This window comes from Ursus arctos, chromosome X (genome assembly GCF_023065955.2).
Source record: "Ursus arctos isolate Adak ecotype North America chromosome X, UrsArc2.0, whole genome shotgun sequence".
Classification (NCBI taxonomy): domain Eukaryota; kingdom Metazoa; phylum Chordata; class Mammalia; order Carnivora; family Ursidae; genus Ursus; species Ursus arctos.
In genome coordinates, this window is record NC_079873.1 from 12,999,380 (window position 1) to 13,287,737 (window position 288,358).

At 40.7% G+C, this 288,358-nt stretch overlaps 1 protein-coding gene across 7 annotated transcripts; it reads left to right on the forward strand.

Annotated features, from left to right (window-relative positions):
* The first annotated feature begins 17,944 nt into the window (after window positions 1-17,944).
* Window positions 17,945-233,744, forward strand: REPS2 (RALBP1 associated Eps domain containing 2). Of its 7 annotated transcripts, none has more exons than XM_057310284.1 (20): window positions 17,945-18,237; window positions 76,321-76,444; window positions 86,693-86,841; window positions 89,041-89,167; window positions 95,652-95,749; window positions 117,663-117,801; window positions 124,849-124,912; window positions 127,535-127,677; window positions 132,768-132,862; window positions 140,930-140,999; window positions 142,465-142,560; window positions 146,946-146,991; window positions 150,365-150,501; window positions 172,909-172,970; window positions 174,809-174,901; window positions 185,429-185,485; window positions 199,347-199,430; window positions 200,531-200,676; window positions 210,266-210,371; window positions 228,209-233,744. In XM_057310284.1, the coding sequence occupies exons 1-20, from the start codon at window positions 18,004-18,006 to the stop codon at window positions 228,275-228,277; spliced, it is 2,139 nt and encodes a 712-aa protein (XP_057166267.1). In that variant the 5' UTR covers window positions 17,945-18,003; the 3' UTR covers window positions 228,278-233,744. The 7 variants fall into 7 exon arrangements, with proteins under 7 accessions (XP_057166267.1, XP_057166275.1, XP_057166272.1 ...); XM_057310292.1 differs by having other exon boundaries at window positions 140,933-140,999; XM_057310289.1 differs by having other exon boundaries at window positions 89,044-89,167.
* The last annotated feature ends 54,614 nt before the right edge of the window (window positions 233,745-288,358 follow it).

Below are 288,358 nucleotides of genomic sequence, written 5' to 3' on the forward strand. Positions count from 1 at the left end.
TAAGACGCTAATGATAATGGAAGTTTCTGTGGATATCATAATTAATCTTAAATTCAAATTTATTAAATGTATGTGGATGCAATTGTTTTATTTTTTCCCTGAGACTCCTGAATTGTGTGTGAACCCCTTTTACGGATTCCAGGCATCACCAATGACCTGAGTACCACACTCAGCCAATACTTCTCAGAGAATATGGCCAAGGAGGTGGTTGGAACAGGAAAGCCTCGACAGTAGGAGGGAGAACCATTGGCATCAACAGCACCATTTACCAGAATATCAGCAGTGCACAGGTTGGAACTTTCAAGATCTACTCTCTTAGTCACTTCCAAGCATACAATATAGTATTATTAACAATAGTCACCATACTGTACATTAGATCCCTAGAACTTATTCATCTTATAACTGAAAGTTTGTATGCTTTGACCAGTATCTCCCCATGTCTCCCTCTCTTCAGCCCCTGGCAATCACCATTCTAATCTGTTTCTATGAGTTTTAATGTTTTTAGATCCCACACACAGGTGAGATCACACAGTATTTGTCTTTCTCTGTCTGACTTATTTTATGGATGACCTACCTATACTGTAGCATATGTCAGGATTTCTTTCCTTTTCATGGCTGAATAATATTCCATTGTATATATATATATATTACATTTTGCTTACCCATTCTTTTTTTTTTTTATTTTTTTTTAATAATGATTTTTTATTATATTATGTTAGTCACCATACAGTACATCCCCGGTTTTCGATGTAATTACCCATTCTTCTGTTGATGAAAATTTGGGTAAGATATTAGTTTTAAAATTTTAGTTATCATTTTACGTACTTATACTCTGCCTCATTTTTATATAAATTAATTTGAGAGAGACTTTTCATTTAGTTAAAAAAAGAGAAAGAAATACTGTATGATCTCACTTACATGTGGGTAACATAAAAAAAAAGGGGGCACCTGGGTGGCTCAGTCGGTTAAGCAGCAGACTCTTGATTTTGGCTCAGATCATGATCTCAGGGTCCTGGGATCAAGCCCCACGTCAGGCTTTGCGCTCATTGGAGAGTCTGCTTGAGGATTCTTTCTCTCCCTCTCCCTCTGCCCTTCCCCCCTCTGTGCTCTCTCTCTCTTTCTCTCAAATAAATAAATAAATCTTTAAAAAATAAAGAAAGAAGAAAATAGATGCAGAGAACAGATCGGTGGTTGTTGCTGGAGGTGTGGGGTGGAGGGATAGGTGAAATGGGGGGAGGGGGTCAAAAGGTACAAATTTCCAGTTATAAAATAAGTAAGTCATGGGGATGTCATGTACAGCATGGTGACTATAGTTACTAATACTGTCGTGCATATTTGAAAGTTGCTAAGAGAATAGATGTTAGAAGTTCTCATCACAAGAAAAATTTTTTTGTAACTGTATGGTGAAGGATGTTAACTAGACTTATTGTGGTGATCATTTTGCAGTGTATACAAATATTGAGATATGTTGTATACCTGAAACGAATATATTATATGTCAATTATACCTCAATTTAAAAAAAGAAATTGGAAAAAAAAAAAGAAAAAAACCAAACAGCAAAACCCACTTAGAGTTAGCGTAGCTTACTACGTATGTTTTGGATGTGTAGTTTCGAAAGGTTAAAAAAAAGTTTTAAATTAACTTGACTACTTAAGATCTGAACCTAACCATTTTCTGGGTTCAGGAAGCTCTTCTCTGATGAATTATAGGTATAAATATTCAGATATGTGTATCTATAATACGGAATCTTTATATTATATGTCTCCTGTGCTTTAACTAAGCCAGACATATGAAATTCAAGGATGACACAACAAAGAAATGGAGACAGTCATTTAATAAGATGATGCATAGATTTAAAAGAATTAATTAATTAATTAATTTTAGGAATCTCTACACCCGATGTGGGGCTTGAACTCACGACCCTGAGATCAAGAGTTGTGTGCTCCTCCCACTCAGCCAGCCAGGCACCTCATAAAGATTTACTTTTTAAGCCTGTGCTGAATTTGTTTAAATTTCATTTATCCTTATGAAAATCTGGTTTTTACAGTTTCAGAAACACTCAAAACATACCCACTGTATCATGTGGGACATGCTTGAGTTATTAAACTGTTGGCCCCCCGCTCCAGGGTGGGAAAGAGAAACTCCTTTCCAGAAGCTTGGAAAAAGGCTGGAGAGCTGCCCCCTCTAACTGGACACCCAGATGGAGCTGCCTCGTGTGGTGCTATTCTCCAGAGCCACAGACTTCTGTTGGGGACTCGGATCTCCTTAAGAGAGAAGCAGTGAGAGGCAAGATTTGGAAAGGGCACCATTTGAGAAGGCTCAGCTCCGCCACTCTCTCTGCCAAGTCTTTCCATTTGCTTTTAACTGACAAGTCCAAGGTGATCATGGAATTTGCATGATGTAATTTAGTGCAAAAAAGCAGTAGCCCCCAGAGTGAAGTGTTGCCTGTTTGAGTCAGTGTGGATTGGTATGGGTGGGGGTTAAATTCCAAGCATGATTTAGGCAAAGGGGAGGAACGAGATTGTCACCTCAGCCACTACACATTGTTCTTCCTTTGCTCCTACAGAGTATGAGGAGCAAATAATCGGGAGGTGGTAGTGCCATGCTATTATTTATAAACAGTTTTTTATTGAGCCATATTTCACATACCGTAACATTCACCCTTTTAAAGTGTATAATTCAGCAGGTTTTAGCATATTCACAAGGTTGTGCAGACATCACTACTAATTCCAGAACATTTTCATCACCCCAAAAAGAAACCCATACCCGCTCACAGTCACTCCCTATTTCCCTGGAACTTGCCCCACCCAGCCCTAGGCAACCACTGTGTCTCTCTCTATTTGCCCATTCTAGACATTTCATATAAATAGAATTATATAATACGTGGCCTTTGTGTCTGGCTTCTTTCACTTAGCATAATGTTTTCCAGGTTCATCCATGTTGTAGCATGTGTCAGTACTTCATTCTTTTTTATTATGGAAGAATATCTCATTATGTGCCTATACCACATTTTATTTATCTGTGCATCAGGGGGTTGTTTCCACTTTATGGATATTATGAATCATGCTGCTAGAAACCTTCATGTACAAGTGTTACGGGGACATATGTTTTCATTTCGCTTGGGTATATACCTAGGAGTGGGATTGCTAGGTCCTATGATAATTCTTTTTATTTTTTAAAGATTTTATTTATTTATTAGAAAGAGAGAGAGACAGAGACAGCACACGAGTGGGGAAGGGGCAGAGGGAGAGGGAGAAGCAGACTCCCCGCTGAGCAGGGAGCCCAAGGACACAGGGCTTGATCCCAGGACCCTGAGATCATGACCTGAGCCAAAGTCAGACGCTTAACCAACTGAGCCACCCAGACGCCCCAGGCCCTATGATAATTCTGTGGTTAATTTTTTGAGGAGCTCAGACTTACTTCCAAAGTGGCTGCTCCATCGTACATTCTCATGAGCAGTGAGTATTCTAGGGTTCCGGTTACTGCATCGTCTCTAACACTTGTTACTGTCTGTCTTTTTGACGATAGCCATCCTAGTGGGTCATACTATGTATTAGATGCCCTCTCATACGCTTGGCTCAACATATATTTTAAGCCAGTTGTTAAGAACCGTCCTTGAGGATGTAACAGGCTTGTGAAAGTTCTCTAATAGTGCTTTCCTAGAAGATCAGAAGTCTGTTGAGGCTTTGCTAGGTGGAATCTGGCTCCTGAAAGAACAGTTGTGTATTTTTTAAAAATACCCATTGGATTAAATGTAACAGCTGGGGGCGCCTGGGTGGCTCAATCGTTAAGCGTCTGCCTTCGGCTCAAGGCGTGGTCCTGGAGTTCTGGGATCCAGCCCCGCATCGAGCTCCTCTGCTTGGAGCCTGCTTCTTCCTCTCCCACTCCCCCTGTTTGTGTTCCCTCTCTCGCTGGCTGTCTCTCTGTCAAATAAATAAATAAAATCTTAAAAAAAAAATAAAAAAATAGATGTAACAGCTGGCTTAGGTCAAAATTGAGAATAAATTTCATGAACTCAAAAATGTTTCCAATTTTTCTGTTGCACAAGGCCATGGATTAAAGCCTCGTTGTGCATTAAGGCCTTTTCCTATCAATTCAAGTACAGTACTCTGGTTCCAACATGGAAATAATTACAGAGGTGATAAGCTCTTTTTTTAAATCCACTGTTGTTGTTTTCATAGTTACTGAGTTGGCATGTGTAGTAATATGGAAACCCTTTGCAAATATGTATTGCCCCAAGAGGTTCCAAAGCTAAAAAAAAAAAAAATCCAGCTTATTAGTGGGTGCTCCTGTTAATAGCTCCCACTTGAGTTAAGGGTGGGATCTTGTAGAGATAATATACCACATGTGAAATAAACATCCTCTTCAAAATGAACATATCCTTCTATGTTCCAGTGCAGAAGGAAGGCAGGCACGGTGGGCCAGACATGTTGAACTTCCTCATGCAGTCACATTCTAAAACAACAAGAAAATCTGAGGAGTTGCCAGAAATTTCACTATTTTCAAAGAGAAAAGCATGACTTAATATTGTTATTTTTTTTTTTTTAAGATTTTATTTATTTATTCGACAGAGATAGAGACAGCCAGCGAGAGAGGGAACACAAGCAGGGGGAGTGGGAGAGGAAGAAGCAGGCTCATAGCAGAGGAGCCTGATGTGGGGCTCGATCCCAGAACGCTGGGATCACGCCCTGAGCCGAAGGCAGACGCTTAACCGCTGTGCCACCCAGGCGCCCCTAATATTGTTATTTTGTTTAACATTTCTGTTTAATGTTAACATTCAAAACCACTTAGATACAAAAAACACACCAAATACTTAGATACAGGAGTCCAGGTGAGAGCTTACATAATGGGATGAAGGATGGGACTGCTGAAAGGTGCTAAAAGGGTTGACATACTTTTATTTTATTTTATTTTTTTGAATGTTTCATTTTTATATCTTTCAATTTTTTTATTTAAAATTTTTTTTAGTAATCTCTACACCTAACGTGGGGGCTCAAACTCATGACCCCGAGACCAACAGTCAGATGTTCTACTGACAGAACCAGCCAGGTGCCCCAGGTTGACATACTTTTAAAATATTTTATTTTGGAAAATTTCAAACATAAAATATTAGAGAGATTGATATCATCCCTCCTCCCCCCTACCCATGGCTCAGCTTAAACACCTGTCAACATATTCCAATTCTTGTTTTAAACTAACTCCTCCCTACTTTTTTCTTTTGTGCCTGAGGATTTTAGTGCAAATTCAAGATATTACGTTGTTTCACCAGAGATAATACAGAATGCATCCATAAATGATAGTGTTGTTTTTTTCCCTCATAACCACTATGCCATTATGTTATCACACTTACAAAATAAACAATATCTTTTTTTAAAAAAGATTTTATTTATTTGACAGAGAGAGACACAGCAAGAGAGGGAACACAAGCTGGGGAGTGGGAGAGGGAGAAGCAGGCTTCCTGCGGGGCAGGGAGCCCAAGGCGGGGCTCGACCCCAGGACGCTGGGATCATGACCCGAGCCCAAGGCAGACGCTTAATGACTGAGCCATGCAGGCGTCCCAAACAATATCTTTTAACATCATCAAATACTCAGTTTATATTCAGATTTCCTTTATGGTTGAAAGACTTTGTTTTTAAATTTTTTATTATGGGAAATTTTAGACATAAAGAGGCATAAAGATAATAATAATATGACCCCCATGTACCTATCACCCACTTTCAACAATCACCAACTCTAAATCATTGTTTCTTCCATAATCCCACATACTTTACCCCCTCATAGTTTTATTTTTCATCCATAAATAGTTCAGTGTGTATCTTTAAAAGGTAAGGACTCTTTTTCTTTAAGCATAACACAAGACAATTACCACATCTGAAAATATTAAACAATAATTACTATCACAAAATATCCAGCCTATGGTCAAATTTCCATATGTGTCATAAGTGCTACACATTTGTTTTAGCTTGTTTGAATCAGGATCCATATATGTGTCTTAAATCTCTTTTCACGTAGAGATTCCTCCTCTATCTCCTCCCGACCCTTGCAATTTGTTTGCTGAAGACACTGAACTGCCTTGTAGAGAATCCCACTGTCTGGCTTTGGCAGCTTGCTTCTCGGTGGTGGTGTCTAACGTGTTCCTCTGTCTTCTGAGTTTCCTCCCCATTAGTAGCTCTGTCTAGAGCAGCACTGTCCAATATGGTAGCTACTGGCCATGTGCGGTTATCGAGCACTTGAGATGTGACTAGTGACAAGGACTTTCTGCTTCACCAAACTTGAGTCAGACTCCTCTGAGTCCTCTTTCTGACTGGGTTCCAGCTTTGGGCTTTGTCCTTGGCCTGCTTAGTCCTGTTTTAGCAAGAATCTTATTGGGTGAGTTTCATGAAAATCTCCCACTCTTGTTTTTTTTTTTTTTAAGGTTTTATTTATTTATTTGAGAGAGACAGCGAGAGAGAGCACGGGTAGGGGGAGGGGTAGAGGGAGGGGTAGAGGGGGAAGGAGAAGCAGACTCTCCGCTGAGCAGGAAGCCTGATGTGGGGCTCGATCCCAGGACCTGAGCCGAAGGCAGACGCTTAACCCACTGAGCCACCCAGGTGCTAAAATTTTATTATTTATTTATTTAAAAAAAAAACCTCCCGCTCTGATATCTGATCAAGTTCCTCATCCCCTACCCTCAAAATCTTATCACCATGGCCCACCTTCAACAAGAATCCTGTTGAGTCCATCTTACAAGAATCCCCCTAGCCTTAATATTTCCTCTTTGTAATTTTCCATCCACTGATCCCTACTCTGCTCCTTGGCTGTAAATCTCTCTTTGTCTTTCTTGCATTTGGAGTTGAGCCCAATTTCTCCCCCTACTGCAAAACCCCATTATAGTAGCCCCTCTTGACGAAGATTTGCCTTACCATCTTTAACAAGTGTCTGAGTTAATATTTTCTTTAACACTAGTCCAAATGGGATGTGCAGTAAGTATAAATTTATACCAGATTTCAAAGATTTAGTGCAAAAAAGAAATGTGAACTATCTCTTTAATAATTTTTATATTGATTTCATGTTGACATAATATTTTGACCATATTGGGTTAAATAAATATGGTTAGCAAACTTAATTTCACTTATCCCTTTTTAGTTGCTTTTATTATTATTTTCCTAATATGGAAAAAGATGTTTAATGCACCATTATTTAAATCATAAACAATTTGGGGAGAAGACTTTTAAATTGAGTAATAATAGAAAATAATCAAATTTAATGATGTGTCTACATAATGGGTTTTTTTTAAATTCTTCATTCCTTTTACTCCCCAGGATTAATTGCTCGCCAGAGTTACTATTGACATACACAGAGTTTTCTTCTTTCAGAAATGGGAATCAAATAATATATATTGTTCTGCCGTCTGCCTCATTCACAGGACATATCTTGGACATATTTCCATTGCATGACTTATTTTGATTGTCAATGTTTACATTAAGCTGTATTTTTCTTTAACTATATTCTTTTCTTAAATTTAAAATCAGTTAGCCACTTTTTAGTTGCTTTTAATGTGGCAACTGGAAGATTTGAGATACATAGTGGCTTGCATTTTATTTCTATTGGAGGGTGCTGAATTAGAGAGACTTGATGAAATTCAGTTTTGCTTTTTTGGCAAGTTGTATGTCATAGGTTATGTTGCGTATGTCTGGCTAGAAGCACATAACATCACACTCTTCTTGTGATGTTAGCAGTTGATGATCAGTGTTTGAATTTAATAATTAGGGGTTGCAAAAAACTGATATTTTAATTTTGTCATTTCTTCTGTAATTCTACCTCATCCACTGGTTCCTAGTGGTACACTTGGTAGGGAAGGCAAGATCAATATTTGATTCTCTCCCTTTATGTATTAATTCTCAAAATTATCAGTTGGCTCACAAGCCATTGATAGACTAAAAATATTTAGCAGTGCTTATTTTAATTTCCTTCTTAGAGCGATTTACAAAGCTTACATAGGAATGAAGATGCAGGTCTGTAAGGAAATTGAATACTATCTGATCCCAAACTGAGATAATAAGTGGAAGTCTTCAAGAATGTCAAGGTCATGAAAGACAAAGACTGAGGAATTGTTCCAGAAGAAAGGAGACCAAAGAGACATGACAGTTAAATGCAACTTGTGATCCTGGACCGGATCCTGGATGAGAAAAAAAATTTTTTTCCCCTTTTATGCTAAAGGACATTAATGGGACACTTGGTGACAATTGAATAAAGTTTGTGGATTAGATGATAGCTACTTTTCTGATTTTGATAATTGTACAGTGGTTATAAAGAGAATATCCTTGTTTTTTAGGAAGTGTACACTGAATTATTCAAGGGTAAAGGGAAATCATATCTGCAAAGAATTCTCAAATTTTAAGAAAATATACATATGGAGAGAGAAATGATAAAGCAAATGTGGAAACATCTGGGGGATTAGAGTGAGATATATACAGGAATTCTTTTTACTATTTTTACAATTTTCTGTGAATCTGAAATTACTGCAAAAAAGTTAATAAACTAAAATAATGCCTATGAATTTAAAAAATTACTGTCTGTTCTCATTGTAAGATTATAAATAGGTTGGTATCAATTTGAACTTAAAACCATATTAAAACACACTTTGAAAATTTGAGAGGAAGTGTGTGAAGAACAAGAGAGTAGTTAAAAACCAGTTCTGAGAAGAGTTGTGTAGTGGTTTAAAATGTGTCCACAAGTTCTTTGACATTCCTTTCAAGAGCTGGAGGTCAATTTCCCTCTTTTTTTTTTTTTTTTTTTTTTTTTAAGATTTTACTTATTTATTTGACAGAGACAGCCAGTGAGAGAGGGAACACAAGCAGGGGGAGTGGGAGAGGAAGAAGCAGGCTCATAGCGGAGGAGCCTGATGTGGGGCTCGATCCCATAACGCCGGGATCACGCCCTGAGCCGAAGGCAGACGCTCAACCGCTGTGCCACCCAGGCGCCCCGAATTTCCCTCTTTTTGAGTGAGTTGGATTTAGTGACTTGCTTCTAATAAATAGAACGGAAGAAGTGGTGCATCGCTTCTAAGATCAGGTCATAAAAGACACTGTGCTTGCAGAAATACTCTGTCTTAGATCCCTAGCTCTGGAAGAAGCCAGCCGCCATGTCCTGAACTACTCAGGCAGCCTTGTGGAGATGCCCACATACGTGGAACTGAGGCCTCCTGTCAACAAACGTGTGAACCTGCCATCTTGGAAATGCATCCTCCAGCTCCAGTTCAGCCTTCAGATAACTGCAGCCCTGGCCAACAGCTTGGCTGCAATGTCCTGAGAGACTGTGAGCCAGAACCACTCAGCTAGGTCACTCCTGCATTCCTGATTTGCAGAAACCGTGAGATAATAAATGCTGTTGGTCAAGCTACTGTTATGCAGCAATAGATGACTAATACAATTCCATATCTTTTTAAAAGAGATTTATTTATTTATTTGACAGAGAGAGGGCAGGGGAGGGGCAGAGGGAGAGAGAGAATCCCAAGCAGACTCCCCGATGAGCATGGAGTCGGACACGGGGCTTGATCTCACGACCCTGAGATCATGACCTGAGCTGAAATCGAGAGTCAGATGCTCAACCGACTGAGCCACCCAGGCGCCCTTACAATTCCATCTCTTAAGCACCTTGAAATCAGACTGCCCAGACAGCTGCTTACATATAAAACTGATCTTTTCCACCACAGTCTGATATAATCTGTAAATCAGAGTAGATGTAGAGAGGAACATTTCCAAGACATTACCAAATCTACATTGTTCTTTTGGAAACTATTACTGAGATTATGGTACTTACTCAGAAGTCATGAGGAAATAGCTAAACTAAAATGTAAGTTTTTAGTGACTGACTGAAACTCCTAGAGAAGAGAATTAAAGACATGAGTTAAAATGTAAATAAGACATGAAGTTGAAAATAAAATCATGTTATGAAAGTAGGTTTAAACTAGGAGGAGATTTGCCATTAGGAGTGGCAAAGGAAACATAAGCTTCTCACGAGAGGAAATCTTAGAAGGATACTTTTCCATTGTATTTCTAGTACTTTCTGGGTGGTTCTGATTTCTCCCTTGATTTAAATCAATTATTGGGGTGCCTAGGTGGTTCAGTCAGTTAAGCGTCCAACTCTTGGTTTTGGCTCAGGTCATGATCTCAGTGTCCAGGGATGGAGCTCAGCGCTCAGTGTGGAGTCTGCTTGAGATTCTCTCTGTTTCTCCCTCTTCCTCTGCCCCCTTCCACTCATGCTGTTTCTCCTCTAAAATAAATAAAAAATAAATCAATTATTTATTGAGCACCAGATGGTTAAGAAGTGCTCCTTGTCCTTGAAATGCTACTTGGAAACATCTTTGACAGTGAAAAAGGTTGTTTCAGGCTCATTGTCTTTATTTAGTTCCTTTGTTTGTTTCTATGGTTCTGTATTTGAGAAACAGTTTTCTTATTTAAAATTTATCTCCAGAGAGAAGGGAAGTTAATGTTTCACAGAACAGATATCGCTGTGGACCTAAATCAGTTAATGGGAATTGTGATTTATGTATCTGCTGTCTCCTACGGGTTGCAACACCTCCAACAAAACGTGATAAACACGTTTCTGGCCTTGCAAGGCCGAGACTCAGGTACTAGAAAATCCAGTAGTCACATCAATTTAGTCAAAGTAGAAAGGGCAGGAAAGAAAAATGAAGAATGAGGCCATAATCCGTATTCACCATAAAAGGATTCTGTTTGCAGTGCAGGAAAAGTGGTCTTTGTTTATGGAGTATAAGACTATACATACTCTACTGAGAGCACTTAAATATTTACAGATTGACTTGTGCTGCTCATGCTTTTTCCATGAGATGTGAGTCATATCATTCTCTGATGTAAAATCCTGGCTCAGGTTGGAATCTCCGGGTGCAGAAACTGAGATTGGGATTCTTGTGTAAGTGCCTCGTTGAGGGAATGCTCTCAGGGAAAGGGGAATGAAGGAAGCAGGGTGGAACAGGAGAAGGAGGTAAGCAAGGAAGCAGTCTCAGCTGAGGACTTGCTTCAGTCTGATCCCACAGGCACTATGAAGCATGATTTGTACCACGGAGGTGGTACAGGCGAAGGGCTGGCCTTTTATACTTTATTTCAGTCAGCCATTGGCTATGGGTTTGTCCGTGGGGGGTGGGGTGTAGAGGTGTAACCTCCCTGAGGCCGCTCCAGGTTGGCTGAGGGGAAGTCTCCAAAGAAGGGAGCAGCTGTGAACCATTAGCAGACAATACTTCCTGGTGGGTGCATTGCCCAGTGACAGGAATCTTGGCAGTGAACCAACAGTGTCTACAATAGGTTTGAAATTTTTATGTGGTAGTTATGTCAAAATTTGGGTAGATGTTCCCCAAACCCATTTCTTCTTCCTGGCTCTATATGTCGACTACATTTCCCAGACTCCCTTGCAGTTTGCTGCAGCCACATGACTCAGTTCTAACCAATGGAAAGCAGGGAGAAGTGATATATGCCGCCTCTGGCCCTGGGCCATAAAACCCCTGTGTAAGCAATCTTAAATGCTCTCTCTTTCCAGCTCTGTTGAGCTCTCTCTTTCTTTTTATAACTGCCAGATGCAGAGCATGTAGTGGAAGACTGTGAGGTCCCACGGGATGGAGGACCTACTAGCTAGTGTCCTTGAGTGAACACAAAGAGAACCACTCTTCTGCACAGACCCTTGTTGGACTGTGACCGGAGCAAGAAATAAATTGTTGTTATGTTAACCCACTGAGATTTTTCAAGTTGTTTGTTTCAGTAGTTAGCCTACCATGATTCATTTAGTGAACCCTCTATCTTTCAGAAATCTGAACAGCTTCTGAAAATTTTATTTTCCGAATTCTATCCATCTCATCATTAATAATCCTTGCTCAAATCTGTGGTGACCAAAGGGCTGAAGAACTCAAGTAAGAATTTTTGCTTATTCCTTCAAAACATAGAAGAAAGCTCTGACAGTATGCTTGAGTATTATGGGTGAATTTTTAAAGCACCATGAAAATATATGGCTAGGATAATTATTATTCAAAATCCTGTTCAGGGAGACCAAGCAGGAAGCTGCTTTCTCAAGGTTAGACAGCTTGCTATTGTTAACAAGTGGTGACAGCTGTTGGCTACGGTTTGTCTGACATAACTATTGGGCTTGCCCAGTGCATAGAAAGCTTTTTAATGTTTCTGTTCAGCCATTCCCAGGGCTACCATGGATAGAGGCGAGCTATCTGATACCTTACTTAAGAGGCCAGCAGGGCTACTGAGAACAAACTCTCTGTTCCTTGGGAATAGCCACCTTCTCAATTTGTCAAGCTTTTGCTTCAGAGGATGGAGTTGCTACAGGAAGGAAGAGGGCACATTCTCCCTCTCTCTCTCTCTCTCTCTCTCTCACATGCACACACACACACACCAGGGTGAATATAGTATATAATTTCATCGATGTTCAAAACTGGTTTATGGGAGACAATAACTTGTAAGATTTCATTGTGGTTAGTGGTTTGCAGAGCTTACAGGGGGCCAAGTACTCCAACTGCTCTCTCACTATGAGTGTAGAATGAATTGGGTGGGTCCATGTGGACCACATCAGCTTTCCTGTTGCTGGAATTGAATTGGAAATTCAGATTGGTTTGTGGCCACAATCAGGCTTTTTCTTACTTTCTCTACCTCTTTCCTTCTCCACCTCAGAGAAAGCCTACAAAGCAGACCTTTACCTGGCAAGCTGCAAGGACACTGCTGTCTTACGCCCATCAAATCCCACAAGTGGGTATGGAGAGTGACCTCAAATTCGGCATGCTTTCTATGTGAAATTGGGTAGAGTGGAGTCCTCTCTGAGGGCAACAGAATTCAAGGGTGTTGGTGGCGGGGAGAGAGGTTAAAAGAGAGAGAGGAGTCAAGAAAGAGAGAAAGAGAAACAGAGAGAGCGAGACAGAAAGAGACAGACATTGTTAAAAATCAGGAATGATCAGTTTCTTCTCCCTTCCATCACTTCTTCCATAGAGAAGAGAAAATGAGAGGAGCTGGGAGAAGCGCCAATGTTACTTCATCATACTCCCTCCTGGGGAGTAGAGAGGAAATTTCTCAAGAAAAAATGCGGCCAGGGGAATAGGATTCCCTCTCACACTGTCAAAGATCTTTCTTCACTTCCAGAAAAAAATCAGTCAAACAAGTGATTATTTAGTGTTTACATTGGTCAGTCCCTCATTAAGTAATTTTTAAAGTTCACAATCTTTGAAATACAATCTCGAGAATCTCAATATCACTCACGAAAATTCTGAAGCTCAGAGAAGCTGAATAGAATTCTGTGTACCTCCCCTGCCTAGGTAACCTATAAATTGGCTGTAGGTATAAGAAAATATTAGGTCTCAAAAAAGAAAAGAAAAGGAAAGAAAAGAAAAGATTAGGTTTCCATACTATAAAACAGGAATCAGTAAATTTTTCCTGTAAATGTCCAGAGACCTTAAACAATGACTCAACTTTGCCATTCTAACGTGAAAACCACCACAGACAACACATAAATGAAGGGGCCTGGCTGTGTTCCAGTAAAACTCTACTTATGAATACTGAAATGTGAACTTCATATAATTTTTACATGTCCTGAAATATTATTCAGTGTACAGAAAGCACTATTTTTCAACCATTAAAAAATGTACCACCGAGAGGGCGCTTGAGTGGCTCAGTCAATTAAGCCTCCGACTCTTTTTTTTTAAAGATTTGTTTATTTATTTTAGGGGAGGAGGGGCAGAGAGAATCTCAAGTAGACTCCCTGCCGAGTGCAGAGCCTGAGCTAGGGCTTGATCCCAGGACCCTGAGATCATGACCTGAGCTGAAATCAAGAGTGAGCCGCTGAACTGAATGAGCCACCCAGGCGCCCCAAGTGTCTGACTCTTGATCTCAGGTCAGGTCTTGATCTCAGGGTCAGTGAGTTCAAGCCCTGAGTTGGGCTCCACGCTCAGCGAGAAACCTACTTAAAAAAAAAAAAAGAAAAAAGTACAACCTGGGTCACCTGGCTGGTCCTATCAGTAGAACGCACGACTCTTAATCGCGGGGTCGTGAATTCAAGCCCCACGTGTGGTGTGGAGTTTACTTAAAAAAAAAGTACAACCCTTTCTTAGCTCATGAGTCATACAAAACCAGATGACTGAGGCGCCTGGGTGGCTCAGTTGGTTAAGCATCTTGATTTCAAGCTGACTCTTGATTTCAGCTCAGGGCTCAGGGCTGTGGGATCAAACCCCGCATCGGGTTCCATGCTGAGCATGGAGCCTGTTTGGGACTCTCTTTCTCTCTCCCCCTGCCCCTCTCCCCACTCTCTCTTTCTCTCCAAAAATAAGATTAAAAAAAAAAAACCAGACAACTGGTCCTAGTTTTCCAACCCCTGCTTTAGGAAACTCTTCCCTACAGGTAAACAGGACCTTGTTCTGAGTTTGTTCAGTTGTCATCTTTATGCAGGGCACTGATGCTGGATTTAAAAGGAAGAAGCAGGGGCGCCTGGGTGGCTCAGTCGTTAAGAGTCTGCCTTTGGCTCAGGGCGTGATCCCAGAGTCCTGGGATCGAGCCCCACATCAGGCTCCCCCCCCACCCCCCTCTCGGAGCCTGCTTCTTCCTCTCCCACTTCTCCTGCTTGAGTTCCCTCTCTCGCTGGCTGTCTTTTTTTTTTTTTTTAAGATTTTATTTATTTATTTGACAGAGATAGAGACAGCCAGCGAGAGAGGGAACACAAGCAGGGGGAGTGGGAGAGGAAGAAGCAGGCTCATAGTGGAAGAGCCTGATGTGGGGCTCGATCCCAGAACACCAGGATCACGCCCTGAGCCGAAGGCAGACGCTTAACCGCTGTGCCACCCAGGCGCCCCAAGTCTTTCTCTCTGTCAAATAAATAAATAAAATCTTAAAAAAAAAATAAAAAGAAAAAGCAAAACTTAAAGACTCTGTCTTGGCTATTCCTGAATATACAATTGACCCTTGAACAACACAGGTTTGAACTGTGCCGGTCCACTTTCATATGAATTCTTTTCCATAAATATAGTGCAGTATTGTAAATTGCATTTTCTCTTATGATTTTCTTAGTAACACTTTTTTCTATCTTAGTTTATTGTAAGAACATAGTATATAATACATATACAAAACATATGCTAATCAACTGTGTTTGCTATCGATAAGGCTTCTGGTCAACAGTAGGCTATTAGTTAAGTTTCTGGAGAGTCAAAAATTATACGTATATTTTCAAGTGCATGGGTGTCGGTGCCCCTAACCCCTGCCTTGTTTAAAGGTCAACTGTGTTATCATTCTGGCCTCTCTAGCCATGATGGAGCCCAAACGAGTGTGTAAGTTTAGAACTGCAAAAAGTAAAAAGAAATTCTCTTCTAAAACATTCTTGTTTACTGTCAGCCTTAAGGGATATGAGTGTTTCTAGTTATTATATTCTTATCTGTGTTTACTCTGAAGTTTGATAACTATTCTTTTATTCAAAAAACTGTTGTAGAAATAAAGAACAGTACTTGGCATTCCTTAGATATTAAAACATTTTAAAAATGCCATATTTTCCTGGGTGTCCTGGGTGTAATCGTTACTGTTGGTGGGTCCCTTCTGCTTCTTGTCCTCCATTGAGCAGCTTTCCTCTGGCATCCCAGAGCCCCAGAAAGGCTGACCCCTTCCCTCCCACTCCAGCCCGCTGTCCCACACTCACCACTTCCTTGGCACCAAGTCTCTGGGGGTTCCTCCTGTGAGCCCCCCTCTCTGTCCTGTCCTTTTTCCTCCCTCAGTCTCTCCCATTTGTAACATCCATCTGGGTACCTTCTTCATTAAACCTTCCTGGCTGGGCTCCGGCTTGTGGATTTTCTGTCTTCTCTAAACTCCTACAGCACTTAGCCCAGGGTATGCGATTTAGCACTTAATTATATATTGTCTTTTATTGTTTGTTTTTATTTGTTGTGTTAGTTTTGTCTTTTCCAGCGAAGCTGCAGATTCCTTGAAAAGAACACATCTTGTATCTGTTTTAATTCCTCACAGTACTCCAGTAGGGACACAGTTAATACTTCCTGTTCTACCAATAAGTGCTGCTTGATGGATAGGCACAGATGTTAGACTTTCTACGCCTTTCTGCAGTATCTGTGGTGCTGATGAATATCTGTCAAATTTATTAAACTGAGTTGAGTAATGAACAGCAGCTCCGAATCTAGTATTCAGTTGAGTAAGTCACACCATCTCTGTATCCATTTTCTCATCTGCAAAATGAAGGTGAAAATGTTTTCCCAACCTACCTCAGAGAGTTGCTGTGAGACTTAAACGAGATAATGTAACTTTGAACTGTATGAATGTCAGGGATTATTACACCTCACATTTCTTTTCCCAGGTGTTACAGGGAAAAGTAGGGTTTGGCTTTTATCACAAAGGGTGGGTCCCTTTCTAACCTCCATTAGAATGGTGGGTCATTCTCAGGGAATCCCGAGTATGACTAAAAAGGTAGGAAGAGAGTAAACATGATATCTTGGCTTCCAGTTTTCCTGAGAAATTATTACGGTTGTGGAAAATACAGTGGGTGGTTAGATTTTGAAATGGAAATTCCCCAGCTAAGATAGTGTTTGCTGCTTCTTACTTCACTACCCTTTCCGTACTCTTGTCTGCAAGCTTATTGCTGTCTTAATTCTCTCCTGGCAGGTCTAAAGCAAAATGTGGAAAATCTTAGGAAATCTTAGTGAAGAGATGAGAACTGCCTGCTTTTGGAGTGGATCCTCTTCTCTATTTCATGTCCTTAGATTCCAAAAGGAAAATCTTACTCCGGCCATCAACTGACATAATTTTTCTTCTTCTTTCTTTTTAAAACCTTTTATTTATTTATTGTAAATAAACTCTATGCCCAACGTGGGGCTTGAACTCACGACCCCAAGATCAAGAGTCCTATGTTCTACCTACTCAACTAGCCGGGCGCCTTCATAATTTTTCTTCTTATGTATTCCTTCCCCCTCTATGGCCTGTTGATTTTTTCCCAGTCTTCCTGTCCTTCCTCCTTATTTTAGTTGACCAAAATACCAAAGTATATTTGTTATCATCAGTGCTATTTCTTGAGATAGTTTCTATTTTTAATTAAAATAAAATTATTTGGGGTGAAAGATTTATGTATCTCTTTAAAATAAAATGTATTTTTATTAGTGCTTGCTTAATCCTGGACTTATTTTTTCTTTGTTAGTGTTTCATATATATATATATTACATATTCTTCTTCCCAGGGCTCCTTTTACTCTTACTACTCTAGTATTTAACACTAACTGATGCTATTCCTTTTAAAGGTTCAACTGCAGGTTTGAGTCAGACCTGAGAAGGTGGCCTAACCTCATTACCCCTGTGAACGCTATGGGCAGTCACTGGGACCTAGTTCGTATGGAGATCACTGTCCTCCAGCTTTTTCAGGACAGAAGCGCTACTGCGACGAAAAAAACGGAAGCTTAATTTCTCGTGCCTCCTCCCTTTTCTGTGAAGGGCGCCGCACCTGCTCCAACGTTCTAGGGAGGAATCACCACAGCTTTCTCCGACCCCTGAAAAGCGCCATACTCCAGGTGGGTCTAGTTGTCTCCCTTCCCAACCAGGGAGGAGAGCCAAAGTCACTCTTCCCGGGCTGGGTGGGCGCGCCAACCGCAGGCCCCCGCCCTCGGGGTCTGGGGATTGAGGGCGGGGCAGGTGACCCGCCGCCGGGTGGGCGGCCCGCGGAGTTAGTTACCTGGCGAGGCGCGGGGCGGGGCGAGGTGGGGCGGGGTATATGGTGGGGGCGGGGCCGGGGTGCGATCCCAGGCTGCCATTGGTCCACTCCGCGCCTGTCTCCATGTGCCGCGCGGCGGAGGCACAACATTCAAGTCCGGGGGCGGGGCCGGCGCGCGCCTGGAGGAAGCGGCAGCGCGGCAGCTGCGGGGCGTGGGGGCGTTGGGGGCGGTGGCGGCGGCGGCCGAGGCCGAGACCGAGGCGGCGGAGGCTGAGGCGAAGGCGGCGGCTCCTCACCCGGTGACGGTGCTCCGCCGGACCCCCTTCTGGGCCCCATGGAGGCGGCGGCGGGCGGGGGCTGCGGCTCCGGGCAGCCGCTGCTGCTGAGCGAGGGCGAGCAGCAGTGCTACTCCGAGCTCTTCGCGCGTTGCGCCGGCGCCGCAGGCGGGGGCCCTGGGTCCGGGCCCCCTGAGGCCGCTAGGGCAGTCCCCGGCGCGGTCTCCGCAGCAGCGGGCCCCGTGGCCGACCTGTTCCGGGCGTCGCAGCTGCCCGCCGAGACGTTGCACCAGGTAGGTCTCCGCGCCCCCCTGCCACAGCAGGTCTCTGGGGACCATTTCTGTGGGGATAAGGGGGCGGGGTGGGGCGATAGGGCTGCCCAAGGACCTGGAGGCCTCGGCCAGGTCGAAGTCGGGGATGGCGGCGACGCCCTTGGCCCCCGGGGAGCACCGGCCTCCTCAGCAGCTCAGGAGTGCTGGGTACGCTCCGCGTCTTCCTCCCCTGAGACAGACTGATACTCGTTCCCCTCCCCCGGCCATTGCTGGGGCTCTGCAGTCGCCCAGACCCAAAGTTTGCCTTGTTCTGGAAGTGGTGTTTGTTTTGGCTGGTGTCTGGTTTAACCTCTGCTCGCCGCTCCTGCCTTTACCTCTCCTGGGTGGGTGGAAAGGGGTAGGCGCTCAGGGTGACTTTCTGGGATTCGAACTTGAAGTGTGCTTGTGTGTGTGTGTGTGTGTGTGTGTGTGTGTGTGTGTGTATGTATGTATTTGAATGTATATAGAGCCAGGGGCCCAGAGCTGAACGTTGTCCGCCCTATATATATGTAATATATATCTATACTATATGTAATTGCTCTTTAACATATTTCTAGATATTGGTATTAAATTTGAAAGCCTTAATAAGTTGCAGAGCAGGGACAAAGGGCTGCAAGAGGATGTCTGTCAAGGCAAAGCCAAGCTTACTGTTTGGGGCTAGAGATAGACCCCAGACATCCACCATAGGAGACAGCTGTAGTTTCCCATCTTATTACTTGGACTTGAAATAGAACTGAAAAGTAATGTGTGTCATAGCTACCTCCTTTTAGCTGCTCCATACCTGGAAAAGGAGGAGGGAGTGATCCACAGCACATGCTGTTTTTGTTTTGTGCTTTCCTTGGAGCTTGGAGAAAGACTACTTGATAAGCATCGTCTTTTGATGTCACCAGGCTTTCATGTTGATAAGATTCTTAATATCAGGCCCAAAACATGAAGCTTTTTTAAATTAATTTTTTAAGTTTTAATTTTAATTCCAGTTAACATACAGTGTTATATTAGTTTCGGGTGTACAATATAGTAATTTAGTACTTCCATACATCATCCTGTGCTCATCAGGACAAGTGCACTCTTTAATCCCTGTCACCTATTTCCCCCATCCCCCCACCCCCTCCCCTCTGGTAACCGTCAGTTTGTTCTCTGTAATTAGGAGTCTGTTTCTTGATTTCTCTCTCTCTCTTTTCCCTTTGCTTGTTTTATTTCTTAAATTCCACATATGAGTGAAATCATATGGTACTTGTCTTTCTCTGACTGACTTATTTTGCTAAGCATTATACTCTAGCCCCATCCATATCATTGCAAATGGCAAGATTTCGTTCTTTTTGATGGTTGAGTAATATTTCTTTATATATATTATTTATAATAAATATATATATTACTTATAGTAAATATATATGCTATTTATGGTAAATATATATTTACTTGGGCTGCTTCCATATCTTGGCTGTTGTAAAGAATGCTGCTATAAACTATAAACATAGGGGTGCATGGAAATGAAGCTTTTCTTAAAAACAATAGTATGAAAGTTAACATCAATTGAATATTTAGAGTAGGAAGTGGTATTTTAAAATCTAGTTCTAGAGGATTAGTGAGGGTTTTGTGGCTCACTTGCAATGTCACTGTATCTGTAGGTTATTTTTTTTTCTTACCACTAAAGACTGCGCTTTATACTGCTGGAGCATGCATATGCCTATATGTTTGTGAGCATAACTTTAGCCACTCTGTAATCTTTCACCTTTTAAAGAGGATTTCTGAAAATGTAATTAATATTCATAGAACTTAGCATGGTTGTTTAGCCCTTAAGAAGTCCTTTGTATGTAGAAAGTTCTGCAATTGCTGTTCTGTGGTTGAGCTGAACTAGGTAGACAAAAAGTCCGTGTCTTATTTTTTTTTAAGATTTTATTTATTTATTTGACAGACAGCCAGCGAGAGAGGGAACACAAGCAGGGGGAGTGGGAGAGGAAGAAGCAGGCTCCTAGTGGAGAAGCCTGATGTGGGGCTCGATCCCATAACGCCGGGATCACGCCCTGAGCTCACGCCCTGAGCCGAAGGCAAACGCTTAACGACTGTGCCACCCAGGCGCCCTGAAAAAAGTTTTTTTTTTTTTTTTCGAATTGGGGAGGGGACTTTCCTGGTGTTAGAATCCATGCTCCCTTGAAGTATATATGATTTAGAAAGAACCCAAGGCACAGTGCATTTGCATGAGTGAGTGTATATTCTTGACGTCCAGTTGAAACCTGCTTGTAGAAGACTGCTTCAGATGTTGGCAAAGGGAGACATGCCTAGAAGATTGCTTGTAGTAAATCTCTCAGAGCTGTAAGTTTTCTTATTCAGCCCAGCAAAATAAAATACATCCTTCCCCATTCATCTAATATAATTGTAATAATCCAGTATTCTTCATACGGGTAAAAACATCAGAGGGGTGCCTGGGTGGCTCAGTCATTAAGCGTCTGCCTTCAGCTCAAGTTGTGGTCCCGGGGTCCTGGGATCGAGCCCTGTGTGGGGCTCCCTGCTCAGTGGGGATCCTGCTTCTCCCTCTCCCTCTGCCTGCTGCTCCCTCTGCTTGTGCTTATTCTCTGTCAAATAAATAAATGAAATCTTAAAAAAAAATGAACATCAGAGGCATCCTGGACAGGAAAGTGTAATCAGAAGAGATTCAAACAAAGCTAGCAGTCAGCAGCCACCTAATTTTACCAGCCATTTTAGTGGTGTGTGGTGTGGTGTGTCGTGTCGTATCTTGGTATGTGTGTGCATGCTCCATTTACCTCAATTTGCATTTCCCCATGAGTGTATTAGCCATTCTTTATTTTATTTTTTAAAAATTTTATTTATTTATTTGAGAGAGAGAGGGAAAGCATGAGCAGGGGGAGAGGCAGAGGGAGAAGCAGACTGCCCACTGAGCAGGGAGCCCGATGCGGGGCTAGATCCCAGGACTCTGGGATCATGACCTGATTTAAAGGCAGATGCTTAACTGACTGAGCCACCGAGGTGCCCCTAGCCATTCTTTAAAACAAATGTAGACATTTTTAGCCTTTCCCTGTTAAACAGGAACCTGTAAGTTCAGAATTAAGTGGCCCAACAGGTATAACTGCCCAAATCATGGAGTCACTAACCATCCCTGGTAATTTCTATGGTAACAGCCAGATTTTTTTTTTCATAAGTATATAATTAAGATTACTATAACATTTCAGGCAAGGCGAAAATCTTACCTGGAGTAAATGTTTTACAAAAATACTTAATTTTGTCTCCTTCTTGCAGTAAAAAAAACCCACTACTATACCTGTTACTTTGTCATGAAAATGAGTTACATTAAGGATTTTTTTCCATTGAAATGTATATATATATGTTTTAATAGATTTAATTTTTTCAGAGCAGTTTTATGTTCACAGCAAAATTATGGGGAAGGTGCAGAAAATTCCCATACATCCCCTACCAGTGCACATGCACAGCCTCCCCCATTATCAACATCCCTCACCAGACTGGTACATTTGTTATAGTTGACATTGACATTGACATATTATTATTGCCCAAAGTCCATAGGCTGCATTAGGGTTCACTCTTGGTGTTGTACATTCTACATTTAAAAAAAATATATTTATTAAGACTTAATTTTTTATTTATTTAATTTTATTTGAGAGAGAATGAGAGAGAGAAAGAGAGAGAGAGAGCATGGGGGGGGGGTCAGAGGGAGAAGCGGGACTCAGTCCTGGGACTCCAGGATCATGACCTGAGCTGAAGGCAGTTTCTTAACCAACTGAGCCACCCAGGTGCCTAAAACTTAATTTTTTTAGAGCAGTTTTAGGTTAATAGCAAAATTGAGGGAGAGGTGCATAGGGTTCCCATATACCCCCTCGTCACACACATACACAGCCCTCCCCATTAGGAATACTCCCTTCCAGAGGTACATTTGTTACAATTGGTGAACCTACATAGACATATCATAATTACCCTGAGCCCATAGTTTATATTATGGTTCACTCTTGGTGTTGAACATTGTATGGGTTTGGACAAATGTATAATGATATGTATTTATCATTAAAATGTCATACAGAATAGTTCCATTGACCTAAAAATCCTCTGTGCGCTGCATAGTCATCCCTTCCACGTAGCTCTAACCCCAGGCAACCACTGATCTTTTTACTGTCTCTATAGTTTTGCCTTTTTAAGAATGTCTTATAGTTAGAAAAACACAGTATGTAATCTTTTTAGATTGGCCTCTTTCATTAATAATATGCATTTAAGATTTCTCCATGTCTTTTCATAGCTTGATGGTTCATTTCTTTTTAGTGCTGAATAATACTTCATTGTCTGGATGTACCAGAGTTTATTTATCCATTCATGAACTGGAGGATATCTTGGTTGCTTTCAAGTGTTGGCAGTTATAGATCAAGTTGCTATAAACATCTGTGTGCAGATTTTTGTGTGGACTCAAGTTTTCAACTCCTTTGTGTAAATACCAGGGAGTGTGATTGCTGGATTTTATAGTAAGAGTGTCTTTAGTTTTGCAGGAAACTGCCAAACTGCCTTCCAGAATGGCTGTATCATTTTGCAGCCCCCTCAGTAATGCATGAGAGTTCATGTTTCTCCATATTCTCACCAGCATTTAATGATATCAGTGTTTTTGATTTTGACCATAGGAACATAGTGGTATCTCGTTGTTTTAATTTGCAGTTCCCTAATGACATGATGTTGAGCATCATGTCATAAGCTTATTTGCCATCTTGAATTATATTTTAATGCATCACAATAGCCTATTTTGAAAAGGTCTTTTGGTCCTATCTTTACAGTATTTATGTTCATTTGCTGATTTATTTTAAAAGCCAGACCAGTACTAGGTGACAATGGTAGAACACAACCCTTTAAAATAGAAAAAAGAAAATATGAATGTCTGAGAAACATAGTTTTTGTTTTAAGACAAAGAACTACAAATGTTAGAATGATTGGTTTCTCAGGTCGTCAAGTATTTTGTTGGTGTTCAAAGGCCAGCATTTTACTAGAAGGCATAGGGTGGTGTGGTGGGAATCAGGTTTGGGTTTGGCATGCATTTGAGTTCCTGTTGCTCAAAATGGACAGTTCTAGGTGCTGAGGTTACAACAATGAATCAAACACAAATCTCTGTCTTCATAGAGTTTACATTCCAATGCATATGTTTTTTATTCTTCAGTTTATTTAAGAAACAATTTGAAATACAACCTCCAGAGGGGCACCTGGCTGGCTCAGTTGGTAGAGCACATGACTCTCTTTTTTTTTTTTTAAAGATTTTATTTATTTATTCGACAGAAATAGAGACAGCCAGCGAGAGAGGGAACACAAGTAGGGGGAGTGGGAGAGGAAGAAGCAGGCTCACAGCAGAGGAGCCTGATGTGGGGCTCGATCCCATAACGCCGGGATCACGCCCTGAGCCGAAGGCAGACGCTTAACCGCTGTGCCACCCGGGCGCCTGTCTCTCTCTCTTTTTTTTATTATTTGACAGAGAGAGAGAGAGAGAGCCCAAGCAGGAGGAGGGACAGATGGAGAAGGGAAGCAGGCTCCCCCCTGAGCAGGAAGCCCCATGGGGGTCTTGATCCCAGGACCCCAGGATCATGACCTGAGCCCAAGGCAGATGCTTAACCACCTGAGCCACCTAGGTGCCCCAGAGCACATGACTCTTGATAAAGGGGTTGTGAGTTCAAGCCCCATGATGGGTGTAGAGCTTACCTTAAAAAAAAAAAAGAGGAATATAACCTCTAGAAATAAAATATCTACCTTAAACTAGCAAGTTTTGTATTCGATGTAATGAATTAAAGTATATAGACTGATTTATAATATTTATCTTTTAGGATGGTGTTTTAGTCTCTGGGAATGCTGTGCATATTTGAAATAGTCATAATTTGTTTTAGTTTTTATGATAGTCAACTCTTTTTTATTTTTAAATAGTCTATTTTTTAATGTTTTTTTATTATATTATGTTAGTCACCATACAGTACATCCCCGATTCCGATGTAAAGTTCGATGATTCATTAGTTGCATATAACATGCAGTGCACCATGCAATACGTGCCCTCCTTACTACCCATCACCGGTCTATCCCTTTCCCCTGCCCCCCTCCCCTCTGAGGCCCTCAGTTTGTTTCTCATAGTCCATAGTCTCTCATGCTTCATTCCCCCTTCTGATTAGCCCTCTTTCTTTATCCCTTTCTTCCCCTACCGATCTTCCTAGTTCTTATGTTCCATAGATGAGAGAAATCATATGATAATTGTCTTTCTCTGCTTGACTTATTTCACTTAGCATTATCTCCTCCAGTGCCGTCCATGTTGCAGCAAATGTTGAGAACTCGTTCTTTCTGATAGCTGAGTAATATTCCATTGTATATATGGACCACAACTTCTTAATCCAGTCATCTGTTGAAGGGCATCTCGGTTCCTTCCACGATTTAGCTATTGTGGACAATGCTGCTATGAACATTGGGGTGCATAAGGCCCTTCTCTTCACTACGTCTGTATCTTTGGGGTAAATACCCAGTATTGCAATGGCTGGGTCATAGGGTAGCTCAATTTTTAACTTTTTAAGGGACCTCCACACTGTTTTCCAGAGTGGCTGTACCAACTTGCATTCCCACCAACAATGTAGGAGGGATCCCCTTTCTCCACATCCTCTCCAGCAATTGTTGTCTCTTGCCTTGTCAATTTTTGCCGTTCTAACTGGCGTAAGATGGTATCTTAGTGTGGTTTTGATTTGAATTTCCCTGATGGCTAATGATTTTGAACATTTTTTCATGTGTCTGTTAGCCATTTGTATGTCATCATTGGAAAAGTGTCTGTTCATATCTTCCGCCCATTTTTTGATTTGTTTGTTTCTCGTGTATTGAGTTTGAGAAGTTCTTTGTAGATCTTGGATACCAGTCTTTTATCTGTAGTGTCATTTGCAAATATATTCTCCCATTCCATGGGCTGCCTCTTAGTTTTTTTGACTGTTTCCTTGGCTGTGCAGAAGCTTTTTATCTTGATGAAGTCCCACAAGTTCATTTTATCTTTTGTTTCTCTTGCCTTTGGAGATGTGTCATGAAAAAGGTTACTTTGGCCGATGTTGTAGAAGTTGCTGCCTATGTTCTCCTCTAGGATTTTGATGGATTCCTGTCTCACATCGAGGTCTTCCATCCATTTGGAGTTTATCTTTGTGTATGGTGTGAGAGAGTGGTCAAGTTTCATTCTTTTGCATGTAGCTGTCCAATTTTCCCAGCACCATTTATTGAAGAGACTGTCTTTTTTCCACCGGATGTTTTTTCCTGCTTTATCAAATATTAGTTGCCCCAAGAGCCGAGGGTCCATTTCTGGGTTCTCCATTCTGTTCCATTGGTCTATGTGTCTGTTTTTGTGCCAGTACCATGCTGTCTTTGTGATCACAGCTTTGTAGTACAGCTCGAAATCCGGCATTGTGATGCCCCCAGCTTTGTTTTTCCTTTTCAACAGTTCCTTGGAGATTTGGGGCCTTTTCTGGTTCCATACAAATTTAAGGACTATTTGTTCCTAAATAGTCTATTTTTTAATTGGGATATAATTAACATGTAACATTATATTAGTTTCAGGTATACAACATAATGATTTGGTATTTGTATATTTTGTGAAATGATCACCTCAGTAAGTCTACATCCGTCACCACAGATAGCTAAACATTTTTTTGTGTGATCAGAACTTTTATGATATACTCTCTTAGCAACTTTCAAATATATAATATAGTATTAACTATAGTCACCATGCCGTACATTAAATCCCCATGACTTTTTTATTTTACATCTGGAAGTTTGTAACTTTTGATCATTTTCACCCATCCTTCCCCCACATATCTGTCCTCTGTATTTATGAGTTCAAGTTTTTTGTTTTTAGATTCCACATGTAAATGAGATCATATGGTGTTTGTCTTTCTCTAACCTGATGGTTAACTCTTAGACATTAAAGGGAATAGCTATAAAACACTGCTGATTCTGTAATAGCAGGGAAAATCATTGAATTGGAAAAAAGCCAATAAATGTCTGATCGTTTAAGCGGCTTTGATTGAGGTAAAGAAGTAAATCAGAGCTGCTAGAAGCAGGGGATATTTTAAAAATTCCTGTGCGCTGAATCAGATTTTTGTTTTTTTAAAAGATTTATTTATTTTAGAGAGAGAGAGCATGCAGGGTGGAAGGAGGGCAGAGAGAATCTCAAGCAGACTCCCCGCTGAGTGCAGAGGGTGTGGGGGCTCCATCCCACGACCCTGAGATCACCACCATAGCCAAAATCAGGAGTCCGACGTGGGTGGCTGGGTGGTGCAGTTGGTTGGGTGTCCAACTCTTGGTTTTGACTCAGGGCATGATGTTGGGGGTCACAAGATCAGTGCCGAGTGGGGCTCTGAATTCAGCGAGGAGTCTGCTGAAGTTCTCTCTCCCTCTCTCTCCACCCCTCCCTGTGCTTGCTTTCTGTCTTTCTCTAAAGTAAATAAGTAAATCTCAAAAAATAAAAAAAGAGTCGGTTGCTCAGGGCGTCTGGGTGGTGCAGTTAAGTGTCCGACTCTTAGTTTTTGGCTCAGGTCCTGATCTCAGGGTTGTGAGATTGAGCCCTGTGTCGGGCTCCCAGCTCAGCATGGAATGTGTTTGAGATTCTCTCTCCCTCTCCTTCTGCCCTTCCCGCTTGTGTGCATGCTCTCTTTCTCTCAAATAAATAAAATCTTTATTTTTTAAAAAGATTTTATTTATTTCTTAGAAAGTGAGAGAGATCACAGAGGGAGAGGGAGAAGCAGACTCACTGCTGAATAAGAGGAGAGCCTAATGCCAGACTTGATCCCAGTTCCCTGAGATCATGACCGGAGCCAAAAGCAGCCGCTTAACTACTGAGCCACCCAGGCGCCCCAGTAAATAAATCTTAAAAAAAAAAAAGTCTGAAGCTCAACTGACTGAGCCACCCAGGTGCCCCATGCATGGACTCACCTTTGGGAAGAAGTCCTATTGAAAGGTTTTCTTGTAATTCATTGAAGCAACTGTTTAATCATTAAAGAAAACTATAGGTGAAAGACAAAATTTTGTGAACTTTATCCATTGTTAGATTATTAGCCGGAACTGTTTTTTAAAAAATGCAAATAAGGCAGTTTTCTGTTTTTACATCTTTATATCATATCCCTTTGTAACATAGACTTTAAGGACATAGAGGCCAGAATACTAAAACAGTAAGAATGTATGCTATTTGAGATAGTGTTCTATTTTTTGTAAAAAAGAAAGAATGCCAGGGGCACCTGGGTGGCTCAGTCGTTAAGTGTCTGCCTTCGGCCCAGGGCATGATCCCAGAGTTCTGGGATCGAGCCCCACATCCGGCTCCCTGCTCTACTGGGAGCCTGCTTCTTCCTGTCCCACTCCCCCTGCTTGTGTTCCCTCTCTCCCTGGCTATCTCTCTCTCTCTGTCAAATAAATAAAATCTTAAAAAAAAAAGAAAGAAAGAATGCCAGCAGATATAGGAAGTTCCAGAGCCAAACTATTGTGTGGTTAAAAGAGGGACATTTGTGTAATAGTTGCTTGTTGACTCTTATAAGAAAAATACTTCAGGTGTGCAAAACTTAGAGGACTACCCAACAAATAAGTAAAACAGTTCATTCAGTGTGAAAGTTTCCTGTGGCCTCCTTCTCCGGTCCCATTCTCTTCCCTTCCAACCCCAGAGGTTACTGCTGTCCTGAATTTGGTGTGCATGAATTGAAAAAATGGGACAACTGGGTGGCTCAGTCGGTTAAGCGTCTACCACGGGCTCCAGTCATGATCCAAGGTCCTGGGATCAAGCCCCACATCGGGCTCCTTGCTCAGCAGGGAGTCTGCTTTTCCTTCTGCCTGATGCTTCCCTGCTGTGCTCTCTCTCTCTCACTCTCTGACAAATAAATAAATAACATCTTTACAAAATAAAACAAAAAAATGTTAATACTTTTATTATTCGTGTGGATATTGTGTGTGTATCTGTACAGTGTGTGTGTGTGTGTGTGTGTATAGGTCACTAAAACAATATATTGTTTTGTGTGGGTTTTCAACTTTTTTTTTTTGAAGATTTTATTTATTTAGTTGACACACAGAGAGAGAAAGAGAGAGAGTGTACAAGTAGGTGGAGTGGCAGAAGGAGAAATAGGCTCCCTGCTGAGCAGAGAGCCCAACAGGGGTGTCCATCCCAGGACCCCGGGATCATGACGCAAGCTGAAGGCAGACAGGCGCTTAACTGACTGAGCCACCCAGGCACCCCTGTATGACTTTTCAACTTAAAATTAGGAGTATTGTAGTCTGTAACCTGCGACTTGTTTTTCCTCTCATTATTATGTTTTTGAGATTTGTCTTTGTTGACACATGTAGCTCTAGTTCATTTATGTTTCATTTTTAAAAATCTTCATTACCTGGGGCGCCTGGGTGGCTCAGTCGTTAAGCATCTGCCTTTGGCTCAGGGCGTGATCCCGGGGTCCTGGGATCGAGCCCTATATCGGGCTCTTCTGCAGGGAGCCTGCTTCTTCCTCTCCCACTCCCCCTGCTTGTGTTCCCTCTCTCGCTGGCTGTCTCTCTCTCCGACAAATAAATAAATAAAATCTTTAAAAAAAAATCTTCATTACCTATTTTACAGTGACTCATCATTATGGTGTTGTAGAGGCCTTTATGCCTGAGGGAAGTAGGTGGCATTTTTATTTGTATAGAATGTCACATGACTGGGGGACTGTGCTAAATGTGTATATTAAAAGCTCCTTTATGGGTAGCAGAATGCACACTGATATTCTTCAAGTGTTAGAAGACCTTAGAGTTAATTGATTGGGCTTTCATAGGCTTGCTTTTTTTCTCATCTTTTTTTTTTTAATTTCTGGTGCATCCTGTGAATGAATATCACCATCTTGACATTTATTTTTGTTACATTTTTTAAAATTTAAATTCAGTTAGCCAACACATAGTACATCATCAGTTTCAGATGTAGTGTTCAACAGTTCATCAGTTGCGCATAACACCCAGTGCTCATCACATCCTGTGCCCTCCTTAATGCCCATCACCCAGTTACCCCTTCCCCCAACCCTCTCATCTTTTTTTAAATGGAAAATCTCAAACAAGTAGATCGAATAATACATTAAACTCCTCTGTGCTTGCCATCCATGCTCAACAACCATCAGTGTACGTGTGGTCAGTTCTGTTCTATGTTCTCACTTTTCTACCCTACCCGCTCTGTTATCCTAAAGCAAGTCTCAGACATCACATGATTCATAGGGTTTATCTTTAAAGAAGGAACATGGGAATGGTCAGAGGAGATGGGAACATGGAAGGGTTTAATATAAGCAGAAAAGGTATCTGGCCTTTGGTCAAATGGCAAGACTGAACGATGGTTCCACATGATCCAGCTATTTGCAGTCTTTAAGATAACGGTATTTGAGACTGATTTAGAATGATTGGGTAAACCAATAGGGAGACTGAAAAGGTAACAAAAGTGAAGACTAGAAATTCAAAATGGGGGTGCATGGCTGGTTCAGTCGGTGGAGCGTCTGACTCTTGATCTTGAGGTCGTGAGTTCAAGCCCTGAGTTGGGTTAGAGATCACTTAAAAAAATGCAAGATGGATTTGAATATTGGCCTAGTTTCACATGCATAACTGGGAACTGTCCTACTTTAAGGCTATGGAAAATTGGTTGTGAGGAAATCTTGAGTTGTTTCACTAATTATCAGTAACTTTTTAAAGAGGGTTTGGTTCCTTTCCAGGTTTTTTTTTCATATTTTCTCTTTGTTTCGTAAAGGCAAGTATCTAAGATTTTGTATTTGCATCATTCTCTTCTTTAGTACATGTCTTTTGGTGGGCAACTAAGTCCGTTTGGGCTGCTATAACAAATACCACAGACCGGGTGGCTTATAAACCATGGAAATTTACTGCCTGTAATTCTGGGGGTGGTAGTCCAAAATCATGGTACCAGCATGTTTGCCTTCTGGTGAAGGCACCTTCTTGCTGTGTCCTTAAATGGTGGAAAAGGCTAGGGATCTCTCTGGAGCCTCTTTATAAGGCATTAAATCCCATTCATGAGGGCTCTACCCTCTTCCAAAGGCCCTGCCTCTTAATACCATCACATTGGGCATTAGAATTTCAACATACGTATTTTGTGGGGGACACACATTCAGATCATAGCAGTAACTAACCAGCCTGGGTTGCTCAGGCCTGTGGCGTTTCCTGGGGCATGAGACTCAGTTTTCAAAGCAGGACAGTTGCAGGCAAACTGGGATGGTTGGTCACCCCCCTCTTTGGTTACTACATTAATTATCTATTGCTCTATAATGACTTTGCATAAATTTAAATTGCAGCTTAAAACAACACATTTATTATCTTATTGTTTCTTTGGGTCAGGAGTCCTGACATGGCTTAGCTGGGTCCTCAGGTTGTGGTTTCACAAGGCTGAAATGCTGGGTGGCATTCCTTTGTGGAGCTTGGGGACCTCTTCCAAACTCATGTCATAGTTAGTAGAATTCAGTTGCTCATGAGTTTAGGACTGAAGCTCTCAGCTACTAGAGACCACCTGCAGTTCCCTGCCACATGGCTCTTTCCATAAGCAGTTCATAATATGGCTGTTGGCTGCTGCTTCTTTTTTTTAAGATTTTTTTTATTTGACAGCGAGAGAGAGAGAGAGAGAGAGAGAGAGAGAGAATACAGGTAGGCGGAGCAGCAGGCAGAGGGAAGAGGGGAAGCAGGCTCCCCATGGAGCAGGGAGCCCCATGCGGGGTTCGATCCCAGCACCCTGGGATCATGACCTGAGCCAAAGGCAGTTGCTTAACCAACTGAGCCACCCAGGTGCCCCTGGCTGTTGGCTTCTTTAAGGAGATTCTCTCTCTCCAGTTGGCTTAGAGGAGTGACACCCCATTGCCTTTGCCATATCCATAGAAGCAAGTCACAGGTTTTGTCTGCACTGAAGGGGAGAGGATTATTCAAAAGCAAAGACACCAGGAAGTGAGAATTATTCGTGGTATGTGTTACCTTAGGAACTTTGTACCACTCTTGCCTTCCAGAGTTTTCTGAAGCAGAAAATTACTCTGTTTAGCTTTTTTGGGCCAGATAATATAGATGTTTTTGCTCAACAACGCATTTAAAATTTCTTTATCTTTTTAAAATACATTTTCATGCATAATTCATTTTCTTATGCCAAGTAGAACTGGTAACTATATTATCTTCTTATGTATTATTTTCAATTTTAGTCTTTTGGCAGTTTGTTTTTCCCCTTAACTAGTAGGAGGCAGGAAAAGAAGTGGAAAAGCAGATATGAATGCCCTGCATGTCCCTGTCTGCCCGGAATACTCTAAAGCAGGCCTGGGTGCATTTCAGGGGTCTGTGAATTTAGATGTGGAGAAAGATACATTTTTATTTGCACAGCCACAAACTGAAATCAAACATTTCCTTCTATTGTGCATATAGGCAACAAACCACAGTAGTAGTAGTACCTGTGATTTCATCACCTATAGAAATAGGATTTTTTAAAATCGTATTATAATTATCGCAGGTAGTAATGCATATTCAAACACATGCATTACTACCACAAACTTGCTTTTTAATATTTTTATAGCTATATTTCAGTATGTTTCTTTTATAATCCTGTCTATTTTAAGTGTGTCATGTTATGCATTTAAAACAGTATTCTGAGAAGAGGTCCATGCAGACTACCAAAGGGTGGGGGGCATAGCGCAAAAATGATTAAGAAGTCCTGCTCTGAAGAGTTGTGAGGTGTCTGGACTAGGAATTTCAGTTCTTCATAGTTGATTGTTTCCAAAGTCAGAATGGCAGCAGCACTGCTGGCAAGTCTGGGTCAGGAATGAGATTCCATAAGGCTGCGGTGGTCCCTAACCCTCCTGTCAGCCCTGCGAGGGGGAAGGCAGGCCAGAGAGAATGAATGCTCAGCTGCTTCCACCAGGACTTCACCCTGCAGTCCCTCCAGTCCCTCCAGTCCCTGCTCAACACCTTTCTTTCTTTTTTTTAATTTTTAAATATTTTATTTATTTATTTGACAGAGAGAGAGAGACAGCCAGCGAGAGAGGGAACACAAGCAGGGGGAGTGGGAGAGGAAGAAGCAGGCTCATAGCGGAGGAGCCTGATGTGGGGCTTGATCCCAGAACGCCGGGATCACGCCCTGAGCCGAAGGCAGACACTTAACCGCTATGCCACCCAGGCGCCCCTGCTCCTGACCTTTCTATCTGTCCCTCTCTACTCTTCTTCATTCCAGAGAACCCCTGTGGAGCGCATGCCAGCTGGCTTTTGGGCCTGTTTTATTTACCACTATTCTCTCTACTTCAGAGACTGGCTAGACGATGAACCTGAAAGGAAAAGTGATTTTTAACAGACTGGAGAAACTCGGCTCTCCTCATAATTTAATTCAAGGCCAGGAGAGGCTATTTAATATTAGGTTAGTAGTAAACGTTTGGTTTGTCTTAATTCATTTGTAACACTTTGCCATTGGTTTACAGAAAAATAGCTTTGTTCGGCCTCCTGGGGGTAATTAAATGTTTCACCTGTGTTAATTTCCTGACTAATTGATGTAAATCCCATAAATACCAGCAATTAAGAATTGTTTTTGCTTTTTTTTTAAAGCAGGCTTTCTTAAATGTGTAATGTTTGCCCTGATGCCGTCAAAAGAACATATTTAATGCAAATAATCTCTTTGTTTATCCCTTAGTTCAGGGTCAGTCTTGTGAAAAACAGATGATTTTACATGAACCAGGTTTTTGACCCTGGAGATGTTTGGTGTGCTTGCTTTTTGAGTTTTTTTTTTCTCCTTTAGGATTCCTTTAAAATTGTTTTAAAATGTTTTAATTTCTCTTCTTTGCATACACTCTGGTAACTTTGAATCATGTTATTGGGAGATGGCACTGGAAGCAAGTGCGTGAAATTTACCATGCGGATGTCTTAGATTCTTTTTTTCTTCCTTATTTTAGAGAGAGAGAGAGAGAGGGAGAGTACAAGCTGGAAGGAGGGGCAAAGGGAGAGTGAGAGAGAGAATCTTTTCTTTTAAAAATACATAGCCATTTTTGTTCTTTTTTAAGAAGATTTATTTGTTTGACAGAGAGAGCGCACGAGAGCACAAGCAGGAGAGGCAGAGGGAGAGGCAGACTCACCTGCTGAGCAGGGAGCCTGATGTGGGGCTTGACCCCAGGACCCTGGGATCGTGACCCAATCTGAAGGCAGATGCTTAACGACTGAGCCACCCAGGCGCCCTGGGAGAGAGAGAATCTTAAGCAGGCTCCAAACGCAGCTTGGAGCCTCACTCAAGGCTGGATCTCAGAGCCCTGAGAGCACAACCTGAGCCAAAATCAAGAGTCAGACACGCAACCAACTGAGCCCCCCCCCCCCGGGCACCCTTAGATTCTTTTAATTTATTCTTTGTTCTATATCAATTTTCTCTACCTCGGCACTATTAACACTTTGGGCCAGATCATTCTTTGCTGTGGGGGCTGTCCTATGCATTAGAGAATGTCTAGTAGCATCCCTGGTCTCTATCCAGTACATGCCAGTATCTGCCCTTCCCCTAGTTGTTATAACCAAAAATGTTTCCAGATAATTGTCCCTTGGGGAAAAATCTCAGGTTGTAGATATGTGATAACAATCATGCTAACTACTACCATTTATTTACTGATTACCATGTAATTGGCCTTGTCCTATAACTTGTAGAATGCTTATCTCATTTAATTTTCACAACTAACCACAAAGTAGGTATTATTGCCCCCAGTTTGAAGAAGACAAAATGGAGGTACAGAGATTTCAGTAACTTGCCCACGGTCACATAGATAAGTGACTTCTGGTAATATTTTTCATAAATATTTGGGTTGAAATTCAGTCTTTGTTGAAGAGACAAACTAAAAAAGAAAGGGGGGGTTTCCTAATGATGTCTCAATGGTGAGGCTATGGCTTTCATAGCAATTCTGTGTAAATGTTGGAATTCTTGCTTTGAAGGGGTGAGTCTATCTATGGGTCTGAGTAAGAGATTTGAACCTACTTCTAAGGAGCTTCAGTGTGGTAAAGCAGAACATGAGACAGTCTAGGGTCAAGGCTGATTAAACTTCAAAGCCAAGGAAGCCATCAGAAATTGGGGTAAGGCTTAGGCACCCCTTCATAATTTATTTTATTCTACCTAATATATCTAAAATATTATTACTTCAGGGCCTCCTGGCTGGCTCTGTTGATGGAGCATGTGACTCTTGATCTAGGGGTTGTGAGTTAGAGCCCCATGTTCAGTGTAGCGATTACTTAAGAATAAAATGCTTAAGAAAATTTAAGCTGAAGGGGCGCCTGGGTAGCGCAGTCGTTAAAGCGTCTGCCTTCGGCTCAGGGCGTGATCCCGGCGTTCCGGGATCGAGTCCCACGTCGGGCTCCTCCGCTGGGAGCCTGCTTCTTCCTCTCTCACTCGCCTGCTGTGTTCCCTCTCTCGCTGGCTGTCTCTCTGTCACATAAATAAATAAAATCTTTAAAAAAAAAAAAAAAAAAAAGAAAATTTAAGCTGGGGATTGAAAAATGTCAAGAAGAGGTTTACATGATGAGAAGAAAAATTAATACATTGGCTTGGTGGGGAAATCAAGGTTTAGTAGAATTTTTGCTCAGTTTAAATTTTAGAAAGCATTTTCAAGATTTTATTTTGATACTAAATATTTATGTTAATGTGGGCTCAGTGGTTCTAGAAATAAACTTGTCTTTTTAAATATTTCTATGTCAATTCTCCCAAATATAATTTGATGATTCAAGTAGAAAAAAAGAAAGAAATGAATGAAATCTTGCCATTTTTAGCAATATGGGTGGATCTAAACGGTATAATGCTAAGTGAAATAAGTCAGTCAGAGAAAGACACGATATGATTTCACTCTTGTGGATTTTAAGAAACAAACAAAGGAAAAAAGATAAACAAAAAACCAGACTCTGGAGAACAAACTGATGGTTACCAGAGGGGGAATGGATGAAATAGGTGATGGGGATTAAGAGTACACTAACCATGATGAGCACTGGGTAACGTAGAGAATTGTCGGATCACTATATTGTACACCTGAGACTAATATACTCTATGTTAATTGTACTGGAATGTGAAGGCTGGTGCTTATGTGGTGGTTTAGAGGTAAAAGGTACATGTTGAGCATGGCAGAACAGCAGAATATGTATATACGGAGAGAGCCTGGGTCCCATACCTTTATAAAGCTGCCTTATTAGTCCAAGACAGTCCAGTTTTGTACTACTTTCACATGAAAGAGAAAATAAATTTCCATCTTATTTTTTATTTTTATTATCCTTTAAAAGATTTTATTTATTTACTTGAGAGAGAGAGAGCACAAGGGGGGGAGAGGGACAGAGGGAGAAGCAGACTCCCCGCTGAGCGGGGAGCCTGACGTGGGGCTCGATCCCAGGACCCTGGGATCATGACTTGAGCCAAAGGCAGACACTTAACTGACAGAGCCACCCAGGCACCCTTCCATCTTATTTTTTTTTAAAAATCAATATATATCAAATTTTTTCTTCCTTTTTTTTTTAAAGATTTTATTTATTTATTTGACAGAGACAGGGACAGCCAGCGAGAGAGGGAACACAAGCAGGGGGAGTGGAAGAGGAAGAAGCAGGCTCCCAGCAGAAGAGCCTGACGTGGGGCTCGATCCCAGAACTCCGGGATCACGCCCTGAGCCAAAGGCAGACGCTTAATGACTGAGCCACCCAGGCGCCCCCCAATTTTTTCTTTCATACAAAATTTACATAAGTATTTACACCTTTTTAGCTAACTTTAAAATGTTTGTTAATCTGTCATATCAGCTGATTTAAAATTCCACATTTGACACATTCTCTTACTGTTTGAAGTTTTAAGTATTTGTTTCATAGAATTTATTTTATTTTTTTATAAAGGGATAAGACTTTAGCTCAGGTGTGATTATGTTTAAAAATACATATTAAATTGATTGTAAACCATTAGAAAAAAGAAATTGGGGTAAGGCTATGTGTTGTTCGGGGCCCCGAAGGAAATGGCACACTCAGAGGGTTTTATTGAAAGCAGCGTGGAGGCACGGAGAGATTAGCAGCAGCACGAAGCCATTGCTGTCCCTAGATCTGAAGGGGCCCAGGAAAGGAATGTTGTTGCTGGAGCTGTGAAAGGTGTGATTCCCCCAAAGGAACAGTGGTCTAGAAGAATGCAGTCATTGCCAAAACTGTGGCCAGGGAGGGGCTGGTGAGCTGAGGGACAAATAACCAACTCTGTCTCCTGCTGTCTGATGTGCTACAGTGCCCAACTGGAAGCCAGAGGCAGGAAAGCCTGGGTGTTGAAGCTTAGGGAGACCAGCTTCCTGGGCAGAGTAGATGAAGAAGGGTTGTGGTTCTGGGGGAACAAATGGAGGAAAAGCCAGCACAGGCTACAAGGTGAACTGGGAACCACTGCCCTGGATCCTAGGGAGAATGGGACATGGCTTGTGTAGGGGGCAAGGGAAGTCCATTTGTGCCAAGTTGGGCTTGGGTGGAAATGAGGGACAAGAGAGGGCTGGACTGAGCTGCTGCTTCCCATTTTAGGGAAGTTTTGAAGACTCTGGGGTTGTCTGTTTGCATTTAGATATGGGATGTCTGCATGTGTGTGCTTTTTGATCAGAATGGGACATTTCCATGGGTTGCTGGGTTTGTTCTTATTTAGGGCACTGGGAAAAATACAGCAATAGGGTAGCCCTCTTGGAGATTCTGCCAAGAGTAGCTGCACATGGTGGGAAAGGTTGCCCTAGGGACCAGAGATGAACTGAGGGGAGTAGAAAGTATATTATAACATTTGAAGGTATGACCTAGCATTTGTTTGGCATTTTTCTTTCCTTGAAGGATAAGATTCCTGTAGGGATTCTTCCTTACCCCAAAATAGCTGTATATGTATATGCGTCCACTCAGAATTTCTTCGTACATTGCTTAGACTTACTAAGGCCCTATTGAGCAAACCGAGGACTTAAAAAAGAATCTTCCTCATATATTGCAAAGTAAAGGCAAGTGCAAAGAAAGAGCTTTGTTCTCTTTTGCATTCTTCATGGGCTAGCATATCTTCTGGAAAACTTGTTGCCATGGCAATGGGATATTATCTATCTCTGTAGTGTACTACATAACAATAGCCCTTTCTGTTTGAGGGTGATGTTGGTGACAGGTGGTTTGGGTGAATGTATAGCCGGGTGCCTTGTCAGCATTCCATTGTTCAAGGTTGTGAAATCAAAATGAGTATTGATTTGCTTTTTTCTCTCAAAATGCAGTTTTATCTGGAAAAGGCAGGTAGTGGTGCTCTGTTTAATTGTGAATTTTAAGCCTCCCTTTCTAGATCAGGTGAATATGGTGATTGAAGGCACCTCTCATAGTGATAAGTAAGTGGCTTCTCTACTCTTTCTGTTGGTGCTACAGGGTGTGCAACACAAGATTGGGCTGAGACCAAGTAGTATAATTCTCCTGTTCTTGAACAAATAGTTCTGCTTAAGCGCCTTGTACTTATAAACTGAGAAGTAGCAGCAAGTGGTTAGGTATTGGAATAGGTGAGCTCTGAGCTGTTTATCAAATACTGACTTTTTGTAGGTTCTTAAATGGAACAGATCCTTGGTAAAGGTCAGTTCACCGTGCTGGTTTTAGCATTGGCCTCACATGTGTAGCCAAGGTTGGAATCTTGACCCTAATCTTAATATTTTCCTTTGAGAAATCCTTTGGGTAATTTTTTAGAGCCATAAGTCTCAAATATTTTGTCATTCGCTCACCTTTCTTCTAGAAACTTATATGTAAATAACAGCTTCCTGGTGCTGAAATAAAAGTTACTCTAGTCTTAAGAATTTTAGACTTTCTTGAGAAAATACCGTGGCAGGAAATTTTAGAGCTAAAAGTAATCACTCTTTTTTTTTTTAAAGACAGTGTGCATGAAAGTGGGGGGAGGAGGAGAGGGAGAGAGAGAATCTCAAGCAGGCTCCATGCCCAGCACGTAGCCTGACGTGGGGCTTGATCCCAGGACCCCGAGATCATGACCCAAGCCAAAATTGAGAGTTGGATGTTTAACCACCTGAGCCACCCAGGTGCCCCAAAAGTAATCACTCTTCATTCTGATTTGTGTTGTACTACTTTTGAAATGGAATCATTCATTGCCTTTATCTTTTCTCTGCCAGTCAGTATGAATATCTTTTTGCTAATAATATTGAAAATAGTTTTTGAGTGCTTGCTGGACATCCATTACTATTGTTTGAAATTTTTTTGTGTAATTAATTCAATTCCCATAAATATTTTTTTTTAAAGATTTTATTTGAGAGAGAGAATGAGTCAGGGGAGGGACAGAGGGAGAGGGACAAGCAGACTCCTTGCTGAGTGTGGAGCTCCATGTGGGACTCCATCCCAGGACCCTGAGATCATGACCTTGAGCCAAAGTCATGCGCTTAACCAACTGAGCCACCCAGGCACCCCATAATTCTCATAAATATTCTTAATGGTTTTCGTCACTGTTTTTCAGATGAGGCATGCTTATTAGTATGCCTTTTCGTTTCTGGTAAGTATTGCTGTGCGGCGTAAGACTTGGTTGTTCCTTTTTGTTTATCAGGATGTTGTAGTGTTTCTTTTTTTTTTTTAAGATTTTATTTATTTATTTGACAGAGAGAGAGGCAGTGAGAGAGGGAACACAAGCAGGGGGAGTGGGAGAGGGAGAAGCAGGCTTCCCGTTGAGCAGGGAGCCTGATGCAGAGCTCGATCCCGGAGCGCTGGGATCATGACCTGAGCTGAAGGTGGACGCTTAATGACTGAGCCACCTGGGCGCCTCTGTTGTAGTGTTTCTAATACCGAAAAGCATTCTTCTATCAGGGATGGCAAAATATAGTCCATGGCCAAATCTGTTCTGTCATCTTTTTTTTTTTTTTTTGGTATGGCCCGTGAATGGTTTTTACATTTTTTAAATGGTTGGGATGAAAATAAAAAGAATATTTCATGATATGTGAAAATTATATGCAACTCAGATTTCAGCTTCCATAAACAAAGTTTTATTGGCACATAGCCACACTTCTGTTTCTGTATAGTGTATGGCTGCTTTTGCCCTAGAGTGGCCGAGGTGAATAGCTGTAACAGAGACCTTTTATAGCCCACAGAACCTCAGAACCTAAAGTGTTTACAAAGTTTGCCAACCCCTACTTTATATTAGTCTACATCTAGACTTGGAGATTGTACTGAATAATAAAAGCAGGTTAGGTTTATGTACAGGTTCATATGTATTTGGATTCTCTTTGGGTATTATATTTTCCTCTCTTCCACTAAATGTTACTGCTTTCACAAGCCTAGTGTCACGTACTATGGCATATTTCAAATACACTTGATTTCAGCTCTTTCTATATCCATATTGGTTTTTTATCATAACAAATACTCCTAACCCTTCCTAAATTAGGGTAATGAATTTTATCACTTTATTAGTTAATGTGTTTTCTTTGCTAGATCAGTAATTATAATCCCCCCAGTTCTATTTATTTCCAACTATATTATTGCTTTCTGCTTTTGGGCTTTTCAGCCACTGTATAAACATTGATACTTTAATAATCCTAACTAAGCCACCTGAACTGATTGTGCTATTTTAATTTGATAAATCCTATATTAGATAAAGATTATATTTTCTACATTCATCCTGTTGGGTTTAATATACTTAAGATGATCAGCTTTGGACCATTCATGCAGTTATTTTTTTTTATTTGTTTTTTGTCTCTTATTTCCTCACTTTTTAAATTAGCGGCTTTGTTGAGATATAATTCACATACTATACAACTTGCCCATTTAAAGTATACAATTCAGTTTTTAGTATATTCACTATATATTTCCAGAATATTTTCATCACCACAAAAAGAAACCCTAGGCAGGATACCCAATAATAGTAATCCCCAGTCCTACAGTCCCTAGGCAACAACTCTGCTTTCTATCTGTATGGATTTGCCTATTCTGAGCATTTCTTATAGATGGAATTGTACGATATGTGGTCATTTGTGACTAGCTTTTTTTAACATAACGTTTTCAGTGTTCATCTGTGTCGTAACATGCATCAGTACTTTTTATGGCCCAATAATATTTGATTATATATATATACCATATTCTATTTATCCATTCATCAGTTGGTAGACATGGGTTGTTTCTACATTTTGGCTGTTATGAATAATGCTGTTATGAACGTTTGTTTATAAGTTTTTATGTGGACGTATATTTTCATTTCTCTTGGTTAATAACCTAGGAGTGGAATTGCTAGGTTACATATGGTAACTCTGTGTTCAATTTTTAAAAAAGATTTATTTTTGGTAGAGAGTGGGGGGCCCAATCCCAGGACCCCAAGATCATGCCCTGGGCCGAAATCAAGAGCTCCATCAACTGAGCCACCCAGGTGCCCCTCTATGTTCAATTTTTTGAGGAACTGCCAGACTCTTCGAAAGCTGCTGCATCATTTTACATTTCCCACCAGCAATATATAAGGATTGTAATTTCTCCACATCCTCACCAACATTGATTATTGTCCATCTTTTCTATTATAGCCATCCTAGTGGGTAAGAAATGGTATCTTTTGGTGGTTTCAGTTTGTATTCTCTTAGTGACTAATGATGTCGATGATATCATGTGCTTATTTGCCATTTATATGTCTTCTTAGGGAAATGTCTATTTAGATCCTTTGCCCATTTTTAAAAAAGGTTTTATTTATTTATTCGAAAGAGACAGAGATAGCGAGGAGAGAGGGCACGGGCGAGGAGGAGAGGGAGAAGCAGGCTCCCCCATGTGGGGCTTGATTCCAGGACCCTGGGATCATGATCTGAGCCGAAGGCAGACGCTTAACCGACTGAACCACCCTGGCGCCCCTCTTTTGTCCATTTTTAAATTGGGTTGTTTGTCTTTATAAAGTCTTGAGTTGTAGAAGTTCTTTCTGTATTCTAAACATAAGTCCCCTATCAGATAAATGACTTACAAAATCTTTCTCATTCTGTATGTTGTCTTTTCACTTTCTTGATGGTGTCCTTTGAAGCATACAATATTTTTTCAAGATTTTATTTATTAGAGAGAGAGAGAGCGTGCGCGCACGCGCGTGCCTGAGTGTGGGGGAAGGGCAGAGGAAGAGGGGGAAGCTGACTCTGTGCTGAGCAGACAACCTGGGGCTTAATCCCAGGACTCTGGGATAGTGACCTGAGTCGGAGGCAGACACTTAACTGACTGAGCCACCCAGGCACCTCTGAAGCATACAATTTTTTTTATTTTGATGAGGTAATCTATTTACTCTTTGCTTTTGTCATTTGTGTTTTTGGTGTCATATTTAAGAAACCATTTCCTAATCCAAGATCATGAAGATCTACTCCTGTGTTTTCTTCTAAAAGTTATATAGTTTTAGCTCTTACATTTAGGTCTTTAATCTGTTTTGAGTTAATTTTTGTATGTGGTGTGAGGTAGGGGTTCAGCTCCATTCTTGTGTATATGGATATCCAGTTGTCTTCATATCATCTGTTGCAAAGTTGTCCTAGCATCATTTTTTCCCCATTGAATGGTTTTGGAACACTTGTCCCAAATCAGTTGACCATAAATATAAGGGTTTATGTTTGGACTATTCATTCTATTCCATTGCTCTGTATTTCTATCATTATGCCAGTACAACATTGTCTTGATTTGTTTTATTTATTTTTGAGGCACATATTCCCCCCTCCCTCACTTAAAATTAGGACATCTCACAATTAATGGTATCTTCCATTGCATCAAAACAGGCCTACTGGGTGTCAGTGGCTTGGAAAAGGATACTGAAATCTGGAGTGGAGCACTGTTAACTCTTAGGATCCAAATAAATAGGAGATGGGGGTAATGACCAAGGTGGTAAATTGGATGCTCCATCAGTGTTTAGCAGCAAACTCAAAGCAGTAGTCAAAACTAGTCTAGCTAGGCCAGTGATGGTTATTAAGGAGGGCACATATTGCATGGTGCACTGGGTGTTATATGCAAATAATGAATCATGGAACATTACATCAAAAACTAAGGATGTACTGTATGGTGACTAACATAACATAATAAAAAATTATTATTAAAAAAAAAAAACAGAAAACCCCCCCAAATAGTCTAGCTTTACAAAATTTCAAAGCTGAGTACTAGTAGTTCCAGTTTCTTTTTATGGATTTTTTAAAAGAAATGCTGCATCACCAAATGGTGTTGGTAGCACAGAGCACAGCACTATGGAAAAACATGGACATTGACCACTTTTAGTCAAAAAGATTGACAAAAGTTCAATTCTGAATGTGAAGTTTTAGGAAAACCTTTAACAACTAATTTTGCTTATTTTCCTTTCTATGTATATATGAGTGATAAATGAAAAATATAAAAGAGCTCCTTTAATAAGTCTAAAATAAACATTAAGTGGTAATACTATTGTGTCATATATTTTTTGGCTGTGTTTTCTTAGTGCTACCTAAATGATGGTGTCTTAGGTTTGAAAAGCTGTTATCTTCCTGCCTCTAGCTCTGTTTACATCTCAGAGGGAGTTGGGTCCTTTCCCAGTCTGTTGTATGAATTGACCTCCTTGATTTCCACTTCCTGCCCTTCACTATATGTCCATCTGTTTTCTAGGCATCATAATTTTGTTTTTTTCCTTTCTCTTGTTCTTGTAGTTTTAAGACTTAAAAAAAACAACAACCCCATGTTATCATTCTAGTGCAGTTTTGAATAGGAGTGGAGGTTAACATGTATGTTCAGTCCAGTAGAATATTCATTCATTCAATCACTCAGGAGATGAGCTTACAGAAAATGACTTTTAGAAAAGTTGCAAAAATAGTACAGAGTCCCCTTATATTCCTCACTTTGCTGCCTTAATGTTAACATCTTACATAATCAGTACAGTCATCAAGAACAGGAAATTAACATCGCTACAATATTATTAACTAAACTACAGACCTTATTCTCATTTCATCACTTTTCCACTGGTGGTCTGTTTCTGTTCTAGGATGCCATTCAGGATCCCATATTGCATTTAGTTATTTCTCCTTAGTCTTGTCTAGTCTGTAATAGTTTTTTAATCTTGTCTTTCATGATGCTTTTGAAGAATATTGTAGATCAGTTATTTTGTAGAATGGTCCTTAACTTGGGTTTGTTTCATGTTTTCTTATGATTTGAATAAAGTGGTGCATTTTTGAGCAACATTACTAGGAAAACAGTGATGTATCCTTTCCATTGCACACTATCATGGAGTTCATAATGTTGATAGTCTTATTACAGGTGTTATTTACCTTGATCCCTTAAGTTGGTAGCTGCAGGGGATCCCCCATAGTTAAAGTATCTTGGGGGGAGGTGGTTTGAGACTACGTGAATATCCTATTTCTCCTCAAACTTTTGCCTCTTAATTTTTAACATTCGTTGGTGGATCCATATCCATTTCATTTCATATCATTTCCTAGAGTATTTGTGAAAAATATTTGATTAAGTAAAATAGAGCTCTGTCCTCCAAGAAGCCAAGATCAATTACATTAAAGTCCTATAATAATGGTTAGTGTAACACTAGCAACTGTGTACCCCAACTTACAGAGGCTTAACACAACAGAAGCTTTCCTTCCCATCGTGGGTATTTTTGGTTGTGTAGGTTGTTTTCTGTCATATAATAATTCAGGGACCCAGGTTAAACTTTTTATTTCGAAGTAATTTCAAACTGACAGAAAAGTTGTGAGAATAGTACCGAGAAATCCTATGTACCTTTACCTAGATTTACTTGACATTTGCCACATTTTACCTTATTTTCTTTCTCTTTCTCCATGTATGTATTTTATATCTATTCATCCATCCATCCATTTATCATCTACCTGTACTAAACCATTTGAGATAAAGTTGCATACAGCATGCTCTTATATGGCTTAATAGTTTAAACTTAAATGTTTTCCCATTTGTTTAATTCTAGTATACATGTAAAGTAGTTGTAGAATTGCTACCTCATACCCCTGTGAAAAACACTTTCAGTAACTAGATTACAGCATTTATAAACAGTTCTCTTTTCTTTAGATTTACAGTATCTAGTCATGATACTGTTTTCAACTGAAGTATTAAATTAGAAAACTTTATACAAGCACAGAGTTATTCAAATTCAGGAAATTTTTAAGATTTTATTTATTCATTAGAGAGAAAGAAGGAGAGAGAGAGAACGCGCACACATGCAAGTGGAGGGAGGGGCAGAGGGACAGGGAGAAGCAGGTTCCCTGCTGAGCAAGGAGCCCAATGAGGGGCTCAGGACCCTGAGATCATGACCTGAGTTGAAGGCAGACGCTTAACTGACTGAGCCACAGAGGCGCCCCTCAAATTCAGGAAGTTTAATATCAGTACAGTACTTTAGTCTGCAGTCTATATTCCAATTTCCCCAGTTGTCCCCAAAAAATTCTTCGTAGGAGTCTTTCTGTTTTTTTCCTGATGCAGGATCCCACCCAGGAACACATATTGAATTTATCTGTCATGGCTCTTTAGTCTCCTTTGATCTGGGATTGTTCCTGCAGGCCTTTGTCTTTTGTAATGTTGACATTTTGAACAATGACATTTCATGACATTATTTTGTAGAATGTACCAAATTTGGGTTTGGTTGGTAGCCACCAACCAACTCATGTTTATTTTAAGATTATGCATTTTTGTCTGGATACACCATAGGCAATGGGTCCTTCTCAGGTAATGAATGTATTAGGAGGCACATGGTGTCTCCTTGTCCCTCATTGGTGATTTAAATTTTTATCATTTGGTTAAAGTATTGCCTATGGCTGAAGTGTTTTTAGATATGAAATATTAGAGTGATCAATACCAGGAATCATCTTATAGCAGTGTTTAGGTTGAAAAATTATGATTGAAAAGACTTTCAAAAGCATTCAGCTTGACATAGATCTAACACGAAACCAACTTTTCAACTTTTTTTTTCTTGAGTCATCTTCTACCGTTGAAATGTTAATGCAGGATTTACCCATTCATGACTGTTTTTATTTCCTCATGCAGGCAATTTTTTCCTTAAAAATTTTTTTTTGTTGTAGTAAAATACATAAAATTTACTGTTGTAACCATTTTTAAGTGTACAATTCATTGGTATTAAGTACTTTTGCAGTGTTGTACAACCATCATTACTCTCCCTTTCCAGAACTTTTTCATCATCCCAAACAGAAACTCTGCACCTACTAAACAATAATTATCCATTTTCTCTCTCCCCTACCTCCTGGTAACCTTATTTTACATGTTATCACAATATTTTAGTATAAACAGCAGGTTTCTGTTGTATCTGGGATAAGGTCGCTCAACTTTTGCTCCCATATCAAGACTATGATAAAAATATTATTTGCTCTTTCTGCGTTTTGGCATGAATTAATATATAGTATAACTCCAAATTCTGATAGGGGGAGCAGTTTTATTCTGAAAGTTGACAGAAACAATTATTGGTTTGTAATTTTTACCTCTGGGGTTGGGGTATTTTGGATGGGATAAGGGCAAGGAGAGGTGAAATTACTCCTGCAGGGAAGCTGACCAGAGTTTAAATTGCCTTCTATGTTTTCCATCTTGGCCATCTACTAGTTGGGCATAGGCATTCAGATCATCCATGCTTTTGTACATGGTTTGGTAGGTATAAATACATAGAGATTGGGATAAATTCTAGCAGTGTTAGAGGCCCAGGGTTCATAAAGGCACTTTTTCTCACTGCAGTCTTTGTGTGTCCCTGTTCCCTGGTCTGTAAAGTGAACATAACAAAACCAACTTCTCTGCAAAGGCTGCTTTGGGACAGAACTATAAAACACTTTGCAGAGTAAAGGGGGCTCCTTATTCTTAGTAACATTCTTCAGTGTTCTTCAGGGCTTTACTCACAATCATTCTTCTGTGTTGGGAATATTTATTAGAACTAATTTTAATAGCACTGTAGAATATAGATTGCATGGCCACATGTCCTAGTTTGTTGGAACTGAAAAAAAGAGCTATAGATTTAAAAATTCTCATATAATATTGCTCAGATGACCCACCTACTCCTTTGCTGTATGGTGTTGGGTGTCTGTTTCATTTCCTTGACAAATTTGACAAGGCCTTGAGACTGTTGGCAGATTTCTTGGTTCATGTGGACTGTAGATGTAAGAGAGACTCCAGGACTAACCTGTGTCTTGCTCTTGAGAGATTAGTGTATTGATAGATAGCATAACCCATTATTAGTTAGGTACCTGCAAACAGTTTAGAGGATTTCTCTGTCGTTCACACAGTTGGGGAGGATTCCTCAAGGCAAGAGGTCATTTTTCTGAAGACTTAGTAGTCTTTAGGGTCCTGCCTCAGCTTCTTACTCACGGGAGATCTTAAATTGAATGAGGTAGCCCCTCACCACTAGAGTCTCTATGGCCTTCATGATTCCTATTGGGATGAGTCAGGCAGAAGTCAGGCAGTCCCTTTCTTGCTGTAGATAACTTCTGCCTGAAGATTAAGGATGAGTGCCTTTGAGGTCTGAGCCAGCTGGAAGGACCCTTGTTCATTTTCTACTCCTGTCTGAAGAATGATCGGGTCACCTCATTGTTATTTCTCTGGTGGTATCAAAGCTCATTCCAAGAGGTGATGACTATCTATTTTGGTTCTATATTGTTGCCTGAAAACCCACTCCAGAACATGGTGGCTTACAGTAACCATTCTCACAGTTTTGTTGGTCAGGGATTTCAGAAGGTCTCATCTGGGCTCTAGATGGCATTGATTGGGTGGCTGGTAGGTTCCACTTCCAAGATTACCTCTTCACTCTTAGGAAAGTCTCCTCAGGAGTGCCTGGGTGGCTCAGTCGTTAAGTGTCTGCCTTCGGCTCAGGGCGTGATCCCAGAGTCCGTCCTGGGATCGAGCCCCACATCAGGCTCCTCCACTGGGAGCCTGCTTCTTCCTCTCCCACTCCCCCTGCCTGTGTTCCCTCTTTTGCTGGCTGTCTCTCTCTCTGTCAAATAAATAAATAAAATCTTTAAAAATAATAAAAAAAGGAAAGTCTCCTCAGTGTCTGTGGCCTGTCTCTCTCCATGTGGTATCTCATTCTCTAGGCACTCTCCACATGGCTCAGCCTTCTCACATCATGGTGGTCCTTGGGTAGTTGTACTTCTCACAGGGTGGTGATGGAATGAAAGGCTGTCTTTTAAATTCAGTTAGATATTGGCAAACATATTTGATATTGGGATTGTGATATTTATTTTGTCATATTTATAACCTAATCAAGGTAGAAACTTGAAGGAAAGAAGGAACATTTTATTTCCTCTGCTCTTTGTGTGGATGTTGGGTTGTCCAAATAGCAGGAGGTTCAACTTTTGGCTTGTTTTGGATTACTGAGCACATCCTTTAGAAGTGATTTCCTAATGCTCTCCTGGCCATCTGGTGTGAGCACAGAAGATCTTTTACGCCATAGAAGTAAGCTGATAATAATACCACGTTGAAACATCTTGATAATAAATATATTTGTACAGCTTTTCTAATCCCAGGTTATTGAAACTCTGTCAGCCTTGGCTGGTATCCATGCTCTCTCTGTGCCCTTGTGTTTTCTTTTTTTTCTTGGGCCACTCATGCTGAGTGAGCACTACGGCATTAGGAGGAGGAGCAGTGTCCCTGGGATGTAGAATTGGTGAAGGTAAGGCTTGGGTTCAATTGCAGTAATCCTAAGTTTTTGGCGCAAGAGGGGCGTGACAACCTTACCTCTCTTTTACACATAAGGAAGAAGAGGTATAAAAAGGTAAAATAGCTTTTCTTAATGGCAGCATCTGATTCTCTATCCTCTTCACCCTAGTACTGATTGATAACACAAAACAGATGTGCCTTGGGCAAGAGAATAGTAGAGCTGGATCTTTTTATGATCCTGTACTTATTATTTGTAGCACTGCATCTTTTTTTTAAAAAAAGATTTTATTTATTTATTTGACAGAAGAGAGAGAGAGAGTGCACGCATGCATACACAAGCAGGGGGAACAGCAGGCAGAGGGGGAAGCAGAAGCAGGGAGCCTGATGTGGGGCTTTATGCAGGACTCTGGGATCATGACCTGAGCTCAAGGTAGCCGCTTAACTGACTGAGCCACCCAGGTGCCCCTGTAGCCCTTGATCTTTAAAGTAGGAAAAGCGATGTTGATTCTAACTAGAAATTGTGGGCCATTTAATAACATGTGAGGCAGAATTATGAGGAAAGGTAAGAAACCAAGTGGCTCCTAGCTTCTACCACCTTCTCTTCTATTGCCTAAGTTAATAAAAGGTCAGTTTTTTAAAAAAGTAATCTACAACCAACGTGGGGCTTAAATTTACCACCCTGAGATCAAGCATTGGATGCTATACTGACTGTGCCAGCCTGGCGCCCCTAAATGGTCAATTTTTAATGCAGTAAAAAAGGAAATTTCATTCATTCATTCATTCATTCATTTATTCATTTATTGTTGAGAGAGGGAGAGAGGGGGTGAGGGGCAAAGGTGAGGAGAATGTTAAGCAGGCTCCATGCTTAGTGCAGAGCCCAATGCGGATCTCTATCTCCCAACCCTGAGATCATGACATGAGCTGAAATCAAGAGTTGGATAATTAACCGACTGAGCCACACAGGCACCCCTAAAAAAGGAAATTTCTGATAAGTTTTGCCTAACTTGAGTGCTGTTTATATTACAGATAAAATGCTAAATTTACTAATACAAACACATCCTACTCAGAGTTTTGAGTGCCCATAAGCAAGTCCCTAGAATTATTTTGAATGCTCAGATTACAGGTTCCCCCCCATACCATACATGTATTACCTAGCACTGCAAGACTCTTTGTAGGGTGTCAAAATGTGGGAGGATTTAAACAAATTTTCTTAAATGCTTCATGGGATAAGATGATCCAATGGGAACTGAATGTTTTCAATTAGGACGTTTCCATGGATACCATTAAGAGTGCCAAAATTCATCGCCACAGGAGATTTTACTTGCTTCAATATTGATTAAGAAATCTGAGAACAATCTCAAGAAGTGTAGGAGGTAGGCGGAGGATAAATTCTGAGGGTAGTATAAAATTTGCTTTCTCTCCCATGGTGAAGGGCTAGTCCAAATAAAATTCTAGGCAGTCGGCCAAGTCTAACAACAGGATTTCTGTCAAGAGAATGTCCCGAATAAAAGTGAACACGGGTTACTTCTTTTATTCTAGGCTTAGATGTTATTTATTCACATTCACTTTTTTATGTGCTGGGTACAAGGCATTGGTAGTGTAAAACAATCACAAAAATCACAACCCTTTGTATCTATGTTGTTTATAAAGAAACATTCTTTTTTTTTTTTTTTTTTAAAGATTTTATTTATTTATTCGATAGAGATAGACAGCCAGCGAGAGAGGGAATACAGGCAGGGGGAGTGGGAGAGGAAGAAGCAGGCTCATAGCGGAGGAGCCTGATGTGGGGCTCGATCCCAGAACGCCGGGATCACGCCCTGAGCCAAAGGCAGACGCTTAACCGCTGTGCCACCCAGGCGCCCCTATAAAGAAACATTCTAAATGGTGTCTGCATGGATCTTAAAATTTGCATCCCTCTGGGAAGGAGTCACATATTAGGTTATTACTCATTTTTAAACACGGATTCTTTTCCTGGGTTTTTAGATCTCCAAGGGATTTGTGGATAGAATTCAAGGGGACCTTGACCTTGAATGGAGAAAAAAAGTATATCTTTATTTTGACTAATAATGGATATCTAGCATTTTCATCAATTAATGAATGTGGGCAACACATCACAGTGCTAATAGCCTCACCTGTGACTTGGGTCGTCAGTCAGCTTCGTGTAATGTATTACGGCTGTTGCAATTATCTTGCAATATCACTTATGATAATCACTACTTCAAAATTTTGGCAGTTATTAGAGTTTCCCCTTGTTCTTGATACTTAATACCGTAATAAAATAGCATATATATTGCTAAATTACAAATTAGTAGAATATTTTAATAACTCTTTCAATAACTGGCTTCCCTTATAGTCTTATGCTTATTTTTTGCATTTAAAAATATCATTCCTAAAAGGGATCCATAAGGCTTTACCAGACTGGCAGAGTCCGTGGCATAAAAAATGTAGAACCTTTTTCCTAACAGAGCGCGGAGTATGAGTTATCATATCTTAATATTCTGACCACAATTTAAGAAAGCAGTTTCCTAGTTAAGTGCCTTTCATCGAAAATCTTTAAAAAAAGTTAAAGGTCGAAAGGGAATTATTTTCTGTTGGCTCTTGTGTGGGCCCTGCAAAGTAGTTTGCAGGCAACTTCGACTTTCATTTGAGAATTTGCCTTCAGAGGGTAAGATATTACCATGACAAAAGTTTAAGAAGAAAAGGTTTTCTGGTCTATGGTGGGCTGCATTCAGTAGATCACTGTTAAGTCCCTGGGACTTGACCCAGATACATTTGCCAGCAGAGCCCTGTCCTTTACTCAATTCTATACTCTCTCTTTAGCATTGGTTTCAACCTAAAGAAAGGCGGGCAATGCCTGTGTGATAACAGTTTGTGTTGTATTAGCTTTCTATTTGCTGCATAACAAATTACCTAAAAATTTAGCACTTTAAAACAACAAACATTTATTATCTCATATAGTTTTTTTAAAAGATTTTATTTATTTATCTGGCAGAGAGAGAGAGCACAAGCACGGGGAGAGGCAGGCAGAGGGAGAGGGAGAAGCAGGCTCCCCACCGAGCAGGGAGCCCGATGCGGCTCGATCCCAGGACGCTGGAACCATGACCTGAGCCGAAGGCAGTCGCTTAACCAACTGAGCCACCCAGGCACCCCTCTCATATAGTTCTGAGGCTCAGGAATCCAGAAGTTAAGCTGGTGGTTCTGGTTTATGGTCACTCCTGGGGTTGCAGTCAAGTTGTCATCCAGGCCTCAGCCATCCGAAGGCCCAATTGGAATATGGAGGATCTGCTTCTGTGATGGCTCACTTACATGGCTGTTAGCAGGAGGCCTCAGTTTCTCACCACATGTGCCTCTCCTTAGGGCTGCTCAAATGTCTTCATGACATAGCAGATGGCCTCCCCCAGAGTGAGGGATCTGAGAAGACAGCAAGATAGAAGTCACAGTATATGTATGTATCTGTATCTATATCAATATTTTTTAAGGTAAGCTCTATGACCAACCTGGGGCTTGAACACACAACCCTGAGATCGGCAGTTGCATGCTCTGCTGACTGAGCCAGCCGAGCGTCCCCCCACTCCTTTTAAGAAGCCATAGTATCTTTTATGTCCTCACTTCAGAGGTAACATATTATCACTTCTGCCCAGTTAGTCACACAGACAGCCCTGAAACAATGTGGGAGAGGGCTATACAAGGGCATCATGAATCCTAGGACATGTACATCATTGGGGGGCCATCTGGGACACTGGATACTACATGTGTAGGATCCTTATTTCCCATAGTTGCAAAATTGTAAGTTGTATTTCCTTTTCATATTTTAAAATTCCAAATCAGAATTTCTAACTTTAAAATACCCAAATCATTCACAGCATAAATGGAAATATAAATTTACTTTTATAAATATTTAATGATTGGGCAAAATCAAATACTATAAAAACTGTGTTGCAAACACTTCATTTGGGGAATTTAAAAAAGTTTTTATTTAAATTCCAGTTACCATACAGTGTAATATTAGTTTCAGGTGTACAATATAGTGATTCAACAATTCCATACAACACCCGGTGCTCATCATGACAAGCACACTCCTTTGGGGGATTTGTTTTTTAATGGGCTGAACTAGCAGCGGCCTCTTGAGTCCTGAGAAGTTCAGATTGCTGGTGTTTTCTTTTTTTCCTGGAAAATCTCCGCGTACCAAACACTGAATTCTTCAATTCAAAGCCTTTCCAACTTCTTTATGTTTTTATTGCTGATTTGGTGTGCTTGAATGACAGCCAAAATAGAAGATAAATGGTAGATGGAAGGACTGGGTGGTTTCCATGGAGACTTCTTGCAGGAGCCTTTCCTTTCTTTATTCATCTATTTCTGGGAAGCACCCCTTCCCAGTTAATGTTTGGTGCCTATCAATCTAGTAGCTGTTGGAAAGGGGATTTGTTGAAACAAATTCAGAACTGAGTTTTTCTGTGCATCTCTGAGGATGAATTAAGTTTTCCTGAAACTTGAAGATGTTAATGGGTCCTCTTCCTGAAGCAGTTTAACTGTACTTTTGTTTATTTCAACTTGGTTTGAGCTTTGGGGAATAGAAGACAGGCCTTGACTGGAAACAGAGGTATATGGATTTACTGTGTCTAATCGTGCAACCATGAAATCAAAAACGTTTCCATCTCAGGAATCAGCCCATCACTTTTAACCACTGTTGATTGCATTGGCTTAGAGCTTTTTGCTTCCTCTAAGTATTTTCCTTTTCCCTTCAAAATTGTGTTCAGTTGGATGTGACCAGTTCTACATGGAGGCTGGCTCACTTTCTATCTTGACTCCTACTGTCCCAATGTCATGCTTCATTTACACAGTGATAGCTTTCCTTGACTTTATCTATTGACTTGACATCCTATGCATCATATTTTCTTTCTTAGACATAGGAAGGTTGAAAAAAATTAAGGATTTGAAGAAAATTTGCAAAAGTGAAGAGCACTGTGAAAGGCAGCTTTAATTTTAATTTTCACTGTAGCCAGAATAGGTGGCCACCTGATGGGCAGAACTGCCTTCTCATTGCACACTGCCAGCATAGGTGCCCAGGTCAGTCAAGGTCACGCTGGTCACCAGTGCTACTTTTGGTTCTAAGCATAGTTCTGTACAGGGGATTTTACCGTTATTAACAGAGGTTATAATAAAAATGAGGAATAGTGTCAAATAGTCTGCATGTGTGTGGCATGTTGGTGGAGTAGTTAATATTTGTTTTTTTTTAAGAAAGATTTTGTTTATTAGAGATAGAGCGTGCAGTAGAGACAGCACAAGTGGGGTGGAGAGGCAGAGGGAGAGGGAGAAGCAGATTCTGTGCTGAGCAGGGAGCCCGCCACGGGGCTTAATCCCAGGATCATGACCTGAGGTGAAGGCAAATGCCCAACCGACTGAGCCACCCAGGCAACCCAGTTGTCTAATATTTGAAAGGTGGGAAGCTGGAGGTTTTTTAAATTTTAAGATATCTATTATCAATTTTAAGAATTTTTTGATCATTATAAATGCAGGACTGATGTTATTTTCTGATCCTGAAGTTTTGTGGGCAGTCATTTTGAAAAGGGGCCAAGATGAGAATAAAAACTAATTACAAAAATACATTTGAAAAATTATGTTACGATTCAACAGAAGATTTTGTACAACTTATATATTGTGTATTTTTACCTTTGGGACACACGTTCTTAAGAGCTGACTTCTACTTTGGACTTTGTGATGTGTGTCATCTATGTCAGCTCACAAGCATGTTTTCATCTGTGCATCATGTTATATTGGGACTTGGATGGAATGTAAATCTTTTATTGGCCTAAATCTGAGTCTAATCCTCTGTATGGCTTTGGTAGAAAATCGATTTCCTTTGCTGTGTCAAGATTTTTCAGGTCAGTGCTCTTTGGAAGTTTCCCAATTCTCTTAGATTAAAATAGATTTTGTTTCTCTGCTGCATACTGGTGTTCTTTAGTAGGACACTGGGATCTAGAAAGTGAGAAAACAGAGCATGATAAAATATCCATGGGTTCTGTTTCCGCTAACTTGTTGACACACTGTACCTTTGAGGAGCCAAGGAGTTTGTGTGCTTTCAAAAACATCATTTGGGGAGCATCTAAAAGGTGGCATTTGTAGGTGAGCCTGTGTGCTTGACTTTAATGAGTTCTACTTGGTGACCTGCTCACTAGAAGTGAGTGGAAAAGAGAGGGGCTACTCATACCCCACTCAGTCCATTTCATGAATATGGGCTGTTGGAGCTGGAAGTAGGGTGACCAACTTGGACTTGCTCAGTTTTAGCACTGGAAGACCCACATCCTGGGATCCCCCTCAGCCCTAGGCAAACCAGGGTGGTTGGTCATCCTGGCAGTGAAAAGCATGGAGATGGATGGTTTGGCACTGGTGAGTACTCTTATAGATGTTTCAAGGAGGGATTTATTAGAGATCTGTAGCATCTTGCCACCCAGTGATGCTAGTGGGTGAATGATCTTACTTTGATTTGATTGAAAAGCAATGAAATGAGGGGAGATGTAGGTTTTTCCACTTTCTGAACCTAAGAGGAGGTGTTTAGGGAATGCTTTGGTAAAAAATTATTACCATTAAGTTTTATTTTCATCTTTCTCCTGGACAATGGAAGGACCTTTAACTCCACCTATCCTTTTTGTCAACTTATGTGTGTGTGTGTGTGTGTGTGTGTGTGTGTGTGTGTGTAGTGTGTGTACAACTTACGTTCTTTGTGTGTGTATGTATATATATATGTAGTGTGTGTATATACATATATATGTGTATTTTATACATGTGTATATATTTATATATTAAAAACACAAAGTAGATCACAAACTTAAATATAAAACATAAAACTATAAACTAAAACTATAAACTCTTTAGGACCTAGGGCTAGGCAAAGACTTTTTAGACTTGGCACCAAAGATATGATCCATAAAAGGAAAAAAATGATAAATTAGATTCCATCAAAATTAACAATTTTTACTCTGAGAAAGACTTTAAGAGACAAGCTACAGAGTGGAGAAAATATTTGCATAGCACATATCTGACAAAAGACTCTAATATATAAAGAAAACTCAACAGTAAGAAAACAAATAATCCAGTTAGAAAATGGGCAAAAGACATGAAGAGATATTTAAGTGTAAAGAATATATAGACAGATGACAAATAAGCACATGAAAAAATGTTCAGCATCATTAGCCATTAGGGAAATGTAAATTAGAGCCACAGTGAGAGATCACTACATACCTAGCAGAATGGCTAAAATAAAAAATAGTGGCGTCACCAAATGCTGATGAGGCTGCTGAGAAACGAGATCATTCATAGCTTGCTGATGAGAAGATACAGTGACGTAGCCCCTCTGGAAAATAGTAATATACCAAATGACCCAGCAATTGCATTCCTGGGCATTTATCCCAGAGAAGTGAAGATTTATGTTTATCCAAAAACCTGTGCACAAATATTTTAGCAGCTTGATTCTTAATAGCCCATAACTGGAAATGACACAGATGTCCTTCAGTGGGTAAATGGTTAAACATACTGGTACATCCGTACCATGAAATACTACTCAGCTATAAAAGAGAATGAACTATGCGTATAACAACCTGGATCTCTAGAGAATTCTACTGGGTGAAAAAAAGCCAATCCCAAATGGTCACATACTAAGTAGTTCTATTTATATAATGTCTTTTAAAGGAGAAAGTTATAGAAATGGAGAACAGATTAGTGGTTCTCAGGGCCTGAGGGGCACAGGCAGGAGTAAAGTGATTGGCTATGAAAGGACAGCATGAGAGATCCTTGTGGTGAAGGAAATTTTCTGTTCTCTATCTTGACTGTATCAATGTCAGTATGCTGGTTGTGTTCTTATACTGTAGGTTTACAAGATGTTATTATTCAGGGGAAAGAGGATACACAGGATCTTTCCCCTGTCATTTCTTACAACTGCATGTGAATATACAATTATCTCAAAATAGTTTTAATTTTTAAAAAAGCATTTAAGAAAGGAAAAATACAACAGGATCTACAAAGATCAGAGAAGAATCAAAAATAATAAATAATGTAGCACTTTTGTATTTGGTGGTGTTCCAAGGTTCTGGCCCAGTTTTGTTCTGAAATGGATCCATGTGAGTGTCTGTATGTAGGTGTATGATTGACTTTTTTCCTCAAGTGCTTCCAATTTAGGAAGCTATTTTCTGTATGCCCTTTGTGTGCCTTTTGTCTCTGGTTTTCTGCTTAGACACATACTAGTTTCTTCCTTTCATTTTCAAGGTCATTTCCAAGCACCGTTAACTTTTATGATCTCATTTTTGCAGTGTTCTTACCTAAGGGCCAGAGTATCTGGACACTAGACTTGTTTTTCCTGAGTGATTTTTTTCTCTTTGCCTGTGTGATAGAGATTTCCATTTGCTCACTGATGTTCATTCCCTTCTCTTTTGCAGTAGAAACTCCAGTTTTGAGTTGGGCACATGACCGTTCAGAATAAAGGTTGCATTTGCTCAGATTTCAGTTGCTAAGTGCAGCAGTGTGAACAAGTATGAACCTTTTATTTTGATTAAGCCATAAATTAAATGGAGCTATCAATTTGCTTTAACAAACACTTAGTGAATAGGTAAAATCAAATACTTTATATAAAAGCTGTATGTTATGGGTTGAATTGTGTCCCTGCAAAAAGATATGTTGAGGTCCTAACCTTCAGTACCTTGAAATGTGGCCTTATTTGGAAATAGGTCTTTGTAGATATAATCAAGTTAAGATGAGGTCATACTGGAGTAGGGTGGGCTCCTAATCCACATAATGAGAATGCCATGTGATGAAGATTGTGATGTATTTACAAACCAAGGAACCTTTGGGGCTACCAGGTGTTAGAAGAGAGGCACGGAACAGATTTTCCCTGAGAGCTCTCAGAAGGAACCAACCCTGAGTGCCTGGGTGGCTTAGTCGGTTAAGCGTCTTCCTTTGGCTCTGGTCATGATCCCAGGGTGCTGGGATGGAGCCCTGTGTTGGACTCCCTGCTCAGCTGGGAGCCTGCTTTTCTCTCTGCACCCCCCATGCTTGTGCTCTCTCTCTTATGCGCACGCTCTCTGTCTGAGATAAATAAAATCTTTAAAAAAAAGGAACCAACCCTGTCGATACCTTGATTTTGGACTTCCAGCCTTCAAAAATGTGAAACAATGAATTTCTGTTGTTTTAAGCTGTCCTGCTTGCGGTACTTTGTCACAGCCGCCCTAGGGAGACCAGTACACTGTTTTTCAAAACTTCCTAGAGTATTTTTTAAAATGGGTTGGGCATGCAGAGGCTTCTTAATCTGAGTCCTGAGACATTTGGACTGAGTATGCTTTCTTTTTCCTGGAAAATCTCACTGTACCAAACATAGACAATCTTCTTTGCTCCAAAGCCCTTCCAACTTCCTTACATTTTTATTGCTAATTTGATGTGCTTGAATGCCAGCCAAAGAATAAGGTAAATGGTAGATGCAAGGACTGGGTGGTTTCCATGGAGACTTCTCACAGGAGGCTTTCCTGTCTCAGTTCAACAGTTGTCAGGGAAACATCGAGTTTCAATTTGTGAGGTCTGCCAATTTAAGTGGTTGTTGCCAACTTAAGAGGATATGGTTAAACCTCTTCAAGATCCTAATAAACAAATTCAGTGAAGAGGTTTTTTAGATTCTCTTGAAGATATAGTTAAGTTTTTCTGTAACTTAGGGTTATTAATTAGTCCTTTGCTTGAAGTGAGCAAACTACCCATTTGTTTGTATGCAGAAAATGCTGATTGTGAGCTGTGGGGGAAGAAAGCTGAGGTTCTAGAAAGAAAGCCCCATAGCCAGAGAGCTGGTGTCCAATGCCACATGACTTCAGTTCATGATCTTTAGCATGCCCTGCAGTGTGAGAGATCCAAGAGGCATGCCCTGTATGTTAACTGTTTACAGGCTGTGGAGTTGGCAGTCTCAGTACTGTGTTTATTGCTTCTAGTTAGCTGTTGTTGGTTCAGTGGCTGACATTGGTGGTGGGTTAATGGAAATGGTGGTGAGAGCACAGATTCTGGATATAAGCAGTTGTACTAAATGGGAATCCCTAGGGTTATCGCTGTTGTGACAGCTTCCCCATTGTGCTGTTTATCAAACAGCTATGATAGATTGCAAAATTCCCACAATACTGTGCATCTTTTGTTTTTTTTTTAAAGATTTTATTTATTTTAGAGGGGGGTTGTGAGCTGGGGAAGGAACGGGGGGGAGGGGAAAAGAGGGGGAAAGAATCTCAAGCAGACTCCATGCTGAGCATGGTGCCCAAAGTGGGGCTCAGTCTCACGACCCTGAGATCATGACTGAAGCCAAAATCAAGAGTCAGATGCCTAACCGACTGAGCCACCCAGGCACTCCAGCAACGTCATCATCATCTTCTTCTTTCTTCTTCTTTTTTCTTTCTTCTTCTTTCTTCTTTTTTTAATCCAAGTCTGTGTCTTCATCCTTAGAGTGTTGTCTGGTCTTGTGACTTGCTTTAATCTAGAATATAGAAGTGACCTTGTGCAAGTTTTGAGCCTTGGTCTGAAGAAGCATTTCACCTTCAGTTCTTGCTGCTTTGGGAGCTCCGCCACCAAGTGGAAAAGCCCAGGCTCACCTGCTGGAGGATGAGAGGCTACGTGGAGGAGAATGGAGGCCCCCAGTCAAGCCCATAGTCGACTATGGAAGCATAAGTGAGCCCCACCTGACATCAGCAGAGTCTGGTCCACATCAATAAAATTGCCTAGCTGAGTTCAGCTGAAATTGCTGACCCCAAAATTATGCACTAAATAAATGTTTTAAGGACTAAAGTTTTGGGGTGGTTGGTTATGCAGCAATAGATAATTGATAGAGCTGAGTTTGGATCCTCTGGGCCAATTAAGGCTCACTTTTGACCTGTTCTCTATCAGACCCAGGAGTGGTAACATAATCATGTTAGTAAAAGAAATTACCTGTGGGTAATTTAAGCAGAGAAGGAGTTTATTGGGTAGTTCGGTCTTTTCCTAAGAAAGCTGGGAGAAGGCTTGAAAAGTGCACAAGGGACAGCATTGCTAGAACTACAGCCATATCATGCCATGGATTTGGTCTGGTGAAGATGCTAGAACTGTAGCTACTGAATATTGGATGCCTCCAGGTATACCTCTCTTTGCCTGCGCTGGACCTCAGGTGTGGGGCTTGGCCCCCGTTGCCCCTGGGAACTGACGTTGCTGCCGTTTTCAGAAAACAGTGATCTATTCCTGCTGTTTTGCATAGTCGTTACTGATTCAAGTGCCCTGTGGTGTGTCTGACCAAGCTGAGGGCCTATGCCCATACCCTGATTGAGCTGAAATCAGGAAACTGGGTATCTGACATTTTTAACTTACTTAGCTGAAGGCAGGTAGAAAATTTCATAACATTGGCAAGCAAGATGTTGTGATGCTGGGCAGCCAAAAGAAAAATCACAAAATGTTCATTAGTTTCTGTTGTGTACTCTGGTTAACTCAGTTTTAGCACAGTTATGATGAAACCGGCTTTGAGGCTCATTCCTTGGTTCTATGGAGAGAAAATTGTCTGAGCCTCTACCCTTTACACCTGCTCCCTTTATCACAGACGTGTGCCCAGGGCCATTTGGAAGGCCAAAAAATAAGTGGGCCCTAATTTGCATGTATCTGGTTGCCAAGGTACAAACAGTATATGTCTTTCAGTTGGTAGGCCCAAAGAAACTTCATTCATTGCCACAGTGCACCACCTAAGAGAATGAATGAGTGAATGAATGGTATCTTAGTGAACATAAGGGGTTGCCTATTTGTGCAGTGAATTTGGTTCACGTGACATCAAAATATGAATTACTGGGCAGCAAGATCTTTATATTCAGTTCATTTCTCATTTCTGGAATTTCTCTAATAACCATTCTGAATCCTGAAGTGCCTATCTGCAAAACCATTTATGTAGGATTTGTTTAAATAATAGAAATAATACATAGGAAAGCATAATGCTTGGAGAGTGTGTAGTAGGTGCTTGAGAAATGTTGATCCTTTTTCTCAAACTTCTTAGATACATATATCCCAATCAGATCATGTCTTAGCTCAGGCTGCTATAACAAAATACCATAAACCGAGTGGCTTATAAACAACTGAAATTTATTTCTGACAGTTCTAAAGGCTGGAAGTCCAAGGTCAGGGTTTCAGCATGGTCAGGTACTGGTGAGGGCCCTCTTCAGGGTTGCAGACAGCCAGCTTCTTGCTGTGTCCTGACATGGCAGAAAGAGTGAAGCACACTGTCTTGTGACTCTATAAGGGTACAAATCCCATTCATGGAGTCTCTACCCTCATGATGGCATCTGATCCTAATCTGCTCCTAAAGCCCCCATCTCTTAATACCATCACATTAAGGGGTAGGGTTTTAACATGAATTTGGGGGGAGCACAAACATTTAGTCCATAACAGATTATAAACTTTTGGAGGGTATGGACTATTCTTCCTCTGTCAAATTTGTCTAAGTTGTCAAATCTCTAGGCATGGCTTGTGAGAGTGGATTGTACTTGGGGTAGATTGTCTTGGGAGAAATCAGGAGCTAGACCTCAGTTCATCCACTGTGGTGGGGTGCCAATTTAGGGGGGATGAGTGGATTGTCTCAGATCAGGCGATGCAAAGTCTATCACCGCTGATGGAATAATGTCTACAGGTGATTCAAGGTACAACATAGGAGATCCACCTGGATGCTAGGGATGTCCCTCCTGGCAAGCACAACTCAGTGACAGGAAACCTAAGAGCAGGGAAAGTTTGGGGGTTTGGGTATCAGGGAAGTGTCAGTGGGCACCTGGGGGTGAGGTGGGGACAAGGACGGACAGTTGAGAGCAAGGCCAGGCCTTTAAATGATGGGTGTCTGTTAAGCTAGAGTGGGGAAGAGGGTGGATGTTTATTGCTGGGGCAGAGAAAGGGGATTTGGTTCTGGAAAGAGGTTAGTCCCCTTAATATAATGTGGCCATCAGGTTACAATAGGACCAGTAGCAGAGTGGACTTGGAGCTGGGTTCTGGCTAGTTGGGCCGAAGAATCCATTTGCATTTGCTGTGATGACGCTGGGGAACTTAGTGTGCTGGTTGTCACGAGGCCCTGCTGTGGGGAGAACAGTCATGAACAGGGAGGGGGCCCCCTCTCCTCTTTCAGTGCCCTGCAATGTAGCCTGCTTTGAGGGGGCCAGCTTTCTCACAAGGAGGCTGCCAGAACATCAGGGAGGGGAGAGGAGCGTTTGTTGTTTTAATGGTTGAAAGAATCTTCACTAGGAATTCGACAAACCCAATTAATGAAGTCAGATTACCTGCCCCATCAAAAAGTACTGTTTCTGGTATGAGTTTAACTCTGTGCTGGAGTGTTCTGATGTGTCTCGGTTTAAGTTGGAGAGTGAGAACTGTAATGTGATCTGAGACTTCCATTCTATCATCCCCTCCTAAAGCATTTCAAGGATTTGTATATAATACATGGGTGCTCCACTGACGTGAGGTGCCTCTATTTCCCTCACTAAGGCACTGGTTTGAAACGGGAATGTGTGTGTATGAGTGAGTGCATGTGTGCCTGTGCATGCATGACTGCGTATAAAATAAAAGATACAGGGGCGCCTGGGTGGCTCAGTCGTTAAGCGTCTGCCTCCGGCTCAGGGTGTGATCCCGGCGTTCTGGGATCGAGCCCCGCATCAGGCTCCTCCGCTGGGAGCCTGCTTCTTCCTCTCCTATTCCCTCTGCTTGTGTTCCCTCTCTCTCTGGCTGTCTCTCTGTGTCAAATAAATAAAATCTTAAAAAAAAGATACATAGATGGGACTGAAATGAACAAACTTACAAAAATACCAAATAAACCCAACCTGTAATTTTATTTTTGAAAAGCACTAAAAATGTCAATAAACAAATTGTCTGAAAAGTGAATCCTTTGGCTGCTAAGTCTGAGTTGCCAGAACCAGTAAAAGCTTTGTATAATCTTGGCAGTGCATGTGTGTTCACCTGAGATTTTGCTGCCTCCAGCTGTACAAAATTCTGTGATGTGCAGAGCCTAGAAACCAGGGCCAGCATCCTAAAATGAATTTTCTTTTGTAATCTGAGCCACCGTTGCATTTTAATTCAGTTCTAGTGTCAAGACTCTGTGTGTGTGTCTGTGTGTGTGTGTTCCTTCATTTCATCGACTCCTGGCATTTAAATCAATGCATGGCACACGGTTAGCCCTCAGTAAATGTTCTTACTGTTGAGTCTATTGTTCTTTTCCCCTATACTGTTCCACATCCCAGTGACTCTCTTCGTGGGGTGCGCAGGATGCTTCCTTTGTACCTGGGTGGTTCACTCTCATTGCACTCTTCCCCTCAGCTCACTTCGAAGTATTAGATCCCAGTTTGTCCTCAGGCAGGTGACAACCCTGAGGAACTCCTGACCCTGAGATGTGTGCCTGCACGTGTGCAGCCAGTTGGACAGCTTGAAAAGCTGTGGCATTGGCTTTCCAAAGAAGGCCTAGTTTATATGAGTCATAATAAATCATTGCCATTAAATGTCATCACTACCTATAATCATTCCTCATTCCAAATGACAGTATAGGTGCATGATAAAATCTGTAGAATCACTCTGTCCAACTGATATATGCCAATCCATTGTACAAAAACCAAAGCAGCTAGCCTGAGTGTAGAATTTCTTTGAATTCTCGTCTCTAGGAACCATATTAGTTTCATGTTTGACCCCTTAACATATTTCTTCGTTTCAATTCACAAGTGGTCTCCTTCCTGCAAAAACAAACAAACGAAAAACCTGAGTAAATTCAAAGTTCTGGGGGGATATGTTGTATTTCTCTTTGGCTTTGTTTGCTTGGAATCAAGTGATTACAAAATGACTTACCTGAACTCACCTGAGGTGCTTGCTATCCTGGAATCAGGTGGTGTCTCTGATCCTTTAAATCCGAAAACATTTTTTTGAATAGGTTGATGTATTCACATAAGGCACAATTCATTGGTACAAAGCAACATTCATAGGGGTTCTCTCAGTGCAGTGAAGAGTTAAAACTAATTAGGGCATATTTAAGGTATTCCATAAGCCTTAGTGGGAAATCAATGGGATGGGTGCTGTGGGGAATGCAAGGATGATTTTAAAAATTCTGGACTTGCCCTCAAGAGACTTGTGGCCTTGTAGGGGGATGTAGCAGGTATACTGAGAATCATAATACAAAGTAGAAGTGGTAAGTGCCAGAGGGAGAGGTTCAAACTATAGTTTTAGTTTTAACTCATAGAATTCGTTTTTATAGAATTTTTGAATCTAGAAAAAGCCTTGTGTCCAATCTAGTCAGAGTGCTTCATTCCATTACATGAGACTTGAGACCAAGGGAGGTCAGGTGCCTTTCCCTTGGTCACCCATTTAGACAGAGCTACCTTTTACACAGATAGCTCGTTTTTATAAAGCAAGCTGCCGCCTTGGTCTGTGTCAGCAACTTAGAGGAAAGAACACTGTGTTTTTGTGTTAGATCTGGGCTCGGTGAGTGAGGATCATTGCAGCTTTGTTCAGCTGGGCACTTTGTTTTGAAATTGTACTTAGAGCAAGTGGAAGGGGAATGGTTTTGGGGTGTGTCTAATATTTTCTGCTGACATGGGGTTAGGCTTTGTCTCTTCTCACAAATTTTTTTTGAATTCATTTTAAGTAGATAATACAGGTACAAGATTCAAAATTCAAAAGGTATAATATGAAATACAGCAAACTCTTCTCTACCCCTGTGCCTTGGCCAGCCCCTTCCCTTCCTTTCCCTTCCCTGCCCTGCAGCTGGCAGCCAAGTTTGTTAGCTTCAACTTCCAGGGATAGCGTATGAATATATAAGTAAATGTGTCTACAGTGCAACCCCCTTAAAAAAATAACCTCCTATACCCACTATTGTGCACCTTGTTTTTTCTGTTTCAACAGTTTAATCTGATGGTCTTTCCATGTCATTATACAAGGAGCTTCGTCATTCTTCTTTAGTTTGTGGTTTTTGTTTTTTTGTGGCAGACAGCTGAATCCACTCTAGATAGTTAAGCCAAAGAGGAATTAGGACTTTAGGTAACTGGTAGAATTGTTTGGAGGCTGGAGGAACTGGCCAGCATCTAACTTTCCAAGCCCCACATAGCACTAGTATTGAGTGGAAGCCACCTGTGCTCCTGCCCCCTCCGAGCAGCAGAGAGCAGGGATTTGCCTTGACTGCAAGTGCTTCCATTGTCATCCTGAGTCAGGAAGGCAGCTTTGCAGCTACTGCAGCTTCCCACCTGCAAAAGTAGATGCTCTGAGCAGCTTCTCTTCCCGTATATTTCTCACTTCCAAAGCGAAGTCATGTGTGCATATGTCTGATCAGTGGAGCCGTGGTCACATGTTTGCAGTTTAGCTGCAAAGAAGCCTAGGAATTTGATTCTCAGCCTTCAAGTTGGGAGGCGAGACTTGTAAGATAAGAAATTTCTCCAAATAGACAAAAGGTTTCCAAAGACGATGGGTAATCACAGATATTACACGTCTACCAGAGCTGTCTAGAATTCTGTTGTGTGGATGAATCACAGTTGATTAAACTGATATTTTAGATGAGGACCTCTAGGTGTTTTCCAATCTGTATCTTAGACAGTAAGTATTGAGTGACCTTGTAAATATGTCATTTTACTTGTGTGAAATGAAATATAAATTCATAGAGGTAGAATTCCTAGATCAAAAAGTTGATTATAATTCTAAGGGATATTGTCAAATGGTCTCTGGATGTTATACCAATCTGTTTCCACTAGCAGTGTACAAGTTCCTGATTTTTTGCCGAGAGTCTTCCCTGTTCATATTTCATCTGAGCCAGAGTGGCGGACTAGGTCTTCCCCACTTCTGGGGTGAATTTTGGGCCTTGGGCCAAGAATGCTGGCAAACCAGGTTTGGGCTGTAACCTCTGCCAGGACAGCCTGTTTTTAGCATCTGGGCTGGATTCGGCCTGTAATTTTATTATAGATTCTCTGGCCTTAAATTAAATGGCATCTTGGGGGATCTGAAAGATAATGTAGCTTCCAAAATTGATTTGCAACTTGGGAGGAGCCTACACGTTGAGAGGACTCGCATCATTATGTTTCACAAATGCGTAAGGACATTTTCAAAGAATGGTTATGAAGATTTATAATATCTTTTCCCCTTTAAAATAAAAAGCAAATAAGTGAAATAAGCCAGACAGAGAGAGATAAATACCACATGGTATCATTTCAATGTGGAATCTTGGGAGGAAAAAAAAAGTCAAACTCATAGAAACAATAGAATGGTGGTTGTCAGGGCTGGTGTGGTTAAGGGGTAGAGGAAAGGGGGAGACGATGGTAAAAGGGTACAAATTTTAAGTTATAAGATGTATAAGGTCTGAGGATCTAATATTAAACATGGTGACTGTAGTTCATAACACTGTATGGTATAATTGAAATTAGCTAAGAGAGTAGAACTTAAGTGTTCTCTCTCACATACAAAAGTAAATAGATGAGGTGACAAATGTGTTAATTAGTTCTGGGGGAGGAATCCTTTCACAATGTGTATGTATATAGAATAATCACAATGTACACTTTGTATGACAAATTCATTTGTCAGTTACACCTCAAAGCTGGAAAAAAGGGCGGAATCTTATTTTTAGGGTGTTAATTATTACATAAATTTTGCTTCTAACTGAAATCTGGCATCTCGTTGCTCCAATTGGTTGCTGTGAAAATATGTAGGAAGCCCTTGTTCAAAAGCTTCTGAAAATTTTAAACAAATGTATATAAATGGGTAGAAAATGGGGGGTAAATACGTGTGTGTTCTATTTTTTTTTTAAAGATTTTATTTATTTGAGAGGGGATGAGAGAGAGAGAGTGTGCTTGAGCGAGCACATGAGCAGGGGGAAGAGCAGAGGGAGAAGCATGACCAGGGAGCCCAGCTATGCAGGGGCTCGATCCCAGGACCCAGAGATCATGACTTGAGCCGAAGACAGATGCTTAACTGACTGAGCCACCCAGGTCCTGTGTTCTTTTCTAATGGAAGTGTTCACTCTTTAAGCTGGCATTTACTTAGGATAGCTCATTATTTCAAGAAAATATCCGTTCTGCGTGAATGTTGAGGGTATCTGCAAGGATATAAAGTATAGCTCAGAGAGGTAGTGTGTTGTTGTGCAGGGGCTGGTAACCCTTTCTGTAAAGGGCCTGGCAGTAAATATTTTAGGCTTTGTAGGCCCGGAGGCAAAATTGAGGACATTATATAGGTACTTATATAACAAGAAACAAGACAAACTTCCACAAACTTTTTATTGACAAAATTCAAAATACAATAATCCAGTACTTTTTTTTGTTTGTTTGTTTTTGTTATACAGGTCTGCTAGTAAAAAACATGGGATTCTTGTTTTGGGATAATATTTTACCTAATAGGATTCAAAGTTAGCATTCCCCGATCATCAAATTGATTGCAAATGTTCATCTGTAAAAACCATTCTCAGCTCATGGGCCATACAAAACCAGGCAATGATCCAGATTTGGCCTGTGAACATTAGTTTTCCAACCCCTGTTGTAAAGGGAAGACCATGAGCTTTGGACGCTTGCATGTGTAGGTTTGAGTATTGGCTCTGACTTGTGACCTTGAACATCTCACTTCACTGAGTTGTGGTGCTTATTTGTGCATAAACTGGAGGTGATGACACATACCACATGGAATAAATATCCTCCCCATCTTTGTTGTAATTTTGATTTAGGATTCTATTTCTGTAGGTTTTGATGTAATTTTGCTAGACTTACTTAGAATGAGTATTTAACAGATCGAAAAGCCAGTTTGTCAGGGGATGGAATGGTCTCAAAGTACTATGTGAAAACATGTTTTTGCAGTGGAGAGATCTGGCTATCACCACCTTAACCAAATGGCCAAGCTTTGTAACCAATGGTGGTATGTTCTGACATTATATGCCCCTCACTGATATGTACCTCTTACTGTATCACAGTATCACCTATGTGGTGTTCCTGCTAGAAATGTTTGACGTGAATGTTATCATAAGGAAACAGACCAATCTAAAATGTGGAACATTATGCAGGAACATTGTGAACTCTTGAAAGGATTCAGTGTCATGAATAACCAAGGGAGATGGTGCTAGATTAGGGGAAGATTAAGGAGAGATAAGATAAAAATGTAATGCATAAACATTAATTAAATCTTAGATATGAAAGAGAGTTCTGTAGGCCATTTATAGGACAATTGAGGGAACGTGAGTATGGACCATATGTTGTATGATATTGTTGATTTCTTGAGGTGTGGTGATGATGGTGGGATGGTGTGGGAGAATATCTCTGTTTTGGGGAGGTGAATAATAAATTATTTAGGGGCGAGGGAGGGAGGGAGTGAGAGAGTGAGAGAGAGAAAAAAGTTATTTTGTTCAGTGCTGCTCACTTCGTAGCATGGCCCGAACGCAAATGCTTTTAATGGGGAGGTGCCTAATACATTTTAAAGTGTTAAGTTCTTCCAGGTGTTAGTGGGCTTTTCTGTCTGAAGTTATGCCTAAGCACTGAACGTCTGTCTTCTCTTTAACAGTGTGCTAGTTTGGCTTAGGCATATACTGTGGTACTTGATGTTGAGTATTTGGATATGGGGGTTCATATTTTCTTGGGCAGCTCACCCAGGTCCCTCTGGACTGAAAATCCCTCTTGATTTTTAGAATGTGTGAATGAACAGGAAAGGAAAACTCAGGATAGTTGACCAGACTCTTTAGCTGGTACAACTTGTAAGCATGTCCTTCAAATATTCCTCTATATTTCTGTTGTTGAGGGTGCCTGCTTGGGGGCTGACGTCCCCTGGGGGTGTGCTGAGTAGAAGGAGGCTTGGAGGAGGAAGCCCGCAGTGTGCATCTCTGGAGCACCTAGCTGCTGGAGCATCACTGAGGTGTTGTAGGCTCTGAGGCAGAGGGCCAAAACAAAGCATGATGAGGCCTTTCCTCATGCTTTGATCGTAACCAGTCCTTCCTAGCTGAGCGGGGATGGAACAGACAAGTCAATATTCTCTTATATTCCTGCAGGAACTCTTATGGCTATATGGTGTGAGATGACTAAAGCCAATTTAGCAGCCAGTTGTAAAAGTAATTACAAGATGAGAGAAAGAAGAGCGATTCTGTTACTACAGGCTGTGAAAATGAATTAATTAAGCAAATATTAATTGAGCAACTGAAAAATAGCAAGCATTGTAAAGTATGAGTCTTGGGGTACACATGATAAAGATATACTCTTGCCTTGGGCTGGGCATTTGGGGGTAGGGGACTCCAGCTCCTTCCCCTGTGGAGACAGTGACCAAAATACAGACTTGGCTGTATTATAAGGCTAGTGATGTGATAGAAAGCTAGTGAGGAGGGTTATTGGAATGCAGAGAACATGCCATATGGAGTTAAGGTTGCAAACATAAGGTTGGTCTTGAGGTGATCTGGAGAATGAGTCTTGTGGGTAATGAAGTGGGGAGACCTGCAGCTTCCAGGCAGGGGACACACCTCGGTGCCCATAGGCTTGAATGGCTCTTATGTGTTGAGAGACTGGTTGGCATCTGGAGTGGCTGAAGCCTTAGATGCAGGGCAGGGAGGAGTCAGACGTAGGGTTGTTAGAAAGGTAGTTTAGGCCAGATGGGAGGGCCCCCAAAGCCATGCTCAGGAGTCTGGGTTTTACAGGAAAGGGAGCGAGGAGCCCTCTAAGTACCATTGAGTTGGGGGGTGATCTCGTTTCAATAAGGTCTCATGGAGGGAGTGTGGACATTGGTGTGGTGAAATTGCATGAGTCTAGGGGCAGGACTTGAAGTAGTCAATGTGTGAGCAAAGAAACTGAACTTGGCAGCTGCCGCAGAGAAAGAATAGAAAATAAAGGTCCACTGGTGCTCTTGCAGAATTCTTTCAACCCCTCCCAACAAGACTTTTTTTTTTTTTTTTTTACAATTTTAAATCTTTCTAAGGAAGTCTTTTAAAAATACTTGAAAGAGAGAATCTTATTCCAACCTTTGAATGGTTCTGAAAATTTATTAAATTTCAGCTAGGAAAGAAAGTATTATTTCAGGCAAACTGGAACATGTGTGGACTGATTACTCAGCACAGTTACTTAATCTTTCAGAATTAGGTAGGAGGGAAGCTATTTTAGTGGCCTTCAATTTTCTTCCAGAACTTTGTCCAGGTTCCTCCCAAATGGTCGGTGAATTTTTCTGATTCGTATCCAGCACCCCCACAGTTTAGTGCACATCTGTAAGCTGTAAGGAAGTTGATTCCATCCATTCCTTTTTTTTTTTTTTTCCCCGTTGCTGGCCTTACACCTGAGAAAACAAATACGAGTCCATAGGTTCTTGTTCTGTGTCAGAAATTTGCACAACGTGTAATCTGAGATGGATCCAGCTGAGAGTGTTACAGGTTTGGAGTTTAGACAAAAAAAAAAAAAAAAAAAAAAGGAGTGGAATCTTTGTATTTTTTCTTTATTTCTAGCAATGCTTGGCAACTTGGACTGTTTGAAGTCGCGATTATATAAAATATCTCCTGCTAATTAAGTACCTGGGGATAAAGCACCACCTTATTTTCTTTAGTTTGTCTTAAAATATTTCTACCCACAATTTAGAGCTTTTCCATGGAGAATTTAATTTAGACTTAGAACATCTTGAACCTTGAGAAACAAAACTTAGAAAATTAACCTCTGGGACGCCTGGGTGGCTCAGTCAGTTAAGCGGCTGCCTTCAGCTCAGGTCATGATCAGGGTGAGACCCCTGCCGGGCTCCTTCCTCAGCGGGGAGCCAGCTTCTCCCTCTCCCTTTGCCTGCTGCTCCCTCTGCTTGTGCTCTTTCTCTCTCTGTCAAATAAATAAATAAAATCTTAAAAAAAGAAAAAGAAAATGAACCTCTTTTATGAATTAAGATATTTCAGGCTTACAAGGGTCCATATATAAGTTCCAAAGGCTTGTAATTACTTTGTCTTCCTTATGGCTTGAATATTTCAGGAAGTTCTTGGCATGTCTCTTGGAGGGTTAGTGTACAAAGAGCAAGAAAAGTGAGCTATGGGCTTACCTCACTTATGTGTGTATATTCCACGTTTGCTATAAAGCAGTGATCCTAGTGGTGTATAGGACCAAAGGACACTTTCCAAGGTAAATAAAGCAGTTTACTAATGCCAGATTTGAGTGTTGGTCTCAAAGTACCATATGGAGGTTTTAGCAGCAATTTCACTTACCTTTAGTTAAGAGCTTTTCAGTTCTATGTATTACTTACGGCAAAGGAATAACAGAAGGTCAACTTGATATTAAATTAACACTGAAATAGTAGTTAAATTGTTTGCATGTCAAGGATTATAATTTTTTAGGGATTATTCAGCAACAACTATATTGATGCTGGATCCACATTGATGATCTCGGTGTTTTTTCCCACGTATGGGCAAGCCTGTACTTGAAGATGTGTAACTTATATATTCACAGTAAGGGATGTATTATACAATTCAGTTACTTTTTATTTGTGAGGATTGGTTCATTTACTTGATCGAGGATTTTTTGACTGCAGCCTGGATATCCTTGTGTTGGTGGTGAATGGAAGTTACCCCTTGCATCTTAATAGGAGGCAGAGATAAACAGATAATTATAATATCTGATAAGTGAAGAAATAGACATTAAAAAGCTTAAATGTGGAGAATGTCAAACATACACGTAAGTACAGGCAGTAGGCGAATGAACCCCCATGAACGCCATCACCCAGCTTCAACAGTTCTCAACTAGGGGACATACTCTTTGCACCCATACGCTCTGCTCTACTTACTCCCCTCCCCCCTTTTATTTGGAAGCAAATCCAAGACAGTATATCATCACGTGGTGGGTATTTATAGATATTTGAAGAGTCAGAGAATACACAGGGAAAATAAACTGTACCTGGGGACTTGGGAAGGAAGGAGGTACAGAGAAGTAGCTTTCAAGAACCAGAGGGAGTAAGTTTCAGATAAAAGGGATGGAACCCACCAATTATCGAATATCCCTAAGCATTGTATTACGTTCATTTAGTACACTAGTTTATTTTTTTCTTCACAATAGTCCTCTGAGGGAGGCACTATCTCTATTTTACAAATGAGGAAATTAAGTTTCAGGCAGATTTAAATAAATTTGCCCAAAGTTATAAAACTAATTAGTTTTCCGTGTTGCAAACCATTCTTGACTTTAAGGGCTATTTAGTTCACCATCTTCTGCACCATGTGTGTAGATACAGAGAAGTGAAAGTACAAGATGTGTCTGTGAAAGTGGGAGAAGTGGAATGCAGCTACAGAATGTGTGTGTGTGTGTGTGTGTGTGTGTGTGTGTGTGTGTGTTCGTCTGTCCATCCGTGTGTCCTTGGGTTAGTCCGTGTTCGGAGATGAAAATAGAGAAGCTGCTCCAGGCCAGGTTGTGAAGGGACTTTAATGCCATACTAAGGACAGAGAATATTGTCCTGAGGATGGTGGAGTTCCAGGCTGAGATGTCTTAAAGCATGAGAACAGTATTGTCAGCTTTCAAAACGAAGAATATGCAGACACTGTGGAAGACGAACTGGAGTTGGAAGATGAGCTGAAGTGAGTATGGGTCAGAAAAATTATTTATTCAACCAGTATTTATTGAGGATAGACAATATGGCAGAGAGTGAACTGACGAACAGCAAACACATCTCCCTATTTCATGGAGATTAGTAGAGAATTAGTCACGTGCAAATGGCCTGTTGTAACTTGATTTATAATAGGAAATATATATTTGGTCTTCAACTCAGTTCCTAAAGCACAGAGCTCCTAAAACCCTTGGAATTTCCTGTGATCAGAGCAGTAAATGTGTCTTTTGTTATGTTAATAAGGTGATTTAGGGTAAGCCCTCAGGTAACCGGGTTGGGGGCTGGTTGCCAAGGGAACCAACCTTGTAATTTGAAGTTTTGGAACTTTGGATACCCACCTCCCGCACAAACCTCCAGGTGGGGAGGGGGCTGGAGGTTGAATCAGTCACCAATGATCAGGATTTAATCAATCATGCTTATGTAATGAAGCATCCATAGAAACCCAAAAAGGGTTCAGAGAGCTTCCGAGTTGGTGAGCACCAGCTATTTGGGGAGAGTGGAGTGGTGCTCCAAGAGGCTATAGAAACTGCACACTCCCGCATACCTTGCCCTATTCATTTCTTTCATTTGGCTGTTTCTGGGTTATATCCTTTTTATAATAAACTGTTAATCTACTGAGTAAAATGTTTCTTTGAGTTCTGTGAGCTGTTGTAGCAGATTAACCAAACCTGAGGAGGGAGTCATGGGAACATCTGATTTATAGCCGCTTGGTAACAACCTGGGCTTGTGACTAATGTCTGAAGTTGGGGGGAGGGGAGTAAGGGGGCAGTCTTGGAGGACTAAGCCCTTCCTTAATCTGTGGAATCTGATGCTGTCTCTAGGTAATCCTGTCAGAGTTGAGTTGAACTGTTGTACACCCAGGTGTTATCTGGACAGTTACTTGGTGCTGTGTGGGATACCACCGCCTTCACATTTTGGAATTGGTCTCAGGACCATAATACCTATGATCCTATGAAAAGGTGATAAACTTCCTAGTTCTCAGAAAAATGCAAAGTAAAACTATAATGAGATACTACCACACTCCCATTAGAATGGTGAAAATGAAAAAGCCTAAAAATACCAAGTGTTGGCAAGGACATAGAGTAAACTGAATTCCCAAACACCATTGGTGGCAGCGTGGCCATATCTACTAACACTAAACATATACATATCTGGTAAGCCAGCAGTTAGCACTCTTAGATAGAAACCTAAAGAGAAATGTATTTCAGGCTAATGTATTCTACTCTACATGTCTTGACAAACATGAGCAAGAATATTAGAGCAGCACGATATAGAACAGACCCAAAGTGGAAACCATCCAAATGTCCAGTGTCAGAAGGATAGATAATTTGGGATATATCCATAGAAATATTTGAATAACAACTGAAATGACTGACCTGTAATTTCACTCCACAACTTGGAAGCATGTCACAAACAACATTGAACAAAGAAGGCAGACACGTGGGTACATACTCTTTGACTATTTATATAAAGTTCAGAAAAAGGCAAAACTAACCTGTGGTATTAGAAGTTAGGAAAATGGCATATGGGTAGCGATTGAAAGGAGCTGCACAGGGGGGCTTCTAGAAGGCTTATAATGTTTTGTTTCTTGATCCTGACTGCTTCTTATGTAGTTGTGTTCCATTTATGAAAACTTATATCCCCATACACTAAGGATTTGTATGCTTTTCTGTATCTATATTATGCTTTTCCATATGAATATTGTATTTCTTCGAGAAACAAATTCTTTTTTTTTTTTTTTTTTAAAGATTTTATTTATTTGACAGAGAGACAGCCAGCGAGAGAGGGAACACAAGCAGGGGGAGTGGGAGAGGAAGAAGCAGGCTCATAGCAGAAGAGCCTGATGTGGGGCTCGATCCCAGATCGCCGGGATCACGCCCTGAGCCGAAGGCAGACGCTTAACCGCTGTGCCACCCAGGCGCCCCTGAGAAACAAATTCTGATAATTAGTATTGATGTCTACTTGTTCACTTGAGGAAAACTCACTAGTATCTGAAAGTCACACTCAGGGGTTCTCATCTCTCTCGGTATTAGTGCCTACTTGTTTTGTTGCGAGAACACCACCAACTAATGGAATAAAGTTAGAAAAAAGTTAAAAAAATCTGTCCCTGTATGGTTAAGTATGTGAATTCTGTTTAGAAAATCTGTCATGATAGCCAGATGAGATACTAGGAAGGGTTAAGGCCGTGACAGTGGAGAAGATAGCCTTGATTTGGGACGTGGGTTGGTGGCAAGATCAACTGGGTATGGTTACCATTGAAGATAAGTTTCTGATTTAATATATGGAATAGTTGACACCAGTAAGATTAATTAGCCGGTACCAGGATATGTGGGGAGGGGCTTATTTGTGTTATGTCTGAGATGGCATTGGGTGTCCACAGGAGGATTTTGGAAAAGTGCATGAAGTGTCTGAGATGTTACGTTTGGAGAGAGTGATTTGGTGGTCATTTGGATGGTAATTGAGGCCTGGAGAAAGAATGAGATCACTGAAAGAGCAGTGATTCTCAGCCTTTGCTGCATGTTAGAATTACCTTGAGAGCTTTGCAAAAATACCCATGCCTGGGCTGCACAATTTACCAGCTGAAACAGAATCTTTGGGGGGTAGGGCTTAGGTAGCTGTATTTTTCAGAAACTCCTCCGGTTATTCTAATATGCAGCTAGACTGGACCAAATAAGGCAAGTGGATCAGTAAATCAGACAGCAGTGCATTTATTGAATGGACACTATTGTCAGCACTGCTAATTAGCTCTCATGAGATAATTACCATCATCTCTCTTTACACTTATGGGGAGACTGAGGCACAAGAGTTAAGTAGTTTGCCTTAGGTTATGCAAATAGCTAATTAGTGCCCAGGCCAGGATTCACAACCAAGTCATTGACTCCAGGGGCTGTTCTCTTTACCATAACATCCTATTGCTTCTCCAGTCAAGAATGAATCTGGGGAGGATTGAGACTTTTGGAACAGCAGCCTGAGGAGCTCAGCAGACCCTCTCCAATGAAACAACCTTTTAAATGGTAACAAAAAAATATATAAAAAATAATTAAAGTCATTGGAAATTGACCTGAGGACATACAGCAAATGGAGAAACATTCAAGAAAATCTCCTAAATCTTGGTAAGAGCAGTGAATCTGCAGTATTTGAACCAGGACTGCTCCCCACCTGTCCTGCACCAGTTGCATTTGAGGAAAGCTCCATTCCTGGTGGATCCAGCCACGAAGACAGGACTTGCTCTCCCCCGACCCCAGCAACAAGTCGAGGGCTAGGCGAGTTAGACCACCTGCTATGAGAAATACTAGAAGTATCAGAAGGAAGGAAGGGAGGGAGGGGGAGAGAGAGGGAGGGAGAAAGACAAACACTAATCTATACATTCAAGAAGCCCAGCCCTGTTCTGCCCCCTCCTGTGGCAGCCAGGCTGTTTGTCTCACTGTGACTGCAGGCTATGGATGCCTGCAACCACAGTGATGCCTGCAGTTGGGGTGGGAGCTTGGGTGTAAGGCCAGTTAAATAGCACAAAGCTCAGTGTTCTTCCAGAGATCCAGCAGCTTTTCTTGAATAAACGCTCCCTGGATTGCTGCATGCCTTGGGTTAGTTTCCAGAGTTCTGTCCATTTGCTTAGTTGGTTTTCTCACTGCTTTGATGGAGGAGAGAATTTTTGGAGGCCCTTATTCCCCCCATTTTTTGCTGACATCCTAGTTGAATTTTTATAGGAATTTTCTTAAGATTAATTAGTGACTGTTTATAGTTTGGAAATCTAAAAGCCCATCCATACGGACCAACTAAAAAAAGAAACCACGGTGTATCTTTATAGCAGAGTATTGTGTGGTTGTTAAAAGAAAGATGTAATTTTAACTGTGCTGATAGAGAAGATTTTTCTTCAAGGGATAATGCTAAATGAAAGTAAGTTGCAAAATAGTATGTAGTATTCTGTTTGTATAAAATATTGAATAAAGAGGAAAAACACAGGTGTGTGCTATATATATGCATAGAACATTTCTAAAAAAATATGTTTTCCTCTGGGCCATAGGAAGTGGAGGGTGCTTTTTAGATCTTCCCCCCACTTACTGTTATTTGAACTTTTGAGTATTACTTTGAAATAACTTTAAAAAGTCATTGAATATTTGTTAGTTTTAAACTACCGATTGGATATGTGTTTGTTTAAGGTCTGCAAATTAAAGATTGCAAGATCTTTTTTTTTTTTTTAAAGATTTTATTTATTTATTTGACAGAGAGAGAGGCATCGAGAGAGGGAACACAAGCAGGGGGAGTGGGAGAGGGAGAAGCAGGCTTCCTGCTGAGCAGGGAGCCTGATGATGCGATGATGCCGGGGCTGGATGCGGGGCTGGATGCGGGGCTGGATGCGGGGCTGGATGCGGGGCTGGATGCGGGGCTGGATCCCAGAACGCTGGGATCATGACCTGAGCGGAAGGCAGACGCTTAACGACTGAGCCACCCAGGCACCCCAAAGATTGCAAGATCTTAAAGACATTTGTGTTCATAGTCCCCCCACCCCTTTTGCTTCTCTGAAGTGAGCACTTGTCATGTAGTTTCAATGCTTAGGAAATCTGTTGCCTGAAAACCTTAAAAATAATTAATTCACTTTTAGTTTTGATCAGCTGGGATAATCCACAAGTAGTGGTAATGACTAACCTGTTCTGTTATCACCCCAGTGATCTTCTAGACTTTGTACATTAGTATCCACCCCCTGAACAAGTCACTGTCTTTCATAAGAACAGTAACAGCCATCCTTTGTCACCTTTATTTTTATCTTTGAAAGAGGAGGAATAATCAGTCCTGAAACATCATGAGTAGGTAGAATTTAATTATCTGAATTGGAAATCTTCCTATAAACTGGAGGAAAAAACCCCCAACCAGTGTGTACACATAGGTTCTCCAGGGAGTTTTTGGTTAGCTACACTGTGAAATCCTTGATATTTCATAATATATCTTGTCTCATTTTCCTGTTATGAAATGGGGTTTTCAGCCTGGTTTTTTCTTGTCTGTTTTCAGATCACAGAACTGTGTGGTGCAAAGCGGGTTGGTTATTTTGGTCCAACACAGTTTTACATTGCCTTAAAACTGATTGCTGCAGCACAGTCTGGCCTCCCTGTACGGATAGAAAGTATTAAATGTGGTAAGTATCTCCCATTTGTACATTTGATTGTCCATGACGGGTGTCTCGTTTATGAGAACCATTTTTAGTGGGCTTAAGGCCTGTTCTATAAGCATCTGTGGAATTTCTCCTTGCTTCTTCCAGCTGTTGTAAAATAAAGTAAGAAAATTTAGCAGGTATCTTATTTTTCTTTTTGAAAGGGGAAAAAAAATTGAGATTGTGACCTGAGATTCATGCCTTTTAATGGAGTTGAAGTTAAAATAGATTTTGTTCTTTAGCAGAAGGAGATCAGGACAGAAATTCTAGAGCCTGTGGCAAAATGATAGCATTTAGTTTTATTTTCCTTTTGAGGAATATTTAATGCCAATTGAAGTTCTGTTAGGGACAAGGGGACAAGTACGTGGGATAGTTTGAGTGGAACCGCCCCTATTTCCTCTCCTGTCCCTGCGAGTCATATCATATATGATCATCCTTTACTCCCCCAATTCCTGAAGCACTCTTATAATGATTAGTAAGTACTATGGAGCTGCCAAAATTTTGGCAGAATGAACTTAGCTTCTCAAAGTTTTGATTTAATGTTTTCTTATCTTTCCATCCTTGCTCCCAACCCAGTGAGTGTTTGAGCACTTCCCACAACTTAAACAAAAAGCAAAGCCCCAAACTCTTAGCATCATTTATACTGCCTCAGTATTGGGTGTACAAATCTCTATGAAGAAGGTGATTATTCCAGGGCTGTGCTGAGGTCCTCTGTTCATTTACTCTGATCTAAGTTACTTTCCTAAGTTCACACAGCCATGCAGGAACTTTTTCCTTTTCCTCATTTTGAGATAAAAACCACTCAACTGTCCACCACGCCTGTACTGTGAAGTCCTTGGTAAACCTCAGAGTGGGTTCAGGAACGTTGTAGGACAACTCTTAAATAGCTGAGAAGATTCTGATAGCTTGACTATGGGAAATGAAGTCCTTTTGCGCTAACCATCAGGGAGCCACAATCATTCTACTAATCTTTATTAAAAAGGCTTAGTGTCTGCCAGATACCATCTCATTTAGTCCTCCCAACATCCTACTAAATTAGGTGTTTGTGTTAGTTTGCATTGCTTACGATAAACCGTGAAACAAATTCCACTGAAATCCCAGTGCCTTAACAAAATGCAGGTTCGCTTCCTGCTTTGCAGTAGGCCACGGTGACCCTCTAAGGGCAGCTGCCCTCCATGTGGTAGCTTCATGATCCTGGCTACTTTATCTTGTGGCACCCCCCCTCCTCCAGCAAGCACCTGTTCCTATAATTGCTGCAACAGAGAAATAGTTCTCACCCTAGCCGTTAAATACTTGGTCCTGGGTATGACTCACATTACTGCTGCTCACAGTGCATTGGCCAGAACTTGTCACATGGATCCACTGAACTGCAGAGCAGACTGGGGGCTGTGTAATTCTCTCCTATGCCTGCAAGGAGAGAACTGGCTCTGGATAAACACTGGAAGTCTCTCCTGTGGTACTGTTGTTATTCTTATCTTACAGATGTGGAAATTGAAGTTTAGGGGGCGTTGAGTAATTTGCCCAAAGACATAAGGTTAGTAGAGTTTGGAGCCAGAAGCTTAGCCTTCGCTTCCCTCGCTCTTCATGCATAGTAGCCTCTTCTTGATTATTCTGTTTAGTAAGGTGCTTATTATAATCTGGAATCACGGAATATTTTCTGAATGGGAAAAAAATCTGACCCAGATCATCCTTTGATATTACATAACTTGGTTCCTTAAAATAGTTTTTTTGATAGAGCATTATTTCAGTGGCAAGTTTGGAGTTTATCACTACAAGGCAGCGTGGTCACTGCTATAAGTCATTTGCTGTGATTAGTTTAAAGTCACATCACATTGTATTTGGACTTGGGGTAGACACGGAAAGTTTCCAGTTTCCATTTCACTGTAAATGATCATTAAGCTTTATTGTTGTATCTTCCAGCTTTATCTTCTGGAAAAGTTAAAGCTGCTTTGTTGTATACAAGAATAAGTTTCTGATGCTTTTGTTGTTTATTTTAATTAGACTGGTCTTTTACCTGATTTGTGCCCATATCTGCAGCTTAATTTCCTGGGAATTGGGGGGTGAGAAGGGGGGCGGTTGTCTAAATTATCACATGTGTAAAGGATTAACATTTTTTCACAAGTGTAAGGCTTTCTCAGTTGTATTTTATAAATCCTGATGCTGCCTTTTACCTTTGACAGTTTAAGTATACTCACAGTTAATTTTGAGTTTTCTTCCTTCATTTAAAGAATTATTAAATAAAAATTATTTGTAGTCAGCATATGTTAAGTAAGAATGAGGGCAAGATTGGGCCAAACTTTGAGCTGCCACTTAGAATTTTCCAATTTATTGCTTGAAATCCATTAGTGTAATGTTTTGTGACACAAACCTTGAAGGCCAAAGAGAATGCTCTGTGAGAATTTAATATGGTTGTAGTAGCCTCATCACACTCATGGAGTTGTGAGTCCATTCTTAACTTCACGAGTTACATGCGTCTGCGTGTGTGTGTGTGTGTGTGTTAACCTCTAACCCCTAGCCTTGCCTATTTCAGCCAGTGCCACCACCAGCTATAGTTGCTCAATCCAGGAACCTAGAAGTCATCCTTTTTTTTTTTTTTTAAAGATTTTATTTATTTATTTCACAGAGAGAGAGAGACAGCCAGTGAGAGAGGGAACACAAGCAGGGGGAGTGGGAGAGGAAGAAGCAGGCTCCTAGTAGAGGAGCCTGATGTGGGGCTCGATCCCAGAACTCCGGGATCATGTCCTGAGCCGAAGGCTTAAGGACTGAGCCACCCAGGCGCCCCTAGAAGTCATCCTTGATTCCGCCCGTTTCTTCGCTCCACAGTGTAATCCATCAGCAGTCCTGGCAGTGCGGCTTCAGTCTCGTTGCCTGCTCCCTCCATCTCTCTATACCTACTAGACCCGGCCCACCTTCAGCCACTCACTCGGATATCACAGTGGTTTTGTCATTGATTTCTTGGCCTTCTCCCTTCTCTCTTCCAGTCTCTTTTCCCACATGGCAGTAGGAATGATCTTTTCATCCTCCTCCTTGATATCCTCCACTGGTTGGCTTGTTGTACATCAGACTAAAATCAAAGTCACTACACTGATCTGTAAGGCGCTAAGTAATCTAGGCTCTGCTTCTCCATCCTTATCTTAAACCTGCCCTCTGCTTGTGTTCGCAATCTGTAGCCCGGCCTCACTGGCCTAGCCATTTCTGGTGTGGGAAAGACCATGTTATCTCAAGGTCTTGAGTTCCCCGTGGTCTGTTTCCCCCCTTCTTTCCAATGGCTGGTTCTTCCTCCTTGTCCTTCAGGATTTGTGGACTGTCCCCACCATCCTGTCTAAAGTAGGTTCTGTCAAATTAATTCATTAACGAAGGAATCAGCATAGAGTAAAGCTGGTTCAAGAAAGTGTAGGAGAGTCAGAAGTATTTATAGTCATGGAAAGAAAGAATGCTGGAGTAAGATTGCTAAATTACATATAAAATTGATGAATGCCCTGTAGAGCAGTAAAACTGTAACTTGGTTATTATACTCTTTTCTAAGATGAAATTCACTTGCATTGCTATTAGACGAGATTAGTTAGCTAACAGTTTTCTCTCCATAAAGTTGTAAAATGGGTAATGAAGAGTGAATGGTAAGTCAAAACCAAAGTACATATCCCTAGGGAGTTACTTAATCCTTGGATGGGTTAATCCTGTTAGATAGTGCTTCTGTGTGACAGTCCCCTCCCTACTTTACTCTTAGCATCTGCTCCTTCATAGCACTTTTATCAGTTTGTAAATACTTCTTTATAGGTTGACTAATTTCTGTCTTCCTCACTAGTCTGCAAGCTTACCTGAAGGGAAGGGAGGAGGAGCTGTGCTGTGGACACTCAGGGCATGTTTGCTGAGTGAATGAAGAGATGAGTGCTTGTGTGTGGGGACTGAGTCTTAATCATCTGTCACTTTTTAAGCTCAAACAGTTGGATTTCAGATTCACCCCCAACTCCTAAGGGATTTCTAAAGAGGTCTTCTTTCTCAAGCCCTGGTTCCCAGCCTTGTTTGTACTTAAGAATCTGCTGGAGAGCTTTAATGCAAAATAAAAACTACAGGTGGCAGGGGTCACTTCCAGAAACTCTCATTTAATTAGCCTGGGGTGCAGCCTGAACATGGGGACTTTTAAGAGCTCCTCAGGTGATTCTTCTGTGGAGTCAGGGTTGAGGCTGAGTTCTAATGAAAGCTGAGTGGAGCATTTTCAAGAGCTTTGCTTAAAGTACGAGTACATATTTGGTTATAACAGGGCCTGAACTGGGGTGAGGCCCGAGGCACCCAGGTTATATAACTTTAAGGGGGAATTCATTCTCAGGGCTTTACAAGTGCCGATTCTCCATTTACAGAATCAGGACCCTGCCCTGAGAGTAACCACCTTCTTAAATGTTGACACTAGGTCTCTCCCTAGCCTCACCCTATTTGGCCGGTTATACAGATGGTGAAATGGTTATACTTATGATGATTTAGGAGGACAGAAGGAAGGGGTAAAATTGAGGACCCGTGGAGAATTCCTGATGAGGAAAGTGCATGGTGGACATTTGCCCTGGGAGCTGTTGTCCCTTCCTTTCTGAGGACTGGTCATAACAGGGTGTGAGGACTGAGGGAAGGGATAGGTAGGGGTTAGGGCAGGTTTTGTAACCTCTTGTGTCATGGGCTCCTTTGGCAGCATGATACTCCTTCCTGGAGTAATGTTTTAAATGTATACAAAGACATAGGAGTCTAAAGGAAACCAATTATATTGAAATTAAAACTAAGATATTTTTAAAAAGTGTTTTATGGCAATATACATACTTTTTCATTAACGCATGAAATAAGAGATCAAACAGTGACCTAAATAACTACCATACTTTCAAAGTAGTGATGAGCATAAACAATACTTCAAGATGTCTACAACAAGTGTAATATGATATATAAATGTCTGATTTTGCTGGGTGACAAAGCTACAGGTGCTGCTAATGATACTACAGCGCTTTGTTGCCTGTGTTCATAATTGAAGGAAATGCTCTTTCAGTTAGGGAGAATAAAGACGTAATTTTTTTCTTAACCAGGATGACTGACCCCATGATTTCTTTCCACAGCCCCTCTGGGAGTCTCTGAATGCTAATAGTGCAATAATGTGGTTCACATAGCCCCTAGGGGCTGTGTTCCCCAAACTGGTTATTGATCTAGTGGCAGTCTGGCACAGTTTGTAGTGAAAGGAGAAAGAATTAGGACAAGAGTGAGTTATTTATAAAATGAAATACATTCAGTTCTAAGGTGTTTTTTTAATTAAATGCCCTTTTATGAAATTGATAAGTAAATGTAATTTATTTGCCTTTCCCCTCCAAAAAATTACAAGAGGGAGTCCCTGCAGGCAGGAGTGTTGTGGTCATGGTTCTGTCACCAAATTGCTGCATGACTAAGACAAGGCCCACCCTCCCCTTCCTGGGCTTAGTTCTTCACCTGTAAGATGTGGATATTCTAAGCAGGTTTTCTCTAGGCTGTTTTCTAGCTCTGAAATGCCACAGTCCCATGCTGAGTGTTCAAACCTGCAATAGAAAGAATATTTTAATTTTCAGGATGACAGTTTAGCTTAGTGACAATGTATGGGCCCCAGCAATAGGTTGCCTTTGTTATGTTATGTATATTTTATCATTTTGAATTGTTTTGCACCACAGCTTTTTATTTGTATGCCCTCAGACAAGTTGCCTAGCTTTTTTGAGCTTTAAATGGCTCACCTGGAGAGGGGGTATACCAGTAGTACCTGTCTTACGGGGTTGTTGTGAGCATAAAATCACGTGATGTTAAAAATTTGGAAAAGCTTCTGAACTGTGCCATCCGATATAGTACTTACTAGTCACATATGGCTTGGTTGTTGAAGACTCGAAATCTGGTTAGTGTTGATTGAGGAATTGAATTTTTAATTTAATATAAATTATTTAAAACTTAATAAGCGGTGTAAAATATTTTTCCATTAAATGCTCCTTTATTGTTTTAGTAAGACTACATTTTACTTTAACCATTGCATTGTGTAAGACTGGGATCAGCAAACTTTTCCTGTAAAGGGCTAGGTGGTGGATATTTTAGGCTTTGTGAACCATATGGCCTTTGCTGCAACTACCTAACTCTGCCCTTGAACTACGAAAGCGGATATGGACGATATGTAAACCAAAGGAGAGTGGCTGTGTTCCAAAAAATCTTTATTTGTGGACCCTGAAATTTGAATTTCATACAATTTTCACATCACAACTATTTTTCTTTTGATGTTTTTCAGACATTCAAAAATGTAATACCCATTCTTAACTCACGGGCTATACAGAAATAGGCAGTGGGTTGGACTTAGTTCATAGGTTTATGCCCAAGATAAATTAATTCATGTCCATCAAAAACCATTTATAAGAATGTTTGTAACAGCTATATTCATAATGGCCCTAAACTGGAAACAGCCCAGATGTTTATCATAGGAGATATAGATTAAAAAAAATCTCAATATATTCATAAAAATGGATTATTCCATAGCCATGAAAAAGAATAAACTATGTCTACACATAGTAGGCTGGATGATTCTCACAGACAAAATGTTGTGAAGGAAGCTAGTTTCAAGGATAAATACTGAATGATTCCATTATGTGAAGTTCTGTAATGGCAAAGGTAGTCTGGATTTAGAGATTAGAACTGGGGTTGCCGAGTGGGACAAGGAGAGGGGATTAACTAGAAATGGATGTAAAGGAAAATTCTATAAGATAGAAATGTCATATCTTAATTTGGGTGTATGTGCTTATATATACATTTGTCAAAATTCTTCAGATGGTACACTTAAGATTTATATAAATTATCCCTCCATACAAAATACTCTTAACATAATTTAAAAAGAATTCAATTAGTTGTTAACATTTAACATTATAATATCTCTTAGTAAAATACAGATTTCTGGCCACAGTGGTCCACATGCCCTCATATCAACCATCAACTGGAATTGTGCTGTTCTAGTGGGGTAGCCAGTAGCCATGCTAGTGTGGTTCCTTAGCACTTGAAATGTGGTACGTCTGAATCAAGGTGTGCAGGGCAGGTAAAATACACCTGGGAGTTTGAAAAAAAAGTCTGAATAAAAGAATGTAAATTCAATTTCATTAATAATTTTTATCTCAATTATATTGTATAATGATAATATTGGGTTGAAATAATTATTAAAATTAATTTCACCTGTTTCCTTTTTATTTGAAAAAGTTTTGAAAAATTGTGATAAAATATACATAACATAAAATTTATCTTAACTTTTTTTTACGTAGTCTCCACACCCAGCGTGGGGCTCTAACTCATGACCTTGAGATCAAGAGTTGCGTGTTCTACCTACTGAGCCAGCCAGGTGCCCCACCTTAACCATTTTTTAATTGTACCATTCAGTACATTCATACTGTGCAACCATCTCCACCATCCATCACCAGAACTCTTTTCATCTGAGGTATATGAAACTCTATAGCCATTAAACAGCTCTGCATTTCCCCTGGCCCTAGTCACAGGCAACCACCATTCTACTTTCTGTCCCTATACATTTGGCTATTGATCCTTCATATAAGTGAAATCATACAGTGTTTGTCTTTTTGTGACTGGCTTCTTCACTTAAAAAATATTGTTGTTACTACACAATTTATAATTATGTATGCGGCTCGCCTTCTATTTCTAGTGGACAGTATTGAAGGACAGTGAACAGCAGCTGCCATTTTAGATGGAACATGACCTCTCTGCTCAGCCCCAGCTCTCCCCATTGTCATTTACCATTTGTTATTCCATTTCTGTTTTATGTTCACATTTTTTCTAATTGAGGAAATGGAAGTATTTCTTATATTCATGTCTCCATCAAACATGGAAAATGAAAGGATTTTTCCCTTAATTTTTAGAGGGTCAGATGTTTAGAGGCATAGTTTTCTTCATGGAAAGGAAAAATAGTCATTTACATTTAATATACAAAGCATTTCTATGTTCAAAGACTACAACCTAAGATATTATGAAACAAATTACTGCCTTGGATGGCTGTACTCATTGCCTCTGTGGCCCCCATAAAACTCTAGTTTGGACTCTATTTATTTCCTTGTGTTAATTCAGTTTGGGAGAAAAGATTCTAACCAACTACTACAAATGGCTCTTGTGATTACTTGACATACATCACTGGATAGCAGACCCTTGATTAATTTTTGAATAAAGTTTCACTATTAAATGTGATATCCATATGACTTCAAAAAACCATTTAGACTGAATATTTACAAACTAGAGTTTTACTTTTCACTTTTTGAAAGCTTGGAGCAGTTTAAGGGAGATAGCACCTTCATGAAAGTTTTCAGTGATAGGATTATTATTATGTATGGTTACAATTCTGTTAAGTGAGAGTTGTTTAAAACTACATAAGCAAAGAAAGTACAAGAGAAATTCAGCTATATTTTGTGTTTTGCTCTTTGGTGGCCATCTGGAGGAGAGAACTTCTTTGCCAGGTGAATAGTTCTGGAGAAATGCCATAGCCAGGGAAGGAGGAGACTGTGTGAAGTGACAGTGTCCTAAAGGATATCTGGGAGTCCTAGTATAATAGTAGTTGATACTCATCTTCCCGTGTTTGTATTCTTTTGTTCCCAGAATTATGTGTTGAACACCCAGTAAAACACTGGTCAGGGAGTTTACAAATGTCAACATTTACTTCTCTTCTCCCTCAAGCAGTGTTTGGAAGTATAGTCATCCTCTTATGGGCAGTCAGGGTGCAAATTATTTTATCTGATCTCCTTCCATCTTTTTAGATCCCTTTTGCAGACTGAATGAAACAAATACCTTTCTGAGAAGATAACCATAGGATTAGCTTATATTTGATTTACAAAGAATCTAGGTTTTCTTTTCTTCTACCTTTTTTCTTTTAAAGTCCATTCCTGCCTTGAGTACTGGAGCGCTGCCGAGGTTGGGAAAAGTTACAGTGTTCAAAATGGTGGCCATCCTCTCTTTAGAGGAGAGTCCTGGTTTAATTTTCCAGATTATTTATTCTATTTGTGTCTCTTGGGCCTTTGACTGATTGATCATGCAGGGAGTCATCATATTGCCTACTTCTTTGAATCAAATGTGGACATAGCAACTAAAAATAAACATGATGTGGATATTAGAGAACCAGGGGCCTTCTTTGCCTGGGGAACTGGGATACTTGGTTGTTATTGCTAAGATGTTTTCTGGCTTTAGCACGGCGTCAGTCAGTGGAAGTGCAGCTGTGTTTGGAATAGAGCGCTGATGGAAGCGCAGAGGCACGGTGATGAGTATTACCCTGAACAATGGATACAGATGCAAATCATTATGCATAATTCATAATATTATCCCCATTTTTGGAGTTCTTTGTGTTGTATGATTTGCTGTGCTGAGAACTAGAAGTGTGCCAGAGCATCATTTCTTTTTCAGAATACTTTTATCAGATATTTGAAAGATAAGTAAATATTCCAGACTATTGCATTTCAGCTCTTTGTAGCATTGTGAGTGTGGCTAATGGTTTTGACAGTAGAATCTGGCTGAACGTTGGACTGATTGCTCTAACTTGATACCATTTTCCTTATTCCATTATGAAAAGACAATTGGAGATCAAGTGTGAAAATTCCTTAAGGAATGACATAGGGTGAAAAACTGTTTTACCCAGTAAGTTGGCCCTAGGAATGAGGGGCCTTTCTGTAGGGCAGCAGCTCTCGGCTGTGACAGCTCTGCCACAGATGATGAGCTGTGTGATCTTGGGGGTGTTACTTAGCTCCTTTGTGTCTGTTTCCACATCTGTAAAAGAAGGCTGATGATAGTCTTACCTTATTGAGTTGTTCTGAGGATTAAATGACCTAACATTTGCAGATCTTAATATAGTGTCTGGCATATAATATGTGTTGTATAGGTTTTGCCTGCATCATTTGCCACTTACTGTGTTTATACAATATCACATCCTTCTTGCTGGTGCTGGACTAAAGCCTGAGGTGGGAGATTAGTCCAAAACCTGAATATTCTCTGCAGTGATTTGACAGCATTTAAAAATGTGAAGCAAGAATGCCTTGGTAAAACTGAAGCATTTTTCTCTCATGACATTATTATAGGAGTCTTCATTGTGTCAAAATAAAAATTTAATCTATATTTAGTGCTCTGGAATTTTCCCTGAAAAGTGATTCATCTTTTGGCCATTGAGTCCCGCTTTTCACAGTTTTAAAATAAAGTCTCACTTGAGCTTCTCTGATTCTGGTCTTAAAGAGCTGCCACTGCCTCGCTTTATGATGTCAAAGACTGATGCCGAGATACGATTTGGGAACCCGGCTGAACTGCATGGAACTAAGGTTCAGATTCCATATTTAATCACAGAAAAAAATACCTTCAAAAGAATGGACGATGAGGATAAACAGGTAAACAGTCTGATCAGGCATGTCCGTTTGATTCTGACCATGAGACCTCGAGTAGCAGTGCCTCATATCTGCTGTTAAGCTTCTAGCAAACCTCACCATCTGGGATACAATTATAGATTTGGAAGTGAGCCAGTAAAGTTTCCTTGTAGCAAGAAAAAACAGCTGACATATAGCCACCCCTGGGTCCTTTAGAGCCTACTCTAATGTAGAACTGTGTCCAAAGTAAGGCTACTGATTTAACACACTTCCTTGATTTCTCTAATCAGCATTTCCAAATGGGTTCTTTGAAACGTAACTTACAGGAGTTTTTTTTGTTTTTTGTTTTTTTTTTAAGTAAACTCCACACCCAGTGTGGGGCTTTAAGAGCCAGCCATGCATCCCTAGGAGTTTTTAATAGATCCTCTCCTCACACAAAGTTTGGAGAAAAGGTTTCTGTGGTTAAATATGTTTGGAGACTTCTGCTTCATATTCTTTTCTTGGGGGAAAGACTACATCTTCAGTCTGGGAGAGTTATAGTGCACATTAGCACATTCAAGGCCCTGAGAAGTCCTGCTGTAAAGAGACCTGGAGATTTGTATTTACTCAACTTCTTTCACCAGGGAATCTTTTCTTGCAGAGCATGTTTGGAATTCCATCTTGGGAAATACTGCCATTACACATTTAGCAGGTTAGGGACAAGAATAGGGAGGATGGGCTTTAAAATTAGAGCAGTAATTGCAATAGTCAGCTGGTGATTGATAGAGACAGAAGTATAAAATCTCAGAAGAGTGAGCCTAAGAAAGAGGTAAATAGGGCATCAAGGTACAGCTCATGCTTCTAATAAAGGTACTGAATCATGCAGTAAAGTCAAATTATATTCAATATACTATCTTCTATAAGACAAAGAAATTTGTCATATTTTAGGAAGACAAATCAAAATGTTTTTTAAATGCAATGAATATTAAAGGATTAAGTTGTAAAACTAATTTACATGGCTCACCATGATAATGCTGTATATATGAGGTTGCTGCAGAATTTTTATATTTATAGTCAAGTGACATATAGCAAGTCCTGTTAAATAACTCCATGTACTGTTGCTTTTGTAATTCTGATACATTTTAAACAGGTTCTTCAGGGATGGATATATATATATATATATATATATATATATATATATATATATATTTATATAAATACCTTCAGTCAGTACTGTGGCATGTTTTCCTACCAGTGTTTGGAGAGGAATGAGGGTCCACTATCCCAGGATGGCTGATACCCTAGGGACTTTCTAGGCCCATCCCCTGCCTGCATGATTGAGGACACACCCTTTCACTTCAGGTTGGGTTTATGGTTGGCCCACCCAATCTGTTGATGTGAACTCACACCTCAAAACAAATATTCTTTTCTTTTTCTTGAAGAAGAGTATTTGATCAGTATCTCAGATTGCATTTATTTTTTTAGACTAAGCACCTGTATAGTCTGCATGTTGATGAAAGGTACTGTTTCCTTGTTATTCGGATACTCCGAAATTAACAGTTTATTGGTAGCATTAAAAAAAGAGGGGGAAACCCCGTAGCAGAGGAAGGTGGTTTACCTTGCCAGAGTCCTACATAAAATTCACAGTTCGACTGAAATTTGAACTGTAGCTTGTTAAACCTCCATCCTAGTGTTTAGGAGTGGTTTACCCATAATGAATTGTTTTGTAATCCCCCAGTGTGAAAAAGAAAAAGCTGGTATTTTACTTTGGCATAGTAAGCTCCAGGAACATTTAGCATTAAGCATTCATTTTAAATGTGTATTTGTAATATCCACATTTGCTAGAAGACTTGATAAGTGTAAATCCAGGAAATAGGAGCCTTTATTAACGAATGAAAGTTGAATTTCTCCACAAAGAGATCAGATTTGGGGAGTACGAATGCTATTTCATGTGATCATTGTCTTCCGTTTTCCAAAGGAAAATTTTAGCGGAATAACTGAAAGCATTTCAGGCTTGTTTTAGTAATTTAGGCAACTAAGCACTGACGAGACTTTGTTCTCTGGGAGATGTGAATCCTCAGACACTGCATTTTAACCCAACTGTGTTTTTGAGAAAACATTCTCTCCATTTGTTAAATCAGCCATTTCGCCAGCAATAGAGTTGCATTATACTTCATAACTGCAGCTCAGAGCACCGGGCTTCTCGAGTGATTGCCTCTGAACTCTGCTGTGGTTCTTTTGAAGCAGGAAACACAGTCTCCCACGATGTCACCCCTCGCCTCCCCTCCTTCTTCCCCGCCTCATTACCAGAGGGTGCCCTTGAGCCATGGCTACAGCAAACTGCGGAGCAGCACGGAGCAGATGCATCCAGGTAAGAGGCGATCTTGTCCAGCTGTCCCAGGCAGTGTCTTAGAGACTTCTTAATCTATCAGCCAGCAATGCCACCAGCTGCTGAATCTCCTGACTTAATTACCTCTGTCCTTGGAAACGTGGCTCAATTTAATTTTATACTCTCAAGCAAGGTTTTTTTTAAAAATAAAATGAAATATATCTTAGTAATGCCTTGTCTCTTATCCTACAAACTAGTTTATTTTTAGACTTGTAAATGATTTAGATGATTTAATCCTTTGTATATAGATTTCATTATGCAGGAACATACCATGTGAAAGATGGGTATTGTTTTGGAATTGTTCCTTTCAGCAAACATTCCAAACATATTTATATAACAACTGCTTTTATGAAACTACTTAAAAATATAACTCTGCAAAAGCAAAAGAGTTGATTCAACCTTTAAAGACCAGTCATATAAATGAAAATATTTAGCTTTTGTGTTTGGGAATAAGGATAAGGGAAATAAATGGTAGGGGAAGCATTTTGCTGAGAAATGTGTAAAGTGCCTAGTTGTGGGGTTGCCTGCTTGCTCACATTTATGCTGTGCTGGCCATGTTCGTGGTAAAATACGTTAGTTGGTTCTGAGGATGACTTGCAGAGTTGGCCGCCTCGCCTGCAGTGCCTAAAGTTCCATAAATTCACCGCAGCATCTTGTCCTCCTGGGGGTTAGGCTTGTAGTTTAAGATAAGACCAATTAAAGGTATTCTAGAATTGGTTATCCATAACCCTCCTTTTGTATTTCGTGGGCTGTGTTTGAAAATGACCCAGTTTCTGCAGGTTTTTGCTGCATTGAAAATAGTGGTGAGTTCTAGAGGGACACAGATAAAAATGTATGCTAGGCTAAAGAGAGGTTGTAATCTTGTAGAGAGGAGCAGGTGTGGCATAATGGAAAAATCTTTTGATTGGAATCAGAAGGTGTGGGTTTAATGTGACTAGCTATGTGATCTTGGGCAAGCCATCGAACTGCTCTGAACCATGATTTCCTCTCCTCTTTTAAAATGGGGTAACAGTATTCTATAGGGGTGTTGTGAGGATTAGTGAGAACACAAGTATAAAGTCTGATTGGAAATTCAGTCCTATGTAAATGCAAGATGATGTTATTAAGGGTTAGTAACAAAAAATGACTCTCCTGAAACTTGAATGTCCTGTTAGGGTCTGAAACAAAATGAGAATTGTTCATTTTCCTCTTATAGTCTCTCCTGCCTGACTTCCCTAGTTTTAGAAGTGGAGTTCTTTTTGATTCCTAATGTTATTTGGCCTTGGACATTGGAGTTTTGTGCCTAGCGTGGTGCCTGTTTTTTGGTTTTTAATTCACAGTGGAGTCATTTTTTGTTCTACTGAGTCAGCCTATGACCAAGTTCTACCTTATCGTTTTTTGTTATTCCTTTAACAACTTATCTGCATTCACTCTCTACTTCCTACTTCTTGCCCCATTCTTTCCTCATTCCATTCACATTGGGCTTCCATTCCGCCATTGGCAGAGAGACAACCCACTTTTCTCCATCTTTCTCGACTCTTAGAGGCCTATGTCATGGCTGTCTATGCCTTCATTCTGTTTTATTCTGTTTTCTAAATGATAAAATGCACACATTTAAAAATCTCCAGTTTGAGTTTTAACATCCATGTAGCTACCGCTTCAATCAAGAATAGAACATTTCTGTCACCCTTTCCAGTCACTCCCTGGCCCCCACTGTGAGAACTGTTCTGACTGGGTCTCTGTAGTTGTTGTTGTTGTTTTTTTTTTTATCACTCAGTAGTGTTTCGTTGTGTGAATGTACCACAATTTGATGATCCATTCTGTTGATGGACATTTGGGTTGTTTCCAGTGTTTGGCTGTTATGAGTAAGGATACAATGAATGTTTGTTTGTGAGTCTTTTTGTGACATATATTGTTGTTTCCCTGGCACCTAGGAGTAGAATTGCTGTACCTTAGGGAAGGTGTAAAAGAAAGTGCCAAAGAGTTTTACCAAGTGGTTGTATACTCCCACTGGCCATGTATGAGAGTTCAGTGCTCCTTGCCAGAATTTGGTTCTCTCATTAGTTCCCTTTTCTTCAGTTCTTTTTTTTTTTTAAAGATTTTATTTATTTATTTGACAGAGAGAGAGACAGCCAACGAGAGAGGGAACACAAGCAGGGGGAGTGGGAGAGGAAGAAGCAGGCTCCCAGGGAGCAGGGAGCCCGATGTGGGTCTTGATCCCAGGACCCTGGGATCATGCCCTGAGCCGAAGGCAGACGCTTAACGACTGAGCCACCCAGGCGCCCCTTCTTCAGTGCTTTTAATTGTAGTCAATCTATTAGATGTGAAGACATTTCCTTGTTGTCACTTTTTTATTCTTGGAATGTATTTTTCTAAATTACCCCTTCCTGTTTTTTTTTCCCGATATCATGAACCTTAAACTTGATGAGCTACTGTTCCAGAGGGGGGTTGTTTGCACAGCATACCCATAGAGAGGAGTCTGAGTGAACAGTCAGTTGCCTGTTTCTCAGAGTTTGAGTTTTTTGGGCCTAGCCATTTATTAGGAGTCCGTTGGGTCCCTTTAGCTGGAAACAGGGTCATTCAGAAATAAAATGTTTACAGGTACTGCTATTTAGACTTCTCTATCTAAGTCAAAAGAAGGGTGAGTTTTTCTAGCTGTGACTTGGTTCAATCTTGTGATTTTTGCTTCTAATTGATAATATTCACTGCAAAGCTTGTTCACTCATATTTTTATAATATCTGTAGATTCTCTCCCAGAGGATTTTCTTTGCCTGTTTTCTTCCTTTTCTTTCCTATATCGTTAGGTCAAGAAGTAAGAGAATCCCACGTCTTCATTCTCTCTCTCCCCGCATTTTCAGGACTCAGTTTTTCCTAAGGCTTCCATGCTCTTTTCCATCTGTTTCTTAATTCTCTGTTGCCTTCACCATGCCATCAACCCATCTGACAAACCCAGGATTCTCTTTCCTGGTTCTGTACTCCATTTTCCCTTTGATCTACACAGTAGCATATCTGAAACCTGTTAAATCTTAGTGACTCTGCTAGTAAGCATTGTAGAGTTATTCTTTTTTTAAAAAATTTGAGACAGAGAGAGTGCATGCCAGTGAGGGAGTGCATGAGCCTGGGGGAGGGGGAGACTCTCCACCGAGTGGGGAGCCTGAGGCAGGAATAGATCCCAGGACCCTGGGATTCTGACCTGAGCTGAAGGCAGTCGCTTCATCAACTGAGCCACCCAGGCGTCCCTAGAGTTATTCTTAATTTATGCCTTTCAGAAAGGAGTCTCACTGCTGGAATATTTTCCTAGGAATACTTTTTTCTGGGGTCATTTCCTTGTCCAAGATTCTGCCATGATTCCTGGCTAGTGGGGAATATATGTGAGTATGTTTTAAATCAGACTGAGTTTTCCAGATCAGTCTGATTCAGAGCCCCTCTTCAACTTCTCTCCTGGCTCCTGCTAGTCTAACCTGCTGGTTGTAGCTAGAGCTAATGTTCAGTGGCTAAGACTTGTGTGCCAGGCATTGTGCAGAGATCATCACTTCATGTGTATTATTTACTTCTTAGCACAACGCTCAGAGGCAGATACTGCTACCCATATTTAAAAAACATTTAAATCACAGTAATAAATCCCTATCGTTAAGTAATATTTAAATACCTATAGTGAAAACAACTGTTCTCCTTCCCACTCAACCTATTTTTGATCTCCAGAGGCAACTACTTTCAAATCTTATCTGTTTCTTCTGATATCTAAGGTCTTATCTCCCTATCAAGATACCTGTTCTGTTTTTTCTTACACAGCTTATTCTGATGTATCAATTCTAGGAATGTACTCTCTTTAGAGTATGGGCTGTGATGTCAGTCTCCTGGGCGTAAAGGTAGACTTGGTGAGCCTGCATTTCTGGTCTGTGTGACTATGGGTATGTCACTTTTCTGAGCTTCAGTTTCTCTTATCTGTGAAATGGAATAACATCTGCTTCAGAGGTTTGCTCTGTGGATCAAAGAACGAATGTTATATAAACCTCTGTGCCTAGCACAGTTCCTGGCATATTATAGGTGCTCTAACATTGCCTAGTATTTTCTTTCGTGTTTTTAGAATCTGGTACCTGTTTAATTTTTGAAGCTCTTAAGTATTCTTGAAAGTCACCTTCTGGATATCATTCATTAGGTTGACTGCAGACGTAGTCTTTATTGTGCAGTTACTAGTGGTCCCTGTTCTAGTTTGACACTGCATCTCAGAGTGATGAAATCTTTAGGGTTCATTTTATACTCCTCTCTTTGGAGAAAGATGATACTTACAGTGCCTTATTAAACCTCTCATAAGGGGATCTAAGAATTATTTCTTTTGCATTGAATTGAATGTTCCAGGTCTTATTTGGGAAGAAGGAGCATAGAGGCAGTAAGTAACACCTTTTTACCTTCTGAGTTGAGATCTAGCTGAGGAATGAGACACGAGTCAGACTGATGATGGTCTGATTATCAGCTCTGGTACTGACAGAGCTGATCAGAGCACGTGTTTTAGATTTGTGACCAGATGGGTTTCATACACTTGCCTTTCTAGTCATAGGGAGGTGTGGCCAACCCAGGCTTCCCACAGGAGTAGGAAGAGAAAATCTGCCATTGAGGCCAGGCCTTTCCAAAAATGATCCCTCATGCAGCTGAGTCTTTCTTCAAGCCTTACTGATGAGATATGTCTATTTCTTCCAAGGGAAGACCCTTGTAGGAAAGGGACTGGAGCCATGGGCCAGATGGTTTGCTTGCATATGTGTCCTCCTTTGCAGTAGAAGCTCCGTCCCTCTAAGGGGAGCCTGAAGCATGGGGGATCAGCTACCCAGGGAAAGCTTATGACCACTAGTATCCCAACCTTGATACAGTTTGCTATGTTCAAAACTTCTGGCATTGAGAGTTTAATTCTGGCATTGGGTATTCCATCAAAACAGAATGATCTTAAAAATCCTTCTTCAACTGAACTCTACCTCTGAAACTAATAATACACTAAATGTTAGTTAATTGAATTTAAATAAAAATAAATAATAAATTAATTGAAAAAATCCTAAAAAGAAAAAAATCCTTTTTTCGAAGGACAACACCTGCCTACCAGCTGAGACTTATCTTCTAAGATTTGGATTATGTATTCTTGGATTTGTGTCTTTTGCAGTTTATATATTTTTATTTATTCTTAGCAGGGTCTGAAAATCTACTTAATGCTTTGCCAGGTAATGATATTTGATGTTCTAATGTATTTTAATTGTGTTATAATGTTGTGTTCCAGTCCCTTGGAGGAAATGGAAAAAGCAGATGTGAGCCCAAGAGTGGTTTGCTGTTTTTTATGTGCTGTTCTTACACCTCCTTTATTTTCAAATGATCAAAGTATGCTAAGGGCGATGCTATAACAGGCTGCTCTGCTCTCTCTACCTAATTTTATTTATAAGGAAGCTATAGGAAGAAAGCATTTTACTTCTTTTAAAAAAGATTTTATTTAATTATTTGATAGAGCAAGAGCACGAGCGGGGCAGGGGGAGGGGTAGAGAGAGGGAAAGAGGGAGAAGCAGACTCCCTGATGAGTGGGGAGCCTGATGTTGAGCTCAATCCCAGGACCCTGAGATCATGACCTGAGCTGAAGTCAGGCGCTTAACTGACTGAGCCACCCAGGCGCCCCAGCATTTTACTTCTTCATATACTTCCAAAAACTTGAATTGTTAACCAGAAGTGTTAATCAAAAATGGTTTCATCATGGGTGATAATTTCTCCTTTCTGTTAGAGCTGAATACTACCTGGTTATATTTAACTGTTTTCCTACCATATTATCAAGATCATTATGAAGTATTCTGGAAATAAAAGGAATAAAAAAATGCATTTGTTTTTGTAGCATAAGAACTTATCTCAAAGTCAGCAAAATTATTTTTCGTTTGGTTATTGAAAGATAAAATAATAAATATAGAATACATTTACTCCTTTTTGTATTTTTCTGTACTTGGTTTTACATTCTTTCCAATAAGGAAAAGAAGACTGTGCCATTTATTTTTGAAAGATGAACGGTAATGTTGATTCTTAGTGTTCAAAATGCATATTTATTTTCTTGCTGCTTTGGAAGGTGGATGATGAATGCAAGACTTTTAAACCAGCGGGTATATATAGAATTTACCTGATATTTAGAATTTGAGCATTAATAACATGGCACTTTTCTGACTGTTGTTATTGCTTTCTTTTGCAGCTTAGGTTCTTAACCATTCCACCCTTCTAATTTATTCCTAATCTCAACTTGATGTAAATATTTTCCTGTCTTTTCATGAATCAGTTGAATGTCTTTAGATTGCCTCCCTAAATTGTACCCAGGGACACAAAGGTTGGTTTGTGCAAGGTGGCCCTATGTACATAAACTCTAATTCCTTTGCTAATTCTTCCCTGAAAAGCAGACTCTCAGTTTGAGTGTGAAGTCATAATTTTTGGGTGGAATCTTTTTGTACTGTGCTGACTTTTCCTCCTGCTTTTTCAGCTCCTTATGAAGCTAGACAGCCCCTTGTCCAGCCTGAAGGACCCTCGTCGGGGGCTCCAGGAGCCAAGCCCCCTCGGCATCAGGCTTCCCTTATTCGGGTAAGTGATGTCGGGTTATGCCAGTGGGATACTTTGGGGACATGACTTTTTGATGCGCCCTCTTTTTTTTTTTTGCAAGGGAGATCTAAAACTGCTCCCTTATGGAAATATTGTACTTCTTGTTCTGTTGCTTATATATTTTCGTAAATCTTTTTTTTTTAAAGTTCTACCCCCAATATGGGACTTGAACTGATGACCCCAAGATCAAGAGTCTCATGACCTACTGACTGAGCCAGCCAGATGCTCCTGTTCTCCTACATCTTTTTTGTAATGTGTGTTTCTATTCTTTGTCAGTATCTCTAGACTAATCCAAGCTGATTCTTGGTCTTTTGTATGTCTAAAACTCCCTTCCACCTACATCATTAGGCACCTCTTTCAGGAGTGCTTTATTTTTTTTTCCAAAACAGCCTATCTTATTTCTGCCTTATTATTTATTATTATTCATTCAGTGCATACTTAGCTGTTGCCCTTTGTTTTGTGCCTCCAATTACATTGCAGTCTTTTGGAAGGCAGAGGTAGTTCTTCCGCATTCTGTCTCAGTGCCTAGTCCATGCTGTTTGAGAACAGTTATATTCATGTGGCAGTAACTGCTGTTTCTTATATGTAACAGATATGAAAGGAATATTATGACAGAAGAACAAGTGATGTCTCCATTTCTCCTGCTTAGAAAATTCCAGCTTCCCTTTCTCCAGTGTTTTCTTTTGGATAAAGAACTCTTACTATTTTCATGTCTGCAACTATTATCTTGTGTATTATCTCTGAGTCCTGTGTGGGGGAAGTCATAGTCTCAAAAAAGGGCATTTGCTTGCGTGTGTGTGTGTGTGTCTGCATGAGAGGAATTATGAAAAAACTGGGTGTACTGTTTGACACTAAAGACAAGAGGAAGTTGGGTGGTTTGTATGATATTTCTGTTATCCAGCTTAGGAAGAAGGATCACTTACTCACAGTTCTACTCAGAATACAAAGGTAGTGTCAGATATTCCCATAAAGAATTGGGCCGCTAGTGTCAAACAGAATAGACAAAGGCTAAGGACAATCATGGTGTTCACTGACTACCCTCTGGGAATGGGGCAGTCTTTTAGGCCCAGAACTGTGTTATGGACAGAACTTTTATCTTCTAAGGCAGTAGTCTGTGTACAAAAAACTTTCTTACGGATAATAATTTACCATATGCTGTGTATTTATATTAAATGCTTCCTACAACTGTAAGGTCTGGGTACTGTTTTATCTAGTAGTGTAGATGAGTTAACTGTGGCCAAGAGAGGTCAGGTAATGGGTCTAAAGTTTTATTCATAACTTGTAAGTGGTAGAACCAGAATTTGAAGCCAGGTCTGCCTAGTGTCAAAATCTGCACTTTAAAATATTTTACTGTACATTAGAGTTCCGTATTATAGGGAGGCTAGGTTCTGGAGTTGTTACATAAACAAACTTTGGGTATAGTAAAAAAATATTCCTGACGATCCCTTACTGGTGTCATATTGGAGAGCCAAGATGCCATTCTCTCCTCCGTCCAGTAAAGCTCACTTTCAACCCCAAGTTGGAACAAAAAGCTGTTTCTTTAGCTGAGCCTGAGATGTAGTAGTTGGCTGTGTTTAGAGGGCCTGTGGTATAAAAATACGTGACTTTAAACACAAGAATCACACTCACTGTGGAATGATGGTTACATTAAGAAAGGTATAGGGGGGACTGGGATTCATCTTAAAAATTCTCCAGGACGTGGCTATGCATGTGGGTGCAGAGTGTATCTTACTGCTGTGGACGTCTAATTCTGAATTGTTAGAATGGTGGTCAAACAAGCAGTAAATCATGAACTTTGCAGTGGTCAGGTAGGGCTCACCAGACCCTTACTACCCAGTCCCCTGGATGGGATGCGTTGGGTTTTTACTTGGATTGATGTCTTATGACTTCTCTTCTAATCTCTGGGTCCATGTTTCCTGCTGGTAGACATGCTTCTTAGGCACTTCATTCAACTGATGTTTACTAAACACCTATTGAGTGCCAGGTACTGTGTTGAGGATACAAAACTGAGGTTTAACACTTCCAGTTCCTGCCCTCATAGAACTTATAGGCAGTTGGAGGAGGTGGCCAATAATCAAACCATTGCAAAGTAAATATGTCATTATGTGTTGTGAATGGAAATTACACTGCTTTGAGGATGAAAAACAATGTGTGGGAGTGCAGTTATGACCTACTCTTAGCTGGTAGGGGACAATCAGGGAAGGCTTTTAGTGGGGAGTCACATTTGAGTTGAAATGAGAAGGATTCATAGGTGTTAACCAGGTCAAGGGATGAGAATGGGGGTGGAGTAGGCAAGAAGATAGAGGGAACTGCACGTACAGGACTAGATAAGTCTGTTTTCCAGTGCTTAGCATTTTATACACATGATCTTCTTTAGGGCTCACAGCTGTTTTATGAGGTCATTCCTGTTATCTCATTTTCTCATTTTTTTCATCTTTTATTGGATGTTAATTCTCAATTAGGATATGAAAGGATTCAAGGGTGCCAGGCAAAGGTCATGGTCAGGAATGCAGAATGTGCCTCCAAACTGGACCCTCTTCAGTGGTCCTTGTAACAGTGACAGTAGTTGAAAAGCACATAAGCTGCCAGAACCATAGACATCCCAGCAAAACCTCCCTTTCTTCGCATTGACATACTTGTTTATAATACTGGTTGGTAGTAACCTCTTTGAAATGCTCCAGCAGCGCCTTTAAGGGTGAAATCCCACATCAATATCCACCTTGGAAGCTCTTCTAGTTTGCCATGAGCTGCTTCTCCTTCTCTGGTACGGATGAAGCCATCTTGGAGTCCTGGGTGTCTGCTATGTTATCCCATTTATTAGATGACAAAACCTGAGGTTTTAAAGACCTTATTTAATCTGCCCGAAGTCACAGCTAGGAAGTGATAGGGCTGGAGTTCAAACACAGAATATGTTTTAGTCTGGCTCAGGAACCAGATAGATGGTGATATCATCTGGTAAGCTAAGAAGCCATGGATGAAAAACTGGCATTGAGAGCATTAGGGAAAGATCATGAGTTCGGTGTTGGATGTTGGGATTTGTGCTTTTGGGATAGCCAAGAGGAGGTATCAAAGAGATGGTAGGAAATATGGCTTTGGAGCTTTGGGGAGAGCCAGGGCTGGACATCAGCATTTGGCAGTTGTTGGCCATTAGGAGGACTTACGGTATAGTGCAGAAAAAACCAGATGGGTTCTTGCCCAGGTCTGGCCAAATTGTGTGACCTTGGGCAAATTTCTTCTCTTTTCTGTAACACGAATGACTTGGAATGGATTTAACAGTCCATTGTAATAGTCTGCAATAGTCTGACTTCCTTAATGTGTGTTTGGTGTCAGTGGAAGCCCCGCCCTTGCCCCCTCCTGTTTGCAGTATTGCCTTCTGTTTAAGATGAGAACAAGGGGCCTTCCTTGGGACAGCAGTTTGTGGTTTTCATGGCTGATGTGTTTTTCTTGCTTTTGTTTCTAGGTTTCCTTCTTATGCCTATCAACTTGGTTTGGCTAAACTCCAGTTCCCAGAAAGGAAAATGCAAACCTGAATTAGTCACGTAGATGAGGGGACCTAAAGAGAAAGTTTTTGGTGGTAGGGAATTAATATGGATTGGGCCTGGTGGTAGGCTAGGCTGGGGTAACTCATTCCCCTCACATTGCCACATTAATGTGCTGTTGGCAACCTTGCTCTCTTCTAGTTTCCTCTGTGGACTTGTATTCAAGTTGTTCCTCATGATTGGAAGGGGGTGGCCTCTGGGTACTTGGGGAGGTTATTCGGGACCCTGGGCCAGTGCTGTTGCAGCTCATGAACTTGGCATTTTAGAGATGCTTATGCCAAATTTAGCACCCGGATATTGGCATGAATAATTTTTTTTGCCTAATATTTTAGGAATTTCAGGGTTTTTTTTTGTTCAGAGTTGGAAGATTTTTCCCTTGAAATTTCAGATACTGAGCATATCCTATATTGGTGGATGGTTGACAGAGATTTGTGAAGAAATACTAAAGGTTCAGGGCGCCTGGGTAGCTCAGTTGGTTAAGAATCTGCCTTCAACTCAGGTCATGATCTCAGGGTCTTGGGATGGAGCCCTGCATTGGGCTCCTTGCTCAGCAGGGAGTCTGCTTCTCCCTCTCCTTCTGCCCCTCCCCCTTCTCATGTTCTCTGTCTCTCAAATAAATAAAAGCTTTAAAAATACGTGTGTGTGTGTGTGTGTATCAAATACTAAGTCTTCTTTCCTGATTCGTCTGTTTATCATGTGTTTATAGGTCATCTTGTGGTTTACTTTTCACAAATTATCTTAACCATCTACATTTATAATTTACTGGCGTAGGATTTAGAATTGTCCCTTTTGCTCCCACTATACTCCACTGCCTCTGCTTTTGCCATGGTTTCCAGAAACTACCTTTGGTTAAGTCCTTGTTTCGTTGACCCCTTAGCAGCTTTTGACACTGACCACCTTCTTGACATGCTCTTATTGTTTGGTATCTGTGATGCCATCCTCTCCGGGTTTTCTTCCTGCTTCTGTGACTGGCTCTTCCTAATCTTCCTTTTTCCATTCTCCTTCTTCCACCAGCACTTCACATGTTGATGATGCCTGGGTCTCCTCACTCTGTTCCTCTTTAGCTATATGGAAGCTTATGACCACATATCTCCATCTGCCAGACATCCTCACTCAGATGTCCCACTGTGAGTTTAAAGTAACATGTCTTTCCCACAAAGCCAGTGTTCACCCTTCCATTCCTGGCTCCGTCCATCTATCAGCATGGGCCAGAATGCTGGTCTCTATATTTGACTCCTTTCTTGGTTCTTCTGCCCACTTAGTTACCAGGTCCTGGCCATTTCACTTTCTAAATGCCTCTCTTACCTGTCTGTTATTCTGCATTTCTTTGGTTCAGACCATCCTCCTCTGTCACTGAATCTATTCTATCAGCCTCTAACTCTTTTTCCTTGCTTCCCCTCTTGCCCTCTTCAAATCTTAAAAATACATATCTAATCACTCTACTCCCTTGATTGAGACCTGTCACTCTCTGCCTGCTGCTCTCTTCATATCATCCACATTCCTGAACATGGCTCTCAGGGCCCTGGTGTTTGACCTGCTTACAGTAGCTCACTTCTCTCCCTCCATACTCTGGCCACACAGAGCTACTGTTGTTTCCCTGATCGTCAGTGTTCTCTGTGTGGGAACCTTATTCTCCATTCTGGCTTTTGCCTTCTTTGTTTTCTCCTTTATCTCAATTCATGTATGCTTTTTTTCCATTGGTAACATTAAGTTTGAGAATTTTCTAATATTTCTTGTATATGTGAAGTTTTGATTTTTTCATTCTTAAAAGAATGGTTCATTTCTTGTCTCACTTATCTGTAAGCTCAGCTAGAGGATGGGCATTCAGTCTTTATTGGTTTCACATTCCAGAAGCAACTGGTGTTGTCTGTTTCTTTTGTACCATTCCAGGAGTATAAATGCATATATAAAATAGGTATTAATATATGTACATTTGTGTATACATATACATATATATGTATATACACATACACACACATATATAAAATATATGCAATATATTTTTACCTGACTTTAGGGAGACAGGCTTGGCAAATGAAATATCCTTCCAGGCAGAGCTCAGTAGAAAAAAATTTATCTTTTATTTTAAATCAAAACATACTCACTTTTTGTACCCTAAATATACATGCTGTGATATTTTTTTCTCTTTCTGGAGTGGTAAACTTAACAACCTTCTTGGGTAAATTCTCAATACTCACTCGTCTTTATTACTTCAAAGACAAAAAACTGATAAACGGAATTTAGAGAACTTCATCACTCGCCATTTTACTTCGGGGTTTTGGCTATATTTGTGGTGGAAGTTTTCTACTGACTAGGAAGACATCGTTAGACATTGCTAGCCAGCCACCATATTAGTCTAAAAGTCTGTGACATGAAAAACATTTATTTGAATTAGTTGTCTCCTTCCCCCCTGCCCCCCGCCCCAGTCATTCTTGCTTAATTTCAGTTTTTTACCATGCCCCTCATCCCACCCTGGACTTAATTGTAGGTACTTATGGCCGGAAGCAGATTCTCTCTGCTCCTTGCCTCCCTTTGGAATGGTTCTAAATAGAAAAGAAGTGTGTAAAGCATGGTAAAAGAAATGAATACCCCGAGGTTCTGTCAGAGTGCTGTTGGCATAAGTCAGAAGAGAATGGATAGTCACTGTAAGTTGTTCATTGTAGGCGTTTTGATGAGAACAAGAAGAACTAGACTTTCTGGGAGGCTGTTGCTGCGCTGGGAGGACTTTTTATGGTGTGAAAGGTATTTTATGGATGGATGAGACCAGAACGCTGTGGGGTAAGGAGAGCAGAGAGTAGAGGCTATGGCTGGAAGACTGGGATGGGATTGAATGAGGTGGCTTAGAGGTGAGTAGTGAGCAAGTTGGTGCTCTGAGTGTGGAGGAGAAAGAAGCAGGTCAACAAGTGGGGCCTGCTCAGTACTATCTGAGCCACTCTGCTTCTCTTACCTGGTCCTCAACCTAGAAGAATGCCCTGTGCGGCATGTCGGGCCCATGGGAGGCTCTTTCATGGTCATTTGGCCTGGGTGGGTGTTGTTTTTGTGGTTGTTTTGTTTTCTTTGAGTGGAGCCTCAGACATTTTTTCCTTCCTTATTTTGGAATCTTTCCCCTCTCTCCTTATCTGAGAGATGTGACCTTGTCCCCTGAGAAGTGCTCCTATGCGTACTTCAGCCTAATGCCACTCCACATTAGATCTTGTCTTTTTTTGTCCTCCATATCTTGCTGTCAAACCTGTAGGCTCATGAGCCACTGAAGAAACCCACGCGAATGTTCACCTGAGGGGCTGGAGCTATGCAACCACCTAACGATGCTCGCCCTCTTTCCTTGGTCGCAGCGAAAGCATGCTAAGGTGCTGCTGGCTTGTTTCGGATTATACATTAAACACCACACTGGTGTTTTTGTTTTTTGTTTTTTGGTTTTTTTTTTGGATCATGGGTTGTGAACTTTCAAATACCCTTGTTTTTTTTTTTTTTTTAAAGATTTTATTTATTTATTTGACAGAGAGAGACAGCCAGCAAGAGAGGGAACACAGGCAGGGGGAGTGGGAGAGGGAGAAGCAGGCTCATAGAGGAAGAGCCTGATGTGGGGCTCGATCCCAGAACGCCGGGATCACGCCCTGAGCTGAAGGCAGACGCCTAACCGCTGTGCCACCCAGGCGCCCCTCAAATACCCTTGTTCTTAAGAGTGATTAAAAATTTTTAAAATATGTCAAAAATTAAAAAGATACAAAAGGGTACAGAATGAAAAGTGTCCCTCCTGTCCCCACTGCTGGCCATCCAGTTCTGTATCCTGGAGACAGCGAATATGACACATTTCTTCTGTATCGTTCTAGGACTATTTTATGCATATACAAGTGAATATAGGTATTCTTACATGTAATTATATATTATAGGTGCAAAACATATAGTTCCACCTTTTATATATATATATATATGGTAGAATACTATATACATCTGTTATGCACTTGCATATTTTACTTAACAATAAACTTTAACAACATTCTATAGCAGTCCTTATCTTTTGGTTTTTTCCAAATGCATGATATTTTATTGTGTGCATCTTCCATAAATCATTTATGGATCAGCTCCTTCGGATCAGCATCTGGAACTTGCAATCAGAGCATTGTTTGCATATATATATATATATAGAGAGAGAGAGAGAGCGCGCGCGCACGCCCGTTCTTAGAAATGGAATAATTGGATGAAATGTCTACACATTTTTATTTTATTTTTTTAAAAGATTTTATTTATTTATTTGAGAGAGAGATAGCAAGAGAGAGCTTGAGCAGGGAGGAGAGGGAGCAGCAGGCTCCCTGCCTGACATGGGGCTCGATCCCAGGATCCTGGGATCATGACCCAAGCCGAAGGCAGACGCTTAACTGACTGAGCCACCCAGGTGCCCCTACACATTTTTATTTTTGATAGAGATTTTCAAATTGGAGACTGTACCAATTCACACATTTACCAACAGTGTATGAAAGTGTTTATTTTCCCATACCCATGCTAATACAATGTCCTAAAAAACTTACACATCTTTGCCAATCCGATAGGTGAAAAATGGTATCTCAGTGTAGTTTTTTTTTTAAATCTAGGTGTAGTTTTTTTAAGATTATTTATTTATTTGTTTGACACAGAGAGAGAGGGCACAAGCAAGGGGAGTGGTGGGCAGAGGAAGTGGGAGAAGCAGGCTCCCCGCTGAGCAAGGAAGGAGCCTGATGCAGAGCTCAATCCCAGAACCCAGGGATCATGATCTGAGCTGAAGGTAGACGCTTAACTGACTGAGCCACCCAGGCGCCCCTATCTAGGTGTAGTTTTAATTAACATTTCTCTTTATTTTTAATTTTTCAATTTTTAAAAAAGATTTTATTTATTTATTAGAGTGAGAGCAGGAGCAGGGGCAGAGGGAGAGGGAGAAACAGCCTCCCCACTGAGCAGGGAGCCCAATGCGGAGCTCCATCCCAAGACCCTGCATGACCTGAGCTGAAGGCAGACGCCCAACTGACTGAGCCACCCAGGCGCCCCAACATTTCTCTTTAGTAGTGAAGTGGTGTATATTACATTTTTGAGACATTTGTGTTTTCTTTTCAATAAATCACTTCATATCCTGTGCCTTTTTTTTGTTATTGGTGTTTTCTTACTGGTTTGTCATTCCTGCCAGTCTGAAACCAGAAGCTGGTGTCTCTTTTCCTTTGGACAAATGAGAGGTTGCAGTGTATATGGAAAATTGCGTCTTGTGTGGTTGAGAGGAGGTCTTGGGCACCCAAGGCCCTTGTAGGAGGTAAGGGACCCCAGGCTCTCTTGGTTCTGGAGCACCCTAGGCCCTCCGGCATCAGGAATTTCTTATTTATACCGTTAGGGCAGAAAGTTGAATTACTTAGTTTATGGGTAGAGATTAGGGTGAGGAAAATCTGTTAGGGATAGTGAATCGTGTGTGTGTGTGTGTGTGTGTGTGTGTGTGTGTGTGTGTGTGTGTGTGTGTGTGTTGACCTCTTGACATGGCTAAATTCTCTTCCTGTGACTGAACTAGAAGGGGATGAGGGAAGAGGGAAGAGGAGGAGAAGGAAGAGGGCGGGAAGGAGTATATGTGTGTGTCTTTGTGTGTAACGGGTAGAACTGGTTTGATAAATTTTATAGGCATGTATATGCCTTGTTCTTGATGTCTTGTTTTTACCAGATTAATTCCGCATTTGATTTCAAACCTTAGCTGGAGTTTTACCATCTCCTTAAGGGGTAAAAAAGGTTGATAGGTTCTACTTCACTGAGTCTACTAGCTAGGACTCACAGATACCCAATTAGTCACTATTACCACAAACAGGTCCTGTTTTTCATCGCGTCAAGCCTCCTTCCCACTTATTTCCTTTACCTACTTCTTTTTCCCTTATTTTGAAAGATTTTATTTCAATTGATACTGAAATTTACTTTTTTTAGCCCAATTTTTATCTGTCTCTTTATTATCTTCTTCAGGTACTTACCATTTACCTTTGTTTCTTAACAATTAAAGTGATGGTATAGTTGCTTGGTTTCTTTGTTGGGAGGCATTTCTACATGAAAAATGTTTTGTGTTACAGGATGAGAATACTAAAGAGATACTAGGTCTTTGAAAGAGAGGTGATTCCAGGATATAAGAACAGGGTACCTGTCATTGAAAGTGAAGGATTTTTATAGGAAAAAGAAATTTCAGTAAATACTAGAATTCAGTGGGGTGCTGCCTTAAGGCCTTACCGAATCTGTGCTTGGAAACAGTAGGGTGGAGGGTGGGTAAAAATGGTGGATCTGGAACACATGAGAATTCCAGCTTCCATATAGTGCTTAATAGGTCGGTTAGACTACGGATGACTGCAAATGAGCACGTTTTATTTGTGGTGTCAGTATTGCTTTTCCCCACAGTTGGAGGCATTATGGTGCCCAGGGCTTTCTCGGTTGTAGCTAGGGCCCACATTGACATGGTAGATAGGAGCCCCTCTGATTTACTGTCTCAGATGTAAACACCCAATTGAACTCCTGGTCCCAGATAGTACTATTTAAAGCTGGAAAAGAGAGTGTTTGTTTGTTTCTGGCATATTCCCCAGGACCCCTTGGTCTCAGTTAGTTGGTATATACTTGGGTGTAAATATGGAAGGTGCCTTTACAACAGCACCATTTCAGCTCCTGGACCCATTGGTATTACCCCTGATCTCAGGTGAGCAGTTAGTGTCATGCCCCTAGTTGCCTATCCCAGTGAGAGTCTCTACCAGCTGAGTGCTTATTTGGTCTTGGTGCTGTGCTTGTCCCTTTACTTGTATGTGTCCTTTCATTTTTCCCATCAGTCTTGCAAGATAGACTCCTTGTAAGATTATGTCCTGAATTCATCCACTCAGGAATACTAAGTGGCTTATGTGAGTCCAGCACCTTGGCAGGGGTACCCTGAGGACTACAAGCATGGTCCCTGCTCTCAGGGAACTTGCAGTCAAGTGAGGCAGTTGATGTATAATGGAAAACTGACAGTTCCCCTAATGACAAGAGAAGATTTCCATGGCATGTGACAGAGAAATCCCACCTAGGGCTAGAAAGTGAGGGAAGGCTTCCCTGAGGAAGCGCTGCTTGAGCTGAGCTGGGAAGGATGACTAGGAGGTAACCAGGCAAAGGGGAGGTGAGAAGAGGGGTGTCTGGCTGAGTGGGAAGAGTCTAGACTAAGGGCATGCATTGGTCAGGGTTTCATTGTGGACGACAGAATCTACTCTGGCTAACTGAGGCAAATAGGGGTTTCTTAATAAGAGGGTGGAAGGTCTACCAGATCTTTGGAAGGGCTGAAGATTCTTACTCTCTTCTGATCTTGCAGGAACAATTCCCCAAACCACACAGCAGGACTGGATGGCTGGACAGCTGAGGGATCTTTTCCTTTGCCACAATCAGGAAGCTATAGAGCTGGGCAACTGTCACCATAGCTTTCAGCTGCAGCTCCACACTGTGTATGACCCAGGCTTGCCAAGTGAATGCTTTTTTCCCTGCCTCTTTTACCATGTGACTTGTTTTGAATCAGCCTTCCGTGGGCGTGTTTAGTGGAACTTAAGTCCCATCTGGAATTCTAGCAGCAGAGGTATTTGGATAATGTACTTTTACTTAGCCAATGCCTGCAGTGCAGAGTTATGCTAAGAGGAAATGGAGTGGGTATTGAGTGAGCCAGTACGCCATGTATACAGCACACAGAGGAGACACAGTCCAAGACCTGAAAGAAGGCCAGTGTGGCCAGAGCCTGGAGTGGGAGGGAGATGAAGCTGGAGAGGTAGGCAGAGCCCTGTGGGCCATGGCACTGCCTTTTAGGTGGGGGAACAGATGGTTCAGAAGTTAAGTGGCCCAAGTGACCATTCCAGATTTGAGCCCAGGTCTGTCTGCCTCCAGAATCTGCACTCTTTTTGCACCTCCAATCTGTAGCCTCATTGTCTAAAACATTCCTTGAATTCAGCCCCAGATCTTGGCACATCTGTTTCCCACCTGACCTTTGGCTGCCTTGAGTGTTAAGGGGAGGGCATAGTGAAGGAAACAGGTGCCTTCGACCTAATTGGCAAGGATTGGGGTGGGCATGTTAAGTGCAGTGGTACTGGAAGTCCGCAGCCTCATCAGAATCTCCTCTTACTCCACTTTCTCCTGGACTTCTCCAAGCAGAGAGCAAAATCCCAAAGAAAAATGCTCTTTGGAGAGGCAGATCTTAGCTCCTGATGGAAGACTTGGAGATAGTGATTATTCATAAGCATTTTTGTTAATCAAAATAGTGTTAGTGCCACATACTAAAATAACAGTGAAATGACTGAATATCTGTATTATATGGCTGTCTATAGGATTCTTTCCTGATGCATTTATAGGTGTGTGAGAAATAAGATGGCGCTGTCTGTATAATTTAATAGTTTACTGGCCAAAATCTACAACTAAACTAGATAATGGGAGGAATGTGTAAGTATAGGATATTCATATCCCATATGAATATCTGCAGTCTGCAAAATTGCTGCATTGATTTTGGCATTGGAGTGAGGGTGTTCCTTTTTGATTCGATTTTATTTTTTTTCATCATGGTGAGTCTACTCTTTAATCCCCATCACCTTTTTCACCCATCCCCCACCTCCCCTCTGGTAACCATCAGTTTGTTCTCTATGGTTAAGACTCTGTTCCTTGGTTTGTCTCTCTTTTTGTTTTCCTCTGCTTGTTTGTTTTGTTTCTTAAATTCCACATATGAGTGAGATCATATGGTGTTTGTCTTTCTCTGACTGACTTACTCCACTTAGCAGTATACTCTCTAGCTCCATCCATGTTGTTGCACAAGGCAAGATTTCATTCCTTTTTTGTGACTGAGTAATATTTCTCTGTGTGGGGTGTGTATACATACACACCCCACACACATGCTCGCACCCCACATCTTTATCCATTCATTTATCCATGGACACATGGGCTGCTTCCATCATTTGGCTATTGTAAATAATGCAATAAACACAGGGGTGCATGTATCCCTTTGAATTAGTGTTTTTATAGTTTTTTGAGTAAATTCAGTAGTACAGTTACGGGGTCCTAGGGTAGTTATATTTTTTGAGGAACCTCCGTACTGTTTTCCACAGTGGCTGCACCAGTTTGCATTCCCACCAACAGGGCAAGAGGGTTCCTTTTTCTCCACATCCTCGCCAGCACTTGTTTCTTGTCTTAATTTTAGCCATTCTGAGAGGTGTGAGGTGATATCTCATTGTGGCTTTGATTTACATTTCCCTGATGATGAGTGATGTTGAGCATCTTTTTATGTGTCTATTGGTCTTCTGCCCATTTTTTAATTGGGTTGTTTATTGGGTGTTGAGTTGTATAAGTTTTTTTTTTAAAGATTTTATTTATTTATTTGACAGAGAGAGAGACAGCAAGAGAGGGAACACAAGCAAGGGGAGTGTGAGAGGGAGAAGCAGGCTTCCCGCTGAGCAGGGAGCTTGATGTGGGGCTCGATCCCAGGACCCTGGGATCATGACCTGAGCCGAAGGCAGACGCTTAATGGCTGAGCCACCCAGGCGCCCCTAAGTTTTTTTTTTAAATATATTTTGGATACTCTTCATTGAATATATCACTTGCAGATATATTCTCTCATTCCATAAGTTGCCTTTTAGTTTTATTGATTGTTTCCTTTGCTGTGCAGAAGCTTTTTTTTTTGGATGTAGTCCCTATAGTTTATTTTTACTTTTGTTTCCCTTACCTCAGGAGACATACCTAGAAAAATGTTGCAGGGCCAATGTCAGAGAAATTACTGCCTGTGCTCTCTTATAGGATTTTTGTGGTTTTGGGTCTCATTTAGGTCTTTAATCCATTTTGAGTCTATTTTTGTGTATGGTGAAAGAAAATGGTCAAGTTTCATTCTTTTGCATTTAGCTGTCCAGTTTTCCCAATGCCATTTGTTGAAGAGACTTTTTCCCATTGCATACTCATTCCTTCTTTGTCAAAGATTAATTGACCATCGAATTGTGGGTTTATTTCTGGATTTTCTATTCTGTTCCATTGTTCTGTGAATCTGTTTTTAGGCCAGTACCATACTGTTTTAATTACTACTGCTTTATAATATAGCTTGAAGTCTGGAATTGTGATGCCTGCAGTTTTGTTTTTCTTTTTCAAGATTGCTTTGGCTATTTGAGGTCTTTTGTGGTTTCATACTAATTTTAGGATTGTTTGTTCTAGCTCTGTGAAAAATGCTCTTGGTATCTTGATAGGGATTGCATTAAATGTGTAGATTGCTTTGGGTAGTATAGATATTTTAACAGTATTTTTCTTCCAGTCCATGAGCATGGAATGTTTTTCCATTTCTTTGTGTTGTCTTGAATTTTTTTCATCAGTGTTTTATGGTTTTCAGAGTTGTGAGGATGTTGATTAAAAGGAAATGGTATATTGTTACAGGATGGATGGATAAGAGAGGGAGGGAGAGCCATAGGACTTGCTGATTAAAAAAGAGTAATACTCTGGACTCTAATCATGTTCTGACTCTACCATTTTAGTAGGTGTGTGATCTTGGTAAGTCACTTCCCTTCCTTAATCCTTAGTTTCCCTGTTCTGTAAATTGGAAATAATGGGATCTACTTCGCAGGGTTTTTGTGAAGGTGAAAATAGGTCATGTATATTGGGTGCTTACAGTGCCTGGCACTTAGCAAAGTAATGAATACATGTTCTCTGACACTCTCCTATGTCTGTGGTGATTGCTTTTAAAATTTAGTTTATTTTAATAAGCAGCAACTCTGTGTTGCTCATTAGATTCAGATTCCTACACTTTGCAATCAACCTCCTAAGCTGTTGAAATTAGATCCCTGAGCAAGTTTGGCATCTTTATGGATATATTTCCATGAAGAAACCGATAAGGTTAAATTGCTCTGTTAGGATTTAATTTTAACTCACTTCTTTACGGGCAAAACCAGAAGTCATTTATTGCAACTTCCTGTGAATCTATAATTATTTCAAAATAAAAAGAAAAAAAAAGAATATTTTCCTTTAATTTCATTGGTAAGGGAGGGGGCCCAGCCTTTACAGTTAGGTGACATTATTTGAGAAATTCACATAAAATTCAGGTCTAGTCATCATAGGAGAGCTCAGGTTAACCTTTCTGTTTCTGGATTGGAATTGACCATATGTCCAATTATTTGTTCAGTGATTGAATAAAACAACACCATGTATTGAGCATAGGGACTTGTCTAGGTGCTGGGGATACAGCAGTGATCAGACTAGACCAGTTTTCCTACCCTCATGGACCTTTTATTATAGTGAGAGCTGGGTGTGAGACAGAAGATAAATACACAGGATTGTAAAGTATCACACAGAATAACCAGTTAAAAGTTCAAAACAAAATTGTTGAGTTCCATCTTGTTTTCTTCATTCCTCATTTAATAGTTTTCCCAGTTTTACCCTGACCCTCTCCTCTTTTTACTTGATACATCTTCCCTGCAAGTCTTCAAACCCATGAAAGATAAACTCCTATTAACCAGACATAGAAAGATGGCTGTAAAGATGCGTCCACACGCTCGCTGTCCCTCTAGATCGTCTGCGCGGACAAATTATAAAATTGTGTGGGCTCAGAATTGCGTCATGTCATTAGGTGCTCAAATTACAAAACAAAGCCTCATGCTTCCATCTTTGGTGCAGGAATGGCTGTGCCGTTGGGACTGGACATGCCTGCTTTTCCTTTGGGCCTTGCCTAAAGGATGATTAGACTAATAGCTGCTATGACAAATACGCCCCACATTTTAATGACTTCATTGCATTTTTCTCACTCATCTAACAGGTTGGTAGGCAGCCTTCCTCCACATGGTGATTCAGGCACCAGTTCTCCTTTCGTCCTGTGGTTGTGCCATACCCCCTTCAGTGGCCCTTGGGGACGAGCATAGAGTGCCACAGGGTGCTAGCTCTACATGGAAGTGGTGCCGGTCACTTGTGCTCACATTGCATTGGGTAGAACTCAGTCACATGGCTGCAGCCAACTGCAGGGTGTGCAGTGGAACATGTCATTGTTGGGTGGGCAGCCACAGCCACTCAGTGATACTTCTGTACCAGGCCTCGTGCGGTGTAAATGATCAGAGGACAGCTGCCATAATCCCCATATATCAGCGCAGCTGTCATTTCCCTCAATGACTCTTCTTTCTCCTCAGCCCCATGGCTGATCAGTGACCATGATCTTTCCTTAGGCAGATTAATATTCACTTGGGCTCTAGTCTAGTCTCACCAGCCTGTTGGTCCTTCTTTCTCATTAGGGGTGATTGAGTCTTCTCACATCTTTGCTTATGAAATCATGTTTTGATCAGTGGTTGCACTGAAGCTGTCTTTTTTCCAAAATATTGTTGGCGGGTGAGGTGTTCTCACATACTCACTGTGGGTTTTGTATGAGCTTTTGCTACTCCAGATGGTTTGTTTACTAAGGCACCAGAAGAACACTGGTATGAGATCTTTGCATCCTCAGGTGAAATGGCTGGACTGTTGGGCAGCATTTACAGGATGTCTCCAGGGTGGGATTATATTCTAAATAGAAATGTTCTGTGGGTGAAACAATATACACACCCTTTGTAAATTCTCCCTGATAATGCCTCCTTGCAATTCATATTATTCAGCTGTGCTTGATTTTTTAAAGATACTTCAGGGGTAAATGTCACCTTTTGGGATTTTATTAGTAGTATTACTTTTTAATGAGTCTTTTGAAGTCTCTTTCATTATAAACAGCCGGTTTTCCCTTGAGATAATAACTTGTAGTGCCAAATATTTGCATTTCACTTGAAATGAAACTAAGGGTTTGAATGTTTTAAATATAAGCAAATCTAATTCTCCTGTATCTAAAGAAACTGCATAATGAACCATATGTATGTGGCTTAAGCAGACAGATGTGGAAGGCTTCTCTCTCATTTTATTTTTTCTTAAAAACGCTGGCAGAACTTTAAATTGGCACCAATTAGCAAATAGCTCTAACCAGCTGATGAAACCACTGGAGCTGGAGTTGAAGTGGAAGAGTCCTCTTAGGGTGCGTGCACAAGTGGGGCTTTTCCTGGCTCTGGCTTCTCCTTGGAAACCCGAGGCTAAGGACAAAGAGGTCCTTAGCTGCCATCCCACTGCTGGAATGGGCCTTCCTCTGGTCCTGGCCATATGGCTTTTTTCTGTCTCCTCTCATCCCCTCCCTAACTCTGGGCCATCTTGACCTCTGGCCAGGGTTGCTCATATGGTCTTAACTTGTCCTCCTACTTTTAGTCTTTCCTCTTCCATTCTCATCACTGAAGTGATCTTTCTGTAACTGACATCTGATAATTTCATTGTTCTGTTTAATACTTATCTGTGGCTCCCTATTGTCTTCTAGATACAGTCTGTATCTCTCAGCCTGGTACACCTGGGCTGTCATGATCCGCTCCTTGCTTGCTGTCTGGACTATATTCAAGCAGCTCCACTAACATCCACATTGTACTAGCAGCCTGTTCTATCTACATGTAGTCCAACTGAGCTACTTTAAGAAGATGGCCCATTTTCTCTCATTTGTTGGAGTTTTTGTAAATGCTGTTCCTTTTGTTTGTCTTGCTCTCCATGTTCTATGGCATTGCTTCTCAAACTTGAGTGTGCTTCAAATCATCTAGAGGGCATGTTAAACCACAGATTCCTGGGTCCCACTCCCAGACTTTGATTCCCCAGATGTAGGGTAGAGCCTGAGGTTCTGTGTTTCTAGTGAGTCTCCAGGTGATGCTGATTTGGGTGGTCTGGGGACTGTGCTTTGAATAGCAAAACTCTAGAGTACCCTGTCTTGTCATAGCACTTACTTCACTGTTTTGGGATTGCCTGTTTGTCTTTCTCTCTCATGAGACCCTAGGTTTACTGGGAGAAAGAATCTGTTTATCCATCAGTGTATCCTGAGTCATTAGAGTCTAGGATATTCTTGGTGTTCAGTAAGTGTCTGCTGAATGAATGAATGAGTGGATCACTGTTCATGCAGCAAAGTTCAAATCATTTTGCTTCGTGTAGATGAGCTTTCTTGTAGACTATTTCAGCCTAAGGATATGTGGAACGTGATCTACTCCTTCCGTATGCCCTCACCTGACACTGAAATACTCACTTAATGGATCTCCCCATAGAGATCAGAGACCGTGGATGAACTACAGGAAGATAGACACGGATTTCTTTTGATAGAGCTGAAACTTTAAATGTGAAATAGACTCATAGGTTTTCTTTCATTCAGCACAACACAGAGTAGTGTTTCTGCACCTCTTTTAATATAAGACGAACACCTGAACTTACTAGAGCCCATGAATAAGTGGATCTCACATTACTTTTTAGTATCTGTGATGTACCTGCTAGGGACTATATGTGGAATAAAGGAATACATGAGATGGTTCTGGTCCCCCAGGTTGAAACCTGAGTGATGATATTCAAGAGCACTCGAAATGTTCCAACTGTGTGATACTTATCATAAGAATTCATATTTTTTAAGATGCTTAATTGTTTAATAAATCAGTTAAAAGCATGCAGTGAGAAGTAAGGGGAAAGAGAATGGGGGTAGGTTAACACATTTAGTGCAAACCAGTAGAAGTGCCACACTATGTTATGTACAGGTTATATAATGTTCGTATGCCTTCTCTCTCTTTGTTGCAAGGCCTTTTTGGTTTTAGGGAGCAGGGACTCTCCTTGCCAGCTTAAGTCTTCTTCAAAAGGAGGTGGGGTTGGAGTTCTCATGGGAATCCAAGAAATGAGAGACAAGGAGTGGCCCAGTGGTCCTGAGGAGTGGGAATTCTCGGTTATTCGTGCTTGCCCTAGTTGCCTTGAGTTTGCTTCACTATCTGCTTATCTTTTGGCTGCCAACAGCCATCTCACCCCCTATTCTTTTTAGTACTTCTCTACCTCACAGGTTCTGCTTATGCTGGTTCTGGCTTCTTCATGACTTCAAGTCCCACTGGGCCTTCACTCTATACCATGGCCTCACCGCATCTGTTCAGGGTCTGCTTTCTGTGCTTTTGATCTTCAAATTTCTCACCGACACCCCCAGTAATGAGCATCTGGCTGAAGTTTTTCTTGCTAGTGTAGAGCTTTCTATGCAAGAGGATCCCAGAGGCCAGAAACTGTGTGCCCTCCCTTCCTTACTTGGACTCAGTTGGGTGAGGCCAGGTGTGAGGTGGGTCTTGTGGTACACATGTGGCTGCCAAGCCCACCTTTGTATCAGAGTTGAGGGATGGGCATTGCCCTCTGCAGTGGCTGTGAGCCTGGCAGGTACACTGGAGAGCCTTTTGAGGCAGTGGAACTCAAGTAATAGGATTTGAGCAGGCTGGGATCAGAGGAGGGTTGGTCTGTGAAGAAGATACAGATCGGACGCATGAAGAGCCAGCATGTGGGCAATCAGAAGCCTGCTAAGAGTGAGCAGGAAGGAGGTTGGATTATAAGAGCCCTAAAGGTCATGTGGGGGAGGTAGATGTTTTTTATTAGGTGACAGGTCATCTCTGTAGGTTTTTAAGCCCTGCTGTCAGAATAGACTTGAGACCTGCTAAGAGGCCACTGACGCCAGTCAGGAGTGAGATAATGTGGGAGAGGAAATAGAGTGAGCAGGTGGTCATGGGATTGGAGAAAGAACAAACAGGGGCTGATGTAACAACAACTGGGTATGGCAGCTTCAGTTCCAGATGGAAAGGAGTGTATTCTAGGGAAATAGTAGCTGCTGTATCAGAACCAGGAATGCAGTGGCCAACATGCAGCACAGAGATTTTCATGCCTTCATTCACAGGGTGGTGGTGGGACAGAGCTTTTCACCAGGGTCCTGCCGGGTTTGTGAACCATCTCTTTCTGCTTGATCGTTCAGTCGTAAATATCCATTCTTGTGTCCTGCCCATGTCCAGCTTTTTAGATACCTTTACTCCAGCTGTTTCCGTCAGTGCCAACCAGAAGGACGGTGTTCCTGGGAGCTCTACATATTATAATTTGGCCAGGGACTCAATCCATTGCATACCGATGCCCTCTACTTTGGTGGGTTTTGCCCCTGCAACCTGGTCAGACATCTGGGCTTGTTCAGAAAGTGCTAGTGTGGAGCATTTGAATTTGGCTCTGGAATTTGGTGGGAGTGTTTTGGAAAGTTGTGTGGTCCATCGGGTGCTTAGACTGACTTGTGGCCTTTCTTGCTTTATTTATATTGTTTATTATCAGAATGATAGGAGTTTCTAAAAACAACTTGGATGCAACTCAATTTTTAAAAATAAGTTGATTTTTTAAAAATAATTTTTAAAAATTGAGATAAATTGATGTATAACATTGTATTAGTTTTAGGTGTACAATATAATTATTTGATATATGTATATAATGCAAAATTATTACTACACTAAGTCTAGTTGACATCCATCATCATCATAGTTACAGATTTTTTTCTTGTGATGACAGGTTTTAAGATTTACTCTTTCAGCAACTTTTAAACACATATAACACAGTATTGTTAACTGTAGTCACCATGCTTTACATTACATCCCTAGGACTTACTTATCTTATAACCAGAAGTTTGTACCTTTTGACCACTTTTACCCATTTTGCCCACCGCCCCCATGTCTGACAGCCACCAATTTGTTCTCTGTATCTGTGAGTTTGATTTTTTTTTGGTTCCGCATATAAATGATATCATACAGTATTTGTCTTTCTCTGTCGGACTTATTTCACTTAGCATCATGTTCTCAAGGTCCTTGATGCAACTCAGTTTAAAAAGGGCCTGATATGGAGTAGACTGACTTTGAACAACAGATAAAACAGGAGGGGTAATTACTTGCTGACTGCAATAATGCTGATTGCAAATAATGAAGGTTATGGACTCATCTCTTAAGTAGTATGAGCCTTCATTTCCTCATCTGGGAAAAGGATAATAATACCTGCCATGTCTACCTTTCAAAGGTTTTGAGATGCTCAGATGAGAGAGGTGTGTGTAGTGCTTTGTAAATTTGAAAGCATTCTATGAATTTAAGATATTAAGTAATGATTAGTGGCTTCTGGGGCATTTAAAAATGGTTTGATCTACATTTAGTGGAAACTCACCTAGTATGAAAACTTCAAAGATGACATCTCAGTAGTCTTATTTCATCTCTGAAAGTTCACAGAGGAGAGAGCTGGGTGTTCCTGAGAAGAATTACTTGCTGGAGTGGGGTGTGTGTGTGTTGGGGTGGGAGGAAGGGTGCAGAGATGGTCGGCTGCCTTTTCTAGGGATAGTGAGTAGAATGCCCCCCTAATGATTAATTTCTTGATAGTGTGTGCAGAAACAAGCAACTTGATGGCTTATTAGCAGTAATATCTCTCCTTTTCTTTCCTAGTCTCCTTTTGTCCTAAAGGATCACGCTCCTTGTGTTTACCTCTTGGTTCCATGAAGGTGACCCTTGGCGAGTAGCACCTTAGCCTTAGGGTAGATGGGAGGGATAGAACAAAGCCCTGGGCTCCTCCTTCCAGAATCACCAGTTTTGCTTCTTTCCTCACTGCCTCATACAGTCTTTTCTCCTGAACTACTTTTCTGGTTCTCTGTATCCTTAAATCCTCACATTTGCCTTGCATGCCCCCTAGTGGCAGGTCTGATGCACCCCTTGTTACGATACCCTGTGTTGTGGTCCCGTGAACAGTTGTTCTTCTCACCCACTTCTATTATCAGGTATTATCCACAGTTCACAAATGTGGAACGAGATTCTGTGATCCTGACTTGGCACTCGAGCAGGACCTGGGGAGGTAGAATTGGAATTAGAACTTCGATTCCCAGATTTATACAACAGGAATGCCTCAGAAAAAAGATGACGTGGTTATAGCTTTTGTAGATTAAAAAAAAATGGTTTAAAAGAAATCTAGATTATTTTGCTGCCTGCTTAGCTAATCTGAAAGGATAAAAATGTGGTGAATATTTGAAGATAAGAATGATTGTCCTTTTGGGGCACCTGGGTGGCTCAGTTGGTTAAGTGTCTGACTCTTGATTTCACTCAGGTCCTGATCTCAGGATTGTGAGATTGAGCCCCGAATCTGACTCCACACTGGGTGTGGAGCCTGCTTAAGATTCTCTTGCTCCTTCTCCCCCTGCCCGTCCCCCTCTTGCGCTCGCTTTCTAAATAAATAAACAAATAAATAAAATGTTTAAAAACAATGATCGTCCTTTTTACTCTTTCTTCATTACATTGGAAAAACTTTCATCACTCACCAAGTGTTCAGTATTTCATGCTCAGTCCTGTTAACAACTTTGAGGTATACAAAAAAATTATAAAGCATGATGTCTGCCCTGTAGAAGTTTATGTTCTAATTACGTTCTAGTTACAAGGTGTTTAAATGTATTCTCTTGAAGAAAAAAATAAGTATAATGGGTGATAACTTTTACTGATGTTTTATATTTTTACCTATGAGCATTTGCTTATTTATTTTTAAAGTCCTTTTCCGTGGAGAGAGAACCACATGATAACAACAGTAATTACCCAGATGAACCCTGGAGGATAACAGAAGAACAGCGCGAGTACTATGTCAACCAGTTCCGATCCCTTCAGCCTGACCCGAGTTCCTTCATTTCAGGTAACTAAATCTGATGGGTGAAGACATGGGTCCCAGATCATTGTCTCACATAGATAACAGTACACGTCTTGAGAAATAGTTCACACAAAATGACTGTGACAACCTTCTGTGATTTTTATTTGTTTTCCTCTAAGATTGAATTTCTTATCAACTATAAACCATGCAGAAAAATACTTGGCAATGACATTTGGAAAATTATGTTTCGGTTTCAAAAGGTTTAAATGGGAATTTGGGGGAACCTGGTCTAGACCTGTGCCTTATTATCTGGAGCGGTTCTTGAAATGGTAGACTGTGGCACCAAGATGACCTCTTTAATTGCTTATTCATATTAGAGCAAGATGTAGTGTAGCCTTCTAAAGATTTAGTGTCACAAGTTTCTTAATGTTATGTATGCTTTAGAAGTCCAGATTCATGCTCATTTTCTTTGGCTCAAGTCTTTCTCCTCTGGATTTTCTGAGAGAAATTAAAATATGGGAGGAAAATTGGCCAGGAGTTTTATGTCCACATGTCTGTTCTTCTGGGTTGTCTTCTAAATATGTATTCTTGTTGAGTTCTCATGTAAAATTCAAACTGAGACAAATTGATTTAATTCCTGTGTGCCTACATTTTCCTGGGCTGAAGACTAAACAGTGAAATACTAGAGTCTGGAAGAAAAATTCGTAGAACTTTCTTTTTGTACTTCAATTTTGAAGAATAACAATATGCCGTCAGTAATTGTAACCTGACATATTGAATGTGGACTGAGTAATTTTCTCTTGAGAAATAAGGTGTGTAATTGAAATATATTTGTATATATTCAGACATCATTTTTCTGATTGGTGGTAATAGCTTTATTGAAAGGAGAATATTGTAGATATAACAAATTCATGTTGACAAAAGGACTTAAAATAAGCAGAAACCCAGATTGACTATTTGTGAACCTTACCCACTGCTTAAGAGAGTTTTTAAAGATTTTATTTATTTATTTGAGAGAGAGCACACGAGAGAGAGAGAGAGAGAGAGAGAGAGAGAGAAAGAGAGCCAGCGAGCAGAGCCGGGGGCGGGGTGGGGTGTGGGGGTGGGGTGGGGCAGAGGGAGAGGGAGACACGGGGCTCCACGTGGGGCTCAATCCCAGGAACTTGGGATCACGACTTGAGTTGAAGGTAGACGCTTAACCGACTGAGCCACCCAGGCGCCCCTTAAGTGAGTTTCTTCATAACATATGTGTATAATTAGATAACAAATGGGTAGCTGTTAGGAGTGTTTTTATTTTAACTTTTTTATTTTGCAGAATTTCAAATACAGATACAACTAGAGTGGCTTGTATAACAAATCTCTGTGTACCTATTATACACCAGTGATTTTGTTCTGTCTGTATCCTCTCTCAGCCCAGATGATTTTGGAGCAGTTATCAGATCATTTCATTTGAAAATATTTTAGGTCATATCTCAAATGATAAGAAAGACTTCTTTTAAAAACATAACCACAATTCGTTGGCACACATGAAAAAAAATACAAAACACATTTCCTTAATATCATCAAGTCTTTGTTGTTCAGATTTCCCTGATTATCTCACAAATGCCTTTTAAAAACGGTTTGTTTAAGGTCAAGAGGGGTTCATATATTGCAGTTAGGTGATGTCTTTTTTTAAAAAAACATCTTTTTTGAGATATTAACGTACCATAAAATTCACCCCTGTAAAGTGTACAGTTCAGTGGTTTTCATGTATTTACAGAGTATATTCACAATCTGAATTTAGAACACTTTCATTACCCCCCTAACAAACCACCTACTTGTTAGCAATTATTCCCCATTCCTGCTCTCCCCACCTCCCAGCCCTACATAATGACTAAGCTACTTTTTTCTCTCTAAAGATTTCACCTATTTTGGGCTTTTCCTATAAATGAAATCATAATGTGTGGTCTTTTTTTGTGTCTGACTTCTTTCACTTAGCATAATATTTTTAAGGTTTATCCAGGTTGTACTATGTACTAGAACTTCATTGCTTTTTTATGGCTGAATAATTTCTGTTGTATAGATATACTACGCTTTATTTATTCATCAGTTGATGGGCACTTGATTTTTGTGTTGTTTCCACTTTTTGCCTCTTAATAATATTGCTCAGGGGCACCTGGGTGGTTCAGTCAGTTGAGTGGCTGCCTTTGGCTCAGGTCATAATCCTGGAGTCTCAGGATTAAGCCCTGCATCAGGCTCCCTGCTCAGAGGGGAGTCTGCTTCTCCCTCTACTCCTCACCCGGTTCTGGTCCTCTCTCACACACACTCTCTCTCTCAAATAAATAAAAAATCTTAAAAAAAAAGAATAATGCTGCTCTGAACATTTGCGTACACGTTTTTGTATGGATGTATGTTTTTATTTCTCTTAAATGTAAACCTAGGAGTGGAATTGCTGGGTCATATGATAATTCTGTGTTCAATCATTTGAGGACCAGACTATTTTGCACGGTGGCTGCATCATTTTACATTGCCACTAGCAGCATATGAAGGTTCTAGTTACTCCACATCCTCACCAACACTTAAGATCTGTATTGCTTATAGGCATCCTATAAGCCAGATGGGCCGAGGTCCTGAGAGGGAGGGCCTCAGGCCCCTTGCCTTGAGTGTTCTTGGCTTTGTATGAGAAAGAATTCAAGAGCAAGCTGTTTAGAAAAAGGGACAAAAATTTATTAAGTATAGAAGTGAGAAAGGAGCTACTTCACAGATAAAATAGTGGTCTCTTCTCCCAGGTGAGGAAGAGGACCCCTCTTTGCCTCTAAGAAAGGGTTTTATAAGTTTTAAAAATTAGGTAACTGTATAGGGAAGGACTTACTCCTTAACTTTGGCTTTATCATTTACATTGGGTGGTTAGTTTTTCCATTGGCTTAGGGTTGTGAAATTACCCACAGGGAGCAATTTTAAGAATGTCCGGCCTTTGTGGCTTTTACTGCCGGAGGGAGTGGGGTCTTGTGGTCTTCCATGAGTTGGATCTTGTGTCTCTGTCTGCTACCTGCTGACTTTTAGGTTAAGGGTCAGTCTAAAACCAGAATGGCTTTACTTTGGTCAACTTGTCTCCCGAGTCTCCCTTCCCTCCTGCCTCACTAGTGAGTGTGAAGTAGTATGTCTTTGTGGTTATGATTAGCATTTCTCAGGTGAAAAATGAAATTGAACATCCTTTCATGTTCTTATCGACCATTTGTATATCTTCTTTGGAGAAATGTCTATTCAAATCCTTTGCCATTTTAAATACTGAATGGTAAGAGTTTTTTATATACAGGCATAACTTGGAGATATTGAAGTTTTGGTTCCAGATGATGGCAATGAAGTAGATATTACAATAAAGAATTTCAAATAATTTTTTGATTTCCCAGTGCATGTAAAAATTATATTGAGACTATACTGTAGTCTATTAAGTGTGTGATAGCATTATATCTAAAAACACTGTATATGTTTTAATTAAAAAATAATTTGTGGCTAAAATATGCTAACCATCATGTGAGCTTTCAGTGAGTTGTAATCACTGATCACAGATCACCATAACAAATATAATAATAATGAAAAAGTTTGAAATATTGCAAGAATTACCAAAATGTGATGCAGAGACACAAAGTGAGCAAATGGTTTGGAAAAATGGTACCAATAGACTTGCTCAACACAGGGATGCTACAGATCTTCAGTTTGTACAAAAAATGCAATATTTGCCAAGTGCAGTAAAGTGAAGCATAATAAAACGAGGTATGCCCGTATTCTGGATACATGTTCCTTTGCCGTTTTAATTTGGATTTGGAAATATTTTTTCCTAGTTGGTGGCTTGTTTTTTTATTTCCTAACAGTATCTTTTAGAGCACATAAGTTTTTAGTTTTGATGGTGTCCAGTTTATCTGTTTTAGTTTTTGATTTTGCTTTTGATGCCATAACTAAGAGATCATTGCCTAATCCAAGGTCATGAAAATTTATGTCTGTATTTTCCTCTAAGAAGGTATACATATATATTACAGTTTTATCTCTTATATTTAGGTCTTTGATCCATTTTGAGTTAATTTTTGTGTATGATATCAGGTAGGTGTTCAGATTGCTTCTTTCACACGTGGATATCTAGTTGTCCCAGCACCATTTTTTGAAAAAATGATTCTTTCCACGATTTAATTGTTTTAGCATCCCTGTCAAAATTCAGTTTACTATGAATGTGAGGGTTTATTTCTGAATGTTAATTTTTTCCCACTGATTTCCACTGTCTAGTCTAATGCCAATACCACACTCTCTTGAGTATTGTAGTAGGTTTTGAAATTAGGAAGCGGGAGTTCTCCGGCTTTGTTCTTATCAGCTTTAATTGTTTTGATTTCAATTTTTAGGGATTGTGGTTTTTGAAATTTAGTTTTCTACATATATAAAATATTTTCGCAGTTCTGAATTTGAGTCTACAAAATAATTTGCAAAGAAGTCTAGCTTCTATTCCTGTCCCCTCTACCCTTTCCTTCCTTGCCCCCTTTTTTATGGTTTGTCTGTTTTTAAAAGTAAAAGCAAATTCATGCACGTGTGACTATATCCATGTGTGTGTATTCTTACCTCCCGTCTTTTGTGAGATAAATGGTAGCATACTATTTATACTTCTCCCCACCTTGCTTGTTCCACTTACCATTATGTACTGGCGATTACTCCATATTGCATGAAGAGATATTTCCCATTCGCTTTTATAGGTGTGTGCTACTAGGCTGTGTGATATGCAGTCATTTATTTAGCTAGTGCCCTTTTGGGATTATTTCTAGTCTTTTGCTCTTACACATATTTTTGTTGTGAATAGCCTTCTGCACATCTTTTTATATTTTTGTCAGTGTATCTTTGGATAATATGATTTTGCTAGACATTGCAAAACACTCCTTCAGTGAGGTTGTACCATGCTGTCCTTTCACTAGCATTGTACAAGATGCCTATTTTCCCACAGTCTTACTATCACTACTTGTTCACCGACTTTTGTTTTTTTCCCCTACTTGATAAAGCAAGAAATCATGTCTTTGTGTGGTTTTCATTTATGGATCTCTTATGAAGAAGGTTGAGGGTTTTTGTTTTGTTTTGTTTTTAAATATGATTAAGAGTCATTTGGGCACCTGGCTGGCTTAGTCGGTAAGAACATGCGACTCTTGGGGCGCCTGGGTGGCTCAGTCATTAAGCGTCTGCCTTCGGCTCAGGGCGTGATCCCAGAGTCCTGGGATTGAGCCCCACATCAGGCTCCCTGCTCTGCTGGGAGCCTGCTTCTTCCTCTCCCACTCCCCCTGCCTGTGTTCTCTCTCTCGCTGGCTGTCTCTCTCTCTGTCAAACAAATAAATAAAATCTTAAAAAAAACAAAACAGAACTAAACATGCAGCTCTTGATCTTGGGGTTGTGAGTTCAAGCCCCATGTTGGGGGTAGAGTTTACTTTAATAAAAAAAAGGCCAGTTGAATCTATTTCTGTGAACTGGCATAGCTCTACCCATTTTTATATTGTGTTACTGGTCTTTATTTTTAAAAGATTTATACCTGTTCATTGTGTTAACATTTATCACTGGTATATCAATGCTATGTACAGCTATTTTTTACTGGGCTGAGAGACTCTTTGTAATAAATACAAAGTCTGAATCCATATTTTGATGTTTGATTGCTGACAACTTTTTTAAGCCTCACCTCTCCCTCTTTTGCCCCATATAAATCTTCCCAACAGGTCTGAAAATGGCTGGAGAAAGCAAGGAAAGGAAGCTGGCTTGGGGCTTCTAGGTTGGCTGGGATTAGGACTAGGGTGAGCGTTCCAGCTCACTGATTAAACATCTGTCAGCACCAAAGGAGGGAGCACTTGGGCTTTCTCATAAGCTTCCTTCTCGACAGCTAGGGCATGACTGAACTTGTTAGCTGTTGGCTTCTGGATGGGCCCTACCTAATCTCTTTGGGACACCATGGCAGAACAGTCTCTCTCTACTGTCTGAAGGCCAGGCTAGGTCTCTGGCTTGGGTTTGGGCCTAGCATGATTTGAAGAAAGGATATCAAGGGGGAAAAAGAAGAATGAGTTGAGGGGAGAATGGAGAATGTCTTTATATCTATAAAATCGCTGATAAATAGGCTCTTAAGACATTTCTGATAAATGTTTGACAAGGTGGCTGCACTGATGGCCAACAGTCCTATGACAGCATTATTTCCCAGGATGCTTTTGGGAGAAAGCTCATTGGTTAATAGGGCACTTTGCCTTTGATCCTTAATAATCTGTCAAAGGAAAATACATCTGCGTTAGGGTCTGTTATAATCCCTTGTTTTAAGGCCCGTTAGAAGATTTGTGATTGCCAAGGAAAGGCTTTTGACTTTATCAGTTTAGAGCCTGAGGCTTTGATTTGACTGTTCTTTGTGTTAGAATTGAGGCTTTTGCATTTTGAAATTGGTCTTGGAGCTGAAAGCATAAGAATTTCAATCTCAATAAGGATCAGTCTAACATTTTAAGTGCAGTTGGGATTTGGAGCTATATAACATGTAAAATGGAATGATTACCTGATTTCAGTTGATACTGGTAAATTTGTGATGGATAATGTAGCAAGAGGTTCCTGGATAAGTTTCTCAAAGAGCCACCAAGAGATCTTAAATTTCACCAAACTCTTTACCAAGATGTCTGTTTTGTCTTTGTGTGGTAAGATTAATGGTGTTAATTTTCTTTTTGCTCTGTTTTCTACCATGATTGTATATTACTTTCTCACCCTTTCATTAAAAGGGCTTGTCAGATTTTTACTTTAATAATTTTGAAATTTGTCCTTTGAATTTTGAATAAACTTTTGCAGATTTTTGGAAAAATGAAGGAATTAATTTATATGATTCACATGTCATAATAAGTACTATGATATTACTCCTTTTGCCCTATTGTAATTTATATATTCTTTTCAAAGCTGTTCATGTGTTGTTTTTAGCCATATGATTTATAGTTGCTTTGATGAATAAATGTTACATTTGTTGTTATATGGTAGGGATTCTGAACAAAAAGTGGCGATTCATTTACATATAAATATAAAAGCTGCTTTAGATAAGTAATCAATGATTTATTTAAACAATGGCTCTCTTGGCAGGTTCTGTGGCCAAGAACTTCTTCACCAAATCAAAGCTTTCCATTCCAGAACTCTCCTACATATGGTAAGTATAATTAATGCCACATTAGTATCATTATGTCATTACATACCCATCCCTTAGCTCCTACTTTTGCATTTTGAAAGTCTTATCTTTTGAATGTTTTTAAAAAAAGATTTATTTACTTATTTTAGAGAGCACAAACGGGGAGGGGCAGAGGAAGAGGGAAAGAATCTCAAGCAGACTCCCCGCTGAGTGTGGAGCCCGATATGGGGCTTGATCTCAAGACCCTGAGATCATGACCTGAGCTGAAATCAAGAGTCAGACACTTAACTGACTGTGCCACCTGGGGGCCCCTTGAGTGTTTTTTTTTTTTTAACAGACTAAGAGAGTGAATTGAACTTAACGATTTTTGTTGCTGTGAAGATTAAATAAGTTACTATATGAAAAGCACAATGTTCAGTGCCTGGTGCTCTGTAACTGTTAGCTGTTATTTAAAAATCAATTTCCCAATTATTATCCTCCTCTAGATCCCTTTCCTGTCTAAACAGTTGCATGGGCATATGAGCATTCCCATCTCGTGAATTTTATTTTCAGATATTTCTACTCGATATGATGCAAGTAACCAGAGGATCTTGAAAAGCTCTTCTTTAAAATATTTTATGAGGCCAGGTGAACAGAAGGTCCACAAATGTTTTGGAATTAAGTCAAATTTGACTATTCTAGCTGCCTCTGAGCTTCATAAATTTGGCTGGTGTTTATCTGCTGGTTCAGACTTGCAGCTGTGGTGTGCACTGCACCTTGCCACTGCGCCGGCTGCAGCCCGGGCTCCAGAAGGGCTGTACCCCGACCGTCCAGATGGCTGATTTGCGTTTATGAGAATGCTCAGTGCCTCTGTAAACTCCTGGCTGTGTGTAGGCTCTTCTTCCTCAAGCCTGGGTGGGAGACCACGCTGCTATAAATATATAATTAAAACATTGGAATATTTATGTAGGACTTTTTTCACAAGGATTTACAAAAATTGTGGCAGGATTTAAAATTGCTTGTCATGTTTTGTGCATTTTATTGGAAAACTATTCCAGTAACATTTGTGCATGCCAGTGTATCTGGGATTCTGAGCTGGATTTAGGTTCTTCAGCAATATATTCTAGCATAATTCTTTTTTTTTTTTTTTTTTTTACAACAAGACTTATCTTAGATTTTAAAGCTAGGGGAAAAAATTATCATTTTGAAAAGAATACACTTTTTGGCAGAATTCCCAGTCTTAACATTATTTGCATGAGGCTTCCTATCTTTTTGTTGAAACATATCCATAAAAGCTGAATGGTATTCTCTCCACCCAGCGTTTGAAATAGTTCCCTGACTCTTCACCCTGGGGAGCTGCTCCTTCGGGGAGGAGAATGTGAATGGTCCAAAGGGAAGTTAAGGAGCTTACCTTCTATATTTTTTCTTTGAAGTAGTGATACCTTTCCAGCATGGTTTTATGTCCTATCTCTTCACTTGTCCCAGCACAAGTATGTTGTCTCTATATACCTAAGAGGCTGGTTGAGCTTATGGTGTCTTAGTTACTTTGGCAAATAACTTTTGTTTTGTGCTAAGTAAATAGGTCTGTGCCTTTCACTGGGAAGCACTGAAGCAAAGATAAGCCTTTTCAAGATTCTTCCTTTCTTCCCAAGTTGCTGGTTTTATCTGAAAACATAATTCAACGAGTATTTATTGAACTTACTTGTATCTTCCCAGGAGGGAATTCTCAGGCAAATTTTGTTTTGTTTTGTTTTTGTTTTTTTTAGTAGAACTTTAATTTTTAGAGCAGTTTTAGGTTCACAGCCAAAGTGAGCAGAAGGTGGAGAGATTTCCCGTACATCCCCTGTCCCCACACAGGTGATCATCTCGTGATTAAAGAGTAGATACAGGTTAAATATAAATATGGTATTATCAAGCAAATTTTTGATACAATATTTATGCGACTTGAAAAGTTCAAGGTTCTTCCTTAAAGCTGAAAAATGAAGTGCTCATTTCTGAGCTCAGGTAACTATAATGGCTGGGACAACTGTAAAAAGGTTGAAGTCAGCCCTTCCTTTGACTATTGTGAGCGCCAGGTCTGGAGTTCTTCACACCACCCATTTACTGAATGACTGTCAACTAACAAATTCTGAGCCTTATTTTCCTTTTTGTGCTATAGTTTCTAGTCTTGTGTACTCAATGTTGTAAAACAGACCTGCCAGAGAACCAGAAGAGTGTAAAGTTTTGTTTATAAAGTGCTGCTGGTACCAGCGCTGTTGATCATCATTTGTCCTTCAAGTGCCCCCTGAGATTTCCTAGGAGTTTGGAGACTTTGTAGGGCCACCACCAGAGAGCCTGGGAGTTGTGTTTGCATAGTTTTGAAAAAATATTTATTTATTTGAGGTGGGGGGGAGAGAGAGAGGGATTGGGGAGGGGCAGAGACACAAGTGGGGTGAGGGAGGGGCAGAGGGAGAGGGAGAGAGAGAGTCTTAAGCAGACTCCGTGCTGAGCACAGAGCCCAACATGAGTCTCCGTCTCAGGACCCTGAGATCATGACCTGAGGTGAAACCAAGAGTCAGATGCTTAACAGACTGCGCCATCCAGGTGCCCCATGTTTGCATATTTGAGCCTGAGTAACTTTTCCTCTAAGCCCCATGTTAGGTGCTTGTGACATGTTATATTTAGGGAACTTAGTGATGCTGACTGTGATGGAGCCTTGACCCTGCCTGAGTTCTGTGCTGCATTTCATCTCATTGTGGCTCGGAAAAACGGCTACCCACTGCCTGAGGGCCTGCCTCCGACTCTGCAGCCAGAGTACCTGCAAGCAGGTAAGACTTCATAAAAGTCCTAAACCTTTGACATTTTCCATCCAGGCCTTATAAGAACTTTTTGTGCCTTAAGGTGGTATCCAGGCACTTTGCTGAGTCTTCTGTGTCTAAAGTCCTTTAACTGATATTAGACTCTCACATCTTATGATATAAGTAATAAGGATGATGTGGGTAACTGTGAGTCATCTGTTATTCCCATTCTATTGTTCTCTGGATAGATTTGAACCAGTCACTTACCCTTTCATGAAAATTGTGGAATAGGCAAGTACTGAACCTCCTAGCTGATAAAAAATGAAGAGAAAGATCTTCCTGTAGAGCCAAGTGCTGACTTGGCATCTTTAGGTACATTCTGGTGTCAAGTGGCCAGAGGCAATGGAATGGAATGGAACTCTTATGCCTAATGAAGAAGTTAAAAAATTACATGCCAGGAAATGTGCAAAGTGCTGTGACCTTAATATACCCTTGATAAATTTTTACATCTGTATACATCTATGTAACTGCAGTCAGATAGAGATATAGAACATTCGGCACACCACAAGGTTGGACTAGAACTCTTTGTCTTTCTACTTAATAAAGCTATTACCCTCAAAGCCTTTCAATAAGAAAGAGTCATGGTGAGTCTAACATTTGTATCAGTTCTTTCGGAAGACAGGAAAATTAAATGTCTCTTGCCTTTTTCAAAGGCAGTGGGCACTGATAAGATTTCTGTTACTCAGAGAAGTATAGCTTCCATTAAAAGGGTCCAGAAACAGATGGTGCTGTCAATAAGATTTCTCACTTTTTACGGAAGGTCTTTTAAAAACATGAGAACTCAAGTCATGGATGATTACTGGCAAGAAGGAGCAATGTCTAAAGAAACCGTGAATAGTCTTTAACAGAGTACACATTTTGTGTTTAGATCTGAAAAAGGCTCTAGTTTATCATGTCTTGTCCCTCATAACAACACTAGATTCAAAGTGGCCAGTGATTTATCTAAGTCTGTCTTGGGGTCTCTGACTCTTAAACAAAAAATCTATCATTTTCTGTATTTGATAGTGAGTGGGCCAAAGCTCAACCAAGGGAAGAGACTAAGAGTGTGGCCAGTGCCAGTGGCAGGTAAACATGTTGGGGGAAGAGGGACCCGTTCTGGGATCTTCCCCAAATGCCTCCATAAAATGTGTGAAGGGGAGGGTTTAGGCAGTAGAGGCTACCACTCATTTCAGAGCTTAGACTTTGCAGCTGCTTTCTGACTGCAGCAGGATGTAGCTCCAGCCTGCTACTCTTCCTTCCAGGCTGGGGAAGACCCTCATGGGTCCCCAGGAACCAGTTTGCAATTGGGCAGCATGACAAACAGCTCTATCTCCACTTGGGTGTCTATCTCACCATCTTTTTTTCTCCTTTTTTTCTCTCTGTTCCTTCTGGATTGAGGCAAAGAAGAGCTAACGTTCTTGGAGCTATCTCGGCAAGGGCGTAACTTTTGTAACCAAGTCAGTATCAGGTCATCCAGGAGCCCCTTCTCCTGGGAGCAGGGCCACATGGGGCTTTGTCTTTCTCTAATGGGGATGAACAGCTGACCAGAGGGCCAAGGTCTGCTCCAGGGCTATTTAGTTATATTTAATACTGTCACTGTTTCCTATTGCAAGCCCTGGGCACAGTGCTGGGTAACCTTATTTCCCATACCCACACTTAGCTTTCTGTTTTTGGGTCTTGATTAATGCTTTTGTACTGTCATGAGTCCTTGTTTGAGAAGTCACTTTGTAGGTATCCAAGTATTTCATGGTTGTTTCAAAAGCCACTGATAAAATTTTTTAAAAATCTGAAAGCCCTGTGCAAAAAAGTGTGTTAACAGAAGACAAGTACCCTCTTTTGATTCCTTCAGTGCTGCAAATGGCTGCTTTTGCCTTGCTCATGCAGTTGGGGGGAGTCTGCAAAACAGATTGCCAGTCAAGAGGCATCTTCCTCTCATTTGGAATGAAGGCCCTTGTTTGTTCCTGATCTTTTGTGGAGGCTGTCAGCATGCATTTATACAGAAGCAACTGAAGAATCCATCACATACCCTTTAATTAAACAAAAACTGCACATCATTTCCAGAGCTTGTGGGATTAATCTTAAATAATAATTATACAGTTCTAACAAAAACCATGAGAGACCTCATAAAACCCCATCAAACTCAGTGATGGCATATTTTAGGCAAACCCTGAGGGTTTAACAGTTAACTTTTTAATGCTTTATCACTCATGTTTATTTTTGTATATAGCTCAAGAAAATGGCTAAAACTGTCTAGGTTTTCTCTGTGCTTTTAGACTTTGCATATATGAGTGATTCTGTTCATTTTGGGGGTTCATTTTTATGGTATCCCACTTGGCTTTATTAAAAGCTTCTTGTTGCAACTTTTTCTCTCATCTACATTCAGTCTTTTAAAAAAAATCTAATCCAGTTTTCAATAAGATTGGTGAAGAGTATAAATTCGGTTGATACCATCATGCATTTACAATTATACAAGCTTGTTTTCAATAAAATAATGAAACAAATTGTTGTATTTGATTTTTTCCCTAATAGTGGAAACTAAAGGACACAGTTGGAAGGAAAAGTTGGATTATTTGGTAGCTTACCCATGGGCTTTTGATATTTTCCTGTTTAGGTGACTGAGTGGATTATGGTATAGATTTTTACTGTAGTTTTAAAAAATAATTGTGTGAGCACTGTGTTACTCTCACTGGTCAGAATGCTGTATAGAAGAGCATTCCTACCATCATGGAACTTGCTGGCAGTTAGAGGATCGATGTTCAATAAACTCGTGTATTCATAATTGGAGGCAGTGATAGGTGCTGTGAAGGAGAAGCACAGCTGCAGCAAGAGGGTGCATGACTTTGGGGAAGACTTCCTTAAGTACTTGAGCTGAGATGTGAACGATGAGCTAAGGGCTATGTAGGTGAAGAAGGGGAAAGAGTAGGCTCTGGGCAAAGGGGGCAGCAGTTATGCTGTAGAGGCCCTCAGAGGAGACTTGGAGCATGGGAGGCATGGAAAGTGCAGGCCACAGCAGCTGTAATGCTAGGAGCGAGAGCTGGAGGGGCAGGGGATGAGGCTGAAGAAGAAGGTACGGAAGAAATCATGGGCAATGATGTTGATGGGTTTTAAGCAAGGAAGTGCCACAATCAGAGTTGCTGCTGGAAAGGATTATGCTGGTTGCTGATTGGAGAGCAGATTTTGAGGAGCAGGGGTGCAAACTCAAAGACCAGGTTATGGCAGCAGTCCAGTTAGATCCACAGGGGGCTGGCACTAGGGAGGTGACAGTGGAGTTGGAGAGATGGAGACAGGCTAGAGACTAGATTTAGCAGTTAACGATGGCATTTGTAGGTTTGGAAAGTGTTAGCTTTATATGTAGCAAGACCCTAGCGCGATAAAGCTTAAGTCAGGTAATTCTAGTCCAATCACTGATTGGTCAACTAGAAGCAGAAATCTTATCTTGGTTAAACCTGCTCGTGTGGCTGGATTGTGGAATGGTACTTGGAAAGGTGTTTGGCTGAGTTTTTACCAAGGAAATGAGACTACGTGGTATAGTCAGAAAAATCGCCAGGGCCCGTGGTTTGCCCTACTTGATATTGTTGCAGGATCTCAAGGTTCTTGTCTCACAGAGTCAAAGACTGAATCTCTCAGACACAAAGGGGTGAAGTGAAAGTTTACTAAGTGAAGGTGAGAGCAGAAAGGAAAGAAAAAACTCTCTAGAGTGAGAGGGGTCCCAAATGGGTTGCCACTGAGGGGTTTTAGGCCGGTCTTTTATTGAAAACTTGACCAGGGAGGTTGTGGCCTTGAGATTCTTGGGCCGTCTTGGTCTGAGCAAGCACAACTGATAACACCCTTAATGACTGACTTCTTTGAGGTTTGGTCAGTTTCTGTAATTACACTGTAGCCACCAAAGAAAAAATACTCCCTCACATCTAGGGCCAGGTGGTCTAGTCTACTCCCTTATCTCTTGTTCCCTCTTTCAGAACCTGGTTAAGGGCCCCCCATCTCTCCCTGCCTACACATGAACCCTTTCCTTACCCAGTATCAGTGAAATTCAGACCTAAGTAAGCAAACGAACCATTTAAGGTGCCTGTACTCAGCTGCATGTGGTAGCTGTTAGTCAGTGGCCAGTACTTCACTGCAGAGGGAAGGTGGCATTTCAAACTCTGGTGGGGGCGGGAAGGTGAGAAAGGATTAAAAATAATGCTAATCCATTTTTAACATTTGCTTCAAAAAATTGTTTAAACAGGGCATTAAAATTTTGATTTCTTAATAGCTGGTCTTGAGAAATTTGTAGCTTCTGGTTATTGTCTACCATGATCTACTTTTTCCTCCTTGGGATATTGACCAATTTCCTGGTTGATGAGATATTTCTTTCTTAATTACTTTGTGACAAAGTGGTGAAACAGAATCTGCTTCTCAGAAATGGTGTGTTGAGTATTAGTTTACCAAGTAGCATAATCCACTTGGCTACCCAGCTAACATAGCAGCTTCTGTCACTGTTTTATGTTAGGAGAAACCCAAAATGTGATTCTTCTTTCCTTGTTGTTAATCCGCAAGAGCTTGTGCTCTTATTTTTCTAATTTCTGCTAACCAAAAGAAAAGAGTATTTTATAAAGTTTTCTTGGGCACCTATCATTGTAAGATCTTGTCTGTTTCCAACAACAATAGCTAAAATGTAAAGTATTTCCTTAGTTAATGTTCATAGCATTAAAACTATCACCAGTTACTGCCATTTAAAAATTATGCTAGTAGCATAGTTAAAACATAAAGTATTGTGATAGTGAAGGTTACTACTGTGTTACAACGTAAATGCAGACAGTTCAAGACCCTGGTCTTGCATTTACCAGCTATATGACCCTGAATAAGTTGCTTAACTTCCCTGCTCCTCACTTTCATCACATGTAAAATGGGGGTGACAGAAATAGTAGGTTGTGTATGTGAAGAACTTAAAATACTCCCTCGGCTCGATTATAGCCATAAGTAGTCTATTGGGGCTAGCAGATTTTGTTGTTATATTTCCTAAGCACAGAAGAGCTGATAGGAAACAATGACTGCTGTGAATATAGTATATATTCTTATGTATTCTTTTTGTTTCTTCTTAGCCTTTCCTAAGCCCAAGCGGGAGTGCTCGCTATTTGATTCTTATTCTGAGTCAATGCCTGCGAACCAACAACCCCGTGAGTTGAATCGGATGGAGGTAAAAGATCTTCATATGTTAATAAATAAGGATGTGTGTCAAATTAAAATCCATTAGCCTCCATTCTTTACAAACTCTAGAAAATTCACTTTTATAACATTTTCTCTTCAAGCTGAATACTTACGTTGAGGCTCAACCTTTCAAATCTAGACACCAGATATATCTATAATTACTTTTTTTCCTTTTCTTCCTAGAACTAGATTTAGTGAAATAAGCAAAGTAGTCTCTTGACCTTCTAGGGATGAAATGTAGGTGTAGACAAAATAAGCCAGAAAAATGCTAGGCGAGTTGTTTATTTCAACCACACTTTAATTTTGAAGTACATGTAGGAAAGTATTTTTAGTAACTGAGTATGAACAAGGTCTAATGGACCCAGGATAGTTTTAAGAGGAAGTTTGAGAACTATGTAAGTGGATCCCAAAAGACAATCAAAGCTGCCTTCTCCCTTGGGGTTTTTAGTGTTGGGACCAAATGAAGACTGATTTGGATTATCCCCAAGAGAAATTTGTGGAATTCCTACAGTGTTGGGCCACTGATGTAAGGGCCTAGCCACATGCTTAGTGGTCCTTAGGTATGCATCAATAAATAGGAGTCATTATGGTCATTGTTAATATCAGCACACTCTTCATCATCATCATCATCACTGTTAACGATTGCTGTGATGACACCTTATGACATCTGCTGTTACAATCCTAAAAAAAAGTCTGGAAATTTGTAATAAATGGAGGTTTATTCATAGGCTGCTATTATAGTCCTCTGACCCTGGTTAAAACTTGCAAGATGATGGAAGTCAGACGCAGGATACAGGGACATTTCTTTCATTTTTGCAACTGTGTGTGATTATTTTTTTCTATAGGGCTCTCATGCATTTGGTCTGTGTTGCAATGACATCCTCTGTTCCTCTATAACAGAATCAGCCTGCTTCTGCAGTGTTCCTTCTGATAACACCTCTCTTGGCCTCTCCTCTTTCTTTGAGTCAGAGTCTCTGTTACTTTCTTTAACAGATTTCTGCTCACGGGAAATAGCTATAAAGTGACATCAGGAAGAGTGATAGATGTGCACTTGAGAGTTTTAAGTTTTTAAATTTCTTTTTTTTCTTTTGAAGAATGTATATGACGGAGAAGCAGATAACAATAATTAGCCACTTTTCCTGACCCTCTGTATACTCGGGTTCTGGCAGAGTCTGGAGACTTATGCAGTTGCCCTGTTTTTGTTTGTTTGCCTTGGGTCCCCTTGCTTGTGTAAAATTATGAGGTTGTTCGGTGATTTATTAAAAAATGTCATAAATTCTTATTCTTTCTCTATAAATGTTATGTTTCAACTTGCCACGGTATCAGGTGATCTTTGCCCTTCCAACAGAAACAAATAATGCTTTGTTTTAGAGAAATTAATTATTGGCTTGTGTTGCTTTCCCCCATGTAGTCATTTATCATCTGTCTAAAAGGAAAGGAGCAAATAATACAGTCAGCTGTGAAGTCTGTAAATGGAGATACTTTTAAACACGCACACACACACTCTGATGTCCTTGATGACATTATGGATATTCACCTTTATGGACGTGATGTGCAGCTCGTTTTATGTTAGATACTTTTGTATACTTTAAACTGGCTCTGTTGGTGGGGGTTGGTGGGGGTTAAAAGTCTTTGCTTTGTCCTGTCCAAAAAAAACCACAAAAAACAAACAAGCAAGAAAGCAAAACGACAATAACAGCAGCAGCAGCAGCAGCAGCAACAACAACAACAACCCTTTCCCCACACAATTGTTATATTCTAGGGTGAGGTGCTTTTAGATAATCATGTAATAATATATAGAATTCAAGGACAAAGTAATGAGGTTAATTGATGCTTTGGCCATTCAAGAAGTATAGGTCAAATTTTATTTATTTATTTATTTTTTAAAAAAATATTTTATTTATTTATTTGACAGAGATAGAGACAGCCAGCGAGAGAGGGAACACAAGTAGGGGGAGTGGGAGAGGAAGAAGCAGGCTCATAGCAGAAGAGCCTGATGTGGGGCTCGATCCCATAACGCCGGAATCACGCCCTGAGCTGAAGGCAGATGCTTAACGACTGAGCCACCCAGGTGCCCCTAGGTCAAATTTTAGTAACTAATGATTAAATATTTCATTTTCTTCTATTTTATTCATTGTTCTTTCTAGCAATCTTTTAATCTCTCTTGAATGCATGCATGGGATTTAAATAGATCTTGGTACTTGTCCTGTGAGGGATGACTCCATATAGGTGTTTGTGCTGTGAATGAAGCTGTAGCTGATTCAGGTCGTGAGAACTTTGCTCAGCAGCACAGATCAGATCTCTAGACAGCAGAGCTGTAACCATGTACTTGTTTCCTTCAAGAATTAAAGATTATAATTTCAGGTGAAGTCCCCTTTAGCAGTGCTTCTTAGATTACTGGATTTCTTTCTTTTGTAAACAACTTTACTAAACTATAATTCACATACTATACTCATCTAAAGTATACAATCCAGTGGTTTTTTAGTGTATTAACAGAGTTGTGCAACCATCGGTATAGTCTTATTTTAGAATATTTTTCATCACTCCAGAAAAGAAAACCTGTACTCATTAGCAGTCATTGACTATACCCCCTTTGCCCCAGCCCCTGGTGATCAGTAATCTATTTTCTGTCTCCAAATTTGCCTATTGTGGACATTTCATGTAGAATCATACAATATATGCGTTTTTTTGGTGACTTCTTTCATTTAGTATAATGTTTCATTTTTTAAAAATTTATTTATTTGAGAGAGAGAGTGAGCACAAGTGGGGTGAGGGGCAGAGGGAGAAGCAGCCTCCCCGCTGAGCAGGGAGACTGATATGGGGCTCAGTCTTGGAACTCTGGGCTCATGACCTGAGCCGAAGGCAGATGCTTAACCTCCTGAGCCAGCCAGGCGCCCCTTGTATAATGTTTCAAAGTTCATTCATGTTCTAGCATGTATCGGTGCTTCATTCCTTTTTACTGCTGAGTAGTGTTCCATTGTGTGGATCTGCCACATTTTGTTTGTCCGTTCTTCAGTTGATGGACATTTGGCTTGTTCCCACTTTGGGGTTGTAAGGGAAAAAATGCTGCTATGAACATTCATGTAGCAATTTTTGTGTAAAATTACGTTTTCAATTCTCTTGGGTGTTTACCTAGGAGTGAAATTGTGTGTCATATTGTAGCTTGAGTTTAACTTTTTGAGGTCCTACCAAACAGCTTTCCTAAGCACCTGCAGCATTTTACATTCCTCTAGCAGTAATGTATGAGGAGTCCAGTTGTTCCACATCCTTGTTAAAACTTGTTGTTGGGGTGTCTGGGTGGCTCATTTGGTTAAGTGACCGACTCTTGGTTTTGGCTCAGGTCATGATCTCAGGGTCCCGGGATCGAGCTTCACATGGAGCTCCATGCTCAGTGCAAGTCTGCTTGTCCCTCTCCCTGCTCTCTCTCTCTCTCTTTCTTTCTAAAATAAATAAATAAAATCCTTTAAAAAAACACTTGTTATTGTCTGTGTTTTTTATATTAGCTATCCTAGTGGGAGTGAAGTTGTTGGTATCTCATTGTGGTTTTGATTTTAATTTCCTAATGACTACTGATGTTGAGCATCTTTTCTTGTTCTTTTTTGCTATTTGTATATCTTCTTTTGTGAGATGTCTATTCAAATTTTTTGTCCTTTTATAAATTGGGTTATTATTGAGCTGTAAATGTTCTTTATATATTCTGAACATAAGTCCCTTATTTGATATATAATTTACAAGTATTTTCTTTCTTTGGTTTTTCTTTTTCCTTTCTTTTTTTTTTTTTAAAGCTTTTATTTATTTGACAGAGAGAGAGAGAGAGAGCGTGCGTGTGCACAAGCAGAGGGAGCAGCAGAGGCAGAGGGGGAAGCAGACTCCCCGCTGAGCAGGGAGCCCAATGCAGGGCTCGATCCCAGGACCCCGGGATCATGAACCTAGCCAAAGGCAGACACCTAACCAACTGAGCCACCCAGGTGCCCCTCTTTTTCCTTTCTTGATAGTGACCTCTGTAACACGAATGTCTTTTAGTTTAACGAGGTCCAGTTTGTCTTTTTTTCTTTTGTTGCTGGTGCTTTTGGTGTCATATCTAAGAAACTATTGCCTAACAGAAGATCATGAAGATTTACTCCCATGTGGTCTTCTAAGAGTTGTGTAGTTTTAGATCTTACATTTAGGTCTGTGATCCATTTTGAGTAAGGTACTGTATATGCCGTGAGGAAGAGGTCCACCTTCATTCTTTTTTTTTTAATGTCAAAGATTTATTTATTTATTTTAGAGAGAGAAAAAGAGTGAGGAGAAGGGGAGAGGGAGAGAGAGAGAGAGTGTCTGAAGCTGACTCCATGGTGAGCATGGAGCCTGTTGGAGGGTTCAATCTCAAAACCCTGAGATCATGACATGAGCCGAAACCAAGAGTTGGATACTTAACTGATTGTGCCACCCAGGCACCCCCACCTTCATTCTTTGTATATGGATATCCAGTTATTTCAGAATCATTTGTTGAAAAGATAATTTCCCCCTGTTGAATTGTCTTGCACCTTTGTTGAAAATCAGTTGACTATAAATTTAAGGGCTTATTTATGGATTCTCAATTTTATTCCATTGATCTGGATGTCTGTCATAATGCTAGGAGCACCCTGTCTTGATGACTATAACTTTGTGGTGAGTCTGGAAATTGAGAAGTTTGAGTCCTTCAACTCTGTTTTTTTTTTGTTTTTTTTTTTTAAAGAGAATATTTTCACTGTTCTGGGTCCCTTGCATTTCTTTATGAAATTTAGGACAGGCTGTTCATTTCTGCAAAAAAGTGCAGAAGGATTACACTGAATCTGTAGATGAATTTGGGGAGTATTGCCATCTTAACAATATTGAGTCTTCTGACCCATGAGCATGGGATGCCCTTCCATTTATTTAGGTTTTAAAAATTTCTTTCAAAGGTGGTTTTTTTTATTATAATAATATTTTATTATTATATTATGTTAGTCAGCATACAGTACATCCCTGGTTTTTGATGTAAAGTTCGATGATTCATTAGTTGCGTATAACACCCAGTGCACCATGCAATACGTGCCCTCCTTACTACCCATCACCAGTCTATCCCATTCCCCCACCCCCTCCCCTCTGAAGCCCTCAGTCTGTTTCTCAGAGTCCATAGTCTCCCATGCTTCACTCCCCCTTCTGATTACCCCCCTTTCTTTATCCCTTTCTTCCCCTACCGATCTTCCTAGTTCTTATGTTCCATAGATGAGAGAAATCATATGATAATTGTCTTTCTCTGCTTGACTTATTTCACTTAGCATTATCTCCTCCAGTGCCGTCCATGTTGCAGCAAATGTTGAGAACTCGTTCTTTCTGATAGCTGAGTAATATTCCATTGTATATATGGACCACAGCTTCTTAATCCAGTCATCTGTTGAAGGGCCTCTCGGCTCCTTCCACGATTTAGCTATTGTGGACATTGCTGCTATGAACATTGGGGTGCATATGGCCCTTGTCTTCACTACGTCTGTATCTTTGGGGTAAATATCCAGCAGTGCAATGGCTGGGTCATAGGGTAGCTCAATTTTTAACTTTTTAAGGGACCTCCACACTGTTTTCCAGAGTGGCTATACCAACTTGCTTTCCCACCAACAATGTAGGAGGGATCCCCTTTCTCCACATCCTCTCCAGCAATTGCTGTTTCCTGCCTTGTCAATTTTTGCCATTCTAACTGGCATAAGGTGGTATCTTAGTGTGGTTTTGATTTGAATTTCCCTGATGGCTAATGATTTTGAACATTTTTTTCATGTGTCTGTTAGCCATTTGTATGTCATCATTGGAAAAGTGTCTGTTCATATCTTCTGCCCATTTTATGATTTGTTTATTTGTTTCTCACGTATTGAGTTTGAGAAGTTCTTTGTAGATCTTGGTTACCAGTCTTTTATCTGTAGCATCATTTGCAAATATATTCTCCCATTCCGTGGGCTGCCTCTTAGTTTTTTTGACTGTTTCCTTGGCTGTGCAGAAGCTTTTTATCTTGACGAAGTCCCACAAGTTCATTTTATCTTTTGTTTCTCTTGCCTTTGGAAATGTGTCATGAAAAAGGTTGCTGTGGCCGATGTCGTAGAGGTTGCTGCCTATGCTCTCCTCTAGAATTTTAATGGATTCCTGTCTCACATCGAGGTCTTTCATCCATTTGGAGTTTATCTTTGTGTATGGTGTGAGAGAGTGGTCAAGTTTCATTCTTTTGCATGTAGCTGTCCAATTTTCCCAGCACCATTTATTGAAGAGACTGTCTTTTTTCCACTGGATGTTTTTTCCTGCTTTATCAAAGATTAGTTGCCCCAAGAGCCGAGGGTCCATTTCTGGGTTCTCTATTCTGTTCCATTGGTCTATGTGTCTGTTTTTGTGTCAGTACCATGCTGTCTTTGTGATCACAGCTTTGTAGTACAACTTGAAATCTGGCATTGTGATGCCCCCATCTTTGTTTTTCCTTTTCAACACTTCCTTGGCGATTCGTGGCCTTTTCTGGTTCCACACAAATTTAAGGGCTGTTTGTTCCAGTTTTTTGAAAAATGTCATTGGTATTTTGATCGGGATAGCATTGAAAGTGTAGATTGCTCTGGGTAGCATGGACATTTTAACTATGTTAATTCTTCCAATCCATGAGCATGGAATATTTTTCCATCTTTTTGTGTCTTCTTCAGTATCTTTCAAGAGTGATTTGTAGTTTCTAGAATATAGATCCTTTACATCTTTGGTTAAGTTAATTCCAAGATAAAGTATGATTTTTGGTGCTATTGGTGTTTTTTTGAGGGTAACTTTTTATTTATATTTTCCACTCCTAAATCATTTTCTTCTACTAGGAATCTAGTTTATAGTCCAGGTGGGAGAAAATAAAAGAAAGCCACTGTTAAGATACATTCTCTGTTGTATTGGAGATAGTAGACTTTGAATAGAAAATTATATCTGGAGGCTTCATGGTAATGCCAAGAATGACCTAACTGAGGATTGTTACCACCAAGCAGTACTGAACTCCATTCTTTGAAACAGTTGAAAAACAGAAGTATTGCTTATCCCACTGGGGTTGTTCAGATTCTGAGAGGCAAAACAGTTAACCTTTTGGAGCACTGGATGACTCCAGGATTTACCCTACTTCCTTTAAGGTTTATGTGATTTTCTGAATATGTTTAAAATTAAAAGAATATCAGAAGACATATAGTGAGAAGTCCTCCTCCCATCCTTTCCCCCAATCTACCTAGTCACCCTTCAATTTTTATGTATCTTTCCAGAATTTGTTTATATATATAGTATATGTAGTAAATATTAATATATATTATTCTTTTGTCAAAGGTCTTAGAATGCATATTAATTGAGACTTTATAAGAAATATATTTATAGTAAGTAGATTTTTAAATGGAATTTTAAACTGATCAATATGTGATCAATTTGGGTATTCTTTCTTATTAGTATTAGTGAAGACTTCCCCTAATTGAGTTAGGAGAAAATTTTGTTATGCTCATTTTTCTTATTCCTTGACAAGGAGGCTGTTTGAATCAGGGTTGAACACTCTCTGCATAACAGATTTTGGCAAATATCTGCATTATGGGGCCACTTGTCAGAACCTCTCTCTGCTTGTGGAAGAGTACATAAGGTACAGGTTTGTTTTTGACAGATTGGGCACATGTTACACAATTCTCTGGCTGAATCCCACAACAGATTCAGATTTAATGTGCAGTCTTATACGTATGCCTAAATCTGTATCATCATTTTTTTCTCTGCACATGTAAATTTTCTTTTTTTTTTTTTACATTTAAAAATTTTTATGTAATCTCTACACACAAGGTGGGACTCGAACTCAGGACCCTGAGATCAAGAGTCATGTACTCTACCAACTGAGCCAGCCAGGTGCCCCACATGTAAATTTTCAACACAAATTAACTTATACCTCACTAGGAATCTAATGTCACAGTTTACTGAAGACAGAAATATTGCCAAGCTATGTTGCTTTTAAAGCATTTTTATCATATATACATGTAACTTAATTTACACTTCAACCTGTATAATTTATTTACTTTTCTTTCCCAAGAAGCTATCTATTAAAGACATGGCTGACTTTCCTGTCCCAGCCCAAGATGTGACTAGTGATGACAAACAAGGTATGAAAAGAATGAGTTTTCTTCCTTTAGGGACATTCTACCTGTGTTTCTTCATCTACTTCTCTTGAAATGGCTGGCTTCTGGAGCATATGAGGACAGTGCTCAGTATATGAACACATTTGGATGGATTAAGTAGTTCAAATTGTTGTCAGAAAACTGTAGTTTCTAAAGTGATAACAGGAGCTTCCAGAGCCCCCTAACTCATTGGCCCCTTACTCACTGCTGACCCTCAGACTACTCTTGACACTTTACATTGGGATTTGGTTGCACTAATTGGGAAATGACTGGAAGCTGGAAGAATTGAGAGCTTAACATCTTGGGTTGGCAGATGTGATCCCAGAACATCAGTATAAATGCATATTTGTGCAGAGGTCTAATCCTTGAGGAAGTCATCTTCTGAAGAGAGTTTCTGTCCCTGGGATTTATCTTGTGACTTTGTGGATGTGAGGCTGTGTTGTGGAGTCAGCAACCATTTGTCTGTCTTACTGGGCGAGTGAGAAGCAGTACAACACAGTTTTCCATGTTAGCGCTACCGTGAATCACAGAGATGAGTTGGCCTGGGAATAGTTAGAACAGTTGGGTGTCTACCCCCCCTGCCAACACCACTCCATGTAATTCTTTATAATCTACCAGGTCCTTCCTCATTCATTGTCTTATTCAATTCTCACAAAACTGAATGGAAGCTAGTATGTTTCATCACCTAAAACACAGAGATGAGTAAACCGAAGTGCAGGCAGTATGAATCATTTGCTTAATAATAAAAAGAATGGAGATAAGAACAAAGATTTTCTAAGTCTCAAGCCAATCTTCTTTTTATTATTTGATACTGATTTACTACCCACGAATGAGAGGCTTATCCGAAGGGACTAAAGATCAGTGAAGCTATTTCAGGTTTTATTGTTGAGACCTGTCATTGTTGCTGCTTTGTACAGAAGTTAAACATGAAAAATAAGTGTTCCATTAGGAAATAATAATTGCTTGCTCTCTATTTAAATATTTGCTCAGGAGAGGCAGGCAGAACTAGACATTTTTTGCAGCAGTGTGTTCTCTGATCACTCTCTTTTCTAGTGGGTCTAAGCCTTGATTGCACATTGGAATAACCGGGTGAGGTCTAAAAATACTGAAGGCTGTATCTCACTCTCAGAGAGATTCTGATGTCATTGGTATGGGTGTCAGGAATGAAAGGGGGAAATTTCTCATACTTCCTGGTAATACTCCTCATAGCCACTAGAGGTGCTTTCTGTTGAAAGTTGGAAATAACTGCTTTGTTCCTTGTGGGCTGAGAACCTATTTCCATACTTTAGGGAATCTTTATTGTTTTACTAAGTGCTATAGCAGCGTATAGAGGTTTATAACACCATTGTCATAAGTGATGACTAGGGATTCTTTGTTTTAATGTAATGTGCCTCAGACATAAAATTTTACAGTTTTTTCTTTTTCTCCTTTCTTTCTCTTGTTGTTTAAGAGCAAAACAAAACACGTCTAGAACAAAACAAAACACGTCTAGCTTTGAAAAGTACTGCGGATGAAGCCTTACCAAAGGATATGTCTGAGGATCCAGGTAGGAGAAAACCATTTTAATATATTTTAATGTAATTATTTCTAATTTAAAAAACCCAGTAGTTTCAGTGAGTAGAAAATTGGTGGAAGTATAGGTTTCTCTGTAAATATTTGCCTTGTGTTTCATTCTAAGGAAACCTTTTGGTTGTTTTTTACCCCTTTCCTCTTTTCAGGTATGAGAAGAGGGTGGTTTTTTTTTTTTTTAAGTTCTGAATTTAGGTTTCACTAATAGGACCACGCAGTTTGAAGTTAGAGTCTCATTGTTACTTTTACTGTAAAATTGGGAAGGCTTGGAGTTGAGATTTCAGTAAACCATTGTGGTTTCTGTGTAGAGTAAGGAGCTAATGGGTAGATCAACTGGAGGCCCACAGTTGAAATTTTCCATTTCTAAAGCAAAAATCTCAAATGTTTTCATTAAACTTTACCACCAGGAAGGCAAGTAAATGTGCTTGTACATGAAGTAGATTCCAAGGAGAAAAAGAAAAGTTGTGTTTGCCCATGTTCTTGGAGAGTTGGAACTGTGTCTATGAATGTGGAGATGGCCAGGCCTATGTCCTCAGCTCTCTTGATGGGAGCCATCACTGAACGAAGCCAAACCTAGTTAAAAACAAACTGGCTAGGGAGGGTATTACTATTTGGGGCTCCATTTATAAGGATGTGAAAGAAGTTGTTGTATTCTCTCATTGTTATCTTTCATAATATTTAATAAGTAAATCATGTTTGTTTTGGTTAGCTAGCTATCATCCCAGGCTTATTTGTTTAAAGTTGGAACAAAGGAATCAGTATAACATTGAGGCTTATGCTATAGTACAGTATTTCCCAAACACTAAGTTCATTCAAGGTTTAAAAGAGAGAGAGGGGTGGGGGAAGATTGAAGGAGGAGGGGAGAGAGAGAGCATGAATAAGAATATATGATTTATTTCAGTGATGAGGTTTAAGATTCTGTGTTTTTAGGCAGCCCCCCAGGTGATTCTGATGTGTAGCCTATTTTGGGAACCTCTGCTTGTAGGAGATGATGTTAAGAAATAGAAAATTGATATTGTAGATCAACCATGACTCCAAAAGTGGTAGGAATTCTCAAGCATAGTTTAGGTTTTTGAAACTGATTTGGGTTCCTTTATCATAGGAAGAAATGCTCAGTTTATGTAAAGACAAATGGATTGCTGGCCTGTTAGAGAATTAGACTTTAGGCTTGCCCTCTTCTCCCTTCTTAGGACAAATACCTGAGGTAGGTCCTTTCCACCTCTAATTTCTGGAGCTAAAGTGGATGTACCTCCATTTTTGTAAACTTCGTGTTAACAATATTAATAAAAGCTAGTTGAACTTGGAAAGTTAAATTGGTGCTTTTCCAGCAGCCTTCTAGGCTAAAAACTTCCTATTTTTTCCATGAGCATCACGTGTTCTCTGGAGTATGAGCTTCAGATGTCATTTTTAAGATTCCTTCATTGACTGGGGCATGGAGTCACCAGACAAATGCTATCAGGGTGTGCCACGGTGCGGGAAGTACATCTGAATTTGTTTCACATTCTGCCTGGGAACATGCTGTGTGGTTTCTGATTCATTTTTCCACTGCTTTCCCTTTCTGGAGTGGATATGAGGGAATCCCTCATCTGAAAACCTATTTAATACCCCCTTTCCTGGGGCATGTTTAGATTTCTAGTGCGAGACACTATAGAGTTTCAAGGTGGTGGTTTCTAATTCTGAATGTCTGTCCATGCCACACGGAATTTCACCTCAGTTGAGTTGCCGCCTCTTAGAGAATTAAACTTTAGGCTTGCCTTTTTATCCTTTCAGTTTGCTGCAGAGATGACATGCCCAGGGTGTTCTAGGAAGTTGTCATTCTTCTTCCCTCTTCCCAGCTAAATTAGAAGCTGTGATCTCCCCACTGGCTTCTGCCTGGATTCCAGTACAACAAGCCCTGGCCATTTCTGCAGATATTCACATGCCCCAAATGCTGAGTTTGACTTTCAGGGGCTTGGAGGCTGATGGAAGATTTAACTGGAATAGGGTTCTCTAGCTTTTTGTGATCCGAAACCTGTGGGGACTTACCAAGATCTTCCTGGGCTATATTTTTGCAGATGGCAAGCTAAGTATCTCCCTGCCCTGCTCTTCCACAGTGAGTGGTAATAATGATGATAATAATGATAATAGTAATGGTGATGAGGATGATGTTGTGGTGGGACCGTTATCAGGGAATGGGGGTAATTCCTAGTCACATATTTTTTAATATGCCTTTACCCTTTTAATTTCTGAAAGTGTATATATTAGTGGAGTCTAATAGATTCCTTAGCTAGCATCATATTCCAGCCTAATTCAACAGGAAACACTGCAGAATGGTGATCTTTTTCTTGATGTCTCTAGGTCATGCTGAGGGGATTAGGCCTCACACTGTAGTCTCCAGACACGGTTGGTGATTCCAGCAGCTGCCCCGTTGCCAACTATCACCCCATGGTCTTCCAGGGTAGAGCAGTTTTCTCTTTCCATCACCTGCTTCCACTTGTACCTCCTTTGCTGTCCTAATGGGAACTAAATTTAGAGGTTTCTAAGCTTGAAAAATTAGGAGCATTCTACAACAGTAATATTTTGCAATTCTAAAATACAGTTAGTTTTCAAAGTACCTTCACCTTCTCTCTCCCCATGAGAAAGGGGCCTTAGGACTCCTGTCTCGGTCTCTACTGCTTATCCATACCCCCCCACCCCATCTGTCTGTGTGTCTATCTCTCACTGGCAGGGTTTACCCCTCCTTCCACACCCATTCTCACCCCAGCAAAAAGACAGAGATAATGGCAATTGACAAATGAATTAACGGTCACCCCCATGGTCTGGTTTGGGGAGCCAGACTTATATTAACGTGACTGAGACTTTCTTGACCCACATATTTCTGGAAAGCAGTGTGGCCTGAGGGAGAAGAGGTGTTCAGAGCCGGCTGTGGGCAGCCTGCCCAGAGGGTGGCCCCCAGCTTTGTGGTGAGTCTGGTCACACTGTTCACTCAGCCCCAAGGCAGCAGGCTTGACTGCAGGATGGGCTCCCCTTAGGCCCCTTTCCTTTGCTGCCTGGGGTTTGTGGGGTCATGGGTGGTGGGGGTAACTACATGTACCTGCAGGTGTGGATGCCTGGTAATGGGTAGGGCAGGACAAGGCTCAAACTCCCTAGGCCTCCCATACTTTTTAGGGCTCTGGCAGCATTTTGATGGATTGAAGTTGAAAGATGCCTGTGTTCTCACTACCAAGCCAAAATGTTTATTTTGGGAGAAATGCATCTTTTCTGCAGCTGACCATATCTAAGGGAATATATATTGCTAGCGTGCTTTGTGCCTTGTTAGCATTTTTAGCTCCCCTTTCTTTCCTGCTTATCTAACCCATGGATTTTAATGACCATCATCAATCCAGGCTGCTTCATCCCAAGGTGGGTTTTTATCTTTAGAGCAATGTAAAAAAGGGTGGGATAATTGATTGAGACATAAGAAAATGTTTGGAAGAATCTGTGCAAACAATATACAAACTATATTCTCCTTGTTCCTAGTTAGTAGCACTTTTTCTTTGGATTTTTATGACATTTTATGATGAAAAATTTGCAGTGTTTGCAAAACCTTAGCATAACTAATGGTTTCTAAAGTTGTCTTCCGTAGGGTATTGAAAACATAAAAAAGGATTAATCTTTTTGTAAACGTTTCTAATTACTCTCAACATCTTGTGATGGGAAAGTAGGCTCCATGGGTGTCGATACTGAGCAAGTTAGTTCATGATTTAAATTTGATAAGGAAAAGTTGCATGGTTGATAAAATATTTTAATGATTTCACTCTGTAATATCCTCTGTATGATTTGGTGACAGAGACATAGGACACAGGAATATTTTCTTATAGGAAAATCTGTGTAGCTCATTTCAATTTAACTTGTGGGAGCTTTGATTTCTTGTGGTCATGCTGCTCTGGTAGTGTATTTTAAGAAAATCTTGAAATATGTAACCTGATAGATTTCTTCTTAGCCTTCAGGGGAGGCTGGTTCAAAATCAGTTACCAGGCTATCACAGTAGACAAAGAAAACCACAGGTCTGAACCCACTATTATATAAGTAGATAACCCCTTGAGAGGGTTTTCTTTTTAGACTGGAATTTCTTTATTCATCAACGTAGATTTGAAAATAGCTTCTTAGTGCTCTAACAAAAGGAAAAAGAGTGTTGGTTTCTCCTTCCTTTGAATTGTGCCTTTAGCTGTAGAAGTAAAGTGACAATGAAAATGTGGAGGCGCTCAAGTTCTCCACAGGGACTCCTGTATCTCACATTTACCTGTTGATAATGTTTGTTCTGTACTAGCCTGGGTATTGCTTAGAAACCTGTTCAACTGCAGAAATGAAATCCAAGTAAACAACAACTAATCTTTGTTTCAGCCACTTCTAAGGATTCCAACAGTCTCAAAGCAAGACCAAGATCCAGGTAGTGTTTGTTTAATTTCTGCTTTAATGTCCTTTCTATCCTGTCCCTGACTAGAAATAAAATTCCACAACCCAAAGCCCAACCCTTTTCCTTCAGATTTGAAGCTTAGAATAGGGGTGAATTCCCTTGTCATGAAGGGCCTGTTTGGAGCATGCAGTGCTGCTGGGAGACTCTCAGTTTCTGTGTTTATTAGTGCTGGAAGACGGTGGCTGCTGCTGGCTGGTTGCCTGATAAGAAGTGGTTTGTGTGGATATGGCCCAGTTGTTGCAGGATGATAAGGAATAGAGGGCAGTAGCTTTGGAGAGAAGGAAATGTGGTTCAAAGGTAACACTGAAATTTACTACCAGGACAAGGTGGACACCAAAAAGCAAGACGCCTGAGGGATGAAATCTAGAGTAGGAAATTAAAATGCTTATGGTGATTTTAATGAGGCTTGAGACTTTAGGTAAGCAGTGCATATGGTCTGTTTTATCCTGTCTTAGAGCTGCTTTTTGGCTTCACAGTTTTTAGATCAGTAGAAGCTAGTAGAAGAGGAAGAGCGAGTAAGGCAGAGCTGCGGTTGACATCAGACATCAGAGTGGAGGATCGAGGAGAAATACAGAAACATTAATAGAACATCAGAGAGGGGAATGGTATTGGGGCCACTCTTCAGTGGTTGACAGCAGTGTAAGACAGGACAGTACACATGTGTTTGCTTTGGTTCTTGGTGACTTTTTTCTTCCTTTGGCTACTGAGACACATTCCTGAAAAAGTGAATTTAAATCTGATCATATTTTATATGCTTGAAATATTGATAATTAAGGAAACCTCGTCTTTTTGTAAATCTGAGAGTTATCCCTTAGTTTATCTTTTATGTCTAGATTTTCTAAATTGGGGTTTTGTTTCCTTGTTTATAGAAGATACAGATATCTATATTCATATTTTTTGAAACAATAGATACAGTAATCTTTTTTGGCAGGAAAAAGAGGTATAGTCACTGTTTCTGTCTGTGGCTACCACATTTACTCATCTTTTTTTTTTTTTTTTTTTAAGATGAATGGATCTTTTACTTCACTGGCTTAAAGTACTGGCTTTAGGATGTAGGAATAGTAACATTTATCTGCCCTCATAGTACGAAAAACCTTTGAATTACAGAAATCTGTTTATGTGTGCTGTGTTAACTGTAAATCTTAGTTTTCTTCTGTTGACTTCCCCTCTTTCTCAAAGTGAAAGAAAGTACAGAATTTCATGGTAACATGTTCTATTATTAATATCTCTGGCCAACTTTTATGTATTATTATTTTAAGGATTGGTCTCCTAGTCTAATTTGGATGTTTTTATTTTCACTGCTTCTTAACTGGGTCTTTACTGAGACCGAGAGAATCAAATTATTTTTATCTTCCTTTTTAGAATAATAAAACTTTGTAGAAATCTGAGGGAAAGAGGGAAAATCACTGTTCTAACACTACTTGTATTCATTATTTTGTTGATTCCCTGCACATTTATATTTAAATTGGTTGTAGTCATAGTTTTACAGTATCACTTGTTTAATATTCAGTTAGCTTTCCATATGAAAATACTGGTACACAGGTTATATATGAAAATAGAATGGAATGAGATATGTGGTGTGGGATGGTATGCCTAACTCTCTGTATGTGTGTTGATATACACACGCATACACACACACACACACACACACACACACACACCATATTTTCTTTCTTGACTGAAAAATGTCACTAAAACTCTGTCTGGCAAAAAAAAGTTCTTTTAATTTCTAGCTAGAGTCTCTGATATCCTTTTTAAATCAAGAGTTCTCATTTGAAAACTTTGTTGTCCTTTCCTATCGATTTCCTTTCACTCTGATTGAAATTATTAGACCATTCTTCCTGCCAGTTCCTGCATGCCTTTGCCTTGCCTATCTTGTCAGTTGTTTTATAGGGCCACCCCAGAGCAGTTCCATGCCATTATGGTGGCTTTATGAAAGATTGCAACCTTGCATGACAAACAAAACTCTTCAAGTACCACAAAGAAACTTTTTTTAAGGTTTTAATTTATTTGAGACAGAGAACACAAGCCGGGGGGTTCTGCCATCAGAGGGAGAAGCAGGCTCCCCACTGAGCAAGGAGCCCGATGTGGGGCTCAATCCCAGGACCCTGGAACCGTGACCTGAGCCAAAGGCAGATGCTTTACCGACTGAGCCACCCAGGCGTCTACGACAAAGAAACCTTGAGGGAGTGATTCGGGAAAGTAAAAACTTGCTATGTCAAAATGAGTTTTACCAAGAACTGAGATTGCTTAATAGTAATCGATAGATTCTGATTTCATAAATGGCACTCTAATAGCTAAATACTAATAATGTTTTCTGAGGTTAATTTTTCTCTAGAACACATCTCTGACTCAAGGGTCATTTTATTCTTTGACATGAACTTAGCCGAGAGGCTGAATAGAACAGATATACACATCCACTTCTTAGAAATTCATATTGGGAACTCATCCACAAACCTGTTTCTAAGCAATAGACTAATGTACTGAGTTGAATTAATTTAGAAAATAATTAAGTCTCTCATAAGTAGTTTAACTGCTACTGCCAAAAAGATTTCTTTCTTGGCTCATAGGCAGTATCAGAATATTTTAAAAATGGAATTTAGAAACAGATTGGGGTTTGAATTGAGCCAGTGTAACTTTCTAGCTATGTGACCTTTGGCAGATAATTTATTTCCTGTTTCTTTAAATATAATTATTGGAGTTACAATCTCAGAAGTTGTCTAGTTAGCTGCTGCCTTGTTACAGATTGAGGGAGAAGGTTTAGAGGAGGCTTTTGCTTTGAAAATTTCCCCAAACTGGTATTTCTCATGGTAAGACAGTCTAGACCCCTCCATCTGATAGATGGGTGTTTCCCTTTCCTGAATTTTGTTTGTGGTGTATTCCCTTGAGCCTCTGATTCTTACTCTCAGGTTATCTGCCCCACTTCCATATGTGCCTGTCATCACCTTCTCATGTAAGCAGGAGAATAGTGCTCCAGTCCCTTAAGACTACGAAGTCCTTCTGTTACAATATGGAAGTGCCTAAGCAGAAGGCTTATGTGTTATTCTTATTAACAATACCCATAGAAACAGATTTGAATTTATGGAAAGCTTTTCCTTTGGGTAAATTTAGGTCTAAGATATATTATGAACAAAGAGGTTAAAAAAGTTTCTGATTCATGGTTTGGGTTTGGAAATTATTGCAGATAGTGGCACCCAAGGGACAGTTGAATTTGTGGTTGCTTTGAGATGGGCCCTGGTCAGTCCTTTGTAGTGCCTTTGACTTTTGTGGGTATTTCCATTTCAGCCCTACTTCAGAGACTAAAGCTTTGCTGTCTCCCTTCTGACCTTCCCTTATTTTGCTGCAGATCTTACTCTAGCACCTCCATAGAAGAGGCCATGAAAAGGGGTGAGGACCCTCCCACCCCGCCACCGCGGCCACAGAAAACCCATTCCAGAGCCTCCTCCTTGGATCTGAATAAAGTCTTCCAGCCCAGTGTGCCAGGTGAAGTGCCCCTCTGCACCCCAGTCTTTCCCTTTCCTGTTGAAGTGACTGGATGTATGTCTGCCACAGAGGCCTTTGTGAGTCCACAGAACGAGCAGATCTGGCCGTTTCCTGTCCCAGGAAGGTCTTCGAGTTACTATGGTATTCTCGGGAGGGAAAGGAGTTCTAGGCAGATAGATATCCCATGTGTCTGGAGCCTCGCCCACACTCGTATGGACCAAGAGTTATGAAATTCTGTACCAAGAGGATTAAAATACTTTAACCCCAGACAGCCCACTGAGTGCATGGCTGGGGTCTTATTCTCTGTATCGTGGTAACTTGTGTATAAGATTGCTGTCTGTCATTTCCTGAGACGCTTATGCAGTTCTTCTGTGAAAGATCTTGGTGATTGACACCTGGCCAGAATCTTCCCCTGCATCTTATCCTTGTGGTGAAGATCCTGTATCTTGGAGGGTTTAATGCTAAGGGGGCTCTCCTTTCTAAATCTGACTGATGATTAGGTGGTTGGTGGAGGGAACTAGGGCAAGGGCTCCTCCAGGTGGCCTGCTGAGGGTCTTCTGGGGGTAGGACTTCCTTGAGCCAGCTGCTTTACAGCTGGGCTGGAGGTGGGGGAGGTTGGAGGGTCCCATCTGCTTCCCTGCCTCCCTGTGAAGTGGGAGATGTCCTCCTAGGGAACCTACAGAACAGCAGATGAGAACCATGCATGCCTTTGCTTAGCAAAGGTGCTAGGATGCAGCGCCTTCCCAAGTGTTATTTTGGGAGCAGCAAGGGCCTTTCCACTGACTAATGTAGGCAAGCTATAAATACAGTGATTTCCTGGAACATTTTCTCTATCTGTGTGCATTTTAAATCAAGCCAGCCTCAGATGCTAGTGATTTGCAGATTATTATCTTTTCTACTAAAGCAAGAAAAGACTCTCCTTGGCTCACACATTAGCATGACCTCTGTGTCCCAGCAGAGCTCAGCATGTTTTAGTTGTTCTAATAAAGTAGTCTCCTCACAGTAAAATTACAGATTGTTTTTTAATATAGTAGAGTCTGGAACTCTCTATGAAATTTGATTCTCTGCCATGAGTTCATCAGATAAAAATTTGCCTTGCATTTTCCCCCATACTTTGATCCAAATTCTGGCATAATTTCATAGTAACTGGTATTTGAGGTGGGAGTAGCCATGGATGATGATGCTATAAAAATTTCACATGGTTGGTAGATTATGACCCAGAAGATTTTTCTGTGCATGCAAGAAGATTAAAACAATCTGGGCAGCTATCTTAATACGTTTTCCTTGCAAGGGAGAGGCTGGAAATGTGCAAGCATGTCTGGCTGTGCAAGCCCGAGAGGAGTGCCCGCTGTGCTGGGGAATGGAGGTGCTGTGGCTTTATGACATTGCATCATATGGTGGAAGAGACAAGACTGGATTTGGAGTCCAGCTCTACTACTTATTAACTGGTTGATCTTCAGCAAGCCGCTTAATCTTTCTGCATTTCAGATTTTAATCTCTAAAATAGGGCCAACAGCTCACGAAGCTGTAGGGTTTTGGCGAGATAATAAACATAATCCCAATAGCAACATGTTTGGCCTATAGGCACTCATTTGCCCAGAAATCATTGAGGAAAGGGAGTCTGAGGATAAAGTCCCCTGACCACCTTGATCTCCAGTGGTTCAGGTCCGTGATCCATTCCTTACAGTTCTTCGGTGGGCTCACAGAGGGACGGAGCCCCAGTTGCCTGCTGTATTACAAGCAAAGGACTGAAAAACAGAGTAAGTGAGGCTAGGTTGCTGAGTCAGAATGGCCTATGGTGGACTGATCATGTGGAGAAGAAATAAGATGGAGAGAAGATGCAAAGAAGCAAGAATGAAAGAGGGAAGTGAAGAAAATGATGAGATGGTTGTTACATAGGAGTGATGATGTTTATGAAAAGGGAGGAGAAGGAAATAGAAGACTGTAGTGACCAAGGGGAGGAGAGCCCACAGAGAGCGCTTCCCACAGACTCAGTGAAGGATTTGGGTGGGATTTAAGGGAAGAACTTAGAAGAGGGTGGCATTAATGCCTTCAAATTTAGGAAGATTGGTAACACGATATGGGGAAGAATAACAAAGGGCTGATTTCTAATACAAATATAAAAATGAACAAGCCACTTTGGCAGTATGGGACAATTGGCTTTACCTTTGATATCTGTAAAAACAGTATGAATTTAAATTTATGGGAGTGTAGATTATCCCAGGGCTCTAGATAGGTAGGTGCTGGTATTACACCCAAAGTGTACTTTTTTATAGGGAGAAGTTGGTATGACATGATTGCTGTGTGTAAAAGGGAGATCACCTTTGTTTTTTTTTTTTAAGATTTTATTTATTTATTTGAGAGAGAGAGAGAGAGAGCACAAACAGGGGGATCAGGAGAGGGAGAAGCAGGCTTCCTGCCAAGCAGGGAGCCCGATGCGGGACTTGATACCAGGGTCCTGGGATCATGACCTGAGCTGAAGGCAGACGCTTCACTGACGGAGCCACCCAGGCGTCCCATGGGAGATCACATTTGTAATAGCTGATCCAGGTCAGGGAGCCATCCTGTCAAGGCCCAAACAGCTGCTGCATTTGAGAGAAAACAAAAAATATACAAGAAAGTCTCAGTGAGAAGTGACAAAATCTAGACGTAGTCAGACCTGGGACTTGTTCGGAGATGTTCAGATTTTATAGCTCTATACTTATAGCCACAAAACATATTTTATTTTATTATTATTTTGTTTTATAAAACGTATTACTGAAATTCCTGTAAGAAAAATCACACTGTGAAGGTAGTACTTTTTAGATCCTAACTTCCTTTTCCTCATTGAAACAGTCGTTTTCATAAAGCAGATTTTTTCATAGCAGGGGTTTCTTTTGCTCCAGTGTGTGGCATGGGAACTCCCCTCCTTCTGCTCTCAACAGTGACCTTCCCCTTCCAGAGCCATGCCTAAAACTTGCAGCTGGAGGTTGCCATGGTGATGATCAACCCCTTCAGTGCTGCCTCTGCCACAAATAGCCCTATGCCAGTCATTGAGCATCTACCTAGCAGAAGGGGCAGAGGTTGTGTGGAGGAAATGTAGCCATCTCTTTAAAGCTGCAGACCAGAAACCTTCATCACTTCCACTCAGCTCTAACTGGGGAAACCTAGTCCCATGGATATAGCTAGCTGCTGGGCAGCTGGGAAATGTAGTACCTGGCAGGATAGCCATTTCCCATTGACATCCCTCTTACTGTAAAAGAGGAGAGTGGATGTTGGTGGACCGCTCTTTCCACCACATCCCATGGGGCCAAATACATTCAGATGCACATGTTAAAACCATTGTGATGGCTGAACAAAACACATCCATGAGTAGCATCTACCCGTGGATAGCTAATGTTTTATTTCTGCTTTAGACATACTGATAATAATAATTCATTCCAGGGTTGAGAAATTACAGTACATCCATATTATAGAAAATTATGAAGCAGTTAAAAAGAATAAAGTATGTGTATTAAGTGAAGAGCTCTTAGACATAAATTCAGTGAAAGAGGCACGGTGCAGAATATGTATGTTCTTAAATGTATAGACAGTTTTTGGAAGGATACTTAGGAAAGTGGTAATAGTGGTTGCCCCTGGGGAAGAGAATAGGATGACTGGGGACAGGAGTGAGAGAGAAACTTCTCGTTGAATACCCACTTGTATCTTTTTAATTTTGCCTCGAGAACAGATATTATAAAATTTTTGCTTTTCACTCTTTAGCTGCAGTGACCAGATGTTAACTGAGATAACCAGAAATGTCCTTCCTGGCTGAGTTTACCTGTCTCAAACTTACCTACCATACTGTGTCCAGGGTATCTTTATGACCAGTCTGCTGCCACTTTGTAGAATGCAGCTAAAATGACAGAAGCATTCTAGAACATTCTTTAAGACTCTGATATGTCTTTCAGATTCCTCTTCAGTGCCCTTCCAATATTGAGGAATAGTTTTGGAGGACTTCCCATAGCCTCCATTGTGAGATGTACAGATGGGCAAAGTGTGATAAGGGTGCTGTCTTAACTTGGAAGGGGGTTGTATTTTTTAGTTGGCCAGCTGAGAAGAGTCTGTCCAGTTTTTTTCTACAAATTGGTATTTCTTTCTGCAACTTGAGAAATATGTAAACGCTTTGGGAATAAGAGATACAACATATCTTACGAAATTTAACCTTTCAAGTTCTCTAAAGGATGAATTTGCTCACACAAATGGCTTCGACCTTACAGATTTCCTTATTGTATCATTCCTGTGAGTGCTACTTGTTCCCTTTTAAAATCTAGTAGGATTATGGGATTCCTGCTCCACCCCCAAACTTTTGGGTCCATAGTACACAGCCAACTAAGGGTTCAGTTTGGCAATCTGGACAGTTTTTTTTTTAATGAAAGCTTTATTGAGGTAAAATCCACACACAATAAAATTCACCCTTTTGAAGTTTATAGTTCAGTGGCTTGTAGTATATTCATACTATTGTGCAACTGCTAGCATTATCCAATTTTAGAACATTTTCTTGGCCCCAAAAAGAAACCCCATACTCATTAGTAGTCCTTCTTCATTCCCCTATCCTTTCCCCCCAGCTGTTGGCAACCTCTAGCCTACTTTCTGTTTCTATGAATTTGCCTGTTCTGGACATTCCATATAAATGGCATCACATAATATACGGTGTTTTGTAACTGACTTCTTTCATTTAGTATAATGTTTGCAAGGTGTATCCATGTTGTAGCTTGTAGGAGTACTTCTCCTTTTATGGATGAATAATATTACATTGTAGGAATATGACACATTTTATTCATCCATTTATCAGTTCATGGATATACTTGGGAGTGGAATTTCTGGATTGTATGGTAAGTCTAAGTTGGACATCTTGAGGAACTACCAACGTGGCTGCACCAGTTTACCATCTCACTAGCATTGAGTGAGGACTGCAGTTTCTCACTCTTGAAGCACTTGTTATTGCCTGTCTTTTTATTTTAGTCATCCTAGTAGGTATGAAATGGTATCTTATCATGGTTTTGATTTGCATTTTCTTTCTAAAAATTATTATTTTAAAGTAATCTCTATACCCAATATGGGGCTCAAACCCACGACTTGGATGTTCTTCCAACTGAGCCAGCCAGGCGCCCCTTGCTTTGCATTTTTGAATGACTAATGATGTTGAACATCTTTTCATGTGCTTATTGGCCATATTTATGTCATTTTTGGAGAAATGTCTGTTCAAAATCTTTGCCCATTTTTAAATTTGTCTCTTATTGTTGAGTTGTAAGGGTTCTTTATGTATTCTGGATACAAGTCCCTTTTCACATACATGATGTAAAAATATTTTCTCTCATTTTGTGGGTTGTCCTTTCAACATTTTGAATGGTATCCTTTGAAGTGCAGAAGCTTTTAATTTTGATGAAGTCCAGTTTATTTTTCTTTTATCATTTGAGCTTTTGGTGTCATATCTAAGAAATCATTGCCTAACTCAAGGCCACAAACACGTGCTCCTTTTTTCTTCTAAGATTTTTATATGTTTATCTCTTACATTTAGGTCTGTGATCCATTTTGAGTTAATTTTTTGTATGTGGTGTGAGGTAAGGGTTCAATTTTTTTTTTTTTTTGCATGTGGCTATCCAGTTGTCCCAGTACCATTTGTTGAGAAAACTATCATTCCCTATTTAATTTTCCTTGCACCCTTGTTAAAAATCAACTGATCATAAACATAAAGGCTTATTTCTGGATTCTCAGTTTTATTACATGGATTAATATATCTGTGCTTGTGCTAGCACCATACTGTTGTGATTGTTGCAGAATTGTAATACATTTTGCAGTTGGGACATGTGAGTCTGCCCACTTTCTTCTTTTCTTTTCTTTTCTTTTTTTTAAGATTTATGTATTAAAGAGAGGGAGAACACGAGCAAGTGCATGGGGTGGGGAGGGGCAGAGGGAGAGAGACAGAGAATCTCAAGCAGACTCCCCAGTGAGCACAGAGCCCAGCATGGGGCTTGATCTCAAGACCCTGAGATCATGACCTGAGCTGAAATCAAGGGTCAGACGCTTAACCGACTGAGCCACACAGGTGCCTCTCTTCTTTTTCAAGATTGTTTTGGTTATTCTGGGTCCCTTACATTTCTATATGAAATTTAGGGTCAGGTTGTTGATTTTTGTTTTTTAAAAAAAGGCAACTGGGAGTTTGGTAGGGATTGCATTGACTCTGTAGATCAGTTGGTTAGTATTGCTATCTCAATAGTATTTTTCCCCAACTTTATAATGAGGCTAATGGACATATGAAAATTCTACATATTTATGATATACAATGTGATGTTTTCCATCTTAGCGATATTAAGTCTTCCAATCCATGAACACAGGATGTATTTCCATTTATTTAAGTCTTTAATTTCTTTCAACAATATTTTATAGTTTTCACATATAAGTTTTACATTTGTAAAAATTTATTCTTAAATGTTTTATTTTGATGTTAGTCTAAAGGGACTTATTTTCTTAATTTCATTTTTGCAGTCTTCATTGCTGGTGTATAGAAATATAATTGGGGGCGCCTGGGTGGCACAGCGGCTAAGCGTCTTCCTTCGGCTCAGGGCGTGATCCCGGCGTTGTGGGATCGAGCCCCACATCAGGCTCCTCGGCTATGAGCCTGCTTCTTCCTCTCCCACTCCCCCTGCTTGTGTTCCCTCTCTCGCTGACTGTCTCTATTTCTGTCAAATAAATAAATAAAATCTTAAAAAAAAAGAAATATAATTGCTTTTTATATATTGATCTATCTTGTAATCTTGCATGTAGCTACCACAAATCATGGAGGGAATCCCTTTCAGTGTTTGGAAAACATTTAAAGAATCATTACTGACTGCTTGCATCCAGCTGTACTTTTTCTCTCATATATGAAACCAGTTGATCTAGTTCCTTTATTGAGTAGTATATTCCTTTTTTTTTAAATGATTTTATTTTTTTGAGAGAAAGAATGAGTGATGGGGAGGGGGGCAGAAAGAGAGTGAGAAACAGACTCCCTGCTGAGCAGGGAGCCCTATGCAGTGCTCGGATCCCAGGACCTGGAGTTCATGACTTGAGCCGAAGGCCGACGCGTAACCAACTGAGCCACCCAGGTCCCCCAAGTAGTATATTCTTTACCTGTCAGGAAGCAGTGTCCACTCTGTCCCAAGCCAAGTTTCCCTATTTGTTAGAGTTGTTTTTAGGTTCTTTATTAATACCTAGCACTAGATACAATAGTGATGATGGCCGATTTGAATTTGAGGTTTACTTCGTACAGAGGACACGTTTAAAGCACTTTCCATGCATTCTCTCTTATCCTTACAGTAACCCTAATGAGGTAGATGCTGTTGTATCCCCACTTTAGAGATACAGAAACTGAGGTGCAGAAGTTAATTTGGCTAAGGTTGTGGAGCTAGTAGATGGTGGTGCTGGGCTTTAAGCTCACATCACCCAGTGCTAGGGCCTATATTCCACTGCCGTAAGAACGGTCAAGTATTTCTCTTCTCTCTACCCCACTTGCGTCTCCCAACTTGTCCATTTGGCCAGATATTTGGTAGTCACGTCTCTGTTCAGCTGCCTATGCTGGACGTTGAATTCTTTTTTTTTTTCTTAATTAAGTAGGCTCCACACCCAGCATGGAGCCCAATGAGTGACTTGAACTCACAACCCTGAGATCAAGACTTGAGTTTGAGATAAAGAGTCAGGTGCTTAACCGACTGAGCCACCCACGTGCCCCTGGATGTTGAATTCTTAAGAAGGGGCAGAAGGCACAGTGCTGTTATTCCTGTTGGTTGCAGCCCTCATCCTCCTTCGCTAGCCAGCTGAGGACTGAGATTCATCTCCACACCTGGCAGTTGGCTACCATGGCAGTCATTTGTCTTTGAAGGGCCAAAGAATTCTTTCTAGCTTTCTACATCTGAATCCTTACTTTCAGGCCTGATCTTATTTGTGGTGGAGCTCTATAACTAGAAGTAACACATTCAGAATTTGTAGTGACAGAGCATTGAGGTTTCCTTCTGAGCTTCTCAGTAGTTGATGAATAAAGGGTGTTGCCTGCAGTATAGTGTCACTTGGTCATGAAATTTGAAATCTAGATGTTCATTTAAACCTGGAGAAGTATATTTGAGCTGTTGAGCTAGATGAACATTTTCAGAGGGAAAAATACAGTGCTGGTATTTCCAAGCTTGTCTCTGCCAGTACTCAGTGTGTTCATCCAGATATATGCCAGTCTTCATCTTTGGAAGGTGTGCTTACAGTGGCTGTGTGTCCTTGACTTCTTTTTGCCATTTCCTGTTTCTTTCTCTATTTATAGGTTTTTTTCTTTTCTAATAGTTATGTGAAAGTTTCTATACTAGCACAGTGCTGTGATTTGTGCCAGTAGAAGGTTTACAAAGGCTTGCCAAGGTGAGGGTACAGCTAGTCCTGCTGTTACGCAGGGTGTATTCTCTTTCCTATCCACTCTCTGGCTTTCTAGCTTTCCCTGGATGGCTGAGTGCTTGAACAAGGGACCGTGGGAAAGAATAGGACTAGAATCTCAGGAGGATGCAGTGGGAAATGTTGGTATAACCTTTATTTTTAAAATGCTTACAAAACTCACTATGATTTTTGGAGCCAAATTCTGTTGAATTTTTCTTTGATATCTGCCTTGGTTCACTTATTACCAGTTGCCTTGGAGACTATAGTAATCTTCGGTCTGGTTTGCTTGCTTCGTTCTTTCCTTCATAGAACAACAGGATTAATTTTCTTAAGCTCAGCTTTGATGTCACCTCCCTATTTAAAACTTTTCAGGACTTTCTATGTAAACACCAAATTCCTTTGTCTTAACAGCTAGACCTAAAGCCATGAGAGCACATGAATTCAGTAAGGGACAAACACCATGGTCTGGAATGCTCAGGGAGGAGTGTTATTTCAGGAATAAGTGGAGACCAGAAGTCTAAGGTTTGCTGACTGATAAAAAAGAATGGAGACTAGGGGAGAAGGAGTTCGCAAACTATGTTCCTAGGAAGCCTTAGAACAGTTCATTGGAGTGGTAGGGTTAATCCAGATTGCAAAAGGTGGAGTGACTGAGAAACTTTGGTGTGGAGTAGTTGTCATCACAAACTCATTGTGAAGTGTTTCAGACTTAGATGTTGGTTTGACTATATGTCATATTTTCAAAATTTGTGGTGGAAAAGAGACCATACCAAGATAATAGAATCTTTTTCCAAGTTGTCTGCCTGCCTCCTGTCCAAGAAACACACACATACACGTTTTTAACCAACCTAAGGAGTATCATAGTAAAATGATTAGGAGAAACACATTCATGTAAAAGTAATACGAGAAATGAAACTTGACCTTCACCAAGGTTAATTCTTGTGTGTTTTTGTTGCTTAACTCCGCCTATGTCTCTGTCTGGGACCTTGCTAACCTGTATCACATATCCTGTGGTGCAAGAAGAAGGAGTTACTTACATCAGAAACCGGGGATGTACTGTATGGTGACTAACATAATATAATAAAAAATCATTAAAAAAAAAAGAAGAAGAAGGAGTTACTGGAAAAAACTGGGAAATAAATTCTAGAATCATTGAGTGTCAGTGCTAAAAGATAACTTATATGTCATCTTGGCTGCCTCCCACATATTACAGGCGATGAGACTGAGATCCAGAAAATGTAATTGCTTTGTTCTCCTTCAGAATCCTCTTTGTTCAAGTTTTTGTTGCAACAGATTTGGTGTCAGAGAAAACAATCCATGTTAATTTAATTTGGGGGGTACACCTCACTATTTTTCTATAGATAATAATAGATCTAAAGTTAAAAGATATATTAAAGAATAGATATGGTGCCCAATATGCAAGAAACTAATATTGTTTTCCTCTTTTTTCTTTTATGTGATTTGCACTGTTGGGCCAATTTCCCCGAGGTTCTTTAGGAAGAAAGGAAAGTTTTGCCTTCATAAATACTTGAAGATCTTAGGAATTTATTTCTTTTTTTGATGATCAAATATTGTTATTATCGATATAAATTGTAATTATCAAATTGTTATGTTAAATATATATAAAAAAGGAAAGGAATAGTATACTGAATCCCTGGCCTCAACAATGATCAGCTATGGCCCATTTTGTTTCGTCTGTGTTCCCTCTCCCACATGATTAGTTATACTTTTTCCCCCACCTTTAGCTTGAAAAAAACTATTGAGGTATAATTTTCAGACCATAAGGTTCATCTATTGTAAGTATACAGCTCAGTGATTTCCAGTAAATTTATCAAATTGTGCTGTGACCATAATCCAGTTTCGGAACCTTTTCAGCACCTCACTAGTATGCTTCATGCCTGTTTACAGTCAATCCCCATGCCCAGCCCCAGACAACCAGTAATCTACCTCCTGTTTCTATAGATTTGCCTTTTCTGGACATTTCATAGAAATGGAATCATACAATATAGTGTCTTCTGTGTCTGGCTTTCTATACTTCGTGTGATGTTTTTGAGGTTCATCTAAGTTGTAGCATGTATCAGTATTTCATTTTTTTTTCAAAGTGCTGTTCTTTTTTTTATTATTATGTTCAGTTAGCCATTGTGTAGTACATCATTAGTTTTTGATGTAGTGTTCAGTGATTCATTAGCTGCGTATAACACCCAGTGCTCATCACAACACATGCAGTATTTCATTTTTTATTGTGGAATAGTGTTCCATTCTGTGGACATACCGCATTTTGTCTCTCCATTCTTCAGTTTGATGGACATCTGAATTTTTTATACTTTTTGCCTGTTTAGGAATAATGCTACCATGAACACTTGCATGCAAGTCTTTGTGGGACATATGTTTTTATTTATCTTGGCACAGGACCTAGGAGTGGAATTCCTGGGTGTATGGTAAGTTTAAGAAACTGCTGAACTGTTTTCTAAAATGTCCATACTATTTTACCTTTCCGCCAGCAATGTGCGAGGGTTACTGTTTCTTCCCATTTTTACTAATGCTTACTATTTTTTTTAAAATTATAGCTGTCCCACTGGGTGTGAAGTGGCATTTCGTTGTGGTTTTGATTTGTTTCCCTGATGACTAATGATGTTGAGCATCTTTTCTTGTGATTATTAATGATTCCTATGTCATCTTTGGTGAAATGTCTACTGAAATCATTTGCCCATTTTTAAATTGGGTGTTTGTCTTCTTTTTGGAGGGGTGGTGTTTGTCTTTTTATTGTTGAGTTATATATTCTGGAGTTCTTTGTATGTTCTGGATCTACAAGGCCTTTATCAGATATGTAATTTGCAAATATTTTCTTCCCATTCTGTGACTTGTCTTTCCGTTTTCTTTTTTTTTTTTTAAAGATTTTATTTATTTATTCAACAGAGATAGAGACAGCCAGCAAGAGAGGGAACACAAGCAAGGGGAGTGGGAGAGGAAGAAGCAGGCTCTTAGCAGAGAAGCCTGATGTGGGGCTCGATCCCATAACGCCGGGATCACGCCCTGAGCCGAAGGCAGCTGCTTAACCTCTGTGCCACCCAGGCGCCCCATGTCTTTCCGTTTTCTTAATGGTGTATTTTGAAGCAAGAAAATTTTGCATTTCGATGAAGTACAGTTTATCAATTCCTCCCTGTTTAGATGGGGCTTTTGGTGTCGTATTTAAGGAATCTGCCTAATCCAATGTCTTGAAGCTTTTCTATTATTTATTTCTAAAAATACTACAATGTTAGCTCTTATATCTCTAATCTGTTTTGATTTAATTTTTGTTTCTAGTGTGAGCTAAGGGTCTAAGTTCATTTCTTTGTATGTGGATATCTAGTTGTTTCAGCATTACGTGTTGAAAAATACTCTCTTTTCCCTGTTGAGTTGCCATGGCACCTTTGTTGAAAATCATTTGACTGTAAATATAAGGGTTTGTTTCTGGACTCTTTATTCTGTCTGTTAATCTATATGTCCTTATGGCAGTACTACACTGAGTATTTTTTAAAGCAAGGGATCGTATGTAGTCTTGTGAAGAGGTAATCACATGATTTAGAAGGCTAAATATTTGCTACAGTGGCACATTTTAAGATAGTGTCTAGCATCTTATTTATTTGATTATGTAGCATATTCAGAAGCATCATTTTAGTTCCTTGAAGTTGCAATACTTTTCTTACTTTCAGCTTTCTGACATGCTTATTCCCTGGACATACAATAACACCTGTCCAGCTGTTTATCCCCTATCTCGGTGCCCTTTTCTGCTCTTTACTGTAACCTGTCCTGTAGGTTCAAAATGTGATACTGATTGTTGCCCCATAGTAGCTTTGGTGATGTCATTTTACTTCTCCAGGCCTTAATTTTCTCATCCGCAAAGTGGAAGAATTGAATTTGATCTCATTACTTTTCCAAACTCAGTCATTAATATTTTCCCTGGTGAACAATTCCAAGTTATGTGTAAGTTCCTGTCCTTTAACTGGTGAAAAATAATTGTTGTGTTTAACAGAGAATTTAACGAGCTTGTGTGTTTGGGGGGAAGTGGGGCATTATCAGGGGATTGAAGCAGCTCTTGTTGGAAAAGTACTCCTGGCAAACATTTTATCATATTTGTGGTGTATATGACATATGAACCCATCACTCTGTGTAACTGGGTGATTAGGAGATAGGCATAGACTCACACATGCTTTTGTGATTATTAAGGAAAGAAAGTACATTTCTATTACAAAGAAACAACCATTTTAATGAACTTGCCAAGAAGAAGAATGGTCCTCACTGGTGAAATCCTTGAAGCTTTGCAAATGGCTAACTCTGTACTTGATTGATACTTAAAAGTACAGGTCCCATTGGCGGCTCCTTTCAACATTTTCCATCCTTTAAGTATTTTTTTTCCCTTTGGCATTTGAATGCTTTTATTTTCTTCATAAAATATTCCTAGTTTGGGGGGATGGGAGGCCTTTTCACAGCTGAAGTTATTCCAAGTTTCTCTCCCCTGAAGAATTGGATTTCTGTTCCTTGCAGCTTTCAGTTGCCACATTTGCTGCTTTATTTCCACTTAGTAATTTGGAACATGTTTTCATTAAATCATTGATTTGGGGCTTTGTAAAAATCTGAGGGAAATGAGTAAATAGACAGTAATATACATGGATAATATTTTGTCTGGAAATTTCTAAGCATAATAAAAGGATAAAAAATTTTAGAGATTAAAGTTTTGGATGAAGATACCAGGAACCTGAGATTCAACAGATCAGTGCTAGAAAATGCACATCTTTCAATAAATTTAATAAACACTAGTAATTGTTTCTGTGTTTTCTGGGTTTAGGATTAAATGGCAGTTTGTTTTATGAACTTTTAAATCTGTTTTTCAGGATTTGGGAATCTATTATTTTTTTCCCCTGATTACACTTACAAAATTTTTTGATTTGACAAAACCTTGCTGATATCTGGTATTCCACCTTATTAACTGTGAGACTTCAGGAATAAACCTGCAATTGCTTCACACGTATGGTAGTTTTCAATGTATGCATCAGAAGTGTTCTCCTCCCCTCTTCTTTCCTTCTCTTCCCTTCTGGGAAAGCAGGTGTTACTATTAACAGGTACGTTGTCATCTTTTGCATGTGTACGCTAGGTTACTCAGCCAGTGTTTTTTCAGTTTCACTTTGCATGAAGGTACTTTTTCTCTTTTTAATTTTTTTAATTTTTATTTTGTAAAGATTTTATTTATTTCTTTGACAGAGAGAGAGAGTAAGTACAAGCAGGGGGAGCAGCAGGAAGAGGAGGAGGAAGAAGCAGACTCCTCACTGAGCAGGGAGCCCGATGTGGGGCTCCATTCCAGGACCCTGGGATCATGACCCAAGCTGAACGCAGACGCTTAACTGACTGAACCACCCATGCGCCCCTTTCTCTTTTTTAAATTGATTGAAGCATGCCAGAAAAAATATTTGAATCCAATTTAAGATCATGAATGGACTGAAACTATTATAAGAGGAGATATTTTACTAAATTCAATTCCAGTTATTCACCCATCATGTGAATACTTAATACACGCAAGGCAGTATGTTTAGGTGCTCTGGGAGATAAAAAGATGAATCAGACATAAACTTGGTAGAATGAAGCTAGATTAATATCACCTACTGTTAAAGGAAATGAACATGGAGTCATAAACACGTAAAAGAGATTTTTCAGCAGGAACCAAATAAGGAAAGATGCATGAGCTAATGCCGTTTTTTTTTTTTTTTTTTTGAAAGAGTAGCAGCTAAGGGAAATCCTGAGGCTTGACTCTGCCTTCCCCCTTCTAGAAGCCGTATGTGTGAGTAGGCAAATATTGAGATTTCTTACTGAAACTCCAAATCTGGAGTGAAGTGAAGTGAGTGGGTACGCTTAGTTTTACCTTCTCTTGACTGAGGGTCAGTGGACATGACTTCTGGAAAGAGAGGGAAAAAGCTGGAAAAGTGAATAATCACAGCTGATGCCCTGATACGGTGGAGGGGAAGGCCCAGGGCTCCATGCTGAACTGAGGGAACAAACTGAAGTTTGGGAAGTGCCTCACTGATGTGCCTCAAGGCATGAGAGAGTACACTCTGCTACAGAGTTGTTGATATTCTTTTGGTATTCACATTTCAAAATAACACATTTGTATATAACCTCTTGTTGACTTTTCAGTCGTAGTCATCATCTGCTGCCTTCCCCTTCTAGCACCTTTTTTCCTCTTTCACCCTCTCAGTACAGTTAGAGTAGATCAGTATTTAGTGTTCATATTATTCTTACGGCTATGTAAGCCATATAGTAAATTATTTATTTTTCTTGTGCAGGTTTTTGTTGGCCTTGGAGTGCATAATCAGCTTGTTTCTTTTCAGTGTACTTGCCCCTTGAAGGAACCGTAGACTCCCTCAATTTTCTAAAGTTCCTCTTATGAGATTCCGACACAGGTATTAGTTTCATCTGTTTGAAGAAATGTACAGTGATTGTCTTCTATGCCTGGTATATAGTTTTCATCATGGCATCTCCCTTCTCTGTCATCAAAGGGTTCTCTTCTTCTTTCTCCCATGTTGGAGCTTCTTTATCCTGTGCCTTGCTCTTCCTTGGTTTACTCTCTTGCTTTGGTAGAACACATCCTTGAGTAGCTTTTTTGGAAAGGGTGCATAGAGCTCAATACGAGCCCTTGAATGTCTCAGAATACCTTCAATTGAACCGTCATGCAGGCTGCCTGTTTGGGTATTAAACCATCGGTTGGAAATCAGTTTTCTTCAGAATTTTTATGACATTGCATAATGAATTCTCGCTTTCAGTGGTATATTAAAAGTCTAAAACTGTTTAGACTCTTGATCCCTTTGGATGTGGCCTGCCTTCCTCTTCCACCCCCTGCTGGAAAGTTGTAGAATCTTCTAACTCTAATATTTTGAAACTTCATATATTTTTTTAAAGATTTTATTTATTTATTTGAGAGAGAGAGAGAGAGAGAGAGAGAGACAGCACAAGCAGAGGGAGCTGCAGGCAGAGGGAGAAGCAGGCTCCCCACCAAGCAAGGAGCCTGATGTGGGACTCGATCCCAGGGCTCTGCGATCATGACCTGAGCTGAAGGCAGACACTTAACCAACTGAGCCACCCAAGTGTCCCTGAAACTTTGTATTGATGTGCCTTGCCATGGGTCTGTTTTCTTCAATTGTCCTGGGTACTCAGTGGACTCTCTTAATTTAGAAAGTCCTATTTTTCATTTCTGGGTAGTTTTCTTGGACCATGTGACTTTTTTTTTCCTGCTATTTTCTCTCTTTTTGTGGAACTTTTATTTAGATATTATCCTGCTTTTTAAAAGGTCTCCTTAGATTGGGGTGCCTGGGTGGCACAGTCAGTTAAGTGTCCCACCTTGGTTTTGGCTCAGGTCGTGATCTCAGCGTTGTGGGATCGAGCCCCACATTGGGCTCTGTGCTCAGCGTGGCATCTGCTTGGAACTCTCTCCTCCCTCTGCCCCTTCCCTCTGCGCTCGTGTGTGCGTGCCCCCCACCCCGCTCTCTCTCAGATAAATAAATAAATCCTTTAAAAAAGATCTCCTTAGATTATCTTAGAATCTTACTATTAAGCTTTCCCTTTCTGCTATCATGTTTTTAATTTCCAGGTGCTCTTTTAAATTATTTGACTGTTCTTTTTTTCAGTAGCATCTGAGTACTTCGTCTTTGCAAATAACATCTCTTGTTTCTTACAGAGGATTTCCCTGATAACTTTGAGAAATTTCACTCCTTACTCCCACCCCGTTAGTTGTCTTCTCAGTAAAATAAAGCTTATGAAGGTAGAGCTTTTTTTCCTGTTTTTTTTTTACTGATATTTTCACAGTACCTCAAACAATGCCTGATACACAGTGAATGCTTAAGTAATTCTGGAATAAACTGAATGATTATTACGATGATACTAATATACATTAAAATTTTTTCTCCTACTATAGATCTAATCTGTATCTTTGAAATTAACCTTTTTTCTATTTCTATTATTTCTATTACTCTATCTTAGAAATTTTTCTGCAGATATCTGATAATACTTCATTATCTGTGTCTATTTAAGAAAGGGGGTAAAAAGCTGATTAGAATATGTGGATAAATGGATAAGACTCGCCATCTGTGGGTTTCATGGTAGAATGATCTGATTTGTCATCTTGTTAGAGATCTCTTGATGTCTGAATCTTCCTTCTTGGCTGGTCCAGTTCCCTGGAGCACTTCTTTGAATCTCTGGATACAAAAGTCTGAGAGCAGAGAGGAAGAGGGTTGACAGTTTCAGAATGTATACATTTACTAGATCCCCCTGTTTTCAATATGGCCCGATGCCTTCGTCTGGGCCTGGTGTCCTCCCTGGAGAGGAAGGATACCTCTAGCCTTTTGCTGGAGTGGGAAACATGATAAAAATATGCAGAATGTGGGAGAAAAATCTCAGGATCTAACTACTCCTAAACGGTTTCAGTTAGTCTTTTTTTTTTTAATATGGGGATGGATCATGGTCCTGTAGTTCTTTCTTATGTTAGTTCAAACAGATATTTGTTGGACACTTACTATATTCTGAGTTATCCAGGTGGAGTAGGGGTAGGGCATGGACACTACAAGCGGAAGGGACTATAGGAACAGGGATCCTGAAGCCAAAACCTGCATGAGGTGTAGCTGGAACCTGATCTTCAAGGGTATTGTCGAGGCATGCCCTTCTAAAGGGTAGGAAATAGGATTCACTATTAGTTAATTTTCTTTACTTTTTATTGCTTTCTTCATTTCACCTCTACTTCCAGAGAAGTTTGATGTCATCAGTTCTTGAGAACTGGGGGGCTTCTGTGGTACACCTTGGTTACTGTCTGCTTTCTCTACTGCTTGTTTAGCTATCAGCCACTCATCCATTTTCCCAGTTCCAAATTTAAACAAGAAAATTTAAACAGTTCTTTTCACTATTGTGTTAACGAGGTGAGAGTGAGATTAGTTGAAAATATTCAAGCTACTATCTAGACTCAAAAGTCTTACTATAGGACACTTAATAAAATTCAGGACAGCAAAAACTAGGAATCCTATACAGTATCAAGCCAAGCTTTTAGTTTCAAGTGATCCCAGGTTGATAAGCACCTTCGGGTTTCTGGCAGACACAGAAGAGGAGGAACCCAGTTTCCACACAAGGCCCAATTCCTACAGGTAAAGTTCCAAGGGGTGTGCATTCAGAGTCAAAGGTTGCCAAGCACTCAAGGAAATGGAACACAGTGGGAGAGAGCTAGCAGGAGCAGCAAAAGAGTAGTAAATACAAAGCCCTCAGATTGTGGGATTATCAAACACAGACTGTTACATAAATATGTTTAATAAATTGAAAGAAAAGGAGATGGAGAAAATGAGTACATAGCCAAGATATTATAAAAATGAAAAAAAAATTTTTGAAAACAGATCAGATAGAACTAGGAATGAAACACTTAGTCATTGAAGTAAACTTAAAGACTGGATTAACAGGACATTAAGCACAGTTGAAGAGGGAATTGGTTAATGGAACCGTGGATCTTAGAAAATTATCCAGAACACAGCGCAGTTGAGACAAAGAACTCCAGAAGGAAAGGTAAGAGAAAATGGCAGAAAGACTATTTGGAGAATCACTCAGAATTTCCCAGAGTGAATAGGATGCCACATGGTTCAGAAATTCTAGTGAAGGGGCGCCTGGGTAGCGCAGTCGTTAAAGCGTCTGCCTTCGGCTCAGGGCGTGATCCTGGCGTACCGGGATGAGTCCCACATCAGGCTCCTCCGCTAGGAGCCTGCTTCTTCCTCTCCCACTCCCCCTGCTGTGTTCCCTCTCTCACTGGCTGTCTCTCTGTCACATAAATAAATAAAATCTTTAAAAAAAAAAAAAAAGAAATTCTAGTGAAGCTCAGTAGGTTATGAAAGAAAAAGAGAATAGGGGCGCCTAGGTGGCTCAGTCGTTAAGCGTCTGCCTTCGGCTCAGGGCGTGATCCCAGGGTCCTGGGATTGAGCCCCGCATTGGGCTCCCTACTGGGAACCTGCTTCTTCCTCTCCCACTTCCCCTGCTTATGTTCCCCCTCTCGCTGGCTATCTCTCTCTCTGTCAAATAAATAAATAAAATCTTAAAAAAAAAAGAGGATGAAGAAATAAACAGGCAGACTCAGTGTCAAGTTAAGTACTACAGAGCACCACAAAGAGATTTAAAAAGCAACCAGAGAGAAGACAGACTACTTACCAAAAACAACGATTCTGTTGACACCTGACTTCTCCACAGCAATAATGAAAGCCAGAAGATAGTGAAATGTTATTTTTAATGTGCTGTGAGAAAATAGCTGTCCATCTAGAATCTATGCCCAGTGAAATAATCTTTGGAGAATGAGGGTAAAATAAAGACTTTTCAGTCACACAAACTGATTAAGCTTGCTACTAACAGACTATCCATGAAGGAAATTTTAAAGGATGAACTTCAGACAGAAAGTAGTATCATAAAAGAGGCTGTAAGGGAAACTAGGAAAACTTTACAACTGAATGAGAACAGATCAAAACGTGTGACACTTGGAAGAACATTTGTAACACTAAACACGTTAGAAAAGAAGAAACGCTGGAAATTAATCAGTTAAACAAGTAATTTAAGCTAGAAAAAGAACAATAGGATAAGCCCAAAGAAAGAAAATTCAAGGAGATGAACAGACATTAATGACACAGAAAGTAAGCAGACACTACAGAGGCTCAGGAAAGTTGGTTTTTTGAAAAAAGTAATAAAATGGACAAATGCCAGGTGAGCTAAATCAAGGGAAGCTAGAGCGATGATACAAATAGTATTAGGAGTAGAAAACAAAAGTTATATGCATGGGAGATTAAGAGGAGTAGAGTAGAGGAGGGCATGGGAAGTGTCTTTATGGCAATAAATATGAACATTTAGACAATGTCTAGAAAAATATCATTTATCAAAACTGACTTAAAAATTAGAAAGTCTGAATAATCCTGTAACAGTTAAAGAAGTGAAGTCATTAAAAATCTTGTTCCAAACAAAACTCCAGGTCCAGATGCTTCTGCCGTCAAGTTTTACCTGACGTTCAACAACAAAAGCAGCCTATTCCAGAGTATAGATGGGTAACTCTCTCCAGCAGAATCAAGCCTAACAGATTACCATATGGGAAATGAAACTCACTTACCGGTCTCACTTATGAATATACTTGGCAAAAATCCTAAATAGGATATTAGCCAACTAAATCTAAGCAGATATAAAAACCTGACAAAGTTGGGATTATCCTAGGTTGGCAAGGGTGTTTTAATATTTAAAAATTTATAATGTAACTTGTCGTATTAACTAATTATAAGGGGAGAAGTCATACTATCATCTCATTGGGTGGACATGCAGTTTTGGTTAAAATGTATCAACAAATTATCAACAAATTTCAAAATAATAGTAGGTGGGAATTTTCATAATCTGTTAAAGGGTTTCTACACAAACCTACAGCAAATACCATACTTAATGTTGAAATAGTGAAAGCCTTCCATTTGAGATCAAGAGAAGATAAGAATACCCCTATGATTATTATAAGTCAACTTTACAGTAGATGTTCTAACCAAGTAAGTAAGATAGGAACAAAAAAATAGATAAATGTGGGGCGCCTGGGTGGCTCAGTCGTTAAGCGTCTGCCTTCAGCTCAGGGCGTGATCCCGGAGTCCTGGGATCGAGCCCCACATCAGGCTCCTCTGCTGGGAGCCTGCTTCTTCCTCTCCCACTCCGCCTGCTTGTGTTCCCTCTCTCGCTGGCTCTCTCTCTGTCAAATAAATAAATAAAATCTTTAAAAAAATAGATAAATGTACTGAAAAGAGGAAACCAAATTGCTGTGAATATTCATAGGTGATAGGGTTTTATCCAAAAGTATATTCAGAAACACCCTCATATCATCTTTTACAAAAATAAGGCATTTGTTTTTTATTTATTTTTTTATTATTTTTTAAGGATTTTATCTATTTATTTGACAGAGACAGAGAGAGAGGGAGCAGGAGAGCACAAGCAGTGGGAGCGACAGAGGGAGAGGGAGAGGGAGAATCAGGCCCCCCGCTAAGCAGGGAGCCCGATGCAGGGCTCCATCCCAGGACCCTGGGATCTTGACCTATGCCGAAGGCTGACGCTTAACCAACTGAGCCACTCAGGAGCCCCGGCATTTTTTTTTTTAATTAAAAAATAGTAAAAATGAAGTGAATCGGAAATGTATCTGGGTGTACGTCCTATATCTGAGTACACTAAGCAGAGACAGTGAGACATTGGACTCACTGGTTGGTTTCCTGTCTCTCAGGGATCACTGTATTTTGTTGCAGAATTTCCTAGTGTCTTAAAAACTGTTGTTTTATACATTTTGCTCTCATGTCTTAAAACTGTTGTTTCATATTAAAAAACGTGTTTGTTTTTGGCTGTTTCAAATGGGAGGGTAAATCTGGTCTTTGTTATTCCCTCTTGCTGGAAGCAGAAATTTGTTTATTTAATTGGCTTATCAATTCTTAGTCCTCTTGTTAATAAAGGGTTATTTTAACACACACTTTGTTCCGGTGAAAGGCCTTTCCTTTAAAAGCATGTGTAGATTTTAAAAGTTTTGTTTTTAGGGAAACTGGTAATTTAAAGGCCCAATCCTGAGGACATTTAGAGTTGGAAGGGGCCCTGAGATAGATAATCCCTGAGGCTTTAGTTTTTCTGCTGCTACATGCTTTGTCATCGAAGGCTGTTCAAGGTCTCACCACCTCTGGAGTTTTGACCCACTGATGTGTTTCATAAATTTTAATGAAAGACAGATTGAGGGAAATCCTTGATGGGCCCACATGGTTGTACCAGATCTGTGCACTGGCTCAGAATGCAAATCTCTATGAAATTACTCTTAAGTTATCTTTATGGAAAGCCCTAGACTCTATCTTCTGGCTCGTCTGATCTAGCTCGGTCAGATCAAAAGTGATTTGCAAAAACTTTCATGTTCTTGGCATATTGCTATGATTTATTTTTAAGTCACAGAAAATTGTCCAAATATTAGCACACATATTATAGAATTGCCAATAAACTAGGTATGGTTATTATAGAGCACAGTGTGCTTTTTAAAGGAGTTTGTAAAGAATATGGTTTAACTTGCCAGTGTGTGATAATAAACATTTCTTGTGCATGATTATGAGCTTTATTTATAATTCACTAGCAGATGTTTATTTTCATTTAGTTACAACTCGGACATTCTTGGCTTAACTCAAAATTTCTCTATATCTCACAAAATTAAAAAAAATTAGACTGAAACTTTTGTTTAAAACATCCTTTGAATGGGGCCAGATTATTATAGAAACAGATTTTATTATTTCTGCTAATAAGGATCAGGGAGAGAAAAGGAAATCGAGATCTTTGAAGGGTCCCTCAACATCATTTAGTCCCAGCTCTTTCAGCCTCCCTGCTGCTGTCAGACCCACTAGCTTACATGGTAGCAGAGCTGCCCATGGGGACTCTGGCTTCCTTCATTTCTATAGCCCACTTGCTAAGCTAATGAGTAGTGTAATGGCCAAGAGATAGGGAGAAATATTAGAGAAACCGAAGGGCCTAGATTATTTGAAACTAAATAATTAACATCAGAATAATGAGGGATTGACTGCCTTTCCCATGCTGGGTTCCAGTCCTTTGATCAAAGGGTATCTTTTCCTTACTGTTCTATACTGTCTTAATCAAAACAGCCTATATAAATAATTGGATTTGGGGTAGGTAGGATGAAAATGAAAAAGGGATTAGAAATAGCATGTACTGCTTTTTTAAAAATTAAGCCTTCAGGTGGATTTTAATAACTTAAACATGTTAACTGCAATTGGTATTCCTAGTTAAAAAGTGGAAGGATATTTTGTTTTGTTTCTGGTAATTCTTTTTTTTAAAATATGTATTTATTCATTTTAGAGAGAAGGGGGAAGGGAAGAGGGAGAGGGGGAGAGACCATCTCAAGCAGACTCTACCCTGAGTGCAGCACCTGATGTGTTTTTGGTAATTCTTAACAGTATGTGTTTTTCTTTTCAGCTACTAAGTCAGGATTGTTACCTCCACCACCTGCGCTCCCTCCAAGACCTTGTCCATCCCAGGTAGGAAACAGAAGTTGATTTCTGTGAACTATTGGGTATAGGGAAGTTGTCCTACCACTGTGCTTCCTTTGCAAGGGTCGATAGCCACAGAATTGGCCGGTCACATTCCCAAGATGACATCTGGACAAAGAGAGCAGAGAGTGGTTGTATTTCTTCTTATCCAGCCAGTCCCCCAACCTCATGTGGAAAAGGGAAAGTTTCCTCAATAAGCAACCAAACAAATGCATACTGGTTCACCTTTGGCCATACAGGGTTGCATGTCATTTTCAGAGAGAGAAAGATGTAGAAGAATGGGCCTCTCCAGTTGGGCGGTGGGGGGACATGGTTTTTCTGTATAATATGTGCATTTGGGGTGTGTATATTTTCATCAGTATTTTAGGAACTGTGTTAATTCTCCATAATTAATGGTCATCACCATGGTTTTAGCGCTATGGTTTGGGCCTACAGTGCTTTCTTTATCTTTAGGATGGTATTTTCCTTTGGAACAATAAGCTGAAACAGCAGGAGTTGGGAGAGTGTGTCAACCAAAATCTGTTTCACTTGTGAATTAATTCTGCCTTATTTATATGTGCTACTATGACCTTATTCATCAACACTCCTTGTAGAGTTGGAAATGAGAAGCAAGCAGCAAATCTGCAGAGCGTGGTAAAGGGCACTACAGATCTTTCCTTTCATTAATTGCTGCTGAAGAGACTTTCTGTCTTTAAAGGCCCTCTAACTTTCAGCAGAAAACGTTGGGAACTTTCTCTATAAACAGTCCCAGTTTCTACCTTATTGCTCTAGGTGCTTCAGAACATACCTTTCCATATGGCACATCTTAGGACTTGCTGAGTCACCGAAACCACTTTGAACATTTGCTTGTCCTTCTTTTAGAGAATTAGATCATCTTTAGCATCCACTCAGCCTGAGGTGCAAATACAATGAGTACTGTTTTCCTTCCTCAGTTTGAAGGGTAATAAAAAGCCCTGTTCTTCCTGACTCACATATAAGCGAGTGAAAACCCCCTTTCTAATACTCCAGGATTGGCTTTAAAAGTTGTTGATTAATCAGTCAACAATTATTTATTGAGTCCCTGCTGTATATCTAATGGCAAACTTTAGTTCTGTCCTTAGCTTTTCCCTGGTTATAATATCTGCTCATTTAAATTGTTAGCTCTGTTTCTTGAGCATCTGCAGTAGACCAGGTATTGTGCTAAGTGTTTTCAATGCATTATTTAATCTTCACAAAAATCCTATGAAGTAGGTGTTAATATCCTTTATTTTTTTACAGAGGAGCCAAAACAGGAGTTAAGCAAGTCAGCCAAGGTGACATAGCTAGTAAATAGGTAGAGCCAGTTCCCAAATTGAGGTCCATCTCCTAAAAGTCCCTGTACTCCCCATCATTGGAGCTGAAGTGTCTACGTATACAGTAAGACAGTGATCTGTTGCTCTGGCCGGTGAGGCTTTCACCATGTCCCCCCTCTGGAGGACCTAGATGGGACCAAACTCCTGACTGGCACCAACAGCAAACCTGGGCTTTGTCACAGCAAAATAGTGGGCATTCTGGAGGTAGTTATCTACCAGCTGCTGGTCTCATACTAGGGCTTGGGTACCACCTGGATGAATGCATGGCAGACGTGCCTGAAAGGGCTTTTGTGATCAACCTCCTTATCTTCTACTGTACAAGTAACAGGAGTGACTTCCTGGTTGTGAAATGTGTTGCTGCTATCAGCAGTCCTCATCTGACCTGCTTGAGGTGGGCTTCCTGCCTACTTGGGGTCTTAGTGACCAAGGATCTGATGGGGGGCTGGGAATTCTCAAGTCACTGTTAATGAATGAGACTGCTTCTTTGTCTACCAGATTTCCCATCACAATGTAAACAGTGAGCGCAGTGCTCAGCCCAAGCCTCCAACTCAGCTGCCTAACTATGGAGATTTCAGACTACAGAAACAGGTGTGTAAGAAATGCAGGCAGAAAATCCCTTCGCCACTTCCCTCCCCCTACTCTCCCCTTTTCCTCCACTGTGAGTGGGACACACACATTCACCAGAGGAAATCCTGGGTACTGAACATGTGACTGTATTTAGTCGTTGTGCAGTGTCAAATTGCTAATGGCCCTGGGAAAGGCTCACCTAACCACGTGGATGGAGCACCTGTGTATTCTAGTTTTTCCCAAACTGCTTGTGATAAAGCGGTCTTCTGGGAGATATTAACAGGGCTCTGTGGTAAGACAAATTTGCAGGCTGCTGCCTCAGTACCCACTTGTGGAGATTCACAGTGCGTATGGGCTCATTAAAGGGTTTGAAGTCCTATAGTAAGGAAACCTGGTCAATTTTGGTAAAGCGTGCAATTTCGTAGTGTGTGTGTGACCATTCACCTCTTTATTTATACAAGACTTAACAATCCCCTGAGGGCTTTGTTAGGGAACATTATTCTCCACCAGCTTTAAGATATTTGTAAGAATATTTCCAAACTGCTTTCATTTGTCACCTCCTCTCTATATTATGTGATTAAAGTTAAATTTTTATATCTTAGGCCAGTAGTTTCCCCTAGAAGAGTTGAAACTGAAAAAGAAAGTTTACCACACGTTAGCTTCGGATTTTTAGTTGTCATGTTTTCAATTTGTTGTGTTTTCTTATTTGCTTTACTTTTCCTTCTGGCTTACTCTCTCATGAGGTCATTTTTACCACTTCACAACAAGCTTTATTACAGCAAACTTAAGCACTTTGAGCTCTTCTTTTGCTCTGTTAAACATTTTTTTGAGTGTTCCTTGTTATATGTGGACAATCAACCTGACTTTGGAAAAAAATATATACGCCTAACCTCAGAGAGTTTTTTATGAGGCTTAAACTTAGTGCCTGGGGAGAAACAAGGAAACTTGGTATAATTTAAATCTTAAATTTATCAGTAGCTCTGAGAAGAGATTAAGATAAAAAGGTTTTGGATTTAAAATTTTCTTTTTTTTTTTAAAGACTTTATTTATTAGAGAGAGAGAGTGAGAGTGGGAGCACACAAGCAAGGAGAGAGGCAGAGGGAGAGGGAGAAGCAGACTCCCTGCCAAACAGGGAGCCCGATGTGGGGCTTGATCCCAGGACCCTGGGATCATGACCTGAGCTGAAGGCAGATGCTTCACCAACTGAGCCACCCAGGTGGCCCTGGATTTAAAATTTTCATATTATTTAACTTGATAAATGGTTAAGACTAGATTATAATAAACAAGAAAACATTCTGTTCCCTAAAAAGGAACAACTATTTTAAAAACTATGTGGCCAGTCAGTGATGTCTTTTGAGGTTTTAAGTATGTAAGAGAAAAGCATTTGTGCATTTGCAGATGTGTCCACAAAGGTATATAGAGATCATTTCTATATACGCTAGAAGTATATCTCTACTTTTATCAAGTGAGAGAGATGAGGTATATATTTTCAGCATAAAATGCAGTTTAGCTGGCCCTTACTTATACTAAGAACCAGTGTGATATGGACATCTGGAGTAAATTATACAAATGGGGCCCTGGAGTTAGGAAAAGGAATAAATTCAAAGAAACAGATCTTTTTATTTTTCATGCTATAGGTAAGATCAAGAGGGACCAAGTGAATATATAAAGAATCAAATGGTTTGTGTTCCATGTTTTCTTGAGGACAGGCTAGAGACCAGGTCATGGTATTTTGGCTCAGCTCAGAAGAGGTGACACATTTATTTATTAATTTTTTAAAAAAGATTGACTCATAACATAAATGACTAAAGAGCAGTTAGAGTTAACTGTTTCATATGGAGCAGTGTTAACATGAGAGTTAAACTTAGTAGCTCACTGTTGGTATGCATATAAACTGAGTAAAATTCCATCCACAGAGTTGGTGCTTGTCCCATAGGTCAGTTCTCTCCTAAGGGCCTATTTGGTACTCCAATAATCAAATCTCTTTAATAGTATTGATCTCATGCCACATTTCTTATGGCAATAATCTTTATTTAAAAAAGAGGTTTTTTGGTATAAAGGATAACCTTTTCAGTTTTATATTAGCACCACATTTGATGAATTGGGGCTCCCCGTAGACTAATGTGCTCAGAATTTTCCTATTTATACCACTAATTTCTTACCTTATAACAGCAAGCGCTTCTCACTTGCAATGCAATGAGTACTAAAATAGAACTGTAGGGTGAAAGTACTGTGCAGGAAGCATTAGATCAATACTTTTAAGCTTAGACCAAGAGGGCTTCATGGAAGGGCTAAGGTGACCAGTGAAATGAGTTTTAAACAAGAGAACTTTTCTTTTCAGGTGGCTGAGGGGTTCAGAGCATTACTATAGAGAAAAAGCAAATGCAAGGAGGCAGGCATGCAAGAGATCCCCATGTGTTCAAGGAACTGTCTGAAATTTAGAAAGCTAGATTTTAGGGGAGAGAGATTTAGTGGTTGGATGTGGCAGGGAAGAGCCAGTGGCCTGCCCACTTGAGGCCAGTGGTGCCAAAGCTTAGGGAAAGGAGGGCCCCCTGACAAGAGAGTTCTGTTGGGGGAGCAGCCCCTGACGGGAGAGCACAGGGTGTAAGTTAGCCCAGTGGTACTCACATTGTACACACAGGAATTATCTGGGGGAGAGCTTTAAACCTGCTGAGGTTTGGGTCCCACCCCCAGAGATTTTGGTGTGGTGGGAGGCCCAGGCATTGGGAGTTTTACGAAGCTTCCCACATGATTCTGAAGTGTAGCTGGGATTGAGAAACACTGAATTAGGGCAAGAGGAGGAATGTTCAGAGATGAAGTTGAGAATCTACAGGATTTGTTAGTGGTATGCCCTAAGTTCTTTTTTTTTTTCTTTAAAGATTTTATTTATTTATTTGAGAGAGAGAGAGCACAAGTAGGGTGAGGGACAGAGGGAGAGGGGAAAAGGAGACTCCCCACTGAGCAGAGAGCCTGATGCGGGGCTTGATCCCAGAACCCTGTGATCATGACCTGAGCCAAAGGCAGGCACTTAATGACTGAGCCACCCAGGCCCCCCATGCCCTGAGTTCTTACAGCGCACAGTGGAAGTCTTTCTTGAGTTGGGGAGGGTGGGAGACATGAAGTCAGGTTAGGAGATGTACCCATACCCTGTGGGGACAAGAACCCAGATCCTGATGGATGGCCTTGGGAGTCTCAGTTCTTGGGATGGCTGACTCCAGCAGGGTTAGAGGGCTTGATGGGATGGTTTTGCTGGAGGGACTAGCCACTGTGCACCTCAGGTCCTGTGTGTACTATTGTGAAGGACTAGCCATGAACCCAGATGGCCTTGAGGAAACCATAGTCCACACAGCAAATCTTTCATCTAACTTTGTCATCTGGCTAGAATGAGGTCCCTGAGGCACTACTGAACCCAGTAGGAATATGCTGAGCTTGCTGTTCCATTTCAAAGCCAAATTTCTTAGACACAACTTTTTAAATATGATCCTACCCTCTTTTCATTCGGAAGGAAAGACGAGCTCACTTAAACTCAAATGGCAGTTTCTAGGCCCTGAACTATTTCCGAAATACTTGACACTATGCTATTCTAGAAAATGTCCTTATAGTATAATATCCTGTTATTTCAGGTATTCTTATTGTAAGTTAATGTATTAATTGGTGATACAAAATAGTAAATTCCCCTGGAAGAAATTAAGAGTTTTAGAGCTCACACACACTTACTCTTTTTCTCTTGGCCTTTTGGGGGGGCATTACTGGTGATTATGTAAGTTTCTCCCAGGATTATTTAATAGATTTTTAAAATGCAAATTTGATTAAAGTTTAACATGCATACTCAATCCATTTTAAACACATACTAAATCATTTTTAATAGAGTAAAATGAAGTACTATCTCATTGGCAACTTTAAATATCTGTAAGAAAACATTCTTTAAGTATAAACAGTATGGAAATGTCATCACTTCTAGCATTTCACGGCTTTTCTCTTGATCAAATTAACTCAGTGGGCATACATCAAATCTCATGTAATGCACATTACTCATCGAATCACCTTAATATATTGGCTATGTAGATAAAGCATATTTGTGAGCTTTCAAAGATATATACACCATCCTAATTTTCACTCATCGTATTTAAGTTTAGTATATGTATTTTTATAGAGGTATTTTTCTATGTATTCATGTATTAGAAACTTCGTAATTATTCTGAAGAGAATTTACAAACCTATCACCTAGGATGCCACCTTCACTTTTGTTCCAGAGTGTTACCCTGTTCTGTCTTACAGTGCATGCTATAGATTAGCTAAAAATCACAGTATGTTAATGAGTATTTCTGTAATTAAGGAAAGAAGGTCTAGGCCTAGGGTCTACCTTCATTCGTGATGATGAAAGAACATACTGAAAGCTGTAGAGCACGATATGAATGTGTCTGTGCTCTGGTTCTTAGCTTCACTACTCTGTAAGCTTTGTGGGAAGTAAGCAGATTAGTCTCACAGACCTACTGCCTCTTCTATAAAATGTGAAGCTTAGAGTAGATAGATCCTTCTAGTGCTTAAGGTTTCTGATTCTGTGTTGTATTCCTCTATCCAAGAAAAAATTTGTTGCAAATATAGTTGAAACATCATAAAACACAATTGAGGACAAGATGATTTAAACTAATTTCTCCTTACTTCCCCCCACTGCTAAGTACAACTAAAAGTCCTGGACGTAATAAACAGAAAGAGGACTTTGAAAGATATAAACAGGAAAGTGGACTGGCTAGGGCCTTAGGACTTGAGTAATGGCATGGCAGTGAGTTCCCTGAGTTGTAAAAAAAAAAAAAAAAATCTCCCGTATATCCTGGACTGAGTACTGGAGAAGCCTGCAAACTGAAACTGCCAACAAATATAGACCAAAAAAAAAAAAAAAGCCCTTGAGAAAAGTCTACTGTCTAGCCAAAGGTAGATAAGCTAGATGGAAACCTTTTGGCAACACCTGCTCTACCCCATTCAAACACCATGGATGTCCCTCCCTCTCGTGTCATCAGAGACCAATCTGGAAATTGGTCTCTTGTCCCTCACCTGGTGGCAGCAGACAACCTGGGATGGTACTTTCCTAGCTGGAAAACATGGTTTTAGCAGAGACCAAAGGGGTCTCCTAACCCTAATCTGATGGCAACAGGTGGCCTGGGGAGGCACTTCATACCCTGACAGACAGTGTCACTGGAGACAGACATTCCCCAATAAGCAAACACTCAAGGAGTTTGTCACTAGTAGACCTGCCCCATAACAAGTGCTAAAGGGAGTTCTCCAGACCGAAATGAAAGGGACACTTTATAGTAGCTCGAAGCCACAACAAGAAATGAAGAATGGTGAATCTTAAAGCCAGTAGTGTTGATTTGTAATTCTTCTGTTTTCTATATGATTTAAAAGAAAAATACTTAAAACAATAATTACAAATCTGTTAATGAGCACACATGTATAAGGATATAATTTGTGACAATAATAATATAAGGGGCAACAGGGCTATAAAGGAGTAGAGTTTTTGTATATTCTTGACACTAAGTTGGTATTAATTCAAATTTGAACTTTATAACAATCCTTAGGGTGACTACGAAGGAAAAAAACTAAAAAATATAAAAAATATGAAAATGAGAAGGTAACAAAAATGGTATACTAGAAAAAAAATCAGTTAATCATAAAAAGAGAAATGATGGAAGGACTGAGGAACCAAACAGGTATAAGACATAGAAAACAGACAACAAATGGCAGAAGTAAATCTTTCCTTATATGGAATTACTTTAAATGGATAAACACCTCCAATTAATTGGCAGAAACAGTTGGATTTAAAAAATAATCCAACTATATGCTGTCTGTAAGAGATTCACTTTTGATACAGTGTTAAAAATAGGTTGAAAATGGAAGAATGGAAAAAGATATTTCATGCAAATAGTGACCAAAAGAGAGCCTGGTTGGCTTTAGTCACATCAGACTAAATAGACTTAAAGACAAAAATTGTTACAAGACATAGAAGGACATCATATATCGATTAAAGGGTCACTCCATTAAGATGGTAAAAAATTTATTAAAATATACACACCTAACAACAGAGCCCCAAAATGTATGAAGCAAAACCCAGTAGAATTGAAGGGAGTAGCAGACAGTTATACAAAATCTCACTTTTAGTAATGGATAGAACAACTGGACAGAAGACCAGTAAGGAAATAGAGGACGTGAACAGCACTCTAAATCCCCTAGACCTGAGCGACATCTATAGAACACTCTACCCAACAACAGCACAAGGCACTTCTTCTCTTGTGCACACGGAACATTCCCCAGGATAGACCAGATGTTAGGCCACAAAACAAGTCTCGATAAATTTAAAAAGATTGAAATCATACAAAGTGACCACAGTGGAATGAAACTAGAAATCATTAATGGATATAACACAGGAAGATTCACTAACATGTGGAAATTAGGCAACATACTGTTAAAAAACTAGTAGGTCAAAGAAGAAATTACAAGTGCAATTAGAAAATACCTTGAGATGAATGAAAGGGAAAACATACCAAAACCTATGAGATGCAGGGATAACAGTACTAACAGTACCCTGGGGAAATTTATACCTATAAGCACTTATATGAAAAAAAAAAGGGGGATCCAAAACCAATAAGCTAACTTTACACCGTAAGAAATTAGAAAAATAAGAGCAAGCTAAACCCAGAGGTAGCAGAAGGAAGGAAATGATGTAGGGTTGAGATAAATGATATAGAGAGTAGGAAAACAATAGCAAAATCATTGAAACTAAAAATTGGTTTTTGTGTCCTCTGGTTAAATATAAAAGGCTTTGTTTTATTTCATTTTTAAAGATTTTATTTATTTGACAGAGAGCAGTAGAGCACAAGCAGGGGGAGCGGCAGAGGGAGAGGGAGAAGTAGGTCCCCTGATGAGCAGGGAGCCCGATGTGGGGCTCCATCCCAGGACCCTGGGATCTTGACCTGAGCCAAAGGCAGACACTTAACCATCTGAGCCACCCAGGCTCCCCAAAAAGGCTTTATTTTAAATTAAAATCAGATTCTGATAAATTTATCTCTTGCTGTAGATAATGTTGTTTTGAATTTATCAAGGTCAAATATTCCAGTAAAATGTTTCTGTTTTGTGTAAGGTTGTTTTTTCCCCCCCCTGTATTAACTTTGGCAGTGCTTTTTACTGTATGTTCCCTAGTTGTAGGATTGGTTCGTAGATGACTCAAATTGCTCTTCAGAGCCCCAGGTTGGTGTAACATGAAGACAATTGTGGTTTAGACCAGCCTCTGTTGATTGAATCTTGAGAGTTCTACAAGTCCTCTCATAAGGATTTATTAAAGGAATTTGAAAGCTGTTCTCAAACAGTTGGCATTGAATGAGAAATTAAAAAGGCAGAGGAAACTGCCGTAGTGATAAGTCCAGGGAGAAGACAGAGATATAGTGAGGAAATACTGGCATTGTAATAGTGGAGGGAAGATTAAAGATAAATCCCACTGTTTGAAACAGCATGCATAGTTTTGCCTGCTATCAACAAATGCTATTAGAATGTATCCCAAGAACTGTTGAAAAGAAAGGAAAAGTTTTATGATTACATTTAGTTTAGTATTACTAATAAAAATAAAAAACAATACAGACAGATGTCCAAGAAGATGCCTCTGGTCAAGGGTATTATCTATCTGCCTAATAGGGTATTAGACATCTATTAAAATGATTATATGGAAAATAGTGGAAAAGAGGGATAACAGCTGAATACAGAAAAGTTTCGTGATTGTACCACGTAAAAGTAGTTGACTTTTGAAGTAAGGTGTTCTGCCTTCTCAGGGTGATCTGGAAAGTCTGTGGAACACAGTGATTGGCCCTTCCGCCGTGGTCGGATTTTGAATTCCTTTCTCAGTGTTACTGGACGGTGTTCCCTTCCCAGTGGGCTTTTGAGGTTTTTAACTTCTCAGTGAATTTCCACTAACTCTTTTTAGGGGCCTAAAGGGGTTACTTAAATCATTCATTTATAACTTACCTATTTCATCTTATAACTTGTTTATTATAAATACATTCTCTATTTTGGGGAGACTACATGAGTGGTATGTGTGTGAATTGGGGTGTCCATAAAGGTCTCCAGGTATTTCCGTCCAAAATGTCAAGTGTCTGCTGTCAAGCATTTGGAGGTAAACTGCTAAGTAATTAGTAGTAGTTTAGATAGCTCTTTTTTTTTTTTTTAAAGATTTTATTTATTTATGTGACAGAGAGGCAGCCAGCGAGAGAGGGAACACAAGCAGAGGGAGTGGGAGAGGAAGAAGCAGGCTCCCAGCGGAGGAGCCCGATGTGGGACTCGATCCCGGCACGCCGGGATCACGCCCTGAGCCGAAGGCAGACGCTTAACGACTGCGCCACCCAGGCGCCCCAGATAGCTCTTTTTTGGTGGGAAAATTATGTAGTTTTTCTTTTAAAGAGTTCCTCTTTCAATTAACATTTAGGAAAAAGGGAAAAAATGTTCTCTGATAGGACAATTAGAATTTTAAAAAGTCACTCAAAGCTTCATCAGAATAAACTGACTCTTAGGAAGCAACTTTTAGACACCATGCTCTCAGAACTTATAAGATATGTCATGTTGCATAATCATATAGTTAGGATAACTTCAGCAATTATGAGGTTCAAATACACTGTTTACTGAAATCTATCATGTAGTAGTTTTTCTCTTTTTCTTTTTTTCCCATCTACTAGTTTTTTTCATCCATGTTCTCTAGTTAATAAACTCTTACTGTCCTTTGTCTTAAAAGGTAATTTTGCATTGTGCAGAATTCCAGAATGAGGGTTATTTTCCTTCAGCATTGTGAATGTATTACCTTCTTCTCTTCTAGTGTTTATTGTTGTTGCTGAGAATTCTCTTTTTGGTTCCTTTGGATTGACTATTTTTCCTCTAGGGTGGCTTTTAAAACTTTATTTTCGATGTTCTATTTTCATTTCACTGCGATGTGTCTAAGCATAGACTTAAACTTATTTATTCCAGATGACACTTGGTGTGCATTTTCCATCTGGAAAACCATGTCTTCTAATTTGGAACATTCTTAGTCATATCTCTGCAGGTTTTGATTCTCTACTTATTCTGTTTTCAAAGTCCAGTTAGCTATGTTTCTATGTCAATACACCTTTTATTTCTAGTGATGGCTCTTTTACCTTTTTATGTCAATTTCTGTTTCATACTTGTCTCTTTTTTTTAAGGATGCATTTTCTACTTTTAACTTGGAGAGGATTTAAACTTAATTATTTTGAAGTCAGTTTCAACTTGTTCTATTTTCATTTTTGTCAGGAGTAAATTCATCTCCTCTCTCTCTCTCTCTCTCTCTCTCTCTCTTTTGGCTGTTCTTCTTAGTATTGGTTTTTTTCTTCATGCTTCTGGAAGTTTGTTTAGCAGTCTTATTTTGAATTGGAGTTGAAATTTCATTCTCAGTTCTTGGAGCTCCTCCCTGTCCAGCAGTTCATGGTGTATCTGCCAAGCACACCCCACAGCCCTGCACCCATGGGCCTCAAGTGTAGGGCTAGTTCTTATACTTGAGGTTCAGCCCTTCTGTCTGGTGCACCTGTCAGAGATGGTGCGGGTGGCACCAGATGGTGGCTTAACCTGAGATTAGGCTGCAGTGCTGTATCTGCTTCTGTTTCCTTCCCTAAGTAGGCAGCCCCGAGCACCTTCCCAGGCTTCATCCTCGTTTTGCAGCTTTTTACATGTGGTGAATCAGCACCACCTTAGCCTCTGGCTTCAGGAAATAAGTGTGGAGGAGGCCCCCTGCCTCGTCGGGGGCATTTAAATACCTGTTGTTCTGCTGTGTATGAGCTCTCATCTGCCTCTGCCTGCTTCTGAACCCCCAGACTGGTCAACCATTTTGGGATTTGGCCCTACAGGAATGTTGAGCTTGCTTCTGAGTGTGTCTAAGTCTTTTTAAATTTTAATACTTTTTATGCTCATGCTCTCACATCTGTCCTTGCATTTTATTTTACAGCAGAGCAAGTTGAGGTTCAGAAAGTGAAAGTGAGTTCCTTGGAGCTTCTCAGCTAGTGAGTGACAGAGCTAGCTAGCTCTTGTAAAGAGGAGAGCTGGGAAAGGTTTCTGAGGAGGTGCTAGAAATTTAATGATAAACATTTAGAGAAAGAGAGGAATCATCCATTGCACAGCACAAAAAGTAACTACAGATTTGCTAAGCAAAAGTTAGCAAGAATTTCCAGTCTCCGTGCTCACCAGTAATTTTCTAAATATGAAGTATTGCCATACACTAAGTGAAAATGCTAAAGTGCTTTTCTCAGTGCAGACTTACATTTATCTTGGCCAAAATAGCCTTCACAGTTTGGTCAGTGGACCATATTTGGTGTAGCAAAAGGCCAAGTGTTGTAGTCCTTATTCTGCTTTTTAAAAGGAAACAGAAAGGCAGAGAACTTTTGTATAATAAATAATTATATATAGTGCTTATATGCCAGATGCTCTTTTAAGTGCTTGACCAATACGTACTTAATCTTCATCACAGTCATAGGCTGGATAGGTTCTATTGTTATTCTTGTTTTGCAGATAAGTAAACCAAGGCACAGAGAACTTCAGGAATTTCCTCAAGGTCATCCACAGCAAGTAAGAATTAATGCTATGACTCTAATCCTAGCTATCTTTCCTCAGAGTGCCAGTTCCTCCAAAGATGCTATGCTATCCAACCATGACTCAGAATTAGTTTCTTTCGATAATTTCTATACACAGCATGGAGCTCGAACTCTCAACCCTGAGATCACGAGTTGCATGCTCTTCTGACTGAGCCAGCCAGTCGCCCCTTAACCTATCTCAATTGAGTTGTCAACTCAGTTGTTGACAAGTATCTTTATCAGAGATACACTTTATGTTATGAAACCTCTTAATGAATTAGCTTTACTCTATTACTAGTAACTTGTGTTCTTTCTTAGTTTACCCCCCTTACTGTATTGTGTTCATGGTATTGTTGTGTAAAGCTGACTTTGCTGGCATCATTCTTCTGGAAGGTGCCGTAAGTTCATCCCATTGATGGAATATGCTTACAACAGGTCCATACCTTGCCAAGAACTATCATGGCACAAAGGTTGCGATATGCTCCTGCCTAGCACCATCCATTTTATAGTGTCTCCTGGTATGTGTTATGTATTTAATTTAAATCCATTTTCTCATGCAGTATTGTCAAGGATTATAGGCAATAGCTGGATGCCATATTTCCTATAACTAACAAGCTACCCCAGTCTTTCCCCTGGGGGTCAGTTTGGTTGGTTTCTAGGTTCCTAAACAATGGAATCCTTATTTCTCTTCTCTGTCCCCCTCACCACACAGTGACAAAAACCAATTAGTACTCCTGTGTGTCAGGGAAGGAGAAAGTATGGAAGTGGGGCAGGATGGAAGGGTGTCCAAGTGTGCTGTGGTGTTCATGGGAAAGGACAATGGAGGATAGTTAGGAGTTGGACCCAGGGAGGCACCTTGACAGAATAGTTAAGAACATGAGCTCGGGGTTCACATTTTATCTCTTCCTCTTGCTGGCTCTGTATCTTTGGCCAAGTTATTTGTTCTCTCTGTGTCTCAGTTTCATCATGTATATAGTGGGGATAATGGTAGTGTCTACTTTCATAGGGTTGTTATAATGATTAAATGAGTATCCATAAAGCTCTTAGAATGGTGCCTGGCATATAGTCAGGCCTCAGTGCAAAGTAGCTGTTATAATTATCATCATTCCAGGCCCAGCAAAACAGAAGCAGGTTCTAGTTGGCAGACACGGAGGAGCAGACTCAGGATAACCAGAAATTAGTGGCCGGTCCTAAGCCCAGAATGAGTGCTGGACTGGCTTACTAAACCACTTACAGTAGAATGGTGTTCTTTCCTGCTCTTGTGACCTTTCACGGGCTGGCCCTCTGCCTACGTCAGGGGTCAGCAAACTACAGCCTGTAGCTCCAAATCCAGATCATCACCTTTTCTTGTAAATAATGGAAACATGAAGGAGGAGAATCGATGGAAAGACAGGTAGGCCTCCTCATAAGCCTTTTAACCCACCATCTCCTAACTCAAGGATCGTGACACCTATATCTATAGTTTGCAGCTTTGCCTTGAGGGCCTTTATCTGACCAAGATGCTCTTTCACAGTTTACTGGCAAAACCTTGAGCAAATATTCTTTATTCATTTGGCAGCTTCGAAGGCTTGCTGTGGGCAGGCCTTCCTAACTTTGTGTTTCTCAGACATAATCAGAAGAAACTAGACTAAGGCCTTGCCTTTAAGGTGAGAAAGAGGGAAAGAAACCTGTCCAGGAAAAACAGGATAAAGTCTTTCTTTCTTTCCAATTCCTCTTGAATGCCGTGTTCTGTTCAGCAAATTATATACATATCACTTCATGGTGTGTTGGTAAATATTCCCTCTGGGAAAAGAAAAAGCCCCACTCTGTAGCCTTTCCTCATGTCTGTGTTGTAAATACCCCCACCGTTAGCTGATGGCAGGTGGGGTTGGGAGGTGATGTGTATCATCAGCTCGTTGGTACTAGTGTGCTCTGTAGTAGACAGCTTCACTTGCTGCTAAATCCTTCTGTCAGGGGTTCTGTATGTCACACAGGAACTGCTCGTTTGTTTTTAGTCTAGGGCACTGTTGCAGCCCAATCCCAGAATGTGCTGTTAGAAATGGGACCATATTTTTGAAGTCGCTAGAGGTGAAACTCCCCTCTTGTTTACATTTAACTTGTGCCACTAGGTGGCACTTTAAGAACATTACAGGAAATTAGCTACTGGATTTATTTTTTAACTTTTTATCGAAGTATAACATGCCAATTGAAAATTGCACGTTGAATGTGCAACTGAACGAATTTTCACAAGCTGAACACGTGTATAATCAGCACTCAAATTAAGAAACAAAATATTACTAGCACCCCAGAAAGTACATCTCATGCTGTTTTCCAGTTACTATCCCTTCTTAGGGTTACCACTATTCTGACTTCTAACAGCGTAGATCAGTTTTACCTGTTTGCTACTTTATATAAGTGGAACCATGCAGTATATACTTTTGTGTCTGGCTTCTTTGGCTTACATATATTCTGTGATTCATCCATATTAGTGTGTATAATTATAGGTCATTGCTGTATAGTATTCCATTGTATATGCAAAGATATCACTGTTTTCCACTGTTGATGGACATATGGGTGGTTTTCAGATTTTGGCAATTATGAATCATGCCGCTATGCATGTTCATGTACAAGTTTTTGAGTGGATGGATGTTTTCATTTCTCTTGGGTATATGCCTACAGTAGAATTGCTGGGTCAGGGCGCCTGGGTAGTGCAGTCGTTAAGTGTCTGCCTTTGGCTCAGGGCGTGATCCCGGTGTTCCGGGATCGAGTCCCACATTGGGCTCCTCCGCTGGGAGCCTGCTTCTTCCTCTCCCACTCCCCCTGCTTGTGTTCCCTCTCTCGCTGGCTGGCTGTCACATAAATAAATAAAATCTTTAAAAAAAAAAAAAAGAATTGCTGGGTCATAGGATAGGCCTTAGTAGATACTGCCAAACAGTTTTATAAAGTGTTTGTACTGCTTTATATTCCATCAACAGTGTTCCTATTCCAGTTCTTATATCCTCATCAATACTGGATTTATTTTGTGACTGGCTCCTAACTCTTAAATAATTTTTATAGTTCCCTCTCTAACCAGCTATTTCTAATTGAAATTTTTAGAAGCCACCTTCTTGTGATGGACATAGCTCATGCAGGAAGGGCTGTGTCAACCCAAAAGCGAACATTAATCACAGTCTAATTATCAGCTATCACTAGTTAGAAAAGATGTTCAAATATTTCCATCACTAATACAGAATAACAGAACTGGGAATGGAATTGAAGATTTTAAGTGTGGTAAAAGATCGAGAAAGGCTAGGGCTAGGGCTTCAAGACACTTTGAAATTTTTATATACTTTTGCTATTGTTGCCAGGCCTATATATGTCAGGGTTGGGGGACCAGCAAAAGAGATTTCTAAAGGCCTAATATCCAGATGTCTTTGAATTGTGTTGGTAGTGGCTGCCTGTTTAGTAAGCATGTGTTTGATATGGCAAGAGGCATGCATATGGCACCTTTTTTTCAGCCTTATTCAGTGGGAAACATGAATCTCAAGAGAATCCTGTCATAGATCCCCTTAACTATGAAGTCTATGTTGACTCTGCAGAGAGCATTATCATATGGCTTTTAGGTATGTGATGAATAGAGGGTGGGGCTCAGACTTGACTCAGATTTCTGTTCTATTAGTAGAAATTGGAAATAGAAAAACAAAATCCCAGTCATAGTCAAAATATTTGTCTTTTAGACCAAAATAAAGCACCCATCCATGGTCCTTTAATTGTCACAGTAAGTCTGTTTCATGGATATTGTCCATAATCCTGTGCCTTCCAGAAATCCTGAAGGGATTATGCTATGTGACTGCTGTATCCAGGGGCTTGTTGCCCATTGTAGTTACTGATTATCCACTTCTGTCGCAGTTGTCCCTGAGCTCCTCTGTCAGTGTTCCCCTGGGTGTCACCAATGTTGTATTGGCCAGCTGTAGGGGGCTACCAGAGATGTTCAGTGTAAGCTGCCTGAGATGTCTGTGATGAGGCAACCATGAAATCTGAAAGGGCTTTTATTTTTAAAAGCTTCTTTCCTCCAATATTGATAGCAGCAATATTCAGTGGCACAAATTTGGATTGTGGATAGCCTGCTTTATGGGACCTGTGTATACTCTAAACTGCAGTTAGCATGTTCTCAGTCTAGGTTTTCATCTTTTGGCAAGAGAGGAAGAGTCCTTTATGTTGAATTAGCTGCTCTTTGCAGTTGCAGAATCTATGCCTGGGAAACCAATTTTATATTTACTCTTTTTTCTTTAAAGATTTATTTATTTTAGAGACAGAACATGAGCAGGGGGAGGGGCTGAGGGGGAGAGAGAGAGAGAAAGAGAGAGAGAATTCTCAAGCCAACTCCCCACAGAACCTGAAGCCTGACGTGGGGCTCGATCTCACGACCCTGAGATCATGACCTGAGCCAAAACCAAGAGTTGGATGCTTAACGCCCTGCCCTACCTAGGCGCCCCTGTATATTTACTCTTAATTATGATAGTAGCTGCCATTATTGAGTGACTACTGTGTTACTGTGCTTAGCACTCTAGCCAGCTATTTTGCCTAATCTTTACAAATGCTAGGATTTAGGTGAATTATCACCTTGTGCAGATGAAGAAACTGTGTCTCAGAGATGTTAGTACATGCCCCGTTTGTATACCAAGAAAGTGCAAACCCTGGATAGATTCCAGAGCCTCTGCCCTGTAACTGATGTGCCCTGTGGCTCCAGTTACGGTAGGATGAATTCTTGACTTGTCCAGTGGAACATAAAACAGTGTTGAATTCATTACTAGCTCATTCCACACATTGATTCAAGTACTTGCTATGTGCTGCCGTTCAGGTTAGGCATCAGGGAAAGGACAGTGAAGCAAAACATAGATCGTGCCCTCCAAGTGCTTACACACCAGCTCCGTTTCTGTCTCTCATAGGTGACTTGGGTCATGGATTTTGGCAATCGTTCTTGCAGAGAAATTCAGTTTTTTGGACCCTGTCTCTGAAACTGATTGTGGCCTGATGGGCTTTGCTGTGGCCATTGTGCTGCGGGCCGTTGGTTCTGTATCTTCTATGCCTGGATATGACCACGTGCCTTTTTCTCATGTGCCCTTATCTAGCAGACACAGAGGTCAGGTGAAAAGTAGGCATCAAGTGACATTTAGAATACTAATAGGATGCTGGAGATTCCCTAGAGGCCATAGCACAATCATTTGCTCATCTGCCTAGAATTTAGCTGTTGCCTTTGTGATTCCCAGTCTTGGGATCTGCCTGATTCTTGGGTGATAGATGAAACTTGAGTTTCTTTTTCTAATCTCTCAGCGTGAGTATTACAAAGTTTATAAAATAAATTCACCAATTATCCACACCGTAGCAATTATTTCTGCAATAGACTACTTGCTTTTTTTTTTTTTAAAAAGGATTTATTTATTTATTAGAGAGAGAGGGAGCACACATGAGCAGGGTGAGGGGCAGAGGCAGAGGGAAAAGAAGAGGGAGAGAGAGAATGTTAAGTAGGCTCCCTGTCGAGATCGGAGCCTGACACGGGGCTCAACCCCACGACCCTGAGATCATGACCTGAGTGGAAATCAAGAGTTGGATGCTTAACTGACTGAGCCACCCAGGCGCCCCTAGGCTACTTAATTTTTAAAAAGAGATTTAGTCTCTTTTCTCAGTTTTATTGAGAAATAATGTACATTTCTATATAAGGTTAAGGTGTACAGCATGATGGTTTGATTTATATATATTGTGAAAGATTACCACAATATGTTCAGCTAACATCCATCTTCTCATATAGATAAAAGAAAGAAGGGGTGCCTGCATGGTTCCATCGGTTGAGCATCTGACTCTTGATTTTGGCTCAGGTCATGACCTCAGAGTCGTGAGATCAAGCCCTGTATTGGGCTCTGGGCTGGCTGTGGAACCTGCTTAAGATTCTCTCTCTCCCTCTCCTCTGGTACTTCCCTTCCCTCCCCCAAAAAAAGAAAAGAAAGGGAAAAGTTTTCTCTTTGTCGTGAGAACTCTTAGGGTTTACTCTCTTAATAACTTTCCTATATATTGTGCAACAGTGTTACCTATGGTCACTATGCTGTGCATTATAACTCTACTAATTTATCTTATAACTGGAAGTTTGTACCTCTTGATCACCTTTCTGTAATTTCCCCTCCCCTCCCCACTGTTTCTTTTTTTGTTGCAAATTTGACATTTATTTACTTATTTACTTTTAAGACTTTATCTTTTTTAAAGATTTTATTTATTTGACAGAGGGAGTGAGAGAGCACAAGCAGGGGGAGCAGTAGAGGGAGGGGGAAAAACAGGCTCCCCACTGAGCAGGAAGCCCAATATGGGGCTCGATCCCAGGACCCTGGGATCATGACCTGAGCCAAAGGCAGCCGCTTAACCAACTGAGCCACCCAGGTGCCCCAAGATTTTATTTTTTAAAGTTATCTCTACACCCAACATGGGGTTCAGACTTACAACCCTGAGATCAAGAGTTGAATGCTCCACTTACTGTGCCAGCCAGGCACCCTGCAAATTTGACTTTTAAACAAAAGTCTTACTGCTGAAGATTTTGCCCAGCTTCAAATATTTATTTATTTTATGAAACCATATGGCAGACACCCCTATTCCCTCCACGGTAAATGGACAAGAAAACAATTAAGCCTAGTTAGTTTTTGGTGCAGCACCTGTGGCCCTTTTCAGAACAGGACCTTGGAGACTTGGTTTTCTCATTTTTTCAATGAAGAGTTTGGGCCATCGATGGTCCCCAGTTGGTCTGGACTGGCTACATAAAAATTACCCAGGGAGCTTGTTAAAATAGAAGTTTCTAATGCTCCACCCCTAGGAGATTCTAATTAGGGAAGTCTGGGGTAGTATCTAAAAGTCTGTAATTTATAAAAATTCTCTGGATAATTCCGTGTAGCTATATTTGGGAACCACTGGCTTAGAAGGTCTAGAACAAACAGAATTGAATTGGGAAGGAATTTCTGGTCTGTTTGAAGATTCAGGTAATACTTAATGTGCCTGGAGTGGGATCTATATGGGCTAACTAATGTAGTTATGATGCAGAGGCAAATTGGAGACAGATGATAGCAGATCTTTAACTGGCTGAGTGTCCCTAAGGCCTGTGGTGCTATGCCATAGGCCTAGGGACCAATTGAAAAGATTTGAGGAAAAAGTGTTTTGATGAGGAAAGGTGCTTTACAAAATTATTTCCTCAGTGTGTGCAGGGTGGATTGGACTGGGAAAAAACCTGAAAGCTAGAGAAAGACCCACGGCAGTTTTTACAGTGGCCCAGGTAAGAGGTGTAATGAGCACATGGACTTAGATGGAAACTATGAAACCTTTGCAAAGCTAGCCTGCCTGGGTGGAACTGAAATCTGGGACATGTTGTTTTAAGCTACTTTTAAAAATCCATAATTTATCGGTGTTGTGTTCCTTTGCTTTAACTATTATAATGAATGATTTTATTGTGTTTGTGTCCAGGAGCTTTTAAAGGAAGCCCAGTAAATAAGTTCATGCAGAGATGTAGTTGGTAGCAGCAACAGCTGCTATTGCAATGAAGGAGGGAGGAAGGGAGAAACGAAGGGAGGCCTTTCTTGCCAGGCAGCAACCCCGTCCTTACACTGCCTCCATACTCTTGGGGAAGGGGGTCTAGCAGAGGCTCCCTGGAGCTGGATCTGCCAACCACTCTGCAGAGTGCTCCTCTGGAAGGATTAGGTGTGGAATGTGGCATTTGGCATTTGGGTCAAATGGAATATTTTTCCTTTGTTCCTTAAAATCCAGTTTGTAGGTCATTGTTTCCCAAAGCATGTTCCACAGAACATTAGTTTTGTTGGATGTTGATAGGAGTTACATGAGAATAAGAAGTTGGAGCCAAATCAGTTTGGAAACTGCTGGGTTAAGCAAAGGCAGTGGCTTCCTTTACCTCACAGGATTTCAGAGTTTGTGTGATGTGCTGTGTACTCTGTGAATTTCTAGGAGGGAGATAGACTATGCCATGTTCCCTAAGCTTATCTGGATACTCTGTTTCCTCTAGGCCAGGGGCTGACAAACTAAGGCCCACAAGACAAATCTGTCCCACCATCGTGTTTTTGTAGATAAAGTTTATTGGAACGCAGTCACACCCATTCATTATGTTGTCTTCTTTGGCTGCTTTAATACTCAGTAGCAGAGTTGCACATTTGCATTGAAGAGACAGAGACCAAATGGCCTGTACAACTAAAAATACTTACTATCTGGCTCTTTACAGAAAAAGTTTTCCTATCCCTGTCTAGGCAATTCATAGAACTGGTGTTCCCTGGAACCCCTATTTGAGAGATACTGCTGTAAGAAGATAGAGGTGGGTTGTTCTAGCACTGCTTGTGATGAATCTGCTTAATTTTATTCAGCTTTTATGCTGCCCTATTGCTTTTTCTCTTGCTCTAAACTATTTCCTCCCAACCATTTATCCATTGTTGAAGATCAAAATTTGGCTCCCATGTGTCATTGTTCTTTCCTTTCACTTATCACATACCATCAATCACCAAGGATGTATCCAGTCTCCAGCCACATATCTCTCAAATCTGCCTATCCCCACTCCCACCAAACTGGTTTAAGTGACCATCACCTCTTGTCTTGTTTTCATTTTCAGTCTTTTTTAAGTGAATTGCCTTTGCCCACTAGGGGTTGCTTCTAATCCATTTTACTCATTGGATTCAGAATCATCTTTCTAAAATGCAAATCTAGTCCTATCACTTCCCTACTTAAAATCTTTCAGTGTCCCTCCCCCCCCACCACACTTTGTGGCCGTAAGGCTAAGCTCCAAATCCTCAACATGGACGTATTAGCCAAGGTCTGATTGGGAAAACAGAAACCACTCTAGGTATTTCACACTGGAAGAGATTTCATTTAAGGGATCAGGTACTTAAAGAATTATCTGTGCTAGAGGAGGAAAGAAAAGGGAAGGCTACCAGTCAGGTTTGCCACAATTTTCTGAATGTTAAGACATTCCAAGAACTAAAGGAAACAGCTGGAGGACCTCAGGCTACCTGTAGCATCTAAGTAATGATTTGTGGGAAAATGCCTGAGGCCACTCTTAAGATCTTCTGACTGCTGAATCCCATGCTTTTCTTCCCACCTGTTTCTGAGGAACAGTAACATAGCTTGTTTCTTTCACCTTCTTGGTTTCATGTGAGTGACTCTCAGAGTCAACAAGGAACATTATTGAAAGGAGATTTTATAAATGTTCTTCCCAGGTTTTTACCCCCTGCAACATAGGGAAGAACCTGGAAGTGGGGAATGGTGCTGAGTGGTGAATAGACCATCTGGGACAGTGATCTCTAAGACCATGTGGGATCCACTCCACTGCCTTTCTCCAGCTTTGGCTTTCTTATTCTTCTCTACTGTTCACCTTTATTCCACCAAATTTCAGACCTACTAGAGTGGGTGTTTTTGGAGGCCTTAAACAACTAACATTTACTATCTCACAGTTTCTGTGGCTTAGAGATTTAGGAGAAACTAATCTGGTGGTTTCAGCTCAGGGTCTCTCATTAGGTTTCAGTCATCTGAAGGCTTGACTGGGGCTGGAGGATCCACCTCTAAGATGGCTCTCCCCCATGGCTGTTGGTGGGATGCCTTAATTCCTTGCTACGTAGGCCGCTTGTTAGGACTGATTGAGTGTCCTCACAAGATGGCAGCTGACTTTTTCCAGAGCAAGTAACCTAGAGGGAGACCAAGGAGGAGAATACTAGAGTGCTTTAACTCCCTTGTTCTGGGAGAAGTTTGCCTGGTGTCTCAGGTCTGGTTCCCCAGAAGCAGAACATGAGATGAGGATTTTTGGGAAGTGATACACGAGATATGCGAAATAAATATCTGTATAATTGAATAAATGAACAAACCCTTCTTCTGGTGGAGAATCAAGATGCTTAGCCTTCCTGGGCCTGTGTCCATTTCTGGGGAGCCAGCTGAGCAGGGACCATATTGTCCCATCAACCATGGGAACGGGCAAAATCCTAGAACAGATGTCTCCATTTGGAGTGGCAGCACCTTCTAAGTCCATGTGACTCATACAGGCTTTTCTTTGCAAAATTAGGATGAAACTGTATTTCTTATTTGTGGGTAGGGAAGTATTAATATTAAAATATGAGATATATATTTTTAAAAGGAACTTTAGCTGGAGTTTCAGTGAGCTCTTAGCTAAAAGTACATTTTCCTGCCTTGCCACATCCTGGTTGGGTACATGTTACATAGTGAGCCATGAGGGGAAGACTGCCATTTGTACTAGTAATTGTAATCCACAACCTTCAAGCATTGGCTTTTATTTCAGACAATCAGAACTTTCAGACAGGGGCGTATTGTCCATACTGAGTTTTTCCCTACTTTAATATATGGAGGAAAAGGGAGCTGCTGAGGCTCCCGTTTCATGGGTTATTGTCTCCAAGTTGTTACCTTAGAAAAGTCTGAAGAAATAGCAAAGGTTTGTTCTGCTTTCCAGCTGCTAAGCCTTACACTATTTTCCTGAGGGAAAGTGAAATAGTTTCTTGCAAAGAGGGGCTTTTGTATCTCTAAATCTCATCTTTAGTTGTTGGGTTTTTAAATTTTTTACCACAAAACATTTTTTAAATTTTTTTCCTCATCTCTTTTCCTGGGTTAATGCCTGGCTCTGGTGAAGCTCTGCCTTTCCAGGACCTTCGTGATTCCTGTGCTCCAGGCCCCTCACAAGATTTCACTCCTCTCAATGTTCAGTAGATGGACCCATTTAAAATCAGTCATGGAGTGGGGACGGAAGGTCTTGATGTTCCTCCCAAGGAGGTTGGTGGGTAGATTCCACCTGACATAGCGCCAAGGAGCTGTTTGTTCTCGGTTGTGGAGCTAGAAAACCTAGGCCTTTGGATACGATTTCAGGAAGGTAAACCATAAATGGAAAAAATTGTCAGACATTTTTCATCATCCTTCCCAACTCCCACTCCATTGTTTTTTGGGTTTTTATAGATGTTTAAGAGAAAGCAGAGGCAATGACAATGACCTTCTGCTACTTTTGCTGTGCTCAGAATCCTTATTTTTGTTGAAGAGGGTCTGATTTATCATTTCCCTCAGTATTTCCACAAGAGAGAGATTGTTTGTCTCCTCAGGAAAGGGAGCAGTAGGGCAAACACTTCTCTCTGCCTGTTGATGGAAGAGAGCTGAACAGGTGAAAGGCGGGGAGACTGGTCCACCACTCCTTTTCTCTCTGGCTGGCTGGCAGGATGTGTCACTGCATACCTGTGGTCCTGCAGAGGCCTGCATGCATAGACTTGAGGCCGGAACATTTGTGTTCCAAGCAATAGTTTTGTGGATGGAAGGCAAGAAGGGGCATCAGGTCCAAGTTGTGTTCTTCTGCACAGGTCAGGGGAAGCCCTGCATTTGGAAGGTTGTTGGGCCCTCATTCAGCCATTAATAAAGCTGACATTGGGCCCGCGGATCTTTTTTTTCTTTTTTCCTTTCCTTTTCTTCTTTCTTTTCTTTTCTTTTCTTTTCTTTTCTTTTCTTTTCTTTTCTTTCTTTCTTTCTTTCTTTCTTTCTTTCTTTCTTTCTTTCTTTCTTTTTTGAGAGAGGGCACATGAGAGCTGGGGGGAGGGGCAGAGGGAGAGAGAGAGAGAATCCCAAGCAGGCCCCACACCCAGTGAGGAGCCAGTCGCAGCGCTTGATCTCAGGACCCTGAGATCTTGAGCTGAGCCGAAATCAAGAGTGGGGCACTTAACCAACTGTGCCACCCAGGCACCCCTGGGCCCGCAGGTCTTGAAATATGACACCATTTGTCAGAATCCCCAGGGGAGGTGGGTGAACTCTTAACATTCCTCATACTCTTGACAAGGAATGGCTCCCGGATAGCTTTGCATGGCTGTTGCCTGGGTGTTTCAAACTCTGTGTGCCTGAAAGTGAGCTCCCCTTACATCTGCTTCTCTCGTGGTGCCTGTCTTGGGGCTAGGCCTCTGTATTGTCGTGTTGTCCTAAGCTGGTTGGTATCGGAAGTTGGTATCGGAGCTTCCTTTCTCACCATCCCCATGCACTGCCCCTCCAGCTGGCTGTACCCTGCTTATCACTCAGGTCTTAGCTGTGATATCACCTTCACCCAAGTCTTTGCTGACCCACACAGCCTGGGTGTTCCTGGAGCCCCCATACTTCCTCACCAAAGTCTGAATTCCACCGAAGCATGTTTGCCCCGTCATTTCTCTGCCTTTTCCACTAGACTTCAAGCTTCTTGTAAGAAAGGTCTAAGTATTGTTTATCTTGAATACCAGCTCTAGCATGGGGCCTGCCTATAGTAGCTGATCAATAAATATTTCTTGAATGAGTACCACTTGGGCCCAAGAGTACCTGAGGCTGTATAGCATAGTGGTCACTAGCCCACCACTGGAACCTGAGGTTTGGGTTTGGACCCTGCTGTTTGTGTGATCTTGGGTGAGTTCCTCAACTTCTTGATTCTCAGTTTCTTCACCAATAAGACGGGGTAATAACTATTTCCTAGGGCTGTGATGATGATGAAATGCTTTCATTCATGCAGAACACCTGGAGATCTATATGACACGGTGTTTGGTGTTTCATATAACTGTCGACAACAGCAGCAATACAGTTATCCTTAATGGAAAGGAGAAGGCTATCAGCAAAACTTGGAATGAGAAATCAGGCATGTTGAGTGCCTGCGTCATGGGTTTGAAGAGGTGGAGAGGTGGTTGGGAACTGAGGTTTCTAGCTAGGGCAGTGCAACTGTAAGACCAGATGGGATTGCTCTGGAAAACAATGAGTGGTGGTAGGAGAAATAGGGTGGGAGAACCAAAGACAGAACCTTGAGAAATCCTACATCTGAGGGATAAGACGAGTCGAAACAGGAAAGAGAGATCATGATTACCGGCAGGTGACTGCAGGTCATCAGATGCCAGGGACAGGAGTTTTAAAAAGATAGTCAGGGGTGCTGTGCTGGGCAGAAGGCTTGGGAGAAAACTAGAAGAGGCAGCAAGAATCCAATAAATGGGGGATTAGTGCCCTTGTCTATTTCAGTAGAGGCAGAGGAAGGAAGAAGCCAGGCTCTGCAAGGAGTTGGAGGAGGCCGGGTTAAGGACAGAATAGACATACTCGGGATGATTGTTGTGCTGCAGATGCATATTACTTTGCTGGCAGAGCACTGATGTCACTATAACGAAGAAGTCACGTTAGTTCTTATGGAGGGTTTTTTCTTTGCATTTTAATACTTTGCATTGCTGGCTAATAGCAGCTGAGTGTTGCAGGCCTCCTGGAGACAGGGAGCAGCACATGGCACCTAATCTCCCTGTGCTCTCCTGCTTGGCTCTGTGGCATCTGCTCGGTCTTGAATGGCTTTGGGGGCAGTCCTTGCCAATCTTGGTACATTTGTCCACTGATTCCATTAACAAACGGTAGCCTCAACCCTTCTGTTTACTCCTTCCATCATGCTCTCCCACCCCTACATTTTTTAAGGTAAAGAGTCATAGCTCTTACAGTGTTTTTCTAAGGAATTTAATATTTTTTAAAGTTTCAGTGTTTTTTATTATTATGGTTACTGTTTTTGTTAGTGCTTGGGTTAAAATTTTAATTCATTTCTCAGCCCTCTTTTTCAGTAAGCCTAATTTTTTTTTAGCTTGAGCTTGTAAAACATTAGTTTTCAATAATACCTATGTCTAGTTATAGACAACATTACCATGACTCCTTTTCCTAAGATTGAACAATGCTGGAAGGAGACATGGGAGGGAATGGCACGGTCTAGGGAAGGTTTTCTTAAAGACCTGACCATGCTTGGCTGCAAGTTGGTCTAAATCAACTTCCACTTAGTGACATTTTCTAAGTGCTCTTCATTATATATTTAGGTACTTACGTTTTTCCATTTTTATCTTCTGTGTGATATTTCACTACAGTCTGAACAAGCGTCTGAGGCTGAAATACACCCCCAGCTGAACAGAGCCCCCTCTCAAGCTGCAGACAGTAGTCCAACAAAGAAGGTAAGGCCTGTAGGAAGGTGCCTCTGTGATGGCATTTTGAGCCCCTCCCCTGGGCTTGTCTCTATTTGCAAATCTGTTTTACTTTGGTTTTGGTGTCCTGACCTGAATGTTAATGATCCAGCTTTCCTAGAATTTGGGTTCTTTGTGAAGATTAGGTTGCTGATGATTCTTGGGCCTGACCTTGATGTCACTGACAGTTTGCACTTCCTCTTCAGCTTCCAGCTACACATGGTGGCCTTGCTTTTGGCAAGTTCAGGAGGTGTGGTGGGGAGGGCCAAGTGCCTTTAGCAGAACCCTGAGTGCTGCTGAGCTTCTAGGAGGGCCTCTGGTGGGGGGGGGGTGTCTACCCTTCATTGTCTATGTGCCATGGTCCTCTCTTGCATCCTGGCGTCTTCACCTTAGCCCACCTTTGTCACTGAGTCTCAGGTCACTTGCTCAAGAGGCACCACTCACTTGTCATGCTATCTGTTCACCTTGTTACCCTTTCCTTGCTGCTCCCCATTTTTCTAAGGCCCTCCTCTGGTCAGAGCATGGGCCGTGGTCTTGGGAGCACGGGTGAGGAGGGGCCTCCCAGGAAGCAGGTTGGCTGTCTTCTTCCAGAAGACACTGTGGCCCTTGAGCTTAATTTCACATATGAATTGGAGTGCAAGAATGAGGAGCAGATGGCTGAGACCTTCACAAACTTAAAAACTTGCAACATATTCCCACAAGCCCCAAAGTGAGGCAAGAGTGAGCTTTGTCTTCAGTCAGAAAAGGCCTCATGGTGTGAGATGCACACAGCATTGAAAAAAGGGAGGGTGGGCAGGTGGGCCACTGGAATGATTTCTGTGTCCGTTTAGGTGCAAAAAGCGGTAGTAGACTGCAAGCATGGAAAGAAAACAAAGGAAAAAAGAAAGGCCCCTAGAATCTGATACCTGTGTCCTCCCCCCACCCTGTTTTTGGGAAGCCATGAATCAGCCTTATGTCCTCAGGTGTGGGGTTTGAGCAGAGTGTGCACCTGACCTGGGAATGGCCCTAGGAGGAACATGAGGACATTGGCATGATGGGGGAACATTTCAGTTTTTAACTTTTGGGTTTTATTTTTTGTATTTAATCCTCAGGACATACCATATTCTCAGCCTCCATCAAAGCCCATTCGAAGGAAATTCCGACCTGAAAACCCAGCTACAGAAAACCAAGAGCCTTCTAGCACTGTTGGCGGGCCAGCGTCAGCAGCGACCGGGAAACCCCATACAGCAGTCCAAAAGTAAGTACGTCACATCAGGGAGGTCAGAAACTATCTTTTCAATCTTCGTATGTGTGTACATGTAAATCTGTTTACATTTATACTCATGGCCATAGAGGGGTGTTATTTTATGGTTGTAGTTTTGCCTTACTCCTCTTTGTGGTGGTACTACAGGCTCCTAGTCATCTAGAAAGAGACCTTCTAAGCTATAGAACTTAACCTGAGCCAAGGGGCAAGCGAGTTCAAAACTGTGGTGTTTCAGTTTGGTTTGATTTCCTTCCCTTCCTTCATCCTCTTCCTCTCCTTCCCAGCCCTCTTCCTTGTGCTGGCCCACATTTTCCTAGGAAGAAGACAGTTATAAAAGTGGCAGTTTCCCCTCTTTACCTGTCTTATGCCCCCCCCCAGGACAAATGGCTAGCTTCCTGACCCTCAGACCCAACTTTGAGTAGACATGGCTTGTGGTTTCTTTTCATTCCCCATGAAAATTTTCTGTTATCATCTCAGCACAGAATGGTCACATGTGGAGCCTCCAGAATATCTGTCTGACTGGCTGTAACAGACATTGGAGGAGGTGGCAGGCTGGGGAGTGGGGGGCACCTGTGGACAAGGCCAGGAACCGAGAGAACAATGCTCTAGACAGACCATTTTTCTACAGGGGCTTTGGCTTTAAGAAAGGCTATCACTTGCCTCAGTTTCCCTGTAGTGAAATGGAGCGAGGTGTTGAGGGCAGAAACCTCCTGCTGTGCATGACTTCACAAGTGAACTCGACTGGTCATTAAAGTCAGTGCTCAAGAAAAGCTCTGACACTGCTCATGGGGCCTTGCAGATCCCAGGGGCTGCTGTGGGTTTCTCCTGCTTACGCTGTCGTAGAAAAAGAAGCAACAGATTCGGTGGGTACAACTTGCCTCTGAAGACAAAACCCCATTGTGACTCTTCAGCACTCTTCAGCACTCTTCAGATGATGGTTTTTGTGTCTGTTTTTCCAAATAGACAGTTCCCTGGTGGTATCAGTGCATAAAGGAAATCTATTTCGTTCTTAATGGCCCCTGAGAGCTTTGACCATCTTTCAGCCACTGTCAAGCCTCGCGGATGGATCCCTGTCAGGGACAAAGATGGCTAAACTTGCTTCCATGTGCCACCCTGGCTTTCCACTGTAGTCTCTGCTTCACATTACTGCTGGTCAGTCACTGCTGGCTATAGCACCCCCCACACTGGATGGAGGGCAGCTGGCGGAGCTCACGCAGAGGTCTTTTTCAGTTTCTTTCCTTTGTCTGTGTGTTTTTTTTAAAGTTTTATTGAGATATAATTCACACAGCGTATAATTCACCCTTTTGCATGTAAAGTTCAGTGGTTTTTAGTATATCCACGAAGCTGTGCAACTGTTGTCACAAACTAATTTTAGAACACTTTCATTGTCTCCAAAAGAAATTCTGTGCTGATTAGCAGTCACTTTCCATTCCCTGTCCTGTGTCCCAGGCAACCACTAATCTACTTTCTGTCTTTATAGGTTTGCCTGTTCTGGCCATTTCATGTAGATGGAATCATGCAACATGTGTTCTTCTGTGGCTGGTTTTTTTTCAGTTCACATAATGTGTTGAAGGTTTATTCATGTTGTAGCATGAATCAGTACTTGATTCTTTTTTATTGCTAAATGATGTCCCATTGTATGAATATATCACATTTTATTTATCTACTCATCGCTTGACGGATATTTGGGTTGTTTCCACTTTGAAGCTATAAAGGATAATGCTGGTATACTATGTATGTACAAGTTTTAGCATGGACTTATGTTTTCATTTGTCTTGAGTATGTACCTAGGAGTGGAATTACTAGGTCATACGGTCACTCTATATTTAATATTTTGAGGACTTGCCAAAGTGTTTTCCACAGTGGCTGCAACATTTTACAGTCCTGCCAGTAACATATGAGAGTTCCAATTTCTCCTGTTTTTTTTTTTTTGCCAACACTTTTGTTATCTTTTTTTTTTTAATTATGACAGCCATCCTAGTGGGTGTGAAGGGGTATCTCACTGTGTTTTTGATTTGCATTTCCCTAATGGCTAATGATGTTGAGCATGTTTTCATGTGCTTATTGGCCATTTATTTATCTTCTTTGGAGAAATGTTTGCTCAGATCCTTTGCCCTTTTCTGCTTGGATTATTTGTCTTTTTATTTTGAGTTATGAGTTCTTGACCTATTCTGGATACATGTCCCTTGCCAAATGTATGATTTGCAAGTATTTTCTCCCATTCTATAAGTTGTTTCACTTTCTTGATGGTATGGTGTCATTTGCAGCACAAAAGGTTTTAATATTGATGGGTCCAGTTAATTTTTTTTCTTTTGTTACTTGTGCTTTTGGTGTCAGAGCTTGAAAACCACTGCCTAACCCAAGTTCATAAAGATTTTTTCCTCTGTTCGCTTCTATAGGTTTTATAGTTTTAGCTCTTACATCAAAACCCATGGTTAATTTTGAGTTCATGTTTGTGTATAGTGTGAGGAAGGGACCCAACTTCATTCTTTTGCATATAGATATATAGTTGTCCCCGCATCGTTTGTTGAAAGGAGATACTTTCTTTTATTTGCCTGTTTAGTGACTGTCCCTCATTGTGGTACTCTCTCACTAGTTAGGTGACCACGTGGTGTCAGACTGAGCAAGGCTAGTGACCACAGCAGCACAAATAGTGCTGTAAATGTTAGGGATGTAAGCTTTGGGTCAGGGGATTTCATACAGCTTGTTTTAATTCCTAGACTAGTTTATTTTGGGGTGATAAGCAACTTAGCGTTCATCATTTTTTAACCCCTGGAGAGAGAAACAGCCAGACACATGATGGTTAGTCTGTATAGTTCTTTCTCAACCAGGTTCTGGGAAAGAATGAAACTTTAATGCCCTTAGACATCCATTGTCTGTGGGAACTTATCCTCTCTCCTATGCATGTAGAGTGGTCTTTACTGTGTACTGTTTTAGGGAAAATTGAGAAAAGAGTCATAGATAATTTTCCTAATTGTCTAACAGAACACTGGTGAAGAAAGGCCAAAAAAATAAACTAGTTGAAAAATGGTCATCAGCTCTTTGGGAAATGAACATCAGAACTGACCTGTTGTAAGAAGCAAATTCTTCAGATATCATTGTTGTCTGTTTCATTTAGGGTGACGGAAAAATAAAATAGTCTCTCTAAGTGAGCGGCTGAGTCCAGATTATAACTGATAAACAACTCTTGAATTGTGTCAGAATTACTGAGCTGCTTGTAAGGACAAAAGTGGATTTTTTAAAGAAATAATTTAGCTTACTTGTTTTCCCTCACATCTTGTCCATCTAGTAAAGGTGGACTTTGGGAAAATAGAATGGTTTGAACAGTTTGGAGAGAGAGGATGTTGTATAACAATACTGTGACTGAAACTGTGCCCACCTCCATGGCTTTTGCTCTTCTCTGTAACCCCGGGAAGTGTCCTGAGCCACACCAGGGCATTCCCAGCAGCCCATGTGGCAGTGTCTGTTTGCCTGCATGACATTCTCAGTGTGATGGGAATTCTGTTTTCCTTCCTGCTTCATGGTTGGCAGTCCTGGAATGTCTGTGGGGTTGATGAGTGGCATCCCTAATGAAAACCTGCCATTTCCAAGTAAAGAAAAGGAAATACAAGTTCAGTTCTTAGAAGCTGTGCTCATAATTCCTTGGGAGAAATCAGGGCTCAGGTCGAAGGCTAAGAAGATTTTTCTCATCTAGAGACCCCAGTTTATATTCTTTCAAATATTGGTTCAGCTGCTTGAATGAAACCCAGGTAACAGATACTCAGATAATGTAGAAATTGACTTCTTTCTTGTATAAAAGTCGAGTTGGTAAGTGGTCCCGAAGCATAGAGTAGCTCTGTGCAGGAACCCAGGTGCCTTCCCATATTCTTATTCTAGGTCCCCATGGGGGTTGCCTTTATCCCTGTGGTTGAAGATGTCTTCCTAACATGTTCACATTCCAGGCTCCAGAGAGGGGGAAGGAACAAATGGAGAGAAAGCAGACTACTTTTAAGGGTATGACTCAGAAGTGGCATCTCTGATCACTTTGGCCCAAACTTAGTCGTAATGCCTTACCTAACTGCAAGAGAGACAGGGAAATGTAGTTTTTAGTTGGAGGGCCATGTACCTCACTCAAACTGAGAATGATAGGCTACTGCAAATAAGAAGGCACAAGAACAGGTTTTGGAGGATAGTCTGTCACAAAACTTTGAGTGGACAGTGCCTCACGGTGCTGCAGTTCTGAATTGATAGATAGCATGACACACAATAGAAACAGTCAAAATAAATGTCCACTTAAATATTACTCCTTCATTTTCCTCCCTGGAAACCAGGCCAGTTAGAGAGGAGCCTAGAACAGTGAGTAAAAATACTAGAAGAACCTGAAGAGACAATCTCTGGAAGCAACTCTGAAGAGGGTGAGGCAGATTAAATGCTTTGCTGACCCCTTCAGAGGTATTCTGGGCTTGATCCTATCTTTGTCTTATTTAGGGCTCCTTTGGTAGCAAATAATAAAAGGCAACTTGAGGTAGCAAAATATACTATTTATTGTAAGGATATAGGGGTGACTCAGGGAAGTCAGTGGCAGGAGTGGATCAGAAGAGAAGATTGCAAACCTTCTGGGGCTCATTCTGATGCCTCTCAGTTTTCTTAAGGTGTTTTTGACATTTTTATCTCTAAAGACTTCTCAAGCACCTTCTGCTCCAGAGCTTACATTCTCACTGTGCCGGGCCCAGGCCGAACTGAACTATTTGCCATAACTCGAGTCCTTCGGAGGGAGAATCTGGTCAGCTCATCATGGGCCAGCATCCATTCAAGTGTCAAAATAGAGGTGAAGGTTTTCTTGAGACAAATGGAACTGCCTGTCAGGGGCCCATCCCTGTGGAGGAGGTGGAAGGAGATGGAGCCAGTTACCAAAGGAGGAGGAAACCGTTAAGAGCTGGGCACACATGCTGTGGTGGTAGTGTAAGGAGGGGCATCAAGTTCTGATCAACATTTTTTAAACTATTTTGGTATAAGTACAGACTGACAAGAAATTACAAAATAGTACAGAACAGTCCTGTGGATCTTTCACCTAGTTTCTCCTAATGATTACATTTTACCTAGCTATAGTACAATATCAAAACCAGGAAACTGACATTGGGACAGCATATCTATAGTTCCATGCCATTTAATCACATGTGTAGAGTCTTGTAACTGCCACCGTAATCGAGGTACAGAAATCAGAACTACCCTTTCCTCCTCACCATTCCTTACCCCTGGCAACCATTGATCTGTTTTCCATCTCTAGAATTTTTTCATTTTGAGAATGTTATATAAATAGAATCACACAGCACGTGACCTTTTGAGTTTGGGTTTTTTCACTTGGCACAGTCCCTTGACATCAAGTTATGTATCTCAATCAGCACTGCTAAGCAATATTCTGTGGTATGGATGTGCCATAGTCTCTCGAGCCATTTACTTGTTGAGAGACATTTTGGTTGGGTCTAGTTGTTGAGCATTATAAATAAAGTTACTGTGAGCATCTTGTGTACAGGTTCTTGTGTGTACATAAATTTTCATTTCCTTGGTGTAAATATCCAAGAGTATGATTGCTGGGTTGTGTGCTGAATGTATGTTTAGTTTTAAAAGAAACTGCCAAGTTGTTTTCCAAAAATGGCTGTACCATTTTACATTTTCACCAGCAATGGATGAGAGATGCAGTTTCTCCACATCCTCACTAGCCTTTGGTATTGTCACATTTTTTTTTTTTTAATTTTAGCTGTTCAAATAGGTGGGTAGTTCTATCCTATCGTGGTCTGAATTTGCATTTCCCTAATGGCTAATGATGTCGAGTGTCTTTTCATGTGTGTATTTGCCATCATATATCCTCTTTGGTTACATGTCTCTTCATGTCCTTTGCCCATTTTCTAATTGAATTGTTTTTTTGCTGTTGAGATTTGAGAGTTCTTTTTCTATACTTTAAATATGTATCAATTGTCAGGAATGTGGTTTCTAAATATTTTCTCTCTGTAGCTTGTCATTTCATCCTCTTAACAGTCATTTGCAGTACAAAAGTTTTTAAAATTTTGAAGAAGTCCAACTTACTGATTTTTTTTCTTTTATGGATTGTGTTTTTGTTGTTATATCTAAAAACTCTTCACGAACAAGCCCTAGGTCCTGAAGATTTTTCTCTATGCTTTCTTCCAAGAGTTTTATAATTTTGCACTTTATATTTGAGTTGCTTGATCCATTTTGTGTTGTTTTATGTAAGATGAGAGATGTGGGTCAGGGTTCTTGGCCTGTGGATATTGAATTGCTTTGGTGCTGTCGGTTGAAAAGGTTATTCTTGGGGCGCCTGGGTGGCTCACTTGGTTGGGTGTCCAACTCTTGATTTCGGCTCAGGTCATGATCTCATGGGCTGTGGGATTGAGCCCTGCGTCCAGCTCCCCACTCTGTGCTCAGTGGTTGAGGGGGGCTGCTTGAAAGATTCTCTCCCTCTGCCCTTCCCCGCAGTGAGGCACGCTCTCTCCTTCTCTCTAAAAATAAATAAATAAATAAATAAATAAATAAATAAATAAATAAATAAATCTTAAAAAAAAATAAAAGAAAAAGCTATTCTTGCTCCATTGACTTGCTTTTGCACCTCTGTCAAAAGTAAGTTGTCTGTACTAGTGTGAGTGTGTTTCTGGATTCTCCATTCTGTTCCACTGATCAATGTGTGTTTCCCTCTGCCAATACCACACAGTCTTGATTACTGTCTTCATTACTTATTTACTTGATTACTATAGCTATATAATAAAATGTCTTCTATTTCTCCCACTTTTATTATGATTTTTCAAAATTGTTTTAGATATTCTAATTCCTCTGACTTTCCATATACATTTTAGAATAATTTTGTCTTGATCTACAAAAAGTCTTGCTGAGATTTCGATACAAATTGTGCTAAACCTTTGGGGCACCTCAGTGGCTCAGTTGGTTAAGCATCTGCTTTCGGCTCAGGTCATGATCCTGGGGTCCTGCGACAGAGTGCCACATTGGGCTCCCTGCTCAGTGGGGAGCCTGCTTCTCCCTCTCCCCCTGCACCCCCCCCAGCTTGTGCTCTCTTGCATGTCTCTTTTTCTCTCAAATAAATAAATAAATAATCTAAAAAAGTTTAAAAAAGGAATTGTTGTGTTAAACCTTTATATCAATCTGAGGAGAGTTGACATCTTTACTATGTTGAGTCATTCAGTCCATGAACATGATAAATGTTTCTCTGTTTATTTTGATCCTGTTTTTTCATTGCTGTTGTATAGTTTTCAGTATGTAAATCTTGTGTATGTTTTCATATATCTGAAAACTTCACTTCGAAGCTTTGTAAATGATACTGTATTTTTGATTTTTTCCTCAAGTGTTCAATGTTAGTGTATCAAAATTCTTTTGATTTTTTAAAAAGATTATTTATTTGAGAGAGAAAGGGGGGAGGAGAGGGGGGAGAGGAGCAAAGGAAGAGGGACAAGCAGACTCCACGCTGAGCGCATAGCCCAATGCAGAGCTTGATCCCACAACCCAGAGATCATGACTTGAGCCAAAATCAAGAGTCAGATGCTTGACTGAGCCACCCAGGTGCCCCCATTTTTTGATTTTTGTACGTTAATATTCTCTCCTCCAAACTTATTTCTATTCTTGCTGAAATCATTTATTCAGAGAATTTTTTTATAGATTCCTTAGAATTTTCTATGTCGATCATCATGTCATCTGCAGATAGGGACAGTTTCGTTCTTTTCAATATGTGTGCCTTTTATTTCCTTTTCTTGCATTACTATGTTGGCTAGGACTTCTAGCACTGTGTTGAAAATAGTAATGAAAGTAGAAATCCTTGCTTTGTTCCTCATCTCGGGGAAAGCATTCATTTTTTCATTATATATGATGTCAACTGTATTTTTTTTTGGTAAAAGTTCTTTATCAAGTTGAACAAGTTGGCCTCTATTCATAGTTTTCTGAGAGTTTTTATCATGAATGGGTATTGAGTTTTATCAGGTGATTTTTCTATATCAGTTGATACAGTTATGTGATTTTTTTCTTTCACCTGTCAGGATGGTGGATTACACTGATTGACTTTTGAATATTGAGTCAGCCTTGCTTCTCTGGAATAAAGCTCTCTTGGTCATGGTGTATAAGTTTTTAATACATTGCTAAATTCTATTTGCTAATATTTTGTTAAAGATTTTGCATCTATGTCTAGGAGAGATATTGTATCTAATTTATGTCTTGCTAGGCTGCCCCTTTCCAAGTCATTTGGCTAGAGAAAGCAGGATTTGGGTGGGGGGAGGCTTTTTACTGTCTGCCCTTATTGGCATTTATGAATTGCTGACTTCTCCACCAACCAGTCTGGGGTATATGAAGCAAAAAAGAAAACTTAGAGAATTCACTGCTATGTGTTTCCCTGGGTACTGAGTTCACTCTACTTTTTGGACTAATCTTATGTTTGTCTTATATATTATGTCCAGGATTTTAACTGTACTTGGTGGGGTAGAGAGAAGTATGTCTACTCCACATTGTCCAGAAACTGGAAATCCAATTCTTATCTTTTTAAAAGTAGATGTTAAAGCCTCTTCTCTGCCTATTTATGGATGGAAAAATTGATCTTTCTACTTCTTGGGGGAAGGGAGCATGCCTTCTGCAGATTAGCAGAGTGGGTAGCATAGTGTATATTCTCAGTGAATATTAATCAGATCTCCACAATGGTCACTGTACATTCCGGTTAAATGGCCCCGGCGTAGAACCTACCTCTCACTGATCGCACATATGTCTGTTTTCCTAGGGGAACTGAAATTGCCCTTTTGCTCTGAGAATTCAGTATTTTTTGCTGTGGGATAAAAGGCTGTAGGTTATACCGTCATGTTGATTTATCATCCCAACTGTAGACAGCTTTGAGGGAGAAAGAGGGTTCTAAGAATAATTAGGGCCATTCAGGCAGTGTAAGCAGAGACTGTAATGGGCAAAGTGGAACATATGGTCACCCTAGTTATACCTGTTCTGTGAATTTACTATTGACTTAATTTGGGAATAGTATTAAAACATTTTCTCAAGTCCCACAGATGTATGCTGGTGTGTGCACATGCGTGAGCATACTCACACACGTACACACACTCAAGCATTCATGCCTAATAATAAAGAAATGAAGGAGAGTTATATAGGCTGGCTAAGTTAATGTAGGATTTTTCCTAAAGAGAATGTTCTTCTATTCATTTCCTTCAGACTTGTCCACAGAGGCCACCTGCAGGTCTTTTAAATGCCATTAAGACTTACACAAAAAGGGCATTCTAGTTAATGTGGTTTGTCAGGAAGAAATACTTATTAAAATGTCTTGGAATAAATGGAATGCGAAGTTTGAAAAGGTCCAATTCACAGCTTTTCTTTCAAGTTAAAAATGGGAACTACTTCAGGTGTAAATAATTCATCCCGACAAATTTGTTTCGTTTGGTGTGTGCCTGCCTGCCTGTGAATATATGATTTTCTTTTTGGAGCCCTGTGACATTAGCCCCTTGTTAGTTGAGCACTTCTCATGAATCAGAGTGTTCTGACCAACAAGGGTCCGGACCTCTGAGTTCTATTTCACTGAACTATTTGTACTTTTTTATAGACAGTCTTCCAAACAGAAGAAGGCTATTCAGACTGCTATCCGCAAAAATAAAGAGGCAAATGCAGTGCTGGCCCGGCTGAACAGTGAACTCCAGCAGCAGCTCAAGGTAAGGAAATTCCCAAAATTGGATTACTAGGCTTTTCATCTGGTGGTTTTGTTTTGACCACTGGCCGAGCACCTGGTTCCATTCCTGTTGGTAAGACTTGGATCTTTGTCCTCAAACCTCTTTTGGAAGGCAGAGAATTGCTACACTTAGGTTTCGTGGGTTGGTTCTTGTGTGTTTAGAGGAAGAGTAGTAACTTGAATTTGCAGGCTGCATATTGTGTATTAGCGAACAGGACAGAGAATCCATTACAAAGGCTGTTGGAAGTATTCTTCATTGCCAAAAGCTTCTGGACAAGCCCTTGATTGTTTAGATCCTCCCTGAATAATGCTATACCTATTTAGGTGGTAGAGGGTAACCCTGATACTATCAAAGGCCCAAACCCTCCCTCGGGCAAATGGTTCCATATCACCTTCTCAAGAACATCACTCTTCTCCTTCCCACCTCTTTCTCTTCACCATTAATCTCCCCTGTATTAGTTTTCCAGGACTGCCATAACAAAGTACTACAGCCTTGGTGGCTGAAAGTACAGAAATCACTTCTCACAACTCTGGAGGCTAGAAGTCTGAAATCAAGGTGTAAGCAGAGCCGTGCTCCATTTCTGAAGGCTCTAGGGGAGAATCCTTCCTTCTTTCTTCCCAGCTTCTGGTAGTGGCTGGCAATCCTGGGCATTCCTTGGCTTCCAGATGTGTCATTCCAATATCTGTATCCACTGTCACATGGTGTTCTCTCTGGGTCTCTCTGGGTCTGTGTCCAAATTCCTCCTCTTATTGTGTCCTCTTCTTATAGGGACACCAGTCATTGAATTAAGGCCTTTCCTAATTTAGCATAACCTCATTTTAATTAAATTACATCCACAAAGGTCCTATTTCTCTATGAGCTCACATTTACAAGTGCTAGGGGTTAGCACTTAAGCATATCATTCTGGGGACACAGTTCTGCCTACTGCATCCCTTGATTCTCTACTGCATCATTCCCACCCACATAAACATGCTCCAGTATTGTCCATTATCTTGACCTCACATCCTTCTTCAACTGCAGCTTTCCCAACTAGGTTTCTTAGGAGTTGTTTTCATTTACTCTCCTTCCTCACCAACAGCTTTCTCTCTCTTCACTTCAGCGTGGCTTCGCTCTCCTCCATTCACACCCCTCCCACGACCAAATCCAATGGCCCTATTTCAATGTTATTTGACTTTTCAGAAGAATTCTACACAATTGGCCATTTTATCCTCTGAAATGGTTTTTCTCACTGGCTTTTGGGCTACTATACTTTTTTCATGTTCCTTCCACTACCTCCCTCTTCTCCCTGCTTCCCTCCCTTCCTGGTGCTTCTTCCTTAGCATTCTGTGCTATCTCTTCCTTCTTTGATTTCTCTTTTATTACTCCCCCTTTGCCCTGAAATTTTATTACGAACATTTTAAGCATACAAGAAAGGTTGAAAGAATCCTACAGTAAACACTTTTATAGCCACCTCTTTTAACATTTTACTGTACTTGTTTTTATCACCTATCTACCCCTCTGTTCATCAGTCTACCTTATTTTTAACATGTTTTTCAGTAAATTGTGGACATCTGTATGCATACCCTAAATATTGCAACATGCAGATCATTAACTAGAGTTCAGTATTTTTATAGGTTTTTCTGATGTTGTAAGTTTTATATACAACGAATGCACAGATCTTAAGTGTGCCATTTGCTGAGGTTTTACAAATACATATACTTATGGAACCCAAACCCCTATCAAGATATAGAGCGTTCCCATCACCCTACCTGGCTCCCTCATGGTCCTTCCCTATCAATTCCTGCCCCTCCCACACAGAGGCAACCACTGTTCTTACTTTGTTATGCCATAGTGTTGTTTATTCTGTAACTTTATATAAATGGTGTTCTTGAACAGATACTTTTATGTAAAGCTTATTTCACTTATTATTACATTTTTGAGATTCACTGATATTGCATGGGTCAGTAACCCATTCCTTTTTACCGCCAGATAGTATGTCATTGAGTGGTTATGCCGCAGTTTTGTTATCAGCTCTATTAATAGACACCTGAGCTGTTGCCGGTTTTTGGCTATTTTGAAGAAAACCACATTCTTGAATAAGTCTTTGTGTGGAAATATGTCCTCATTTCTCTTGGGGAAGTACCTAAGATTCGGGTACCTAAGTTTGCTTTTCCCTCTGCCTCTGCTGCTCCCCCGGCTTGTGTGCTCTTGCTCTCTCCATCAAATAAAATTAAAAAAAAAAAAAGAAAAGAAAAAAAAAAGAAAAAAGAAACTGCTAGAGCTTTTCCCAAAGTGGTTGTAGCATTTTGTACTCCTCCCTCTAGAGCGTGAGAGTTCCTGTTCTTCCACATCCTTGCCGACATTTGGTGATGGTCTTTAATTTTAGTTGATCCTGTGGTGATTTAGTTTTTATTTTGCAGCTCCTTGATGCTTAATTTTGCTGGGCATTTTTTATTACAATTATTTACCTTTCATGTATTTTATTTTATGAAGGTCTGTTCAAAATATCCGGCCATTTTAAAAATTATTTTTGGTCTTTTTTCGTGGCATTGTAAGTAGATGCTTTTTATAAATTATCTTGGTTATTAGTCCTTTGTCAGATACCTGTTTTATAAATGTTTTCGCTCAGTCTTTCATTTTCTTAACTATCTTTTCAAGAACAGACGTTTTTCATTTTTATAAAGTCTAGTTTATCATTTTTTTTCTCTTATAGTTCTTATTTTCTTCCTATTATATAAGGAAACTGCCTACATCTAAATTGTGAAGATAATCTCCTATGTTTTCTTTTAAAGGCATTATTGTTTTAGCTTTTGCATTTAGGTCTTAAGTTACTTTTTAAAACTACTTTATTGAGGTATGATTGACACAAAACAAAAGGATGTGTATTTAATGTATGCAATGTGATACATACAGTTGAAAGATAATTATATATCCATGGACCCATCATCAGAACTTATGCCATAAAACTATTCATCACATCTAAAAGTTTCCTTCCCCCTTTTATTATTATTATTATCGTTATTATTATTTTGTGTACGTGACAAGAACACTTAACATAAGATCTACCCTCTTGGCAAATTTTTAATTATACACTACACTATAATTAATTGTAGGCACTATGCTGTATAGTTGATCTCTAGGCCTTACTCATTCTGTATAACTGAAACTTTGTACCTTTTGAATAGTATTTCCCCATTTCCACCGGCCCCTGACAACCACCATTCTATACTCTCCTTCTGAGTTTGACTATTGAAGATTCCTCATATGAGTGGTGTCACTTAGCATTTGTCCTTCTGTGTCTGGCTTATTTCCCTTAGCATAATGTCCTCTAGGTTTTATCTATGTTGTTGCAAATGGCTGAATTTCTTTCTTTTTAAAGGCTGAATAATATTCCATTGTATGTATATATGTTTTCTTTATCCATTTGTCCATTGGTAGACATTTGGGTTCCTTCCATGTCTTGGCTATTGTAAATAATGCTACAGTGAACATGAGAGTACAGATATCTCTTCAAGATACTGATTTTAATTCCTTGGATATATACCCAGATGCTGGATCATATTTGGTAGTTCTATTTTTTCAGCTTTATTGAGATATAATTGACATATAACACTGTGTATAGGTATACAACATGTTGATTTGATATATTTACATATTGTAATATGATTATCATAGTATTGTTAATACCTTTGTCACCTCACATAATTACCAATTCTTTTACGCGGTGAGAACATTTAAGATTTACTCTCTTGGCAACTTTCAAGTATGTAATACAGTATTGCTAAGTATAGTCACCATGTTGTACATTAGATCCCTAGAACTTATTCATCTTATAACCAGAACTTTGCACCCTTGGTTAACATCTCTCCATTTCCCCTGCAGCTCCTGGCAACTTCCATTTTTCTTTCTGTTTCTATGAATTTGGCTTTTCTACATTCCACACACAGGTGATATCACAGTATTTGCCTTTCTCTGTCTGACTTATTTCCCTTGGCATAGTGCCCACAGGTCCATCTATGTCACAAATGACAGGATTTCCTTCTTTCTTATGGCTGAATAGTACTCCATTTTATGTATGTACTACATCTTTATCCATTCATCTGTAGACAGATACTAATGTTGTCATAGCTTGACTATTGTAAATAATGCTGCAGTGAACATGGGAGGGAAGATATCTCTTTGAGATCCTGATTTTTATTTCATTTGGGTATCTGGAAGTGGGATTGCTGCATCATATGGTAGTTTTTTTTTTTAAATTGAGGAACCTCCATGCTGGTTTCCATGGTGGCTGCACCAATTTACGTTCCTACCAACAGTGCACAAGGATTCCCTTTTCTCCACGTTTTTGGCAACACTTATCTCTTACCTTTTTGATAATAGCCAGGTGTGAGGTGGTATCTCATTGTAGTTTTTTTTTTTTAAGTAGTCTCCACACCCAACGTGGGGCTTGAACTCACAGCCCTGAGATCAAGAGTTGCATGCTCCACCAACTGAGCCAGCCAGGTGCCTCTCATTGTGGTTTTGATTTACATTGGTGATTGCTGATGTTGGACATCTTTTTACATACCTGTTGGTCATTTTTTTTTTGGTATGTTGTGTTTCCATTTTCATTTGTTTCAAGATAGTTTTTGATTTCTTCTTTGACCTATTGGTTGTTCAGGAGTGTGTTAATTTTTACATATTTGTGAATTTTTCAGCTTTCTTCCTATTAGTTGATTTCTACTTTCATAACATTGTGGTCAGAAAAGATACTTGGTATGATTTCAATCTTCTTAAGTTTTTTAGGACTCGTTTTGTGACCTATTGTGATATATCCTGGAGAGTGTTCCTTGTGTACGTGACTATGTATTCTGCTGCTTTGGATGGAATGTTCTTTCTGTCTCTTAGGTCCATTTGGTCTAAAGTATAGCTCAAGTTCAACATTTCTTTATTGATTTTCTGTCTGGATGATATATGCATTGATTTCTCCCTTCAGATCTGTTATTTGCTTAATGTATTTAGGTGCTCTGATGTTGGGTACATATATATTTACAGCCATTATATTTTCTTGATGAATTAACCATTTTACCACTTTATAATGACCTTCTTTGCCTCTTGTTACAGTTTTTGGCTGAAATTCTTTTTTTTTATGAGTTAAATATAGCTACGTTGCTCTCTTGGTTTTCATGTGCATGAATTACTCTTTTTCATCCCTTCACTTTGAGCCTTGTGTGTGACCCTAAAGCTGAAGTGAGCTTCTTGTAGATAACATATTGTTGGGTCTTGTTTTTAGCCACTTTATGCCTTTCGGTTGGAGAATTTAATTCATTTACATTTGAAGTAATTATTGATAGGTAAGGACTTACTAATGCCATCTTATTGTTTTCTGGCTGTTTTGTAGTTCCTTTGTTCCTTTCTTCCTCACTTACTGCCTTCTTTTGTGTATAGATGATTTTCTGTAGTGGTATGCTTTGATTGTCTTCTCTTTATCTTTTGTGAATTTACTGTAGGTTTTTGCTTTGTGGTTAACTGTGAGGCTTATATAAAACATAGCTATAACAGTCTATTTTATGCTGATAACTTTGATTGCATATAATAACTCTACCCTTTTACTCCCCCCATTTTTGTTTTTGATGTCACAGTTTACCTCTTTTTATATTGTGTATCCAGTAGCAAATTATTGTGGCTGTAGCTATATTTGTAATTTTTATTGCCTTAATTGTATTAATTCCTGTTAAAAGTTCTATCTCACTTTTTTTTCCTCAAGGTATTAACTGGATGCTAGTCGTTCTAGCATTGTGCCTATTAGTGTTTTATGTTCTTGATTTTTAGGATGTTAAATCATAGAGTTTTAAGGGAGCTTGGAAACCCTCCTTCAACAGATGGGCATAGCAAGGCCCTTGAAATCTGTGTGACTGGCCCATGGTCACTTAGCTACCATGTGACAGAGCAGAGGAGGAGTAATACCAAGTCTCCAACACCTTTGGCACTCTCCTTCCCCATATGCTACTGATTTGCTTTTTATTTATTTTTTATTATTGAAGTATAGTTGACATACAATGTTACATTAGTTTCAGGTGTATAACAGTGATTCTGTAATTCTGTATATTACTCAACACTCACTACCACAAATGTAGTCACCATCTGTCACTGCATAATGTTATTATAATATTATTGACTGTATTCCCTATGCGGTACTTTTCATCTCCATGACTTATTTATTTTATAACTGGAATTTTGTACCTCTTTTTTTTAATGATTTTTTATTATATTATGTTAGTCACCATACAGTACATCCCCAGTTTCCGATGTAAGGCTCGATGATTCATTAGTTGTGTATAACACCCAGTGCACCATGCAATACGTGCCCTCCTTACTACCCATCACCAGTCTATCCCATTCCCCCACCCCCCTCCCCTCTGAGGCCCTCAGTTTGTTTCTCATAGTCCATAGTCTCTCATGCTTCATTCCCCCTTCTGATTACCCCCCCCTTTCTTTATCCCTTTCTTCCCCTATCGATCATCCTAGTTCTTATGTTCCATAGATGATAGAAATCATATGATAGTTGTCTTTCTCTGCTTGACTTATTTCACTTAGCATTATCTCCTCCAGTGCCGTCCATGTTGTAGCAAATGTTGAGAACTCGTTCTTTCTGATAGCTGAGTAATATTCCATTGTATATATGGACCACAACTTCTTAATCCAGTCATCTGTTGAAGGGCATCTCGGCTCCTTCCACGATTTAGCTATTGTGGACATTGCTGCTATGAACATTGGGGTGCATATGGCCCTTCTCTTTATTACGTCTGTATCTTTGGGGGTAAACACCTAGTAGTGCAATGGCTGGATCATAGGGTAGCTCAATTTTTAACTTTTTAAGGGACCTCCACACTGTTTTCCAGAGTGGCTGTACCAACTTGCATTCCCACCAACAATGTAGGATGGATCCCCTTTCTCCACATCCTCTCCAACAATTGTTGTTTGGAATTTTGTACCTCTTAATCTACTTCACCTATTTTGCCCATCCTTCTACTCACCTCCTCTTTGGCATCCCTCAGTTCTATGTATTTAAAAGTCTGGTTTTTTTGTTTGTTCATTTGTTTTATTTTTCAGATTCCATGTATAAATGGAATCATATGGTATTTGTCATTCTCTGTCTGATGTATTTCACTTAGCATTGTACCTTCTAAGGCTATCCATGTTGTTGCAGATGGCAGGATTTCATTCTTTTTTATGACTGAGTAATATTCCAGTGTGTGTGTGTGTGAGTGTGTGTGTGTGTGTGTGTGTGTATCACTTTTTTTTAACCCATTCATCTGTTGATAGACACTTGGGTTGCTTTTGTATTTTGGCTATTTTAAATAATACTGCAGTAAACATAGGGGTGCCTATATCTTTTTGAATTAGTGTTTCTTATTTTCTTTGGATAAACACTGAATATTAGAATTACTGGATCATATGGTAGTTCTATTTTTTTCCTTTTGTTGAGGAACCTTCATACGGTTTTCCATAGTGGCTGCACCAATTTACATTCCCACAAACAGTTCATGAGGGTTCCTTTTTCTTCATATCCTCACCAACACTTGTTATTTCTTATCTTTTTGATAGTAGCCATTTTGACAGGTGTAAGGTGATATCTCATTGTGGTTTTGACTTGCCTTTCTCCAATAACTAGTGATGTTGAACATCTTTTCATGTGTCTGGTGGTCATTTGTATGTCTTCTTTGGAAAAATGTCTATTTAGGTCCTCTGCCCATTTTTTAATTGGATTGGGTTTTTTTTTTTTTTTTTGGTGTTGAGTTGTATAAGTTCTTTATATATTTTGAATATTAATCCCTCATCAGATAAATCATTTGCAAATGTCTTCCCTTATTCAGTAGGTTGCCTTTTTTTGATGGTTCTCTTTGCTGTGCAAAAGCTTTTTATTTTGGTATAGTCCTATTAGTTTATTTTTGCTTTTGTTTCCCTTGCCTGAGGAGACCTATCCATTAATGTTGCTAAGGCTGATTACCAAGAGATTACTTCCTATGTTTTCTTTTAGGAGTTTTATAATTTCAGATTTCACATTTAATCTTAATCCACTTTGAATTTATTTTTGCATATAGTGTAAGAAAATGGTCCAATTTCATTCTTTTGCATGTAGCTGTCCAGTTTTCCCAGCACCATTTATTGAAGAGACTGTCTTTTTCCCATTGGATATTCTTGCCTCCTTTGTCATAGATTAATTGACCCTATAAGTGTGAGTTTATTTCTGGGCTCTCTATTCTGTTCTGTTGATCGTATGTATCTGTTTTTGTGCCAGTACCATACGGTTTTGTTTACTACAGTTTTGTGTATTTTGAAATCTGGGCTTGTGCTACCTCCAGCTTTGTTCTTCTTTCTCAAATTGCTTTGGCTATTTGAGGTCTTTTGTGGTTCCATGCAAAATTTAGGATTATTTGTTGTAGTTCTGTGAAAAAATGCTGTTGGTATTTTGATAAGGATTGCATTGACTCTATAGATTGCTTTGGATAGTATGGACATTTTAACAATATTTGTTTCCCCAGTCCATGAGCATGGAATATCTTTCCATTTGTTTTTGTCATCTTCAATTTCTTTCATCAATGTCTTATAGTTTTCAGAGTATAGGTCTTTCACCTCCTTGGTTTATTTTATTCTTTTTGATGCAAATGTCAATGGGATTGTTTTCTTAATTTCTCTTTCTGCTACTTCATTATTAGTATTTAGAAATGCAAGAGGTTTCTGTATATTTTGTATTCTGCAACTAAACTGAATTCACTTATTCTGATATTTTTTTTGTGCCGTCTTTAGGGTCTTCTATGTCTAATATGCTCATCTGCAAACAGTGGCAGTTTTACTTTATTTTTACTGGTTTAGTTGCCTTTTATTTCTTTTTCTTGTCTGATTGCTACAGCTAAGATTTCCAGTACTGTGTTGAATAAAAGTGGTGAGAGTAGAGTAGACATCCTCATCTTCTTCCTTATCTTAGAGGTAATGCTTTCAGTTTTTCACCATTGAGCATGATGTTAGCTGTGGGTTTTTCATTAGATGGCCTTTATTATGTTGAGATATATCACCTCTAAACCCATTTTGTTGAGAGTCTTTATCATGAATGAATGTTGTACTTTGTCAGTTGTGTTTTTTGCATCCATTGAGATAGTCATAGGGTTTTTATCCTTCCTCTTGATAATGTGTGATGTATCACATTGGTCGATTTGTAAATAGCTATAGGTATCTTTAATTCTCTTGTCCTTTTACCTTGTAATAGAGTTAAGTGGTTAACACCCCATCATATTACAGTATTAGAGTATTCTGAATCTTACTGTATACTGACATTTACCAGTGTGTTGTATTTTTTTATGTTTCATATTGCTGATTAGCATCCTTTCATTTCAGCTTGAAGAACTCCTTTCTGCCTTTCCTGGCAAGGCTGGTCTAATGTTGATGAACCCACTAAGCTTTTGTTTTTCTGGGAAAGTGTTTAATCCTTCTTCATTTCTGAAGGATTACTTTGACAAATAGAGTGTTTTTTGTTGGCACTTTTTTATTCTTTTTGCACTTCGAATATATTATCCCACTGTATCCTGGCCTGTCTGTAAGGTGCTTGCTGTGAAATCAGCTGAAAGTCCTTTGGGGGTTCACTTGTAAGTTACGGACTTCTTTTCTCTTGCTGCTTCTAAGATGGTCTCTCTTTGATTTTTGACAATTTTATTATAATGAATCTTGAAGAGGAGCTCTTTAAGTTGAGTTTGGTAATCTATGAGCTTTATGAACTTGGATCCATATTTGTCTGTAGTTTTGGGAAGTTCTCAGCCATTGTTTATTTAAATAAGTTTTCTGCCCCTGTCTCTTTTCAACTTCTGGAAGTCCAGCAAATCACATATTATTTCTTTTGATGTTACCCTATAGATAATGTAGCCTTTCTTCACTCTTTTTGACTCTTCTTTTTTTTGTTCTCTTCTGACTGTATAATTTTAAAGTTCTGTCTTCTGTCTTATAGATTCTTTCTTCTGTTTGATCCATTTTGATGTTTTTGCTCTCGATTGTAATTTTCCTTTCATTCATTCTTCAGCTCCAGAATTTCTCTTTGGTTCTTTTTTATGACTTCTCTCTCTTTGTTAGACTTCTTATTTTGTTTGTGTAATGTGGTTTTCCTGATTTTGTTTTTCGTGTTCTCTTGTAGCTCAGTGAATTTTCTTAAAACAGCTATTTTCAATTCTTTAGCAGGTAAATCACAGATCTCCATGTCTTTGGGATTGGTTACTGGACATTACTGCAACATTTTGTTGGTGTCATATTTCCTTAATTTTTCATGTTCCTTGAAATTTTGCATTGCTGTCTTCATATTTGAAGTAGCAGTCACTTCCTGCAGTCTTAATTAACTGCCTTCAGGAGACGAGTATGTTTCATCAGTCCTGCTAGGGATTCTGAGGTTTTCTCAGACCTTTTATGAATGTACCTGCTTGACATTTCTTGCTCCTTCCTGTGGCAGAATTATTAAGCTTATATGCCTTCTCCTGATCCTGCAAAACACCAGGCCAAGTGTTAGCAGCCTCTCTTTTGTTTTCCCAAAGGTGGCATTAAAGCCAATTTTGTGGTCTCTCCATGACCCACAGATTTGAGCCAGCACAGCCTTTCTGCATGTGCTTACCAGCCACCTGCCAAAGTTTGCTGCCAAGGGAGTGTGAACAGGTATCTGGTACAGGATAGGGGTGTGTGTATGCACGTGTGTATGTGAGAGAGAGAGTAAGGTTAGAGGTGTGCTGGTAGGTACCCTGTGGGCAGTTGGGGGATTCCCAGAAGCTCATGAGTAGGCTTCTTATTGAGTCCTGCAACACATTTAGTAGGATCCATGTTTCCTTTAATACCTTTTGAGGGTCCTATCTGCCACTCTTCCAGCTACTTTTGTCTCTTGGTCATGCAGTTCATAATTTAGTACCCTGGACAGGGCAAGAGAGATGTGAGCCTCTTTGGCAGTGTCCCACACAGCTGGGGAAGCTGGGTGTGTACTCACACACTCCTGTTTCCCCCATGGGAGAAATCATGGGCTGAGAAGATTTCTCTTGGCCCTAAGCTGTACTACCTTGTGGAGGAGGGTGATGGGAGTAAAATTGTACAGTTCCTCTTATTCCCTCCAGTGCATCCAAACTATTTTTTTTAATTTTAATTTTTTTTTTTGGCTCTAGCATTGTGCTAGAACTTCTGTGCTGGAAATTTAAGACTTCCACCAAGTCTCTGTCATCCATGGGTGATTGTCTAAAACATGTTTTCCATAGACTCCCAAATGGTGACTAAGAGGGTCTAGAGCTGGTTCAGAGGACAGTGCAGGGTTCCAAGCTGGGACTGAGGCCTGTGTGCCTATTACCCTAATACATGCTGGGTGAGACTCCTCCTGGATCTCTTAGTGTATGTATGGTGCTGGATCCCACAGCTCCCACAAAGGCACTTTGCCCAGGAATGAAAGCCAGATTTTTTTTTTTTTTTGGCATTGTTGTTGTTGGCAGGCAGACATGGACAAGGGATGTCTTACACAGCCATGATGCTGATGTCACTCCTGGTAATTTTTTCATTTTTTTGATGAACTTTCGTAGTGGTTTCCATAGTGGCTGCACCAATGTCTGTGATCCACCTTGAATTAAGTTTTGCATATGGTTTGAGATTAGGGTCAAGGTTTATTTTTTTCTCATATCAGTATCTAATCTAGCACCGTTTGTTGAAAAGAGTTTCTTTTCCTTCTTGGATTACTTTGGTCCCCTTGTCAAAAGTCTAGTGACCATATTAAGTATAGATTTATTTCTGGGTTCTTATTCTTTTTTTTTTTTTTTTTTGAGAGAGAGAGAGAGAGAGAGCATGCCAGTGAGGGAGGGGCAGAGGGAGAGAGAGAATCTCAAGCAGACTCCACAGAGAGCACAGGCCTGGACATGGGGCTCAATCTCACAACCCCAAAATCATGACCTGAGCCAAAATCAAGAGTCAGATGCTTAACCGACTAAGCCACCCAGGTGCTCCTGAGTTCTTACTCTGTTCCATTAATCTGTTTGTTGATTCTTACACCAGTACCACACAATCTTACTTTATAGTAAGAAAATCAGGTAGTATATATTGTTCAACGTGTTCTTCTTTTTCAAGATTCCTTTGGATATCCTGGGCCCTTTGTTTCATATAAATTTTGAATCAATGTGTCATTTGCTACAAAATAGCCTGCTAGGACTATGATTGGATTTGTTTGAATCTATAGATCAGTTTAAGGAGGATCAAAATCTAAACAGTGTTGAGTCTCCCAATCTGCTAGTAGAGTACATCTTTCTAATTATTTATATCTTGTGAAATTTCTATTAGCAGTTCAGAGTGTACACATATTCCATGTGTTTTGTTAAATTTATTCCTAATTTTTTGTGACACTATTGCAAATTGAATTGGTTTTTAAATTTTCATTGTCTAATTGAGTTTATGAAGGTTACAGAATACAAGATCAACACACAAAAACCAATCATATTCTTTTATGTAAACAGTGAACAATTCGCAACAGAAATATGAAAAACACTGCCATGCACAATATCTTGCCACCCTCCTCCAAATGAAAAACTTAGGTATAAATTCATCAAAACACATAGGCTGTGAATATTGAAAACTATGAAGTGCTACTAAAAGAAATCCAAGACCTAAATAAATGGAGAGACACATTCACTTTTTGTGGATTGGAAGATTTAACATAGTAGTTATGTTATTTTTCTCTAAAGTGATCTATAGATTAGCTACAATGCCAATCACAGTGCCAGCAGGACTTTTTATAGGTATAGATCAGCTACTCTGATAATTTTTATGTAAGGGCCAAGGAACTTGAATAGCTAAAACAAATTTGGGAAAGAAGAACAAAGTTGGACGAATCACTCTAGTATCAGGCCTCAGTAATCAAGACAGTATGGATTTGGGGGAGGGATTGATGCATAGGTCAGTGGAGCAAGATAGAGGGTTGTGAAGTAGACTACATGAATATAACCATTCCATTTTTGATTTAGGTGCAACATCAATTCATTGAGAAAGGGGATAGTCTTTTCAGCAATTGTTTCCTAACAATGGGTCCTCCACATGTGGGGGAAAAAAAAAAAGAACCTCGATGGAAACCTCAGTCCTTATACAAAGATTAACTTGAAGTGGTTCATAGATGCAAACATAAAACATAAAGGTATAAAACTTATGGAAGAAAAGATAGGAAAAAAATCTGCATGTCCTAATGTTAGAAATGATGCCAAAAGCATAACCTAGAACAGAAAAATTAAATTGTACTTCATCAAAATTAAAAACTTTTGCTCTGCCTAAAATACTGTCAGGAGAATTAAGAGACAAGCTACAGACTGGGAGAAAATATTTGCAACCCACATATTTGACAAAGGACTTGTATCCAGATTATATAAAGAACTCCTCAAACTCAAGGACTCTCAAAACTCCAAAAACTCCGCTTAAAAATGGGCGAAAGACTTGAACAGACACTTCACCGAAGAGGATATAAGGATGGCAAATGAATACATGAGAAGATACTCAGCATCATTAGCCATAGGGAAATGCAAATTAAAACTATGATTGTGTGCCACTAAACACACATTAGAATTGCTAAGGCAGAAAATAATGACACCACCAAGTGCTGGCAACTGGGACTCTCATGCACTGATAGGAATGCAAAATGGTACCCCACTCTGAAAAATCATTTGGCAGTTTCTTAGGAAGTTGTATATACACTGACCATGTGACCCAGCAGTCCTACTCCTGGGTATCCACCAGTGAAGTGAAAACTTGTGTTCACTCAAAAATCTGTACATGAATGTTCATAACAGTTTTACGTGATGGCCCAAACCTGGAAACAGCCCAGGTGTACTTCAAAGGATGAATAGGTCAAGTGTGGTACATTCACACAATGAAATAGCACTCAGCAGTAAAAGTAGTGAACACACAACTTGGATGAAGCTCAAAGACGTTACGCTGAGTGAGGCAAGCCAGGGTCGAAAGGTTTTATACTATTTGATCCCTTTTATTTGACATTCTTGAAAAGACGAAACTATAGTGCTGGGAAACAGACCGGTAGTTGCCAGGGGTGGTGCATGAAGGTGAAGTTTTGTAGATCAGTGAGTTGTACCAGGGAGCTTTTTGGTTGTTGGAACTGTAATGTATCTTCTTTGTGGTGGCAGTTACACAAACATATACATGTATTGAAATTTGTAGAACTGTACACTAAAAAAATGTCACTCTTACCATATAATAAAAAAGATTATTTTTTAAAATGTCAAACTTCATTCTGTTTTATGAATCTTTATATGTGAACTTGTTTTTGTTTTGTGTTTTATTTCTTGTTTTTCTCCCCTGTTTGCTTTGGTGTAGATCATTTTCATATACTGTTCTCTCTTCTTGGTAAGCCTTTTTAATTTGGAAACCCATATTCTTCAGTTCTGAGGATTTTCTTGGTTTTTGTTATAGTTGTATTTTCTCCATGTTTCTTCCCCCTCCCTCCCCTGCTCATTTTCTCTGTTCTTGCTTGCTGATACTTTTCAGACATTGGAACTCTTAGCTTGTTGGTTCTCTGATTCTTTAATATTTTCTCTTCTGTTTTCTGTCCTTTCTCTTCTTTACTTTTGTATTTTTGTCCATTTCTGGAGACTTTCTTAATTTTAAGTTTTCAAACTGTTGTTTAATAACCAAGAGTTCATTTTTTGTTCTCTGATTGTTTCTTTTTAAAGGTATCCTATTCTTATTTCATTGTTGTAATATCTTTTATTAATGGTAGTATTTTTCTTCTTCCTGAATACTTTTCTATTTTACTGTTATGTATTTCTTATTAGATGCTTTCCTTCAATATCTGATGGTCCTTTGCTTATATTTAGGAAGAGGATGCAAATGTTGACTAGAAGTGTATAGCATGTTGTGGGGCTTGTCGACTTTGAACTTCAGTCTTCAACAGTCTGGTTGGGCTGTATAGTTGGGGATCCTCCCAAGGCAGTATCTTGGTGCTTTCTTTTTAATCTGATAGAATTTCCAGAGAGATTTTTTTTGGTCTCCTACATGGAGGAAGGACCTGGTTCACTGGAGAAAGAGGGCTGTGGGTCTCAGTATCTAGGATATTCATTTGCTCTCCTTAGTTCCAGTCCAGTATCTTGTCCTCAACTGCATCTCTGTACTGCTAATCAAGAGGCCCTGTGTTTTACCTTTTCAAGGAATAAATCTTCAGTATTCTGCCCTGGTAGCAGGCAGAAGCTGGGGAGCTAATTGCTTCTGAAGCAGACTTTAAACCAACACTTACTGTAGCCGTCCTCCTCCCCTCTTCCACTTACGTGGGTATCTGGCGCTGCCAGCTTGAGTCTTTCAGGGACTCTTCTGTGTAAAATCAGGTTGTTTTGTCGCTATGCTTAGCTTAGGTTTAGTTTTCTATACTTGATCTGTATGAGTGAAAATGTTCTAGCTCGAGTGAAAAGAAGTCTAAAGAATCATGAAAACAGAGCTTCAAAAGTCACAGCCTCTCAATCAATGCCAAGACTAAGTCAGTTTACAGATGCAGGACCCTTGAATAAAGGGGTATTTGGGTCACTTCACGGACAGACCCCACCATGTAGCAATGGAACAACTGGTAGAATGCCCACATTTATTTTGCTTGGATTTGCTGAGTCATTTACCATTCATCAGTTTGCTTTCCTGCTTGCAAATTGTATTGGTATTACTCCTTCCCTTTTGTTTTTCTTGTTCTTGTATGTTTGTGACTTAAAAAAACTTTTTTTTCATTGTTTTAGTGGCATTCTAGTAGGGAATGAGTATGCTGTGTATGTTCGGTTCCATCTTTTACCTGCAACTTCTGTCTATATTCTTTTGCTAGATGATACACAGTCTCAGAGCTTTGAAGATCATCCATAGCCTGGTGATCCTAAATCTATGTCTCAACCCCACCCTACTTCTCTTACCTCTGATCTTTGGACATAAAATTACAACTGCTTACTCAGCATTTTCTCTTAATATATCTAATACACACCTCAGAGACTTCATTCCCAACCATCCCTTTGAAATGCCTATTTCTTATCTAATCTTGTTCTCAGTACCACTTACTAACCACCTACTTGCTTGATCCCAAATCTCCTTCCTTCTTTCCTACATGAACTTTATCAGCAAGTCCTATCAGTTCTAAATTCAAAATATATCCAGAATTCATCCAGTTCTCTCCATCTTTATGGCTGCTACCCTGATCAAAGCCATTTTCATTTCTCACCTGGGTCCATGCAATAACCTTGCAATTCCTCCTTGCCTGCACTCTTGCTCTGCTCTACAATCCACTCTCTTCATGGTAGCCAGAGTGAACATTTTGAATTCTAAATTAAGCCACATCATTCCCTGATTCAGAACCCACAGTTCTGTTCCCCTGTACTGTGAATGGTGTCCACACTCCTGACTCTGTCCACAAGGTCCATGCCTAACTCTCAGACTTCAGCTCCTGCCAGTGTCTTCCTGGCTCCCTCTCCTCTCGTCACACAGGCCTTTCTGGTATCAAACACACCAAGCTTGTTCCTTCCCTTCGGGCCTTTGTAGTTGCCATTTTGTCTCCCTGAATATCCTTCCCCATGTCTTCATATGGGAACAAGGTTGTAATCAAGTCTCTGCTCAGATAGCATCACCTCTGAGAAGCCTTGCCTGACCAGGTGCTCCACCTGTCTTCCAGATTCCTATATTACCTCATCTTATTTATTTCCTTTTGAAAGTATCTTGTTCTTTATTGTCTTTGTCTAGCCATTTGAGTATAAAGCCTATGAGGGCATTGGTCTGATCCATCTTGTTCTTTGCAGATACCGTCACACTTAGGACAGAATCTGGCCGTAGTAGACAGTTAATCAAAGACTCTTGGAGGGGCGCCTGGGTGGCTCAGCCGTTAAGCATCTGCCTTCGGCTCAGATCATGATCCCAGGGCCCTGGGATCGAGCCCTGCATCAGGCTCCCTGCTTGGCGGGAAGCCTGCTTCTCCCTCTCATACTCCCCTTGCTTGTGTTCCCTTTCTCGCTGTCTCTCTCTGTCAAATAAATAAAATCTTTTTTTAAAAAAGACTCTTGGACGGCTGGATAGGAGGAGGGTAGTGAAAAAACGCTTGTTGAATTCTGTTTGTACTGTTAGCATGTTGATTCTTCCGGGGCATCTCAGAATTGAGCCTTTCTACAGACTTCTTTCCCATCTTAACTGATTCTACTTACAAATGTCTTTAAATGTCCCCCTCTCTTCCTGCCAATAAATCTGTTTTAGGGCCAAAAGTTTGAATTCCCAAATAGCAGACGGCTGGTCCTGTTTTTCTTTCTCCCTGTTTTTAGCCATGCAGTCACACCTTCAGCTGTATTTTGTGCAGGAGCCAAGATGAGATTTTGGCAGAGGGATGGCCAGTGCACTTGCTCATCCCTCAGACCCACCCAGGTGTGGTGCTGGACTAGAAATGAGAGATCGCAACTAGAAATTGAGTCCTGCTGGCTCACCTCTCAGTATTAGCATTCTGCTTTTGCTTTTGTGTTCTCTCCCAGTCTCTGTCTTTTGATTTTTAACATTGACTTCTGCCAACCACCGATCCTGTTAAAACTGCCAGTGAGATTGAAGCAGGGATGGCGTCAGTGAGTTTCATTTCCTCGTCTTCAGAGAGGAGCTGTGAGATGACAAATGGTGAAGCCGCCTCTGTCTAGTCACCAGTTGTAGAATATGATGCCTTCTACTCTGCCAGTCCTAGAGTCATGTGGTACTTCAGTGTTTGTGGGTCCGCTTACAAGTTTCTTTTTAATATCTGATGAAGTAGGGATGAACCCAGGAAATGACCCCTTTGCTTTTTTGTTTTCTTCTCTCTGTTTTGTACAAATCAGGAGGTTCATCAAGAACGGATTGCATTGGAAAACCAATTGGAACAACTTCGTCCAGTCACTGTATTGTAACCCCCAAGATTCAAGTAACAGTGGGTGACTTTTTCTGCCAAGATCTTTCCTTTGAATGTTTCAACCCAACTACTTGTCATAGATGTCCAAGACTGTGTGAAAAGCTGCAAGCAGCGGAATATAATCCATATTTCCTTCTCTCTTGTACTTCGCTTGTATGTTTTACTCTGGTGGGAAAAATACAACTGATTATCACACTTGAAATTGTAACTTCAATGGAATTTATCTCCCATTCTTAAGGACTTCCTCAAGTTGTTAGGTGTTTCTCCTTACCAAAAACCAATCTTCTAGCAATTAAAAACAAGTTAGAGCATTATTTATTTAAAGAATTTATGATTTGTATAAAACCTCATAACCTAGTACCTTCAGGATGCTTGTTTTATTTTTGTATGTATATCAAATACAGTAGGTTGGTTTCCTGAATAATTGGGATTCCAACTAGATAGTCTTTGGCATGATGATAATAAAAGAGAAAACTAAAACAAGAGCATCAGATTTAGACAGGCGCTGTGCCCTCCGCCACCATATGCCAAAAATTGCTTCTCTAGTGCCATTTTGACATTGTATCTAGCTATAAATAATACGTAACTATTGTTTTCTGTTGAATGGCAGAGATTTATTGGGTCTTTGCTCCTCTGTAAAGTGGAAGTTTTGTCAGTGATCTATTTAACTTGGCCCAGCTAGGCCATCAACTCACAGAACTCAGTCCTTTCGTGTAAATTTTTGGGCAAGAGCAATCTGCTTTAACCGCCTCACCTGATCAAATTAAATAAATAGTTGCCAGATCTCTACTTTTATCCTGCATGGGATAACATGTCTGTAAGTGCATGAATTTGGAAAGCACACATCAGATGTGAAAGGCTGAAGAGACTGTTTGGACTGATAAATATTTGTTGCTTGAACCCAGGTATTCACCCTGGAGAAGAAGGGGAAATGGTTGTTACCAGAAATCCAACAACTCTGGTAGTTATTTTTGTCTTTGTTATTTTAACTTGGATTGTGGTTGTATTTTGAGGTGAAGGAATGATGAAAGAAAACCAGTCTTCACTCTGGATATACAAGTGTTTGTTCTCTGTGAAGTGTACCCTTGGGAAGTGATTGGTTTATGTACCGTCCAGCAGAACCCAACTGACTCCAGTGTATGTGATGTAAAACCATGAGCTCAAATTGCAGAAGCCAGTATCCTATGGAAATTTTGATCACCCGCTCCTCCTGAAAGCTCAAGTTGAAACTGGGACCTGACTGACCCCCACAGGGATCAGGGCACGCCCGCTTTCACATCACTTTGAGAGACTGATTATAAGGAATGCTCACTCTTACGCATTTTGCTAATTTACCCATTTTTAGAGTAGAGGTGTGTGGTATGCCTGGGGTCCTTTTTGAGGTGGTTTAGGGTAGGTTTGCAGTGTGGGATTAAGCCTTCTGTTTCAGTAGAGTTGACAGCTTTTAGAATAAGGAGGTATTTATTTAATGCTTCCGTATTTTATTTGCAAGCTTTATCAATAGCTTAATGGCAAAAGAGAAAGGCTCAAGCAGATGATGTTTTCCCAAAGAAAAACAAATTGTTGATTCGATTCTGTGCATATTAAAAGATTTTGAATTGATTTGATTTTGAAAATCCCAGAACTTAAACTATTTTTCTATTCCCCCTTTCCTTCCCTTTTGGTTGCCTTTTCTGTCCCTCTGGGAGGGGGTTGGAGTCATTTTAAACCCTTCCTAAGATTATGAATGGGCGATGCAGATTTTTGAGGTAACCTCTTTTCCTGTGTCCTGAGATCTAGGGACTAAAGTTATTTTTATCAACAGTGTCCTTGCTGTAGACATTCCACAGCATGCTTAGTTTTTGTTACATTCCGCCCGGGAAAGACCAGTGTGTGCACTCCATCTCCTCATCTTCCAGTACCCATGCGCTCCCTCGAGATAGCACTGCATGTCCAGTAAGGAGGCATACGAACTCAGGAATATTAGTCTTTAGTATACATTTAAAAAATATTGATATGTTTTTCCCCCATCAAGTCAGTGCCAGAATGAGACAAATTAGGAGGTTGGGGTTTTGTTTAGTTGGCTTGGTTTTCACTAAAGGAAGAAACTCACATTGGACAATTAAGGTCCCATGAGTTGCATAGTCTCACTGATATTTTACGATGAGCATTGCATTAAAGCACACATCAATGTCTATACCCAGCTTTCTTGACTGCACTTAACAGTGACACAGTGTATTAGTTGCTTAGAAGTGGATTTAAAAAAAACACAAATACGCACTATTATTATTACCTGACTAGTGCTCTTCTTCCATGTCTCTGTTTTCTCAGAATGTGCACTTTTAATTTGGGATTATAACTCCTGTTAATGTTTCTGTGAGCCTTCAGTGTTATTTATAGGAAGGCTATTGAAATCACCATTATACCTCTTCTATAAAACATCTCCAAAATTAGACCTGCTTTTTGGAATTCAATGGACAGAATGTGGATGTTGCCCCCATCCATGGGGGTTTAATAAGCTTGTTGTTAAGTGGTCTTCCTCCAGAGGGGTCCGATGTTCCCAAGGATGAAAGCAGAGTAGGAATTGATAGTGGGCTAATGGGGTACCTCGTTGTCTCCTGTAAGTGGTGTATTGCTTTTGCCACCTCCCTGTCCAGCAGACATGAAGTACAACCAAGAGGTAGATATCTGGACTGGAGGTGCGTGTTGTAATCAAGGCAGATACTTGCACTTGCTTTAGTTGGAAAGAGCTAACTGCTTTATAAATATTAGAGAAGTGTTTTGGGCCTGATTGGGAGGGGAGACTTAGTAGGAAGCTGTGCCCATTTTACTGTCCTTGGAGAATAGGATGTCAGAGCTGAGAGGACTTGTACCTGTCTCCTGCAGTTTGCTTGTGGGGAAACCAAGGCCATCAGAAACTACATTTTCTAGCCCAAGAATCTGTAGAAAGATAACTAGTGGCAGAGTTGGAATGCTAGCTGATCTTACAGATTCTAAGTCAAGTCCTCTAGCCTCTAGCAATACTAAAAATAGATTAGAAGGGTTTCTTCTATTTACCATGTTGAATTTTATTTACTTAGTAAGTCTTCAATTATGAAAACATGTTTCAGTGAGTTTTAGATCTAGATATTTTTCTTGGATTGAAGCAAAAAATAAAATCTGAAGGGAAGAATATGATTGAACTATTTGTTCTTCTGAACACCTCACCTTTCATGATGCAATAAATTACTCTGAGTTTCTTGGCAGAACTTTTGACAGCTGTTGCTTTGAATGGATTCCATTCCTGTATTCCTTATGGGAGTTTGTTTTTAAAATAGACTACTGCGATGGAAATGAACTCAATATGTAGTAAGTTATAGTTTTCTTCGATATATCTTTAGTTATGTGGGTTGCAAATGTTCGATTTCAGCATATTTTAGGGGGAGTAATCAAAAACACGCATTTTTCTTTGATTTCCTACCAGTGTCTGAACTATCATAAAGCATTCTTCTCTTCATATGTGACTTGATTCTATAGTCTCTTTATAAATGATAATTTGTCTATTTCTTAAATGATCTCTCAACCATGGTAATATTAGATGTGCACTCGGAAGATCAATAAGATAATCATCTGGAATGGATGTTTTTAATTGCAATTAAAGCAGGCATTTGCAGATGTCTTCTTCTAAGCAGTAGTTGGAACGATCTCACAGTATAACACCTTACAGCTAAAGACATTTGTTCAACACAAACTACAATCACACCTCCTGACTAGACATCACCAAAGGGATGTGATTTTGGAAGTATAAAAAAAAGAATTCCAAATATCATAGCAACCAGATCTTCCCATATTATTGACAAGTAAACCTTAGTAGGTTGTGGTTTAAACAGTATGAACAAAATGTAATATCAATTAGAAAAAGGAAGGTCTTTTTCTCCTCTAGTTATATAAATAGAAGAAAAGTGACGTTAGTTTCTCTTTCCAACTGGCTTATTCTGTCGCAAGTGTACTCTTTGAAAACTCTGATTTCAAAGGATCTCTTCAATTTACACATTAGTGATGGGTGTTTGTTATGTTCTTTTTTGCATCATGACTTAGTGTGGTTCAAGTTCCTATTAGAAGTGGGGATTTGGATTTTTGGAATTCTGAGGTGGCATCTCCTCTTTCGGCACAGGCTGAAGGCTACTGCTCACCAATGCCAGCAGCTTAGTCATTGATGGCTATTTGCATGTGAGTCTTACTCTGCGAGCCACCCCACTTGGCTTGTTTGAAATGAGAAATGCATCTAGTTTTGCGACCCTCCCAAGAGCAAATATAAGAACAGACATGGAGGACCAGACTTCAAAAGCAGCACAATCAGAGTCTAAGAGCCGCTGCCTTCCTCAAAAATAGGCATTCAGAGGTTGCCTTACAGGTGTTCCCTGAAACAGCCAGTCTGTTAATGTGAGCAAGAGATGCTGAGTACACAGTTGCTTTTAGGCTTAGATAGTTATTGTCTACATTTGCTAACCTACATGATGATAAAGGCAGGGTTTCAACTGAGAGGACTTGTTCTAGTTACAGGAGCCTTGCTCTGTTCTTAACAATTGGAAAATGTTGTGTGTGTGTGTGTGTGTGTGTGTGTGTGTGTGTGTGTGTGTGTGTGTGTTTTGTGAGTTCCTCTGTCTTGCTCTAAGCTAAGTTCATGGCTGTGGGAAGTTGCAGAAAACAGGCTTAAGACTCTGAAGACCAGAGGACAAGGGACTTTCAAGAGGGCTTGTATTGGAATTTGTGGGCTACACTAGGGAAATTCGGGGACCAGTTCCACCCTGCTTAAGTACTCTGTTGGACAACAGGACTGGATCCTAAAGGTCCTTCATGGAGCTCTGCCCTCAGAATGGTGCAGTTGATACAAGCACCCCATCCTATGGTGATTGGATCGGCTGAGTTTTGTTGTTTTTCTTTTGTCTTAAGGCAACTTGTATGAGGACTTCACCTGTACCTATCTAGGGAACGGGGTGTACCCTTTTCTTTCGCACTGCCATTCTTTTTGTCTTCAGCACAAATATGGTGTTCAAGAAAGCCAGAGTCAGGAAGAGCCATTTTAGTCTTCATTGCAGTGGGCCAGGAGAGAGAGTGAGCTGATGGTCTATTTTAACCTTGAGAGTAAAAGTGTATATTTTTTCACTACAGGTACATTGAACAGTAAAATGAGTAACAGCAAAGTATATATTTGATGCCTTCTGTCTTTTCATGATAATGTGATAACAAGTTGTGTTAATATTTTACTTAGCCAGAGTTTTATTCATTTGTTAGACCTTGGGAACATTATGTATATTGATCTTAAACATAAATAAATATAGGGTAACCTATATTTGGATTGTGACTTGTAGACTCTAACCTTACTGCCTCTTTTTCACACTTGTTGGAAAGTCTGTTCAAGTAGTAGGTTAAAAATCTCCAACTTTGGAAAATGTACATGATGTGAAACTGGGGTGCTATGTTAAAAATAAATGTATGATAACTAAGTCTGGCTTTTATGGAGTCTTCGTGTTGATATGTTGTGGCCTGCATTTGGTCTTGTGCATTTCATGGAAGTGCTATGGAAAAGAGTTAGAGGTCTTCCCAATTAAATCAAAGTCTGAGATTTGATTATTTTTACCTCCTAGTGATCTGAGGTAGGCCCTTAAACATCTGTACGTGGTAAACACTGGGCAGTCCTGGGAGATCATGCCTAACTCATAGTGCATTTTAAAGATCCACTGGATTGAAAACTTGACTTAATGTGGGGTCCAGGTAATTTGCTTCATCCTGTCAGTATTCTTTTTGTTCAAAAATGTTACCATCATCATATCCTTAGCTGGAGTAAGTATGAAGGGGGAGGGATCAGGAAGAGCGGGCTTGAGAGCCCAACCTAGTTACCTGGCATCCCAGTTGCAGTTTCTTACTTTTAAAATTTGAATAATTGTAGGAGTCTGCCAGTCTCCTATCATATGGGGGTTTTATTCTGTATGGTGGATGCATATGGATGCACATGAGATATTTCTAGTACCCTAGTTGAATACCAAATGAACTCTGGAAAAAATTATCTGTGATCTGGCTCATAAGTTTGGACACTGGAGATCACCTGGCCCTGACCTTTCCCAAGCACTGGTGAGGATCACTTTATCCCTCACTTTGGAGATAAAACAGATCTGAGATCTTCTAGACAAGCGGTTCCCAAAACACGATCCCCGGACCAGCAGTACCAGCATCATTGGGTAACTTATCATTGGAGAACAATTGAAACAGGGACTCTGGGAGTGGGCCTGGCAGTGTTCGTGATGACAAGCCCTCCATGTGATACTGATGCCCACTAATACTGAACTACTGCTCTAGCTAGCTTCATTTTGCATCCAAAGAAACCACCCCTACACAGGAACTGCAGTGCATAAGATGTATGAGGGTAGGCTGACTGCTATAACAAAGAACCCCAAGAATAGAGTGACTTGACCCAATGGACGTGTATTTCTCACCTTACAGTGCAGAGAGGATGTTCTTAGTTGCCCCATTTTCTTTGTGGTTATGTGGGGACCCAGACTCCTTTCATGTATGCTTTCATCTTACTCTAGGGCTAGAGAGTTTTCTCCTTTTAGCCAGTGTGTGGAGAAAAAGACATACTACAGGAAGAATACAATTTCTCTTCACAGAAGTGCTACACGTCACTCGTATGCATACTTCATTTCCCAGAACTCAGATGACAACAGTTAACTGCAGTGGAGACTGGGAAGTGTGGTCTAGCTGTCAGCTCAGGAGGAAAAAGTTGTAGGGAGCACATTATCCACCAGGAGGCACAAGGCCAGTTTGCTGTGAGAACACATGGTGTGGGGGTGGGACATCTGATGCAGACTGTGGGGATCCAGGAGAGCTTCATGGAAGAGTCTAAAGAAAGGGATAGGTATTAACTAAGAAAAAGAGGGTGTTCCAGGCAGAGGGAGCTGCGTATGTGAAGGCAAGGCAGTAAAAGAACATGGTGTATTCTGGCAACTGCAAAAGATTCTTCCTGGAAGGAGGAGCCAGTGGAGCGTAGAGGGAAGGAAGTGGCAAGAGTCGGGCACGGGGGGCTGGATGGGAAGGCATGTCATGAAAAGTCATAAAGCATCCTGAAATTATAGCCTCTTTCAAGATTAAGCACAAATGCATGAAGTCACTTCACTAATATTCAAGGAGTGATTTGTGTTCTCTCAATTTTTTTCCTACCCCCTAGAAAGGAAATGCTTCACTAGAAGACTGTAAACTAGTGTTTCTGACATGAACCAAACCTGTTAGTTTGATTTGTTACACATCTTCTGGCATGTGTTTGGACAAAGGACCAAAGCCCAGAACGCAAGGGACTAAACCCTGCTAGGCAGGAGCTCTATTGGATGACGCAAGACGTTTTCCATCCTCAGTCCTTTCTTTTTGGGGGAGGTAATGGGTGCTGAGATGACCGAGAGGCGCAGGGCTCTTCTGTTCCTTTTTTCTTTCTTATCTATTTTTCTTTCTCTCTCTCTCTCTCTATTTTTTTTGGCAAGAAGGCTTTACAAAATGCAGAAACTAAGAGTTTGGAAATGAAGCTGAAATACCGATTTGTTTGGAACATGAGTTCTCGTTTGAATTTATTTAATAATTCTGAAAATCCCTCCGTCTGGGGGAGAAATGCTCCCAAGTATAGCATCTCTGCGGCAAACTGCAACTTCAAAGAGTACTGCCATATTGTTTTTCAAATAGGTGTTTTGGAAGTGCAGACATTGGTGTTGGCAGGTCTAAGTGATTTTCTCAGTGCATTTGTCTTTCAATCATAGAGTAAATATGTATGTATAAGTATATATATTTAATAAGTAAATATATTTAAAACAACAGTAACCACAGTAATTGTTTTGAACATAGACCAACAGAATATTTGGGGGGGTGCGCATTTTAGCATTGGCCAGTGTTAAACAAGTTTAGAACCACTGGTACATGGTGAAAATAAAAGACTGACTTGTGGTCAGTTTTGTTACTGTTTTTTTTTTAAACTTTTTACAGAGAATGCACCCCAGTTTCATGGACCTGGGGTGAACCACTCCTGCTCTAGGTACACCACTGTGGAACAGAGTGCATGCCTCCACCCCTGGATTAGACTTACTCAAAGCAACAAGGCTGAAGGAAAGCCAAGGGGAAGAAAGATAATGCTTGGGGAATGAAATAAAGGAAAGCAAAGAAAATTAAATACAGATACAGGGAATTGTGATGTAGGGCCTTTGAAATGCAAATGAAATTGGCTTGAACCTCAACCCATGTGTGGTGAGAGCCTGCATCTCAGTCTTTCTGGAGATTGTGAGAGGCAGAGGTAATGGTAGAGGAACTGATGTTTTTATCCTCATCACTTCTGGCTCAGATACGTTTCCTAGGAATTAGTTTGATAAATGGACCATCTATTTCCCTGCAGAACGTCATTTACATGAGGCATTTGTGTGTCTGTGTATGGAAGATGGGGTGGCGAGGGAAAGGGGCAGAATTTATGGAATATAGTTTATATCCAGGGGACGTTCACATTGTGTTCTGTGTGAAAGATGCCCCTTGTGGGTTGTGCTGCAGCCGACCCGTTCACAGCTCCGAGCTGCACAGTGTGCTCTGAGTGTTCCTGTCCCTCTTCCTGGATGTGTCCTTCTGCTGGCAGAGGGAAGGTGGCAGGTGGGAACTGTGGAGGTCCTGCCAGTATTTCTGTTCTAACTCAGTGCCCAGACCCCCACTTCAGATCTCTTTTCTCCCCTTCCTGTTTCTACGCTAGGTCTGGGCCAGTAGGTCTCAACTGGGTGCACTTCTACCTCTGCGCCCCCAGGGAACCAATACCCAGAAACGTTTTTAGTTGTCACAACTTGGTAGGGCTTCTGGTAGGTAGAAGACAGGGTGCTGCTAAACATCCTACAGTGCGTCGCACAACCCCCACCACAGAGAGTGATCTGGCCGCACATGTTAATAGTGACCGTGTTGTGAAACCTGCTGTAGGGGAGCCCCTCAGGCTTCCTTCATTTCCCCTTAACTCTTCAGAGCAGTGTAGCCTTCTCCCTGGCACTGCCAGGGACACCCCTTCACATGGTCAGAGCTACATGAACAGATTCTGCTAAGTTAGTCCATTAATTTAAATACCTCCAGGGTCCGAGCAGCAGTGTAAATTAGTGAGTCAGAGTAAGATGAGAAGTGGCACTGGCCCATCTGTCACAGTGGTAGGGAGCGATAGGCGGGGACTGTGACGGATAGGACCTTGCAGACCTTGTCTTTGAGGGCAGGTCTAGATTAACGCCGTGTGGGCTCCTGTGTTGCTAGATTTCTGATTCCTTGAGAGAAGCTCAGTATCTCCTCTCCTTTACCCCTCAGAAGGTCTGTTTTGTGTTACCTACTTTTTTATTGAGTCATAACGTACATGTACCAATTTTAAGTGTTCATCCCAATGAATAGTCAAGATTATCTTAAAGAAGAACAGGGTTGGAGGACTTACATTACTAGATTTCAAGACTAGCTATAAAGCCGCAGTAATTAAGAGCATGGCGTTGTTGCAGATGTTAGACAAACAGATCAATAGGACAGAGTAGAGATCCCAGAAACACATTTACACATATATAATCCCTTGATTTACAATAAAGATGTTACCATAATTCAGTGGGCGAAAAAGATGGTCTTTTCAATAAATGGTGCTGGAACAATTAGATATCCATGCGGAAAAAAATGAACCTGGATCCCTACTGTGTACAAAAATTAATTCAATATGGGCCATATATCTAAATGTGAAAGGTATAACAATAAGGCTTCTAGAACAAAGCATAGGGTAATATCTTCATGAATTTCATGAAGAGTTTTTCTAAACAGGGCATACAAAGAACTAACCATAAAGGAAACAATTGATAAATTGGATTTCATTAAGATTAGGAACTTCTGTTTGTCAGAATTCACGCCGAAGAGAGTTTTGGCAGGCTGTGGCACAGTAGAACTTATTTGCAATACATCTGTCAAAGGGTTCTTGCCTATTTTTTTTATATGTTGGCAACTATTTTCAATTTAAAACACTGAGGGGGGAAAACCCACTGTGCAGGCTAACATTAGGCAGGCCAAGCAAAACATGTCTGTGAGCCAGCTTGGGCCTACGCATTGCCAGTTTGCAACCTCACCTTTCACAGCATAGAAGAATGATAGAAGCTTTAACATTTCTGTATTTTCTCATTCTTTTCTTGCCAGCCTCTGTAAGGGGAAGAAACAATGTAGACATATATTTCTTAATAATAGGGATTTTTCTCTTAAATGGCAGTATAGCTGGTTATAGTGATTTTAGGTTTTAAATAATACTTTCCTCCCTCTGATAGACACAATAATTAAAATAGTTTGAAATATAATTTAATCAGGTTTTTTTTTAATTGGCTCCCACTGTGTGTTCAACCTGCTCTCTGAGGACCATAGCTGATACTCTTTTCACTATGCTCTCTGGCTAGAATTTCTTAGCATTTCTGGAAGTCAGCTTTAAGCTGTCATGAGGCAAAAGACGTGGAGACACAGACAGGCTTAAACTTTTAACATTTTGAGCCCATTAATGTCCAACTTCCTTACTTTCTACCTCCTTCCCTAATTCTGGTTTTGGTCACCTCGTTTTCTTCTTCTCCCAAGTACCTCTCTTCCTTAATTCTCTGATGGCCCAGTGGAGGCAGTAGGGTGGGGGTAGGGCATAATTTCCCCTTGACACGTCTTCTAACCGCACTGTTGGGATGAGTAAGAAGGGGTGGCCAGGAGGATGGCACTCCAGCAGTATAGCATAGTGGTTAAAAGTATGAGATCTGGAGTTTGACTGCCGGTATTCAGATGCTGGCACCATCCCTTAATAGCTATGTGGTCTTCGGCGAGTTACTTGCTTCTCTATGCCTCACATCCTCATCAATAACTTACCAATAATAGTGCCTGTACGTTAACATAAAGAACTTAGAACAGTGCCTAGTAAGCAAAATGCTAGACATGTGTTTGTTAAATGAAAAATTCATGGTTCGTTGTTGTTAGGCCTTGGCATTGTGTCCACTACTGGGAAGTAGATACAGGTTCCCTTGTCTCAGGATCATCTCAGAGATCATCTCAGAGACCACCAGCCCACACCTGATCTCAAGATAAGCAAACAACTTGACCAGACCGTACCCCCTTATTTGAACTGTCCAAAAAAAGGACCACCAGATTGTTTGATGACATTCTTCTTTTTTTTTTTTAAGAGAGGGAGAGGAGGAGGGGTAAAGGGAGAGAGAGAGAATCTTAAGCAGGTTCCATGCCCATCATGGAGCCCGACATGGGGCTCAATCTCACGACCCTGAGATCATGACCTGAGCCGAAATCAAGAGTCAGACACTTAAGTGACTGAGCCACTCAGGCACCCCAGTTTTGATGACATTCTTCTTGTGGAGCCTGGTAATGGCTGAAATCCAAAGCCACTTGGGAGATGATTAAGATCATTCTGTGGAATATTCTTTAAAATTTAAAACTAGTATTATTCATGCAAATGAAGAAATTTTTACTCCTGAGAAGTGAAGTAACTTACCTAGGATGTGACAGCATGATAGAAAAAAGCCTAGATTGTCTTAAATAAACTGTTAGTAGAAATGTGGGTATTAAATACTGTTGGTCAGGGCTCAGAAATATTGACAATTCTAGAGAAATCCTAATCACCATAGAAAAAGCTTAAATACCATAGGAAGACTTAGTAGAAAACTGAACTTGGAGGCCATGTGCAATGGAGGTGGGGATCGTGGGGGCCGTCAGAGGGTGGATTGTGCTAAGCAGAATTTGGTGACCTCCCATTTTTGCCCTCTGGTGTTCTGGTGTTATTCCTGTGGTCATGTTGTGTTACACAGCGAAGGGGATTTTGCAGATGTAATTATGGTTGCTAATCAGCTGACTTTGAAACAGGAAGATTTTTCTGGGTTATCTAACAGACCTCATGTGATCACATAAATCCTCTTAAAAGCAAACGAGGAAGGCAGAGATGTGAAGCATAGGAAGGACTTGCAGGGGGACAATGTGATGAGGAATGCAACTGGCCATAAAGAGCTGACAGAGGCTTCTAGATGACAACCAACAAGGAAACAAGGACCTCAGTGCTATCGTCCCAAAGAACTGAATTGTGCCAACAACTTGACTGTGCATGGAAGCATATTTATCCCCAGAGCCTCCAGAAAGGAATACAACTCTGCCAATACCTTGATTTTATTTTAGAGAAACTAAGCAGAGGACTCAGTGGAGCCATTCTGTACCCAGACTTCTGAACTTCAGAAGTATAAGATAATAAAGTTATGTTGCTTCAAACCACTAAATTTGTGGTTGGTATGGTAGCAATAGGAAACTAACACAGAATTATTGTTTAACTTCCAACATTATGGTGTCTACCAGGAATTTCCTGGGGATAGGGTAAGTAGGGATGGGGGAGAGACCAAAAGATATAAGGCTCTTTCTGACCTCTGTGAGCATTCATGTTTTTTATGAAAAACTTTCTTTTGAAAAATGATAAAAGGGGGCACCTGAGTGGCTCAGTAAGTGAGGTGTCTGCCTTTGGCTCAGGTCATGATCCCAGGGCCCTGGGATTGAACCCCACATTGGGCTCCCTGCTCAGTGGGGAGACTGCTTCTCCCTCTCCTGCGTCCCCTGCTTGTGCACATGTGTGCTCTCTCTGTCAAATAAATAAATAAATAAATAAATAAATAAATAAATAAATAAATAAAATCTTTTAAAAAATGAAAAAAGGTCATAGAGGTATGGTGGGTGCTGCTAGTGGGTTTCTAAAGGAAATTCTATTCTTATCTCCATCAGTCCTGCAGGGTTATGATTTACTCCCCAGTTCATGAGTCTGGCCATGAAAGCAGCATTTCTTAGCTGAGTTACAGGTAGCTGCTGTAACAGTAAGGTTAGCAAAGGGAACATCAGACAGCCTGGGCTGTGAGGTGGGAGTTAGGAGTCCCTGGAGACTCCTAAGTCCTTCTAAGGAGGACCCTGAGCGCCAAGTACTGACAGCTGGGCCCCAGAACACAGAGAACACAAAGAGCAGGAGACCTGGGCTCAGAAGGCCTGGGCTGGAGGCCAGGCTGCCATGTCCAGGCTGTGTCTGTGTGCAGTTCATGGCTCCTAACTTCTTGACTTCCTATCATAAAGTGGGGACAAGAAGATGACCTATTCTGAGGAACTGTAGCTCCAGTTAAATAGTGTGATGTGTGTGGAAATGTTCTGCAGCTATATAGCATCACATGAGTCGTAGTTGGGATAAGTTATACCTGACACAAAGCTTAAATCAACATTTGAGTTCTTTGTATGAAATATCTTAAATAATATGAAGGAAACCCTGCTTTGGCACCTGCCGAGTGATGTGGCTGGCAACATGGGACCCCCACAACCATAGCTCAAGTATCCCTGAAGATTTCCACCTCCTTCACAGCTCCAGTGCAGGAAAGGGCAGGAAGTGGCAAGCTGCCTTCGTACCTCCTCCTTTTTTTTTTTTTTAAAGATTTTATTTATTTATTTGACAGAGATAGAGACAGCCAGCGAGAGAGGGAACACAAGCAGGGGGAGTGGGAGAGGAAGAAGCAGGCTCATAGCGGAGGAGCCTGATGTGGGGCTCGATCCCGTAACGCCGGGATCACGCCCTGAGCCGAAGGCAGACGCTTTAACCGCTGTGCCACCCAGGCGCCCCTGTACCTCCTCCTTTTGCTTCCACCCAAGGTGGTTTTCTTGGGATATAGGCTGGGGTAGGACGAGACAGAGCTACATTGAGGGATCTGTGGCATTGTGATTTCTGAGTAATTTTTTTAAGATTATATTTATTCACCTATTAGAGAAAGCGTGTGAGCAGGGGGAGGAGCAGAGAGAGGGGGACAAGCAGACTCCACACTGACCACAGAGTCCTCAGGGATGATGCGGGGCTCGATCCCGTGACCTCAAGATCATGACCAGAGCCAAAAATCAAGAGCTGGTTGCTCAACCGACTGCACCATCCAGGTGCCCTTATTTCTGACTAATTTTTAAAGTAAAAACATTTCTGCAGGAACATGCTGTGAAGTGTGTGCATGTGTGTGCGCATCTAGCAGTGAAAATGAGAAGAGGCCCTATTAGCATATACAGAAACACTAAAATGAATTGAGGTGAGATTGAGACTAAAAAGAAATCCATTTTGTTGAAACTCAGGTTCCTTCTGACTATGGAATTTCAAGTGCCCATGAACTGCACATAAGATCTGGACAGAATGTACCTGCGTTCTGTCCTGCTCCAGTCTCTGTTTCTGGGAGGTCTGGAATAGTTAGGTTCTGTAAGTGGTTAGGTTTACAGCACTTGGCTTTTATAACAACAGGAATGGTGCATGTCTGGTTTCTATAGGTAAGTAAAGAGTGTTTTCAAAAGCTGTGGTGTCTGAAAAGAATTATGGGAATATCTGGAAGCATTTAGGGAAATTTCCAGAAGCCTGCCAGCTTCCAGACAGCAAATATAAATAAAAGAGAGAAAATAAAAGCATTTGGCAAAACATTCCTAAGACTTCTTAATAGGTAATTAATTATCTTACAAAATAAAAAGTCTTAAGAAAGAGTGGTTTTGTGGCAGATCACTTAAACGGCTTGACAACCCATCCAAACCTGGGTTCCTTCCATCTTTTTGCTCTGCCATCTTTGGAAGATTTTTATTTCTCAGACTTGTCTCTTTTTGAACACAGGGTGCTTTGGCAGTTCTAACCACTTTATTCTTAATAAGGTAGAAAAAGCTATTTTCTCTCGTGTCTTTTTAAAAAGATTTTTAAAAAATGAAATAAAATTTACATTCATGAAATTAACCATTTTATTTATTTATTTCTTATAATAATATATTTTTATTATATTATGTTAATCACCATACAGTACATCCCTGGTTTTTGATGTAAAATTAACCATTTTAAAGTGAACAGTTCCATGGCAGTACATTCATAGTATTGTACAATCACCACTTCTGTCTAGTTACAGAATATCTTTATCCCCCCAGAAGGAGACCCCATACCTTAAATGGGCTTTAATTGAGCAAGCATTGCCCATTCCCTCTCCCCCCATCCCAGGCAATCGGTAATCTGCCCTCTGGCTCTGTGAATTTGCCTATTCTGGACATTTCAGGTAATAGAATCATACATGTCAGGTTTCTCTCACTTAGCATAATGTTTTCAAGGTTCATCTACATGGTAGCACGTAGCAGTATTTCATTCCTTTTTATAGCTGAATGCTATTCCATTGTGTAGATAGATCATAATTTGTTTATCCATTTATTCATTCACAGACACTTGGGTTTCCAGTTTTGGGCTATTATGAATAATGCTGATATGAATATTCATGTACAAGTTTTTGTCTGGGCAAATGCTTATCTTTGGGAGGTAGGTACTAGAAGTAGAATTGCTGGGTCACAATAATTCTGTTTAACATTTTGAGGACCTGCCACACAGTTTTAGATTCCTTCCAGCAGTGTATGAGGGTTTCAGTTTCTCCACATCCTCACCAACACTTACTTTCCCAGTTTTTGGAAAATCCTAGTGGATGTGAAGTGGTATCTCATTGTGGTTTTGATTTGCATTTCCCTAATGACTAATTATGTAGAGCATCTTTTTATGTGCTTGTTGGCCATTTCATGTGTCTGTTTTCAAGTTTCCCTCTAGAACTCACAAGATGGTCATACTTTATTTCTCTGGGCCATGGAGAAATTCTCTTTTCCTACGTATTACTTGTGGAGCTTTCATATCTGATGCTCTTGATGTGGTTACAGGTATAAAATAAATGCTAAGTGAATGAATAGACACAAAGCCACTGCCCATCCATCTCTCCTATTATTCTTTGCTAATAGAAACCCAGTTTGATTTAGGTAATGGGTAGTCATGTGATTCACAGGAGGCTAAACTATCCAGACACTGTCTGGCTCAGTATATACACTCCAATATGAACTCAGAGAGGAAAAAAGATGTCAATAACAGGGCTGCTTTAGCATTACATTAAAAAAAATAAAGTAGTATTATGCCTTTTGACTTCATAATTGTACTTTGGCGCTTATGTCATAAGCAGATAACTAAAATGAGAGAAAAAGTTGTGTGGACATAATCATAACCTAGGAAGATAAATTTTTGTAATCCTATTTCCTTTGCCATTGATTGGCTTAGGGTAGACATATGACTAGTTCTGGCCAATGGGATGTCAAGAGAGTTCTGCTCAGGAGACTAATGGGAAAAGTTTCCTCACACATCAAAATAGACACTTTTGGATGTTAGCGTGTGGGGATGTGATGGTTGGAACTGCTTTAGCCACCTTGTGGCCAGGAAGAGATAAGCCTGACGACAAACCCAGCGTGCCTAAGGATGATAAGCAAAAAGATGGAAAGAATGCAGATCTTAGATGGAGTCATGGAACCATTTATTAGCCTGCTCTTAAACCACACTGCCTTTCAACTTATTATATGAGGCAAGAAGTCTCCTTACGTTTAAACCAGTCTGACTCACTTAGGGTCAGAAGCTTCCTGAGACACACAGCATGAACTGCATGGCTCTTCTCTCTCTAGTTTTCATCCAGAAATTTAAAACTTAGGATATAATAACTGGTTTTTTAATTTCCATTTAAGTTTTCACCTGTTGAAATAAGTGCTGAGATGTTGTGGCTTTAGAATGTATCAACCTGGCTAAGCTGGTACTATGGTTCCTAGAGTTCCTCTCCTTGTATGTTTCTAGTTAGAGTTAGCCCAGGAGAAATCTGCAGGCTATTTAGAAGGTGGAAGTGAGGCAGTGCCCATGTTTACTCTCAGGAGATCAGTGTGGGTTAGGCCGTGTTACAGCTTGAGCACATTTTCATGGATCTGCTCGTGCACCTTGTTTCTGTGGCAGCAGCCAGCCTTGCGGTTTTTGTTATTGTAGGCTCTTTTCCTTTTACTTCTCCAAATCCTAGGCCAGTTGTCAGGGTGGCTTCATGGCAAGAGCACCAACCTCTCCTACAAGTCACCTAAGGCAGCAGGGTTGAAGGCTTGGAGATGGGGAAAGGCCAAAGCAAGTTCTAGCTTGTTCCTCACAGGTTTCAGTTGTCCTGTTCTTGCCTACCTCATGCCTACTTGACTATAGGCTCTGCACCAGATGCAGAAGAAACAACCAAACTGAGACCATTTTACCAGTTTCCATAATTGCTCAAGGTCAAATCCCCATGACAAATTCTTATTCTATATCATTCCTCATGGTGCTGTTTCTCAGACTGAACCCTATCTGATGGAGAGTCAAGTTTTACTGACCCCAAGGTCTACCTTTAGATTCTATATCCAGTTGGTAGTAGAGAAAGAAGTTTAAGCCAGTAGAGGTGAGCTCTCTAATATATAGGATTCACTTATTTCTGACTGAAAAGAAGACAAGGAATCATGCTTTCACCATTCTGTAGGAACACATCTCCAGATATGGATGGTGGGCCACCAGTTTGCAATCTCTGATATGGGTGTTTCAGAACCCATCACTTACCTAGATATCTATGAGTATTCAGATGACTTGCTGAATGTATCCATTTTTATGTGAGTTTTGGGCCCCATTGCCCCAAGAAAGGTTATACTCCTCAATCCCCACCCTTATTGTATTATTTATCTCCATCAGAATGTTATGTAACAAGCCACTGCAAAATTCAGTGGCTCAAAATATTATGGACAAATTTAATGTGTCTCTGGTTTGGTGATGGCTCAACTGGGCAGTATATCTGGTCTTGCCCAGGTTCACTTACATTTCTGGCAATTAGCTGACTGTCAGCTGGTCCAAGATAGCTTTGGCTAAAATGAGTGAGGCGACTTGGCTCTGCTCCACATGTCTCTTATCCACCAGCAGGCCATCCTGAGCACGTTCTTATGGTGATGACAGAAGGCAAGAGCAAGCCAGTCCAATCATGGAGGCTCTTTGCAAACCTCTATTTGTGTCATATTCTCCTATATTTGTCCAAAAGGAAGCCACATAGCTGAACCTCCATGCACAGCAGAAGACACTGCAAAGTTACATGGCAAAGGGGCTGTAGAGACATGGAAAAGTAAAGAATTGGGGCAATTTTTGCAATCTCTCACTATTACCAACACTCCTCCGAAGTGATAAGTAACTATGTCAGCTGCCGCTATTTCCAGAACCATTTCATTTCCAATATCTAGGTTTCTCATGGCTTTTAACTGCCATGTTAATACATGATGCAAATTGTGCATTGTCAACCCATTGTATTCAAGTCTTGAGTTCAGCACCCCCTCTCATTAGGATAAGTAATTGCTTTATAAAGCTGGAGCTTCATGTAATGAGCTTGCCCTCCTCTTTTCTTCTCAGATATTTTATGAAAACAAACAACTAAGGGATAGCAAAAACAAAAACCCCAGTGGTGAAGAGTTGCTGAACATTTGACAAATAGACAAATATATACTGTTAGACTGAGAATAAACTGGGTGATGGTCAAGATTGCCTGAGTTGGCCATCAGAAATGGTGAGAAGCAGATCAGCTCTAAGTTAGTTGCGCATATTATTGCTTATCTGTCTTGCTTCCTTTCTTCCTTTCTTTTTTTCTAGAGAGGGAGAGGTGGGGGGAGGGGCAGAGGCAGATGGAGAGAGAGAATCTTAAGCAGGCTCCATGCCCAGCCCAGAGCCCTGCACGGGGCTCGATGTCACAACCCTGAGATCATGACTTGAGCTGAAATCAAGAGTCAGATGCGTAGCCGACTGAGCCACTCAGCCTGCCCACTTTTTAATTAATTAATTAATTAATTAGAGATGGAGGAGGGGCAGAGGGAGAGAGTATTGCTTGTTTTTAATTGCACTGGTTTTATAGACAATAATTCTAAAGTAGTCGTAGGCTGAAAAAGAAAGTTTCAGGTTCCTAAAATTTTTGTAGTTTTTCTATTCAAGGAGAGTATGTTTCTTAGCCATTTTTCTTACAGATGCTCATGTATTCACTAAAGGTGCCCACTACATCTTTGTCTTAGTTTGGGTTCCCCCAGAAGCCAGCCCTGAGACAAGAATTCAAGAGCAAGTAGTTTATTTGGAAGTAAAGGTAGAGAAGTGGGGAAGTGAAACAAGCATGGGAAAACAGGGTACATTATCAAACCAGTTAGTTCTGTAGGCAATAGGAGAGCATAATCTTGTCCTGGACCTCTGGGGAACAGTGTAGAACCTGTGTTTCAGAGTTACTACCCCCAAGAGGTGAGAAAGCTGGGTTATTTATACACCAATCAATTCCCAGAATCACACGTTGAGAGCAGTTCCTCTGGAGGCATTAATTCCCTGGCACTTCTGGCCTGACAGGTGGGCAGGCAAAGTTGGCTTCAGCAGCTAGAGAAGTCCAGCAGGCAAATTTAGATGCTGGCTGTTGGACGTTGGGCCAGCACCTGACGTGGTAAGGGTGAGGGCATAAGGGCAGATTACCCATAGAGCCTGCCCTTATTTTTTTGGATATACTCTGATACCTGAACTGTAGGTATTAGAACAGTTCTGCCCACAGAAAGTCCACCTCCTGTACTTGAATGAAGCATCACATTGTTAACTTTTCATTGGAAAATAAAATACAGTGAGATTAATTTTCCAGTATTACTAAGGTAAAACTGACATAAAACAAACTGCACATACATAAAGTGTAAAGTTTAAAGAATTCAACATATGCATACACATCAATGACTCTTGCCTGCAAAGGTTATTGCTGTGGTGTTCTAAGGGTGATTTTTCTGTTTTTCTCATTCTTTCTATATATGTTAGTTGAAATTCTAATGTAAGGAATATTTGTTTCTTCTTCCCCATTTATTCAATGATGTATTTGTATCAGTATGAATTCATGGATATTTGTTTTCTTCTTTGGGTTATAATCCAGTACAATCAGTATTTATTTGGTTCAAATTGTTTCATTTTTGGCAATTTGAAGCTCTTTCAGGTTGACTCCAGTGTCCTTTTGCCATCTTTTTTTCTTTTTTTAGCACCTCTTGTTTCTTTGAATTGAGGTCTGATGCATTCATAACAAGTTGTGAATGCCTCTGTATTGATTAGCATTAAGCTTGGCTGAATGTAAAAACAAAATCTAAGCAACAGTGTCTTAAATGAGATCGACTTTTATTTTTCTCTTGGTATGCCATGTACATGGATCAGAGGCTCAAAATTGTTATGTTGTCAATGCTTCTCAAATTATCTATATATTCAAAGCAATCCCAGTCAAGATCTTACAATTCTTATTTGTAGAAACTGACAGGCTAACTCTAAAATTTACATGGAAAATTAAGGAAATTAAAATAGCCAAGGCAGTTTTGAAAACAAAAAGGTCGAAGTTGAGGACTCTCACTATCGATTATAAGACTTACTATAAAGCTACAGTAATCATGACAGCATGGCATTGGCATAAAGATAGATACATAGATCAACAGAACAACATATAGAGTCCAGAAATAGTCCCCTGTATTTGTGGTCAATTAATTTTTAACAATGGTGCCAAAGTAATTCAATGTGGAAGGAGGATAATCTTCCAATAAATGGTGCTGGCACAACTGGATAACCATATGTGAAAAAAGTGAACTTCAACCTTTTCCTTCCACCATATATAAAAATAAATTTGAAATATATCATAAATCCAAATGTAAGCATTAAAACTATAAAAATTCTAAAAGGAAACATAAGAGAAAATCTTTGGGGCAGGCAACATATTCTTAAATAGGACACAAAATGCACAAACCAAAAAAGAAAAATTTGTTAAATTGAACTTCATCAAAACTAAACAGTTCTGTTTTTTTAAAGACACTGTTGAGAAAATAACAAATTGCACTTTAGGAGAAAATATTTACAAAGCACATATCTCATAAAGGACTTATATCTTATATACAACTCAATACTAAGAAGACAACCAAAAATATGGGCAAAAGACTTGAACATACACTTCACAAAAGAGATATAGATGACATAAACACAGGAAAAGATGCTCAACATTATTATTCATTAGAGAAATGCAAATTAAAACCACAATGATATACCACTGCACACCTATTAGAATGGGTAAAATGAAAATTTCTGACATTATCAAGTGCTGACAAGGATACGGAGCAATTGGAACTCTCTTATACATTGCTGTTGGGTAAAAATGGGCTCAGCAGATTCTTATACTATTAAATGTAAACTTATTATGCCACCCATCAGTACCACTCAGGAGAAATGAACTATGTCCATATGAGGACTTGTGCACAAATAGTTATAGTAGCAATATTTATAATTAGCAATCCTGGAGACACTCCAAATACCCATCAGGTGGTGAATGAATAAATAAATTGTAGTACCTGAGCCACAAAGAGGGACAAACTACTGAGACATGCAATGGTGTGGACGAATCTCAAAAGCATTATGCTAAGCGAAAAAAGCCAAATATAAGAGGCTACATACTGTATGGTTCCAATTATGTGACATTCTGGATAAGGTGAACTATTTGGACAGAAATCAAATCAGTCATCTCAAGTGCCTGGAGATGGGGAGGAGGGATTAAATGCAAAGGAAAATGAGGGAACTTTTTTGGGTGGGATGGAAATGGTCTACATCTTGAATGTGGTGGTGGTAACAGGACTGTATAAATTTGTTAAAACTCATTGAACTGTGCACCTAAAAAGAGTGAATTTTACTATATATTATACAATAAACCTGGCTTTAAGGAAATGAATTTTATTTTTCTCTCAGGTAAAAGAAGGTAATAGGCCAGGAGGTAATAGGCCAGGGCTAATATGGTGGTTTCATATTGTCACAGGAAGCCTGGTGAATATCATGCTGTTTTATAATTCTTAGCATGTGGCTTCCTTTCTTAAGGTCACTTTATGGTCCAATATGGATCTCTAGTCATTACTTCCATATTCAGGCAATAGGAACAAGAAAGAGGTAATTAAGGAAATTGTGGTTCTTATAAAGAGACTTCCTATAAGCCATACATATGTCCTGTTACATTTCATTGGCCAATACTTAGTCACTTGGCTATCTAATTGCAAGAGAGCCTGGGGAAATGTAATCTTTAGGCAAGACCATGGTTATATTAAATATAATTGGGGTTGTATTACTAAAAAGAAGATATGATGAGAGATGGGATAGGCAAACGACAGTGGCTGTCATAGGCTCATGACAATTGTAAATCTGGTACAGATTGCCAGTCTCCAAGCAAGCAGTTGTACTTGGTTCACTCTTTGGTTCCCTAGAAAATGTGTTTCTCTTTCATTAAAAAACCCCAACACCCCCTTGATGTACATAAGCCCCACTTGAAGGGGGTCACATAAATAAAACATGTCTTAAGATTGTGGGCGGAAGCATCAGTGAACTGCTAGGCTTAATTCATACATGTACATTCATTTACCAACTCAGAGAACACACTCTTTCCTATATCCAGAAAAGAATTGATCAATTCTTCTATACTTACTTCATTCATTAACATTATTCTAATGATTAAGAAATGATCATCATCCATGATTAACATTATCAGTAAGCTAGAGTTTACCTGTTAAAGACTAAAAATTTAACTGAGCAAGATATAGTAGCCAAAAGACAATTGCCAACAACTTTTTAAAAACACCTGTAAAGGTCACTAAGTACGTTTACACCCATCTCCCCACATATCTTCTTCACACTCTCCTTTTTCAGGACCAAGAACCTATGGGCTCTTAAACAAATTTTCACCAGAAAGATACTGAGACAGAGACATTTCCCCCCACAAATGATGTCATCTAGTCAGAGCATGTGATCACAAACTGCTCTGAAGAAAATAACCAGTTTTCTGGAAGATAATCCTTGGAATGAAAACTGGAGTTTCCATTACTGCTTTCCATACTGCAAACTGTTCCCCTTAGAGAGGGAAGAATTGATCATTTTTCTTTTGGAAAAAAGACCTGGTTTTTTGACCTTGTATTTCTGCTCTCTGAGGAGTGATTTGCTGGCTTGAGAGATAGAGGCTGTCTTGGGTGTGCTTGATCTAATGTAGTTGTTGCCTTTCATACCAGATATTCATTTCATAACTGACAAAAATCTAAAATGGCTCCTTAGCTCAGAGAAGATAGAGCAAACTCTTCCATTTGATTAGAGGGAGAGAAGGAGAGTGGTAGTGGCACAAATAAATGGTAGATATATTTGAGGTCCAGGTCTTACAGGGGTATGATCAAAATAACATGTATCAACCAACTGTTGCCACAACAGGGCTGTATAATAAACCAGCTCAAAACTCACTGGGTTAAATCATTTGTTCTTGTTCACACACCTGTGGGTTGGCTGACATTTCAATGATATAGACCAAGCTTGGCTGAACTTGGCTCCAAGCTCTAGGTTGAGTCCAAGTTGGCTTCCTGTATCTCTTTTCTTTCTTGGACCAGCAGACTAGCTGCACATGTTCTTCTCATGGTGATGGCAGCAGCACAAAAAGGATGAGTGGAAACATCAACTGCTTTATGATCTAAGCTCAGAACTGGTACCCTCACTTTTGTCCACATTCCACTTGGCCAAGGAAAGCTATATAGCTAAGCAACATCATCAGTGGATCAGAGAACTATATTCCACCTCTAGATGGAAGCACTGCAAAGTTACAGGGCAGACAGAGGGCATGGATAGAGAGAGGGGTAGATAGTTGAAAACAACACTGCAGTCCTCCACAGCTATATACCTACTGAGAAGCAACAACAGCCATCTTTATTTTTACACCTTTAGCTACTCCATTTCACTCCTTCCTAACATTGTAGGCACCCTTTAAAAATGAACTGCCTGGGAGTAATGTCACTGGGGATGTTGGAGCAAAGACCTCCAAAAATACTCTCCTCCAGAAAAGCTACAAGAATACTAGCAAAACTGGTCAGAATCAATTTTTTCAGAACTCTGGAAATTGGCCAAAAGCTTACAGCAATCCAGGGAGCTATATAGGAGCAAAGTTTTTATAGACTATTGAAGTTAAGTTGGTATTAATCCAAGCTAGATTGTTATAAGTTAACATTTTAATTATCATGCCCAGGGCAATCACTAAGAAAATAACTCAAAAATATAATAAAAGGAATAAAAAATTAAAATATCACACTAAATATATCTATTTAACACAAAAGAAGGCAGTAATGGAGGAATATAGGAATAAAAGAGACAATTCATATAGAAATCAAATAACAAAATGGTAAGTGTTGACCCTATATTATGAAATATAAATGGGTTAAATAGACAAAAGGCAGAGATTGGCATAATGGATACTTTAAAAATGATCCACAATGTGCTGTCTACAAGAGACATCTCAGATTCAAAGACACAAATGGCTTGAAAGTAAAAGGATAGAAAGAGATATCATGCAAATGTAAACAGAAGAATTAGAGTGGCTACGCTAATGTCAGATAAAATAGACTTTAAGAAAACAATTGTTACTAGAGACAAAGAAGGATGCTTTATAATGACAAAAGGGTCAATTAATTAGCAAGAGAGGACAATTATAAACATGTGTGCACCTAGCAACGCAGTCCCAAAATACATGAAGCAGAAGCTGACAGAATTGAAGGGAGAAATAGACAAAACTTAAGGAATGCAGCTCAAACAGTGCTTATAGAGAAATTTATAAGTGTAAATGCCTACATTAAAAAAAAGGAAAGATCTCAAACCAATAACTTTCTACCTTAAGAATCCAGAAAAAGAAGAGGGAACTAAACCCAAAGCAAGCAGAAGGAAGGAAATGACAAAGATTAGAGTGGAAATTAATGAAATATAAAATAGAAAAACAACCAAGAAGTATCAGTGAAACCAATAGCCGGGTCTCTGAAAGGAGCAACAAAATTGACCAACCTATAAGTAGACTGAGCGAGAAAAAGAAGATCATTTTAATAAAGTGAGTAATGAATGTGGGGACATTCCTAGCGACCTTATAGAAATGGCAGTGATTAAAAGGGGATAATATGAACAATTTTATGTCAACAAATTGGATAACCTAGATGATAAGGACAAATTCCCAGAAAGACACAAGTACTGAACTGACTCAAGCAGAAACAGAAAATCTGAATGTAAGTAAAGACATTGATTGAATCAGTAATCAAAAAACTTTTCACAGAGTAAATCCCCGGACCAGATGACTTCACTGGTGAGTTCTACCAAATGTTTAAGGAAGAATTAACACCAAGCCTTCAGAAACTCTTCCAAAAAATAGAGAGGAGGGAATACTTCTCAACTCATTCCATGTGGCCAGCATTACCCTGATACCAGAACCAGACAAAGATGTTACAGCAAAAGAAAACTATAGACCAATACCCATTATGATTATAGATGCATAAATCCTCACCAAAACACTGGCAAGCCAAATCCACATATAAACAAGATTATATACTATGACCAAGTGATGTTTGTTTAATGTATGCAGGATTGTTTCAATGTGTGAAAATCAATGTACTGCATCATATTAATAAAGGACAAAAACTCCATGATCACCTCGATAGACAAAGAAAAAACATTTGACAAAATCCAGCATCTTTTCATGATGAAAACACTCAACAAGCTAGGAATGGAAGGGAACTTCCTTAACTTTGTAAAGGACATCAATGAAAAACACACAGCTAACATCATACTTAGGACTGAAAGCTTTCTTCCCAAGAACAAGACAAGGATGTCCCCTTCTTGGTAATTCTATTAAACATTTAACTGGATGATCTAGCCAGGGCAGTTAGGCAAGTAAGTCAAATAAAATGTATCCAGATTAGAAAGGAAGAAGTAAAAACGATCTCTATTTGCAGATGGCATGATCTTGTATATAGAAAATTCTAAAGAACACAGAGAGAGGGGGGGGGGAGGGAGAGAGAGGAAATTAGAGTTAACCAACAAATTCAGCAAGGTAGCAGGACACAGGATCAATATTAAAAAATAAATTGTAAGGGGGTCTGGGTGGCTCAGTGGGTTAGGTGTCTGCCTTTGGCTTAGGTCGTGTCTTGGGGTCCTGGGATAGAGCCCCACGTCATCATGCTCCCTGCTCAGTGGGGAGTCTGCTTCTCCCTCTCCCTCTGCCCCTCCTCCCCCTGACTCATGTGTGCTCTCTGTCTCTCAAATAAAATATTTTTAAAAATCAGTTGTATTTCTAGGGACACCTGGGTGGCTCAGTTGGTTAAGTGGCTGCCTTAGGCTCAAGTCATGATCCCAACGTCCTGGGATAGAGTCCCGCGTCAGGCTCCTTGCTCAGTGGGGAGCCTGTTTCTCCCTCTGCCTCCCACCCTCCCCTGCTTGTGTTCTCTCTCTCTCTCTCTCTGACAAATAAATAAAATCTTAAAATATATCAGTTGTATTTCTATACACTAGCAATGAAAACTCTGAAAATGAAATTAAAGAACAATTCCATTTACAAAAGAAACATAAAGCATAAAATGCATAGGAATAACTTGAACAAAAGATGTGCAAGACTTATACCTTGAGAGTTATAAAACAACATTGAAAGAAATTAAAGAAGACCTAAATAAATGGAAAGGTACTCCTTGTTCATGGATTGAAAGACTTAATACTGTTATATTGACAATACTCCCCACATTGATCTACAGATTCACTGCAGTCCCTATCAAAATCATAACTGCCAAAAACCCAGAAGATAAAACAATGTTGAAAAAGAAAAACAAAGTTGGAAGACTTACACTTTCCAATTTCAAACTCACCACAAAGCAATAGTAATCAAGACAATGTGGTACAGGCATAAGACTAGACATATAGATCAATGGACTAGAGCTGAGACTCCAAATACAAAGCCTTACATTTATGGCCCATTGATTTTCTACAAGGATACCAAGACAATTCAATAAGGCATGAATATAGTCTTTCCAGTAAATGGTGCTGGAACAACTAGATATCCATATGCAAAAGAATGAAGTTGGACCACTACCTCACATCATATGCAAAATTTAACTTAAAAAATTGATCAAAGACCGGGGTGCTTGAGTGGTGCAGTCAGTTAAGTGCCTGACTCTTGGTGTCGGCTCAGGTCATGATCTCAGGGTCATGAGATGGAGGCCTGCATCAGGCTCTGTGCTCAGCGTGGAGTCTGCTTAAGACTCTCTTTCCTTCTCCTTCCCCCACACCCTGCCCCCCAACATTCTCTCTCTCTCTCAAATAAATAAATGAATCTTAAAAAAAAATGGACCAAAGATCTAAATGCAAAGCTAAAACTATAAAACTCTTAGAAGGAAGTATACACATAAATCTTTGTATCCTTGAATTAGGCAATAGTTAACATGGCAGCAAAAGCACAAATGATGAAAGAAAAAATTAGATAAATTGGATTTCATCAAACTAAAAATGTTGGTGCTTCAAAGGGTGCTATCAAAAGAATAAAAAGACAGGGCTGCCTGGGTGGCTCAGTGGGTTAAGCATCCACCTTCGGCTCAGGTCATGATCCCGAGGTCCTGGGATCAAGCCCTGCTTCTCCCTCTCCCTCTGCTGCTGCCCCTGCTTATGCTCTCTCTGTCTCTCAAATAAATAAATAAAATCATTATAAAAAAGAAAATGAAAAGAAACTCACAGAATCAGACAAAACATTTACAAATCAGATATCAGATACATATCTGATAATTGGTATCCAGAATATGCAAAGAGCTCTTACAACTCAATAATAAAAAATAACCCAATTTTTCAAATTGGTAAGGTCTTTGAATAGATTTTTCTCGAAGAAGAGATACAAATGGTCAACAAGCACATGTAAAAATTCCTGACACCATTAGTTATTAGGGAAATGCAAGTCAAAACCATAAGATACTGCTTCATTTACATTAGGATGATAATATTTAAAGAAACAAAAAATAACATGCAATGGCAATGATGTGGAAAAATTGGAAACCTTCTACAATGCTGTTGAGATTGTAAAATGGTGCAGCTGCTTTGGAAAACAATTTGGCAGTTCCTGAAAAAGTTAAACATTGAGTTACTATGCAACCTAGCGATTCCACTCCTGCCCCTTTACCCAAGAGAATTGAAAATATATGTCCACGCAAAAATTTGTACACAAATATTCATAGCAGCATGATTTATAATAGCCAAAAAGTGGAACCATCCCAAATATCCATCAGCCGATGAGTGGAGAAACAAAATATGGTGTATCCACACATATCCAAAAAAGGAATGCAGTATTGACACAAGCTACAACATGGATGAAACTTTCAACGTTGTGCTAAATAAAAAGAAGTCAAGCAAAAAATGCCACATGAGTCTATTTATATGAAAGGTACTCAACAGGCAAATCCATAGAGACAGAAAGCACATTAGCTGTTGCCATGGCTGGGAGGAGGGGTAAATAGGGAGTGACTGCTAATGGGTGTGGGCTCTCTTTGGGGTGGTGAATGTTCTGGAATTAGTAGTAGTGATGGTATTACAACTTTTTGAACATACTAAAAACCGCTAAATCATACACTTTAAAATGGTGAATTTATGGTATGTGAAATGTATCTCAAAAATTAAATAATAAAAGTAAAGTGCCTTCTATTCTCCTCCTTAAACCTTTTCCTGGTTTCCATCCTGTTGACTTGATCATGGATTTCTTATTTGGAATGACCGTTAAGGTGGATGGTTTGGCAGATAGTACAGATTGGCCCACTGAGTTCCATTCCAGCCCTCTGTAGCATGCTTTACTGCATGCTGGGGACTGGAAAGTTCAATTCATTTGCTGTTTTCTCTTACAGCTGGGATTCTACATGTGTCCCAGGTTTTGCCCTGAAGGTACCTTCCTGAGAGATTTGCAAAGTAGAAATGAGGTGGATGCCATGCTTCTCATAGCCCATGCAGTTAGAGTTTTGTTTCCCTAGCAGCAGTTACAGTGGTCCCTGTGTGAAGAAACTCTGACTTAATGCCTGTTGAGAGGCAGATCATAGGACTTTCATTTTTGTCAATATGGCCTGGGCTGAGGCTGTAAATTACTTGAGCAGGAGTCCACAAACTTGCTGTAAAAGGCCAGATAGTACATATTTTTGGCTTTGTGGGCCACGTAGTCTGTGTCGCAAGTACACAACTCTGCCATTGTAGCATGAAAACAGGCATATAAAATGAACATGACTGTCTTCCAAGAAAACTTGATTTATAAAAATTTGACCCATGGGCCATAGTTTGTTGACCCCCTGTCCTAGAGCAGTAATTGTGGAGGTGATGGTTTTCTGATGGTTTATTAACTTTTTTATGGCAACAGAGGTAGTATTCCTGTTTGGGCCAGTTCTGTGGTGTGTTTTAACCAGCTGATTATCTTTTAGTAATTGCTTTAGGGATTGCAAAATGCATGCTTATCTTTTCACAGTCTATTTAGAGTCAATATTTTCCTACTTTGATGAAAATGTAGAAATCTTACTGCCATATAGATCTCTTTACCCTCCCCTCTTCATGCTATAGTTGTCTTACATCAACATATATTGAGAACCCCATCACATGGTGTTCTGTATTTTGCTTTCAACCTTCACACATGCTTTAAAGAGCTATAACTTACCATATTTTTACCATTTCTGTCTCTAGTTAGCTTGTGCTCTTTCCTCTAGCTTCTAGAACATATGGAATAGTTATAATAACTGTCTTAATGACTTTGCTTACTAATTCAATCATTTCTGTCATTCTGTGTCTGTTTCAATTGATTGATTTTCCTGTTTCTTTGCTTTCTTGGTGTATTTTTTTATTAGATTCCAGACATTGTGAATTTTACCTTATTGGGTGTTGGATATTTTTGTACTCCTCTAAATAGTTTTCCCTTTTCCTGGGATGTGGTTAAATTACTTAGAAGCAGTGTGATTCTTTTGAGTCTTGCTTCTGAGACTTACTAGGCAGGACCAGAGCAACGTTTAGTTTAGGGCTCATTATTTCCCGTGATTGAGGCGAAACGCGTCTGAGTACTCCACCTAATGCCCCATGACTTACAAGGCTTTCCATGCTGGTTGGTGGGAACAGGTACTATACCCTGACTTGTGTGAACTCTGGGTATTCTTCTCTCTCGTCTTCCCTCCAGGTACTCTTCACATTCTTGAAAATATCCTTAACTCCATGGCCTCCTTAGCCTTTATTTGCCCTCACCTGGCAAAAACCTACCTCTGGGTCAGTCTAGCTTTCAGACTCGGTCAATCTATACCCAGGCTCGTGGAAAGCAAACCAGACAATGGCACATACAGAGCTGGATTGTCCAAGTTAGCTGAGGCCTCAACACTGTTACATGATCATTCTCTATGCTCTTAGCTCTGTTTCTCCGATTTTCCTCCTCCTCCATTTTCTTCAGCACTGCCGTCTGCCAACACAGACACACACACACACACACACACACACACACACACACACTGCCTGCATTGAATTTATAGGAAATAAACAGAGAGAAAATAGAAACTATCAGATGGGGACTTCTACAACTTCTGACCACCAAACTTACTAAACAGCCCTGGTTTACTCTACCAGATACAGATTTGGTGAGTCAGTCAGACTGTGAGAGAAGCTGTTGGCAATGACTTTAAAAAACAAATGCTGCACATTAAAGCAAGAAATGGACAAACCAGTTTGGATAAACTAAGGCACCCTGGCTGGACTTTTGCCCACTGCCACAACCTAACCAGATCGGACCCTCGCTGTATTGCTTGGGATAGGCTCAGTAATGAAGTGCCTATTTGTTTGCTGGTTACAAATTGTTCTCAGCACCTAGGAATCTTGTTCTCCCCTTGGGCATTTAAAGTAAGTGCAATATTTCCATGTGATCCCCCCCCCCCAATTCTCTCACTCTCTCCATACTCCCATCTGTGGGGAGTCCGGCTGTGGACCAGTTTGTACCCTGTTCAGTTGTCTGAGGGAGGAGCGCAGTGTGTTTTTTAACAGATTCAGCTTTTGAAAGTTGCTTGGAGTCTGCTTTTTGCACTGCTCTGGCCTAATGTTGGATCCTGCTCGGGAGATTGCTATTCATCACTCATTGACTTCCACGCTTGGGTGGAAGGGGTGGTAAGAAGGGAGGAGAGGTTGGTGGAGAGGAAGAAAGAGAACAGCCTGTGTGCTTGTTTGTTCACGGTGGTGAGAATGTTCTGCCCTGTCCTTATTCTTGAATAGAAATGATGCATAGCTTCACAGAAGGAACCTGATCCCTCCCCACAAAAGGGTGCTTAGATACTGAGGTGTATGTGAACAAAAGAGATGTTCTTGCATTTACTAAAAGAAAGACAGCAAGCAAGCAAGCTGTGACTTCTTCTAATGCTCTATTTATAAAAATTCCTTTAAGCCTTCCTGAATATTATGCATAATTTTTTGTAAGACTGCACTGGGTTCCAGAACAGGAGGAAGGGTAAATTATTCCAAAGCTCCCTTTTGACGCTCTGATTCTCTCACCCCTGGCATGGGTGACTGTAGCAGTGGAAGGGCTGGAAGTCGCTTCCAGAGGTGGGGGTGGTGGTGGTGGTGTGGGGGAGGTGTTGCCTTCTTTGCCACCCACTGAATCCCTGAATATATTTCTCCTGTGATACCAGAGGGTTTGTGTTGTCTGTTAAGCCCAGGAGAAAGATAATCATCGCGGCTAAGACACAGAGAGGTTTGGGCTTATCTGTGACTCCAGTGACCATGAGCTACTGCCCAGGAAATGTGTTTGTTTTGTTGCTACTAATCCACAGCCTGCTGTAAGGGGGGAAAAATAATAAATGAGCCCAGAATGTTATGTTGGGTTTTAGCTCATTGACTTAAAAGGCTGAGGTATAATTTCCCTGAGATTTTATAGTTATGAACATCTGCTCACAGGAGCCTGCAACATCTGCAGCCCTTGTAGTCATTCTTTGCAGAGGACCATAACATTTATAGAAAAACGAATCCACCCAGACACAGAGGAGACCTGGCAGAACCACCTTCCTGGCTGAGAAGTTTATTTTGTATTCCAGCATGGGCAACAGAACATGGTGATATTATACTTGAGGACATGTGGAAAAAACAGAGCTCAGAATTCTGCTGTGCCTCTCTCTGTACGCCCCAGCCACATGAACACCCCAGTCACACTTACGGAGTCCCTGCTGCATGCTCGGCTGCTTTCTCATGTGTGCTGTCTCCTTTAACTCTCAGAGTGGCTCTGTTGGTCACCATTACCTCTTTCCACAACAATGTGTGCATATGTAGGCAAACAATTTTAAATGTACATACTGACTTGGGAAATCTCCAGCCACAAATATACGTTTCTTCTCTGTATTCATAATTATGTGGGAAGGAAGAAGAGGTAAATAGAGGCAGCATCGTGTCATAGAAAGAGAACTGGATTGGGATTGGAAGACCTCTATTTTGGTCTCAGCTCTGGGAGCTTCATATATCCCTTGATTTCTTTGGGCTTTCCATTTCTCATTTATATAATGAGGAAGTTGGACTCAATTTTCCCTGTCTCTTCTAGCTCTCATGCTAAATAAGCTAGGAATCAATATCCAGTATGACTTCAACCATGTAACATAAATGCGTATGAAGAAGGAAAGAAGGAGCTATGCCAAAGTGTTTTTAATGGTTACGTTTGGGTGGTAGGATTATGAACTCTATTCTTTGTTCTTTTTGGCATCCTCTCACTCTTCTATAATGCACATATATCATAACTATGATCAGAAAGACATTGTAAAAATATTAACCCATTTGGTGAAGAATGGCACTTCCTTCTTGTTGCATTATCTCCTTCTTCAGCTAGGTCTCCACTATGGCAGCCACACTAATCCAACATTTCCTTTGGTCTTCCTGGCATAACCATTGTCCCCTCAGATTACTCCATGGCATTGCCTTAGACATGTTTACTTTTTTTTTTTAAAGATTTTATTTATTTTTTTTGACAGAGAGAGACAGCCAGTGAGAGAGGGAACACAAGCAGGGGGAGTGGGAGAGGAAGAAGCAGGCTCCTAGCAGAGAAGCCTGATGTGGGGCTCGATCCCAGAACACCGGGATCATGCCCTGAGCCGAAGGCAGATGCTTAACGACTGCGCCACCCAGGCACCCCCAGACATGTTTACTTTTTAAAACAGTTTTTATTTAAGTCCCAGTTAGTTAACATACAGTGTACTATGAGTTTCCAGTGTTCACTAGAGTGATTCCACACTTCTGTACAACACCTGGTGCTCATCACAAGTGCCTTCCTTCATCCCCATCACCTATCTCACCCATCCCCCCCACCTCCCCTCTGCTAACCTTCAGTTCTCTATTAGAGTTTATTGTGTGTATGTGTGGTTTATATACCCAAAAAGATTTTTAAATTCCTGAGATTGGGGAGTGTGAGTCTTCTGCTTGTTTCCATTTGTTTTTTACAGCCCCTCTAGTGCTGCACATTATGGATACCTGCAGTTATTTGTTGGAGTGTTTGAGTGAAAATTACCATGTCGGTATGTGCACTGATGTCCTTACTCAGCCAACGAAACTGATAGGGCTTTGTGCTAGGGGCCAACTTAGGGGTCTAAAAAGTTCTATCTGATGTGGCCACTGTCCTCTAGTAGCTTGTAGTCCAGAAGGGAGATTATACACATATATGAATGTCTACAATTAAAAACAGTATGTAATAGGTGCCATAGGAATAATGGAAACTTCAGAGCACAGGATCCATGAGGAGAGAGAATTCTTCTCCAACAAGACATCAGGGAAATTATATCTAACATTTTTGGTACCTCAAAAAACATTCCCTGGTCTGATTTCAGGCACAGCTATAGAGGATAGTTCCAGGGGAGCTCAGGGTCATGCTGACAGCACCCCACTTCAAAACTGCACATGGATCTTTCTGCCTCAAGGCTGTTCTCTGATGCCGTGGGAGCTGGCTTGGTCCATATGCAAGAGAAGCCTGAAAGTGTGGGGAAGATACTGACCTTTGGGGTAACCCTCAACCAATAAAAAATGGGAGCTGGTGGAGAAAGGCTCTGGGCCCCACTTCTTTGAATAATGGACACTTCTGAAAGGTATCCCATAGCTTCTTAGGGATCCCTGTGGAATCCACCTCTCATTGCCCCCCAGCAGTGATCTCAGTAAAGCACCCCCATTTTGGCTTTCCTTCCATCTCTGTTTTACTCTTTTTACTTTTTCACTCAATATCTTCATATAAGTCCTTGTCTTAGGCTCTGTTTTTGGGAGAGTCTAAACTAAGGCAGAAGTCATTGTGGAATAGGAGGCATTTGAACTGGAGTTGTCCACAGACAAAGACAAGGAGGAGGGAGAGGTTTTGGGTAGATGATACACTGTGCGGAAGGCATGGAGAGCATAGTACAAACTGGTGTAGTAGTTTCAGGCCTCCTCCTATCAAGAGGTGGATTCTATTCTCCACCCCTTGAATCTGAACTGGCCTTGTGATTGGCTTTGTTTGTTAAAGTGCTACAGAAGTGAGTGAGTTCTGAGCTTGGGCCTCAAGGGGCTCTGTACAATTCTGCTCTCATTCTCATAAGTGTACTGCTGCTAGGTTTACAAGCCAGGAGTAGCCTAGTGGAGGATGAGAGACTGCATGAAGCAAAGGCAAGCTGTCCCAGCTGAGGCACCCTCTAGTCCCAAAGCCCCTAGCCAGTATGGCAGCTGACCATGAGGGAGCAGAGCTGGACCAGAAGAATCTTTTAGTTGAGCTCAGCCCGAATTGTCAATCTGAAGAATTGTGATCTAAATAAACAGTTATTGTTTTAAGCTACTAAGTTTTAGAATGGTTTGCTATGCAGTCAAAGCTAACTGATAAGTCTGGGGGCAGGAGGGTGGGGGAACTGGGTCATCCTGGTTGGTTAGAAGATGGCCTTCATGACTGGAATTGGGGCTAAGTTGGGGTAGGTTTTGAATACCATCCTAAAAAGTTTGGAAGTAATTCAGTGGGTGAGGAGATTTTGGAATAGATGGTTGGAATAGATGGTTGGCTGACCACCAAATATTGGGTTTCCCATTCTGTAGTGTAGAGCTATTGCTGGGAGCTGGCTGCCCAGCCAGAGACTATGTTTTCCCAGTTCTCCTTGCACATGACTCGTTCTCTCCAATGGGATGTGAGTGGTAGGAGTGTGTGTAACCTCCAGGCTGAGTTGGGTAGGTAAGTATAGGATCCTCCATGCTCTCCCTCTGCCCCATGTGGTAGCTGGATGATACCAGCTCAGCCTTGAACATTCAGGATGATAGAACCTCAAGATTGATATAAGCTAGATTCCGGAGTCTCCCCTTACAGAAGAACCATTCAGCAGAGTGGACTTTGCATGAACAGGAAAGAAACATTTATCATGTTAAGTCACTGAGATTTTTAGGTTGTTTGTTACAGCATCTGACATTACTCACCCTGACTAAATGTAGGCACCATCATAGGCTTTTGAGTGGCGTATTGTACCCCTCAAAGCAGTGATTTGAGTATGCTGGCTTTAGCAGACAATTGCAGGGTAAAAAGGGTCCTGCAGTGTTCTGTGTCTAAGGAGACAATGACCTGGATATCATTTGGCCATGAGGGCAAAAAGGAAAGCACCAAAGTAGACAATTCTTTCAAGTTAGACATCTTTTCCTTCCAGGGGGAGGAAACTAGTTAAATTGTGGAAAGTTCTGCATGTGCAGGAAAATATTTATGTCTAAATTGCTCTCCACCTTTTTAGTTGTGAATTAGGAAGCTGGTCTTGACATTTTAGGGTTGGAATCTTAAGAGGCCACTTCTTTAAAATTGGGGTGCCTGGGTGGCACAGTCATTGGGCATCTGCCTTCTGCTCAGGGCGTGGTCCCGGTGTTATGGGATCGAGCCCCACATCAGGCTCCTCTGCTGGGAGCCTGCTTCTTCCTCTCCCACTCCCCTGCTTGTGTTCCCTCTCTCGCTGGCTGTCTATCTCTGTCAAATAGACAAATAAAATCTTAAAAAAAAAAAGAGGCCACTTATTTAAAATAAACACATCTGAAGGTTCTTTTAAAGGATCATAATCATAATTATAAATATAATCATAATCATGATCATAGTAAAGCCTGACCCACCATAGAGGCACTGTCCCTTCTCTGAGTCTGGGAGTACATTGCTCCTTCCTCACCATGCACTGCTGAGTTCCTCATCTAAACAAATGGATACGATTATTTTGGTGTTTGGTCTTTGTGAATGTAGAGACAGGTTCTCCTGAGGAAACATGAGTTTCCTTTTGGAGTTTTCTTGGGAAAGATTTATATGGATTTCATTCTTTACCCTGTTCATCATGGGAGCAATTCCATGTCTGTCCCTGGAAGTGTTTGGAGCCACATGCTTCTAAGAGAGGCTCATCCCTTAGAATTGCTCCTTGGGACAATAAGCCATCCTTAGCATCTTATAGCTCTGGCACTGCTACCAGAAGCTTGGCTCACTTGTGCCATCAGTGGCTTGGCCTAGTCTCTGCCAACCACTCTCTGCCAGACACCCAAGGCCAGGTCTGCCCAGGCAATGAAAAGTTTGTAGAGCATCCCAGACTCCATCTGCCTGTCTGGCTGGCCATTTATTTGCCTATTGCCTGTGGCCACATCACCAGACACCCAGCCTACGGGTCCCCTGATGTTGGTCCCTCTCCTGCTCCAACCTGTTTGTCAAGTCTCCTTGGCCTGGCCTCCCCCAACCAAGCCCAGATTTTGACACTATCCCAAGGGCAGCTGTAACTCTTCAGCTGTGCTTCATGGTGGCCTTGGAGTGCTTCCACCTCCCACCTAGTGCCCAGAGGCCCCTGGAATGTTGAGAGAGTTTTGACCCAGACCTGGCTCACCTATAAACCTCAAACCAGCTTGACTCAAATTCTTTTTTTTTTTTAAGATTTTTTTTGTTTTGTTTTAATGTTTTTTTATTATATTATGTTAGTCACCATACAGTACATCCCTGGTTTTTTATGTAAAGTTCGATGATTCATTAGTTGCATATAATACCCAGTGCACCATGCAATACGTGCCCTCCTTACTACCCATCACCAGCCTATCCCAATCCCCCACCTCCCTCCCCTCTGAAGCCCTCAGTTTGTTTCTCAGAGTCCATAGTCTCTCATGTTTCATTCCCCCTTCTGATTACCCCCCCTTTCTTTATCCCTTTCTTTCCCTACTGATCTTCCTAGTTCTTATGTTCCATAGATGAGAGAAACCATATGATAATTGTCTTTCTCTGCTTGACTTATTTCACTTAGCATTATCTCCTCCAGTGCCGTCCATGTTGCAGCAAATGTTGAGAAGTCGTTCTTTTTGATAGCTGAGTAATATTCCATTGTATATATGGACCACATCTTCTTAATCCAGTCATCTGTTGAAGGGCATCTCGGTTCCTTCCACGATTTAGCTATTGTGGACAATGCTGCTATGAACATTGGGGTGCATATGGCCCTTCTCTTCACTACGTCTGTATCGTTGGGGTAAATACCCAGTATTGCAATGGCTGGGTCATAGGGTAGCTCAATTTTTAACTTTTTAAGGGACCTCCACACTGTTTTCCAGAGTGGCTGTACCAACTTGCATTCCCACCAACAATGTAGGAGGGATCCCCTTTCTCCACATCCTCTCCAGCAATTGTTGTTTCTTGCCTTGTCATATTTGCCATTCTAACTGGCATAAGGTGGTATCTTAGTGTGGTTTTGATTTGAATTTCCCTGATGGCTAATGATTTTGAACATTTTTTCATGTGTCTGTTAGCCATTTGTATGTCATCATTGGAAAAGTGTCTGTCCATATCTTCTGCCCATTTTATGATTTGTTTATTTGTTTCTCGCGTATTGAGTTTGAGAAGTTCTTTGTAGATCTTGGATACCAGTCTTTTATCTGTAGCATCATTTGCAAATATCTTCTCCCATTCCGTGGGCTGCCTCTTAGTTTTTTTGACTGTTTCCTTGGCTGTGCAGAAGCTTTTTATCTTGATGAAGTCCCGCAAGTTCATTTTATCTTTTGTTTCTCTTGCCTTTGGAGATGTGTCATGAAAAAGGTTGCTTTGGCCGATATTGTAGAAGTTGCTGCCTATGTTCTCCTCTAGGATTCTGATGGATTCCTGTCTCACATCGAGGTCTTTCATCCATTTGGAGTTTATCTTTGTATATGGTGTGAGAGAGTGGTCAAGTTTCATTCTTTTGCATGTAGCTGTCCAATTTTCCCAGCACCATTTATTGAAGAGACTGTCTTTTTTTCACCGGATGTTTTTTCCTGCTTTATCAAAGATTAGTTGCCCAAAGAGCCGAGGGTCCATTTCTGGGTTCTCCATTCTGTTCCATTGGTCTATGTGTCTGTTTTTGTGCCAGTACCATGCTGTCTTTGTGATCACAGCTTCGTGGTACAGCTCAAAATCCGGCATTGTGATGCCCCCAGCTTTGTTTTTCTTTTCAACAGTTCCTTGGAGATTCAGGGTCTTTTCTGGTTCTATACAAATTTAAGGACTATTTGTTCCAGTTTCTTGAAAAATGTCATTGGTATTTTGATCGGGATAGCATTGAAAGTGTAGATTGCTCTGGGTAGCATGGGCATTTTAACGATGTTAATTCTTATGATCCATGAGCATGGAATATTTTTCCATCTTTTTGTGTCTTCTTCAATGTCTTTCAAGAGCGATTTATAGTTTCTAGAATATAGATCCTTTATGTCTCTGGTTAAGTTAATTCCAAGGTAACGTATGATTTTTGGTGCTATTGTCAATGGGATGGATTCCCTAATTTCTCTTTCTTCAGTCTCATTATTCGTGTATAGAAATGCAACTGATTTCTGAGCATTGATTTTGTATCCCGCCACATTACTGAATTGCTCTATAACTTCTAATAGTTTGGGCGTGGATTCTTTTGGGTTTTCCATATAGAGTATCATGTCATCTGCGAAGCGAGACAGTTTGACTTCTTTGCCGATTTGGATACCTTTTATCCCTTTTTGTTGTCTGATTGCTGTTGCAAGGACTTCTAGTACTATGTTGAATAATAATGGCGAGAGTGGGCATCCTTGTCGTGTTCCTGATCTTAAGGGAAAGGCTTCCAGCTTTCCCCCATTGAGAATGATATTTGCTGTAGGCTTTTCATAGATGGTTTTTATGAGATTGAGGCATGTACCCTCTATCCCTACACTCTGAAGGGTTTTAATCAGGAAAGGATGCTGTATTTTGTCAAATGCTTTTTCTGCATCTATTGAGAAAATTATATGATTTTTGACTTTTTCCTTCTGGATAAAATTTATGACACTAATAGTTTTGCGAATGTTGAACCACCCTTGCATCCCAGGGATGAATCCCACTTGGTCATGAAGGATAATCCTTTTAATGTACTGTTGGATTCTATTAGCCAGGATCTTGTTGAGAATTTTGGCGTCCATATTCATTAGGGAAATCGGTTTGTAATTCTCCTTTTTGATGTGGTCTTTGCCTGGTTTGGGGATCAAGGTAATATTGGCCTCATAGAATGAGTTTGGTAGCTTTCCTTCTGTTTCTATTTTTTGAAATAGCTTTAGGAGAATAGGTATTATTTCTTCTTTGAATGTTTGGTAGACTTCCCCAGGAAAACCATCCGGGCCTGGAGTTTTGTTTTTTGGAAGGTTGTTTATCACTGTTTCAATCTCTTCATAATTAATTGGCCTGTTAAAAAAATCAATTTCTTCCTGTTTCAGTCTTGGTAGTTTATAGGTTTCCAGGAAGTCCTCCATCTCTTCCAGATTGCTTAATTTATTGGCATAAATCTGTTGCTAAAAGTTTCTAATGATCCTTCCAATTTCATTGGTGTTGGTTGTGACCTCTCCTTTTTCATTCATAATTTTATTTATTTGGGTCCTTTCTCTATTCTTTTGGATAAGTCTTGCCAGTGGTCTGTCAATTTTATTGATTCTCTCAAAGAATCAGCTTCTAGTTCTGTTGATCTGCTCTACTGTACTTCTGGTTTCTAATTCATTGATTTTTGCTCTAATCTTGGTCAACTGCTTCCTTGTGCATGGATTAGGCCTGTCCTTCTGTTGCTGTTCCAGCTTCTTGAGGTGAGAATATAAAAACTGCATTTTAGATTTTTCTATTCTTTTGAGTGAGGCTTGGATGGCTATGTATTTCCCCCTTAGGACTGCCTTTGCAGTATCCCATAGGTTTTGGACCGTTGTGTTTTCATTCTCGTTGGTCTCCATAAATTGTTTAAATTGATTTTTGATATCCTAGTTTATTGAATCATTCCTGAGCAGGATAGTTCTTAGTCTCCAAGTGTTTGAGTTTCTTCCAAATTTTTCCTTGTGGTTGAGTTCCAATTTCAAAGCGTTGTGGTCTGAGAATATGCAGGGAATAATTTCAGTCTTTTGGTATCAGTTGAGACCTGTTTTGTGACCCAGAACATGGTCTATTCTTGAGAATGTTCCATGGGCATTAGAATAGAATGAGTATTCTTTGGTTCTGGGGTGTAGTGTTCTATATATATTTATGAGGTCCAACTCGTCGAGTATGGCATTCAAAGCCCTTGTTTCTTTGTCGATTTTCTGCATGGGTGCTCTGTCTATTTCTGATAGTGGAGTGTTGAGGTCCCCTACTATTAACGTATTTTTATCTATATGTCTCTTTATTCTGGTTAAGAGTTGGCTTGTGTATCTTGCTGTTCCCCTGCTGGGGGCATATATATTTATAATTGTCATATCCACTTGTTGGATACATCCTTTAAGAATAATATAGTGCCCTTCTGTGTCTCTAACTATAGTCTTTAGTTTAAAATCCAATCTGTCTGATATGAGAATTGCTACCCCAGCTTTCTTTTGAGGTCCATTGGTGTGAAAGATGGTATTCCATCCCTTTACTTTCAGTCTGGTTGTATCTTTAGGTTCAAAATGAGTCTCTTGTAGACAGCAAATGGATGGTTCATGTCTTTTTATCCAATCTGCAACCCTGTGGCGTTTATGGGAGCATTTAGACCATTACATTGAGACTGATTATTGAGAGATATGATTTTAATGATGCCATGTTGCCAGTAAAGTCTTTGTTTCTATAGATAGTGACTTTCTGTTCTGTATCACTCTTGGGGCCTTTTTACTTTCATAGAACCCCCCTTAATATCTCCTGTAGGGCTGGTTTTGTGGTTAAGAAATTGGTCAATGACTGGCGATTCTGGACGGTCTTTATTTCTCTATCCATTCTGAATGACAGCCTTGCTGGATAAAGGATCCTTGGCTGCATGTTTTTCTCTGAAAGAGCTTTAAAAATGCCCCCCCCAACCCTTTCTCTCATTCCAGGTCTGTGTAGACAGGTCTGACGTAATTCTGATACCTTTGCCTTGGTACGTGAGAAATTTCTTTGCCCTGGCCGCTTTCAATACTGTATCCTTGGATCTAATATTTGCGAATTACACTATGACATGTGGCATAGGTTTGTCGTGGTCGAGCTTGGGAGGGGTCCTCTCTGCCTCTTGGACACGAATGCTTGTTTCCTTTGCTAGATTAGGGAAGTTTTCAGCTACAATTTGTTCAAATATCTCTTCTAGACCTCTGTTTTTCTCCACCCCCTCGGGGATGCCGATGATTCTGACATTGGAACGTTTCATTGATTCAGTAATCTCCCGTAACCTACGTTCTTGAGAATGGATTTTTTGAGTCCAGATTCTATTTTAGCTTTCTCTTCTACTAACCCATCCTCCAATTCGCTGATACGTTCTTCTGCCTCATTCACCCTGGCCGTCAGAGCCTCTAGTTTTGACTGCATTTGGCTCATAGAATTTTTAATTTCTGCCAGATTCACTCTCATTTCCGCCCTTAGAGATTCTATATTCTCATTAACATTTTCATTAATACTTTTTTCAAGTCTACACATCATCTTGACCATTGTTACTCTGAATTCCATTTCTGATAATGTCTGTGGCAGAGGCCACAGATTCATTGTCTTTTCTTTGCTGGGGGGGATTTCTCCTTCTCGTCATTCTGATGAGGAGAGGTTGCGGGGTTGTCCAGAGCCCAAATTATTGACAGGGACCCAGGCAGTGCGCACTTGTTTTATAGGGATCTTAGGGATGTGGGCTTCTTGATTTTTCAGCCTGCCTTCTGGGGGAGGGGCCTGCCACACCGATACTCAGGCAATCCTGTTTGGGTAGAGTCTCCGTGTCCCCTGAGAGGGGGGATGGGGATGGGCACGCTGTGAGCTTGTATTTCCAGGCTTTTGTTCTCTGGCGGCTTTCCCTGGCGGTTTGCTGTGCCTCTTCTGAGGGTCAGAGCAGCAGTGGCTGAATCTCAGCCTCTGTCTCAGAACAGAGGGATCGCAGACTGTTCTCCACTGATGTTCTGGCCATTTTAACTCTGTTACTGTTGGTGTTGCTCAACCCTGCAGCGTCCCGGGATGTGCGCCCCACACCCGGCGTCCCAGCCCTCACGTCCAGGGCCGGTGCGTCTCTGTCCTTTGTGTTTCTAACACCGCCAGCCGCCAGCTTCCCCGCGTGCGCTCCCGGAGCTCCCGGTCTCAGTCTGGATCCAGTGAGCGCACCGGGATTCCGGTGTTCCGCGAGATGCCTGGTGGCGCGCGCACCCAGCTCCCGGTCTCAGTCTGGATCCAGTGAGCACACCGGAGCTCCATTTCTGTCTGGTCGTGCATGTTCCCCGGCTCACGGTCTCAGTCTGCTCTCTCGCGGGTGCCAGTCCGCGAGTCCGCCCGCTCCCCTGTGCAGGTGGCTACCGCTTCCCGGCGCCCGAACGCGGCGGCTCCCTCCCCTTTCCGTTTATCTTCCAGTATCCGTGTGCGGTTTCACGGCTCCCCACTTCGTACCTCAGTACTCAGCACTGGAGATGTTCATTTGTAGAGATCCAGATGCATCTTCCTGCGTCTCAGGCTGATTCCGTGGATGTTCAGGCTGGTCTGGTACCTATCCAGCTCGACTCAGGGGACCGGCTGAAAAAGGGGTCCCCTACTCCTCTGCTATCTTAACTCCTCCTTTTTTTTTTCTTGACTCAAATTCTTAAAAGGCCAGTTCCAACCACCCCATGTCACCCCAGCAGAAGCATAGTGCTAATTATACTGAAGAACCTCTCTCTAGCATTAAGTTGGTAAAATGTGTCTTCAGCATCCCATAACATCCACTTTAGGTCTTTCAAGGTATGTGATATTCTTTTAAATATCTGAATTAATATGCCATAATTATAATTCTTATGTTTTTCTTTGTACTTGTTTTAATGAACCTAAGAATAACATCAGGACCGAAATATTGGCCACTCCTGCAACAGGAAGTTGGCTGATAATAACAGTAATGATGATGATGATGGTAACACTAACCAATATTTATTGAGCACCTATTATATACCAGGGTCATTTTAAAATAAATTATATACACTGTCTTATTTAATCCCCGTGATATTCTTACCCTACAAGGTAGATATTATTATTCTCCCATTTTATAGATGAGGCTAAATAATTTGCCCATAAAATACCATTGGGTAACCAAACTTAGAATTCAGGTCATATGGCACTAGAGTTCGTGCTATTAATTCTGTGTTGTCCTATATCTCTATGTGTGGTAGACAGACCCCACATGGATGTTTTTTTCCCTCCTAATTACATCTGAGAGCAATGATGGTGTGATTTTTCTTCAGTAATTGAAAAAATAATTGGGAGTTATTTATTTATTGTTTAACTGTACCAGTCAGCATCAGCTCTTCAAAGTGGAAAAATTAAAATAAGTTTTTGAATTCTGAAATATAAAATTCAGTCATGATTTCACCACCCTGACAACCACTGTTAACACTCGAATATTTTATTCATTATTTTTATTTTCAATGTTTTCTAATATTATATTAAAAATGCAACTAATTTTAAAAGGTACAGAGAATCAAAAAGAAGAAATACAAAGCCATCCCAGGTTCTACTATATTATTAGCTTTCTAGGTTCTGTGTGTGTTGTGTGTGTGTGAGAGAGAGAGAGTTGGATCATACTGCTTTATACTCTAAGCTTGTAATTGAATAGTATTTTGTAGATATCTTTCATGTAAGAGAATATTCTTCCATGAAACCCCCATTAGTTTCTATTTCAGTATAACAAATTACCACATATCCAGTAGCTTAAAACAATACCATTTATTATCTTGCATTTTCCATCAGTCAAGAGTCCAGGCCTGGTTTAGCTTGAACCTCTGCTCAAGGTCATGAAGCTACAAACATGTTGTAGGCCAGGCTGGTTTCTCATCTGGAGGCTCAACTAGGAAAGAGCCCACATTTGAATTCATTGAGGTTGTTGGTAGAATTCATTCTTTTGAGGCTGCATGTCTGAGGGCTTTGCTTCTTCCTGGTTGTTGGCTAGAGGCTGCCCTTAGGTCCTAGAGGCCACCAGCAATCCCTGCCATGTGGCTCTCTCCATAGGCAGTTCACAATATGGCAGTTGTTATTCAAAGTCAGCCAGAGAGTTTCTCTAGTGTGTGCTAGCAAGATAAGTATTGTATCTATGTCCGTATCTATTTGTCTATGTCTATTTATATCTACATTATAATGTAGGAATGGTTTGGAATGACATCTCATCTCATCACCTTTGCCATATTCTGTCCATTAGAAGCAAGTTGCAGGTCCCATCCACACTCAAGAGGAGGGTATTATACCCCGTGTGAACATAACCGCCCTGGGATCTGTTTGCCACATATCATTTATTTATTTCATTTCATTTTATACTTGTTAAAGGTTTTATTTAACTCATTAAAAATATGAGGGAACCAGGCAGATGGTTCGAAAGAAGATCCAAAGTGGCACCTGGGTGGCTCAGTTAGTTAAGTGTCCAACTTTTGATTTCAGCTCAGGTCATGATCTCAGGGTCTTGAGATCAGGCCCCATGTTGGGCTCGCACTGGGTGTGGAGCCTGCTTGGGATTCTCTTTCTCCCTCTCCTTCTGCCCCTCCCCCCTCTAAAATAAATAAATAAATCTTTAAAAGAAAGAAAATCCAAAGAATGGACACATTTATAGATAAAGAATATTGAAATAAAGGTGCAAAGGGAGGCAAAACTACTCTCCCACAGTGGGAGAGGGCAGTCCCTTGAACTTCTACAGTACAGGACAGGAGAGGATTTGCATGTCTGTAAGCAAAAGAAACTTTACACTGCTATCACTGATATAGCTTACAGAATTGTAAAATAGCTCCCCCAGAGTCAGAGTCGGATAACATGGAAGAGTGTGCCACACACCATTTAAAACTGAGCCATGCTAGTTCAGCTTTTTGCTGTGCTATAATTTGTTTAATGAATCCCTTATATTTGAAAATTAGCGTTTCCATTTTTTGTCATTATAAAAACTGTAGCGATCACCGTTGTGGTTAAATTTTTTCATACACCCTTAATTATTTCCTTTCATGACTTTTAAGATTTTGCTGGGTCAAAAAGTTCACACATTTTAAAGGCAATTGCTCGTGTTGCTAGATCACTCCCCTGAGTAATTCCCCCCAGTGGCGTAGGAGGGTACAGGAGGCTATTTTAGTGAATTAAGCTGAGTTAATATTGGTAAAGCACTTGAAGAGTTCTGGGCAAACTGGAAGGCCATATGTAGATATTAAGCAAAATAAATTAAACAGTAAGATGGAGTTGTTTCATCCTTACAACAGCCCTGTGAGGTAAGTTAATGGGATACTCATTTTATAAAAGAGGAAGATGAGGCCAGAAGGGTTAAGGAGAAAGATTACTGAATTAAATACCAAAAGCCTGGGGCCACATCCTAGCTCCTTCAGTTATCAAGCATAGGACATTAAGCAAATTATTTTTCCTGTCTGAGTTTATTGTCTTCTCTGTCAAATGGGGCCAACAGTTGTACTTCAAGGGAGCTGAGGCCAGGGCACGTACTTGGAAGGGGTAGCCCAGGGATTCTCACCCTGAGCTGCATGGTGAAGTCACCTGAGGAACCTTGAAAACCTCCAGATGCCTGGGTCCTGGCCCCGGAAATTCTGACAGGATGGGTCTGGGGCATGGCCTGGGCATTGGGAGTCTTTCAGCTGCCAGCTCTGAGCCCCGTTGCTAGAGCTGCCCACACTTGCAAGGGATTATTTCTGTCTACAGCTGAGGAAGCAACATTCAGTTCTTGCTCTCTGCTCCAAGCTGTCAGGAAATGGCCCGCTAGGGTCCGGCTGGAATCAAACCCCTGTCTTTAGCTCTAGAGTCAACTCGGTCTGCTAAGTTAGTTTGGGAAGCCATCAATTACCTGCTGTTTTACCCTCCGGTGTGGGTCCCTGGGCGGTGGGGTGTCAGCATCAGCCATGCTGGCAGGGCTGCTTTCCAGTGGAGCCTGTTGCTGCTGTTGCTATTTTTCGAGGAGCCAACGCGGATCCTCATATCAGAACTTCAGCTCCCCGCTGCCTGTCAGTCACAGCTGCACGACTGAGGCCGGGGGACCAGACGCCTGGCTGCCCGCCACTGGAGCTGGGTAGCAGATTTGCTGAGGTATCTTTGGGGCCAGGCCAGGCTTCCAGCTCCTCATGAGGGCTGGGGACACTATTTTCCGAGCCAAATGCAGCTCAGAATGAACAAGATCAATCAGGGGAATGAAAGCCTTGGTCAGGTTGCCCCAGCGTGACAGAGAAGGCCAGCAATGGCCCCTGTCTTTCTCCTGCACCTGATAAATTGTGAGACTGTAGGTGTCTGCCATTTCAGGGAGGACAGACACTACTCAGTGATGATGGGGGAAAAATGCAAGTGTGCAGAAGCTTCTGGAGAAAGACAAGGAAGACAATGGAAAGCTCATATTTAACGTGGGTCCACTCTGCATCAGGCATTGTGTGGACACTAGATACGTAATCTCACTGAACCTGAGCGTTATGACAACTCCAGGAATGAGACGTGCCTGTGTCCATTTTGAAGATGAGGCAATGGAGCCTTAGAGGAGAAGCATCGTTGTGAGGGCCCACAACCCACCAGGGAGAAGGCCAGAATCCACTTACAGGCCTGTGAGCCTGCACAGCACTTGCTCTTTGTACATCGCTTCTCAAACTGAGAAAGGAAACTTTTGACCCAAGTAACTTGTTTTTTGTTGGTTTGTTTCTCGTTAGGATTCTTTTTTTTGTAATAATAATTTTTTATTATGTTAGGTTAGTCACCATACAGTACATCCTTAGTTTTTGATGTAATGTTCCTTGATTCATTGTTTGCGTATAACACCCAGTGCACCATGCAATACGTGCCCTCCTTACTACCCATCACCAGCCTAGGATTCTTGTCAGCAACACCCATTCTTGGCTCAGTTGTGAAATATTGAAGGTTGTTGTTGTCGTGGTTCTGCTTCCCTGCTGAATTAATTTAGGTAATATTAGCTGCTCTTCACAGGTAAACCCCTGAACCTTGGGGCTTAACACAATACACACTTCTTGCCCACGCAAAGTCCGGCTGACCGTGTGGGGCTGCGGGTTTTGCTCCCTGCCGTCACACAGGGGCCTGGATTCCTTCCCCCTGCGTCTCTGCTCTCCTGTAGGGCTTCAGTGTCGCCCACTCCACCCTCTGCCCCTGGAAGGCAGGGACAGGAAAGGACTGGGGGGGGGGTATCCTGTAGGAGGTTCTATGGCCCAAAGTGAGGACAAGTACACCACAATTCTGTCCGCGTTGCATTACCTAGAACTCACTCACGTGTCAATGCCTAACGCAAGGAAGGCTGAGAAATGTATCTAGCTGTGTGCCAGAGAAGACAGGAAGTGGACTTTAGTGAATATATAGCAATCCTGGCCACAGCTAGAGATGCCCCCAAAGCCTCTTCATTCCTGAAGCCTCTCCCTCTTGATCCTACCCATGTCCTCTCCAGAACCTCCTCTTGTCCTTCATGTCAGCTGTCCTCTGAGTGACAAGTGCCTTCCACCAAATTTCCGCCCAGAGTACATAGACCAGGGCAGGAGCCCCAAGGGTATACTTGGCCATGCCTTTGCTGAAGGTCTTCACGAGGCCACCTCACACCCAAGTGACACCTGTGCCACAAACTGGGGGCCTCTCCGAAACTGTCTGGCCCGCCTTCTGCCAGCCCTTCAGAGGAGGGAGCCAGTAATGGAGAGGTTGCTGACCTTTGGCTTAACTCTTCATTTGGCTAATGATGATGAATGTCACTGTCTCTGAGTCTGAAAGCCCTGGCTGTTTTTCCTGCAGCGTCTCCTCCTCGATGTGTTTTCTTTTTCCTCAGCTCTGCTAGCTGCAGACCCTGGGGAGAAGATGAGTTTCACAGTGATGGACGGTAGGGATTTTTCACACCTGCCAATTCCGACATCCCGAGTCAGCAGGATCTGTGCTGCCAAGATACATGATTTAGAGGCGCTACATTAAGCCTAAAAATGTTCCCTTAGTATTTTCATGATCTTCTGTGGTCAAGGACTGTTGTAACAGAATTTCTTTCAGAACAAGCTGGCAAGGAAAAGCTCCGTCAGTGTCGAGTGAGAATTCTTTTGTTCTCTCCCCTCTCCAAGTGAAAGTGCTTCCACACCCTTCCCCACTGTAACCCCTGGATGAGTGGTCAGGACTCAAACCTATGTGCCTTGTTTCATGACACTTCGCGGAAGCACTAGGGCTAACCCAAGCAAAGTTTATGTAGGAAGCTACTTGCAGTGGCTTGTAGGAGACTTCTTAGCATTTTAGCGGAGAAGGCCTTGGTCCAGAAGGTTTGGTGAGCTCACAATGCCTCCCCCAGATTGCCGAGAAATGGGGCAGGTGCTGAGGTGAGTGAGACAGGCCCCGTCATACTGTGGCTTGTAGCTTGGAGAAGGAGTTGAGGTGGCCCAGGTGCCTGTCACCAAGATCCTGAGGCTCACCCCCGCCCTGCTCCTTACCTAAATCAAGCCAGTGGGGAGCACAGACTCCCCCAGTCCTGAGGCTTTGTTCCCCGGAAGCAAACTCTGGCCTGAGGCTTCTGGGGACGGCGCTGTATTAAAGACCAGGATGGGAGTGGGAGTGGGCTGGGGAGGGAAGGAGGTTAAAGCAAGGGTGAGGCAGGCAGCAAAGCTCACAGAGATGACCAGCTCCACTTCACAGGGGTGCTCTTCACCGGGCTTGTCTACACCCGTTACTTACCGGTATGTCCCTGAGGCGCTGTCCCTGCGCAGCTCATTGTCCCCACTCAACACAGCGGGTCCCAGCAGCCTTGGGCAGCCCACTGACCGAGCTGTGGGTGCTGGTGAGTGGGCAGGAAAGCCCACCTGTCACCACATGCCACCACGGGGAATGGCTCTGCTGGGGTCTGGGTGGATTATGGATGGCGCTGAGTTGGAGGCTTCTTTTCCCTTTTGGAACGGCCTTTAATATCAACTTTATCTCAAGAGCTCAAAGTGAGTTTGGGCTGGACTCTGCAACTCCCAGGAATGGGCTGGGTAGGGGAGACACTGTTGTAGGTGTGGGGCTTCCAAATCTCTCTCTCTAGGCCAGGGGTTGCCATACATAAACTGAATGCAGGGGAGAATGGTGGCTTGGCGTGTGGAGCCAGGCCGTTAGAAACTTAGAAGAAGTTTCAAAGGAAACTTAATGCCTGTTCTTGTCACTATGGGAAAAGGGCTGGGATTTGAGATCTGACATGTCATAGTCTGTGTTAAGCTTAGCTGGCACTCTGGGGATGGGAATCTGTGTGTGTGGGTGTCAGTCATCCACGTGGACAGTGTCTAGCCTGGCCCTCCTCTCCTCCCAACCCCATCTGCAGACCAATTGGCCTCTCAGACCCAAGCCCTGTAGTGCCTCTCCTCAGTACTCCTGTAATGTTTTGAGTGCACTTCTCTTGTTGCCAGAGCCGCATTATTTTACAATGGTTTGTTTCTATGTCTGTCTCGATCAGTAGGCCGAGCTCCTTGAGGGCAGAGCCCATGTCTTATATTTGTCCGACCTCTAGGGTTCAGCTCGATGTCGGGGCCTAGGGTAGGTGCTTAGTAAATATTTGCTGAATGAGTGAATCATGTGGGAGAAGTGGAGTTACCAGAGGAACAAATCGAGGGCAGGAAGCCAGAACCATGACTAAGAAGGAGACGAAAGGATTGCAGGAATGTTCAGTGTCTTCAGTGTGCCAGGCCCTGGGGACACAGGGTTAAGACTGAAGCAGCACCTGAGTTTGGGAAGTTTAGTTGAACAGGTGAGGTACCAGCGCTCCAGAGTTACCAGATTAATCCTGTATTGGCAGCAAGGACACAATGTAGCCCAGAGGAGGGAGCCATATCTTCCTGGGGTGGTCAGGAATTTCTTCCTTGAAGAGGTTCCATTCAAGTAGGGCTTGAGAGAGCAACTGTGCCCTTGAAGAAAAGCAGCTGAGGTGAAAGCAAAAGTAAATGAAGCCATGGTCATGTGGAAAGAGCTAGCATGTTCTGAGAATGTTGACTTCGGTATGGCTTTATGTGGGCCAGTAGAACTCACCAGGCATCTCCACACCTCATGGTGACCTAGCAGGACTCTTCCCCTTCTCTCTACCAAGCCTTTCCTGAGCACTGTCAGAAGAGGCCAGCTTCCTCTCCCGTGCCTTCTCTGGTGACAGAGGTACTAATGAGCCCTGAAAAGTCCAAAGCCCCTGATGCAGGGGTGGTGGTGGTGGTAGAGGAGTAGGGAGAGCTGGAGGACCCAGGCATGAAGTTGCAGCATGGAAGGGAGGCCCTTTGGCTCGGCACACCACGTCAGTCCCACAAGCTGGGGTGGAGACCGGGCCTGAGGGCTGTTTTACCTGGGGGCTGCCTCCCTGTTGTGGAGAAGCAGGGCAGTCCTCTTCTCCTCTGGGACTCTCTCAGATTGTTCTCAGCTGTGGTGGCCTCCTGCTGCATCAGGTCAAAAATCACAACATTCTAAAGTTAGAAAGCCCATGGAAGGTTATTTGGCTAAGCCCCTTCATTGTGCACATGGCAGAATTAAACTCACCAGCATGTGGGTGGGCCAACAAAATTATTTTATTTAATCTTTAATGAGCCTGCTGAGGCCCTATCTGCTTGTTGGTGGGATAAAATTAAATGAAATGTCCCATCTGGTTTCAGCGTAGTCAGCTGTGATGATATAAATGGGCCTATCAGGAGATGTTCAGACACTCATTTGGTGAGAGAGCACATTCCCGGCTCCATGAGGAAAGAGATGTAGGCAGGTTCTTCTGGACGCTAGGCTGATGTCTTTTTTTGCTGGTGCAACTTGGGATCTGACCATTCTCTTGGTGTGGCCAAGGCCTATGGCCTCCCAGGATGACCAGGCCTCCCCTTGGCTCCTGCTGACTGCAGACCCCTGGGTATCTGTTGAGGCATCTGTGCAGCCCACTGCAGGGTGACATTGTCCTGCTAAAGTGGTCTCGTGGTGGGACTTCTGGCTCTTACCCTAGGTATTATACCCTATGGGGCCCAAAGGCAGCTTGGGCAGATCAGGGACTCCTGTGCCTGATCCCACCATGCCCTGCACTTGACTCTGCAGTGACTATTTCAGATTTGTTTGAGGCCCTCTAGTCTCTCAGTATGGCTGCTGCACATTCCAGAAAGGGGAGCTTGGGACACACCCCTGCAACTGCTTCCTCACCTCACACTCTCCTACTGCTCACAAGTTCTTAGGCCGGAAAAAGAGTGGGCTTCTTTTATTCCCCTTTGTCATATTTCCTTTTTCCCGACTCCAGCTATGCCTTCATGGTAGACAGAGATCTCCCTCTTTCACTACAGTTAAAACCTAAGAGTAGAGTCTTCCATTTACTGATTGGCTATAAGAAGAGACAAAAGATTCTGGAAAATCCTTCCTGAAGACAATCTCTTGGCTTGCAAGCCTCTTGCCTGTTGCATATTTCAGTTGTGAATATCAAAAGCCAAATATTACTTTGGTCTTTCTGTCTTCGTTCCCTCTGCAGCAAAATCTCAATCCTACCCCCCCCCCCCCACCTCACGCCATGTCTCAGCAAATAGATGCCTTGGGCTGACCATGGCAAAGTCATGTCCTTGAGAAGGCACAGGGGAAATGCACCCTCAAATTGCAAACAAATATTGTCCTTGTGGAAAGTGCATGAGGCTGCTGAAGGCCATAAGATTCGATTTAGATGGCTCTGCCCTAGGTTATCTGTAGGATCCCCATTTCCCAGCTACTGTGAGTACTGGCTGACAACTCATAGCTGTTCTTATCCCTTCAAGCTGTGCTCCTCCCCTACTCACTTACACTTCCCTCTAACCCCCACAGTCCTTGATCAGTCACTGACTTGCGTGAGAATATAAAAGCCTTGCAGAAATTTAATGAATGTTGTTTTGCTATTTATGCTTCAGAGCCTCCATGGGATCAGGTGGAAGCTAGTCTCCAGTAAAGACCACATCCTTGCTTAGCTTTTCCCCCCTACCCCACCCCGCTCCCCCCAAGAAATCACTTGCACAAAATCCCTGTCTTAGGCTCTGCTTCTAGGGAACATGACCTAAGATCTGCTTAGGCCTAATCTCAGCTGTATTCATTTTCTATCGCTGCTTGAAAAATTACTACAAACTTGGTGGCTTAAACAGTACAATTTTAGTACCTTATAGTTTTGTAGGCCAGAAGTCTGACATGGGTCTCCCTGGACTAAAATCAAGGTGTTGGCAAGGCTGTATTCTTTTCTGAAAGCTCTAGGAAAGAATCCATTTCCTTGCCCTTTTCAGCTTCTAGAGGCCACCACATTCCTTGGCTTGTGGCCCCCTAACACCATCCCTGGTGTTGCATCTCTCTGTCTACTCTTTCATCCTCACATATCCCTCTCTTTATGGTGAGAGAAACTTTTCCACTTTTAAGGACTTGTGATTATGTTGGGTTTACTGGGATAATCCAAGATAATCTCTCCATCTCAGAGTCCTTTGAGTAACCTTAATCACATCTGCAAAGTCCCTTTTGCCATGTAAGGTAAGATATTCACAGGTTCCAGGGATGAGTGTGTAGACATATGTTATGGGTTGAATTGTGTCTCCCCAAAGGGTTTTGAAGTCTTAACTCCAGCGCCTGTGAATTCAACTTTATTTGGAAATAGGATCTCCACAGATGATCAAATTAAGGTGAGGTCATTAGGGTGGGCACTGATCCGATATGACTGTGTCCTTGCAAAAAGGGGACAGACGTTTGGGCACAGAGATGTGCACATACCCACGTACACACACACACACACACACACACACACACACACACACACACAGAGTCCCATGCGAGCATGAAGGCAGAGATCAGGGTGATGCATCTACAAGACAAAGAACACTGAAGATTGCTGGCAAACCACAGGAAGCTAGAAGAGGCCTGGGACAGATTCTTCTTCATAGCCCTAGCAAAGTCATACAACATCTTTGGGCGGGGGGCATTATTCCTGTGCCATCAAGCCTGTGAATTTAGGAAATGAGTAGAGAGCATCCTGGAATCAAGTAGTGTCCTACCTATAGCTCATATGACTCTGAAAGGATATCAGGAATGGGGGAGAAGTTGCCTGAGAACTTGGTCATGAATGTGTCTGCTGTCAGGGTCTGGTCTTAGTTCTACAGGCCTTGTCCTCCTGAATGAAGGAGGAGCAGATATTTTGGAACTCCATTAAGCAGTTAACTGCCAAGCTGTGGGGATAAGGTGGGGGTAGCGTAGGAGGATGGAAGGGAGGGATGGGGATTGTTCTTTGGAGACAAATTATTTATGGCTTAAATACTAACCCCCCTCCCCCAAATAGTTGTAGCCACAGAGGAAGGCCGTAGTTTATGTTCTGGGTAAATAAGTGAGGTATATAAGTGGAAGAAATAAAGAAGGCCAAAAGCCCAAGGACAATTTTAAAAAAATAATTTAATATTCTAAAATGCACTTATGGCCTCACTTGATACAAAAACACACTTACCTTGGGGGCTTTGTTGACCATGTAACCTTGTCCATTTATGTGGTAGGTTGCTTTCCTGCCCTGGCTGACCTTTTGTTCTTCCAGTCCTCTGCTCTAGTCTGTCAAAACAAAAATGTAAAAAGAAGAAAAACATAGAACAAAAAGCAGAACTGAGTTGCTTTTTACTTTTTTTGTTGATGATAATATGAATCTATTGAGGTTGAATGAAAGCTCCCTTCAGGGCTAGGTGGGCCATGATGAGTGGGTGCAGCAGTGTTACACTGACATCTTCTAGAAGGGGCTTTCCCCTGCCTCTTCTCCCATTCAATTCTTCCTTGTCTCCAAGTATGCTGCCCTCATTCCAGCCTGATGTGGTCCCTGCTCTTGGACCATATGAGGCTGCTCTCATGTGACTAGAAGTCCCGGAGACTCTTTGCTCCTGGTCTTCCCTTGCTCTCCTAGGGGAAAGCATAAGGAGTCTCCAGTAGGCTCCTTCTGTCACTATGACTCTTTTCTGTGAGAAATTGTTGTGGAGAAGTTGGTGTGCCAAATTTTACATCTCCTGCTGTGCAAAGATGGCCACACATTTTTCCCTTCCCTATGTCTACACTCTTGTAGTGGTTGTGGATCTTATCTGGCCATGTGACTTGATTTGGTCCATGGGACATTGTGACAGAGAAGAGATTTTAAAAGGGCCTATGTAAGGGGGTTTGCTGCTCTAGGACCTTTCCACTGGATGAACAAGCCTGGGCTAGCCTGCTGGAGGGTGAGGGACCACGTTGGGAAGAACCAAGGTGCCTCAGCTGACCTGGCAGTTGACTGATGATGCGTGAGCAAGTGCAGCAATCAGCCGAGGCTGGCGTAGAGCAAAAATAATCTGGTTAGCTGAATGCAATTCAAATTGCCATCCCACAGAATCATAAGCTGAATGGTCATTGATGGACAGTTGGCAATGTGTGAAACATTCAGGGTATAATTGGTGCTCAATAAACATGAGTTTCCTTCTTCCCCTTCCTCCTAGCCCCATAATTGCTCTCTCTCTTAACCTGATACAGGTAGGGCCATTCAGGTAAAGCTACAAATTTAGCCAGCTTAAGTGGACCTGCGGCTTTTTGTTCCTTGTGGATATCATCTCCTTGGCTAGCACAAGCCATGCTTTGACTGATGCTCTTTCCATCTGTGGCAGAGCATATTTCCAAAAATGGCCATAATATTTGCAGTCCCACATGCTCTTCCAGAACCTTGCCACCCCTCCCCCACCCCTCATCAAGAGATGAAGTCTATTTTGCTTTCCCTTTGAACATTGTGTGGGCTTTTTTGACAGCCTCAACTAATAGACTATAATATTAGCTGTGACTAATATGTGACTTCTAAGGTTAGGTCATAAGAGGCGATAGAGCCTCTGCCTGGCTCTTGCTTGCTCTCTCTCTCTTCCTCTCCCCTCCTCTCACAGGCACTGTTGGAATCCTGAACCACCATATAAGAAGTCTGGCTACCCTGTGGCTGCCATGTTGGAGAAACCACAGGGAGAGACCACACAGAGATAGAGATGTCCAAGGAGCCCCAGCTGTTCAACCCCTAGCTGTTTGAGCCTTCCCAGACCAGGTACTAGGCATTTGACTGAATTAGCTTGTAAGATGACCTCCGCCCCCACCACCCTCTAACTGCAAACTCAGGAATAACTCTACCATCACCTCTTTTGGAGCAGCAAAAGAGTATTTTTTGTTGTTGTTAATTTTGAAAGGAAATGATATTCTGCACCTTTCAAATAGTCACACTAACAAAGATGAGTAGTCTGGTGATTGACATCCTAAACACATTCAATGTTAAATATTAATAGCTAACGCTGAGCACCTACTATGTACCAGGGGCTGTTCTAAGTGCTTTCCATGTATTAAATAATTTAATCATCACAACACTACCATATGGGAAGTACTATTATCACCTCATTTAAAAAAAAACATGCCAAAGATCATGCAAGTAATAAATGGCAGAGTTGAAATTTGAACGTGACAGACTGGCTCCAGAGTCCATGATTTTAATCACCAAACTACACTGTTTCTCAATAATTGTTAAACAAACAAATGTTTCCAAATTAACTTCTAAGAAAAATACTCTAAGAAAAACACTTTCAGTAAATGGTTTATAAGCTAACATTGACATCTTAGGAAACTATAAATGGGGATTCTGATTACAAATGTTCAGGACATTTTCTGAATAGAAAAATTTTAATCTTATTCACAAAATTGGAAGTATTCAAATTATGAACCAAATATTCCATTCTGTGAACAACCAGATGTTGAATTTATGTTTTATCCACTTTTTTTAAGTATAAGGAAAACCTTATGCACCTATTAATAATTAACAATAAAAACTGGTATAAAATATGAGTAAATTATACACTTATTAAAAACTCCTCAATAAAATTTTTGGAATAAGCATATGAAAAGTAAAGCAATACCTATGACCTAAGCTTTATTAGACATATGGATCAAATAACAAACTTTGGTTTTAAGCCAGTTTATGTGCTGTGAGGAAGCTTTCCCTCCAAAACAGTTCCAGAATCTGACCCCTTGTCATGACCACTACTGATACCCCCTTAGTCTAAGCCAGCATCTTCTCTTGCCTGGATTTTGCAACCGCCTCCTGACCAGGCTTCCTGCTCCCAGTCTTGGCACCCTACAATCCGTCCTCCACAGTGCTGCCAGAGTGACCTTTAAAAGATGGAAATCAGATGTTGTCACTCTTCTTTTTAAAACCCTCCAGTGGTTTCTTGAGGCACCTTGCCCACCTCTCTCACTACCTCTGGCCACATTCTCCCTCTCTAATTGGGCTCCAGCCATGCTGGTCTTTGTTCTATTTCTTGGAAACACACCTTGGAGGCTTTGAATTGCAATTTCTTCTGCCCTCAGGTCTTCACCTAGCTGGTTCCTTCCCCTCATTTCAGTCTTAGCAAAAATGTCAACTCTTGAGAAAGGTCTTCCCTTGACTATCTTTCCCAAATTTGTCACCCAAAGTCCTCCATCACCTCACCCTGTTTGTTTCCTTTATTGTACATGTCGCCATTCGTATTATCTTGGTCTCGTATTTGTTTTCTTCTTTACTTTCTATCTCCCCCTGTATTCATTTCCCCCTTTATCTATTTTATTACAGAACAGACTACCCCAAAACTCAGTGATAGCAATCATCCCTTATTTAGTTACTCATGATTTTGTAGAATACCGATATGGTCTAAGCTCAGCTGGGTCATTCTTCTCCTTGGGCCAGGCTTGGCTGATTTTGGCTGGGCCTGCTCACACGTCTGCTGCCAGCTGATGGGTCAGCAGGACTGGCTGGTTTGTTATGGCTTTTCTTGGGAAGGCTGGGGCATTGGGGCCTCTCTCCTCATGTTCTCTTATCCCTCATCTTCTAGCAGCTTAGCCCAGGCTTGTTCACATGGCAGTTGTAGCATCCCAAGAGCTTAAGAGCAGAAGTTTCAAGGCTCCTTGCACTCTAAGCTAGGAATTGACACACTGTCACTTCTGTTGTGTTCCATTGGCCAAACAAGGAAGTCACAAGGCCAGCCCAGATTCAAGGGGTGTGGAAATAGATTCCACCTCTTGATGAGAGGAGCTGCAAAGTATGGTGGCCTTTACTGCATTTCAACACACGCCCATTGGATTGTAGCTCTGTGGGAGTGGGACCTTGGCCCTGCTCCATGGACTGGTGCTTGGAAACTACTGCTCAAAAGCCCAGGACTTGCTACATTCTGGTCAATCCCATATTCATTCGTCACTTTGGTTTAAGTTATTCAAGATGTGGCAGTTCTGCCTTTCATATTAACCCACTGTGGAATGTAACCACCAACTGAGAAACTGTCGCTTTAGAGAAAAATTACCCAAGCTGGAACAACGGGAGGGGAGGGGGTAATATGAGAAACTTCAAATTAAAGAGTGAGGCTGAAAATCTGTCAAGTTCTGTAAGATAAAAATCTTCTCGAAAGGGCACATCTGCCAAGACTGCGTTTTCACAGGCAGTGCTGACTGGAAATGAGGTCAGCATGAAGCTAGTGTCCTCCCTCCCAGCCAGGCCTGGGGAGAGAGTGGAGGGGTTTTGACAAGAACTAAATTGGATCCCCAAAGCCAGGCTCTGTATCCCATCTTAAAGAAAAAGAAGCCTCATAAATTGGTGAGGGAGGCTGGCAAGGGCAACTTCATCTTTGCTGTGGACTTGGAATTAGGCTATGCGGACTTTCCCCGTTCTCGCCTGAGATGTTTCAAAGTGGACTCCATCGAAATATATTCTGTGTTTCTGAAGGAACTCATTAAATTAGTCTGCCCATCAATAAGTATTTAGAGCTGACCTACCATATTTGTAGTGCTGTGCTGAATATCCTGGGGACATCAAAGAAGTGGGGGTCCTGCCTTCAGAGAACTTACTAGGGACACACGGGCCCTGAAAGTGCTGACAGTGGGCCTGTCAGCTGCGGCACTCGCCACAGCTGGGGCCATGAGGCTTTCCTCAAGGGAGGATTGGTGAGGCGCACTTCCATGTCTACCATGACTATAATTTATGGAACAATGCAGATGTGCAGGCATTCTGCTAAGTGCTTTATGCTAACATGCAATCGAATCCTTACGATAACCCTCTCTTAGGGTGAGTACTATTAGTATCGCTATTTTATCAGGGAAAACTGAAGCCCAAAGTTACAGGAGTAATTAGAAGCCAAGTCGGGATTTCAATGTATGTTTGTCTAATTCCAAGCTAGAACACTATCCTGGCTGCCCAGTGTAAGATTATCAATAGTAAACATGAATGGTAACATTTATTCTTACCTCATGTCGGGATTTTCATGTATTCTTTTATTTAATTCCCACCATAACCTTAGGAGATAATTACAGTTATTATATCCATTTCACAGATAGGGAAACTGGGGCTTGGGGAGACTTAAGTTCTTGCCCAAGGTCACAAAGCAGGTCAGGGTGGCCCTGGTTTTCCTCATAACTTCATGAGCTGATGGTGACCCTCCTATACTTTCTTGTTCTGGGTGCTGATCTGGGTCCGTGGGAGGAGAACTGCCATCCACCCACAAGTACCTTTGAGACACATTAGGTGGGAATCCTGGCTCTTTCCAATAAACCCTTTCCACTCACCCTGATGCCATTCAGGTCGGACCCGTCATAAATTCCATTCCTCTAGCTACCCTAGCCCCCCACCCTGCTGGAATTCTTACAAGTCTTCCCCTTCACTCCTTCATGGTTGGAGGGTGACTCTGTGGAAACCACCTCCTTCCTGCTTTGTCCATCATGGTCTCTCCTCATAAGCAGTATGCAGGGCCCAGGGCTCACAGCCAAGGAGAATCCAGGCTGCTGAAGGGGCCTTCCTTAGAAGCTCCTGAGAAAAGATCTTGAGCAGCTGACACAGAGAAATGTGCTCAGAATCCTGCAGCCTCCAGTCAGCTTTATTTTAGGCAAATGAAAGCTGACTGCAGAAGGGGGCCAAAGAAATCCAGCCCTACACACATCATGGACATAACACCAGCTTCTATCTTAGAGTATTGCCCCTGGAGAGGCTCCAGGAATGACTACAACTAACCCTTTCGTTCTGCTTAGGATAGGACTGAAGCTCAGGGAGGTCATGGCTAGTACAAGGTCACATAGCCCTTTAGTGACAGAGCCTGGCCTAGAGCACCCATGCCGAAGTCACTGTTCTCACAGCAGGGGTTCTAGGCTTCCGTCCTTTGCAGACCATCTTCACAATTTTTGCCATATCCACATGCCATCTATGGTGTTCATCACTTAAAGTTTTCTTTGAATAGACAAATGTTTAAAGCAAATAAAATTTATTGAAAAGGGAAGCTTTGAATTACTAGTTTGTTCTGGTTTTACATTTTGCTAATAAATCTATCACATGTAAAATTGAATCATTTGTACCCCACTGGCAGTATGCCTTCCACCTTTTTGTAAACAGGGACTTAGAGGTAACCGTGAGGAAGAGCTCTGAGTTCACGTTTCTTCTCTATTACTTACTAGCTACAATGTCACTGGCAAGTCACTTTACCTTTCTGAGTGTCCATTTTCTCATCTGTGGAGTGAGAGTGAACACTAAGTACCCCCTCTGCACTCCCTATAGAGTTGTTGTGAGACCCAAACATAGGAGTATAACTGAAAGAGCTTTATTCATTCAAATAAGCTAAACCAATAGAAGTTTTCATTCTTACTCTACTTATAAGATATACTATTTTCCCATTTATAGTAGAAATAGTTCTTTATTTGCTCATCTTCAAAGAGATGTGGAGGTCTCTTGGGTGCTGGTTCTATCCTTTTCCTGGAAGAGTGTCTCTGAGCAAATCCCCTTTTGTAACATGCCTGTCTGTCCTGTGGTGTGCCTATCACCAGGCAGGTGATGAGTGGAGGTTTAGTTTCACATAGCTTGGTGAAAAGACTTTCTTCAACAGAGTTTAAGTCTCCAAAGTTAGAGAGGAAAATCTCCTAGGAAAGGCTCAGCTGGTATAGCTTTGGACAGGGAAGGGTAAATGCTGACCTATAGCTAAGAAATGGGATCTGAGTTTCTGGTTGTGAAGTGAAAGGAGGAGTCCTGCTCAGTGCTTCAGGGCCACAGGGACAGTGAATGGATGGCTTTGTCAGTC

Excerpts from the sequence above, each read along its gene's own strand:
- REPS2 (XM_057310284.1), top strand. The coding sequence starts at position 18,004 with ATGGAGGCGGCGGCGGGCGGGGGCTGCGGCTCCGGGCAGCCGCTGCTG. Across the intron at positions 142,561-146,945 it reads GGATATGTCTGAGGATCCAG|CCACTTCTAAGGATTCCAAC; the intron begins GTAGGAGAAAAC and ends TCTTTGTTTCAG. Across the intron at positions 185,486-199,346 it reads CTCAAGGTCATCCACAGCAA|TCTGAACAAGCGTCTGAGGC; the intron begins GTAAGAATTAAT and ends ATTTCACTACAG.